The following is a 285,587-nucleotide window of genomic DNA, read 5'->3' on the forward strand; positions in this document are numbered from 1 at the left end:
TAAAATGCCTAAGATAAGCCTCCCAGGACGGCTTGGAATCGTAGCAATCACTAGCCGATGCCTACGCAGTGGATGAACGCCCTCTGCGTCACCGCAGACGCTCACATGCCACGCGCTTTTCCCCCTTCTTTAGAGCTTGCCTCACTCATGCCTGCATCGTAAAAAGCGTGTTCGTACCAGGCCAAGGGTCTGTTGATTCTGTCCTGTGCCCACTGCCCGCAGCAGTCGGTGCTTCTGGCAACAGCACGCCAACGAGAATTCGCTAGCGCGCCAGTGCCAGCCTGCGCGCGTTCTGCGAACTACAGTCAAACCCAGTTATAGCGAACTGCAAATATGCGCCACGATTAGTTTGGTATATCCAATGGTTCGATATAGCCGGGCCCGCCTATAACGAGTTTATTGTTACGAGTTCGCAATACGTGGGAATCCCCTTGCCATCCTCGCATGCAGAAACGAACAAAATAAAGTATGTAATTACCATACACAAAACAATCGATTTATTGCAAATAATAAAGCCACTTTCCGCCTTAACGCCTTACCTGCCTACTTCCAAAAAAAAAGCGGTGATATTTGTTTTCCCTTTCGTTTTAGCAGCGTCAACTAGCACAGCATTCTTTACACGAGAGATTATTTGCACCAGTTCGAGTCCGTGTCCTTCAATATCGAAGAAATATTGGCAGAGGACATGGACTGCCGAAAGCACTTCATTAAGCGTCGGATGGCTTTCACTCGTGACATCCTCTGCCTCCTCGGTGCTTTTATTACGACGGTGCTGCTGACGGTGCCCGCGTCCGAGGGGCTTACAGGGACGGCAACGTCGTCGTCGACACCCAGGAAATCTTCGAAGGACACTCCTTTCGGCACAGCATCGAGAACATTGGCGAGCTGCCATCTTGGTTCGGACTCACTGACTGGGCGGGTTCCGTCGTGAGTCCCACACGTCGCAAACAGTTACGAAAGTGTCGGGCGTCATGTCACTCCATACGAGGCGCGATGTCTCAGTTGCGGCCTTTGCTCAGTGGTCGCGGCCAATCAACATCTCAATCGCCGCTCTGAGACCATGCATGCATTTTGGCGGCCATTCTAGGCAGGCCGAGTTCGATATATCCGATGTGAAGTTCGTTATAACTATACGAAGTATGTTTCGCGTGTATTTCCGTAAATTATTTATTTTTGTTCGATATATAGCTTAATTCGCTCTATCCGGGTTCGTTATAGTCGGGTTTGACTATAGTTCGTGGAGCAGTGAAGGTTACGGCTGTTGCGACCGGGCGGGGGCACCCGATCCGTGCTCCGTGGCCTCCGACATACGAGTGGTAGCGTGTATGATGCGAGCGGCCAGCCGCTGTTGCAGCCGTGAAGAGGTCCAGAAGCCGTAGGCTAACGTAACTGTTTACTTCATAGCGAGAGGTGAGCCGAAGCCAAAGAAAAATGCCCCGACGGGCGAGGTTACAATACAGGACTCGAGCAGAGCGACAACATCGATTCGCTGCTCTAACAGGAATGGTTTACAACGCTTGCGGGGGTCTATTTATACCCAAAAGCGGTAACGGTCAAAACGCAACCAGCTGCAACACGCCACGAACGTCACACTGCAGACACACACAACGCTCTTTCCAGAGTTCGTAAGCCGTTCATAGCCTCGGCGCACGTTGAGTCCGGGAGATGGGAGAGAGGAGGACTCCGCTGAGTTCGCGGGACCTCTGTGTCCTTGAAGAGCGTTGAGACGAGCCTCGCCGGCAGCCGCCCAAGTTTTGAAATGCGCCGAAAGCGAAGCGTCTGGCTCGGCTTGTCGAAACTTGTCACCGACATGGTGGCGCCTGACGGCAGAAAGGCGCACGCAGTGACTTCGCCGCACAGCCGTGGAGTGATGCGGGAAAGTACGGCGGCGCTGGCCGATTCGTACAGTCAAAACCGGCTATAACGAACCCGGATAGAGCGAATTATGCTATATATCGAACAAAAATAATTCAGTTACGAAAATACATAGGAAACATATTCCTTATAACGAAGTTCACATCCGATATATCGAACTCTGCGCGCCTAGAATGGCCGCCGAAATGCATGGTCTCGGAGCGGCGATTGAGATGTGGATTGGCCGCGACCACGGAGCAAGAGTTGCGACATAGCCATTGCGCCTCGCACTGAGCGACATGAGGCCCGACACTTTCCGTAACTGTTTCCGGCGCGGGACTCACGACGGAAACCGCGCAGTCAGCGAGTCCGGACCAAGACAGCAGCATCGATGAACTGTGGGAAGAGCTCCCCCACATTCCCGATGATGTCGCTAGTGAAAGCCGTCCGACGCTTATAATGAAGCGCTTTCGGCAGTCAATGTGCTCCGCCAATGCTTCTTAGATTTTGGAGGCCGCGGACTCGAACTGGTGCAAATAATGTTTCGTGTAGAGAATGCTATGCTAGTTGAAGCCGCCAAAACGTAAGTCAAAACAAAAATCACTGCTTTTTTCTTTGCAAAGTAGGCAGTTCAGGCGGAAAGTAGCTTTAATTCTTGCAATAAATGGATTATTTTGGGTATGGTAACGGCTACTTTACGGTGTTCGTTTCTGCATGCGGCGATGGTGGAGTTCTGGAGGGGGAGGGGGGCTCCCGCGGATTGCGAACTTGTAACGATAAGTTCGTGATAGGCGGGTTCGGCTATATCGAACTATTGGATATATCGAACTAATCGCGGTGCATATTGCAATTCGCTATAAACGGGTTTGACTGTAACAGCTTCTCCGCCGGGGGTCCGAGATCCCGATGGATAAGGGTCTTCAACCGTTGTCCGGAGGGATGCTGTCGAAGTGATGTGCTCGGCAGACGCTCGACTCCAGGCCTGGGCTGTACGACACCATGCTGGAGCTTCACCGGGCGGGTCACTGGACGAGTAGTGGCTCCCCAAGAACGTCTCTGGCTTGGTCAGGCAAGCAACAGAACAACACAGGAAGACACAACCGCATCGCCGGCAAGTGCGAAGACAAATCCACACTGAAGCTTTACCAGGCTTTTAGTTGCGAAAAAGTACGCGAATAACTAACTACTCTAGTTATATTTTTGCCCAGCAGTACTTTAGACAAGTGCACAAACTTGAAAGGTGACATTTCGCGTGATTGGAAATGTCCCACAAAAAATTCCCGCGCCTTCCCGCGAGGGGAACACGAGTAAATGCAGAGCATTGGGGCCTCAGTACTGGTTAAAGGCAGTGTTGCTTCCATCGCTTCTTCCGTGATACTGGAGTAGCAGACACGAGTAAACGTGGGAGCGAGCGTCAACCAAGGAAGGAAGGAGCAACGCAGTGACTGAAGCACGAGCGACCGCTAGCCGCTTTATATTTGCAGCGCGCGCAGTAGAGGGAGAGCAGTACGGGGGGGGGGGGGAGCGCGCATGCGCAAGCAGCGCGCGCTCCTCCCCGCCCCACCGCGCTGCTATCACGCACCTGTTACGCCGAGACCGCGACGGAGCGAACGGGCTGACTACGACGCATGCGCGCGCCAGCTGCTGTTGAGAGACAGGAGGGAAGGAGGAGAGGCGCACCTGCTGCGGACGCGGAGCTGTGGACGCCGTCCGACGCAGGAAGAGGCGAGGCTAAGAAATGCTCTGCATTTAAAAGAAACGTAATCGTAAAGGGCGAAACCTGCGTCAGAAAAAAAACAATGAACTTGAGAAAGTCAGGCGTCTACAGGCCACTTCTCGCGCGGAGAGCTGCGATTTGAGCTCTCGTCATTGCCCCGAGCTTTTCCCCAAGTTGTATCGCACTTTATAAGTGCGCCCGTTCTCTGAAAGAGACTGCTGCGACCGCGTGAAAGGACACTGGCCGTTGTTTTCGACAAAGGTCGAGCGCGTGGAGGAGCGGACGAGATTTTCCAAAGTTCAAACGAGAGGCGCGCACTCCTTCTTGGAGGCGGCGTTCCCTTGGCGCGATGCGAGCTCACGGCTTTGCCCCTCGGCGTGTCCGCACTGAAACCCGCGCCACAAGTACGCGCGTTGCTCGCCTTTTCACGAACGCGTTCGGCAAGCAAACGCCGGAACGCGTTCAGCCACAGGAGACACCGGAACCTCAACTAGCTCAGCCGATGTTGGCCTATCATCGGGAGCTTCAGCTGGGAGTGAAAAGGCCACGAGGAGCTCTTCAGACACCTCGTAACTTCCAACAGACCCTATCTCGTCATCCCTCGCGTTTTCAGCAACAGCCTCGGCACGCGAAGGCCGAAGTATGTATGTATGTATGTATTTATTGTACTTAGGAAAAGGAAAAGCCACCAACAGGCGTAATTTGTCTCGCCTAGGGGGCGGACACCGGAACGCCTGTTGGTGTAGGGGGGGAGGGGGAGGATAGGGAGAAAAGAATACATAGGAATAGGAGGATAGGGGAGAAGGTTGACATTACAATGCATGTAACTCGCGCAAGGGTAAATATAAAACACAAAAGAGAAAAAACAGGAAAAGGGGGAATAAGGGTGAATATAAAACACATAAGAGAAAAAAAAAGGGTTACACACTGGGAAAATTAACATTACAGAGAAACACTACAGATATAGACAACACATGAATCTACAAGGACACAGCACACTTGTAAAAGGGGTCACACACGCACACACACAAGTACAGAAGCTGCTTCAGCAGCAGCACTCCTCCACAATCTGGGCAGCTAGGCAGAGTTGTAGTGGAGTGCGCTGTGCAGCCCCGAGGCCCGCAGGTATGTACCCAGGGCCTCGAGCACTTTGTCTCGCTCCCTAGCACTGCCCGGGGGCCAAAGCAGATCATCAAGTGGCCGCGCTCCGTGAAGCACGACCAGCAGCTCTGCCCGCCCTGCCGCAAACTTGGGGCACTCGTATAGCACGTGCGGCAGGGACTGCACGGGCGCTCGGCAGTGGGTGCAGGAGGGGCTGGTCGCCCGCCCCAGACGGTGCTTCCGCTCCGCCGTCCACACGTCCCCCACCCGGAGGCGCAGGATGGCCGAGCGCAGTCGTCGAGGCAGGCGTGAGGCCCGCACAGGCGGTAGGCCCCCTCCGACACGCAGCCGCGGGTCCGGATGCTTGGTCCGGATGTGTCGCTGGATGAGCAGGCGGGCGTCATCCGCTGCCGCCTGAGCCACCATGTCCGACGGAGGCAGCGCGTGTGCACCGGCGGCCAGCTCGTCCGCCCGCTCGTTGCCATCCAGACCAATGTGGGCGGGGACCCACTGCAGGCACAGTTGAGTGCCCCGGTCCGCCAGCTGTGCCGCCTTCTCCCGGATGCCACGCACCAACAGGGAGTGCGAGTCTCCGTCCTGAAGACGCACCAGGGCCACTCGGGAGTCGCACAGCAGGGTGCAGCGCTCGGGCAAGGGCTCCATTTCCAGCAGCAGGTCCAGGCCCAGTCCGACCCCCACCAGCTCAGCCGTGGCCGAGGAAGAGGCATAGGATAGCCGCGCCTGTCGGGTGGCCTCTCCCAGCACGGCGGCCGCTGCGGCTGACCCCTGCTGCTCCCGCACCGAGCCATCTGTGTATACTAGGGCGTGGCCGTCTAGGTCGCCCCAGACGACACCCCGGGCCAGCTGCAGTTCCCCGCAGTGGGGTGTCCGCCGCTTGCTGTGCAGCCCCGGAAGGTCCAGCCGCACGTCAGCTGCCAGGGCAGGAGCGGGGCCACGAGGTCCCGCGTCCACGGGGCCCACCACCTCCTCGTAGAGCATCAGCATGCGCCCCATGCGCGAGTGGTGGTGGCTCTTCAGCCGCCGCAGCAGCGGACCGCCCCCCTCGGCGCGTCTCAGCCGGTCAATCTGGCCAAGTGCCCGCAAGTCAGCTGTCATCTCTAGGGTCCACGCCCCCGCCTCGGCCAGCGTCTTCTCGCACGGCGAGCTCTGGGGCAGGCCGAGGCAAGCGCGGACCCCCTTGCGGTGGTCTCCCTCCAGCTGCCGCCAGGTGGGTTTCCGCAGGGTCACCAGTGGGAGCGCGTACATAAGGAGACCCACCGCCGAGGCACTGTACAGCCGGAGGGCCGTCCGCTGCGAGCAGCCGCTGTCCCGGGCCACCATCTTGCGCACTGCCGTGGTGGCCAGCTGCGCCCTGGCTCGGAGCTCCTTGGCCGCCTGCCGGAAGTTCAGTCGGTGGTCCAGGGTGAGCCCCAGGTACCGCACCCTGGTCCTCCACTGGAGCTCCTCGCCATCGATGGTCAGGCGCCGGGTCCATCCACGGGCGGCGGCATCCGGATGCACCAGCATGGCGTCGGTCTTTGTCGCCGACAGCTGTAGGCCGACGCCTGCCAGCTTGGCACGAACTGCCTCCATGGCCGCCTGCAGTTGCTGTACGATGGCTCGGCCCTGACCCTTCGGCCCCAGCACCCACAGGGCGATATCGTCGGCGTACACCGAAATGTACACTCGGTGGCCCCCTCCTCTGGGCAGGCAGCCTGGCAGGGCTGCCATCACCAGGTTGAAGAGGAAGGGGCTGATGACGGAGCCCTGTGGGGTGCCCACGTTCACCGGCCGGGGAGCCGACAGGGCGTCCCCCACCTGCACCTGCGCTGTGCGACCCGTCAGGAACGCCTCGACGAAGCCCCGCAGCTTGCCCGCAATGCCAGCCTCCTCCATGGCCAGGGAGATGGCATGACGCTGCAGGTTGTCGAAGGCGCCCTTCACGTCCAGCAGCACCAGGGCCGCCACCTGCTTGGTGGCCCTGGCGTGTTCAAGGGCCGCCACGACGTCGGCGATGGAGTCGGTGGCTGCTCGGTGCCTCCGGAAGCCCGTCAGCTGCTCGGGGATGGCCTCTTCCTCCGCAGCGATGGCCTCCATCCTCCGCAGTGCCACCCGTTCGAGCAGCTTGCAGCCGCAGGATGTGAGGGCCAAAGGCCGGTACGCCGTGACTGCCACAAGGCCCTTGCCTGGCTTTGGTATGGGCCGCAAGATGGCCAGCAGCCACTCAGGTGGCAGTTGGCCCGTGTCCCATATGACGTTGTAGGCGGTCAGGAGTCGGCCGAACCCCACCTCATCCATCATCTGGTAGGTGAGGCCGTCTGCTCCTGGCGCCGACTTACGCTTGCAGCTGCGGAGGGCACTGCGGAGCTCAGTCTCTGTGATGGGGGCGTTGTTGAGGGGGTGGTGCACCTCCCCCGTCCCAGCAACAGCAGCAGCGGGCCCTGATTCCGCCTGGTGTGGCGGCAGGAATTGTGCAGCGAAGAGGTCAGCCAACTCCGCAAAGCTGGCCTGCTTGCGGATGGCCATGGCAGCCAGGGGGTTGCGGTTTCTCTGGGGTTTCAGGATGGAGTTGAAGATGCCCCAGAGGCGGCGGCAGCGTGGGTCGGCCTCCGAGCTGACGCAAAGCTCGGCCCAGCGCTGCCGGCTCAGGCGATTGGCGTGACGGCGGCACGCCGCATCCACTCGCCGGTACGCCGTCCAGTCCGCCCGCTCCCCCGAGCGCTGAGCCTTCCTCTCCGCGCGGTTGCGCACCGCCCGCAGCTGCAGCAGCTTCAGGTCCGGCGTGGTGGCCCCCTCGGCTACTGTGCAGCTCTGTGTGGATTGCCTGGCGCAGCAAACCAGGCCCCGGAACAGCTCGGCTCCTTCCCCCAGTGTTGCCGTTCTCCTTTCTCACTGCCAGAACTACACTACAACCAGGCTGCTCTGTCTCAAAAGACGGCTCAGCCGCCCCAGACACCTGAATCTCTACGAGCTCGGCTGGCCGTTGCTCGAGGTCAGCTACCTGAGCTGGTGGCAGGACGGAATCGGCTTGCCCAGTGGCGAGATCGTCATGACTCCCAACTGAACCCTGCAAACCGTTTGCTGCCTCGACTGCAGGCTTTCCCACCACGTCGCTCGTTTCTGCACTACCGTCCGAAGGAACAACCTCCGTTTCAGCGGACTCGTGTTGCCTTTCGGTAGCCTCATGGTTTCCGCACTCCCGCGGAATGCTGTTAGCCCGCGAACTGCGCGAGTTCGGGTCGACAGCCGTTTTCAAGGCCTCCCGTGATCTAGCGCACTTCGAAGTTCGAACATGGCGACGAAACATCTCCGCTCACCGTAGGGGGTAGGGGCCTTACACACAGTGTACTTACGCTGCCCTCTGTCGTGAGCCTCCGGAAATGCGCTATCTTCGCTTTCTGTCTGAGTTTCGCCATTCCTCACAGAGGTGGCGACCCTATCGTTACTCGAGCTATGCTCGAGCTCTACGCAGCGAGCCCAGCTGGTTCTTTCCTCGGCAGTTTCTCAAAATTGTACCCCTTTTCCCTTAACAGCTGATCCGACCTGTTCGAGAATAGGTACCTGTACTCCGGAAGAAATTGTGGGGATACTGCTGCCTGCGTCACAAGTTCACCAAACGGACCTCCGATGCTGACCTTAGCAATTGGCAGGCGTACGTTTCGTGCTCCTATGGCTGGCTTCACCCAAACACACTGCCCTGTTAGCTGATCCGGTTCAACGTACGAAAGGTGGACCATGTCTACCGTCGCCGCGGAGTCGCGAAGAACTCGGCACGGTTTACCGTTGACGACTAGCTCACGTACGTACGGCTCTAGAAACTGCCTGCTGTCCTCACTCTGATCTAGTACGTGAAAGACGAGTTTTCCTTTCTTACAACTGACAGCGAAATGTCCCGTCTCGCTGCAGTTGTAACACGCAGCCTGTCTGCGCGCTTCAAAAGCTTTCTTTCTGCGCTGCTCCTCAGCGTCTGCTGCTCTCTTTTCGTTATCGTGGCCAGTTTCTCTATCCACGACAACGACTTCCCTTGCTCCACCGTCTTCCTGGGGAGCTCTGCCTTTCGGCCCTGACTTATCAGGCCTCGGCCTGAACTCTTTTTGGCCGTCTTTCGGCCCCTGCGCGCCTCGACGTGCGACGAACTCGTCGGCTAGTTGAGCTGCCTGATCCACAGTATTTACCCCTGGCCTATCTTGCACCCAGAGTCTCAGGTTTTCTGGTAGACGTCGGTAAAACTGCTCAAGACCGAAGCACTCAACTACCTTGTCGTGCTCTCCGAAAGCCTTTGCCTCTTTGAGCCACTCTTCCATATTAGCCCTCAGCTTGTAGGGGAACTCCGAGTACGACTCGCCCCTAGCTTTCTCGGCTTCACGGAACTTCTGGCGAAACCAGTAGCGGTCCCAGAGATTGGTTTTAGGGGGGGGGGGCGATTTTTTTTGGGGGGGGGGCGATTTTTTTTTTGGGGGGGGGGCGAATAAGAACCGCTCCTCTCTTTGCGCCAGTTCTGCGGAGGAGGTGATAACCATGCCGGCGTGGGCGTGTATGTTGTGTAACCCGCTTGCGCACAAATCACTTAGCGACACAGTGGTTTTTGACTCCCCGTAGGCGGTGCTACGGCTGACGCGAGCCCGCATTTCTGACGGTCGCAACACGTTTGCGACCTCACACAAGTGGGATTTAACCTCGCGCAAGTGGAATGCTTCGAAAAAAAAAACAAAAAATAAGAAGCTGAGGACCTTTTTTTTGGGGGGGGGGCGATCGCCCCCATCGCCCCCCCCCCTTGCCCCCCCTTGGGACTGCCACTGGGCGAAACGCCTCTGCTGACAGCCTGTACTTACGCAGGAGGCTAGACTTGACTTTCTCATAGTCCTCCGCCTCCTCCTTTGGCAAGCGGGCCATCACGTCGGATGCCTCACCTGGCAAAAGCGTAAGCAGCTTTTGCGGCCATGAGTCTCGGCTAAACTGGGCCCTCTCACACGTACGCTCGAAGTTGACCAAAAAAAGACCGATGTCTTCTCCTACCTTGTAGGGTCGCATTAGGTCACACATTCGCAACGTAGGTCGCTCAGTCGCCGCAGACTGCACGCTTGGCGCGCTGCTGTCACTCTCACGCCTAGATCGAGATGCCTCGATGTCAAGACGTTTCATTTCCAGCTCATGCTGTCGCTCCCGTTCTCGTTCCTGTTTCTTCTCCTCGCGCTCCTGTTCTCGCTTTCTTTCCTCGCGTTCCTCTTCTCGCTTTCTTTCCTCGCGTTCCTCTCCTCGCTTTCTTTCCTCGCGTTCCTCACGCTGGCGCACAGCTTCTGCCTCTGCAGCCTGACGTTTAGCGGTCTCCCTGCCATTAATCGTCTTAATGCACTCAGACAGCTCGTCATCGTCAGCGCCAACAGCGAGTATAGCCTGTATCAGCTCTGGCTTTCTCAGCGCGTCCGTAACATCCAAGCGCAACTCTTTTGCAAGCTCCAACAACTGCGGTTTTTTCAACGCTTTCAAATTCATGGCCGGTCTAGAGTACTGCTTTCCCACTGCTCCAAAAATGTTTTGCGCGAATAACCCACGCGACAAAAACACACGCCCTACCAGCTATCCTCAGAAGCCTGGTAAAACTCAGTGAAGAAAAGTCCCGCACTCACCTTTGACCGCCGTGAATTCTGCGAAGTCCGAAGCCGCCTTAACGTCCGTGGTGTTGGATCTCGCACCGCTGGCTCCAGGTGTTACGAAGTTGCCATCCGACCGCTGCCCACCAGTTGTTGCAACCGGGAAGGACGACTGCAGCCGGGAAGAGGTCCAGAGCCCATAGGCCAACGTAAACTGTTTACTTCATAGCGAGAGGTGAGCCGAAGCCAAAGAAAAATGCCCCGACGGGCGAGGTTACAATACAGGACTCGAGCAGAGCGACAACATCGATTCGCTGCTCTAACAGGAATGGTTTACAACGCTTGCGGGGGTCTATTTATACCCAAAAGCGGTAACGGTCAAAACGCAACAAGCTGCAACACGCCACGAACGTCACACTGCAGACACACACAACGCTCTTTCCAGAGTTCGTAAGCCGTTCATAGCCTCGGCGCACGTTGAGTCCGGGAGAGGGGAGAGAGGAGGACTCCGCTGAGTTCGCGGGGCCTCTGTGTCCTTGAAGAGCGTTGAGACGAGCCTCGCCGGCAGCCGCCCAAGTTTTGAAATGCGCCGAAAGCGAAGCGTCTGGCTCGGCTTGTCGAAACTTGTCACCGACATGGTGGCGCCTGACGGCAGAAAGGCACACGCAGTGGCTTCGCCGCACATCCGTGGAGTGATGCGGGAAAGTACGGCGGCGCTGGCCGATTCGTAACACGGCCCAAAAATGGTGAACTCAGTATAGAAAACATAGGCTGAAACCGAAAAAGTCAACTTGTACGCTTGGAGATTCGAACTTGTGACTTACAAAATAAGGTATACCTAGCGCTCCAGACCACTCGGCCACAAGCCAGAGCTGTCAGCGTTGGAAATACAAGGTATGTAATGTATAACCAGTTTACACTTTTATTTAGTTTTAGCATTTCAAGCAGCTTAGGTGACTAGTTGTATAGCGTTCGTGCAGTAAGCGTCTCCCAAATTTCCACAATATCTCACGTCTATAGCAATTGCATTTCTTAGACAGAAAAGCGTTCGCAGATGTGTGGTCATGCTGCTGACCGCTGTGCTTGTTCTCCCAGCGCAAAAAAGTGCTTCGTGCTCCCTAGTTTTACGCTGTACGGTAAAAGTGTCAGTTGATTTTATTTCCTTAGTACCTATATTGACTTCGCTTACTCTTTTCCCGCCTTCAAGTGACCTTAGATTTTCCTGCTGGCTCAGCGAATCGTCGCATGTGCGCTTGTGCAGCGCTTGTGTAGACACGGCCGGGATAGAGCGGCGGCACGCGCCGCCGCTCTAGCCCGGTAGTGGTGTGGAGCAACCTTGACTTGGAGCTAGATACAGTGTACAAACTAACAAAGTAAAGAAAGGCACATTCTCCCATTCACAAACGTGTCGTGGCTTTGTTTCAACTGAGCGAACGAATTGCGACGACCCGTCGGGGGCCGGCGGAAACGCATGGTAACGCTAGGCCGACTGACTCTGCCTAAAGGTCGGCGAGCCGTGCAGTAGCTCAGTCAAGACAAGTCATCTACTCCTGACGTCACACGAAAACGCCACTGAAAACGGGCGAGGATGCAGAGAGGAGGACATCATTTTCGAATTGATTTTTCTACTAAATAAATTCGCGTAAACGCGCTCAGAATAGTCGAAACATGGCCTATGGACTCCGGACTACAATTTGCGCTAGTAATCCCGCAATGTTTACAAATCACTTCAGTGTCCCCTTAAGGGTAGCACAGAGGAAGTTAACTTCAAGGCTGTCGAGGCGACGAAAGGAAGATCTATAGAATGCTGGTGGACGAGAAGCAGAGGGTGGAATATTGCCTAGGACAGTTACCACCTGTAACAGAAAAAAAAAGTATTTTGTGCCTAATAAGCTTTTTGTGCCTGCCCTAAGCAGCGCTAGTATTAAACCAAGAGTATAAAACATAGGTATATTATTCTTTTTTGGTAAGATGACATGTCATCACCCCGCTACAAGGGGGAAACCAATAGCAATAATAATAATCATCATCATCAATCAAATTGCATATTTCTGTAACACTCTACCTTCTGTAGTTTATCGCGTTCTCAACGCCATAATAAACTATCTGGTAATACAAAACGAAAATAAAACTGCTACTGCTGGAGATACCCGGTCGTATACTTTCACATAGCTGTGTTGGAACATTTGTTTGTAAAAATCAAATTTATGTGTTATGTATTTCCATGTTCCCTGTTTATCTTGAATTAGCACAGACGCATGTGTGATTAGTTTTCATATGTGCATGCAATTAATTATAATCTCACCCAAGCATGAATACGCTTGTTCTGTCCATATTAAGTGCTCCCTGTTTTTTGTTGTTGTTGTTGTTATGTTTGAAACTAATTGTATGTACAGCTAGAGTTTTTGCACGGTTTTGATCTACGCCTGTGCTGTTGCCTCATGTGCAAGGCTCGCGAGTCGCAGGCCCCGTCAGGAGACGCACGTGTTTCCTTTTGCCACGTATCGTGGACAAAACTTCATTCCTGTATTTACGTCTGAAATAAATTGAAATTGAAATTTTCCTTGAAGGGGACTCAGTAGAACTGCCGATAAACGCTTTCATTCTTTCCTTCACGTCTGGAAGCACTGCGAAAGGAGGAGGAGGAGGAATAAACGTCCCTATATGAAGCAGTTCGCCTTGGGGAAGAGTCCTTATTAGAGGAAGGGAAGGGCAGGGGAGGGGGGGTAGGTTGGGGTTCTTATCGCAGTCCCACACAATATGGTAAAGCGTGCCCGGAGCCTCACAGAAGCGGCATTCCTAGGAGTAGAGGGTGGGGGCCATAATGTGGGCTCTAGTTGGGTGGGAAAAGGTGTTGGTTTGGATGCCTCGAAGGTGGTGTTCTTGTTCTTTTGTGAGGTTTTTGCGTGGAGGAGGGTACATTGTTCGCTGCAGGCGGTAGTGCTGCGTGATTTCTGTGTATGACAAGATGGGACAGACACGCCGCTGCTAGCCGAGCTCCTGACTAGCCCGGTGGGTCAAATCTCTGGCATGATGGTGGGCATGCAGCTTCGTTGCCGGGCACGTCGGCATGGGCGGGAGGTTTTGTGGAGGTTTCTGAAGTAGAATTTGTGTGGCGAAGGGTGAGACGAAGCCGCTCGAGAATGTTCTGCTTGCTTGTTGGCAGTCCGTAATGATGATCTCTGCAGGGGTTTGAGCAATTGCTAGGGCTATGGCCACTTCTTCTGCCTGTAGTGCATGGGTGGTACGAATTGAGGCTTTTGTGAGGAGGGCTTGAGCTGTAGTCACAACAGCGGTCATAGCTCTCCTCCCGGGATAGGAGGTTGCGTCCGTGTATACTGTGGTGGAGTTTTGGCCGTACCGTTTCACTCGCACAGGCTCATACTGGAAACCCCTCCTGACATACCAACCAGATTTGGCAATAGTGTGCAACGAGACACAACACCAGATCTCACACTTACCCATCGCATATCCAATGCACACTGGCACAACATGGACCACACTCTTGGAAGTGACCATTGCATCATCCAGCTCACCATCCCCCTTCAACGCACTTATGTCCCTCAACACAAACAACAATACATAACAGACTGGCACGCCTTCAGGACCACTCGCAACGAACAACTGACTGAATCCTCTACAGTACAGTCCCTAGATACATGCATGGGTAGCCGACCTCCTTCGAGACAAAAAAGCCCACGACCAACCGCTTGACCCTGAAATCCCGGCTGAAATGGTAGACTCCCGTCTCAAAAATATGTGGACTGCACTAAGCAGCCTTCGGCGAAAATGGCGGACAAATAAACATAATAAGCGCCTCAGGAAGAAAATTGCAGAGCTAAGCCACAAAACGGAAAAGTACGCAGCAGAACTAGCCGCAGCTCGATGGGGAGAAATCTGTGACAAGCTGAGAGGTACCCTTACCATGAAGCGCACCTGGTCCCTCCTCCGTCACCTCATCGATCCCCATAAATCCAAAACTGCTCAGACCAACCGCATGGCCCAGCTTGTCCACTCCTACCCAGGCACCCCACAACAACTCCTTTCTTCGCTTCACGAAAAATACATCCCTACTGGCGACCGTAACCCCCTACCAGACTACCAAGGAACACCCAACACACTCCTCGACGCGGATATAACTGAAGCAGAGGTCCGAGCCACTCTTCTCACTCTCAAAACCAGTTCGGCTCCTGGGAGAGACGGAGTAACTAACGAAATATTACGCAACCTTGATGACAACTCCATTACAACACTCACACACTTCTACAACAAACACTGGAAAGAAGGCACACTACCAGCGTCATGGACACATGCGAACATTTCACTCATCCTCAAGCACGGAAAATCGTTAAGCTTAGATCACCTCCGGCCGATTTCTCTCACCTCCTGCATCGGAAAAGTGCTTGAACATATCATACATGCCAGACTCACCAAACACATAAACCAAACCAACGCCCTGCCTCCCACCATGTTCGGTTTCCGTGCCGGACTCTCGACAAATGATGTACATCTCCAACTCTACCACGACATCATTTCTTCTCCCCAACAGTCTGACACAGCAGCGATTTTAGCACTAGACCTCACGAAAGCCTTTGACCGGGTCTCACATCAATCAATCCTCAATGACCTTTCCTCTATTTCCCCTGGCTTACGAACGTACAATTACGTTAAAGCTTTCCTTTCCTCGCGGACTGCAACCCTACGATTAGGCACCTTAGAATCAGGCGAGCTTCACCTACCCCCCAGTAGGCACTCCGCAAGGAGCTGTGCTATCCCCTCTCCTTTTCAATATAGCCCTCCTTCATATTCCAAAGGCTCTAGATTGTATTCCCAACCTACACTTTAGCCTCTAGCAGACGACATCACAGTTTGGACAAGCGGAGGTAGTGACGCACAAGTAGAGGAGACTCTCCAAGCAGCAGCGTCAGCCGTGGTTGAGGGAGCCACTATAGCCGGCCTACAATGCTCCCCATCTAAATCAGAACTACTTTTCCTCAATCCGAAGCGCGCAAACCGCACAACTCCCAACATCCAAATCTACATAGATTCAAAGCCTGTGCCAGTTGTCCCACAAATCAAAATCATCGGCCTAGTCATAAACCGTAATCGTTCAAACACAGAGTACATCTAGCGCCTTTCTTCACATGTTTCCCAAACCATCGGACTCCTTCGCCGCATCGGAAGCAGATAGACTCCGCCTCGTGCAAGCATTCGTTGTTAGCCGGATCACCTATGCTCTCCCGTACCTCCTCCCCTCTAATTCAGAACTGACCAAAATCAATTGCCTTATCCGCACAATATACAAAGCTGCTCTGCAACTCCCACCCGGCACCTCCACTGCCAGACTAGAAGGAACAGGGGTGTACAACACGGCCCAAGAGCTGATAGAGGCGCACCGGATGAGCCAACTAAGCCGCCTAGCCAAAACTAACCCTGTCAAAACACCTCCTTCAACGCCTACAGCTAAATGCGCCTATTATTAGAGATCCTGAACTCCCCATACCCATTGAAACCCACTCCTGCCTCAAAGTACGTCCCCTACCCCGCAGTATGCTTCCTAATATTCACCAGCGCCGCAGAGAGCAACGAGCTAGATCCTTAGCAGAACGCTACCCCATACGGCCCACTGTGGTGTACGTAGATGCCGCCGAGTACCGGCACAAGACCTCTTTCGCACTGGCGATGATTAATGCCCCTCCCCCCAATCAACTCCCTTACAATTCGTACCCGAACCTGCGACGGCGGAAGAGGCGGCAATCGCACTAGCCCTGTCGCACCGGCCAACCCCTGAATTTATATTACCCGATTCGAAAACGGCCATTCGAAATTTTGCTGCGGGTGCCATCTCACCCCAGGCCCTAAAACTTCTTATGCAAAATCCACCCACCACCCAAGTAGAACTGATCAGGACTCCTGCCCACACTGGGCTTGGAGGCAATGAGGCGGCTCATGCAACGACCCGAGCGCTCACCTCCCGGGCATACCCCAGCTAAGGTGGCTAGAATGGGGAGGTGTGAGTACCGGCGGCGGAAACGTGACTCCAAAGCGCGCAGATGCCACGGGCGGCGCTGTTGACCAAGGCGCGGTAGGGCGCGGTAAGGCGCGCAGCTGGAATGAGCGCGCCGCCGGCATCGCGTCGGCTGCATTTCTACCATCAAGGGGGAAACGAACCCGTTGCGGTATGGCGAGCTTTCTGGAAGGGTAAAGGAGAATATTTATCACTAAAACAATTTTATGAGCCCATTTCATTACACCCATGAAATTTAGTTTTACGGGAACAGTTCGCATTGCATGCAGTTTCAAAAGCACGTTTGCACATTACGTGAAGTGGCTCCGGCTTCTATTAAAAAAAACTTGGAGTTGTATAATGTGCACTGACACCGCCCGGTACAGAGGCGCCTTGCATTTCGCTTCCCTCGAAATACGGCCGCCGTCTTCGAGATCGGCACTACCGCATGGGCCTGCAAACTGTCAATAACTGAAGGCGTCTCGGAGTACACCGCGCTTTCTGCTACCCTTAACAAACCGCTATACCGCATGCAGTTATCCCGCTCACATCAGAAATGATAGCAGACATTGAAGCAACGCATCTGGTCTCGTTATGAAATTGTTTATTTACAATGAAAAACAAACGGTTTATTTACATGTGAAGATACAAATTTAACTATATTTACAGGTGCCCATTACCACCTGTATATAAGAAACACACAAAAAGCATTTACCGCTGAAAAGAAAACAAGAACTATTCACCGGGGAAGAACTATTTGCAGGTGAAGAATAAACAAAAAAAATCATTAACAGGTGAAAAAAAAAAACAAAAAGAAATGTTCATAGTAAGGATACTAAAAGAAGATATGAAGTAGGAAAAACTATTTTAGGTGAAGAAAAACAAACTACTGACAGGTGATGAAGAAACAAAAAGTATTTACAGGTAAAGAGAGAACAAAAGTATATTTATTGGGGGAAAAGAAAAAGTATTAACAGCGGAGCTGTTGTACAAGCCGTAAGTTCGCCGTAGCAGAAAATAGATACCAAGAAAATGCCGAGCCCTCGTGAGCGCGTGCCTCGCGGCGAGCACCGAGCGCCTTCGGCACGGGAAGTGGCTTTAGTTAAAAAAAAAAAAAAAACAGCTCTGTCCTCAAGTTCTACCACCCATGTAAAAAGAAACAAACAAAAAAACTTCAGCGCTAATGCGGAAGTTCCCGCCACCGCTGCCTCGAGAATTGATGAGAAGAGCACGGTACGTGGAAGTCTACAATGCTGAGGATAACTTTGCATCTGCCACTCGCCGCGAAGACGACGGCATCTTCGATGCTTATGACGACGATTACTAGCTCCCAAACAATGCAACTAAACAATGATACTAAAAACTTAACTATGCGTCCGGCAATGCCCAACTACAAGAGCTTTGTCATTCAAGTATTGCGCGTGAATGCAAGCTTCCCTGAATTGTTTAAAAAAAAAATTGTAAAATTCAGCCTGCATCGTGCAACGTTTCACTGCATTCAGTTTCTTCTCATTACCTTGCTAGTTCACACCTTATGTAGAAACTGTATCCTCCTAAGGCAATAAAACCGTATAGCGTGAAGCTCAGGGCAGCAGAATGGTCTCGGCAGCCAATCTGCGGCACATCACCCATTGACTAGCGAATTTCTGCCGCGGCTTTAGCATGCAAACGTGCTACGCTGAATGCGCAAGTTAGTTTGTTTTCTCCGTTTGCTCCGTCATCTTCTTTGCTGTCGGCAGCATCGCACCCCGAACAAATGCCCGAACGGGAGAACGACGCGAGACAGTCCACAACGCACGACGAAGCTGGCCACGGCGAGGGCAGGGAGAGCGCGGGCAGGACGGCGCGGCCGGCTGCGGCTACCGCGCCTCGACGGGCAGCGCCACATTTTCCCTGGTGTCATCTGCGCGCAAGGGAGTCACGCGCGGCCGAAGGAAGGCGCCGCGGTACTCACACCTCCCCATTCTAGCCACCTTACCCCAGCCCCATAGGTGACCGGTAAAAAGCGCGAGGGCTCATGGGTACATTGTCTACTCCCACGGAGCCCGGCCACTTCCGGTTCGAGAGCTCTCCTGGCCTCCCGTAGGCCGGCGGCTTTCACGCACGCGTGTGCTTGTTGTTTATCTGTTTCCACCGAAAAAAAAAACGCTCATGCATGGCGCATTAAATGCATAACAACTAATTAAATGTATTAGGGGCTTTTCTGAAAGGTAATCACCCTGTGACCAATGAACAACACGCACACACGCGCGTGAACGCCGCCGGCATACGGAGACCATGCGAAAACTCGAACCGGAAGTGGCTGGAGCAGACGACGTACCCATGAGCCTTTGCGCTTTTTACCGGTCACCCACTTGCTTCCCACGGAGCCATGTCAGCTCGCGACAGCCTCTTGGGCTACCACGACATCACCACGTATTACCGCCTCTCTCGCCTCCGTGGTGCGCTTAAGTCGGTCCAGCAGTTTGGTATTGGAGCGATCCGCTTGTAGAAGCGTGCTTAAGATTCTCACCTGCTGATCGCGCGCCCCAGCAAACCATAAAACATCTTGTGGATGTCCATTCAATGTAACTTCCCTGATATTCAATGTGCAGAGGATATTCGTGAACGCCCATGTTATGTCCAAGGGATATTCAGGCGATGTCCCTATTGCCTCGGAATAGACATCCACAAATACTTTCGTCTGGATATCCACAGGATGTCCTTAAAATTCATGGAAACGTTCTGTGGACATTTCACAGATATCCGGACGACATCATGTAATGTCCATTTGATGCCATGTTGAGACATTCTCAGGACCTTATACTATTATTATATAACTATTTATATATTATTATTAGTGACATGAAACCATCTCCAAATTTTATTGCAAAGAAAAATAGTATTTATTTCACAATCATTTCAATATCCACCAGATGAACCTTGCTGGAAGTCCAAGACCTGAAAAACATTAAAAAAATAAAAACAGCACCAGTTAAACACTTGTTAAATAGCTATTATTGACACAGCTGATTACATCATTCTGCCTATTGAAAGAGTGACAGGTTAAAAGAAAATTGCAATCAACCGGGCGGGTTAAATACTTTACATACAAATACACCATCAACAGGCGTGCATATATGAATCGTTTCTTAACTGTACAGCTAAAATGAGACGAGAAAAAACACAGCAAAAATTTCAGCTTTCGAATAAAAACAGTGCCAAATAAACAATGATTCAACTTGAAGCCGTGAAAACTTAAGCAAACAATAAATTTTAAATGTAATAAACCCACAAAAGATTTTAACTTACAGTTATGATGAAGTTAAACAGAACACCAGAGAAAATAGGAGCTGGCAGAATACCTAAGAAACAGGCAGGAAAAGCATAGGCAAATTTGGTCTCTAAAACCTATACTGCATGCTAAAATATTACGCAAAAGAAGGCACGTGCTTGGATTTATGCTCACGTGTTCTGTAAATTTGTTTCTGAGAAGTTGGGCCACCAGTTGAAATCTCGTGTTTGATCCAGAAAGCTTGTTTCTTCAGCAGAAAGAGCGGCAGCAAACTTCGCAGCAGCGGCAGTAGAATATATGCATTTGAATAAAGGGAAAAGGAACGAAATGGTAGGTACCCTTCTTAGAATGGCAGAATCTGGAGAAAACGCTAGTTGTCCTGCAAGAAAATGTCGTATATCTTGGTTAGCTTCAGCTTATTGCTGACATTATGAGAGTTTCTCACCTGCTACTTGAGATGTTGATCAAGGGGCTGGGATGACGTTTTTGTGATGTATTCATTGGCAGTCTCAGGAGGAAAGCTGGAAGAAAATACCAAGCAGTAATTCAGAGTTGCGAGTAGCATCAAAATCGCACACAAGAAATACCTTGAACAGAGATTGATGGTAATTATTGAAGTAGAAGTATACGGCCGGGTCCTTGAAGTGAAGCCTATCGGTGATCTGAGAACCGTGTGGTGCAGCCGAATACATGAACCGAACGTCGATTTCCCGTGTCTTGTAACGCGAAGTCCTTCGAGCAGTTCAGTACGAGACAGTTGTGGCACAGAACAGGTTTGTGGTCACAACAGGCGAGCAAAGAGCGAGTGAGCGACTGAAAAGCGCGGGAACCACAGGAACTCAGCTCCCCGTCGGAGAGGGCGAGGATGGTTTTCTCCTCCTCCGCCGCCGCCGCTTTTGTCAGCAAGTACGGAGAATGCGGCGTGCTCGGGATGGGGGGGGGGTGAATGCACGGCACTTGCTTCGCGCCATCTCCGCGACCCCCACATACAACCCCCCCTCTTCACTTGCTCCATCGCAAGTGGAAAAAACGCGGCCGAGCCGCAGCCCAAAACGAAGAATCTGACGCCCCGCGCAACGTTGGCCCCGCGCGCGCCGGCTCCCTCCTTCGCCCTGAGCACGGCTTTTGAAGCTCCTTTCATGGCGGCCGAGCTCGTGCGGGCCATTCAAAATGCAAAAAGGAAAATTGCGCCCGTAGCCGAGAGGCAGCGCTCGCGCCTTCTTCTTCCACTTGTCTTCCGGCACCCTCCCTGCTCAATTTGGCCTCCAACTTGTCCCTCCCATCCTAAAAAAGAACAAATCTCCCAAACTTTTCTCCTCTTTTCGTCCTATTTCACTCACGAGCGCGGCCTCCAAAATTATCGAATCCATGGCGCGCGCGCGAATCTGCAACTTGAACCCTGAGCAGCAGACGGGTTTTCCTCGCCAGCGTAGTGCCATGGATTCAATTGCCGACCTTGTCTCTGCACTAGAAAACGCGAAGGCTACCAAAAACCGTGGCCTTTGTCATCCTTTTGAACATTCGCAAAGCCTTCGACTGCTTACCCCACGAGGCTATTCACGATGCAGTAAAACGCTGCAAAATTACTCGGCCGTCACCCTCATCTCCCCCGACGTTACAAGACTGCACGAGGCCCGCCACTCCATCGCGCAAGAACTAAACAAGCAATACCCATACGCGTGGGTTGCATCATGCAATGCACCCGCTCGCATCCCAAGCATCAAATTTGGATGACAAGAGTCCTGCCTACTCAGCAGGCTCCGTAACTGGCTCCGTACTGCAGGCTCCGTAACAGTGCTCGCCTACAATTGTATGAGAAAATCAACAGTCCCGCCTGTCACATAAATCAAGCAGCCTAAAATATAGAATCCAATTCCCGATTCAAACAGAAAGGCAAACCAGATTTCGCTCAAATTCCAAATCAAATAACTACCCGCTCTTCATTTAAAATATGTTTGAAACAGGTCAGAAAATATTTTGAAGCTGGAAAGACGGGGATGAGGGGAGATTTGAACTAAGACACACTTTGTGTGGCTGGGGCCCCTATATGTACACCGCGCTATGAATGCGAATTCTCAGTGTAAGGAAAAATGTAAATTTGTGGACATCCTAGCAATATCGCATAATGATGTTATAATAACACACCTGCAGTGATATCGCATGGATGTCCACAAGCAGATGATCTTGGGTGAAACATTGTATGGACATCACATGAATGTCCTGAAATGACATTGGATATTGTGACCATTTGTGGATATCCTATGGACTTTCGTGGTTTGCTGGCCACCCGCAGTGGCGTAACTATATAAGTGGGGGCAGGGGGGTACACCGTACAAGTGCCCTGTGAGCCACGGGGGAGGGGGCGCAGAGCCGAGTCTGCCCAACTTGTGCCCGAGGGGGGGAAAATGTCAGCGGGGCTATCCCTCAATAGCAGGGCGGCGCAGCTGCAGAAGTCACTGTTGCAGGAAGTTCTTGTTCGGGTTTATTGTTACGGCATTGCAACACAAGGATAGCGCTGCGGAAGACGAGGACGAAGAGAAGGGACACACACGAGGCGCCGTTGCCCCCCGCACCCCCTGGAGGAGCGCCCCGGGAGTGACCCCCTCTCTTCGCCCTCGCCTTACGCAGAGCTGTCCTTGTGTTACAATGGCGTTGTTCAAGCAATTAAACTGTTCTCCTTGTCGGGAAGCGCCGTACACATGTATGAATACCTAGGTACGCCTGCATGAAGGAGTTCTGGAGCCAACACGGGAAGATATCCAGTGTGCTTGCGTGCGTGCTGCATGCATGTGTTTTCATGTGTACTGGTTTGTTTTCCAGCAGCGGCCACAGGGGGAGGGGGGGGAAGGGGGGGGGGGGGGGCGTGGTTAAAATTTGCGCCCTTGCATTTCGGTTACCTCTTTGCAGGTATTCTCACAAGGCGAGCTGATCAACGTGCAAAGAATTATAGAGATCCTGCATGGTGTCTAAAAGTCGCGGTGCCTGTTGTCAAATAAGAGCCAGAGATGGAGTGCAAGGGTCAAAGCGGTAAAGCGAGTCAGTAGGTACCTTGAAGAGATATTTGAAGTTCTCCAAGTTATGGCAAATAACGACAAAGAAACGAGTTAAACGAGAAGTGGTCGCCCACTAGCTATTACACCATTGGATGAATATATGATTTTCTTTTATTTTGCTCGGCTTTTGAAACAATATACTGGTTCGAATAGATCGTGTTTAAAGGCTTCAAGACTCAAAAATGAACTTTTACGAGGCTGCTTTAGAAATGAACGCTTTTAGAAAACAGTTTCATGACGAAAGGGAAACGCTGGATAGTAAGTCACTCGATGAAGTTCTTGGTCTATGTGAGTCATGGGATGTTAATGTTGAAAGGCGTTCGACACGAAAAAAACAGATCGCTGGTGAAAATCGAAAGGAGAAGCGCGAACAGCTAAGCAGAAAATACAAAAGGTCATGGAATCCACACTCGACCGTCTTCATTCTGAAATCGACGAGAGGTTTACTTGCCTGCCGAATACCGATGACAAGTTTGGCTTTATCCTGGACATAAACAAGCTGTGCTACGGTGATCACGAGGACGAACTAAAACAAATTGTTACACCTTTGGTGAGCTTTATCGTTCCGACGGTAACGCGCATGATCTCTATGAAGAGACTTTAGATATCCCACTGTTTTTTTTTCACGGCGTGTTGATCGGAGATTGTCAAGACCTGAAGAACTTCTGAAATTTATCATACAGTATGGGGATGACATTGACAACGTATTTCCCAACCTTAGCGTCGCGATTCAGGTAAAGTTAGCCATAGCCGTTTTCATCGCTGGCTGTGAAAAGTCCTTCAACAAGCTAAAATTAATACTTTTTTATTGGCAGGCCACAAGGGCCCACGACAGACTTTCTTATCTTGCTCTGCTGAGCGTGGAAAGAGATGAAACTGTAAAAACAAACTTTGATGACATTATAGAACAGTTTTCTGTTCGGAAAGCAAGAAAAGTGCTGCTCTAGTGTTTACTGAGTGTCCTAGTGTATAGTATTTTTCATATTTGTGTTATTAATAACCAATGATCTAAATAAAGCTTTTCACACTCAAAGAATGCGTTTCTTGACAACTTGTGCACGATGAATTATCAGCAATCTAAATAAAGCTTTTCACACTCAAAGAATGCGTTTCTTGACAACTTGTGCACGATGAATTATCAGCACTGGTGTACAAGGGCGTCCGAAGAACTTTTTGCAAGGGGTGGCAGCCATTAGCGGGGGGGGGGGGGGGGGGGGGTTGTATGGTTGGAAAACACCAAAAGGGCGCTATTTGTGGTTACAAGATGTACAAACAGCAAATTAGAACCAGGCTTGGAGGATATACATTGGATTTTATTACCGAACAAAGAAATAAGGTTAATAAAGAAAATGCGAAAAGTTACTGTCACTTTGTAAAGAAGAGTGGCCAGTCTCGCTGCATGAGGGTTCTTGACTCACGCCAACTGATCACCAGTACACAGTACAATACATTCACATACATAAAACTGCACTCCGTCAATCTTCCTTGAATAGCAGCTGCAGACGCATCGGATTTTTATGGGCAAATTGCGAGATGACATGTGTATTGAAGTCTACTGAAATGGCTGACGCAATAAAGATACTACTCGCCTCCCTGGCTTTCAATGCAGTACAGGCGTACAGGCGTTTTGAGGGGCTGATTTATAGGTTTTGTTTCGGGGCTTGGGTGGTGCCGACATTTCGCAATTTCGAAGGAAAGGATGTACAAGGTGATGGGACGGCACGGGAGGATGTTACACTCTCCCTACTAGGTGTAGCGGTGAAGATTTTTTGCTAGATATAGCTGCAAATTTGTCCGAAAACTGAAGTTCTTGCGGCAAGACTGCATAAATATAGAGTTTAGAGAAAAAAAACCCTCAAACCTTTCCGAATTGTTCGCTATCTTCAATAGCCAGCACAGGCAGTCTGTTTCACTGCCGTCACATGACCGGCAATGTTAGTCAGTGTCTAGTCCTGAAGGACATTCCATGCGGATACGCAGGACCTGAGTGTGCTAATCATTTGGGTAGCGTGGATTGTTGCGCTAGTTGGTTCACGTACATAATTTAAAAAACTTTCCGCTTAAGTACGGGACAAAGGAGAGAACGTCGGTGTCGTTCTCTCCTCTCTTCCGCCCTTCAGGGCCAAGTTATTTTAATTATGGGCCAGCCAAGTTGTGCAGCTTTTTTGTAGTGCATAAAATATCCGAATTTCCAAGGGGTTGCAGTTGCCCCCCCCCCTTCCCCCCTTCCGGACGCCCATGCTGGTGTAACAAGAGGTAATGATATGCTACCAGGAGACAACAGTGATTAGCGGAACGAGTTTTTGAATGCATCATTAGCATTGATCACAAAATGTGGGCATAGTATGGAGATTTCAAGTATGAAATAAACATTCTGAGCAATACGTTTAACGGTAAGGCCGCGAAAAACAATAAGAACTGTGTACATGCGTACCTTATCATTTTCTTCTGCGCGTTTGTACATAATAATGAGCGTCGCCTCATTCGTGTCTTGCGAGACCACAACAGCTGACCAGCAAGCTCCATTTCTTCTTTCACTTTTTTTTTCTACGCAGTGTCTAGAGTTACCTCCGAGGGAACCCGAAATTGAAAACAAAAGTTATTTTCTACGGATTTTTTAGCCAGTGTCTGCAGTTACGTCTGACGGAAACCAAAATTGCAAATTATAGTCACATTCGACGTAACTTAACCGAATGATTTGAGTTACGTCTGGCCTAGCCTGTAAATGATATTGGGGCTACGTCCGACGCATTTCACCGTAAAAACTTCGAGTGTATATAAATACAAATTAAAACGAGCACATGGGCCGTACGGAACAGTAGGCGACCAGGAATATCACAAAGGAGCAGAGGACGCTACACCTGGCACTCGGCGCCCGATAAAAAGAGTAGGGCGGCAGTACCGTACACGTTCCTCTCAAACAGGAATGACAGCTCTTTCTTTGTTCCTTCCAAATTTTGAAACGAGTTCCCGTTCAAAGTTCATTGCGAAAGGAGCGCGTTCCAGCTACAGTTCCAACGTTAGCTTGTCGCTACATTAACGTTACATTTGATTTTTCTTAATTAAAATGTAGTGTCGGATAATCCTGAGTAAAGTGAACAATTTAAAACTCACATCGCACTACGTATATTATACCAATATAAACACCGCCGGAAGCAGATTATCGGGTGATAAAAAGAACAAAAGAAACGCTCCCACACGAATTTTTTCAGGGAGCACCCGACATACTATGTCTTGCTGCAACTTTTTATACGGCAGGCCGGAATGCCGGCATGGGGGAAGGAAACTACAGGAGGGACCGCCACGGGACAACCTTGAAGCCAACGCAGCTCCCTGTTCTGGGGACTAGTCATTAAAAATATAACAGAGAACTCCCGAAAAAAAAAAAAAAAAGCACTACGGACAAGTGACAGGCAAGCTGTAGTATGCCTCACGCAGTCGACAATCCCAACTGCATATTATGCGCAGCGTACGTGCGTGCGCCTTACTTCAAGCTATGTGCTACGCGCGCTGCGTGGCTTATAAATCCGAGACGCGCAGATGAACATCCCGACGAAGTGGTCGTACGTACCCGTCCAATACTTTCGCAACGCGGTTTGGCCATAAAGTGTTGCGTACCGCGTGCAATGTCAATAATGACAGAGGTGGACATCCGGGCCTTTCATATTGATTTCATAAAACACACCATACTTGTATCGATTGTTCAATATGCACTGGACTCAATAGCGACCTTTAACTGTTTCGGCCCAGGTCATCTTCTAGGTAACTAACCTTCGATTGCCAAGACCGCAGGCAGTCCTGAGATCACCACAGTCTGGCCCAACCGCAATCCGGCATTCGTGATTCAAAGGGGCATCAAAGCACGTGTCTCATAGGCGTCTGCACCCGCCGTTCGCACCAGGTGCAGCCTGCCGACAGGTGCGGCCCGCTGCGGGGTTATTCTTCTGCCTTTGACTTTCAAGGAAGCGCGTTCCGCGGAAGGGCGCGAAAATTTGGCATCATATAGGAGGAGAAACACATCAGCGGTCTGTGGCTTTTTGTACTAGCTTCAGCGCCCTAAAGCCTTGCCGTCAAGAGCAACCAAACCCTATAGCTATGGCACGTTTACAGAAGGAACGCCATTGTTCCCTCGCTGTTGCTTCGCAAGCCTAACGAGTTACTCTCCCGCCGACCCTTAGTGAAACGGCAGCGTTCTTCCGTTCTTCCCAAGAGGAACTAGTTCCAGGAACGCCGTTCCGTACAACAGTGAGGGGCGGCAGCGCTCCCGACTTTTCTTCATCCCCCGCCGCAGCGTGTTAGCACCAGCCGGGGCCGACAGCCTCATAAAGCAGCTTCCTCAAAAAATGCGCATCAGGCTCGCCGACAAGTAGAGAAACAATACCACATAACTCCGCACCACATAACTCCGCACTTTAAAATGAAGTTTGTTTTATTCTTTACCATTTACCGCGTACCCACCTATGTATTTTTCGTAGAGCATATACGCAAACATACAGTTTCGTACTAATATATCCGTATTTCAGTATGGAACTCTATGAACGCAAGGAATAAAGCTTGGGATGTTGTTAATTCCCGGACAAGAAATGCGTGCGAACCATTTCCTTCAAGGCAACATTTCAGGCTCAGATTTATACTTCAATGCCCATCATTTTACTGACATCTGCATACAAAGTGACTGTATGCTCCACAATTAAATATGGCGTAACCACCACCCCGTCTGCCCATAATAGTTGCAGCTTTCATAAAATACATTTTTCTTTAGTCAGCCATCTATAATAATTAAATTTCTTTAGATTTATTTTTTTAAGAATAAGAGAGTACCAAGGCATTTTCTTCTCTAACCCTCATCAATTATTAATTGTATTTGTTAAAAGACTCTTGACCCATGTAAACTTTGTTCTCGGCACGAGCGCTGACGCTATACACTAGAATTCCGCCGCCCTCGACAAGAGGTTCTTTTTGTTAATTCCCGACTCCTCCTTTACTTTCGTATGTTCCATATGAAAAGAAGTGCACGTGCATTCCCTCCATACAACCTACGGAAGACATTGAACAATGGAGTCAACAACTGGCCGACCTACAACAGACTTACACCAAGAACATCATACTCACACAGGATCTACCAGCAGCCGATACCCACCTTGACCACCTGTGGGAAGCCCGCCGTGGCTTACTGAATCGATGGCGTCGCAACAAGCACAACCGCTCACTCAAACGGCGCATCGCAAAACTTACACAAGAGGCGCTCACGTACGCCCAACATCTCCAAAACCAAAACTGGCGGACGTTTTGCGACCAACTGAGCGGATCCCTCACAACAAAGAAAGCATGGAATATATTTCGGCACCTGTTGGGCAATACGCCGTCCAAAACCGCCACTACTCAAAACATCACCCGCCTCATTCACAATCACTCTCAACCCCCGGACCAGCTGCTTTCCTCTCTTCAAAAGAAGCTTTTTGGCTCCTTGCTAACTCCATCGTCTGCTTCCCACCCTAATTACCAAGGGGCTCCCAACCCCAACCTTGACGAGCCATACACACGCGAGGAACTCTTACAAGCACTCGCAAGGTTAACACGCAATTCGGCACCGGGGCACGACCAAATTACATACAAGCTGCTTCGGAACCTGAACGACGAGCACTTGAAAGAAGGAACACTACCCTCGCAGTGGCGACACGCTGATATTACCTTACTGCCAAAACCAAACAAGTCCTTGGGGTTCGACAACCTACGACCCATTTCCTTAACCTCATGTGTGGGTAAACTGTACGAACATTTGGTCGCTCGACGCCTTACAGAACTCCTAGAAGATACTGGCCGCTTTCCCCACACCATGTTCGGCTTCCGGGCACATCTGTCTGCTCAAGACGTACACCTACAATTAAAAGAAACAATCATTGACCACCTCAGCAAAACGAACCCAAGCTGCATCGTAGCCCTCGACATACAAGGGGCTTTCGACAACGTAACCCACACCGCGATCCTACAACAACTCCAAACCACTGGATGTGGAAAGGCAACTTACAACTTTGTCCGCGCCTTCCTCACAAACCGGACGGCTACCTTACACCTCGGACCATACAAGACAGATAAATTCCACATCCCCGCCCGGGGAACGCCCCAAGGATCAGTAATATCCCCTTTGCTATTCAACATCTCCCTATTCGGCCTTCCGGAACAACTTGCACAGATACCTGACCTACATCACGCTCTATATGCTGATGATCTCACGCTCTGGACCAACACAGGCTCCGCAGGTTACCAGCAAGACAATTTACAGCAAGCAGTCGACGTCATCTCGCATTACCTCCGTTCGTGCGGTCTCTCATGTGCCCCATCTAAATCTGCCCTCCTCGTTCTCCGAAACAGGACCCGAGGACGACCACCGAACCCGACACCCGACCCCACAATATACATAGGCAGCCAACTGATCCCCACTGTCAAGACCCTGCGCATTCTGGGGGTTCACTACCACCACGACGGCTCCGGAGCAGCATATCTCCCCAGACTACAAACTACTGTGTCACAACTAACGCACCTGATTCGACGAACCTGTTCGAGAAGACACGGTCTCAGAGAAGCCGACACCTGCCGCATTCTCCAAGCAATGCTAATCAGTCGGATCACATACGGAGCTCCATACCTTCTCCTCAAACCGCGAGAACAGGCCAAAATTGACATTCTAATTCGGAAATCCTACAAGACGGCGCTTGGCTTGCCCGTGTACACATCAACCGAACGGCTACTGCAACTCGGTCTCCATAATACTCTCACCGAATTGATGGAGGCCCACATAAACAACCAGTTGCAACGACTGCAGCTCACCCCAACGGGCCGACACCTGCTGCATAAGCTCGGTCGACATGTAGAGCAGACTCCCGATTCCCCCCAACGAATACCCACTGCTCAACGCGCGAACATACGGGTGCTTCCCATCCCACGCCATATGCACCCCACGTACAACATTGGACGACGACAGCATCGGACCCGCCTCCTTCTTCGAAAGTACGGCAGTGATTCAACTGCCCTTTACACCGACGCCACTCCGTACTCCCGACAACGAGCACACGTAGTTGCCGTAGTGCGCTCCGACGCCACCACCCTCGTTGCTTCCAGCCTGCAGACAGCATCAACGAGCACGGCAGAAGAAGCCGCTATAGCCCTCGCCATCGCTCACGCTACGACTCCAACTGTCACGGTGCTCACGGACTCTCAAGCTGCCTGCCGCCGCTACGCTCAAGGCAGAGTTTCCACCCTGGCACTCCACATCCTGTCCCAACGCCGCACTCTACCGTTAACCCGCATCGTGTGGACACCGAGCCACACATCCCTCCCTGGGAATGAAGTGGCTCACGCCACGGCCCGCGATCTTCTTACCCGGGCCCTCCCAGACGAGGCCTGCCGCCCCAACCTAGACCATGGTCCCCCTGCTCTGACCCCTCTCCAACAAACCTACACCGACATCTTGTACCACTACAGGGCCTCCCGACGCACTTATCCCCCTCCTCACCCTTCGCTCTCCGTTCCCGACGCCCGCATCTGGCGAAGACTTCAAACTAACACATACCACAACCACGTCGCCCTCCACCGCATCTCCCCCACCTGCTATGCACCCAACTGCTCACGCTGCGACACTCCCAACACGACCCTGCACCTTGTCTGGATGTGCCCACTGAACCCCCAACCACCCGATCCCCCTTCTGTAGAGCGATGGGAGAGCGCGTTGCGCAGTTGCCAGCTCGAGGACCAGGAAGCCCTGATCTCTCGGGCGAAGGCGGCGGCGACCCTGCGCGGCCTACCGGAATAGGATGGCCACCCACCGCTCCTAACTCTTTCTCTCCCCCTCCCCTCTCCATTTTTCTGAATAAACGTTTTCCTCCTCCTCCTCCTTTAATTTATAAGAGAGCTCCAATGACTCAATGACCCCACATCGCCTCATTTATACGGGTGCAAGTAACACGCTCCAAACCGCTCGACTCGAAGGGGAATTTTTACTCATTATTGCATGAAAAACTAGTCCTAAAATCTCACCTTATCTACGATGACAGGACGAACCAACGTAAGCGTTTCAACTATTATTTACGAATTGCACACCGGTTAGATCATATAGCTGCAACATTCCTGTTGTTTGCCAATTCGACGTCACGTATCGTACATGCGTATACGTAGATTACATTGAAACTGACGGTATTTAGTACCGACAGCTGTAAACGTTTTTACAGCTGTCGGTACCTTACCTTATGCTTACCTTACGTCGAACGTCGGTTTAATTTCCATTTCGTACTTGAGTTTATAATGTGGCATACGTCGGACATCACTTCAATTCCATTTACAGGCTGTTACGCCGGTGGTAACTCAAAACAATGGCATCAAGTTCTGTCGCACATAATTTTAATTTTCAATTTTAGGCTCCCGAGGACGTAACTCAACACATTGGCTGAAAGGTTCGTCGGTTGTGAATTTAGTTATCAATTTTTGTGTCCATCGGACGGAACTTTAAATAATATCCTAAAGTTCCGTAGGACATAACTTTAGTTTTCAATTGTAATTTCCGCCGGACGTAACTCTAGACACTGCGGTTTTTCTAACCTTGTGGACATCTAGTGTATACGGTACGATGCCTGGATAATCGCTCATTCGCTTGCCAAAAATATGCAAATGGGCATTCTCGCGTATAGAAAATAATACTACTATTACTACAGTCTACTGCTACTACTACTACTAATAATAATAATCGCTATCACCATCATGTGGGGCGCGAAAAGATATTTGCCATGGGCGCCGTCCTATCTTACGCCACTGGCGACCCGGGAGGGAGTTTTTTACGTGGTGACACGATAAGCAGCTCAGATTTTTGCGGCGCACACGCTAGGCCACATTGTCGTGCGTATTCACAGACAATGTCGGCTGCCTGTTGTAGGTTGGTCTCTATTTCCCCCAGTGACCCATGAGTGGCCCATATGGTGATGTCATCCGCATATAATCCATGGTGTATGCCTGGTATGGCATCCAGGAGCGGAGGGAGGCCCACGAGGGCTATATTAAACAGCAAGGCCTGGGGAAAGGACCGCACCCTGGAGTGTGCCCTTGCTGCCGAGAAAAACTGTATTGGACTTTAAATCTCCCACCTTCAGAATGGCTTTTCTGCCGTCGAGGAAGTTTTATTGGGAAGCCAGGGCTGACTCCACTGTTGGGAATTTCACCGCTGACTCCACTGTTGCGAACCATGGTAGCGTGGTCGATGTGGGCCGAGGTGGGTGAAGTGCCGGGGCAGTCATGATGGGCAAGTTGACGAAGAAGAAAACTTTATATACAAGTATTTACATCTTGGTATGAGAGCGGGCAGTGCGCTCCTGCGCGCGCGGGATTAAATAGGGCACGTTGGGTCCATTCCCCTTCACCCCTTTTCTCCGGTTGACGTCAGGATGCACCAATCACGGAGCATGGCACTGATGGCAGCGCCCCCACACACAAACACACACACACACACGCCCGAGAGACCCGCTCCTCTCCTGGGCAGGAGAGCGCTAAGTTGCTCCCGCCGTGGCAATCCGCCGTGGGTCAGAGCCCCCTTTGTCCTGGCGATGTTGCACTACCACGAAGACGCCTTGCATCCCTCGGTGGCAATATTCCTCGAGTGGCCTATTGAAGACAACACGCCACAAAAGGGCGTGACAATAAAGCGCGGGCACGCCGCCGAGGCTTGCAGTGTAGGGCGCCAAGCAATGCCATTGTTAGCACTTGCCATTGTTAGCGGTTGGCGCCTGAGAAGCCACGAGGCCACTGAAAGGCGCATAATTCAAGTAGCTGCATAGTTCGGTCCTGTGAATACGCCGGTTTGTGGAAAGTCGATGACTGAGGGTCCAAGGCAGGTTTTCGAGGAATCAATGTCGCAACAGTTTCGAATGTATTTGTAAGCCATTCAGTTGTTTAAGTATGGCCGTATGACTGACATTGTCAAACGCACCTTTTAAATCCAAGGCTAAGATGGCTTTCGGGCTATCCCTCGAGCATTTCAGCATAGCCTCTTCCTTCAGTTGAAGAAGGATGTCCTGCGTGGCGAGGTAATTGCGAAATCCACACATGGTATATGTGGGAACATGTTATTTTGTTCGAGGTACTGCTGTAGCCTTTTGTGGATGACGTGCTCTAGAAGCTTTCCCAAACACGAGGTTAGTGATATAGGGCGCAGGTTCTCGGTGCTCTGTGGTCTTCTGGGCTTCGAAATAAGGCGCGCACCTCTGCCGTCTTCCATTCTTCCGTTCGTTGGCCCGACCTCCATACCGGGTGTTCAGGTGGGCGGTGAGTTCAATTATGGAATCATAGCATCCAAGTTCGCTAGAAGCTTGATGGTTATGCCGTCCACCCCTAGGGCTGTGTTGCGTCTGATGGTCTGCAGTGCCGCTCTTACTTCATAGATGTAGATGTCTTCATCCATTTGGAGATCTGTCTGTCCCGAGTACGGCGGTAGTGGCGTTTTCGGATGGACGGGGAGGTACTTGTCCAGGAGGGACTTCATGAGGGCACTGGACTCTCCTGGGTGCGACTGAATTATTTTTTGCATGGTTTGGTGTGACTACATGTCTTGCTTTTTGAAGGGTCCATAAGATATCTGAGCAGTCTCCAGGTCTTTGATGTACTGAGCTTGTGTTTGCCGACTGCGTTCTATTAAGCGCTAACCACATGGAGCGATTTTTCCAGCGACGCGACTAGGATCCGCAGTCGCTGATCCGAAGTCGCTCGCCGAGGCAACCACATGACACCGACGGCTCGAGCGACTGAGGACGGCGATTTCAATGTTGCAGCACTGCGCATAGTAACGCGCTTGGTACGCTGGTTGTTTACGAACATTTTTTTGTCATTTGTCATAAAAACCATGACTAAAAAGTATTACACCCTTCTACCTTGCTTTTTGCACTTCATTGCATCTCTAAAACTGGTGTGGGTTAGCGATAGCGCGCGCTTTTCCTTCTGCTCCTCGTCTCTCGGCGCCGTGAAGAATTCGCTTTCTTGACGACGTTTTTTCCACACGGGTCTCACCCAGTGTGTGCGGGAGCCTTCTTGCTTCTGCTTCAGCATGTACACAAGCTTTGCCATGCAAAGCTTTCTTTGCCGCTGCATCGCAAACGCCGTCTGTGCGAATCTCCCTCCCGTTCTCTTCCAAAACCGGAGGTTGCGTGCTTACGTAGGGGCTCTCCCATTGGCTAGTCGCTGAAGCCACTTCCGGAAGGCGAGCGACTGTTTCTGGCGACCCAGAACCGAGCGATTCGATGAGCGACTTGGTCCGCGGCGAAAAGTAGTTCGTCGGTAGTCGCGTCGCTCCCCAAGTCGCTTGCAAAATCGCTCCATGTGGTTGGCGCTTAAGGATATTTAAAAAAAAGTCGAAAAAGTGTTGCAGCTAGGGTCCTTTGAAAGGGACTCGGGTGACAACGCCCGCCGAAGGATTATGGCGAGGAAGCATCGACAAAGGGTTGTAAGCGACCAAGCCTAACACGCGGCTAATGAGTGGGAAAGCCATGTTAGCGCCATAGAGTTTCATACTAATATACACTAGAGGGAAATCTGGCGCCACTGTCTAGGGGAGCCGCGCTTCACCGGCGCGGCGTCACCGAAAACGGCAACGAGAAAATTCGGAATTCATCGACCACGCTGGGATGTCTTGGAAGCGTCCCTCGCATTCTCTTTGGAGATCATGGAGGAGAGGTCAGCGAAGTTATCACAGAATTGTTTGTCCATGTTCTCCAGCTACGCCAAAGGTAAAAATGATAAAACTTCTGAATTCTCATCTGTCTCTCCCAAAGCTCCAATTTGGATTTAAAAGCCTGAATGTAGTCATGCAATTTTGTGATCAGTTTGTTTTTTCCCTGAAGGTTAACGTTGAGGCAACACAAACGATCAGTGATATCACTGAGGCAACTGAGGAACGCAAGCGATAGCCACGTTTCGTCTGACAGCTCAACAGTTCTTGCTCTTTATGAAGGCGTCAATTTACTCCCAGAGATCAAAAAATCGTTTCAGCCCTCTTCCACGACTGAGCCATCGCACCTCTGTATGGTACAAAATTTCACCATACTCACTGCCAACAGCTTCGAAAAGATATACAAATTGGCGGTTGAAGGCTCTTGCATCCCACCATTGATGGCGCACCGTCTGTAGCCAAACAAACCAACTTTTCCCACGGTAGTCCAGCATGTTCGACCACTCTTTCAAGAACAGAAAGGATATCCGCCCCTGTGGTCGTGCCTTTCATTGTGATTAAGTCCAGGAGTTCCTCCGTGCTCTTGAACGGATGAAGTTGGATGAAGGATGAAGGCTCTTGAACGGATGAAGTTCACTGCCTTGAGCACGATTTCAATGAAGCTCTTCCTTTGCAGAGACTTGCAGCACAGCGCTTCTTGGTGCAAATTGCAGTGAACCGCGGTAAATTGATTAGTGATTCCGAGTGCAGCGAGTTTCGTCCGCAATTGACCAACAAGCCCGCTCTTGCATCCCACCATTGATGGCACACCGTCTGTAGCCAAACAAACCAACTTTTCCCACGGTAGTCCAGCATGTTCGACCACTCTTTCGAGAACACAAAGGATATCCGCCCCTGTGGTCGTGCCTTTCATTGTGATTAAGTCCAGGAGTTCCTCCGTGACGTTCACGTTTTTGTCTACACAATACAAAAATAGCACATTGTGCGTTGTCTGTAATGCAAGTGCTTTCGTCAACTGCAATAGAGAATGCTTCAAACTCGTGGCATCGGTAGATTAATCCTTTTTCAATGTCTTTACTGATCTCGTTAATTCTCTGGGCGACTGTGTTTGGAGATAGGCTTATTTTCTCGAATGTCTTTTTCCTGCTGGGACATGTAGCATCAGCGACTCCGAGCAGGCACTGCTTAACGAACAAGCCTTCAGTAAAGGGCTTGGATGGTTTGGCGATAAGCTCAGAAATGACGATCTTGCCCTTACCGTTTCTTCGCTTGCTTTGGCCGCCTTTTTGAACAGGTTTTGGTGCTTTCCCAACGCCCAACGCCGCGTTCAGTTGTATCATGGTGTGCTCACGAACGTTGCCAGTAAGAGCAGCATACTTCTCGTGATGGCAAGACATGGAGTGGCGTCGAACATTGTACTCCTTCGCCATAGCCACAGTCTGGTGGCAGACTAAGCACAACACATTGTCTCTTGATTCCGTGAATAAGGAAGTTCCCATCGCCCTTGAAAGCAGTTCCTCTCGTCTTCCTCTTTGCATTTTTCAGACTGCTTGGACAACGACATTGTGGCCCGTTAGACTTCCACAGCATGCAGAAACCTTCCTTGTTTGCAGATCGTCCAAAAAAAAAAAAAAAAAAAAAGGTCAATAAGACACCTGTCGACTTACGGAGGTGAGAGGCGCGTAGGAGCACAATTATGTAGTGCGCGTTATCATGATTGGCTTGGGGCGCCGCTACCTTCCGCAGTGTTGTCAACAGCTTGCGAGCCGGAAGATAGGCGCTTAGTTTGGAGTCTCAAAATGGGGCATTTGATGTCTGGAAGCACATGGTTTCGAAGTGCAATGTGCAGTCTTTTCCTCATCAGCGCGATCTCGCTCTCTCCCAGGCAATAAATAACGCGGCGACACGCCCCTAAACGCACGTGGGCGCATTTTGGAGCCCGACCCCAGATCCGACGTGTGGACGCCGCATCTGCAGCGCAGTAAAAGTGTTTAACACAAAAAGTAACGGGAAAGCAAATATCCACAAACACCACACAACGCCCGGAAACCTTTGCGCTTTCGCGGAAACATCGTGCACTCCGGTCAAGGCGCCGTCTGCTCATTAGCGACGTGGAGCCCCATTCACAGGGTCATAAAACGCCGCGGGGTGTTCCTCCGCAGCCTCTGCTTGCCCTGCCCTAGCCACCCTAGCCACAGAACAGGGAGGATTTTAGAGAAGCAAAGGTCTAGCTTTGCCTGTAGTGCCAGAAAAAGCGTAGTGGCGGCGTCGTGAACTACCCAGTACGCCCGCTTGATGGCGCTGTAAACACGGCTTTGTAAACATGGCGGATGCTTTTTGCACAGGCCGCTTGAGCTCCTTAATAACATGGCTGCCCTCGCACGGCGGCCGCCGGCTCGCTGCTCCACGGCCGGACTCGACTCTCCTCCTCCCGCGCGCGAAAGGGGCGTCGAGTCCGGCCGTGGCTGCTCCTGCTGGCTGGCACGCTGGTCGCGTGTTTACTTGCGCCGCGCTAGTGAAGTGATGTTACGCCAGGTGACCAGATGGCCTCGACTGGCACAGACCACAGTGAGCAGCAAGTGAGAACAAATCGTTTATTGACATCCGCAAGTTTACAGAGGCCAGGACATCATTTCATTTCGATCGCTGCAATTGTACGTCGCTTTCGTGACAACATTTTTTTTTTTTTTGCCATAACAACTCGTTCACTTGCGCTAAGATTTCGAACGAAGGGCACAAATGAAGTATTGACGGCGACAACGGTTTCCTTTGCACCGTCTTTCTAGCGGAGTGCATAACACTCACCTTCTGTTGGAAGAATCGAATATTCTGGCCTCGACAGCTGCCTTCCGATGCGGAATTTCCCACATTTGTCATTCCACAAGCACTCAATTCCCGTGTTTTGCCAGTCCTCTCAACAACTGATGGACGCAAAAGCACATAACAGCAATAACAGTCACGAAACCGGTGCTCCGCGCACATTGAAACGGTCCAGGGTTGCCACTGAGTTTTGGGTCAATATCGCCAGACGGCCAGCAAAAAGTCGCCGAATGTCGCCATTTTTGCTTTAGAAATCGCCAACAGTGTCGCCACACTAATATCTACGGCAACGCCTAAAAATAAAAGCTCCCAATTTTGTATAACCCCATAAAAATCAGCAACGTTCATGTTTTTCAATGCCAGTCTTATGGTACGCTTCATAATGCCTGGTTCTTCGACTAGCCGTTAGCCGGCGCCGCAGGAAAAGCCCACTCTGAAGTAAGCAGCGGCTGTAGTATTGGTGGAAAAAAAGCAGAGAAGTCGATAAAGTGTCATCCCAAGCAGGGGTAGCGGCAGGGCAGAATTAAAAAGAAATCTGAGTTGAGGGTTAACTAAATTTAAGTTACTAAGATAGGCTAGATGGCGCATGCCGTTACGTCGATTCAAAGGGGAGGCCTTTGATCATCATCATCATCATCACTTTGGCGGGAAAAGCCCACTTTGGCGGCGGTTTGCGCGCAGGCGGCCGCGGCCGCGGTGCAGCAATCCTTCCTGTTCTGTGAGACTGTGGCACAACCAGCACAACCACAGCTTGGGGAGCGCGCTGCTCTTCGAGGCTCGAGCGGAAGCTCTCCGTACTCTTGTGCGCTCCGTACTCGCCACTATCGGGGCGCGCGGTGGCCCCGCGCCGTTTCAGACCGGCTACGTCGCCGCTGAAGGCCTGGGTCGCACTAGAGAGGCTTTCTTGTCGCACACGCCACCCGTTTTCGGGAGCAACGCGGCAGTAGACCATGTACGCTGTCGTAGCCTACGCGGGGGCAGCGGAGGCTCGGTAAGCACCACTCGCCAACACCAGCGGGCTGGGCGCACGAAATATCCGGACAATCTGGCCGCCGAGCCACCGAACGATCAGCGAGAGTTTTCTCGCCCCGCCGCGGACCCCTCGCCGCGCACGCAGTCGTTCCTAACGGAGATGCTCCCCGAGATGCAACCTCGTTGTTGCAGCAAGCCAGTAGCTTGATCGAGTCCCTTTCAGGCGCTCTAAAGGTTTCCCGAGAGCTAGCGCTTTGTTCGGAGACGAAATGTTGTACGTCTTGCAACAGCGTTCTGTTCGCCTCAGGGAGTGCCGAGCTGCGTTCAGCCTTGCCAGCGGTGTTGCGCGTGCCGGCGGCGCCGCAAGGTTGACAGTTCGATGGTACGGGCGGAGGAGTCGATGTCGTTTTATCCGCCTGCCAAGCCAGAGTGTCCCCGCGATTTTGGGCCGCGACTTTTTTCGGAAGTCCAGAATTACGATCGACATTACGATCCCGCTTTCTGACCCCTGATGACAACCCCCACGCCGCCGCCTCGACATGCCCACGCCTCGGGTGAAATAAGACACTGAACAGAGACGACTGAAACTTTCGAACACCGCATGACCGCATCACGCGCAGAGGTATTGCGGCCGTGTCAAAGCAACACCGACTAGGCAGAGCAATGCCACCTAGACTGGAAATAATTTCCTCTAGGTGGCGTTGGGCAGAGCCGTCGGGACGGACGGAGAAAGAGAAGTGGGGGAGCGAGAGTCCCAAGCCGAAATTCGCCATAAAATCGCCATGTCGCCATTTGTGATTTTCGGTCGCCACGGGCCTCTCAAAGTCGCCAATTTGGCGAAAAGTCGCCACCAGTGGCAACCCTGAAACGGTCGGCCGTTGCAGCGGTTTCAATTTGAATTGGCGGCTTTGTGGTTGCGAATTCAGAAACGAGGTGGTGCACCAGTCGGCTGTTCGTAAAAAAGTTGCGTACATTTTTGCTCAACGGATGTTTGATGCGGAACTTGTTAATAGTATTTTTAAATAACACATTGTAAGCGAACTGTGTGGGCTCTTTGAGTCACGGAATGAATGTTTTGTATTCTATACCAAAAGTAACATTTTGCCTGCGCCGTCTGGTGGGCTTGATGGTCGAAAACAGCGCTTTAGGTTGGTCACGTGGGGCGTCGATTTTTACGCCGCCTATAGGGAAGACAGGGAACGTCCAAGCTTGAGAGGCCTGCCCTAGTATGGGCCTCGTGCGCTTGTATGGTGGCGCCACTGATGCGCTGTGTTCAGCGCCATCTTGCGGACAACGGAGGCATAATTTCTGAAGTCCGTGAGCAAACGACGTCCGGAGGATAGTATTCCGCGCAGTACGATTATTAGAAGAGAAAGAAGGAATGACCGCTATTCTGTTGCCATGCGATACGAACAGCCAAACGGTACTTTATTAAATAGAATATGGTATATGGTTCGCAAAGGCGACAGGAAAGCGATGCATCACACAAAAAAACAGTTTTAAACAAGCGCGGTTTTGTCTCCGCGCAGCGCGCGGTCACGCTGTCATTTCGTAACGGCTTCCACTGAACACCAGCAGCGCCGCCCAAATAAAAGATAAAAATAAAAAGACGGAAGCCCGCGATGTTACCAAGAGAACGAGAGGTGCGAGAGGAGTGCAGGAGTGTGCGTCTGTGTGTGCATCGCCTCCCGGAAGCGATAATGTATGTGTGAGGGAGGGTGTGATCGCTGGCTCCACCAGTGGAAAATTTTTTGTGGGGCCGCCGGCCCCCGAACAGCATGAAATAACGGCATAACGTCCAAACGACGCCAGCAACGCCTTCGTTGCTGTGGTCGCTTTGGTGGCTTTGGTGGATTTGATTTATTTAGCCGTAGATCAGAACGGCTGGGTTAGAACTGCTGGCATAACCAAGCAGTTGGCGGAAAGCTTATTGTGAGGAGAAGACCGACTACGCGACTTCATGGTGCTTGCAGAAGCGAATTTCTCCCGCGTGTACACTCCCCTGTGCCTTGTACATGTCAGGAAGTGATTTGATGTGTTGTGTGTGTGAAATCGCGGCGAAAGGTTTGTGTGTATAAATTGCGACACCAAGGATAAGCGGCTTCAAGAGCCCGAAGATTCAGGTTTGTAGAGGCAGGTATTTGAAAATGCCAACTGCTTGAGTAAACTCTACCTCAAACTGCTGAAACTACGATGAGTTCGTTGGATGGGCTCATAAAAATATTACAATGCTTTTTGAAGTGCTTTCATAGGTTTATATATGCATACTTAATATGCGAATAATTTTGGACGTAGATGCGCGAGACGAGGCTTTCATGAAAGCCTCTGAACGTTTATTTACCTTGTTTATCGCTCGACATAGACACGGGCACAGATATGGTAGATCGCACAACAGGAGCTTTAATTGTGCACGAATGATTCCTCTCGCCTTCGGAGTGACCTTGATAAAATAAGACCATTTTGAATAATGGAGATGTTTCAAAGCTGACAGTTGTACGTGATGTTTGTGTGACTACGCTACAAGTTATCTTTGTCAGCAAAAATATTTTGCGCAACAAGCCCCACTTCAACTCGTTGTTCAAACGCAAACTACAAGTTGTACATGTTTGAGATATTTGAGAGTCCTTTAAATAAAAGTGTAGATGCGAGTCTCCGAATTGTGGCTGGTGTGTGTCCATCTGTTTACGGTTGTGTCGCAGTGTAGCGTGAATATTTACGTTTCTGTTTTCATTTTAAAGCTTCATATTTTGCTGGTATGACTACGTACAATTCAAGCATGCATATCCGTGGGTTGCTCCATGTATTTTCTGATGCGTGCACACCAAAGGCTAATTGAGGCGCTACAAAAATATGCACTGGATACACGGCATTTTTTTTTGCAGCGGTCTTACGGCAAGTAGCGTGCACATACGCAAATGCATTTATGGATCTGTTCTTTTTATTTCTTTTCGGGTACTATGTGCTTCGGGAACGTCGGCGTCGCAGGCAGCTGATCCGTGTACTGTCGTCTGCTTGTATTGGAGAAGGGGCGCTTTCTAAATTATTTCGGCTTGTATTCCCGCACAACTCGTCAGCATAATATTTCTATTATTATAACAATTGTGAATTAAAAAAAAACGTGGTAATTGTTGTATACTTATTTTACGGTTGTTGTTTAAACTAAGCCGCGTGGCGAACTGCTGTATATGTTTATTTTTTTCTTAAGAAAAAATTCCGCCGCCGCTCCCAGGTGGCGCCACATGTTTATTTGAAACTGCAGTGCACGAGGCCCATAGAGTGCTCGATTCACAAGTCGCAGTTGCTTGCGGCCATTGTGCACCAGACTTATCTGCACCCGAATTGAGGGGCCTCCGGAAAAGAGGGGTGTCGACTCTGGTAACGAGAAGCTGGGAAAGACGACATCCACGCGTTTTCGAGCTGTCTCTGGCCATCTGCGTCCTCGGCTACACAAGCATGGTGCTCACCCACGCATTTGCCTAAAAAACAAAAATAAATGAACCAAGACACTCATGAGAGGGCCGCGGGCCGCAATATTTTAAAGAGTCCGCGGGACGCATGCGGCCCGCGGGCCGCGTGTTTGAGACCCCTGTTCTAGAAGTATCAAATGCCTCGTTTCGGTTAGTGAAGTGCGTGCGCTAAATTTAGCGCCATCAACGAAAGGCCGCTATTGGTGCTTCTTACAGTGCATAGAAATCTAAAGCATCGAGCGAGATCATAGAATGTTGAAAGCCACCAAACTCGTTAACAGGACTGATATGAAACAACGAAATGTTGGATAATACAAGCGTACACCTTCAAAGCGTCAAGAACAGTTTGGCCACAATGGTGTTCGCTAACTGTAAATTCTGGCAACATAACAACCTAGAGGACATTAAAATAATTGGCAATGTTTGTAGGCTGAAACGCTAATAAATATTATGTGCAACAGTAATTAAGTCATACACAGAGCCATTGACGTCTCCGCGTTTTTGATTGCAACAAAATTTGGCAACCCTGGCTTATTTTATAGTTAATAAAACCTAGCAACAATGAAACAAAAACAACTAAAACAACTCGACCGATTTTGTTTGTATTATAAATAACACTGTAGCAAGTATTAAAATTTTATCAACATAACCAGTGCCCCAAATTGGAGCAAAAGAAAAAGCGTTGATACCCAAAGTCTACAAACAATGCTTTGCTATAAAAATCTGGCAACCCATTAGCCTTTGTGTATTTTTGCGCTTGTTTTTATTTTAAAAGGAGTTCTTTACGAAGATCTCTAGTGTCGTGTCTTTCACAGTTTACTCAGCGCTTTTTTATGCGAATTTTAACACGTAGTAAATACGACCGAAAAGAATTAGTGCGCTACGGCGTTTCTAGTTCGGTGTAGCATGGCAAATTATCATTCAAAAATGAGAAATTCTGCCATCAGTCTAATCATCACGTGACAAGCGCAAGGCAAACGAAGGCGCAGGTGAACGGATGCACGGTACTAGCTAGCAGATCGGTCCTAGCAGTTCCTAGTAGAGTGAACTAGAATAAGTATTCTAGTTCACTCTAGTTCCTAGGCAGCGCCTGCCTGCACAGTTGGTCGCGGCTAACGCCTGTAAATGCCTAGCTCTTCCCTAGATTCTCCGCCAGCGGTATCCACGGTACCCATCCAAATGAAGTCGGCTGGCTGCTGTACGCGTCCGCATGTGAAGTGTTTGCTAGGCGAAAGGGCAAATGTGTATTCATATGGAAACTGGGTAAAAAGCGATTCCATCAGCGAGTGCCGAATACTTTCCCCTAAGAGCCGTTGTTTAAACGTAGCCTAAAATATAGTTTTTCAGTCTACTTTTCGTGCCGTCCCGTCTGTTGCGCTGCCGCTTCCAAACGAAGGATAGTCTGACGGCGATGTTTGCCTTCCGTGCGTCAAGTTTTGCGAGTAGCGAAATCTGCGACATTGCGTGCGCACGCAATGTCTTTTCAGTGGTAACTGCACCCCAGTTCGTCGAAGGGTTGTCGATGTTTTTTTCTTTCTTCCCCGTCGCACTGAATCCTTGGTAGCATCGCTCATTCGCCGGTAGACCCCGGCAGACACGCTCACACCTTCATTAACTGAGCGATAGCGCTTTGCATTCAGCCATGGAAGAATGAAATATATCAGGTAAATTTTGATCTTTGGCTACACTGCAATTTTTACCTTCATAATAATATGAAGAAATTTGGGTCATCAGACCTTTTTTTCTTCAGAGATGCAAAGCTAATGGCTACAGACCGCTTGCTTAGCAGTTCAGTAGTGAGGTTGCCACAATGCCCTAAAGCATAAAGCAGACCTCATCAAATAATACCAGCAATGCTTGGTCCCAACATTAGCCTGACATGGTTAGATATATTTAACATCACTTTCGCCCATGCCAATTTCCTGCTGCAGGAAAAAGTATGACGCTAAAATGTATAATTTTAAATGTAATAGGGGTGCAGAAGTGTCCCTCAATGAACCCTCAAATCTGCAAACTTCAACACCTCGCTGAGAAACGGCAATGACTCTCCATTTGATATGGATTACTCCCACCAGATTCCCCACAACGAAAGTGCCCAGAAAGCTGCCTGCGCGATACTTGCCCCTGTGGAGTTTGCGCCAGGTTTTTCAGGGTGAGGTAGGTGGTGATGAGGATGAATATGACCCCCGCAAGGTTAATTAATGTGCGAAAATCACAGTATGAAATTAGGCCCCGGCAATGTGGCAGGACTGGCGATATGGCCACTGCAAACCTGCAGTCATTGTTGCAATACTGTTGCCACAAAATACTACACCTACATCAACAAGCAGCAACAGTGAGCTCCAGGGCATATGTCAGCGCCTCCAGTTCCCTCGTCTTCCCCTGCACCGTGCACATCCCGCCAGGAAAGCCCCCTTTCCCCTACGTTTCTCCGCCTCTTATCAGGCTAGACATCAACTGCCTTCTGTGGTCCCGCCTTTCACTTTAAGGCATTAAGGAGTTGTACACCAATGTCCATTTGAAGTCTCCGACAGGAGACATCCCATCAGGAGTATTAGAAGCCAAAATAACACTTCAGGCTCACTTCTACACTATATCGAGGTGATTGGCATCAGGGGCATGTTTCAGTTTTTACCAACCCCTACTGCCCTAACCTCCAACTCAACTCCAGATGCACATGCCCTGGTGTAATTGGGTAAATTTTCTTCCGTTCAGCCACTAATTTCAGGTCTCAAGTTACCTTTTCCAATACTGCAATAACACTGCAATACGCACTACCATGGCTGTATTTTACACCAACATCTTCGTGTGGAGGTTTAATCAGTGTGCTTTTCCATTGTATTCAAAGTGTCAAATGCTGCAGCCTCATTAACCAGTGGGCTGACATCTGCGAAGATAGCTTTATCCAGAAAGAATGCTCATAAAATACAGAATAACGTGTTGTGCCTGTCCCGTGTGCTTCAGTTGTGGTCCTGTGAACAAGTCAGTGTAATGCACGTTTTTACCGATACTGTGTGTTGCATTCACTTTTTACTATTTAAAAGAAATGCCGCATACAGCATTAACATGGAAAATACTAGATGGCTCGACCGGGTCCATTGTTGTGAAATAGCGACCCCCTTCCAGCCTTGCTAAATTTTTTGAACAATTCTAGACTGGCAACAACTCTGCAGAGCTGAACAGTTCGGGTCTAGGCCCATTCGTCACAAGGCCGCTCGTCATAGGCCAACTCACCACAGGTAAACTGGTCAGGAATGCAAACTTGTCATAGGGAATTTCGTACGAGGAATTCTCATGTTACCGGAATATTCGTCACACGGAAAACTCGCATTAAGAGGTTGTTTTACGACGTCCAAAGTGATGTTTCCGCCTGCTATGCGTAGCCTTTATAAAAAAGACTAGTGTGCATCAGTTTTTTGGCGGAGGAAGTTAGGTTAATATTCCATAACACCTTATTAAATATATTGTAAGGATTGAAATTTGTGCTACAAGACGCGCAGAAAAAGTAAACAAAACGGTACAAATGATGCAGTGAATAGGTTGAACATGAAATGAAAAGTGCTGTTTATTGTACTCGGTTTGTTCTGTTGTACTATTTGTACGTTGCAGTGTTGTCCCGCTCTCTCTTTGTGTATGCGTTTTTAAGGCTGGTTTCTATCGTTCTTCACTACATCAGTTTAGATGCGTATGTTCCGGGCACCATTCCGAAGATTGTTGACTGGGGCTCTGCTGTCGTGATGACGTGTATGTTCCGGGCACCATTCCGAAGATTGTTGACTGGGGCTCTGCTGTCGTGATGAGCTAGGATTCTTGCGATGTGATCGTTGCCATCTTGGTATTGGCAGTATTGGCGTGCAGGGGGGATGCTGCCTCACGTCTAACTGGCCATCATAAGTTCCTGCAGCCCTTGCTCATCCTTCAGGCCCTTCAATCCGAACAGCGCGTCAGCTGCTTTTAAAGTTTCAAACACATGCCCTGGTCACATCATCATGCAGACCTCTCCACCACCCTCCCCAACTACAGCTGTAACTAAAGTACCATTGTCGATACCACCTCAGTACCCAACCTCAATGTCCCTGAACAATCAGCGCTTCAAAGTGCAGGTTGCTCCTGACCTCTCCATACCCTCCTTTCCCCAAAAGAAAACAAACAGCCCTTCAGGGCATTACACACACGTGCAGGTTGCACAGACCACGCCACAGCCTCCTAAAGACGAGTTTACCATTGTCGAAACCAGCCCCAGACTGGCTTTCAACGCCAATTTCCGGTCAGCGTAAATTGGCTTTGTTCACAATTGCAGTGCAACGAAATCCATGCGACGAAAAGGCACCATCCTCGAGAGTTCCTACCTCGAGATGGCATCAAATCAAAAGGCCGGTGTGACGAGCTGGCCTATGACGAGTTCTACGGTGATGAGTGGGCTCAGTCCCAACAGTTCATAGTGGCAATGTTTACAGCCATATCTATAAGGAAGCAAGCATTCTACAAGGCCAGTAGAGTTTAAGGTAGAAGCCAGCATAAGCTGGTCAGCCTCTGAACTGTACCATTAAAGTAATTTTTAGAAAAGACCACTTTCACTAGTGTGGGGCTTTCCCACGACAGTAAAGGCTTGTCTGCTTCAACAAATCGGTTGGATTGAGAACAACACTGTTGTAGGTAATGCGAGTCAACAATACACACACAGCTCTGGTTGCACAAGTTTATTTATTTATTTTGGTATCCTCCAGGTGGTGGGCATTACATAGGAGGAACAGATGAACACAACTCAAATATAACAAGGAGTCCTGCAAGAAGTGAATTGAATAACTTTTTTAACCACTACTGTCGCAGCCGCCTCCCTCACCCACTCCCACATACGTCCCTCAATGTCTGCAATTCCCAATGAGACAGACCCAACCTTTATCACGTCTTTATCACATGCCCCTACAGCCACCCAATGTGCCATACACACAAAACAACCTAGAATCTTGTATAGGCATGTCCTGACCACCTGAACACCATCCACGGAGCAGTGAAAAATTAGGCTAACCAGCTCCCAGTTCAGGGACGCCTGGTCTGGCTAGGGCACCGGTGCTTACCCACGGCCTTCTGGAATAAGAGGAGGCCACACTCGTTCTCTGGCCTGTCCACAAAATTCCCGTGGCCAGCCCACATGTCGCTCACCTGCTCAAGGGGATTAACCAGTGACGATGGGAGGTACCATTAAAAGCTCACGCCGACTCACCCAAATCCCAACAGAAAAGAAAAAGCCATCAGAAATGGTACGACTCTGCGCCAGCTCCTACTTCGACAGCCCGATAGCATTATGAATTAACCTGGACCCTCCTTTCAATGGTCTGTCTTATTCGCAAAGCAATCCACTTCATTTTGGTGTCTAGTTTTCCCAGTTTCATGGAACCTCCCCACCCCCCCCGAGGCTAATTTCTGCCCCTTCACCGCCACCACAATACAATACTAAGTCCAATAGAAACCACAGCTTCCTCAGCGCCGCTGCCGCTAATCCCGCCTACATGGCTGGCCCCACAATTGGCACTGCGCAGCTCAACCACCTGCGCCCACGTTGCAAACAATTATAATACTGCTTCCGTCTCAAGTGGCGTCCACTTCTACAACAGGGTCCTGCACACCAACCACCTGGCCTCTCAACTGCCTCTCGCGGTTAGATCGGCTCCTCCAAGGTTACTCACTACCCTGCAGGACGTTCTTGTGCAAGACTCGGTGCCAACCAGTGCCCTGAACCCCAATGCCCCTGACTGCTGGTGCTCCTAGAGATAACGCTCTACTCCTACCCCTGGTGATCGTGCTTCATGGACTTGGCCAATGACCGACAAGCACCTCCTCCATCATCCTGACTGACGGCTGACAGGGTGAGTAGACTGCACCCACTGCTCGTGCTTAGACCACTTGCCAAATACAACGAACAGGATGCAGACCTACGAAAAAGAGGCAAAAACCAAACATGGAATCATGAAAAACAAAAAAAAAGGAAACATATAAGCTAGCCCTTCGCCTATAACACCCACAGGTGTCTTTGAAATTATTTTCTTTGTTTCTCGGCTTTATCAAATATTTCTGCAACTCCGGGGTATAAGTGAATGCACCCAACGATTGAATATTGTCCCAGCAAAACATATAAGATGTTAACAGAACAAAGTGCTCGGTATGTACACACAAACGGCAGAGGAAAATCATTAGTAGGTAGATTGCAATCACCATACATAACTTTAAGCCTTGTTAACTTTCTACACAGCTCCCCTCCCAAAGGCACATATATATTGTAAGGTTCACTGATCTTCATTCAGGGTGATGATTTCAATGCAGTTTGAAAGAAACAGAGTCTAGGAGAAACCGTACTGCCTGCTTGAAGTTCCATTCGTGGATTTATTGATACAGCAAGAGGGGAGTTCAGATACTTTTTTGTTCTTGTGAAAATCAGGCTTACTTTGTGTACACTATCCATTTTAAAGAGAATGTAGTGAGCTGGTAAAATTTGAAATGGCCCGTTGCAGATGGCAGCTGCATATTCTACAGCTGACCAAATTTGGAATGCACACACGAGTGTGGCATTGTTGTCGGCTTGAAGCGTTTAGGCAATCCAAGTTTTGGTAAGAGCCTTGTAAGTGCTCCAGGTTAAGTCAGAAGCAAAAGAAAAAGAGAGAGAGAGAGAGAGAGAGAGAGAGAGAGAGAGAGAGAGAGAGAGAGAGAGAGAGAGAGAGAGAGAGAGAGAAGAAAACCTGAAGATTTAATTGTAGAAACTCAATTACACTCCTGCCAGTATTATACCGATGCGTATCAGGCGTGTAGAAAATACTGGTTTTGTTAGCTTTAACTTGTGCAAAATGGAGCGATACTGCTGTGAAATTTTCTACCTCAATTAAACTCTTTAAACAGCAAATTCCATAAACAAAAATCCACAACCTATTACAATTATGAATTGAGGTTGCTTTGTTTGTACACTTAATTTTGACAACAGTCATTCTAGATTTGTGGCTATTTCTGCTTGGTCCAAGAATGCCTTGATGCAAATTCAGGCTAATGTTTGAACAACTCCCGTTCTGTGGTGCTCACTCGTTGTCAGCAACTTCCATAGCAAACTCCACAATTGGTCCCCCACACAGCTAGTAGCTTGACAGAGGTTGTGGAATGAGAGTTCCTCTCTCACAACAGCCCTTAATCTGATAGGAGGAACTGAGGAAAGTGAAAAAAGCATTGGTCTTAGTACTATCACAACCGGAAACATTTGGAGGATAAAAAGGGGGTAAGTTTCATGCCGCCTTCTTTCTCGTCATTAACTCTGACCTGTGTTTCCACACATTTTGGCCATTGCGAAATATTCCCCATATTCCGTCCAAACTGCCACCCAGTGTGCCAGGACGGTTTCTGGATGCATTTTCCAAAAGTTCAGAACCTATTCAAAGGTTACTGTAGGCATTACACAAGAGCAGGCTCCTCTAGCGCGAGAAGCATTTCCTTGCATAGCGGTCAGACTTGACGAAGCAAGTGCTCTTAAGGGCAGCTCGCAAAAGAATTTTAAAAAAGATGCTAGCTGTCACAGGGGCAGCCTTGCACTCCTGTCGCTTGCCTTGTTGCTTGGCGCTCACGGCCACCCTTTCCCAGGGTGTCTTCCACACTGCCTCTCCATTTTGTTTCCTCCCAGCTTCTGGCTTTCTTCCCATTTCCTTAGGCTTCTTTCTTTGACTCTAGTGCCCTGTTTAGTCACAAGGCTCAGAGTGGGAAGCTAAATCTAACTTTGCTCATTCAACATTTAGCATTTAGATCAGAACATTTAGGCAGCTTAGCTTTATTCAATCAAATTTAAACGCAACGTGAAGGGCATCACAGCCATGAAAAAAATGCGGTGTTCGCCAGATTTAAAACTTTTTTATCAATTGATATGAACAAAGCTTGCACTGCAGGTATTTCAACATGCTAATTTCAAATATGTTACTGGTTTTCTTCTGAGGCACGCACTTTCTAGAATAATATTGAACACAACTTACTCGAGCAGTTTTTAGTCACCTGGGGGGGAGCTGATGAACAGTAGCTATGTGAAGAGGGCTGACCTACAAAAATGATCTAGAATGGTAACGGAATGCAACCAAGCATGAATGAATGTTCTACACCAATTTGAACCAAACTTACAGTATGTCAAACATTTTCGCAACAAAACCCAGTATCCCAATAAAAACATGCAATAGATTTGTTGTGCAGTTATTCTCCATTTACAACAATTCGACATATCTTAGACCCTTATTTGCACACTTCAAGCGTTTACTTTTTAACAAAAGGCCAATAACGGGAATAGCCTGCGTAGTGCCACACACTACAGCCCTGCCAAAAATTCAGGTTTGGGAAAACAAAAGAAAACGCTTCACGACATGTTCCCGACAATAATAGAAAAGTTTTATCTACCAACTTCATAAAGAATGATCACAAAGCGTGATAACTTTACCAGAAAATGCAAAGCAAAAATCTGTGCTAAAATAACTCATTTCAGCCGTTTGTAACTTTATTGGTTTTTGAAGGCAGAGTCCCATTCAATTGCACGACGCCAGTGCGAAGTTCATGGCTGCAGTGACCATCATTGCTGTAAATGCCTTTTTTAATTCAAGTCCTGCTCTCTTGTTGCATGCAGACTGCACCACAGTTTATTGATTAGCAGTAAACATCAGCTTTTGTGTGCTTTACACCACACTTGTTAGGCCGCAGTGATACGTTAAAACGCATTACATCCCAAGTTCAGCAACCTAGCACTGGCAGACCGAAGGCACGAACACGAGCATCCGCTAGTACACGTACCACGTAGCATTGCCAATTTTCTTTACATTAAATGTTTCTGGAAGCTCACCAGCTTGTTTTTGGATTGCAATCTGTTGGTGCGGTGCAGCATGCCTTAATTGTGCAGCCAGGGAACGATCTCGCTTCGCAAAGTGTATTGTTAAACAGGTTGGTAGGTCTTATGAAATAGTTATAATGAGAAAAGCAAGCACAAATTCCAAGATCTTGCTTCCAGTTTCAAATCTCCAGCAGCTTTGTTTTCTCACTCGTTCACACAGCTGCTGCTGCTGATATAACAGCAGCCGTATCTTAGCGCAGCCCTACACACTCGACAACACTCGTGGAAGCCGCCGTGTCCTCTAAGCTTACTCGTGCACAGCCAAGTCTTTGCCTGATACCGGCATGGCAGGCACGGAATAAAATATTTTGATGCTTGCAAATATTTCCTCAAGTTGCCACAAAGTACCTTGCTATTTTGGCCTTGCACGAGCCTTCATGCCCATTTCTTACATAACCGACTTTTTCTGTCACTGGGCTCTGGTATGATGGTGCCGAGTACATGACACCTGTAGCTCTGCAAATCAGGTGGTGCCTTGCGGGTCACGCATTGATTGATTGATTGATTATAGGGTTTAACGCGATGTGCTACACAGGCGAAGAGGCGTGCTGGGCGCCGGACTAATTTTGACCACCTGGGGATCTTTGACGTGCACCGAAATCTCGTACACACGGGTGTTCTTGCTTTTTGCCTCCATCAGAAAAGCATCCGCCACGGCAAGGAATCAAACCCGCATCCTTGTGCTCAGCAGCACAACGCCATAGCCACTGAGCCACTGCGGCAGGTGCAAGTCATGCATGCTCGACAGCCAATAGGGCCATGCGTTTTCGATTTTTTCTATGCTTGCTTTTTACAGAACTAGTGGACAGCAGACAAATTTGCAGCAGTAACTTTTAAGCCGAAAAGGCGCTCTTTCAAATGAAACTAAACAGCAGCGACCACGTCCATGGGACAAGTGCTCGAAGAGGCGGAAAAGTGCTCTTCGAGTGTGACAATCTTTCCGATTGCCTGCTGTATTCTCCTAAATGTAAAATATGGCGGTCCGAGATACTGTACTTTTCAAAAATGCCCATTTTAAAAAGAAGACTTCCCCAGAGGCATCTTGGTGCCAGAGAGACCCCTCTCCTCTTCCCATTCTTAAAACTACCTAAAAGCTTTTTCCAAAACCTCTGCCAGAATTACACTTCCATTTCACACAAACAATTTTTTATCTTTCCTGAAGACAAGCTTCTGTAGTTGACCAACAATAGCTGAACCAAGCTGTGCAGAATTACGGAAATACGCTGCTACTTGACCACTTAAAATGCTCATAGGTTCCCCTGCTTGAAATTCTGCCCGACTTAATTTGTACAGATAAAGAAGATTGAAATAGGAACACACTGCTCTGCATGAATTGCAATTCACCTGCATCACAATATATTAAATCTGGGAAAATGGTGACAAAGTGCCTAAAGAGGCAGTGTACAGTTTGATGTTCCATCAAGTAAGCATTCAGAAAGATACACCAAACTGGAAGGATGCTGCGCTACTGCTAGTACTAAAGGCACAAGAAAAGACAGAGGTTTTGTGCATGGTATTGACTTCCTTCACTGTTTTTCCAGCAGACAGAGGGAAAATGGATGCCTATGATGAGCAAATATTTAAAATATATGTTGCTATTCTATTCAACTGAACTGTGCTCTTACTGTTTTGAAGCGCTCAAGCTTTTAAAAGATGTGAAAAAGTACAGATGTTATTGCGAACCAAAGGCGGCATTGTGGCAAAGCATCTGCACTACTTCGCCACCCTTTACGCACTCTGCATATGCACGATGCCATAGCTGCCGGAAAAGTTTGCAGATCTTGCACTGAAGCACTATCCATGGTTAGGGTAGGGAGGTGGTTCAGGAAGCAGCAGCATTTTACCGCTAAGGTGATGAGCTGACTGAAGAGTAGGGTCGAGATGCCATTCTTCCTTAGTGTGACGAGCAGCTCAGAGTGGTGGGGCCACAACCCCATTTCTGAGGTACACCATATCCTTATAGGCAACAACAGTGCCGTTACATCTCGCTCCTAAGCTGTCTTCACATGAGACAAGATGCTGTTTCCCAGCACAGACATTAGTCCAGTAATGCCTCCAGCACCAGAAAGTAAAAAGTGTTTCCTGGAAAAGAATTGGCCTCATGTATGAAACCAGAAATGCAGCTTCACAATACAGTCCACACCGTGATGCATGGGTCGTCACCAGCCGTCAAGGGAACCCTCCTCCTACTGTGTTCTAGTGGCTTGCTATCGAAGATGAGAACAAAGTGGTTTTACTGTCCAGCCCTGAACTCGTGTCTTTATCACTAGTGCACTTGCCTTTCCAAGGTCGGATGCTACAATGCCGCTCTGAAGACGAGATAGCATGCACCAAACAGCACTAAGATGGGACAAAGTGTACAGTCACAAAGACATTTCTTAATCTTCACTCTGTCTCATTTTAGTACCGTTTAATTTACGTAATGTACAAACTGGCCAAGCTACAAACTCCTTCAGCATGCACTGTTCTGGCACAATTGAGAAGGGAGCATTAGGCAACGTAGCAGCTATCTGCAACAAGTTAACCAGCCCTGTAGATGTGCTAGCCATTCCACGATGCAGTTTTCTGGCTGCTTCCCCCAGTAATGTGGTCCTTATGCACAAGCAAAAAGAAAAAACAAATGTGAACCATTGGTACCTTCGTTTCTGAACACACGATCTGATTGTGTGGTCATCGCCTCCTGTATTTTACAATGCCAAACGCATTGCGCGCATCTCAATGGGATTGAGTGGCACGCTTGCAGTGCCCACATCCCTGAACGTGGGGCCCCGAGCTGAACCGGGATCACCCAACCATAACTGAATTCGATAACGGCTTGTGCCTGGTTGCCAAGGCAACCAATGTTTGAGATTGCGAGAGTAATGGCGCTCGCGCCAGCGTTAGAAAACTCAGAGCCGCGGTGAAGCACATTTTGCCAACGTTGCCGCTTTCCATCACGCGTCGCCCAAGATGAACCGGTCGCGTGACTAAAGCGCTGGGAAGGCTACCGATTGGGGGAGAGTGGCCGCAGTAGGAGAGGGCTTGGTTGGCCGGTCTGGGCTGATGCATTTGGCAGTGTAAAAATACAGGCGGCGATGGTGTGGTACTCTTCATTTTAATTACAGGTTGTATTATGCGATCAATGTGGAGTTTTTGTTTGTTTTGTTCTCTTAGTGGAAGATGGGGATGCATGTTATATGCATGAAAACGCAGTGCTGTGTCACCCTTCCAGACTACGGCCACTTACTGCTCCTCAGAAATTACTTGTGAACGCAGCCCCTTGTTGCCAGTTTATCTCCTGCCGTCACGGCCGGTTAGATGAGGCCAGAGTAGTGTCGACGTCTGCCCGCAGCTCAACATTACGGTGTGCTGTAAGCTTAGTGCAGCCTAATAAGCCCAGGGAATGGCCAACGTTTGGCAGACAGCCAAATGCTGTGGACCTTAAAAACTCGTCAGGGCCGGCCCCCGAGACTGTGCCTGTACACCTGTTTGTACCCAACCCTGGCCCACCAGCTCCCTCTGCAGCTCCAGACTACGAGCAAGGGCAAAGAGCAAAGCCAGGAATTCTTCCCTCTATGCCAGTGGGTCCGTGTAGGCACTTCGGGGGCTGCCGCGAGTCCCTTGGCAACACTCCCTCTTTGCCCTCCTCCTTTTTTGCCCAACCCTGCTGCCAACACAAAAAAAGAGGTTTGCCACATGGAACGTACGTCTTTTCCACACAGCGCGCATTTCAAAGTTGCTCAGCCTTTTGCGTAACGTTTAAATCATGCAAGAAAGTCACACTCACAAAAGGCAAGTATTATAGCAACATGTGCATGGGAGACTTCAGCTGTAAGGGTAAATTAATTGTTTGACAATATGAAAAGCATACTTCACCACTTTTGCAAGCGCTGGGGTCCCCATGAGGTAATGGTTGAGTATCACAGCTGTGCCATAACAAACCCTCAGCAACAACTGCTGCACTGAGCAATGTCTATGAATGAATTTTTTAGAGCAAGTAAACTTCTGCACTATATTGAATTTATCTGCATTGTGTTTGGCAGCATTGCATTTGCTTGCTATACACTAGAACTTTCCGGCCCCCTCAAGCCGCCATTTTTCTGCGAGTGGCACCGGCTTGCAGGCATTTCCTGCTGTACAGCGGGAAGAGCAACCACCGCCGCTGAAACAGGCTGCAGCTCGTGTTGCACTGTGTACCATGCAGGTTCTTCAAGCGCCTAATCTGCTTTGAAAGTGGGCAAGTATCTGTTTATCTGGTGTGTCGGCAACACACAACTTAACAGTGTGCCATGATAGGGCATTTAAGGCAGCCGAGAACTTCATTGCGAGAACTTCATCTTATTAAAAAAGCACTGAACCACCAGTATGCAAAAGATGAAGAGGACGACTCTCAGTTCTCCATATCTTAATTGAATGTTCGGGATTTGGAGATGCTAGATGTCGTCACTTTCCCCGAGATTTATAGATATGCCGCACCCCTACACCCCTTGCTATTTTTAGCAGATGAACCTATGTTTACCACGAATCGCCTTTTAACTTACATTCAAGATATCGTATTTTTAAAACTTATTACCTATTATTACCTACCACGCGTAATTCCAACATAGTATACGCCAGAATCTTTACATTCTAGATAACCCCATACAAATGATTTAATTTTTAGCCTCCTCACATTCTTTCAAATTGTATTCTGCTGAGTGAAAGATCACACTCTGACATGGCGCTCTTTGGCCTCAATGCCCGTGTGCCATAAACACATACACATACATACATGCTCGAGCATGCTCCGTGAAGAAAATGCCCCCATAATGTTTTCGCTCAAAAGCGGCAGACTTTTGTGGGCAATCTATGGAACCTGTTTTTGGCACTGTGGTCATTCGGTACTACGTTGTACCAGGTGCGAGGGCGGCTTTTTCAACGTGGCGTGGTAGACACATCAGGAAATGACAAGTGCGGGCATTGGAGAAGTGCGCCTTGGCCACGGTGCAAGAATAAGATAGGAGGGGAAACGAAGCTTCCCAGCGCGGCCAGATAATGTCACAAGTGCTCGTCAGACGTTAAGCTAGCGGCATCAGCCGCAGGCGGAGAAACTGCGCGGCCACCACGCAGTTTCGGAATGAATTGAGCCACGGAATGAATTGAGGCCGCTATCAGTTCGTCCATCACGTGCCGCTACCCTCTCCTTCGCCATCGCATCTCCAAAGCTTGGCAGTCCGCCTTGGTTTTCATAGTGACATTATCTGGTCGCTCGCCCGCGCTTGCCGCAATGGACTGTTTCGCCTCCTATATATTCTTGCTCCGAGGCCTTGGTGTTTGGGGGCACTGTGGGTGATTGAGAGCTAGTGTGTCTCGATGTGTGCCTGTTGAGAGCCACCTCACTTCCTCCACGCTGTCCTCTGCTAGTAGCTCTGCACGTGTAGATGCACCGCCAAGCCGGACCATCCGGTCACAGTGTTGATTTGATTGTAGGGTTTAACACGCTGACGCAACGCAGGCGATAATTTGTGCTTCTGTTGGTTGTGTGGCGTCAACAGCAGTGCAGTGACACCCAAGTGAGTTACATCGCGAATTTCAGGCAGGGCATGACAACCCGCACATATTAAAAAGAATTGATCGCAAAATGTCTCGAAAGGCAATTATGAGTAGAACAATCGACTGCGAAAAGCCCGGCATGGCATATATAGCACCAGACGACGCTATTAAACCAAAAGCTTCCTTTTCTTAGTTGGACCGATGGTGTTCTGTCAAAAAACTAATGCATTTCCCCACAGACCAGTTGGTTGACCAAAGAGCTCTGCTAAGATCTCTGGACACATGGAGCGGGCGTAAAGCCTGGCTACCATTGTGTCAAAATGGTTACTTGAAAATTGCTAAAAAGGAACGGATCTACAAGACAAAACACGCATCGATCATGAAGAAGGAGTACATTTACATCGTTCATAGATGCATTTACTTAGTGAGCGAAAAATCGTTGCATAGAATCGTTCTTTGTTTGTGATTCAGGTCTTTGAAAAGGTTTGATGACCTATTGGGCACACCTTCAGCAAAGGTTGGTTGCACTTTTAGCTTTCGCACTTCTCTCAAATTTCTTTTAATTTTCTTGCAAGAAAAGCGCATGTATGGAAGGCACGCTGTGTATAGGGAAACATCGCATACAGTCAGCCACCTTGAACACCCTCTCCTAGTGCACTTTTAAAGTGTGTTGCTGGCACTCCAGATAAAGATACTTACCCATTTTCAAAGCAGATTATTAAAGGCCAACTGCACTCAAATTTTTCGTTGTCCAAATTTTATCCAAATAAGGAGTCTACGCTCTTAAAATAACCATGGCAAAATCCTAAGCTTCATAAGCACACAGCACACTAGGTACCGCCATTCAAAGTACCTCTGATCAGACGACGTTTGCACCTGGCGGAGAGTCGCTGAAACAAGTTCCAAGTGGCCTGTGATGGAGGTTGGGGAACCTGTCTCGTGAAGCTCGCGCTTCTCCGGTGACTTGCACGACGCCCCGCCGGGCACAGGGACACGGTCGCCCGGGGTTTCCCTGCTACACCACCCCGCTGTACCGCCATCACCATCACGTTTAAAACCAACCACATAGGTAGCAATATCCTCCTTTTTTTCACATGCTTGCAAACGTTACGGGGTTAGCAAAACATTTTTTACTTTAAAATAACACTTGTTAAAAAAAAAAAAATACCGCGACACGCACGCTTGGCTTACATTTGTCATTCCTATTGCATCTATCATAGAATAAAAGGATCTTAGTAGTTACTTTTGCAGAGCGCTAGATTTAGTTTACTTGTAAGTAAAATGTTTTCAACAGAACATGTGTCCGGTTAAAGTAGAAAACAGCGGTATATAGGTAACTGTTGTGTTTTAGTGCATCATTTAGCTGTGGAAGCGGGCTTATAGTTTCACATCCCTTTAATAATTTGATTCTCGATGTGCAGAAGGCAAAAAATACTGGGCGGATATTCACGAAGCTGTTTGCACGTAATGTATAATAAAAATAGTGATTGATCTCCGGCCCCGTGCGGTTTATTCCCTTCAAAGAGAGCGATGTGATAACCGAGGCGCCGGCTAGCCAAAGCTGTTTTTCAATATCGTACGAGCTACTAGCTTTGTAAATCAGGGCCCGCTTTTTTACTCGTAACGCCAAGGATTGCTACAATGGCAGTTATTTATTTATTTATTCAGTTACCCTCAAGGCCCGAGGGCATTACAGAGGGGAGTGGGACATACATACACGTACAGCATACAAATCAAAATAGAACAACAGAAAATTGCAACTCAAATCACGTCTTCATTATTTTCCTTTTGTTACAGAGCATAAGCCAATCACAAAAAGCTGCTGTTTCAAGCAGCTTGACGAGGTGGCTGGCCCAGTACTGGCAGCAATGATCAGCTCAGATTAACAGAAAAGTAAAGTGATACATACTCACACACAGTATACATTTTCATTCGTGTGACCTAATACAGCATACAGATAACGCAACGAGGAACACAACTGAACTCGCACACATGAAAATATAATGATAACCGCTATCTTACTATTTGTGATAACAAAAGAAAAGAAAACAGAAGAAAAGGATCCCCTCTCTGCAACTTCGTTTTTTCCAGTTGCGAACATCAGTTGAACAAAACAAACCAAATACAAGAGTGCATCAAAGAAACAAATCGTGAAGACGTTTTGTGTACAAGCCATGTTTCGGTAAAGCGCGTACAATCCCATTTTCTTCTTTAACTCAGATAGGCCAGCCAAATATGGATCATTATTCTTCACTCGCAGGCAAAATGAACGCGCTAAATGGTAATCATAAAAATTATTTGCTTTGATTTAGGGTTGCCACCTTTTTAAACAGCAGGCCGGTTGCCGGTCCATACTTAAAACCGGCCGTCATTGGCTGGTTTTTTGGCCCTCGTGCCGTGATTATGTCCGTTTTGGCGTTTTATAAGCGTCAATTCAACAACGAAGACGATAAATATGTGTCGAGAAGCTGCGCAAAGACACGCGAGCAGAGAAAATACAGAATTGCTTGGGTTTGGGCGAGTTGGTTTTCCATATCGACTTGAAATTTCAGCTTGAACAAAAAAACGACAGGACTTCCTTCCTAAGTCCTGTCGTTTTTTTGTTCAAGCTGAAATTTCAAGTCGAGAGAGAAAATACGCAGGCGAGCGCGCTGCCTGAGCTGGAGGTGGACCTAAGGGTTGAATGTGTTCAACGCAATACGGCTCTTCAGCCAACGGAAGCGCAGAAGAGCGCACACACTCTCGCTTCGGCCACGGAATGTTTCGGCGGCCCGGCGAAATGCCGACACGATGCCGCGGCCGGGTTGGACTGGGCGAGCGCGAACAGAACGCGCGCTGGCCATGGCGATGCCGGAAACTTGACGTTCGGCAAGTACTTGTGACGTTATCAGGCTGCCCCAAGAAGCTCAGTTTCCCCTCCTATTTTATTCTTGCTCCGTGCCCAGATGTGCCCACACGGCAGCACACCAATCACTGAAAAATAATGGCGCCCTAAGAGGGCCGGAAGATGCTGGTGTATTCTGCAATAAAGTGGCCAGTCACTTTCCTGATGCTGTACTGCTTGTATTAAATTACGGCAAATTGCTGAAACAATAAAAAAAACTGGACAACGTTTAATTACTTCCACCAAACCTTGATGAGAAACATACAGGCAGACGATGGCTTTTGGCATTTTAAAGACATTTGTAGAGAAAAACAATTTAAATTAGGCTAACACATGCACAGTCCAAGAGGACTGTGATTTGGGAGAATTGGTGAACAGTTGAAAATCAGCGCGGAAAAAACACAGCACAAAAAAGGAACCAGAAGTAGACAGGACAGCACTGCACTCACAACTGATTTATTTTGAAGAAAACATTCATATACAAAGATCAGTCTCCCACGTGGCGGTAAATTATTACAAGGAATAAACAGAAACAGAAAACGTAATCACTCATCGGTCGGCACATGTGTAAACATTTTGGTTTACTTGGTAATGCAAGGGTGTCACTCAGATAAGCGTATTCCCGGTCATGCAGCACTTACTGAGGGCATACTTATACATCGGTCAGCGGATCGTCTGATTGTAAAGGCCTCAATAATTTCCCTTGTTGTTTTATCTCCGTGTCTCGATAACACAGTGGTTTCTTCAAAGAGCGGCACACATCCGTGTGAGCTGCTATGTTTTGCCAGGTGACTGTGCGGATTCCCTTTTATTGAGTGCTGGTGCTCCGACAACCTGGTGTTCAGGCACCTGGCAAAACATTGCAGCTCACATGGATGTGTGCCGCTCTTTGAAGAAACCACTGTGTTATCGAGACACGGAGATAAAACAACAAGGGAAATTATCGAGGCCTTTACAATCAGACGATCCGCCGACCGATGTATAAGTATGCCCTCAGTAAGTGCTGCATGACCGGGAATACGCTTATCTGAGTGACACCCTTGCATTACCAAGTAAACCAAAATGTTTACACATGTGCCGACCGATGAGTGATTACGTTTTCTGTTTCTGTTTATTCCTTGTAATAATTTACCGCCACATGGGAGACTGATCTTTGTATATGAATGTTTTCTTCAAAATAAATCAGTTGTGAGTGCAGCGCTGTCCTGTCTATTTCTGGTTCCTTTTTTGTGCTGTGTTTTTTCCGCGCTGATTTTCAATGATGCACAGTCCAACTTGTCTTGTGGCACTAGTGCACGAACCGGTTGACGCATCTTCCCCTGACAAAGAGCTTCACCTGGTACGGTAGCCTCTCCTGGTCCACAATCTCTGCATCATAGTCAAGGTTCAGCATATCCAGCTTGCAGCCCTTGCTGACAGAACGGACGCCTTTGAGGCCGACACACACAGAGAACGAAGGAATGTCCTTCATGCACTCTGGCAGGGCTCGGATGCCATGGACAGGCACCATCTCGGTGTAGCCGTAGTCTATAAATCGCAAGCTATACTCGTCCTCCTCCTTCTTCTCCTCCGCCTTCTCTTCTTCATCGGGGGTGGCGACCACGACGGCCCGATGCCAGCGGCCGTCGCCCGGGTGGCGGGCGCACACAGCAGCCCCGAGGAACAGCCGCGACTGCTTCAGGGCTGAGGGCTCCTCTGAGTTGAGCTCCTCCATGAGCATCTCCAGCGCTGGCAGCAGCCTGTGCTGTTGGAGGTAGAACAGCTGGCCCAAGTCGGTCACGTGCGACACCTTCACCCGGAAGCGCCCGCTGGGCAGTGGCCGCTCATCAAAGGCGGCCCCCTGTGCAGTTTTTGGAAGAAAGGATGGGCCCACGAGACAGTCACTAACTACAGCACTGCACACAAAGGTCTCCCTAGTAACACCAGTCAGGGTCTCTCCATATCGCTAGTAACAAACTGTCGTGAGGGGAGCACATAAACGGCACAACCAAATGCTTGCGTCACTGCCCTGTCGCTTTCGAAGCAGCTCCGCAACTATGATTGTTCGTGCTTTGAACATCTGGGAGCACTGCAATCAGGACACACAAGCAGGCATGTCACGTGGTGTTTTTTTGCATTTCGCGGACATCATCAAAAAGATGAAAAACACTAATATCTAATAGATAAAAAGACAAACTCTTAATTTGGACGTTTCGCAAACAGCTCTGCAACTTTCCCATTGGAATTTTTTCCTAGCTCCGTTGCTTCAGAAGTTGGCTAATTAATCTTGACTATAATATCTATTAGGCAATTAGGCAAAATACTAAAAATAGTGTGACACACTGCATACAAAAGTGAGCAACATGCATTTGGTCATGTCGTCGTACAGTGCATTGGCATATTTTTGAACTCCGGCCAAAGATAGCTGAAACACCCTGTATGTACCGTAAAATACCAATCAAGCGCCCCCACCCATGCAAGCGCCCCCCAAGCATTTTCCCGGAATTTAGAATTTCTGTACACGACCAAGCAAGCGCCCCCTCCCACTTCCCGCCATTCCGGATTATACGTCGACCCGGTATATAGGTCGACCCCCTACTTTGAGGAGGGAAAAGTTGACAAAAAAAATAATTCGGCACAGAAGTGCACTTACAATGTCTATATTTATTTTCGACGCCCGTCCGTCACTGCCACTCACTATGCCTGCCGAAGTCACTCGTCCGAGCTCTCAGAGTCGTCCGAGGATGACTGCTTCGCACTGTCATCTTCCATGCCATCAGGCGTGTTGCTGATGGAGCACTTCCTGAACGCTCGTGTAACCATGTCGTCGGGCAGCGACTGCCCAGGAAAGGACACCCAGCTTGACACGGTCGCAACCGGCCCGTATAGGTCTTTTTGTTGTCGCCGGCTATCCTTTCATGGTACAGTTCGCGGAGCCGGTCCGCGCATGGCCTCCGGAGCGATCGTGAGCGAAGTTCCCGGACGAAGTCCGCCACTTTGTTCTCCAACTCGGGGTGCACCGCTTGACGTCCACGGAACGATCGGTTTCGGGGGTTGCACGCGCACAGCTTAACTTTCTGGCTCCGCCAGTACCGCACATTTTTCTCCAGAACGCCTAACTGGCGTTGCGCCGCCATATTCCCATTCTGCTCGGTGACTCAATCGCTGTCAGCTTAAACGCCGCGGTGAACTGGCGTCGACTGCCGCCACTCATCTCGAAACAGAGACGTACAGAAATGTACGCACGCACGCACAATAGACGAGTAAAAGACAAAAAACTAGAGAACAGCGAAATCAAATAAAGGCCTGATAGGGCGAGAGAGCAGTCCGACACGAATGGCGATGGCGACGGACTACGCTTGCACATTGTTGCCAGACAACGATTTACATTCTGCCAATGACCGCTATATAAGACGAGGGGTGACTTTCGTGCAGATTGTTTTGGAAAAAAACTCGACCTATATTCCGGTTTATACGGTAAGTTAAAAATTTTGATTTTCCCGCGAAATCGTGTTTTTGTGGTCTGCAATGACATCACTGGAACCGACTGCTCCACAGCCGATTCCGAAGCCTTGTTTACTGTTAGTGCACCTAGATGGCGCGCCACCACACCGCGGCAAGCCAGATGCCTTTGGTTTGTGACCAAATTTAAACCTGCCTTATTTGTTCAGAGAGAAAATAATCGTCTTGCGAAACATAGTGTTCGCTCGACAAATATGGTCACGTAAGACACCGTTGCTTGTGTCAATCAACCAGTGTCGTCTGTGACAACCCCAAACCCCACAGCTAAACCAAGCATAGTTCACTTCACGCAATACCAACAGCGGTTCGTAACTTCCACTGTTTGTCCCACCATTCTGACTGCTTTAAAAAAAATATGCCCTAAATGTAAGCGCAAATAGCTTGTTCGGCATGCTTCTAAGCTCTGCCCAATTTGCGTTTGCTTTTGCCGGCCTCCGCCAACCGCAGGGCTGGCTGGAATGACATCATAGGTTCTGTTACAAGAAATGAGCTAGTGGGTCGCATGGCCATTCCCTTCTTTCATAATTATATAGTTTATTTGAGCGGAGTTTACGTGAAAAGTAGTGTCAGTATGATTTAAACGAGGCAATCTTTGGAATGAACCAAACTTCTGTTTTGTCTTCATGGCCCCTTTAAGGAGGGAACGCGGAAGAATCAGCGACGACAACTTTAAAAACAACTGTAATTTAAAAACGTCTAACACTGTATCACAGAAGCTGCAGTAAGCTTCCCAGCCTTCGCGCAAGCCCCCAGCCTTCTCTCTGGCATGCAAGCCACAACAGTACGTTGTAGTTTGAGCAAACTTCTGTATTGTCTAGCGGCAATAAAGTTTTGAAGGAAAGTAGCGCACAAGTAATCGATTACATTTCTATAATTACTAAGTTACTTTTCGTGGTCTGTAATTGACCACTGTAATGAATCAGGGTTCATAGCGACCATGAAGAAAAAAATTCAAGGGTTTTTAAGGACTTTCAAGGCCCCAACTACGGATTTTCAAGGACTTAAGATAACATTTTTTGAGATCATAGAAAAACACAACACCATCTTTCACAGCATGGAAGCACATATTTTACTGCACGGAAGAAAATGCAAGCACAATTTTCATTTAATGCTGGTTTCATTGCACTGTTTTCGGCTGATTTCAACATCCCTTTTGCTGATTCACCTCTCAATCTAGAGTATTGCACACACACACACGCACAAAAGGGGACTAGGTTCAAACAGTGGAGCTTAGGTTCCCGAAGCTTCCCTTCAGGCTTTAAGTTCCAGAAGCTTCCCCTTCAGGCTCTCATCTATCTCTGCAAGCTCCAGGGACTTTTCGTTTGCAGTTTTTCTTAAACTGTTGGACTTCACAATCAAAGTGATGTCGCTTGTGGCTTCCGCCCGCAGAGCGTAGTTGTCGGCACAGGCTGTTAAATCAGCGATTGTTGCTTCCAGCCTCTTCTTCTTTGTCTTGATGCTCTGTATCTCTTCTTCAATGCAGCTTCTCTTAGATGCCTTTGTCTGCTCCATCACTTGTTTTTTTGTTTTTTTGTTTCCTCCAAGTAGGCCCGATAGCGGTTGTGTGCGGCTGCGACAGACTTCCGCAACTCCTTCGTTATTCCAATGTTCAGGACGCCACCAGCCTTGCTTACAGCATCACAAATGATTCGCTGTGACACATACGAGATATCCTTAAGGTTTTCGACAGAGACCTGACGGTTGACGCTGAAGCCTCTTTCAACAGTTGCCTGCCCGTGGCTCAAGACGAGAAGAAGCCAGATAACCTTCCACAAGTGCATGTAGAACGAGTCACCCTTCAACAGCTCAAGGTAGAACTCGTCTAGGCCAAGAGAGTGTTTGTCAAACTGTCGCAGGTTGTGCTTCTTCTCTTGCAGAAGTTCTGTGTATTCCCCAAGGACAGAATCGCGCTCATGCTCACCCAATCGACCAACTGCAATAAGTGCGTCCAGGACCTTCCTGAAGCCTGCAAGGCAGTCATCTGGCTTTGAGGCCATTTGATGGGGATCAAGCGACGACAGGTTCCTAACTAGATGGTATGTCAGTGGGCTCTTCTCCAGAATCTTCTTGGTTGTGCTTACAAGGAACTGTTTGCATTCCATCCTAAAGGCAAATATATCTTTGGCGCTCACCTTCGCGGCTTTGAGTACTTGTTCTGCAGCGTGCCCAATATCAACTTTCTCTGATGATACATGGTTATTTGGGTCTGCGACGTCCATCTTCAGCATGCCGACAACTCCTGTGGAAGCGGACAGCACCGAGCACTTCACAAATCTCGCAAGAAGCTTCCTCACGAGGCACTCGAGATCCCTTTTCAAAAAGAACACCAGTGGTTTGTCCAGCTGATATTCCGTGAGGAATGGTTTTAGAATCATCGCGATGCCCAGAGCAAACTTCAGTTTGGCCAACAGCAGTGGGTCCTGGCAAAAGTCACTGAGCTGGATGAACGATGCACACTTCGGCAAGTTCACCTCTTTCTTTTTTGCACATGCGACATACTTTTGCACGTCGCCCCACAGGGTAATGGCACGTTCGATGACGGGAACATTTTCTACCCAGCGATGAGCAGCGAAGTTGAGAGGAAATGTCACTTGGCCTGTCACGGTAGAGAAGTCTTCCCTTCGCGCTGGCGCATAATGAAAAATGGCACTGAGGCTTGAAAGGAGATTCTCTAGGCCCCACTTGCTGGCAACAATGCCCGCCCTGTACGCGTTATGTATGGTATGAAGTCCGCAAGTGCCCAGGTCCAAACACTGAACTTGATGGTTCTGCTGCAGGTACTCCTGCAAGCCTCTAAAACACTTCAGGTTTACGTTGGGGCCATCCATTGACAGCTGGACAGCTCTCGCCAGCGGCAAATCTTCCAGGGCACCCAGAAGCTTCTCTTGAAGGTCTTCGGCAGTTGAATGTCCCATGAACACCGACGTGTAAAACCTCGTGGTTACCCGCTCGGGCATCGTGCTCCAGTACCGCACATGAATGTCCATTTGTTTCCTCTGCAGGTAGTCGTTCAAAGACTCGTCGAACAGAACGGTGTAACCATCAGACTGCTCCAATTCACGTTGTAGGCGCGAGAGAAAAAACGGTCTGAGACCATGGCACACCACGTACGCAGATTTCCTTTCACTGCAGGAAAATGCCTTAGCGATTTCACTATCCGGGAACATTTTCTTGAAAAGGTCCCCTGTATGTGCTGACGATTTGTAGGAGTAGTGCGCCGTGACCATTTTCAGGGTCCACAGTATCTCCGCGTCGATCACACTCTCGTGAGCTTTGCACAAGCTGCTCACATCCGACGACGTTGAACTTGAAGAACTTGAAGGAGTTGGCTCGATGCGTTGCTTATCAACAGCTGTGAAGTGGCTCCGCACAGTACTATGCGCTGCGGTTGCTGTCATGTTCTCCACGTGCTTTGCGCTTTTCATGTGACTTTTGAGGGCAGACTCCTCAAGCATTCGACGACACGTCGAATGTTTTTGCACATACCTTGCACTTAGCTCGATGCGAGTTCGATGTGTCCGGAGAAATCCACTCTTTATAAGCAACACTGCTTAACCACGCGTGCTGGAAGTTGCATTTTCCCGGCATATTGCAGCTGCAGAAGACGACTTGGACTATCCACACACCATGTTCCCACAACACCGGTAGGGTAGGCTTAGCTTTGATCGTTGCTGCCGCTGCAACCACGCTAGCCACAGGAGTGGATTGGATTGGATGCCTTGTTGGCTCCAGTACATAGTTGCCAGGCGTTCAAGAGGCATCCGCTAAAAACTGGCTGAACAGAAGCCAATTGACGAAATTCAAGGAAATTTAAGGACCTAAAAAAATTCAAGGGTTTTCAAGGCCTTGAAAATGCTATTTTCAAATTCCAGGGTTTTCAAGGGTTTCAAGGACTGCTACGAACCCAGTGAATTACATTTTAACTCTTTCAGTACAGCACCATAGGCCATCGGACGCCAGTGTACGATGATTTCAAACGTCCCGCGCGAACTAAAAACGGCACCTGGTGGACAACTAATGCCATCTGGTGTATTTATTGACAACTCATTTTTCGATTTTATTATGTTTTGTTGATATTTCGCGTGCAGAGACCGCGCCAAGAGTGAAATTTGAATCCGCGGTAGTGGCGAGTTGTGTGAAAACGGCATCCGCTGTATTTGGGCTGTATTTATAAACAAAACGGTCTTCCTATCTGACGACTGCGGCTTTACACATTGATGTGTAGGGTCTGGACAATGTACGATATGGGTATTTTGCCAAATTCGCCGCGTCATATTGCGTTATCACCTTCATGATAGCCTGGCACTCGTGTCAGATTACTGCTACGGAGCAATATGCGACACTTCTTAAAGGAGCCATGAAGAGAAAACACAAGTTTGGTTCATTCGAAAGATTGCCTCGTTAGAACCATAACGACACCACTTATAACGCAAACTTCGCTCAAATAAGCTACATAATTAGGAAAAAAGGAAATGACCATGCGACCCACCAGCTCATTTTCCGCAACAGAACCTGTGATGTCACTTGGGAATGCTCTGCGATTGGCGGAGGCCGGCAAAAGCAAACGCATGTTAGGCAGGGCTTACAGTTTGCATAGCGAGCTAAATGCCCGTGAAACATACTGCACATTCTTTTTATGACAAAGAACGGTGGAGTAAACGGTTGAAGGTCCGAACGAACTCGCAAGCGTGTGCGCCAATGCGTACGCAACTAGCGCCGGCCGAGCTCGACATCTCGCCGTCGCGCAGACGAATTTTCGGGTTCGAGGCTCTTCGGGGCCAACGAACCGTTCCAGCACGCACAGCCACGACCTTGCTTCGTATCGTAATCCCTTCACAGGAGGTTGGCCGTCATATCGCCAACCAGCAAAGGTAAAAATAGAAATGAGGGGAGTAAGGAACAGCAAGAAGCGACGAGATAGTGCCAGTCGTCGCGTAAGTTTCGAATGGTGTTGGCTTGCTGCTGTCGTTACGAGCTCGTTTCCAGTTTACAACCACTGAAAACTTCAGTTTGTTCGAGTACTTTACAATGAAATTTCGTTGCTGCGTTTTGAAATGCCCATGTAGTACGGGCAAATCGTCGAGGGAGTGCGACATCCCCGCCGGTGAGGAGATCTCCTTTCATGTGCTGCCCAACGACGAACCTATAGGCGAAGCAAGTGGCTACGTTTTGTGAACTTTGCAAACGGAGGAGAAAGAGAGCTAAAGGAAGTACGAGTGTGCTCGCTTCATTTCCGAGGAAGTGATTACGGCAGGGACCCTTACGTTAGCTCACTCCTGGGACATGCTGGCGCTCGTCACCGACTTCGTCAAATCGCTCTGACCTTGGGGAAAAAAATGCCGTAAACACCGCGCATTGACGCTCGTATCTTTCTGGTCGAAGCAGAGAGCTCGCGCGAACGGCTTTCCATACACAACACCGGCCAACTGGCATAAGTGATACTGCTACTGAAATTGAACTATTATTAACCGTAATCAAAATACGGCACATACATACCAGTCTATATTCGTCCGTCGCGACGGGGCTGACGAGGCAGCGGTGCCGACGGCTGGGCGTTCGTCTGTTGTGGCTATCGCGGAATGGTCGCTTTCCCGTCCACCGCGTATCCCACAACTCTTGCCGCTCGTGCACTTAGAAGCATTGAGCGTTTTTGTGGTGTGAGGTTGTTAAATGTAAGCCCGAGCTCCTCGGCGAGAGTTTTGTTCTCCGGATCAGGCGATTCCATGACTAGGGCTGCGGGTGCACTAGGGTTTACTAGTATTTTTAAAATGGCCGCCATCTCGATCGACTCCCGCGTGTGGGTGCTATATGGAGTCGACATACTAAGTATCTGTTTCATGGACCGGCTCTATGACGCCATTGTACACGTCACGGAATGTTCAATTTTAGCGGGAGATTTAAAATTTTGGCTTAAATTGCCTTATTTCTCAGTGAATAAAGCATCATTTGCTTCCGGGAAAGCGCTTGGGGTACTATGAAACACCTAATCTTTCGAATAAAACAAACTTTTGTTTTCTCTTCATGGCTCCTTTAAAGTAGTAGCAGAATCTAAAGAAAATTATGTGCGTTAAAACAAACCGATTTGTCAGCTTTTTTTTTCTTTTTTTTTTTTTTGAGCGAGCTGCCGCGATCGTCGCGACGTGCTTCAATATCGCCAGGTCGGGTGGTCTATAACTTCTTGACGATAATTATCGTTCTTTCTTCTTGCGTGCGGTCGACAAAAGAACAATTCGCAAGTAGCATACAGCACAGAACGTTGCTCTCCTTAAGCCCGAGGTAACTGCAAAAGGTTGCTTCAGTGGGAGCATGTAAGCGAAAAGCGCAGCCGGTACCAGCTGACACAACCGGCTCGGCTCCGCCTTTAAAACGAGCGGAAATTTTGCGTCACATTTTCGCAAACTAAACTGTTTTTTACGTCACATTTTCCGCATTACTATTTACGAACGGCAGGGTACGAGTAGAAAGTGACGCAACAGCATCAAAAAACAAGTTAAGCGCAATTAGTGCCGGGAAGCAGGGGTCAAAAGTGCGGGGATCAACCTACGACCCGCGGGCCGCATGCAGCCTGCGGGGCAGTATTTGGCGGCCCCCTTCCCCTGAATCTATCTGAAGGCTGACACGCCTCAAATGGAGTTATATATAGTGGCTCTAGGGTTAGACGGGAACCAAGAACAGAGAATTGCAGAAAAAATATAGCGCATGCGGACGGGGACAAGAAAAAAATTGGCCGCGTATCTGCTCCTTTCGTTGCAAATGACGTCAAAAGACGATAGTCTTTATCGGCTTTTGCGAAGTAAATGCCTCTCTTCGCTTTACCGCTCACCTCTTATGTTGTTCCTCTTACGTCGCGCTCCTCCCAAGGTAAAGACGCCAAATTTTTTTTTTTTCTGTTTTTCTACAGCTAAAGTGAAAAGGATTTGGTGTCAGAACACAAAAAAGTGTGCTTGGATGCATGACCGACTTACACTCGAGTGGCTTCGAGGAGTGGCATAGCCGTCAGTTCCGCTAGGTTGATGGGCCCACAAAAATACAAAACTTGGTGTACAGCGTTGATATATATATATATATTGAATCACAGCCAAGAAATGTAGGAACAATTCGTATATCTTCGAATTTCTAAAATAATTTTTAGGCTCATTACAATTGCCTATATCCAATGCGTGTATACTTTTTTGTTCATTTTTTCTGATTATTTGACTAATAAACTGTAAGTAATAGTACCCTTCACAAAACTGCTGGTATGCGTTTCTAAGAGCAATCTATCAGCTACAATTACATGCACAGTAATGCTAAATGTGTCCACTAGCTCAAGAGAAAAAAATAGTTTTGTGGAAGCACTCAAAATCAGCCGTTTTTCCGCCGTAATGACAGAGTTAAAGCAAGTAATTGTCATTGTTATCAGTTATTCTTTTCTGCAACGTGTGCAAGTCCAATACATACACACGAAACTCAACAGTACATTTTATACACGAAAAAAAAAAACTCAAGCGGATGGGGACTGCGTTACAGTGGCAATCGCAAGTGCTACGAGACTCCTCACCCTCTTAATTGCCAGGGGCCGCAGGACGCTGTTCACGGACGCCCCAGACGAGTCAAAGGCGACCACGTTTGGCGGCTGGCCACTTGCCCTCTTGCCGGTCACTCGAGCCGTCACTTCCTGCCCCATCAGAGGCCGCAGGAGGCTGTCCGTGAGGCGCCCGACCACGCCGTCCAGGCAAGCCTTCACAGCCAGGGAGGGCAGGCAGCTGGCCAGGTCTGGCGACAGCAAGCGAAGCTCCTGCTTCCGAACCACTTCTACGGTTCCACAGTCCACGAGTAGGACCTTGCACAGGTCTCCAGCCACGGCAGTGATGGTCCCACGGTACCAACCCTGGTCCTCGCCTGGTGCGCACACAGCATCGCCGACCAAAACCTCCTCGGGGGCACCGGAGGTGGCACAGTGGGCCTCGAGTTCTGCCTTCAGAGATGCCAGCTTGTCGCTGCCAGGAATTGTGCGGAGGTAGACGCAGTTCCCCTCGCGAGCAACCATCGTGGCCTTGAAGGCACCTTTAGGCAGCTGCCCTTCCTTGATTTGGACTGGCTCCTGCAACAACGCAGAGCCACACACCACTGCGTTGTCTAGATACATGTTTGGAACCAATGACTTGCGTACTGCAGATTTTCCCAAGGAACATGGCTTAAATATTCCCCGACTGACTGGCAATGTCAATAATCTTGCAGAAGGAAAGGCTATGCCGGCCTTTCCTTCTGCAAGATTATTTAAAAGACTAGTAATCATTACTAGTCTGTTCAAAGGCCAAGTGGCAGCTTGATGCTAATGCACTACAAGCATTGCTGCCTCCTTTCTGTACAGCGGCGTGGCTATGCACCCATGGTGCCTCTGCTTGTAAGCTAATGCCTAATGCAGGTCACGTACACTGAACCATATACAGAGTGTTACGGCGACAATTGGGACACTTTAAAATTTTTTCCTGAGCGAACCGCTGCTAGGTTCTCGCTCAACCTCCACACGAAGGTTGCATTTTGTGGTCTATTTTGTTTGACACTCGGAACGACGCTACTTGCCTGTTTATTCTGAAAATAAATAAAAACGATTTTCGCCTACGGAAAAATGGCGGCCAATTTTGCTGTGCGAGCCCGTGCAAGCTGTTCTTAGAGCGACGGCGCCACCTGGCGTATACAGAGCGAACCAATGATGACTATATCTTGACCTAGATCTAGCAGTAAAAGCTCACATGCTTGTGTGAAGGATCAGAGAAGCATTGAACTTTCACAAAACTTAAAAGCATGACGCAAGGGTGCAATGGGAAGAAGGCCGCATCTTTATTGTAGCAGTGTTTATATACCGAGCGAGACAAGAAAGGGTGCGTACCCTCGCCACACTATCGTATCAAAGGGGGCGGGTTTGACACGAGGCGCATGCTGTGCAAGATATGATACAACATTGTCGCTCCCACACAAATGCGCAAATGGCAGTGAAAGGAAACAAGCAATAAGATTTTCAAGCAACATTACCTGCCCGGATGGACGCCTCAAATTTATTGTACGGTTTAATGCGCTGAAGCAACGCAGGCGACGAGGCGCGCCGAAGTGGAGGGCTCCTAATTAATTTTGACTATCTGGGAATCTTAACTCTTTCGTTACCACGGAAAATTGACCGATTTTTTGAGGTCTTCTCTAGAAACATTTTTTCTGCACTGAACGTATTGGTTAGGCATATATTGCAGTGACATAAAATGCAGATTATTCAATTTCCTTTCTAACGACACAAGTTTTAATGATTGTTTCATTAATAATGATTGCGAAAAAATGAACAAATTCAAAATTTTTGTCCACCCATCGAAGGAAATAGACAAAAGGAGGTTGTATGTATCAAACCACAAGTACTAAGAAAAAATTTAGAATATACATTTTTAGGTAAACATTCCATAAACCCGTCCTAGTAAAAAAATTTATTTGCTCGCCACAATTTGCCAGATATCAAATAAAATGCTAGCACGTGTGGTGCCTGTGCCTTGCGTTGAAGCCCAACCTCTATTTTAAATTTCGCAATTTTGGATGCTTTTCTGGAAGAAATCTGGTGGTTTGACATTATTAAAGACACCATTTAGTCCCCACATGATTTAAAAACACCTCGCAATGATTGTGGCCATAAGAAGGTTCAAGGCAAGCAAGCGATGCGAAAAAATTCACTTGGAGTTGAAAACGAAACTCGGTGGCAGATGCTTGTCGACGTTGTGATAGTCAACTTTCATTTGCAGTTAATTATTATCTACTGACTCACTATGGTAGCCCTGCTTGCAGGAATAAGGTGCTATGCGCTAGAATCATGCCCAGCAAGCATCTACCAAGTAGCTGTCACGCTATGAAGAGAGTTCAGCACTATGAGCCTCCCAATTGCAGCGCCAGCTAACATTTTCAAAAAGAAACAATATCAAGCCTGTTGGAGACTTTCATGAAAATAGGTAGTTCTACTAAGCAGCAAAACTAGACCCCCAGAAATACCCTCACATGGGAATGAAACTGGGCGGTGAACAGCTGGTGGTGTTCAAGGCCAACTAGAAGCACTCTCCTCGTCTGAACTGATATCTGACGACCTGGTGTTATCTTTCGACTTTCAGCTGAATCTGTTATCGCAGAAGTAAGAAGTGGGTGAAGTGGAATCACGAGCGGCGCCCATTTTTCGAGGAACAGTAGCGGGCGACGGAGTGCGCCATGGCAAATCAGCAGGAAGTTGTATAACTGTGTAGTAGCGCCAAATATGAATTTCCCAATGCAAAAACGAAACTGAAACTGCTGTAAACTGGTTGAAAATGCCAGATCCACTTGTTAGACATGCGAGAGACCTTTAGAAATAAGCTATGGCTGAATAAAGCTACCCTTTCTCCAAACCAAAGATCACTAATGAATAGCTGGTGTCATTTTTAGGTAATTATCACCTCTCAACGCTGTCGGACTACAAAGCTGACAACATAATTTGGTATTTTACTGGCTAGGAGCCCTCTGATAAAAAAATATTGAGGGTAATGCTGCATAACCACAAGTGGCATGCTTTTTTGTCAAGTGCAGTAGCCATGCCCTTTTTGCGAATACGCGCGCACCTAAGCTGGCAAAAAAATGCCGCCAAAATCTCAATGTCGCCCAAGCGGGAAAATTTAAACTGATTCTAAAAGCGCAGTGCCTAGACTAAACACTGGGGCACATTAGGTGTACTACAACTACACCGTGTCGAAATCTGCAATATAAAGCATCGATCACCCGTGATCGATTTGAATAGGCGCGGTAACGAAAGAGTTGACATGCACCGAAATCTCGTCCACATGGGCGTTTTTGCTTTTCGTCCCCATCATTTAGAATTTATTAGCTGCTTTGGTTTGCAGAGTTCTGTGTGTCGTTCAAGCGCTCACAATAAGCAACCATGAGAGGCAGTCCAAAATCAGAAGACGACTGCTTCATCCATCTAACGATGCCCACATGGCCGTGCTCGGTAGTGCCATACCAGACATACAACGCTTCAAAAATGGCCGTTCTTTTTTATTTTTGTTTTCAACTTGCAAAAATATTTTGCCACCCTTACTGTTTATGGCACTTTGTGACAGTTCTTGGTGGAGAAACTGGAACATAAAATGTACAAGGTGAAAATTTGATTTAAATTATCTAACCATTTGATCCATTTCTGTAAGTTTCAAACCCTGCCTTTGAGCTTTATTCAGCACTAAAAGTGCACAGAAAAAAACTAAAGAAGTGTTCTAGATATCATCTTTTTCTATGCTACAACAAGATGATATTTAGTACAAAAAATTAATTTCTGCTTAAATTCATCTGAAAAATACTTGTACTAACAATATAATTTGTTCCCAGTATGCTTTCATTATTCAGTTTCAATTCATGGTGAAAAAAGTTTGACGTTCGCTCAATTATAATTATACATCTGGTAACCAAACCCCTTCCAATGTCCAGTACTTACTAATTTAGGCACGCACGAGGACACAGGTTCGTTTCCTGGCCACGGTGGCCGCTTTTCTGATGGAGGTGAAAAGCAAAAACGCCCGTGTGTACGAGACTTCAGCGCACATTAAAGATCCCCAGGTGGTCGAAATTAATCTGGAGCCCTCCACTATGGCACGCCTCATCACCTGTGTTGCATCGTCACGTTAAACGACCCTTCAATCGATCAACTAATTTAGGCACCAGCATAACGACACAAGAAACACTTACATACAGTTTTTGCCAAAAACCTACATGGGGTACATTTTCAAAAACATACCGGAGTCACGTAAAATTTCTTTCTAATTAGTTATGCCAGTTGTCTAGCTTCACCATTAATCCTAAGTACACACATCACAAAGCAATAACAGCCAGAAAGGCGACTGCTATCCCTGTTGCTACTCGAGATTCGAACACGCACGGCACTTTCGAGCAGCACTCACCCGGCTGCAGGATGAGCTTCGCTCCTTCTGATCGTCCTGCACTGGGCCAGAGAGGCAGGTGCCATCCAGGCGCTCGAGGCGGACAACTGGCGGTGAACGGGCAGCCGCTGTCCCCAGCTGAATGACCCTGACGGACTGCTCCCCCTTCAGCAGGGACAGCAGGTGGGCAGTCACCCCACCCTGGGGAACCACGCCAAACGCAAGGCGGGGAATCAAGCCAACGTGCATGGGCAGCGGACGCAGGGATTCCTCCCCCATCTCCTCGCTGTTGCCGTAGTCAAGAAAGAAGACTGTGAGCTTCCCATCGGGACACTCCTTCGTCACCTGCACAGGTAGGGAGGGAAAACAGCGGGCAGGTGCTCTCACTCCAACATTCATACCTACCTGCTCCCTTTTCCAACCCACACTCTTGGAGGATGCAATGCAACATCCTCAGTGATGTGATTGGGTTGAGTCATTTTGGAGCAGCTTTTCGAGCAGCCAAAAGTAGGTTTTGGAGCAGCCAGAACAAGCATTAAGATTTGAGAAATATTGCTAGAAGGGGAGCAAAACAACCGAGAGGAGCCCCAAAAGCAGCATCCTGCACACAGAAATGTTTAAACAAGTAAAATGCCTTTGGTGCGCACGAGTTTCTGCCGCACAGATGTCTTTTAGCAGTGACAAGCACCGAAAGAGTTTGTGCGAGTGTGTACATGCATTCACTGCATGAACCAACAGATCATGAAAGAACTTGAGTTTTATTTAAAAATGACTATCAGGGTAGCATTCCAATCAGTAGGCTACAGAACGTTTCGTAAAACCATAATGAACGACACACAGTGACAAACAACAGAATGTACCGAGTGCATCTTATGTAAAAGCTTCTAGCACCCAGCCTAGATGTCTATTTCTTTCCGGGTTCCCAAGACGAAATTGCATGCTACATGTTCTCTCCGACTTCTACACTCGCTTTCAATTTGCAGGGGACTAGGATTGCAACAACAACTCTCTGGCTTTTTTAAGCGGTAAGACTTTGTCTTCATGAAGCACCTAGCTTGTGAAAGAGGGTCACCTATGATGATTGAGTAGGTGGACCAACGGCTAACTTATTTGAAACGAAGACAAAAAAAAAAAAAAAAAAAAAAAAAGGTGAAAGGTGAAAACGTCGACCACATTCTTTATGAAGAAAGTTTTATCATAAAATGCTTTCCTGAAGCGCTCCTGTAGCGTTCCTCCTAAACGACATGTTGATTCAGGCAAGATCACTTTCTTCGAAGCTCAAAACTGCTCAATAAACCGGCTTACAGCCGGTCCCAAATTGAGCCATCTTCAACTTTCGTCCCTTCCCCTTTCCCGCTACCTACCCTTGCAATGCCCTCTCCATCTCGACCACTCTGAGTTAGTCACGTGAGCTCCTGCCAAGCTTTCATCATCATCATCACCACAATCTACGCCCACTGCAGGGCAAATGCCTCTCCCATTAATCTCCAATTATCCCGGTCCTGTGCTAACTCGCCAAGCTTTATTGCAAAGCAGATAGTAAGGCGTGAACCCAAGGTCAGTCAGTGTCAGTCTACACGCACTCTGCAAACTTGCTCATGCAGCAATCAATGTTACAGCGCAAGAATGGTGAATGCAGTATAGAAAACATTGCCAAAAAACAAATAAATCAACTTCAAAAAAAGAAAAAAAGAAATGCCATCAGGGATTCAAACTTGCGAATTGTTATATTTTTATCGTTTCAAGCAGCTTAGATGCTGAATAATAATAACTTCCTGAATAATGCTTGTGCAGTAAGACCGTCCCCCTAACTCCCCCAAATATTTTATCTCTAGCGACTGCATTCCGTAGGTAGAAAAGCGATCACAAATGTGTGGTTGTGTGCTGGCCACTGTGCTAGTTCACCCAGCACAAGTGCACCATGGTTTCACGATGTAAATAAAAGTTTTGGCTGATTTTAATTCCTCAGTACCTATATTAACTTCCCTGACTCTTCTCCCGCCTTTAATTGGGCTTCGATTTTTCTACTAGCATACCAGTCAGCGAAGCGTTGCACGTGCGCCTGTGTGGAGCGACTTTGACTTGTCGCTCGATGCAGCACTAACGTGTCGTGGCTTAGTTTCAACTGAACGAACAAATTGCGACGACCCGCCGGCAGCCGGTCGACGGAACGCTGCAACGACTGATTTTGTCGGAGGGTTGGTGAGCCGTGCAGTAGCACAGTCAAGCCAAGCCATCTCATTTGAGTGTCATATGAAACGTGATTGGAAATCGGCAGGGAGGATTCAGAGAGGAGGACAGCACCTTAGAATTAGTTTTTCTACTAAATAAAGTCGTGTAAACACAGCGAGAGTGGTCGAAACATGGCCTGCAGACTCCAGACTACAATTTGCGCTAGTAATCCCGCAATGTTTGAAATCACTCGAGTCCCTTTAAAAGTGCACGCATATGAACGAAACGTACACAATGCTACACCTGGAACGCAGCTGGTAAAATAAAACCCCCACATTACAGTGTGTAAATACTTTTGTGCACCCTTTGTCCTAAAAAGACTGCCCTGCTTCTTTAGAGCTAATCAAAAGGGACCTTGATTGCCTTCCCTTTTTATCAGCACATCTCTACATCATGAACTACAAGATGCTTCTTTTTGCAGCATAATAGGACTGCTGGTTTATCAAATGCACCTCAGTTTTGGCTAACAGTCAAATTCTTTTAACATGTGGGCAGCTTTGTTCCTCACCAACACCGGTGATGTGACTGGCCCGAGTTTTTTAAAAGCAGTTTTGGAGCAGGAAAGTCTGACTTCACATTCCCTTTGAGCAGAGACAAATCAGCACACAAAATGGTGGTTCGTAATGCTTGAGCAACTAACTTTACCTCCCCTCAACAGGCAACTTTGCCCACTGATGTCCTTTAATATGCCAATAAGCAGCAATAAAATGGTGTGCTCCAGCTCCTTTCAAAGCAATCAAAGACCACTTTATAAACTTATAACTTTATATAAACTTCAAAGCAATTTAAAATCACTTTGTAAACTTATAAACATAACGTATACATTCACTTTTTTTTAGTTTCAAAATGACCAAATTACCCTTTCTAGGGCCGTCTCGGGCTAACTTGCTCCTCTGCAGAGTACACTTTCTGGCTCCACACATTAAGAAATGCGCCATTTTTGCAGGATTTGCAAGCAAGCAAATCTGATCATGGTCTTATCAGATTTGTTTGCTGCTCGTTTTTGTCATCACTAGTGGATTTGATAGTCCCTCCATGGATTGACTGCTTAACAAAATTAACTAACTGTAGGGCAAAACTATTGCAAACAAGAAGCAATCCATGATTCATGTGATGATCCCCCAGCAATAATGACAAGTTTGAACAACCGAGACGTTATTCTTGGAGCTTCACATTGCAACTACAGTATTTGCTATGAATAAAAGAAGAATGCACTAATGATCCAGCATTACACTGCTACAATTACTGCCAGCAAAATTTTCGCATGGCTGCTGGTAATAGGAGGCTTCATTCCCCACCCCTTTTCCCCACTTTTATTTCCCTTCAAAATGTCAACTTTATGCTCACCTTCGCACGTGCTGGGATCCCATATATGTGTATATGCAAATCCACACACTTTGGAGGTTTAACACGCCAAAGCTACACATACTGGTGCAGACTACAGGTTCATTTAAGGGGGGACGTGGCTTTCAAAATCAACTTTTTTATTTCTTTGTGGATTTTGATGAAAATTGGCACAGCAACTGGAAATGCTTCTGTGATAACACCATAAAAATTTCAAGGTAATATTTTGATAACGTTTTTATTTATTACATTTTCTTTCTGTTCCGCTTGTACCGAGCTTGAGCGACTTATAAAACATGATAGAAAACTTGTTCGGAGTGCTTTGCATTCCCAACTGAATGGACGAGGTCGTGACAGTTTTAGAATTTTTTTTTACAACACAATGTCTGAGTTTTCATTTTTTTTAGAGGTTAATGTGCAACAGGCATGTCGACTGTGAACGACTATTTGAATAAAAAAATCACAAAAAGCAAATCTGGAAAACCAGGAGTGTCACGACCTGAACTGTTCATCAAGGAATGTAATGCAAGAAACGGAATCAAAATAGACCAAGCTGTCACGAAGAAATCCCTGGAACAAGCGACACAGGTGGCAAAAAAAAACTGTTTTGAGAAAACGGCTTCCGAAATTGCTACATAGGTTTCACTTATCAAAAGTCGTCACGGTTGTAGCCTTTCATGTCCTTTTGAACATGGGGCTTCTGGAAGGCCTTGCCTTGAAATTGGAGTGCCTTTTACAGCCTCTCTTTCCACAAAACATCATTTTCAGCTCCTCTGTGAAGAGTACATAGCCCAGTTAGCAGACCAAACGGAGGGGGAGATGGCTTTCAATGGGCTTTCAGTGCAAAGTAGGTTAGCTGGTTGGCTGTATCGCACTGGACAACTTCCCTTTGCAGTGTTGTCCCCATGGCAACAAGTGAAGCATTTTTTTTTCTTAAATTTGAAAATTTCTAGCTTCTTTTATGTTTTATTACTTTGCCTGGCGCAGCAACTTAGTACTCATACATGCAGGTGTTCATTGCCAAAATTTTGCATACCACAAGGATGCAAATGAGCTACTTTGAAGCTTGGTATAATATTGTGCATAACTCCAACTTTGATGGAAGGGGTCTTTTTTCACTACTTTTGACATTCAAGGCATCCAATATTCTCGCAGCACAGTCAGTATGCCCTAAGCCATAGATTATATGCATTGGTATCAATAATTTCCCTAAAAAAATCACTGTTAGATGCTGCGACAGTAAGGTAAATTTTTAACGCAGAGAACATACTTTTATCCCTATATTCCTAACTCAAACCTGTTAGCATGATTATTAGAAGTGCACGGGAAACGTTGCGCAAGAAAGGCGATATGGCTCGCGCGCATTGCACGCTTACCGCGACATATTGTACTTTGATTATCCCTGATATGGCTTGTCAGGTCGCTTTTAAGATTAAATCTAACGTCGCAGGCATTTATTACAACTACTGGCGTTCAATAATAACCGGTTGCGCAGACATGTGATGCTCCTATGGCAGACATGTGATGCTCCAATGCGCGTCGCATCGGCTATGCCGTGCGCGCCACAGCGCTTGACGCGTCGACCGTTTCTTTCCCAAGGCTAGCGAGCCCACAATCAAAACACAGCAATAACTAGCGTGTACCGATTAAAAGTTCACTTCACAAACCGCTACCGCAAAGGCGCACACCGCGTCACACTCCGAGGTCTGGCGACGGTAGAGTCACGCGCACCACGAAGCGTTCGATGACCTCCGCCTTTCGAGCCACACAACTTCCCGTAATCTGGCTTGTGATCTCAGGCCTTCCCACCGCGATAACGTCCGTGTTGAATACCACAGACTGAACAGAAACTTCGCCGAGCGAAGCAGCGAAAATGAACTCAAACCGGCCACGCTACGCAGCTCAGGCCAACGTTACTAGAATAGCTTCAGTTGTCAAACTCTCCGCCCGCCGCTCCATCCAGCTTCGCAGCAGACACTCCGCTGCAGCCCGCCTCAGCCTAAACCCCTTGCGGACAGATTGCTTGCGGGTGTTTTACGCGTAGTCTGACGTGTGCGGGCGTTCTCAATTGAAGAAATTGTTATATCAGACGAAACCGATATCCACACACAGCGGCTTGGTATGTTTCATCGCGTATTTTACTTTAAAAACGGGTCTCCATCGGCGGCCATCGCGGTTTTCTGAATTCTGCATAAACATACGCGCGTGAACGCATAAAAAAATGTAATGATGCGTGCATGAAGTTTGAAAAAGTGCAGAAGCACCGGGCAAAGTGTTTAAGCTCTGCTTAATTTATCCTTCATGCTCTGTAGGCTAATATCGCGTGCCCGAGCGAAAGAAGCAGATGTGTCCCCTGCGTCGTTCTCCTGTTTCCGCCACTACTGGTAATTTGGGGCTACTGCACCTCTGAGATGTCGCGGCACAATTTCTGCGTCCTGTTTTTAATGCGGAGCTTATTCGGTTCCACAATACTTGTTATGTGCGAAAAAAGACAACTCCCGAGGCAACAGGTGTGAAGCGCATCGCGTCCTGTTCTGTGATGCGTTGGAAAACAAACATCCTGGTGTGTTAGATATTAGCACGCGGTCACCACCAAAGTCGCGCTCCCTTCAAAGCATGATTTCGACCGCAAGCATATACAAGTCTCATCATTGAATATGCATCACTTTCAAAATTTAAACATGGCTTACACTTTAAAACCATACGTTTAATTACTTGGATATGCACTTTGAGCAGACTAGTTAGCAAATGTTGTACTATTTTCAAGGTCAGTAGTCAAAAGAAAACTGCTCGTTGTGTGTATGTGTGACTTCGAAATTGCCGCCGTCAATGCTCGGGGGAAATTAAAGTTACTCTTACCTTTCCTCTGCACTCTGTATCAATCCGATGTCGTGTGCTAAAAAACGTTAGGACAGTTTAACGGGCTAACGAGAACACATTTATGATTGATACACAAAAAGAACAGCCAAACTATTGCGGGTCCACAAATAAAAGAAACAAAGTAAACCAGTGTATCATCCACATATATAGCTGACACTACGAGCCCAACCCGGGCCCAGGGCCGGTCATTTTTTTATTTCTTAGACGGTGACAAAAATTTGTTCATGTTTCGTTGAGTGCATTTGACAGCGGGCAATCAGACGGAGCATCTAGTGGACGTTTACAGCACTCATGGACTGAAATGCAAAAATTTAAGATAAATTAGAGCACACACGTTAGATTCCAACGTCTTCAGTTCACGGCACGTCAGCGTAATAATAGCTGGTATTCTTACATCAGAACCACCATCACCTTTGTTGACAATAATCTTGGCAACGCCCGACGAGTGTCTCTGGAAAAAGCTTGTTTGCTGAAATAATTTACTCCGCATTTCAATACACTAGTACTGTAAATGCACTGAAATGTTTTACCTGCAATGGTTGTTTAGCGGTGCTGTTTCTATAGCTCGCGAGTTCGATTCCTGGCCACGGCGGCCGCAATTTGCTGGGGGCCACAGGTAAAACACACGTGTACATATACATAAGTGCACAGCTCAAAGTCGTCTGAATTCATCCGTTCCCCAACCGCCACGGTGGCGCATTGGCTAAGGCATTGTACTGCCGAGCACGAGGACGCAGGTTCAATTCCTGGCCTCGGCGGTCGCTTTTCTGATGGAGGCGAAACGCAAAAAATGCCCGGGTGTACGAGATTTCGGCGCACGTTAAAGATCCTCAGGTGGTCAAAATTAATCCGGAGCCCTCCACTACAGCGCGCCTCATCGCCTGCGTTGCGTCGGCGCATTACACCCTACAATCAAACAATTATCCATATCTTTGGCATGTCATATGCCCAAATTTCAAATATTGATGCATTGCATGAAGTTCAATTAAAATATTAAAATAAAAGTACACTTACTATCAGTCTTGGTTGTACGTTTTGTTTTAAGACGTATTCTGCTAACATTTGGAAGCGCGTGAAAGTAAACTCTGAACGTTCTTTTTAATGTTTTTTTCCTACACTTCACGTAGGAAATACTTTGGGCCCATGCCCATGGCTTCAAGAACCAGCCTAGCCCAGGCCTTCGGCGTCGAGCTCGAACCTGGCACGGGCCCGCGGCATTGTGCCCGGGCCCGTTTAGGGCCAGCCTATTAACGCTACGGGCCGCACGGACCTGCCCGCGAACTGTTCCGGGCCCGGGCGTTCGGGTCAACCGGGCCTGTGCAGAGCTCTAAATTCTGGTTGACGAAATTGGACGCCAACCGACAGCCAAGTAACACGCCAAAGTTGTTCACCGCACTTCGCCCCTGCTTCGCCCCATAGAGTTTCTTACAATATAACTAGAGGGGAAACTGGCGCTGCAATCGTACGCCTCAATGGGCGTGATGGGTAGTTGTGGATTCGGATTGGCGCTCGATGGCTCGTGGAACTTGCTATGGATTGCAGGCAGTTTTGTTTTCGTTTTGGATTTACATGAACGCATTTGCCTACGCGTGGTGTTGAGAGGAGTGATCAAAAATACGTTTATCCTTGAACTGCATGCCTTGCGTGCACTGACGCCGCCCTGAGTGGAATGTTTAATAACCAGAGTTGCGAATTGGGTGGGTTATCAATTCACTGCCGCACAGCGAGCACGAAAACACAAATGACGGCGCTCTGTGCGGCGAAGTTGTCTGCTAATTAGGAGTTGCGGCACTGCTCATTCGGCAGAGCAATGTATTGTCAAAGCTGACGACGGTTGCGAATCGCCTGGAACAGCCACACCTTTCGTACGAACGCCGGCTCCTACGGTGTAGAACATGGTAGAACAGCAGCACCGGCGGCTGATAGGAACGCAGCTTGATGGATGTCACTAATTCAAGCAAGAATAACTTCTCCAAAGGTAATCGGTTTCTTTTTTTTTTTATGAGCACAAAACTTCTCTTACTATTACAAACCACCAGCGCCGAAACTTTTACAAGTAGTTATTAAAGAAGTCCGCGTCCTGCTGTAGTTGGTGGAAAATGGCAAACCTGCTCCACAAACCTCCTCGACCCCGCGTCTGCTCTTTATTTAAACGCGCCGTTTTTTTTCGTAGAAAACCGGTTTTTCGTCACTAACTTTCTTGTTCGCCGTGTATTTTGTAAACGGAGAACCAGGCAATAAGAGCTTTCTTGTCAAAAAACACATTTTGCGCAGCCACAAGCCCGTTTTGATCCTACGCAGTCCGGTTCCAAAACTACCCATCATTCCCATTGAAGCGTAAGCGCCGCTGCCATGTTCGCGTTGACACTAGCGCCAGTTTCCCCTCTAGTTATTTGTATGAAACTCTATGCTTCGCCCCACCCGTCGACGCGGCCGGCTGGGGAGAAACGGGGAGAAGTGAAGCTCGATGCGACTGCAGCGCCACGAGGCGCGCGGGCAAGCGGCGGTTCCGCGCAGCGCCGCCAAGTTTTACAACTGAAGCTATTCTAGCAACGTTGGCTCAGGCGGTCACCATCTTGCATTGCGCCGCGACACCCAATCGAGGATCGTCTTAGCGCGCCCCGACCGGAGGACAAATAGCGCTTCAGCATCTATTACTAGCTTCGTTTGTGCGTTGTTTCCGTTACTGCGTTTGTGAATGAACGAAGATAAAAGAGACGAGCGGAACCGGAAAGACGAACGCTCGGCCTATCTAACGATATCAAAATGGTCGCGCCCGGTGGCACCGTTGCGGAGCTACAGCGCTCAGAAAATTGCCATTTTTTCGCCTTTCTGTGCTGATAGTTTGTCACCGCACCTGGCAAAACTTTTTTTATGCCACTTTGCGGCGCTTTTCAGCCGAAAAACTTTGCAGACGCACAGAATAGGAAACATAGAAGCCGAATATGTGGCTTTCAAAAAAACGATGTTTTGGTAATTTTTCTGAAGTTGAAAGCCGCGTCCCCTCTTAAACCCCTGGGGGTAACAGTCGCCAAAACCTCAACAAATGGATGCTTTCGGCCCGTTAGGAAAATGGCCATGGAGGCCCAGATCGAGCCCGCGTCCTTAAGTTCAGCAGCACCAGGCCTCAGCCACTAATCCACCACGGCAGGTATATATCTGCAAACCTCAGCCCCCTGCATCAACAAAGTCGCTTGCATGCTGTTCCCATACCATTATGAGAACTACACAGGACCGGAACCAACGCAAACACAGGTGGTGTTAAATTATTTTCTAGGTATCTTACGTGCAAGGTTACCTACCTTTGCCCTTGCAAACCCGCACACTATTCATGTTCAAAGGTCGAACGCGTCCAAGGGGATAACTGTAATAGATAACCTGTCGGCAGAAGCTGTGACAATGGTGCTCAAAGGCCAACTGCACTTAAAATTTCAACCTCTTGAAAACGTTATTTTCGTATAGTCTGCCTAAAAATATTGCAAGATACAAAATATGACAGCTGAAATATGCGTATCCGCGTAGCGAACAACTATTAAAAATCGGAGATATTGAAACTGAAACTGAGAAAAGCTCAGCCATTACGGCCAGGTTAAAGTGACACTCCAGCCCGCCTGGCCAGCGAGTGTGCGGCTGCACGTGGTCGGCCAGCCGGAGCGAACCTGTGTGCACGCTTCGCTCTCACCGCAGCCCTAAGAGAAGCGCACCCAGCGGAGTTTGACCTGTTCTCCTGGCTGGCCGTAGGAAAAAGCGCAGGGCCGGCTGCAACGTCACTTCCGCTTCAAGGCTGTTTGCGCGATCTGCTGGCATGTGCAGCGCCGCCTGGGACGGAGGTATTTTAAACGCTTCTAATTAACCTCACATCACGGGGCTACCAGTCATGTCCCAGTTGGTTTGGTGGTACATACTGTATGTTCACAGTAAATTTGGTTTTTGGTTGGGGGTGTAAAAAATTGTCACCGTGTGAAAGAGACACGTACTATATGCCTCGAGCTTCGCAATCACTGCGCCGCCTGTTCCCGCTTCTTCGTGGCGCTTTCGGGATGACCACTGCACAGCCGATAGCGGCTCATACAGTGTTTTGGTTCTCTTTCGCTTCTTTTTGCCTTTCCGCACCCTAAAACAACTGGTTATCGACACTTCTATAAGCAAATACTACGTTAAGGGCACTCCAAAAAACAGCTGCATCCTGAAGAGTGCTCGAATGCCAACAACAGCTACCAGGGGACGCGGTACTGTGCGCTTTGCCGCTCTTACGGGCGTCAGCAACGGCAGCAGCATATCACCACTGTCACCACCGAGTACATCAGGCGCAAGTGAATTTTATTGTCGCCTCGTTTAGACCTGATACTGGCACTGGTTTCGTTTTGCAGCACGGACAACAAATGCGGCTTCCTTTCGAATATATACGCTGAAAATTATGATTCGGGGATGTGATTACCTATTAACTGACAATAACGTGCCTTTTATAGGAATAGAGGCCACGCGAACATGTTAAGTATATTTCAAGTCTGTGGGTTGTTAATATGTGCTCACTCCCACCTGATAGCAAGGACCAAGGAGAGTTAATGAAAACCACGAAAAAATAAATGCCCTGCCAAAACCAGGAGCAATGTAATAGCTCTTATGGGAATGCAGAAAAACAGTGCAGCTTCGGAAATGCTAGAGACGTTCGCCTTAGCTTAAACAAGGTAGGACTCACTAGATCAACTAGCTGCAAAATGCACGATGTTTTCTAAAACATGAAAAGGGGGGGGGGGCGGCTTAACTATCGTTGTGTACAAATGCGGAGAGAAATCAAGGAATTGCCGCTTTAGTAATCCTGCACACAAGCTGCATGTTCACTTTTATTTTGTTTTTCGACTCTAACGGACAGCTGAACACTCGGCAGGCACATTTTTTGAAGTGTAGAGTAAATAAGCTCACGAGCGATAAAAGGTGTCGGAAAAGTGTGGTATGTGACGAAGCCCTCTGATTTCGCTTTTGTGCTAGATTCTGCAGGCTCCCTGTGTCATATGACGATGTTTCGAAGAAGCGTTCAGTCGCGGACGCGGATATAAGCGGAGGATACATGTAGCAGATGATGAATGTTTGCAAGCGCTCACCTCATGCCAAGATGACCCAGTAGTAAATTCTTTGTCGTGTGCTGACTCCCGCATATAGTTCTGCATTATCCATCGCAATTATTGCATAGAATGTTCGTGAAATTTACGCCACACTGGCTTGTCCAGGGTAGTGATCAATATCTGAGATATCAAGTGTAGTTGGCATGCTGTCAGGTATGAGTGCTCCGCTAGATTATTTAAGCACATGAAACAGATTTACATTGTAGTGTATAACCGTAGCATGAGCATCTGAACTACCACTGCTTACGGAGGTACTGTTAGTAAATTTCAGGGCATAGGAATTACAATCAGGTCCATGCATGTGCCAGTTTCACAACGCCAGCCTGTAACACACACCTGGCGCTTATCCGGACCGAATGTACCACACTAGGATCGCGTCAGATGCATCTACACTCTCGTAAATACACCACACTTGCGAACAGAGTGACTGCTCCACATAAACGTGCATTTACAATGCATACAAATGGAAAATATCAGTCGCAAACGTGCTGCAAAAGCCACGGTGACAGTGGTGACCGGGCTGGACACTCCCGCGACTGCTTTCGAAACGGGCCGCTAGGGGGATTTCACTGGCCCCCCACAGGCAGCGCTCGAGGCGTATACAGAAAACTGAACTGCAGACTTCAAACCACCAGATGGTGCAACATGCCCAAAAGCACTGTGGGAAATTTTGAAGCAAGCCTCTGAATCTACCATGAGCGGGCTAAAGACACCCAATAGATACAGTCGGGGAAAAAGTAAAGGAAAACATACTAAGCAATATTTCATTATACTTAAATTACTAATTGTTAGAATACAAAATGATGGTAGCCAATGTTCATGCAGAACTACTGCCTTTCTTTCTTCCACAAAAAATTTAATTTAGGAGAACTGTTGTTCCAAGCTCGCAACACATCAAAAACACGGCTGGGAAAAAAAAAAAAAAAACTGCACAGCACACGCAGGAGGGGGGCAGTCATCTTTGCACTGCCAGCAGGGAACACTAAGCCAAGGTGCAGGCACTTGGTGGACAAAGAAGTCATGACAGTATGCTCTGTGAATGCAGCGTACCACAATACTACACACAACAAATAAAAAACGAACGGCCCACACACCTGACCACGGTACCAGGTGGAGTCCTTGCTGTACAGGGCAGACACATAGTCGCCCTTAGTGTACCTGAAGTAGGTCACTTTGCACTGGTTGATGACCCAGTCATTGAGCGCTTCGCCCAATTTCTGCAGATCTGGAAGCAGACTCTCCTGGTGCAGGTACAGCACGTCTGACGTGGCGGACACAGGCACCATGGGGCAGTCGGGGCCAGGCAGCGTCCTCTCAGGCACATAACCTACCGTCGGCCCTGCCCTAGCCTGTGGAAGAAATGACGGCAAAGCACTTAGCCCGCACAAAGACACGGGCTGCATCACGACAAGCCAGCTCCAGAGCTGACCTGTCATGTGCTATATATTGTTACATTTTTGTGTTTAGGCAGCTACATTTTTGTGCTGCATTTCTTAACCCACTCCCCTCTTTATGTTACTACACTGAGGGCATTCAAAAATAAATAATAATAAAAAAAGGCCACCATTCATGGGCCTAGGTGTTCCTTCAATGCTGCATCAGCGTCGCATTTTTTTGAATTTCTTAAGTCAACCAACCTGTGCGTTACAATCGGGTTGCGTTAAAATTGTGCAAATACGGTAGACCAAATTTGAGTCAATGACCTACGGTGTAGAGTGCTACCAGATGCCAATCAAGAACAGCTTTATGACTATCAATTAGGTACTTCCTGTCCTTTTACACTTTTTCCGGCATTTAAACATAATCGGGACAAATTAACCCATCTCTACTCACTGGGTTAATTTTTAGATGTCAATTTACAACTCCGCATACTGCGACCAGGAAGATGTCGGTAAATTGGCACGAGAACGGGTTCTTAAACTAAAGTGCTTTTTAAAACACGGAAAACCTAACATACCAAGGAATAAAATGATTACAAAGTAAGTTTGAAATAAACAGGAGCATATTTTACTCAAGTCTCAATTACCATGAGTCTGCTCTACCCCTGCACGATGTCATCTTAGTGCCTGTTGCGCACTTTCGTTGTTAATCAGTGCTTTCAGGTAGGTTGCGAGAAAACTTTTTTTATAAAGGTCCAGTCAAATAAAAAGCAAGAACCCCAAATGCTAAAGAAAATTCACAAAGCCACAGCGGCATCTTGACAGCTTCAAAGAATTGCTTTCTATCACCTTCATGTACTACTGCACCATATAATCCATTTCACCCTCACACGAACAGAATGTACATGCAAACTGCACACACATACTGTTCCTGCCTGCGCCCCTGCATAACTTTGCAGGCTGTGCGCCGGCTAATTTCTGGCATTCATAAACTAAAGAAATAACAAAAGAATTACGAAGCTCCTTTTCTTGCTGGCCCCCTCACCTAAAACAGGGTTAACCTTTGCCGTGATTTTAGAGTTGCAGTTTGGACCGATTTACACCCTACTTCCCAATGCCAGGGAACAAGGACCAAGATCAAGCATAACCGAGTATTCATAGTCAGCACTCACTGCGCATTACATATTAAATTTGGCATCACGTTTAATGAATTCGTTAATGTGACATTGCAATATATCAACCTTAAATTAAAATGTAACTAACAACAAAGGAGCAGTACAAACGTGCTTTGGACCAAAAATCTCTTACCATATATCCTTGCTTAAAGGAACCATGAGGATCCACTAAAAAGACTGCGTAGTCTTGATGACTATGATGCCAATTTTATCACAAACAAAAAAAAATTGAGGTTATAATGAAAACATCTGAAGCAGTGGCGCCTCCCCAGCCACCTCCCGGCGATTTCTGCATGCCGTCATAGAATATGCGATTTGTGGTTGCCAACATAGGCTACCACCAAGAAATATGACTGGGTGATTAATGCATCATTTGAATGCTTTTGATGTGAAATTAACACATTTATAACGAAGTTTTCATCGTTGGCCCATATTATGTCACTCCTGCCCACAACAAGTCACTGTAGTGCGAAATTCTGAATTTTTTTTAACATTCCTCCCGTTCTTTTGTTTTCGGTTAAAAAAAAATGTTTCGTGGCTGGAATGGTGCTGCGTGAGTTAACAAAGGCTAGTTGTTTTAGACATGTTTTAAATTGTATTTTTCCTTCATGGCCACTTCAGTGACATGAGCGTGGTGTCGCACAAGGGTTAGCATTAACGACCTGTCCCAAAACTCATCCACTGGCTTTGTGCAGAACTTGAGCAGTCAGACACTTCTGTCACTTTGCATGCAACTATGACCATGGCCTTCCATAGAAAGCCCTGCCCAAAAATCGAGCAGAAGCTCAAAAAACTAGGGCCTGACTAAAATTGGGTCCACCAATGGGGTTCACTTTGCACTAAAATGGCGCTGGCAAGCATGGAATGAAGGGAAAAAGCAAGAGAGGCCCACAATGGGTAGCACTACAAAGGAAACACTTCTACAGCAGAGTCGCAACGATCACTAAGCCGAGCAGCTGGCCTGCCGAGTCGCCAGCTCCAGTGCGTGTACACTTGCTCCAAAGCCACCGCTGCCCTCAAATCATGACTAACAGAATCAGCAGCTCCTCCCCTTACTCAACACACACCAGCCCTTAGAAATTCACCCCCAGCAGGAATTTGTGTGCTCTAACCTCAGCCACGCAAGCTGCCTTGGCGACAGGCATACTCCTTGGTGCTGGTCAGAGGGGCTGGCCCACACGACAAGGCAGTGGTTTTATGCGCCAATGCCGACTGCTCAAGAATTTTCGTCTTCGTCTGAGTGCCTTAAAGGCACAACAGTCCCAAAAGTCCCCTACAATGAACCACTTTCTGGACTTCATTCCTGTATGCAGCACGAGGTGTGAATCAAATCAAATGCACTAACACCCAATGTCATCGTTTAAAATTGAAGCACGGAATTTTGGGACTGCAGAGATAAAAGAGACACAACCGGCAGCCTGATGTCTTGTTTGCGTGCCAATTATCACCACCCTATCAAAGCAAAGCTCAGGCTATGTGCAAAGCTGGGTATCTTTATACAGTCGAATCCCACTACAACGAAATTTATGGGACGTGCAAAAAATTTCATTGAAGCGAAAATTCGTTGAGGCGAAATCTGCCACAACACAGCACGGAAGGGCAAGAAAAATAGCCCCGGATATTTCCGCATCATTGGCAGCATAATACAATGTTTAGAAAAAAGGAGTGACGTGCAGTAACATCGCGTTTATTCAGATAGCAAACATACCAATTGTTATCTTTTTTTTTTTTTTTTACCAGCACGCAAAGAGCGCGATACTGAGAAGGGGAGAGGTGAAGAAATGAAAAAATGCAGGCGCAAAGGGTATCGCTGTACAACAAGGCGTTTCCACCGAGCTGATTACTTGCAGATAGCTGCTAGGCGGTTGGAAGCCCCCTCTCGCTTGTGGCAGGAATGGCGCCATTATCTTATCCTCTGACTAGCCACCGCAGCAACTGACCTTGGCAGGCGAGCCGCGCACGCTTGCATTTAAAGCGACGGCATGCTCGGGACTAAGATAGGATGACGCTTGATCAAGACTAAACATGAAAACATTATTTTTGCTTTTGACTTTGAAGAATTGTAGAAGGAAAACTGCAAGAACAGCTGCTCACAACACATACATGACAGCACTGCGCCAGCAGCAGAGCACATTCGCGCGATTTCAACTGGATACGGATTGATTAAATGTAGTTCCGGCTTGGTGAACCTGGCTTGCGTCTCAGGTAAAGACGGCCTGCCACATCGTTATCACCATCAAACAATGGCGTCCACCTACGAGTTTGTTTTTGTTTTGGGTGGCAGTGTGGGCGCACCGCTTATGTTTTCGGTGAAACTAAGCGTCCTGCGTGTATAAAAAGTTAGATAGCTGGCGCTATGCTTATTTTACTGTAAAATAATTGTTCAAACCGAGCCCAAATCATCGAAAATTTCGTTGAAGCGAAAGCAAGCCAGACAAATGGTTCATTGTGGCGAGGACCTTGTTGTATTGTCTTCTATAGCTAGCTGACGGGGAATTGGAAATATTTCGTTGAGGCGGAAATTTAGTTGAAGCGGACTTCGTTGTAGCGGGATTAGACTGTAAATTATGAGAACCTGAACACGGCGTAAGGGACGACTTGGTCCAGCAGGTGAGCCCATGTCCTCTGCAGGTACACCCTGCACTGGAGCAGATGTGCTGCAAACGAAAAACGGAAAAAGTGAAGCAGAAACAGGAGGGGGGGCTGATAAAAACAAGTCACCTTGCTTCACAGAAGCAGTTGTTATGGCTGTCAAAAACGAAAAAGGTTGTCTTCAAGTCTGCACACGTAACTGTATACAAGCAGCTAGCAACCACATCAGTCATCAATCAGGACTATTGCTGATCACACTCGTACCGTCACTACGTATACGTAGCTCCATCATAAAGCTGCTTCACTGTTCTCACTATACAACGAGCCAAAATTACGTTCTTTTCTATTTTGCTGTTTATGCAATGGCCACAGGTTCTCCCCCCTATGGCAATCACGTGACTGTTGAATTAAGACCACCAGAGCAAACTTCTTACTGTTGCTGTTTACCGAGTCACTGGACATGGCAATGTTGCAAATGCTGCTCATGCACGCCTTGACGTGCCATCTGACGCTTTACTCGTACACTATTTCAAGTGTTCCCTGCTCTTGTTCCATGAAATCGAGGAACAGAAGCAGGACATCACTCTTCCGGCAACAAGCTCAGCCGCACTTGGGACAGCCACCGACACGCTTGGCAAGCAAGTCTGCACTCGAACAAACCCACCTCTGGTCACAGCTCTGCCCATGCGCACGCCCATCCTTGGCTTGACACTGCTCCGAACAGTATGCTCGGCCACAGAGATTGCACCTCAGGTCAGCTGCAAGAACACACACACACACACAAGAAACATTAGGTGTGCGCAGCCTGCCTCGGCCCTAGAATGGAGGTGAGGTCTCTCAAACAGCTCCTCTTATGCACAAAACTGCCAGAGAAAAAGCTGCCTTGTTTGGAGTACAGCTGGCCTGAACCAGGGTATCTTGCCAATGTCTTTCAAATGTCTTTCAAATTCCCATGACTCATCTAGGGCTTCCCCTGACCCTTCAGTTCAAGCTCTGACCACTGAAGACGCGTCAACCAACACAACGCAAAATAGGTAAAAGGCATTTCAAAGAGAAGACAAACAAATCTACTGACACTGGACAAATCATGCTTGACAGAGTATTTTTTCGCTGCTATGCGTGCCTACGAGCCCACTAATCATAGAATGGCACATTAGACGGTCGATAGCTGCGTAAATAATTATTTACAGCCTCATTTATTTGTGTCAGTTTCAGTTTCAACTTAACGAACACCGAGGCGGCCACCATGACAGGAGGGCGCTCGTGACGTCACCGTTCTCGTTGTGCCACTACCGGTGTGGACACACGCTTGCTCGCGTGCCCAGACCGGCTGTGGTCTCCACCATGTCCACGCGCTGGGCAGCATGACGTCAGCCCCAAAACCACGACGTGTACATGTGGCAGAACAGCGTGCGCCAACCGCAGCCAGTGCGTTTGCCCCTGTCACGGGAGCCCCCACGTCGGCAGTTTGGGGCTAGGAGCAGTAGATGGCGTCATGCTGATGGCGACTGCGAAAGGGTATCTGTTCTGAGCTTTTCCACGCGCGCAAAGAATAAAATGGATTTAAAATACGTTGTACTGAGCGGCTGCTGTTGAAACTTGCTGGTAGATATCTCCATATACAAAGGATGCCTTTTGCATAGTTATCCCAGCTTTGAATTGAAATTTCGTGTCAGTACTCCTTTAAAGCTGACAGTACATGTCCTCAGCAAAATAGTCAACAGCCAATGCTATGTTTGTACTATGCCACGTGGGCACTGCTTTTGGTGCAGATTATCAGGCTACAACAAGCACGCATGCAGCAGTTTACTAGAACAAAAAAAAATGCTGGCTGCAATACTTGACGAACTAGTGAGCAGTAAAAATTAAATGCACAAGAGCAAGAGGCACAAATAGGCTTGCATTTTACAAATTCCACCCACGCAAAATGCTCGCATATCAAAAGATTTTTTTTAACAGAAATATCTCGTAGGTCAGATGCATTTCTTTTTAGCAATTTGATTTAATGAAAAAATGAAAACAGCACTAACACTTTCCTTAAAAACAGACCGACATACACAATAAGTCATTCTAAGTTAGAATGTTGCTGTCTTCTCACACAGGCATCTCCTATTGCTAGTTTTATATTTCAGGCCCCTTAATTAAAGGTGCCATGGAGACAAAAACAAGTTTGGTTCATTCGAAAGACTGCCTCGTTAGAATCACATTGACACCACTTGTTTGTAAACTTCACTCGAATAAGCTATATAATTAGGAAAAAATGTAATGACCATGCAACTCACTAGCTCATTTTCCGCACTAAATGTATGACAAAACATGTACAGCTGTGCGATTGGCTGAGGCCGACAAAAGCAAACACAAGTTAGGCAGGGCTCGTAAGCTTGCAGAACGAGGTATTTTTGCTTAAATGTAATGCATATTCATTTTATAGCACTACGAATGGTGGGGAAAACAATGGAGGTTACGAAAGTACACGTAAACCCAGCAGTACCCGTGCATACTGCTGTGGGTAGTGCGCGCACTATACTTCTCATAGCTGCACAAGCAGCCTCGCACTTTGGGGTTGCCTCACACGACACAGGCCGGTTGGCATACACCAGCATATCGAGCATACCCTTTGTTTCACGAAACGATTACTACCTACCTTAACAAAAACAAGCCAGGCGCACATACGGACAAAAACAAGGCAACGGCCGACAGCGGCCCTGCGCAGTATGGTGGCACATGAAGGAAGCCTGACGGTAAAAAAATTTGTTTCAACATGCGCTGCAGAGTAAACAATGCACTAACATTTGCTTGAAGACCTGTACTTGTTACGCCACTACAAACGTCGCGAAACACAATTTGGAGGGAGAATCAAAATTTTAACTTATATTAAGGGGGGACACTGGTGTTACAACTTCTATTTTTCAAGTAAACTCTCTGTTTTTTCCCACTGATTTCAAATATGCCATTTTTTTCAGCTGGTCAAGTAGTTTATTTATTTATTTATTCAAGGTACTTTACAGGCCCAGCAGGGCATTGGGTAAGGGGGGACTGGCAGAACAAATACTCACAAACGAGCAACAAAAGTTATACAAAAACTAGACATATATTACATAAACAAGTCAGTGCGAAACAAAAAAAAAAACCATTACAACAAGAGTGGCAAGGGAATTTATACAACAAATAACAATATCAAGTGACCCGCCGCGGTGGCTCAGTGGCTAAGGCGTTGCGCTGCTCAGCACAAAGTCGCGGGTTCGATTCCCGGCCACGGCGGCCGCTTTTCTGATGGAGGCGAAAAGCAAAAACGTGTGACGAGATTTTAGCGCACGTTAATGATCCCCAGGTGGTCAAAATTAATCCGGAGCCCTCCACTACGGCGCGCCTCATCGCCTGCGTTGCGTCGGCGCGTTAAAACCTACAATCAATCAAACAATACAATACCAAGTGTAACACCTTGTGGTAGCCGTAACCGCAAAAAAATAAATAAAAAACATGGTGCTCACAGAAAGGAATGCAAGCGTTCCTGTTTGGTGGTTTTACACGAAAAAATGCTTGTGCAGGTGATGGCGGAATGCTTCTGGGTTAGTCAGCGAAGCGATATTATCAGGGAGATCGTTCCACAAGCGAATAGCACGTGGGAGAGCAAATGAATTGAATGAGTTAGTGGCGCCATAGATTCTGGTGAAGCTCCGTTGATTGAATAATCTGCGTAAAGTGGAAAGAGGGCTTACAGTGGGTAATGGGGAGGGTCTGGTACGATAAATGTATTTGTGAAACATGCATAGAAGCGCGATTTGCCGTCGGATATGCAATGGTTCTAGAGAAAGCTCCTGTTCTATTTTTGTTATCCTTGAACTGAAGTCATACGATTTGGATATGAACCGCGCCGCCTGATTTTGTACGGCTTCTAGTTTTTCAATTAAATAATTTTGATAGGGGGACCAAACTGAGGACGTGAACTCTAGCTGTGGTAATACAAATGTTTTATAGGCTAGTTGACGAATGTTAGACAGAGACGCATGCAAATTTCAACGCAAGTATCCTGGGTGGGTGGGCCATGAAAGATTTTCCGCTAGGAGCACGCCTAGGTATTTATATGTTAGTGTCTTAGAAACTAAATAGTTGTTCAGGAAATACGAAAAATTAGAGTTAGTGCGCCTTCGGCTAAAAGATATTACAGTAGAATCTCGATGATACGAACCTCGCGGGACCGCGAAAAATATTCGTATCATCCGAAATTCGTATGAACCAACATAAACCAAAAAATTGAGCGCTGAAAAAAGTTTTCGTTTATTTCTTTTCTTTCTTTCGCGTAAACAAATCCATGATTTTTTCTGCTTTTTTTAAACCCCCACCTCACAAAGCAGTCCTTTCTGGAGCGCGTAACGCTTCGCCTAGCTTCGCGCTTGTCTCCTCACTCCCGGTGTCCAAGCTCGCTACACGCCGCAACAGTCAAGCATGAACCGCATGGTGCGTTTTTGAACGCGATTCGCACGCCTTGGCTTTGCGCGCGCTGTATTTTCAAGGCCGCATTGACGATTTCGCGCCCGCGGTATCTCCTACCTCGGTCAGAAAAAGACGCTGACGACTTGCGAAACGCTCGAGAGAGCCCGCTGGCTCCGCCCGAGATGTTTAGGCTTAGCACTCCGGCAGATATTTTATGGGCGCTTTCACTAGCGGCGCCAATGGTGTTTTATAGTACCGTTTTCGCCAACATTATCAGCTCCTTTACTGCACAAGAAACTTCGTGTCTGCCTTGAGCAGCATTTTAAAGAGCGGCTAGAAGCAGTCGCTCAAGCGGCCGTGCCACTTCGCAGCCGAAGCTGCCGCCATGTTGCCGCCGCCGGCCGCGGCGCGCGCAGCGTGCGAGAGGTTTCGCGGCGCGCATGGGGCGCGCGGGGCGCGTTTTCGCGAGCAGAAAACAACAGCCCGGCCGTTTCTGGAGAAATAAGAGTGGCAAATGGGGGGAGAGAGCCGTCACTTGCTTGTTCGGCAGTCGGGCGCCTCGCCGGCTCGTTCGTATCATCCGCCGGGCCGCGCAGGTCCGTTCGTAACAGCCGAAATTTTTCCCATTGCAAACAATGCAATTTTGCCGGGACTTCTCAGAAATTCGTATCATCCCGAAATTCGTATCACCCAGAATCGTATCATCGAGATTCTACTGTATTTGGCATTTAGTTAAGTTTGAAGACATCTGCCATGTGTTGCACCAGTCGCAGATAAGGTTTAGGTCCTTTTGAAGCGCGACATGGTCAGTGGGGTAATTTATTTTCCGATGAATTATGCAGTCGTCAGCAAAAAGGCGCATACAAGATGTGACGCGTGAAGGCAGGTCATTAATAAATACAGTTAAACCTCGTTATAACGAAGCGGGATATAACGAACTAATGGATATAATGAAGCAATCATAGTTCCCCTTGAAATTCCCATAGATACCCATGTATTAAAAACCTCGTTTTAACGAAGCTAAAATTTCCTCGCAATGGGTATAACGAACCTTTTTTTTTCACAACGAATGTCTACGGACTATTTCGCTACCTGCCAGGTCAATTTCTTATAGCGCGCGACCGGTTACTTCGCATCACGGATGCGGTGATTCAAAACTCGCGCTCGCAGGGCCGGCAACTACAGCGCGCTGAAAGCGCCTGGCAACACGCGCGAGGGTGCGCCTCTCCCGGCACTCCCGGCACGGAGGAAATCCCTTTCTCGTGGCCTCGCCCGCACCCCACTCTTCTCCTCTTCTGCTGCGCGGCTTTGTGGCTTTGTTGCTGCTTTTCTGCGTGCGCGTCGACCGTCGAGTTGCCGCTCAGCTATTCTTTTTGTTTGGTCGTTCGAGCTCCCGCCGCCAGAAAAGAGATGGACGACGCAAAAAGAAAGCGCAAGACGATATCGATAGAACAGAAGGCGGCTATGCTGAAAGCCGTAGCTAGTCCGGCGTAAAGAAAAAAAAAGTAGCCGAAGATTTCGGCATAGCGTTGAGCACGCTATCGACGATTTTAAGTAGCAAAGCAGCTGTCGCCGGTGCTGTCGCACGTGGCGTAAAAGGCGACAGGAAGAAGCTGCGCGCCCCCGCCTTCGAAGCCGTTGAGAAGGCGGTCTTCAAGTGGTTTTTGGACGCAAGAGCAAGCGGCATTCCAGTGAGTGGGGCACTGTTGCAGCGGAAAGGGAGGGACTTTGCGTGCATCATGGGGCACGACGACTTTGTGGCGAGTGGGGGCTGGCTGCAGCGCTTTAAGGAGCGCCACGACATCGTCGGCAGGGCCGTCTGCGGGGAAGCGATGTCCGTCGACCGCGAAGCTGCACTGCTGTGGGTGGAAACGAACGTTGGGCAGTTGCTGGAGAAGTACAGTCCCAAGGACTCGTTCAACGTGGACGAGACCGCCCTGTTTTATCAGATGCTGCCGCAAAAAACCTTGGCCCTCAAAGGGGAACGCTGCCAGGGCGGCAAACAGAGCAAGGTCCGCGTGACCGTGTTGCTCTGTGCGAACATGGATGGGACTGAAATAGTGCCGGCCCTCGTCGTCGGCAAAAGTGCATCACCGCGATGCTTTAAAGGTAAGCGGAAGCTACAAGTGAGTTATGTGTCCAACCGCAAGGCTTGGATGACACGAGACGTTTTCGCGCAATGGCTGCGGGAGTGGGACGAAAGGCTGGGCAGACAGAAGCGAAAGATCTGCCTTGTCCTTGACAACTGCTCGGCGCACCACACTGCCGTTGTGCTAAAAAACATCGAGCTGTGCTTCTTGCCGCCAAACTGCACTGCGGTTGTGCAACCCCTTGACCAAGGGGTTATCATGAGCTTCAAATCCGGCTACCGCAAGCGTGTCATTGACCGCATTCTGTTCAATATGAGCACGAAGCGCGAGACCCAGATAGACCTGTACATGGCGATCGAGATGCTGCAGGCTGCTTGGATGTCTGTACCGGCAAGCACGATCGCCAACTGCTTCCGGCATGCCTCTTTTGGCGTCAGCAGCGGCGAGAACAGCGAGGATCTCGGTGCTGCCGCCATTGAGGGGGCTGCGGGGGACGAAGCCCTAGCGTCATGGGACGCTCTCCTTGACGCCGGCGTTGTGCCCGACTGCGACACATTCTGCACCTACGTCAGTGCCAATGCTGACGCGGTAACGACCGAGGAACTTACGGAGGCCGAAATTGTGCGCTCAGTGACGGGGGCGCCTAACGACGACAGCGACGAATGTGTCGACGACGGCCCGGAGTGCAGTGGTGGCGAACCCGACGTACCAACGTCCGCACAAGCCCTGGATGCGGCAGACCTGCTGCGCCGCTTCTTTGACGCCCACGATGACGGCGAGGACGGACTCGAGATCGCGGCTGCAGCTGAGAAGGCCATCATTCGCTTAAAGAAGACGCGGCAGAAGTCCATCACGGACTTTTTCACTGCTAAATGAGCCGCCAGCTCGCGTGCTGTCAATCGAGCGTCGATGGGCCGTTTGGCGTAAATAAAGTAGCGATTCCTTGCTCTTCATTTTTTCGCTTGATTTTCTCCGCGCGACGGCCGTTTTTTTTTCGCGTGGCGTGCTGTTGTGAGTTTCAGGGGTGAGTACATCCTCTCTTGTTTGAAAATTGTCGGTACAAATGGACATTGGCTATAACGAACTATTGGTTATAACGAAGTCATTACGACCCCCCGTTCAACTTCGTTATAACGAGGTTTTACTGTATTAAAAAAAGTAAGGGACCGAGAACGCTGCCTTGAGGCACACCCGAAGTATCAGGAGATAGCGGCAAGGTATAATCATTCACTACCGTTAACTGTTCCCGCATGAAAAGGAAGTTACGAAGCCAAGATAATGTTAAAGAATCTAGTCAAAGGGCGTACAATTTAGAGATTTAATGGCAATGGGCTGCACGGACGAAAGCTTTAGAAAAACCAAGAAAAATACAGTCAGTTTGCAAGTTACTGTCCATGTTATTGTGCAAGTCAGTGGTAAATTCAAAAACCTGCGTATCACAAGAAAAACCTTTTCTAAGGCCATGCTGGTTATCAGAGAAAAAGTTATTGGTTCCAAGGTGAGAGTAAATGTTAGAAGTGATAATATGTTCAAGCAATTTGCAACATATGCACGTTAATGAAATAGGGCGGTAGTTGTCGGGTGAATTTTTATTCCCAAGGTAATTACCGATAATTAGACCAAGATAATTAGAGATAATTAGCCATTTTTGGTCAAACAATAGACAAAACAGTGTTGGTCATAAAACTGTAATCTTTTTATTTTCTAATACTATGAACCCTGGTGAATGCAATAATTGAAGCAGTTTTTTTTTATGCATCGCTTGGAACAAATTTCACAGCTCTATACATAAACTTCAGTGTTTGAAATGGGCACTCAAAATGGTTCCTTACCACTGATGCCACCAAAGCTTAATGAGCTGTAAAATTAGTTCCAAGCGATGCATCAAAAAACTGCTTCGCTTATTGCCTTTACCGGGGTTCATTGTATTAGAAAATATAAAGATGACAGTTACGACCAACACTGTTAACTGTGTCTATTGTTTGACCAAAATGGCTAATTATCTTGGGAGCTAACTGACCAGCTCAAGAACCAATGGCATATATGAAATCAGTGAGGAAAAAGCAGCAAGACTGACAAGTTTCACAGAGTTTACTTGAAAATTAGAAGAAGTTGTTATAAGACCAGTGTCCTCCTTAATTTCTCAGTAAATACAGCATCGTCTGCAGCCAGACAAGAGCTGGGGGCACTACAAAACACGAAATCTTTCGAATAAAACAATTGTGTATTTTGTCGGCATGGCCCCTCTAAACAAGACTTACGATATACCAGAAAATGTCCAGGCTTCTGCGTCACTGCAAGTAATCAGACTTTGGAATACTGGAAGCATTACTCAGGGAAGAAGTTTAACGCATTTCCTAGCATCAAATTTAACACCCAGGCAGGCATTCACGGAAACACAATGAAGGCATTCAATTTGCAAGCTGTATAATACAAGTGACATCTTTTTTAAAGCCCAAGATAGATACACACACACAATGTGTGATTTTAAAAGCATAACATCTTTTAAAAAAAATCAAGGCAAAAAAAGTGCACCAGTTTTGTTTTCCCTGCCCATAGGTGTGCTAGCATGGCAGCCACCAGAAAATGCAGCAACAATCGGGCTATCAGAATTAACGAAGATTCACAACAAACCTTTTAAGTGGTAACTCTTGTGCATTGGTTTCAATAAAGGAAATGTAGCCTGCCTGAACTAGGGTACAACGCTGCAAGTTTCTCAGAAAACAAACTACATACTTCGAGCAAGAACGTGCAATAATTTCAGCCAGTTTGGAGTGCAGTGTGGGTTCTTTTTTTCCCAACCCATGTCACGACGCAGGCATGATGCCTGTGGCCAAACTTTTTTTGCTGCCACTCGGAGATTCCCACGGCCAACGGCAACATTACATGTTGCCCCAGATCGCAACGAAAGCATAGACTCTCACCACAAGCACCACAGAGGGTGCACTTGCGATCGGTGCTGGGAAAGTCACGGACAGTGACGGCTTGATGGTCTTCCTTTCGGTCACCACCAGCCGTTGCCACAGTTGGCCTGCAGTTGCTGCTGCCGCTTGTGGAAGACGCACTGCTGATGACCCGCCGGTCACCTGGCATGAGCCCGACACTGACGTGGATGGCCTTGAGCTGGCACCAGGGACCGAGCAGGGGGAGAAGTTAACAAAAATTCATTGCATGCCCTTCCAACGGTAACAAGCAGAGCTGGATGCAGACAAAGAAGTGCATGAAACAACCATGTTGTAGAAATCCGCTGTGATAATGGAGTGTGATGATAGATACCTACATTAGATTGAGATGTACAGAGCATTTACCAGAAAGCCGGCTTTGCCACGAGATTCAGTTTTTCCGGCATAGCTTTTGTCGATGCGACTCAATTTTGACACTTTGCTTCGGTTTATGACATTACGAAGCACTAGAAATTTTCATTGGCAGATACAAAAGACCACATGCCTGGCAAAAGACATTTTGCTGACACGCAACTGCGGCAGCAAAATCTCTTGTGCTTCATAAACTTGCTTATCCAGCTCCTGCTGCAATTAAAACTGAAGCAGGGAACACTCAAAGCAGATTTCAGTTTTGAGCCTGCTTGTAACGCGCACGCCAATTTTAAGGCTACTTTTGCCAATAAAAGACGCCCGTTAGAGTCAAACAAATACAGTATTCTTGCTCCATGCCCCTGCATGACGCATGACCTACAGCAGCTACAATAGTTTTGCTGTAAAAACATGCTGCACAGAATTTGAAATTTTAATTGAGAGGTATTTTCTTAGTAGGAAGACTACAAGAACATTTTTTTTTCTGCAATTCCGCCAGACCAATGTGATGGTTACTAATCAGTTCAGCAGAACCACACAAAAGCCAATTTTTTGCTGTTGTTTCACAAATATCAATTGTTACAATAGTCCATGAATGTTGTATTGGTAGGTCCGAAAAAACCTCTGCATCACAGTCAACATAAGCTATAGCTGGTGCACCGTTTATAATGGCAGGCAAACTGTGACGCTGAGATTGACTGAAACAGATTTTCTGAGGCAGCAGCACCGCCATGCATACCAGAAGCAACGCAATTAGGTAAGCGCCATAGAAGCAGTAGGCTGCCCTCGAAGTGCCACTGTAGTTGCCATTCTTTATTACTAGTCTCTTGCTTTATGGTTGGTGGGTGCACATAGTCGTAATATTCACTACAAAACGGTAAATAATTCAATTTAAACAAATTTGTTTAACACAGCAGTATAAACAGTACACTGCAAGCTCAGCCAATCACAGTTTCCACACAGTTTCCACACTATCTTCTCACATTGAAAAGATTTGTTCATCCGCACGTAGGAAATTAGGCATGCTAAGGCATAGACTCAGTAGTTCTCCCCCCAGTACTAAACTGCCAGCATACAATACAATAATCAGGTCTGGTTTGGAATATGCATGTGAGGTGTGGGATCCGCATACTAAAAAAGATATTAACTAGAGAAAATCCAAAGGTTAGCCGTCCGTTTTATTTTTAACCGATTTCACCAGTCTGATTCCCCAATTGAATTAATGCATGATAACAAAATTCAAACTTTAGAATGTCGCAGGAAAACAGCAAGACTTAAATTTCTTTTCTATCTATCCAGCAAAAAACGGTGTACTTGACCTATCAAACATTCTCCATTATCTTCGCGTCCAACTAGACGATATCATTCACAAAACTTCACTCCTACCTTTGCTCGAACTAACAATTTCAAATACTCTTTCTTTCCTCGCACAATAACAGAATGGAACGAACTACCACATCACATTTTTGAATCTGGAAACGTGTTAAGGTGTATTGAAAATTTTTTTGAAGTGACTTAGATCTTGTACCGTAATATGTTGTATATGTATTAGATGCGACTGCATCTCATTCACCCGCCTTGTCCCTGCATCCGGCGGCGGCGGCGTTGTCGGCGTCCGCCCCTCCCCCATTCTCCTCGCCGCACCAGCTGCGCTCTCCGCCGCTCCCCCCCTCTCCTCTCCGATAGTGAACACTCTATCGCGAGGGGCATTGGATTGGATTCGATTGGATTGGCTTGGATTAAAGTGGATTGTGTTGGATTGTGTTGCGTCATAGCCGCGGCAGACGCACTGGCGCCGGCGCGTCCCCTCACCGTTATGCGCGCTATAAAACGCGGTGCCTGTGCCGCTCCGCTCCATTGTTCAAGCGCCGTTCCTCCGCTGTCCAACGCTGCAACGTGAACCCCCTATGCGTCGCATCTACACAGGGGTTCCCGCGAGGAGAGGTGGGAGTTTTTTACCTGTTTGTGCCACCTGTACTGTTTCCTTTTTTGGTCATGTTCTCGTATTGTACCGCCCCCACTCCTGCCTGGGCTATTCTTAGCCTGCAGTATTTTCTAAATAAATAAATAACTCCCTAGGAAGGCTTGGCGGCAGCATATATTCAGTGCCTCATTCGTTCACATTAACTTAAGACGAATGAAACTTACCTCTTCAGGTGAGTAGGACACATGCTCTAAGACAGAAAGAGAGAGAGGGGAGGGAGGAGGGGTGAGAGCAAATGTTAGTTTTACTGCTTTCAATCTACAAGAAACCAACCAAAGCAGGTGAATGCTTGGACTGCCGTAAGACGACCCATGGCCCGACCTAAATAGGCAGCAGGGACAAAGAAAGCCGAAATGAAGCTGGAGTGACCTATAAAAACAAGTGGTTAATACACCCCCCCATAAGACCCACATATTTAAAATGAGGCAAGATAAAGGTGCCAAACTGCCTAACGGATTCTGTGAGTGTTACCCTTCCATACAGTGGCATAATGAATAGAACACTCCCTTCAGGTTAATTTGAATACAAGTAGGGATAGGTTTTTCTTCTTAATTTAATTAGTTTTTCATTGCTTTCGGACTTCTTTTGGCTGGGGCATTTGTTTCAAAACCTTTGGGCTGCTTGACTTTGCACTAAAAACAAGAAAATGCCAACCAAAGCCGTCAGATTTTTCACGAGATTTTTCTGTCCTAGATCTACAGTGATTGGGTAGAGTAAGTTATGTACTTAAGTAACAAACTGAATAAAAATAGTACATGCACTTGTGTATTTCTAGTGTCATTTAGAAGCAAATAAAGAAAATTAAAGCAGTTCCCCTCAACTTGAAAGTTGTGAAGTGCAGAGCAGTTGATTTGCCAAAGGGGTTGTGGCATCCTCTTTTGACTAGTTTCAGTATCAGCCCGGCATTGATACCAAAAAAAGTCAAGAGAGGGCACCGCAGCCCGTGAAAACACACCTAAAGAGACACTGGACTGAGTTTTCATTAATGTGTGGAAATTGATGATTGTGGGGTTTAACGCGCCGACGCAACGCAGGCGATGAGGCGCGCCGTAGTGGAGGGCTCCGGATTAATTTTGACCACCTGGGGATCTTTATCGTGCGCCGAAATCTCGTACACACGGGCGTTTTTGCTTTTCGCCTCCATCAGAAAAGCGGCCGCCGCGGCCGGGAATCGAACCCGCGACCTCGTGCTCAGCAGCGCAACGCCTTAGCCACTGAGCCACCGCGGCGGGTTAATGTGTGGAAATTAATCTGTTAACTATGATTTTTTTATATTATTGTGTACTTACTTGCTGCCTAGCAACGGCAGCCTCCGTGGCAACGGCACAGCGCTAAGATCCCCCCCAACACTTCGCATATGAGTACGTGTGCCTGTGTAGCACAATGGATTGACATCGGCTTCTTAACGAACGCGAGAGACCCAGGTTCAATTCCTGACCAGGGTAAGCGGTGATCTTTTCGAAGCCTCTGTTTGGGCACGTGACGCCGTGTAACTGCGGTGACTACATACCATGACCCCGGATGAGCTGACAAGCCGGGCCCCTCAAGCGTTCCGCACCTAATAATAAAAAACTTTGCAACTGACTGCACCAATACACGCTTCTGCCCCATTATAAATAAATAGGAAACTGACATGCTACAGCTGCCATTTCCTAGAGGATTTTCATTGCAACGCCAAAGCAAACCTAAAAAAAAAGATAAAAATCCCTACACAAGCATTACATGAAAACAAATATAAAAAATAAGTATTTCGAGAATTTGAAGCCTGGTCTTCTTCTGTGGGAAGTATTCTCCCACAATGCCAAGATTTTGAAGGGTAACACTAGAAACACCTCCAGAGTCCATTTGAACACCTAGCTCTAAAGCTCTTGTTTGATATCTGACAAAGCCCTGTGCACTGCTTGTCCAGAGAACGAAACCAAAATGCAGCTCACCACTACCACTGATTGCAATCAATTCCCCTCACCTGACTGAGCAGCTTGGGCCAGGCATTGCTGTGCGTCCTCAGCACCAAAGCAGAGCCCACCCCGCTCCACCTGCATAATGGCAGTGTCAAGGTCACCCCACTGACCCCTGCAATCAAGTGACATCCCGTCTTATGAACATGCTGGGATCAAAGTTTCCCACCACCAGGGAGGGATGCCCTGAAACTTCCTGCAAACAATGTGCCACAAACGGCTCTTTCCAGCCCACAGTATAAATTCATTCCAACAAACATCAGCATAAAGAGCAAGCTTTTGAATGTCCAACTGTCCCAATGAAATTAGTTTTAGTAAACCACACTTTCACTGAAAGTGCGAAATATGTACACAGTTGTAAAAAAAAAAATGCTAGAGATCAACCCTGCCAGTTGCAGGGCTTGCTAATGCTGCAGATTCATGGAAGGAAGACGCAATAAAGAAGGAAAAAAGGTGGGAGCTTTGATTGTGGGCTGTATCGCGTCAACGCTACACAGGCAATGAGGCGAGCCATAGTGGAGGGCTCCAGATTAATTTTGAGCACCTGGGGATGTTAAACACGTGCCTAAATCCCAAACCCACGGGCGTAAGGTGGGAGCAGTTAGTTGGAGCTTTGTTCCAAACTAGGGGTCATAATTGCAACGAAACCTTATCTTTCAAAAGACCAAGAAAGACTTTTTTTATGTGGCAGACATGGCTGCACAGATTCCTGGCTGGCCTGAACATTCAAGTGGTAAGAGGAGCCAGCCAAAACACACGGGAAGCGAGGGCTGAATGAGACAGGGAAAGAGGGGGGGGGGAGTGAAGCGACGAGAAATCCTAGTACCATCAGGGTAGACAGAGGAAGGGTAAATGGCCGAAGTGCAGAGCTAGCCTCGAATGTAAAGGACATGATGGAGGGAAAAGGAAGGAAGTTCCTCGGGAAATGCGACGGGCAGAGGGGCATGCTGCCTGCGGAAAAGGCAAGGAGGCTGTACGTTTGCGGTTGCAGAACTTTGCAAGAACTGCAGGGGTTGTGGCAAGGGGGCCAGGTACACATACCAGCATGAGACAGGTGGGACCCAAGTATGTGAAAGACAAAGGAAGCAGTGTGTCCAAGCATGGCAAAAAGAGAAACTAAGGCCTAATGGTGAATCCAAGAGGATGTAGTTGCGTGGAAGGGAGCAATATATATCAGGGTAGCGTGCCTGAGCGCCAGGGTAACAGCATCCAGCCAGCACTTGAACATTTGCGTGGTTCAACAGGCTGACAACTGCAACTCTCCACATGTTCCAATTAGTAAATGAGTGACTTAAGTTTACAATTTATCTTCTGATTTTTGAATTGTTGTGCTGTTAGAGTTAGAAGCCACCCCGAGATAGGGCAAGCCCTTGGCTTGGCTTTTTTTTTTTTTTTTTTAACATCAATCTCCTGCAGGAGGTGGCAATGCAACGTGAACAGTCTGCATGGGCCTATGGCACCTCTGATCGCGCGAAGGCACAACACATGATGCACACAACATATGCATTTCGCTTGCACTGATAGAGGGTGCCACCAGTAAACGCACACAATGAGGCTGAAGCAATGCAAGCTGCCCCCACTGAAAAATACTGGTTTTCTTTCTAATGCAAAGTAAGGAAAATGTCATTGAAATTCTAGATGTCAGACTACACAGTCTGCCCAATATGACCTTTGTAATTCTTCGGGCGTGAGCAACTTACAAAAAAAAAAAAAGCCTTGTTGGCACAACTAGCTAACATGCACTTGACACCAAAATGCTGAACCAAGCTGTTCACTTTTTTTTTTTAGTGTGGGTGCAGGACTAGCTACAACCGACAAACAATCACTTCCTGTCAAACTTTTCACTAAAGCCTTGTGGAAATCCCATGCACAGTCAGAACACCGAACTGCAACTAATTTTCTGCTATCATCACCACCTAAAAAGTGCTCACACTCAAGCTATATAGCATTGAATACCATGTTACTGTGACCAAACCCAGAAAACAAACAAAATGTGCACAACGCACCCATTGCACATGAAGCATAAATTGTGAACTAACTAGCCACAGCCCAAGTGCCTCATGGCAAAAGCCACACTTAGGTTCACAAATATGGCTGCAGAGTCTGTTATTCCCGGGAGTCTGTGTTGCCCAAGAGAAGGTTAGCATTGTTAACAGAGAGCAGGAAAGCACCAATGGACTTATTCCAGTACCACTCTACCTAGCACTTGCCCTAATGAACCGAAATCTCTGCGCAGGCATGCCCCTTACAGACCTTGCAGTCAGGAAACCTGTGCATAATACATCCTCATCACCAATTCTAACCGCCACCCACCCATCACCCGTTGCATTCACCTGGAGGCCATGGAAGCAGGTGCACACTTCCGAGACTAATCTGCAGCTGACAAAGCGTCTTTTTTACTCCAACCGGCAACCTTGTTCTCTCACAGTGTTTTGAGGAGGGTCAAGAGGGACACACGTCGTCAACATACATCTCTCTGCGGCTACCAGATGAAAACACTGTGGAGGGGCCGGACTGTTAACCAGTGTAGAACGGCTGGCTACAGTCACTGCAAACGCTCAGCGGCCCCCCAGAGCGGCGGAGTGGATACACAGAGCTGCGGTGGCGAGAAGACGTCCGAGGGCAAGGCACAGCTCCGCTAGCCTCCAACAGAGAGGGAGATGAAACACGCAGCAAAAGTGAGCTCGGGAATGGCACCTGGCTGCGACGGCATCCCAATGAGCTTGGTTAAGGTGTTGGACCCTCAGTTGTGCGAATGAGTGGACACCTTCCTGATTGAGACCCTGAAGGAATCTGTGATCTCAGAGCAACGGTCTAGGAGCCTGCTGTATAAAGGTGCCAGGGACAAAGCGAACTGCAGGCCCATTGCTGTGGCCCCAGTGCTGTACAGGATGATGCAGGTGGTGCAGGAGCGACTGCAGGGGTGGGCAAAGAAGAAAGGGCTACTGGGAGAGCTGCAGATGGGTTTCCAGACGGACCAGCACATGGACAACTGCCTATGTGTGCTAGCCCAGTGTGTGAAGATGACGCAGCTTACGTCCCGTTCCTCAACTAAACGCGTACGACAGTGTCGATCGGGCACTCCTGTGGAATATCGTGGGGGTGTACAGCTTAGAGGAGAAGGGTGTGGACTTTCTCCGAGCCACCTCATGTCATAGCACTAGTGGTCTGGGAGGGCCACGTAGCATCAGCAGTCGAAGTTACGCAGGGACTAAGACAGGGCTGCCCCTCCACTGTCACCCTGCCTCGAGGAATCCGGCTAGGGCTTCAAGTTGGGCCAGACGGTGGAGGTCCACATTCCGGCGCTGGTCTACGCAGACGATTTGCTGTCCTTGCTGGCTTCCCGCAAGAACTGCTTGACATCTGTGCACACTGGGTACAACTGAGCACCGCCTTGCGTTTAACACGGCCACGTGTGTCGTGATGGCATGGATATACTGGGGCGTAGCAATCAACCCCTACGTGGCTGGCACCTGCACGTTGACACAATCCACAGCGAAGTACCTAGGCATAAGGCTGATTACGGGGGACCAGCTACTACCTTGCCGAGCATGAGACCGAGATCGCAATTAGGGCATGTCAGTACGGCAGTCCCTGTGGTCTTTCAACAGGTAGAAGGTGGCAAGGCGCTATGGAAGTTGGTGGTCGTGCCTGGCATTATGTACAGGAATGCAGTGTTCTGCCTGCCCTCGGGCACTCGCAAGTTCCTGGAACGTTGCCAGCAATGGGTGGGGATGGGGGGAGGGGGTGGGGGACAGGGCTACTGGCACTGGGCCTTCATGGGCAGTGTACGATGGAGTGTACTGGGCACTCATGGGCAGTGTACAATGGCAGTACACATTGCAATGGGACCTCGGCTGGTCTACCTTCACACCGAGGGAAGCAGTAGTGAAGGCAAGCTACGAGAACATGTTACTTCGCTTGCCTGTCACAAATGCGGCTCACCAGATGATCCTGCACACTATGCTAGCCAGCCAACAAGGTGGCCAAAGAGGACCAAAGCGCTTCGTGATTGCTCTGGACTGGCAGAGGCGACTCTCATGACAGTGAACTGTAGTGGGAGTCGATCCGGGGGGACCAGGTGCAGCGATCCAAGGCAGCAGAGTGGCTGGGATTGGCGACAGCAAAGCAGCACCTGGCAAATGTCAAAAGAGACATTTGCTGGGAGACGCTGTTCAACAACTCCAGAGGCAGCAGTCTGCTTGCAGAGGCAAGGGGTGGAGTGTTGCACACTCAGGTGTGGCGGTCACGCTTCACAGCTGGCTTGTTGATGACTTGTGCCCTCTGTAGGGAGCAGAAGACTATTGCACATCGACTGCCTGGACATCCACCCTTCAGCACAGTTGTAAATGCAGCGTTGGGCTTTGCTGAAGAGTTGACCGAGATGAGGTTGTGGAAGCAACGAAAAGGCGCCTGGAACACTGGTGGACATGCGGTGCTCTGTGCCATATGTAGTGTGGACATACGGTGCGCTGCACCGTGTTAAAATTTTTTTCTTTTTTTACGGCTCCCCAGTGTGAAATACGCGGCGACCCATTGCAAAGGGTAAAGCCACAATTGCCACCAGCCTCCAAACGTTTCTACCCTTTCTATTGCAAAGGATTTTTATTTGTGCATATACAAACTTGCTTTAATCTGTCAAAAAAAGCAGCGACGTAAAAGACAAAGAAAGCAGCAGCAGTTATAACTAAGAAGCAAACTGTGAAAACGTTACTTTATTTACACTGCACAAAGAGGATGGAAAACCGGCACGGCGGGAGTGCTGGGTATGAGAGGAGAGCGTGCATAGATCACGACTGGAAACGGTTCACTGTGACATCGCCTCCTGTATTTTTTCGGTTCCAAATGCATCGCCCGCTTCACAATGGGAGCGAGTTGGACACCGGTTTCCGCCATATGCCGTAAGGTGGGCCTCAAGCTTAACCAAGTTCATCCAACTGTTGCTGAATTCAATACTGACTTGTGCCTGGCCGCCACGACAATCGATGTTTGAGATTGCCGAAGTAGCGGCGCTCTGGCAACTGGTAGAAAACTAAGCGCCGCGACAAACACGTTTTGCCCATATTGCCGCTTCCGCCACGCGTCGCCCCAAGAGTAACCGGTCACGTGACTAAAACACTGGGAAGGCTGAGAAGTAGATCTAGGGACTGATGCGTCAGGCATTAAAAAAAAACAGGAAGCGACGAGTGTGCCTTGTCGCTGCGCGCAAATGCGCTCTTCTCGTATTCACCACGACAGAAATCCCCGACTGCGAGGTGCGCCGTGTGCCGAGGCGTAGACACACAACCTTAGCGCGGCGCACCTCACTGTGCGGTAAAATTGATGCCACAACACAAGCAAAGCGCAGGCGCCTAACTGTTTAAACACGATCGCTAAACGTTGCCGCCTCAATAACGGCACACACGATTTCCAGGCTCTTCGTGCCTTTCGTTATACACGTGGTACATGTTGCAGTTCGGATTAGCGTAACTTGTTACGAACGCTTTCTCTGAAAACACACACCATAACATTACCATCAATTCTCAGCTAGTTTTTTTTTTTTTTTATTATTCTGAGCTTGCTGCAATAAGCGCGAAATTGGTTCTGAACAATAACCATCCCGTTGTTCGACTAGTTGGTTGCCGCCCACTTAACAGTAAACTGCGACCCTTTACCAGTTAGGCCTGACGGTACCTAAACTACCCAAACAAAAACCATGTTAACTTAGCGTGCAGCAGTCAACACATCGTACTTGTGCTATGCGCACTAAAAACAGCACTCACACGTAAGCGCTAAGCGTCTTACCTTCTTCAGAGAGTCAACAGTGAAGCGGCTTGAAAGTGCCATTCTTCGCTAAACAGGCTAAATGGCTCAAAAAACTACGCAGTTTGCGCGCCAGGACGGGTCAGTACTCAGTGTTGCCAACCGAGGTTAGACCAGTTAGACGGCTATCACAAGGTCAGGAATATTCTGCGTTACCCAAAACAATTCCCTTGTATCAGTAAATGTTAAACAACACTATATTTTGCATAAATACGACTTCAATAACGGTAATCACTCAAACAAGTTTATCTAAGCTGAGCGGGCCTTGCGTGCACCCATCTGTGCATTTTCAACCCCAAGTTTCCGGGAAATCGTCGGGAATCCGGAAATTATTCAAACGGTTGTATGCGATTGGCTGGTGGCAAGAGAAAAGCCAATCAGGAATGAACTGATGTGTTGCAGTTCCCCAGAAGTACCTAGATCATTTCCCCACTTTTGAGTCTAGATGAAAGAATGGACCTCCTCGATTCAAAGTCGTCCCATCGCCCGCGGGCAATCCTGCGCTCAATTTTGCCATGCATTGCCGTGAGGCTTCGGTCCGAAGGCAGTCCTCGTTCTGCCCGCGGACCGTTCAGTAGAGGTAAATCAAGGAGGCCCAATGATTCTTCTTTCCTTGATGCGCGAAAAGTGAAAACGTCTGTATGTCGAGATTTCGGCGCACGTTAAAGGTCCCCAGGTGGTCAAAATTAATCCGGAGACATCCACTACTGCGCGCCTCGTAGCCCACGTGTAGCTTCGGCGCGTTCAACCCCCAAAATTGGGATTCTTCCTTCAGGCCACTGTGAGAGCAACGCAAAGTGGCTACTCAGCAGGCTGGCTTGAGGGGGATGCGTGGCAGTACGTTCACTTGTTTCCACCGCGGCTCCGAGAAGCCAACTAGAGATCGCGCCCCTGATATTGCATACACACAGAGGGACTGCCCGGGGTAAACTGTGCCTTGCTGAAAAGCGGCCCACCAGGCGCGGCAGCACTGCGAAGTGTCTCAAAGTTTCGTTTTATTCGCGGCGTGCCCACGCGAGAAATTAGGGGGAAAACTACCGGACTGTAGTGGGGACGCCCGTCGGGTGCTACCACTGACCGCATCGGAGATTCAGGCGGTGTACAGGTGCGCCTGGCCACAAATGGCGCATAATGACTTTTGTAATCTTTATTCGGACACTTACCCAGTTGCTCGACCGCCGTGCTGCCAGTTATGGCTTCATACGGCATCTCCGCTAGCATAAAGGGAACGATGTGCGATAAAAAAATGGAACAACGCAAAAACAGGCGACTTCGGCTACGAAAAGTCGTCCTGGCTCATGCGAGTGCATGCATGTCCTGGGACACAGGCTGCGGGATTTGACGTCGCTGAGTGGAAGTGAGCGAGTGAAACGTCTATTTATTCTTTGGAGGTAAATGGTGGGTGGCTTCTTAGTGCCAGCCGCGAGCTGTCGTTCAGACCGAGAGCTGGTCAATTCTCAATCCCACTGCCCTTATGATGGTGGAAAAAAGGGGTGGTGGATGGTAGGACAATTTCCACAGAAAGCGGTATGTAGGGCACGGAATCTGAGGAGAGGGGCTGTATTCGGGGTATTTACTGGTATATATCCCAATAAACACCCCGTATCGACAACTATACAGTACAATTATACCGTATTTATAGATACTGTAGAGGTTTCAACTCTGTGCCAAGGGCGGTAGTGGTTGGGAATTTCAGTGTAGCAAGGGAGAACGGATTAGTAGTGGGGGAACGCGGTTGTACGTGGGAGTGTCAAAAGTTATCACGGGCAGCGGTGTGAGCCGCTTCAACCTCTGGAAGGGAGGCGTGCCCCGGAGTTTTTACTATTGGGATGGAGGGGGGACTAGAATTGCTTGAAGAAGCTTGATGGCGGGGCCTGTGAGGTAGTTTGGCATGCTTGCTGACAGTCGGTTATACCGTGATGTAGCCACCTGGGACTGTGGTGGCTGCGAGTGCAATTCTATGCAGTTACTTCAGTCGTAGCTGCATGAGCGGGGGCGGCGAAAGGAGAGGTTACGCGGTGATCCTTGGGAGTCGGGTACAATGAGTGCGTGGTCTGGTCAGTTGGGATATGCTGCGGCGTCCATGTAACGGTATCCGCGTTGTTGGAGTAGCTCTCCTGGAGGAGGCGCACTGCTTTCCTTGCGACCGCATCATAAGGGAAGTGCATGTGGTGGGAGATGGAGGAGACCGAGATGTACGAGCGAATATGTGAAGGGATGCGCTGTGGGGCGTCGATGGACGTAGGGACAAGGCGACCGTTCGAGGGGTGCGGGAGGGGCGGGTGATTTGACTCACTTTCTGTGCATCGATATAGTCCGGCAAGCCTGTTGTGAAGGCCGTTAAGTAAGTAATTTGTAGTAAAGGCAGGGAGGCTTAGGATGAGGATTTCCGGGTGGGTGTGCCTTTTGTGCTTTACCTGGACTTAGTGGGCGCGATATGTTACGGGACTCGGCAGAAGGGCGTGGACGAGGTGTTGTGGGGTCCGTGGCGTTGAGTGCAGTGGCGGCGTGTAATGCGGCAGCTGGGGGACTTTGAGATGCAGTTGCGGAAGAAGTGCGGCCACTGAGCCGTCGGCTTGGAGCAGGACGCCAAGTATCCGGAGCGCATTTTTGCGTAGAAGCGGAGCAACACCAATTGGTGAAGGCCGTGGGACTGGGGACCAGGCCGCACTGGTCGACCGTTGGTGAGTGCTCGGAGGACAAGAAGGGTGATTTGTAGGGGTCGCAGGTGAGGCCTCTTTTTAGGTATTCTAGCGTGGAGTCTATTTGAGCCCGTCTTGTTGTGTTGGTCCATATACTGACTAGTTAAAATATCGGCGTAAATGGCGTGCCGAATATTCGGTACAGCGGTTAGCTGTGCGAGGAGCAGGACCATGTTAAAAAGCAAAAAGGGGACTGGGCCTTGGCAGGTGGGGAGAAATTACTGTATAGAGCCAAGGAGGATGCTTGAATGTACACTTGTACGCCGCGATGCAATGGTCAGCTGCTAGGAGGCCTTGAAATATGGCCTCATGCTTTAAGTTATTCAAAGCCCCTTGGACGTCTAAGGCGAGAATGGTGCAGGGGTTAGTTTTGCTGAGGTTGTCAGTGTCTGTTCTTTTAGTTGTAAAAGGACGTCCTGAATGGACTTGGAAACCGAAAGGTGTGTGGTATAGAGGTTGTCTTCGAGATATGCGCCGTTATGGGGGAGGATGCCTGCTTTCCCGATGTTTGGAAAAGGCGAAGGCATCATCGAGATTTTGAAGGTATTTGAGATGCGGTCTTTTCTTGAGGTCGTGTTCCCGGTTAGGCGGGCGTGGGCATGTTTTGGTGCTTGGGTCGTAAACGGGGCACCTGAAGCGGGGTTGGGGATACTAAGCCGCTGCTGGAAAGTTAGGTTGATTTTGCGGGTAGCCCACCACTGGAGAGGCCGGCGCTGCGATCGTTTTGACGTCACTTGTAGGATCACCGTTCCTATCTTTCTGCTTAGTTGGCTTGCAACGCGTGACACTTCGCTTAGGAAGCGCGTTCTAGAAGTATTTTCGTGTTAATTTCCTTCGTTTGAAGTACATTTTCAGTGCGTCAAGCGCAGTTGGACCTAATGGTGACTGTATAACCGTATCAACTGTGGTAGATTATCCGGAAACACCATGGGCCTGGTGGTGTATAACGCATGCGACCGAAGCGTAAGCAGCGGCTTGTTTCCCCGATCAACAATGTGGACTACGACGATCGCCGGGTGAAGTTTCTAGATTTCCCTTGTTTGCAAGAAATGTATAAAGCAGGAAATCGTGAAGCGTTAACTGCTCGCAGAAGCACACGCACCTGCCGTGCCTGCCCGCACAGCCGACGGTGCGGCTCGAACCGACGCAGGTCGCGGCAGCAACAACTTTTTAAAATCACACAACTCGTAGAAAAGAAGTTCCAGATTGGTGAAAGTGGATGTTAGCATGATGAAAAATTCTGATAGGTATGTGGTTTTCAAAGCGATGCTCAAATATCTGCCGCGATTTACGCCGACCGGCCGCGGAGGTCGGTCCCGGCAGCGACGGCCCGTTCACGCACGGTGCGGCGAGCGGCCGAAGGATGGCTGCTTGCGCGCAAGAATCGGCCGAGGCCGTGCAGGTATCTTGATCGTCGATCGCTTCAACGGAAATCATCGCGCTTACAGAGTTCCCAGCGCGGTGAAACGATCTGTTCGGGTCTGTCACTCGCAATTCTAACGGCGATGAAATATCTGCTGCGACGCCAAGCCTAAAGTTACCAACATCCGATTACGTGCATGCATCCGAAGCCGGTTGCGAAGTTGGCGAAGGCCCTCCCGTCGCGCACGCGCGTGTTGCGTTTGGGTTCCTCTAACTTCTTGGGGGCCCCCAGCGCTCGGTTCTCTTATTCTAAATATTCCCATTACCCGAAATCATTAACGACGTGATTCGCCTCGTACGCAGCCTCGCCTTCTGTGAGCAGTCGTGAGTTTCGAAATTGATGCTTGAGAAATGCCGGCTTACTGTAAACATACAAAACTTTGTCGGTGAGTCGAACCCGCCGTGGCGTCTCTCTGGGAGTCTGGGACACCGCGAACTCATGGCGTATTTTGGTGGGCGTAGCTTTCAACCCCACGTTCCTATATTGGCGCCCAATACGGCGACGGAACAGGCCCTTTGTTTGCCTTCGTCACTGTGCGATTTCCTGTGAGGTGAGGTGAGCTGCTTGGCTTCTGAGCACGACGCTTTTTGTCGTAACGCGCTCTGTCCAGCCGCCGCTGCCCGCGATAAGGTGGCACCTTACCCGCGAACCGAGGCAAATATCGCTCGCCCCGCGCCAGCTTCGCCTTTGTTCTGTACGTCTCAACGGAGCGGCTATGCCACGCCTGCTAACTCGACGTGCGATTTGAACTTGGAAGTTGGAGCAGCGCCATCCGCCTGCTACGCCGGATTCGAAAACATTTGCTAGGGCGACGCTAGTAACGCTAGCCTGCAGCCCCTCTGTAGCCAAGCTTGCGTCGCAGAGAGCCCCCCGCGCTTCGTCGAAATGGAGCGCTTTGCTCCGACGAAGATAACTCGCATTCGTCCTACCATAGCCTCCTTTATACTTTCTTACTTTATAAAGTATAAAGGAGGCTATGATCCTACCACGCGCAAGCGCCTATCGCGCATAGCGCGCCACGGGACGCCTACTGGCGGTGAGATGTTTGAGTGGCGCCCCCTGGCTCTGACGTCAGCTTAGGGACCCGCGCCGCTGTCGTCTGCTACACCCGCGCCGCTATACTACACCCGCCCCTCCCTGTTCTGTGCTCGCCCCGCCGTCTCCGCTTGTGACGGGCAGCAGTGCGTGTGCTAGAACCGCCCGCTTAGATGATTTAGTACATTAAAAAGCGCATTCCCAGTAATTCAGCTGTTTTGCCAGCTTCTGACACCTCTGAATAATTTCGAGCTGTATCCCGCACAAGTCTGCAACACACGAGGAGCGAGATACCAACTTCCTTCAGAGCATTGGTGAGATGATCGTGTGTAACTCGTCCTTTCTGGCTTATTTGCGAGGTTCAGTGCTCAGAGCTCCTCGATAAATATTCAAAATGCGTAGGCTTCCCTACAGTATTTTCGAAGTGCTCTCATGAAGACTCAACAGTCTAATGCTACGCACCAATCAGCTAGCCCCTACACGGCATCGCACAGCAGGAAATAAAACGGCTGTCGTCTGTTTCTTTCATTGTTCAGTTGTATCAGACGAATGTTTTTTTTCTCTGCCCAATGCATTAATCTTCCTGCAGCTTCACAAACGCCTTATTAAGAGGTGTGGGGATGTTTGGGAGACCCACAAAGTACGTGCGGACCTTCACAAATTGGCTTCCGTTATGGCTGCGTGCTAGAAGGTTCATATCCGCAGCGTGCGTTGTTTATTCAGATGCAGTGAGGAGGTTTGTGCTACGCCCCAGCGAAACGATGCTGACAGCGTTGTCCACAATGCTCGAAGGCGGCTTTTGTGACCCGAATTTCTATCGTAACCATCGTTATCGTAACGAACTGCACCTCAACACGAACAGTTATGAAATTATTACGGAATTGAAGGCTTGATATACTCTGTAACGAACGCTATAAATCGTATACGTGCCCGTTTTCAGTATAACAACAATCGAAACCGATGAATATGTCCAAGCAGCTCTTTACGGTTTTCAAACCACTTCAGGCGTAAAGAACAAATTCTGGCCTAATCAGGATGGCGTTTTATGAATTGAAGAAAAACATTTACTCTCTTGTCCTAGACTTAGGAGCCCGCCGATTTTACTGTGAAATAAAGTTTTCTGCTCCTCCTCCTCCTCCTCTTTTTTATATTTTTTTTATTTACACTCCATTGCTGCTGCTGTGCAGGAGAGGAGGCTCCATCCAGGGGCTGGCTGCGTCTGTGTGGAAAAAGCAAACAATTCCTACGCTGCGGCAGTAGGCTGTTTTTGCGCGGAAAAGTAGTCGCCGCCTAAGGATTTGTTTAGTTAACGAGCGCGCACACGCACACACACACGCACGCACTAAAAGGAGAGTAAACGAACAAGCAGCTACGCAGCAACTCGTGCTAACCATATGACCAGAAGAAAGCAAGCGCACAAAATTTTGGGTCACCTGACTCCCAACTTGAATCTCCCGAGTCAGTACCCTATACAGGTTAGTGATTGTTCGTCAAAGTCACTCGCTAGCGGAGTGTTATGTCTTCTGCATGGTTCATGTATTTTTATTAGGCAGAGATTAGGATGAAAATCATTTAAATATAAATGCACTATTAAATTTTGAGAATATTAGTTTATTGCTTACTTTGTGGGTTCCTGTAAGCCCAATATTCACAAAGTGGAGCCAGTCACCAATGATGTGGCCCGCTATCGACTGTGGCCTGCGTCACACCAGCAGCAGCTGGAAAGCATAGGGTGCGACTAGTTATGGGCTGCATAGCAGTTCATAAATTGAACTACTAAAACAAATCAAAATACGCTCTCAGAAATTTTATACACTCACCAAATACTACTCGGGAACGGATACTAAGCCTCTCGGACCTGTTTCTTCTTTTCTTCCTGTCCAACTGTATATAGATGACCGCCACCTCAATCGAAACAACCCATCTGAAAATTCGCTTGGTTGTAGAAGCGACGTTTGCTCCTCCAGTCCGGCAGATCTTTCACCTAAAAAAGAACACAAAGTGCTACAAAGGTATTACAGATGGGTCACACAAAAGAACACACCCATTAAACACAAATGTGTATAATGGTCCAAGTTTACTTACGTAATAAAGGGAACCAAAGTGGGAACTCATAAACGAACAACTTCGATCCTAGTCTTTCTAAGCAATGAAAAGAGTTGTGTGGCATGTTTAATACATGCTTGGAACAGGCTAGGGGAAGAAAGGAGGAAGAATTTGAGCATTTTACAACAACCCGGGCATTTTTCTTTTTTTCTTTTTTTTTCTTTTTTTGCACGAATGCAGGAAGGTTCAGTTTTTCAGTCAAAGCCATGCGTATCATTGCAGCCACTAAATTTGTTAGCGTTCACTTTAACCATGGTTTTTGTTTTCTCGCGCTCGGCGTTGTTACCTCGTCATATGAAACGCACCCTGTTATTCATCACTGCTGAGCATTTACAGGATTTTTCAAAAGTTGGGAAGAGCGCGTGGAACCGCGGATGTAAAATCCTTTGATTCAAGCTGTTCGAAACCGCACCACCGATGGACTAGCCTTTTTGCTCGAATCATGTCGGTTTTATTTCGGCGAACGACGGCTGTGCATGATCAATGCGGCCCCAATGAAAGCGTGCTGGTTCCAAACTTCTGATAAAGTACGCGCAGTAGGCAAAATTCTGTATCCAGAGTGACCTCTTTTGGGCGTAACGGCTCCCTTTAGAGGGAGTGGGTGATCGCTAGCATGGCCAAGTACCTCCCACACCTCCTACCCCCAATTACCCCTTTCGGATCTTTATCGGCTTAGTTGAAAGTGGCACCTGCCCTGGTCATTCCAGCTCCTGTTGTGCTGTGCGTTATCGATTTAATTCGCTTTTCCATCTTGATTCGCTAAACCCGCTAGCCATTTACACAATTGAGCAATATTTACTTACCAATTTCTATGGTCTCGGGATTGGCACTCATCGTCGATGAACTCCGCGTCTTTCCCGGTTTGAGGGCATATTGAAAACCATAGCCTGCAATGAAAGTGACTTCGACTCTTTACCAGCTGCTATTTACCAGCCTTTTGGGGTGCATTTCTCACTACTCAAGAACGCGCTAAGCTGCTTAATGCATTTCAAAAATGTAAGTCGCAAACGAACGCATGTACTCGAACAGCGCACTTTTTCCCACCCTCCCACCCTCTGTGACACCTTCAGCCCTCAAAATGCCCCTTTCTAACAAAGTTGGCTATATAGTCACGCAGGTTGTCTGGTTGCTTACTCACCAGCGAAGAAAGCCACGACAAAAGGCTCAGGTTTGCAGCTTTTAACAATATATCCCAGAAGTTCGACGAACTTTTTGCGATAGGTACGCCGTAATACCGTCTACGTTAACCAGAGGCAAAATAGGCTACCAAGGGGTGCATTCTGACCTGTTCGTTTGCATTTGTGTCGACTATATTCCGAAGGAGCTGCACCCCCCCCCTTTTTTTTTTTTCACGTTAAAGAACCCCGGCGTTCTCAACATAATTATCGCATCGCCAGGCAATTAGGGACAAACGTAATGCTTTTTTTTTTTTTTTTTTCAAAATTTCGCACAGCGAACTAACGTGAGACACACATTATTTTGTTTCGCGTGCCCAAGCCGCTACCTCACTTGCCCGGCTGAAGTAGAGATCATTCGAGGTTGGGCGAGGTTAGTTATCCGAATTCACTTTGCACAAGGCGTGCAAAAATCGTTTCTATGCAACGAACAAAAATCGTTTCCATGCAACGTACCCGTAACATTGATTCTTCCATCAATACTGCCTACTATAGTTCACCAAACAGATAAGGCCCGTTCACACTTGCGACGATGAGACGCGATTTCGGAAGCTTTTGCCGCCCGACGATCAGTTTTGTCGTTTGGTCTCAGCCAATTTGTCGCCACGACAGAAATCGCGTTGCTTCGTCGCAAGTGTGCCCGGGCCTAAAGCAAGAAAATACTCACGAGTTGCTCCTGCACACCTTCCTTGTATGTCGCTCACATTGCCCAAACGCAGCCTCTGGCGCTTCGTTTTGAATATCCTGCGATAAACGGGTCTCGGTTGGACAGACCACGGAGAAAGATATAACACCATCGAACAGGCTACGACTGAACAAGCATGCGCTTGCGCATATACTTACGTCTACAACTGCAGTGTGCCAGGTAAACGATCCGGTGCAACGACTGGAGCTGGGTGCGCACGGGGTCCTCTCGGCAGTGGCGAGAAAAGACCCCTTGAGCCCTTGCCCTTTTTTTCTTTCCCTCTCATATGGAGCGAGAAGGCAGTGGATCTCCAAGCAACTTTCCGCAGCCGCTGTCTGCGGCTGAAACCTGTCTGAATAAACAAAAAGCCGTGGGGGAATGCTACACAAAGAAACGTCGCACAATGCGACGGGACACTTCTCCACCCGCCCTTGGGGACAGCGCCGCGAAGTTCGCCTTTTACATCGCAAAGTGAAGACAGCCGTACCTGCTCGTCTCAACGAACAGAATGAGGAGGACTCGCGAACAAGATTGACTTTGAACGAGACTGATCGTGATGGCCGGATCAAGGAACGCTTCATAACCAAACATGAAATACGAGTGGTGTAGGGACAAAATTTGTAAAAAACACCAGTGGCATTTTTTTTGTAAACTAGAACTTAAACGTTTTGATTCACTAATCAGAAATATCATGATTCGATGAAAAAAGAATTGTGGGCAACTTAACCAGTCCGGCTGGTGCGTACGGAATAACTACTGCTGTGTGCATGGTCACATAACTACAAAAAAGGGTTTTTTTCGTACATGTATGATTTAAACAAGCGAGTTACCCCTGCAGCCTTGAGCACTATTAGCGAACACGATTACGTAATTTCTCGCCTGATCGCCGATAAAACATGCCTTCGCCAGGAATGCCTTCGCACATGGAGTCCATCTCCCCCCCCCCCCCCCCCCCCCCTCCTCCCCTGTTAAACGGCTCCGAAAATTACATAGTCTCACGACTAGAAATAATAGGATATCATTTCACAGTAAATCACGGGATATTACGCAAATTACGGGATATTACGACTAGAAACTGCTCTTTCTAATGTTTTCTAAAATGTTTTCTGAGTGAATCTAGAGCAATCTCTCCCCTGCCCAAAGAACCACAACTCAATAGGAATTATAAGCCGCAACGAGTAAAATCAATCGGCTTTATAATAGGTGTTGATTTAAGTGTATTAAAGAAAAACATAACAATGGACACAAATCGTAAGATAAACTTTTGAAATGCGGCATTAATAAAAAAATTCAGTAAGTGCAGTAAATAGTCATTCACGACATGTGATTTACCAAAATCAAAATACAACAATACGTTCAAAGCAAATAAGGCATACAAGAACCAGACAGAAGTACGTGGCTGGTACCAACAAATATATTTTACATACAAAACTGCGCGCGCGCTGCTTGCGTACTCAAACGCTTAGTCGCCGTTTTCTACCGTCGTTGTCTTCTTCCATCGTGGCACGTTAGGAGCACACCACGAGTAACCATATCTGTTCTTCAAAATTTTTTCGCATCGAAATGCCTTTTAACCGAGAAGTCCGTGCATCGGAAAGCCCGTGCGCCGAAACGTGCTTCACCGAAATGTCCCAGACCCCGTCATAGCAGTAACAGGGAGACACTGTGATCGGATGATTCGTTTCAAATTAGCTCGATGGCATAGGCGCCAACAAAGTGGGCGCTGAAAGGCTTGATCCCCCCCCCCCCCTCTTCCCTTCCCCTCCTCATTTTTCGAGGGCTTCGTGTCCTTACGCCGCACACGATGATGGGAAAAATATGGGTACGCAGCTTTTCAACAACAAACGCAACTCAAGGTGTTAAACGAAGTTATCGTAATTCGAGGCTAAATATTGCCCTTCGGCTGATTATAAGGGCTCGAATACTTCCTAATCGTCTTGCCCTTGCCTGTGTGAAGAATTCGGGCTTTGAGTTAGCACAATGTCTGCAAGGCACAAAATGGGAAAAAAGGAGTCATTTCAATTACATTTGAACCAGGATGTAACTAACTTCCATGGTGACGAATTCCTGGATTTAACAAAGTTTTTCAAATCCCCATTACCAGCCCCATTGAAAACGATGCATTTTCGACCTGACCTCTGTATAACGAAGGCATGGCAACAGTTACACCTTCATGTAACGAATTCGCTACGCTGATGAGCCATCGTTTTTTGCACTTTTTCTGAAAAATTGGCTGAAGATATGCACTAATTTAGTGAACATTGCCCGCGCTGCAAACTACCGTGTGTTTCCAATGTGAGTGTGGTGTCGGTTAGGTGCTAGGCCGAACTGTCGGTGTGTATAGTCGCGCGTCTCCACTGATTTCTGAGGTGTAGGTTCGTTGGTGATGAGTTCTGCTACTAAAAAACGAAAAGATTTGTCTTTTCAAGACAAGCTCGCAATTTCAGGTGCCGTCTCCGCAGGCAAGTAGGATCAACGTTGTCCTTCGGTACAGCATCCCAGCTAGCACCTTCTCAAAAAGTTTGCGTGCACAATTAAATAGCATCAAGTTCACGAAAAGGCGCCCTTTCAGCACACGTTTGCTCCTTGAAACTGGTTAAAGCAACGAAGAGTGTCAAAAGGCAAAATTGATAGGTACGTTACGCTTGCGAATACAGGGGTATAGTGACCTTGATTCTTTGGACTGACGTGTACTGAAAAACTTTGTGGGAAAGCAGAAGCCGCAAATAGAGCATTTTTTCACTCTGAAATAAATTCTTGAAGGGAGAGTTCACTATCCCTGATGTCATATATTTTGATTTAGTTTCTGCTTCATTTACGGGTGCCTTAAATCGAAACTTGTATATAATGAAAACCTGCATGTAACGAAAATTTTGAATTTTTATCAACTTCTTTACATACAGGTTTAACTGCACACGTAACTCTGTATTTCGACGTGGTGCGTGCTTTTACACGGCGAATAAACCTAGGCTTGCATTAAAATTGACGAATTGATTACGTCTGCCGCAAAGGGAAGTTTTCAAAGTTTCAATTTGGTCGCCTAAATATTTTTATGAAGTTGCATCAAAGGTAATACAGTTGTCAAACATTATAGCTTTTGCAGTGAATTAACAACAGCGCAGCAGCAGCCATCATCAGGCAGCAATCGTGCCCGCACGCGCAGCGCTATGGGGAGGAATTGGAGCGACAGCGGAGTGCAGTTTATATACGTAGATGTTAAAAGTTGAAATCCACTCAAGAAATACAGTTATGCGGCTACAAAGGAAGGCTGTACAGCTTGGTTAGATACTTCGCAAGGGAATAAAAATACTTCGCAAGGGTCCCGGTGCTTAATTTCACCTCGGGTCCACCGCCCATCGACATCATGAAGTCGATTTCCCGACTAAACTTATAACCAGGAGGCTAGCCGCTTGTAGCGCGAGCGTGAGCGTAGGGTATCATCGATTGTGAGCACTTACGCGCTCGTATAGGCTCAAGGCAGGAGCATGGATGTATGTATGTTTAGCAACCGCCACCAAAATGTTACAGAGAGGAAGACGTGAAACGAAGATGTATTTACAAGGCGTATTTACACCCGCCGTGGTGGCTCAGTGGCTAAGGCGTTGTGCTGCTGGGCACGAGGACGCTGGTTCGATTCCCGGCCGCTGCGGCCGCTTTTCTGATGGAGGCGAAAAGCAAAAACGCCCGTGCGTGCGAGATTTCGGCGCACGTTAAAGATCCCCAGGTGGTCAAAATTAATCCGGAGCCCTCCACTACGGCGTGCCTCATCGCCTGCGTTGCATCGGCGCGTTAAACCCTACAACCCATCAACCAACAAGGCGTATTTACAGAACAGAAGGCTCCGAGCAGACCAAGAACGCCAGAGCTTGGGCTACTTCATTTTCAATACATGTACACCTCAGAGCCGATCTGAGCGCGCACAGCGTCTTGTTTTGGCTACAGTTTAGCACATGTGCGAGCAGGCTAGGCACTGGCGTTCGTGTCTTCTTCCTCTGTGGCTGATGCACCATAACAATGCTGTTGTACTTTATATGGCTAATACGAAACAAAATAACGCGAAACTACGGTGTCGCAGTCTCGCGTTGCATGCGCAGGGCAACTCTTGCTTTCACTGTAGGTATGAGTTCGTTACAGATCTGCCAAATCATCCAATGGGTGTTAATTCGATCGCCGCATTGATAAGAAGTAGCTCTCACATTTTTGTTTTCTGCTTCAATAGCGCAGAATTTGCAATGCAAACGTGACAGGTATGTAAAAATTACACATAACACTGTCAATTCCTATTCATTTTTTTCTATTCCTATTCATTCCTAGTCATTCCTAGTCATTCATTCATTCATTCCTATTCATTCCTAGTCAATTCCTAAAATAAATTTAACTTCATGATGCTTACTGAAAATAGTTAAATGCGTGCTTTCGTGTATATTTGAAGTAACCTGCATTTGACTTGCAAATCGTTGTTTCCCGGCAACAAGTGTATTTCTCAATGACGCAAAACACCTTCTGCTGCTCTGCGCTGTCGCTCTTTCTTGCGCTGGGTGCAGATGACAGAAAAGAAAAATACCAGGCAGCCTCACGCCGGAATACAAGACACAAGAACAGGCTTTTGACGCACTTCCCCTGCAGGTCTTGAGAGGGGGAGCAAGCCCCCACCCGCCTCGCGCACCCGCATGAAACACGCCTTGCAAAATGAGGGGAGCGGCGGTGGGCAACAATAGGACTGATCATGCATGGGACCGGTTGTTGACGGAGCTATTCCTTGAACTGAGGGAACAAAAGGCAACTGAGGGGAAAGTCGCCTTGCCTGAGAAATGTTTCGCGCGGACTCGCAGCGGCCAAAACCACAACTGATGACACGATTGGCGCTGAAATTTATCCTCCTCAACACGTTGGCCTGCCCATGTCCTGGGCTAGGCTGGGCTCATAACACAAAATAAACACGCACGCATACACACTTACAACATTTGTCTCAGCACATCTCCGGCGTCAAAATGCAGTCAAGCGCTGAAATAATGTGGCTGCGATTTTTAAAAGCATTGACGTAGCCAGGATTTTATATGGGGGGGGGGGGGGGGAGGGAGGTGTTTGTTAGCCTCCCTTCCCGCCCCCACCCGTAAAGCTGACCCCCTAAACTGCCTTTCTGTCTCTTCGTCAAAATTCCTGCTAAGAACAGACAGTTGGTTTCATTCGCCTAGAGCGTCCTTTTTCTTTATTTCAAGCCTAATTCGAGATAGTTAGGTGATTGTGCATACTCTTTCAACCAATTTAACAATGTAACAAGCGGGGACCTTATTTCAGGTCATAACATATGTTACGCCAGGGCTCGCGAGTTGAAGAAGTGGAAGGGGTTCGGACACAAGAAGCGCGGCACATTTACACATTCGGGACAATTTCGAACAGCTGCCTCTCCCTGCACATTGACTAGAGCTTTGATCTTTCTAATGTCAGGGGCCCAAACAGACAGCTGTCCTCCTTAATTGTCTCTCCAGCCATCGACCAAGACTTCTGATACTTTATCGAACCTAGTTTCCATGGCGCAACGCACGCTTTAGGAGCTGTGACGGGAGGTAACGGAGGTTGCGTGAAGGCTGCGGAAAATATTAAAACGAAAAGCTGAGAGAGGCACGCGTCGATCGCGGAAAAGAAGATAAAAAGGTGGCCTCTTAGGTGTGCCGATCCTTGGTACAAAAATATATACGTGACTGATTGAACGAGCATGTGGCTTCCACCGGATTATCGGCTTAAGACTGGTTATTTTACTATTAGGAACTGTTGGCCCGAGCCGCCAGAGCTGCTCAAACGAGCTGGAAGTTGGCCTCGGAAGACACGCCAAAGATAGCAGAATCGGTGGCGACACGCCGAAGGCACGAGATGCAAAGTTCTATATATGTGAAATAAGGAAATAACCCGAAATATCCTCCCCCTCCCCCTATTAATTTGTCAAAATGGTGAAGAGGGAGCCAGAAGAACCGACCGGTACGTGCTGGAGCCTGGAAGCGTTATCTGGCGCGTGCGATTCACGTTTGCGCGAATCACCCGTCCTAGATGACCCCCCCCCCCCTCCACACCTCCCTCACGAGAAATTTCGGGGGGCGAACTTGTTTTGACCCCCTGTACCCCTGAAGACTTTGGTAAAAGCCAGTGGTATTGTGCAATTAGTTTGAACATTTCGCTAATGCTTCAACTTCAAGCATAACATCACCCTGCCGTTGTAACATAAATGTTATGCTTATGTTCAGATTTATTATGTTACCTGACAGTATTACCTCGAGCATTTTAATAACGTTAAAATTTTAAAGTTACTTCAACGTTATGCCTTGAACATTGTAATAATGTTGCAATAAATATGTTACATATAACGTTGCTTTGTGGTTACTTCTTAACATTATAATAATGTTTACATTTTTACATCCCATTAATGTTCTGCAGTGAACATGGTCTGAACGTTATTATAATGTTTCAATTTGTACATTACTTTAATGTTGAGTCCTGAGCATATTAATAACGTTACCATTTCTAACATTGGTGATAAGTTGTTTCCTGAACATGTCCTGAATGTTTGTATATTTACATTACTTTAATGTTGAGTCATGAGCATTGTAATAACATTAGTATTTCTAACATTGGTTTTAAGTTGTTTTCTAAACGTTAAATAAATGTTGGGAACAAAACGTTAACATACATGTTTGTTTTCAACGTAAAAATAACGTTTCTAAGATAACATAAACATTGAATGTTTTTTTAAACGTTACATAAACATTTCCACGAAACATTTAACGTTATTTAAACTTTCGCAACTTGTGTGACTCTCGGGTATTTACTCACGATCGCAGCCACGCAGTCGCTCCCCAGGTTTCCCCGGGGAAAGTCATGAGCCCGGAGAGCTCTCCGAGAAGGACCGGCGCGGCCGCGCCGGACCGGTTTACCGACCACTCTCTCCCCTCGCCGGCGGCCGCGACGGCCTACCGGACCTTGATGCCCACGCTCCCGACCGGCAAAATGAGCGAGAACGCCGTATTCCTGCACGCGGACCCTTCGGCCAGACCGTACGGCATCGACGACATCGTCGCAGCGATATCTGCAGTGGCGGACCTGAAGACCATCACCAACCTGGGGCCCTTTCAGTTCAACCACGTGTGGATGGTGACCTTCGATTTCAGGACGGAGAAAGAAATGCAGCAGCTGGCATCGCAAACTGAGATCAAGGCCAAAGGGAGGAGGTGCCTGGTCATCAACCCCAACCAGCAGGAAAAGGAGGTCAAGATCCATTGGATGCCGCCCAAAGCCCCGAACGCCGCTCGTGCGGCGTGGAGGCGCTAGAGGGGCCGGAACTTGCGGCCAATAGGAACACAACTAGGTGAACGTCCCGGCCACTTCACGGCATCACCATTTGCACGCTTAGCAACCAGATGGCGTTGCTTGCATACGAGCGGCTTGCATACGTAGTGGCCGCCAGATTCGGCACAATAGAAACTGGGAGGATCAGGGTGAATAGAGGACTGCGTCAAGGTTGCCCCCTGTCACCGCTTCTGTACCTACTGTACGTGTCGGGCGTTGAGAGAGCCCTCCTGCAATCTGGCCTGGGCTTTGGTCTGAGATACACGACAAGCGGTATCGATGATAACCGCCGGATCCCAGGCCTGGCATACGCAGACGACCTGCTGTTGATGGCAGAGACTCCTCATGACCTGCAGAGCCTACTGGACATATGTGCAGCTGAGATGAAGGGGCTGGGCCTTCGATTCAATGCCCAGAAAACCACAGTAGTTCAGTTGGCCGGGAAGATGGCAGAAGGCACGGTTGGGGGAGGAGGTCCTGCAAACTGCATCATCAGTCAAGTACCTCGGAGTTAGCTTGTGCAGCGGAGTGGACTTGTTCGGCCTTCACGAAGATAGAGTAGGGAAAACTGCCCTTAGAGCCCAATGCATATTGCGACGCAGGTGCCTATGGGGGTGTAACCGCTTTGTAATGATCAGGGACTTGTGGAAACTGGTTCATGTGCCTGCTCTGACATTTGCAAACGCGGTGGTGTGCCTGTCGGCGAGAGGCCGTGACGTACTTGAGAGGCGACAGCGAGAAGTCGGCCGAATAGCCGTCGGATGCCACGGTAGTGTGGCTAACGAAGCTGTCCAAGGTGACCTAGGCTGGTCCAGTTTTGCTGCTCGGGAGGCCTCAAGCAAGCTGGCTTTCTACAACCGCCTGCTCAATATGCACCGGGACAGATGGGCGAGGAGAGTCTTTGAATACTTGTCGGCAACCTGTCTTCGCACGCAGTGGACTCGGCGGATATACCACCTCCAGCAAAAGTTCGGCCTCACACAAGACCCCATTCGGGTGCATTCAGTCGGAGCATACGCCCAGGCAGTACGACAAAGAGTCCGAGAAGTGGAAGACGCAGCATGGCAGCTAGCACTGACCGATAAGGAGACTCTGTCCTTCTACGGCCAGCACAAGAACTCCATCAAAGCGGTCCGCCTGTACGATAACAGCGTCGGGAGCGCCCTGCTCTTCGAGACTAGAGCAGGGGCACTACGCACTCTGACGCGGCAACAGGTGTTCGATGAGACAGTGACGTGTGTGTTGTGCCGCGCTTGTGGGAACTCCGACGAAACAATTGAACATCTGGTGCTTCAGTGCGACGCGCTTGGAGAGCCTGTGTCTCAGACAGCACTGGCAGTAGCGCTATGCTTTGAGGACTCGGAGGGTGAAGTGCAGACTGTGGCAGTATCCCGGACTAAGCGACGCCTTGAACAGTGGAGGGCAGCATGCAGCACTGCAAAGCACAGTGAGAGATCGGGGAAGAAGTGTCTGTGACAATGTGGGGGTGGCGTTGAGGGCGCAGAGCCAGCCACTCTTTCTGGACTCTTCCTGGACCTCTGTGTAGTTGTGAATTTTGTTTGCTTGTTTTTCTTTTTTTGCCAGGCCGTCACTGTAACGGCCACCCTTTTCAAAGGGAAAGGCACCACTGCATCATCATCATCAGCGTAAGCGCGGGTGCACCAACACAAACGTACGCGTGTTCACAAGAATCACAACACGTTGTCGCGCGCCGTTTCCAACGGATGCTTAATCGGTGTCCGCGCATGTCGCGCACATCACAGCAGTTCGGAAGAAGTACATAAGGACCGAAGAAGTCCCGTCCGAGGTACACCAAAATGAGCTAGGCACTATACGCCTCGAGCGCGGCCTGTAGGGGCGCCACTGAAATCCCCCTAGCGGCCCGTTTCGAAAGCAGCCGCGGGAGTCCGCGCCCCGCTCCCCAGTGCCGCCGCTGCTTTTGCGGCACGTTCACGACTGAGATTTACCGTTTGCGGGCGTTTGAAATCCATGTTTATGTGGAGCAGTCACTCTGTTCGCAAATGGGGTGTGTTTACGAGAGTGTAAATGTTTCTCACGCGATCTTAGTGTGGTATATTCGGTCTGTATAAGCGCCAGGTGTGTGCCACAGGCCAGCGTCGCGGAACCGGCTTTTGGTGGAGCCGATTGTAGTTACACTGACCTGAATTTACTAGCCGTGTCTGCGTAACCACCGGTTCCTCAGATGGTCATGCTACGGCTATACACTGCGATTTAAATCGGTTTTGTGCGCTTACATAATCAGCGGATCCGAGCACTCATACCTGGCAGCACGCCAGTTACGTTTGCCAATATTATACTTCAGATATTGATCACCACCATTTACAAGCCAGTCTGTGTTAATTTCGGGAATATTCAACAAAAGTACGATGGACAATGCATAATTATACTCGGGGATCAGCACACGACATAGTCGTCTTGTCGTGAGGTGAGTGCCCGCAAACATTCATCTGCTACATATATCCTCTGCGAGCAGAGCGGAGACGGGCTTAGAATATAATCCGCGACTGCGACTAAATGCTTCTTCGAATTATCGTCATGTGGCACAGGGAGCCTGCAGAATAAAGCAGAAACTGAAATCAGAGGGCCTTATCACATACCACACTCTTCCAATGACACCTTTCATCGCTTAATTGTTGAACAGCCTACCCTGTTTACTTCCAAAAATGCGTCCGTCGTACGATCAGCTCTTCGTTGATGTAGGAAAACAAAAGGAAAGTGAACGCGAGATTTGTGTGTGGGATTACTAAACCGTTCATTGCTTGATTCCGCTCCGCATTTGTACACAGCGTCCCCCCCCCCACCGATGTCTCGCGAAAAAGCCGTGCATTTCGCGTATAGTTATATGAACCCTTAAGTTTCGGCGAACGTCTTTAGCAGGTCAGAAGCTGCACTATTTTTTTTAAATTCCTGTTAGAGCTATTATATTTCTTAATTCCGCACTTGCACAGCATTTTTTTCCCGTGGTTTCATTAACTTGCCTTGGTTCTTGCTATATGGCTTGTTTGGGCACATATTTCGACGCACATGCTTGAAAAATTTTACTTAACATTTTCGCATAGTTTATATTCTTATAACAGACATTAGTTATTGTCCGGGATTGGGTAATCACATCCCCGAAACACATTTTTCTGCGACGTATATATTCGAAACGAAGCCGCGTTCGTTGTCCACACTCCAAAATGAAGCCAACCTCTCATTGTGCCAGTATCAGGTCTAAACGAGGCGACAGTAGAATTCATTTGTGCCTGATGTTTTGGAGGTGACATGGGTGATATGCTGCTGCCGTCGCCGACGCCCGGAAGAGCGGCGACGAAGCGCGCAAAACCGCGTCCCCGGGTAGCTCTTGCAGGCGATCGCGTACTCTACGAAGACGCAGCTGCTTTTTAACTCTTTCGGGACCGCCGGAAAAAGTGATGAAAAAGGGAGGTCTCGGTACAAATTTTTTATTACATAAAGCAAAGGCACCATCCTGCCTTAGCATATACCAAAATGCAGCTAATTATACGTTCTTTGACATAGAATACCAAGTTTTACTTCAACATTGACGACAGAACCATGAAAAAAATCTGAAAGTAAGAACTTCGTAAAAAAACTAAAGAAAAAGATAGAAAAAAGCGCAAATATAAAAACATTAAAAAAGAATAAAATTATTTCAGGATATACAAAATCCAACACAATGCTTTGTTTCTTTATCGCGAAAGTTTGATGCGGCTAGGTGTAACTGGTTTTTTGTTTTGTGTGTGATCTCTTTGGCACTAAGGCCTTGGCTACGTCGTCGCCCAGGTACACGCCTGGCTCTCGTCTCGGCGAAAACTTGATCTGTTTCTGCGCTGGTGGCAGGAGATCACCACCATAGGTAGTTAACACCCTAGCGAACAAATATAAACCAGCCAGAACATATTTCGAGCGCACAAACCTGCTCCAGAGCCAATTGAAACTGAAACCAGCACCCACCTTCGAGCGCGATTTGATGTTCCAGGCTGATCGACACCCGAAACCTCGCTCGAGCTGAAGTCCGATCTCTAAAGCCGCATTCCGACTCTTCACTGCCACTCTCATCGTTAAAATCAACAGTAGAAGGCGAAGATATGCGAGACGAGACGAGGTGGATTTCTTATCGCGCTCGCGCGAGTATGACGCCATGTTTGTTTACATTCGAAACCACTGCCCGTCAGAATAAAATATCTGATGCGTTGCCACCTGGCGATAAAAAAAGAAACTTCACAGAACAGAAAACTTCAGTTTTCAAACTATCTCCTAGATGTCGCTAGGTGTTCCATCGAGCGAAAATTTGTATTCTGCAGGCTCGCGAAACCATCGATCATATGTGATCGATGGCCTATGGAGCGGTCCCGAAAGAGTTAAGTGACCTAAACGTACTCTTTGACTATAGACGTCACCATAACAAGTTTTTTTTAGGGCGCGGAAAGGCGAAAAGAAGCGAAACAGAACCAAAATGCTGCACGAGTCCCTATCAGCCACGCAGCGCAAATCCCGTCAACGCCGCGGAGGAGCGGCGGCAGGCGGCGCAGCGATCGCGAAGCTCGAGGCGTATAGTGTACTAGAATTTTATATAGGCACGCACAACAAGCGAACCCAGGGTTGCTTGCTGTGTATGTGTTCTCTGGTATGTGTGCGTATATCCAAAAAATAATTGCCAATTGTTAAATGAAACCGATAATAAAGTCATATCAGAGTCCTTCAATGTTTTACTGCATGGTCACGAAACTTCGGCGCTCGTTTCATATAGGGACCGCGCACGCCACTACAGGCGCCACCGCCGCACGAAGGCCATCGAGCCGCCGCGCGTGCGGCGTATTGGCCAGCTCTTGGCGTGCAAACGCTCGCTGCTTTTAGTGTCGGCGCGCTGATTAAGTGTGTTTTTTTCGTAGTAGCTAGCGAAAAATAGTCCAGTCATTGTGTATATCACTTGCCTTCAATGGGGTTTTACTTTTCGAAGAAATTACCGTAGACTTCGGCCGCGAACGGCAACGGCTTCTGCGTGCTCTGGCACAAGCGCTGCGCCGTCGTGTTGACGGATTTTTAAATCTCTATTGCTTCTTTTCTTATAGAAAAAGTTGTAAATACCACACATACGGTATCTGCGTAGCCACGGACTGCTGCGGGCCTATCGATAATAAAAAAAAAACTGAAAGAAACGAAGTACGCGTCGTTCAGACTACGCTTAATGAATCCATTGATATCTCTGGAATGCACAGAACGCTGAAAGAGATAGCCCAATAGTATTGTCGTTTCGATGAGTGGGTACACACTTGAGAACATCTAAAAACGCTGCAGCAACGCGAAGGATCAAAACGCGAAGAGATATATATGTTGCGCCATGTGTCTTTCTGCTTCCACCCTTTGCAATCCTCGCAAACACGGGAAGCGAAAAAAGAGCAATAAAACTGATTTTATCACACGCAACAAAAAATTTCAATGTTACGAAGGGAGACAAAAGAGCGTGGTCCAGGGTACAAAAATTTATTTTTTTCGCGCTGCGATGTGCAGCATACGGAGGAAACAGAATATTGCTACGAAGCCAAGAACGACGCAAAGCTTTTCTGAACGCAGCGAGCTCCTGCTCTACAAAGGCTAGCATGAAACACAAACGTCGAAGAAGCAGTCCGCAGTGTGACGTGCACAGATGAACGTCGATAAAGTGAGTTGCGCGGTGTTTGCTATGCATGCATTACTATCGGAAAGTTATTAATTTCAAATCCATGAGTAAAGATCGTTTCCTCGATGTCCGGTGTCGATCAGGAACCCAATCGCCCGGGCTCCGGTTGATTTGGCAAGAGGCTGGCTGGGCGATGGTGTTGAAGTTCTTGGAGACGGCGGCCGAATTGATTGATTGATTTGTACGGTTTAACGCGCCGACACAACGCAGACGATGAGGCGCGCCGTAGTGGAGGGCTCCGGATTAATTTTGACCACCTGGGGATCTTATCGTGCGCCGAAATCTCGTACACACGGGCGTTTTTGCTTTTCGCCTCCATCAGAAAAGCAGCCGCCGCGGCCGGGAATCGAACCCGCGACCTCGTGCTCAGCAGCGCAACGCCTTAGCCACTGAGCCACCACGCTGACGGTGGTTCCTGGAATCCGGCGGCGCCGTCTGTTTTCTCAATGGGGGATTAGCCCTGTGGTATGCGGTGGGCCAGACGATCCGTCTCCCGTGCGCGCCGTGACGAATTGGAGTCGACTGCTCTGCAGTGTTGGCAGTGCTACGTCGTCAGACAGGGCGGCGGGTTCCCACGCGCAGCCCGGGCGCCTGGCCGCTAATCTCATAAGTGGACCTTACACCATGGAAATAAGATTAAGAACATTGTCGAAGAAACAAAAAATCAAGTTAGCGACAAGGTGGCACACTTTCCATATCGAACAACATTGCCCGACGGGACGTACGACAAAAAGAGCAAACGGGCGCTCCGGTTGAAACGCCAGATAAGAAACCGGAATCGGCCACGCGCGATTACAAAACAAACAAAACGAACCCTAAGGGATAATTCGCGGAAATATGAAAAGTAAAAGCACAAAGACGTCCCAAATCCTTTTTACACGCGAGCCTGAGCGCAAGGTAATACAAGTTTGCAAACAGGTATGAAGCACCGCTACAACCTGACTGATATGACAAAAATCCGATTTTAAGTTAGCCTTGTACAATTCTAGGTCCACGTTGCTCTCAAAAGGGTACATTGCTTTTTCCATTGTCACACACAGTGCATTTCCACACACTGTCACACTCTTATAATCGAAGCTGAAATCTCTTGTTGCTTGCCTTGGTAATGGCGCGCCTCCATTTCTCACGCAGCTCCCCGTCGCTCGGTCAACAGAACAAGAAAACATTTTCTGTGGTATCGTTGTACAAGGAACGACATCTCGGGTCGCAACACATGTTCGGCATCGTCATTGCACTACTTAAGTCGCATCACAACAGCGCGAGATGCACGTTACATTTTTTTCCCGCACAAAACAAACACAACTCGCCGCGGCTCCGCCGTTGCAGCCAGCGCAACGCCGCCGGAGGAGTGACCTCAGTGAGAGGGTGGCGCCACCGCGCGGTGGCCAAAGGCAGCATATGAAGCTCTCTTATTGAGTTACGGAGCAGTTTCGTGACCAGTAAAACATTGAAGGACTCTGGTCATATCTACTGCAAAACAACAGTAGATTGTTGTTTTGCAGTAGACAGTACAACAAAACTTATTTTTTAACATCACAACAAGCTTTGCTCGTGGCAGACCTAATTCGGTCTGCAAACAATGTGTTTCTGAAGTGCGAAAACCGCGACGTTCGCAGGCCCCATGTAGACGACATTTCCAGGCATTGCGAACTTCGCAAGAGCGAATGTTCGTTCCACCGAATTCGCAGGCGAAAAACGCACCATGTAGACCGGGCTTTAGGCATGTTCTGTGCAAGTTGAGCAAAATATTGCTGTGTTCGGAAATTTGCCGTGAGATCTCAGGAAGGAGTTATAATGAGGTCCTACCATTTTGACTCCAAACTTTAGACCCGCCGCGGTAGCTCTGTGGCTAAGGCGTTGCGCTGCTGAGCACGAGGTCGCGGGTTCGATTCCCGGCCGCGGCGGCCGCTTTTCTGATGGAGGCGAAAAGCAAAAACGCCCGTGTGTACGAGATTTCGGCGCACGTTAAAGATCCCCAGGTGGTCAAAATTAATCCGGAGCCCTCCACTACGGCGCGCCTCATCGCCTGCGTTGCGTCGGCGCGTTAAACCCTACAATCAATCAATCGACTCCAAACTTTAATGAAAGGACATACTTTTTAGCTGACTCGTGCGCTGCCATTGTTCAGCCGAGTACACACGGCGGGTTTTAAGCTAAACGATAAAACAGCATGTGCAGTGTATGAGCAGGGCGAATCTGGAATCTATAGGGCGTACAGGAATTTTGTAGTTTTCGTTAGAGAGTCGGGAAATGGAAATTATGTTGGGAAGCTCTTTGGTCCACCAGAGAACGGAGCATTGGGCATTGTACAGCGCCATCATCACATTCGCGGGTGGCGCGATGCTTTTGTTTCCTGGAGTCCACCAAGGGAACATGCGTAATGGCATGGCCCCGCATTCATAAATGCTGCAGACTGCCGTTTTTCAGAGTGAAGCAGACAGTAATGGCACATTTACAGTATTGCCTTCGTTGACAGCGGCCGTGATGTTCACCTTTCAGGCTACGAAATCCTAGATTTGCTAAAAAGTTTGTTTTTTACCCCCCCCCCCCCCCCCTCTGGCTACGCCACCCTTAACATATAACGCATTCAAAGGTCACAAGGTTTCTCTTCTACCTCCAAGTTGGCATAGATGTCTTGGAAAAAAAAAAAAACGTGAATGTTCGTGCGTTCCGAACCCATTGTGTAGTGCGCTGCCTTGTAGTCTCTGATCCCGTGTAGTTAGAAAACAAACTTACGCTAATAAAATGTTGACGGCACGACATTGCAGTCGCGATTAATTGTTTATGTGGCTACAGTAGCCACAACAAAATTTCACGGAACCACTGGCGTGTTGCTTTGTCTATTTGACTTTTTTCATATTACCTTGCGCGACTGCAATAAGAGTGAAGCCCATTTTCGGTGAAATTCCGGACTGTTTTCAAAAATGAATAGTGCAGGACGTTTCATGTTTCATAGCGAGTGTTAACAAGCTAGAAGTTTAGGCTGAATATTTTCACACGTACATGTGTTAAGGCCTGCTGGTGCTAGGTGCTGTATTTAGGAAGCAGCCTGCATTTAGCATTATGGAGAGCTATTTTTCTTTTACTTATTACAGGCGCTACGACGTAAAGGTGTTTCCCGTGGACCAGTGGCGGATGCAGCAGAGACAAGCCTTCCAAGCTGGGCTGTTCTACAGTAGTGCTGTTCAACAACATATTGTGATCTTGGCAGGTCGGCGAATTACCGGGGAGGAGGGTCTTGTTTTCATTTACCTGAATGCTTCTGTTTTGTAGGCATCTCTAGCAGTTAAACGCAGCATAATCAGTTCGCGCTTCGTGAGCAGCGCTTTTTTTTTTCTCGACATTGCGTTTGTGTTTGCTTTCGTGTTTGTGTTCGTATTCTTGCCACTGTTAAGCCAGGTTTCTCGTTGTAAATTTGATGTGCATAATAAAAAAAACTACACAGAGAGACCCGGTGTGTTGTGTTGCTCAATTGTTTTTGGCAAGTCGAGTAATTGCTTCGCAAAGTGCAGTTTGTTTATTGTGCCTCGCGGTCCGATTTCTGTTTTGTACAAGCCATTGTACAGGAAATTATTTAACGAGTGCGCAATAAATAAATATTTAATGCGCACTTGTTAAATAATTTCCTGTATAATGGCATGTATAAAGCGGAAATCGGGCCGCGAGGCAACTCATAAAATAGGCATTGGTCATAAGGACTGGCCACAAAGCTAAAAATGTGCATGAAAATGGCGGGGGGATCCACCCATAGGCATTATCATGGCAACATACTTTCCCAAGCGTTGTCCAATATTGGCCTTCCAGAGCTTTCCAATTGTTGGCTTGTCACCTTTCCCAAGCGCCAGCCAATAATGGCGGCCGAGGTATTGCCAAGCTCGGAGTCTCGGACACATTGGCCACTGATTGCCAAGCCCATGCTTGCCAAGCCTATGTTAAGCCAAGCCAAGCACATGCTTGGCTTGGCTTGGCAAAAATTGCCAAGCCCATGCTTGGGCTTGGCAATTTCTGCTGCTTGGGTGGGTTCTTTACATGGTTCCACGGGAGAAAATATCGATGTTAATAATAAGAAAAGCGCCCAGGGTTAATCGGGCGGCGGGTAATGGCATTGCAAGCAGCGGCGAAGCGTGATATGGACAAACGCTTCTCGGTGAGGTTATGCATACCATTCGCTCGAGGTGAAAGTTCAAGCGTGTCAAGAATAAGACAAATGTGACAATAGCAAACGTTGATCCCCAAGCGTAATAAATATGTATATGTTTTACAGACGACAAAAACGCATTAGTTGCTGATGACATCAACTGCAAATTAAAAATGCTCGCTACAGCTAACCGTCTTGAAGTTATCTTTTACACTCGGTACATAATTGCCTTGTGCACCAAAGCTATGACAATGCTGCAACTGCTGAGTCCTGTGTGGCCTTTAGAAAGGAACTGACTCCCATCCTTGCCATGGTTTTCAAAGAGATAAGAAAACAAAAACGCCTACCACCCTCCATGTGCACGAGCCACTTAGCCTTAATCCCTAAAAAAGTATCCACCGATGTCGCTGATTATCGGCCGATCAGCCTCCTCGCGACAGATTATATCCTCGCCCGAATTCTAGCCGTGCGACTAGCGCACTGAGCGCAGTGGTAGGTCCGCACCAGACGTGCGGTTTCAAAGGGCGGTCCATCAACTCAAACCTACATCACATGAGGGTAGCCTGTGAGGTGGCAGAATCAGGCTTTCTACCTCTGGATGTTATTCAGATCGACCTAAGGAAGGCATTTGATCAGGTGGACCACAGGTTTTTATTGATCTCCTCCAACACTGTGACATCGGGGAAACAATGATTGGGTGGATAAAAATATGCTACGAGGACATTTTTACCAGCGTTGTAATAAATGGGGTTGTGGGCACGCCCATAGGCATTATTAGGTCTGTACGCCAAGGCTGCCCATGTCACCCCTCTTATTCACACTTTACCTTGAGCCACTGTGCCTTATGACCCTTGCATAAGGTCATAAATGGCCTCACGCTGGGAAGCGAGGAGCTCCGTGTTGTCGCCTACGCCGACGATTGTGGCCTTCGTTTGCACATAAAGTCCACAAGTGGGCAAGGTAATCAGGCTAGCGAATCAGTTTTGCCGCTTTTCAGGAGGGGAGCCTGGGGAGTCGAGGGGAGCCTGGGGAGTCGAGGGGAGCCTGGTTGGGTGAATGGGCCTTCAAACCAAGTTGCCTTTTTGGAATGGCCTGGGAAGAGGAGATGTACGTCCAGTTACATGGGCGTGAATCTCAACCATAGCGTCGGAGTCACAAATCGATGGAAGAGTAAGCTGTCAGCGGCGGAAAGAAATCTGCAACCATGGAGAAACACACATCACTCTGTTAACGAGGGCCCATGTATGCAACGCAATAGCATACCCCGTGGTGCTGTATGGAGCCCACATAACGACCATTGACGCAGGCTCCCTAAACAAGCTGCACCGGTCCTGGGCGGTGTTCCTCTGGCGATCCACGTAACCCACGCGCCGCTCAAACCTATTTTGGAGTCTGGAAAGGGGTGGGTTGGGTCTCGTCAACGTGGAGCTCAAACTGACAGTCCAGCGACTGCTGTACTTTCTGGAGCGAAGGGACTTGTTCCTCGGTGCAGCCACGCAGAGCCTGGATGCCAGACATTTGGCACCGTGGACCTCCACCAAAGAAGTATACCTACTCAAAGTATACCTACTCAAAAAAGAAGTATACCTACTCAAAGCAAAGCCCAGGAAACTATACTGGGACCTCGTGGCGAAGGTCCTGCCGCCCCCTCTCTACTTACAACCCCCCGCACCGGAAGACGTATTGAAACGGGTAAGAAGAGACCCTGTGCCCACAGGTTCAAAGGACTGTTTCTTCCGCCTCCACATGGGAGCGCTGCCGGTGAAAGCACGTTTGGAGGATAGAGGTTTTTTCCTCCATGGCGGCGCGTGTTGCCTTCTCTGCGGAACAAGGGAAACGGCAGAACACGTCCTCATTGAGTGTAACACCGCAGCCATGTTCTGGGACGAGCTGCAGACTGCGTTCACTGAGCGATGGGAGCTGTCGTGGTCAGACATCCGGCGCCTGAGCGCACCGCGCTTCGAGACTGCGTGCTTATCATTGGGGTCCACTCTCTGTGGAGGACTAGAGTGGACGCAGTGGAGTGCGCTAGGAGCCCCAAGCCTGCCTGGCGGCACTTACGGCAAAGGTTGAATGGACCATGAGCGCGATGGGGGAACCAGATGCCGACACAGACCTTCGCGACTCACTGCAAAAGGGATGCCAAGCCCTGCAGAAATTCGAAGTGAAAGAAATGCATCGCTGGCAACGGCTGACTCGCGCTAACACTGCGGAGGAGGGAAGTGATTGTTGGGGGAGGGGGGGAAGAGGCCGGTAACTGTCTGGCGTTTCGCCGACACCTCAACCGGCCGAGCGGAAGCGAGGAGGGTGGGAGAGTCGAAAGAGTAGGTATAGGGGGAGGAAAGAAGTAGGGAGAAGGTGAGTGAGCGAATGCCGAGAATCAAACACATGTAAATATCGCGGCGCAGCAAGGCAGGCGGGAATACAAAAGAAAGCAGCAACAAAAAAGACAGACGACATCAACAGCAAATGCGAGAGACGCGACGGCAACAGTGCTAAGAGCGACTACCACTAAACAGCAGCAAAAATAACAAACAACAACAAAAACAAGTGCGAGAGACGCGACGGCAACAGTGCTAAGAGCGACTACCACTAAACAGCAGCAAAAATAACAAACAACAACAAAAACAGGTGCGAGAGACGCGACGGCAACAGTGCTAAGAGCGACTACCACTAAACAGCAGCAAAAATAACAAACAACAACAAAAACAAGTGCGAGAGACGCGACGGCAACAGTGTTAAGAACGACTAACACTGCGGGTAGGGCAGAAGGCGACAGACAGCACATATAACAGCAATCAACATTAGGGAGGGAAAAAAAAGAGAAAAGAAACACATAGCAAGGCACAGGGGTACATGGTATGGGGCAGCTGGATATGAGTGGGGGCGGATAAACGTAGAGATAACTGATAAGCGGGTTACAGAGGGCATAATATAAGGCATGGGGGGGGGGGGGTAAATACTAGGTACAATGGAATGGGGATACATGATTAATGTAAGTTGAGGGCAGAGATACAGCATGCAGGACAGGTTGACATTTGTACAGGTAACATAGGATACTTGGTTAATAGTGCGCGCGCCGCATACAGTCTGTTTGCAGAGTTCGGGATGGGTCGCGCTGATAGTGTGTGCGAGGTATTTGCGGCACAGGATAGTGTTGTGGCGGGATGGGGGCACTGGGTTTATGGCGTATGGGCGCAGTCTAGCACATCCGCACCATGTCGCGCGCACACACACACATACACGCGCGGCGAGCACAGGGCCAGGAGAGTTCGTTTTCTCAAAGCTGTTCTCCACTTACCAGGCGTGCTTCACATCAACCGAGAGTATACGCCCGTCTGTGAATTAGGCACTCTTCCAGTTTTTTCTGTTCAGTCATTTCGATTTTACGGTGTTCTGCAACGTCATAGTTTCATGCTTGTAATTAATTTTGCACCCGCAGTCTTGAGTTGTGTATTTTGTGACTAAGCGAAGACTCACTTGAAGGTGGCCGAAGGTTATGTCGAGGCATAATGTACGCGCACACTTGTCAATGTCTCGTTCCTGACTGTGTATCACGTATACAGGGTGTTTCAGCGAACACTTTCATAAATTCTTAAAAATCTGCTTTTCGAGAAAAAAAGAAACCCTCTTCAGAAGGAGACTGCTAGCTGCGGCGGACGCCAGGTAGTATGAAGGGCGTGAACATTAGTTAGGTGGGTAATCAAACTCTACTAATTAACTTCTTAATTAGCGGAGTTTGTTGGCTATTGTAAATGGCAATTTTGTAGCTCCGGAGAAGACGATTTCACATCACATTTTAAAACAACGAAAAAGTCGGTGTTTAAAGCCCTGTAACGCGAGAAAACCTGCCGTTGTTTTTCGCTCAAAAACGAAACTCGGCGCTCGAGGAGCGCTGGACGTCTTGAGCGAACGCAACATCCGCTGATGACGTGTTTCAATGAATGTGGCGGCCAATTCGAAATGTAAGTGCAGTTTTCCCTAGCTAGGAAGCCTCAGCATGCGGCCACAGCCGCGAAAGCCTTCCTCGCCCAGCAAACAAATTTTTCCTTTGTCTGATGCGCTTTCTAACACGCAGCGATTATAAAGGAACAGCAGATAAACCTAACGAAAAAAAAAAATAAACGGATGGTGACGTTTGACATTTTGCACGTCTGGTAGCCACTTCAGATGTGGTTAAGACAATAAAAAAAAAAGCAAAACTGTCGCCAACGCCCACTAGGGCTCCTGAAACGGGCGACCGCGCAGTGGGCGATGACTAGCCTTTTTCTTGCGCCTACCAATGAAAGAAAAGATAACGCTAGCCGTGGTATAAGGTGAGCGTTGATCATTGAAAAAATACAGCAGGTGATGGCGTTGATATCAGCTGATTCCCTAGCGTGGGGAACATAGGCGTCAACTACGTGGGGGCAACGGGGCGCGTGCCCCCACCGAGCTTCCCCGGTGGGGGCGCCGCCCCCACCGGGGAAGTTCGTGTGGAACTCTCTCCGTCCGACCAGCCGGGGCCATCCTATTGATAGTTGGTGAAACCTGTAATGACCTCGCAGCTAGTGTAACTATACCGACCAGTACGCACACGCTCTTTGCACGCTCTAAAGCGGTAACAACCCGTGACAACTGACATTTCGCCGGCGTTACAAGAGAAACATCGACGTCTCTCAGGCCCCTTCGACGCAGTCGCACAGGAAAACGCGTCTTTCAATATTCCCATACAAATTATCGGCCTTTCTGCTGGCAAGACCGCAAAGGTGCAGCTCTCCGCCCGTTGTGCGCTTAATTAAATTTGCGACATCTTGGTTTTCCCAGAAAAACTATGAAAGCGTGAACGTCTTCCACACAACCCTGGCTGGGTGCATAAGCGGTCCCAGAGACTGTTTTTTTTTTTCTCTTTTTTTTTTTTGGGGGGGGGGGTGAATTTTGATACCGAAAAGACAGTAAAAAAGCACTAAAGAAGAAATAAGAGGGCACTCGTCGTTATTATTCGATGCTCCGCAGCATGCAGGTGTAGCGGTCCCCTTTTCCGAAATCAGTTAGGGGCGAAGAGGCTTTATTGCACCTCTGAGGATCTTTGACTTGTTCCCAAGCCTGCGCTCCGCGCATAAACGTCACGTCAAAGGTCGCACCCCCACTACAAATCAGTCGATGGCCTAAAAACGTTCGTCGTGAAGCAAGCGGAACGTCCCGAAATGCCGCATGCTGACAGGACCCTCCGATACCCAAACGGCAAACGAACACGCACCCGTGATGCCTCGGAAGCTGCCGGTGCACTGATCTCGGAATGCGTCCTGAGCCGTGCGCGCACGCACACACACGGTTCGTAGAAACGGTGAGGTAGCTGGAAAGGAGGCGGCCGGTGGGGAAGCGTGCGGCCTTCAATCCAGTGGGACACAGGGAAGCCGCAGTAACCCAACGCTCCAGCCTCCACGCAGTGTAGGCATCGGCAAAGGCGGAAAATGGGGCCGGCCGGCTGTTCTGCAGACGCCCCAGTCGTCGGCAACTAGTAAAGGAAGCGACTTCGAAACAAGTGCGCGTGGTTCGGCGGCCACGGTTGCAGCCTCGATAAAGAACCGCTCCCCCCCTTGCGCCACTTCTGCGGAGGAGGCGATAACCATTCCGGCGTGTGCGCGTATGCGGTGTAACCCGCTTGCCCACAAATCACTTGGCGACACAGTGGTTTTTGGCGCTCCTTAGGCGGTGCAATGGCTGGCTCGTGCCCGCATTTCTGACGGTCGCAACACGTTTGCGACCTCGCATAAGTGGGAAGCCTAAAAAAACAAGAAATAAGAAGCTGAGGAGCTCTTTGGAGAGGGGGGGGGGGGGGCAACAGTTCCGAGAATTTATGTCCAGTTGTCGCTCCGTTTCCGGTCATCCCCGAATTACTCGCTTCAAAACAAACCAGAGCGTGTTGCAGTCTCAAAGAAGGCCTTCGACGCCGCGGCCGCCGCCTTGACATTTCGCGTGTTCGGGACAAGCCCACCCAGCGATTTATGACCCCGCCGCTGCGCTGCCGCTACCATTCCCGCGCTGCAGCCTGAACACTCAACGCGCCCGGTGCGAAACCTCATGGCCCCCGCCCCCCTCGCATGCTTCCGAGAATTCCCAGTTGCCGCCGAAGCGCTAAGCGGTGTCCGCCGCCCCTGGAGAAACACAACAAAATGCACTCGAAGAAAGTGCTTCCTTCTGTGGCGCGTCGCGCCCCTTGGCCCCTCTAGGCCGGCTAGTTGACACTCAGTCCGAGCCTTTACGAAAATGAAAGAAAAAAAAAAAAAACAGTGCAAGCAACCCGGCTAATCAGCAACCCGGTGTGTGTTAGTTGGCCTTCGTATACTGTTGTGACACTCATTTGAAGGCGTGGTTTCTGTGCCATAAAACTGAAGTGTTTGGTGTTTTGGGAGCAAGGAAACTAAAAATTTGAAGTTGGAGACGAGGGCCGGTCGACCGAACAACGTAGCGGGCCGGACAGAAGCAGTCGCTACACGTGATTGGCAAGAGTATAGAACCATCCGTCTAACCGTTTTGTTTGGCGGGAAGCATGCCGTGTGAAAGTGGCTGTGCTGGGCTGCGCGATCGAGTGGACTGGACACCCATGCAAAGAAACAAGGCAAAGGTATGTGTGGCATCAGTTCTATATATTCAGCTGTTCGTTCAGACCGTAGTTTAGAATTACTCGCTACCAGCAGTCGGTGGAGATGCGTGTTTAAATTCATTCATTTTACCTTTTCTAAGCGTTCTCCGTTCCGGTGGCAATGCAGCCCTGTGGTTAGTAAGCAGGGATCCCGACATTTCGGTGTGGGAGGTTTCGGTGCACGGGATCTCCCAGTCATTGTTTCGACATTTTAACTTTAATATTGTAATTTCGTCAGTTGATATGATTTTACGTTCGAGAGTTGTATTTGCGTCTCCGTTCGCGGAAACGAACGCTAAAACGAGGAGGAGCATCGGCGCGTAAAACACAATTTTGGTAGATGTTAAAAATTAAAGTTTTTACTTTACTTCCGCCGAAACTTTTTTTTTGTTTTAACATTCATGTGAACAACCCTAATACTTTAGTGTTACCGAAGCGCTTGATTTCACTTCACTCAACGCTACAAGACGCTGTCGCTTGTAGTTCCACGGCCGCTGGATGCGCTTTGATCCAGCGGCCGTGGTAGTTCATTCCTATCTCTCCTTTCCCCCCTCTCCGCCAGCAACTCGGAGAGAGAGGGGAAAAGCGCCGCGCAACGCCACAAACCCAGTGATCGCGCAATGGCTTGGGCGTCAGGATCCCCACAATGTATACGTGTATCAAAACTCTGATTCGTGATTTTATTTGTTGTGCTTTCACTTATACATGTCTCCATATACTTTGTGTGTGTGTGGGGGGGGGGGGGGGGGGGAAGGGTTGTATGCATTAGGTGTGGTTTTTGTAGATATTTCATTTTTCATGCTTTTGTAGATATCCCATTTTTTGTTTATTGAACTATAGCCCCTAATGTCTTTTTTTACAAAAAAATAAATGATGACACCATGTATCAGTTTTCTCAATTTTTTTGTCCTACCGTTTCAGCGAACATGTAAAACTTTCTGAGCTCACGCGGGGCACCGATGCCTTCCACCCCCGTCACACTCTCACGACAGATTGGAAAATTGTACGCGTATGCAGTGTGTGCTAGTTCAGCAGTAGCCGCGATCAGCAAAGCCCGCGGGAAAAAGGGATGTAGACAGCTAGAAGGTTAAAAATAAAACAACTAAAATAAAAAAAAATTATATATATATATATATATATATATATATATATATATATATATATATATATATATATATATATATATATATATATATATATATATATATATATATATATATATATATATATATATATATACATGTGTATTTGCCCCCACCGGGAAATTGAAAACTCTACGCCTATGGTGGGGAATCACCAGAGCCTTTTTGAACTGGGCGACACAGTCACTGCAGCACGTCATCAGCGGATGTTGCGTTTTCACTAGACTTCTGGCGCACCATGTGCGCTGCGTTTCGGTTTCATGCGAGAAAAATCGTTCATTTTTGGGGGCTGCAGGGCTCTACAGAGTGTCTTTTTCGTTGCTTTAAAAACTCATCAGTTATCGTCGTCTCCGTGGCTACAAACTCGCTATTGGCAATAACCGCAAAACTTCGCTAATTAAAAAGTTCATTAGACAATTTTAGTTAATTAACTATGTAATTCGCATGTTTCTCGTAACTGCTGAAGTCCGCCGAACCGGGCAGCCTGTTTTTTTAAGAGAATTTTTAATTTTCTTGAAAAGTTTACCTTCAGGAATTTTTGAAAGTGTTCAGTGAAACACCCTGTATATGTACATCTGTGTAAATAAATATTGTTACAAAAAAGGTGGCGTAGTCTAGTGGTAGCGTATTGGATTCCCCGGGTATTGTTGCGGGGGGTCGGTGCTAGAGCCGTTTTTTAAAGACGATGTATGTCTGTCTGTCTGTCTGTCTGTGACTCGATTCAGACACCCGGCAAAAGTGAAATGGGTACTTCGCAATAGTCTTATATACTCATAGCCAAATGTAAACGTCTAAGCCCGGTTTAAATGTTCATACTTGTCAACTTTGTTGAATAAGAACAAGACATTACGCAAATATAAGACAGGAAATTAGTACACAAGGGATATTTACAGTGTTCCTTTATTAAAAAAATTCATGGATGCTTGGTTTTTCGATAGCAAATGATAGTCTACATGTACTTCAGAAAACCACCGCCTGCTGTTGCCCGCGCCACCTCCGGGCGGCATATGAGAAATCACGCGGCAACAATAACGACAGGTTCCACTAACTCACGTGGAGCACGGCAGCGCGGTTTTTCCATAAGCACCATTTTCCATAAGCAGCCGGGAAAGGAGGAAAATACTCTCAAACCAGTTCTCTCGGCGGCCGACCAGTGTTGCCTGTGCGCGCTGGGCTGTTAACATCGCTCGGCGCGGTATGCTCCGCTGCGTATACAGGGGGTATTTCGCCCCGCGTGCTTAGTTTTTGCGGAACTTTCAACTGTTTTAGCCAATGCTGCGATGCCGTTCAAGGCGCAAACGTCACTTGGTCAGCACTGCGCGGTGGTGGGTTATTGAACAACCAGAGAAAGCGAGAAACAGTCGCTGACAGCACGCATGTGCACGACACTGCCTGGAGAAAATGCAGTGCGGTTGCGGCGTGTTTTTGCTGCATCGCTTCCCAACACACACCGAGTTGAGATATTGGTGGATGCCGCTGATAAATCGCAACGACTTTGTACCGACGACCAACTCCAGGGTTTGTTGGGTGCACTTGGACGGCAAGCAGACGGAGCAAAATCCATTTATCACACGCAAAGCTGCGACAGGGAACGGAACCCCCTGAAATGTTAGAAGCAACTTTATCCTTTACCATACAGCATTGATTGATTGGTTGATTGATTAATTGATTCATTATGTTGTTTAACGCCCCGACGCTTCTGGGTGATGAGGCGCGCCGTAGTGGAGGGCTCCGGGTTAATTTTGACCACCTGGGGATCTTTCACGAGCGCCGATACAATGCAACATTACAATAACTTCTGGTTCCTTGTAGTCAATTTAAAATACCATATATTGTTTGGCCATTACAGCCGATTGGCATTAAACAATACCCTTTTCATCAGATTCATCTAATCTAACCTTTAAAATCACGGCGTTTTGTTTACTTTTTTTTTTGAGGCCAACGCATTACACTGCCAAACGACATGAAAGGATAACTTCCTCCATCGCACACTGCTGGTCGATAGCAGGATAAGCAGGCAGCCAAATGTGGAAACGCAGTTCGAGATACGCGTGAACGCTGCATTTGGAAAATAGCTCAACCTGTTCACAACGCGGTCAAAGGAAAAGCTTCTAATCCTTTTGCGTTGCCACAGAATCTAAAGTATTACAATAACAAAACAGTTACTGCTGGTCGCGTAAAGCATTCGCGGTGCAAGCAGCGGTTTCACAAAGGTGGGCTCCGAGCGACAGGCCACATGCGCTGCGCAGAGTTAGGTCAATCATGATCACGATCATGATCAACCGATATTAACTCGCCCGAACGTCAACCCTTTTGCTCAACCTTCGAATAGTAATTTGACTGGTTGTGCGGTCGTGTTATTTTTCCGCCCAGGTATAATTTCGTTTCGTCAGTAACCGTCATAAGTCTAGTTAAGAAAGATTATATTGCATTGCAATGTCAACAGCGTAGCAATCGCCTCGTCGAAAGTCCATCGCGAGCACGGATCACCGTGACCCACATATGCTGTGCGCGCTCCGAATTCGACGTCCGCGCTTCCGTAAACATGACTAATCGGTGAACATAACAAGCACGGTGGCATTGAAAACACGTATTTACTCCCCGATATCGATTTCTATGTCAGTCGGTGCCATACCGGTACGTTTGCATCGCGGAACTGCGGAGCACCACCGGCACCACCACCACACTGCTACTGCTGCTCGCAACAACCGGGGTCGGAATTCCCGCTCTGGCAGCAAATTAGGACCTAAAATCCGCCCGCATATGATGAAAACAAAACAGAACACACACACACAAGCACTGCAACCGCTAACTTAACGCCAAACCACTACGGTTCACTTGGTAATGCACGGGTACCGAGCAGACGCACGGAAAGAATGGAGCACTTAACAGCCCAGCGCGGAAGTTTCGGCGGTCGCTTCATAGACGGCGCTAGCATCCGGTCAGAAAAAGCAAATGGCGGCGCCCATCTCTAGCAAGGAAAATGGTGTATAAACCTTGAAGTCGGCCGCCTCGATTCACGCGCGTCTCCGCCGTACTGCAGCGCTGGCATCAAGGAACCCGGTCTGTAGCAGTGGAACGCGGTAAATTTAAATCACCTTGAGCAAACCTTTAGTGTGTTTACCTTGGGATGAGCGCGACGGAACAGGAACAGCATGAGAGGTGAGCAGGAAAGCAAAGGGGGGAATGTTTACAAAGTCTATCGTCTTTTGGCGACATTTGCAACTAAAGGAGCAGATACGCGGCCAATTTTTTTTTCTGCGACTCCCTCGCAGCAGTTCGACCTTGGGGAGTATCGTAACGGACTAACCGGGTGGCGAACCAACCGTTCGTCCTCTCACATTTGGTCCCCAACATGGACGTAGCCAGTTGTGGGGTTTGGGGGGTTCGAACCCCCCTCCGCCATTTTTTTCCAGGCAGCACGTGAGCCAGACTTCGTGCTTCTTTCGGCAAATCTCCTCCCTTCCAATAACTCATAACCACCTCCGAAAAAAATTTCTGGCTACGGCCCTGGTTCCCAAAGGGAGTAATGATTGTGCCTTTCGAAAGCGATCGCTACCTTTGCTGTTCACACTTCCACGCGACATCGAGCGACGGCGACGACAATTTTTTGCTTTTCTTGTTATTGTCTCGCGCTGGGAGCGAAACTTCACGAGAGTTTCGCCGCTTGTAGAGACAGAACATCCGGGTGCTTTGGCAGGATATGACGTCTGGAAGTCTCGCCTTCTGCTTCCGCTTCAAAAGCGACGGCGCGACGGCGGCGAAAAAAATTGGTCGAGACCGATCGCTCCCGTCGCGCGACGAAAGCAATGCCAGACGACGAAAACGACAGAAATTTTCGTCGCTTTCAAAGCGGCTCCTGGGGCGCCTCCACGGAGCACACCCCGGGTGCTTTTTCGGTACCTTGAGCCGGTACGGCACCCTGCGGCTGCTGCTACTTCCACCTCCGGTGGCCCACTCCTGCCGCAGCTGATCGAGCTGCGCCTGATAGCTTCAGCCCTCGAGCCCGAGCTTCAATGCTCGAGCATCCGTCGTGAACCTGCCCCGCGGACGGGCGGCCTTCGGCCTGCTCCTGGTGCCCCGGCGAGACATCTAGACGGCCCTTTTGTCGTCCGGCGACCCTGTCGCCGTGTCGAACTCAGGAACGGCGTGTACTCGTAGTGTTGGCGCGGGATTCCAACGTGCGAACATTTGCAGATTTATGGACTCTGGATTCGTTATAGTCTTGTGCTGTGCCTGGATTTGTCGAGCCAATCCTTTAAACCCCACTCGGTCTTCAGGGGGGGAGGGGGGGGGGGGGAATGTGGGGATCCTTTTGATCCCCTTTTCTTTTGTTTCCACGATGGCGGCCCTCAGCCGAGCGCGGCACGCGCTTTCTCCCGCGAGCTCGTCTCCCGGGCCGGCGCGCTGTCGGGCGAGGACTGCCCCATTAACACTGTGACGCCACCGCCTTCGCACTTCCTCCTCACCCAGGAACCTTCCTCCTTGCCCTGCGCATTTAAAGTTTCATTTGTTCGAAAGATTTGGTTGGTGTTTTATAGTGCCCAAAGCACTTGTCTGGCAGCAAACGATGCTTTATTCACTGAGAAATTAATGAATTTAAGTTAAAATGTCGATTCTCTCTCCAAATCCTGTGTTTTGTGACGTCTGAGATGACGTAACAAGGACAGGTCATCAGGCACACGTCAGTGTGCTGTTTACTGTGCAGCGGACGGCGGAGCACTTCTTTTTTACCGTTAGTCTTCCTAATGACACCATCATACTGCACAGGGCCGCTGTCTGCCGTTGCTTTGTTTCTGACTGTATTCGCACCTCGCTTGTTTTTGCTACGGTAGGTATGAATCGTTTCGTGAAACATGGGGTATGCTCGATAAACAGGGTCACGTAAGACAATATGTCGCTCACGGCAATCGGCCTGTGTCGTGTGAGACAACGCCAAAGCTCCGGACTGCTGTGCAGCTATAAGAAGCAAAGTGTGCGCAAAACCAACAACAGTACGCACAAGTACTGCTATGTTTACGTGTATTTTGTTACTTCCGTTGTTTACCGCACCATTCGTAGTGCCATGAAATGAATATGCATTACATTTAAGCGAAAATAGCTCGCTTTTCTAGCTTATGAGCCCTGCCTAACTTACGTTTGCTGCCTCAGCCAATCGCACAGCTGTGCATACTACGTCATAGGTTCTAGTGCGGGAAATGCCCCAGTGAGTCGCATGGCACTCCCTTAATTTGTTTCTAATTATATAGTTTACGCTAAAAAAAGTGGTTTCAGTATGATTCTAACGAGGCACTCTTTCGAATGAACCAAACCTGTGTTTTGTATGCATGGCCCTGTCAGCGCGGCACGCGCACCTTGCTGGGGGAAGCGTTGGGGGGGGGGGGGATCAAGAGATAGGATCACGAGGGAGACGTAGGCCCGCCCCTTGTCGCCGCTCGTTCGGGACGGGGCCTTTGACCCCGATCGGACGCGCGGGTAGGCCTCGGTGGCAGTCCACGTGTAGTCCTCGGCCACCGCCGCCTGTTTGGACCAGGCCCTGAGGCGCACGTTGGTATATAGCATATAATAGTCTTGAGGGGCACTCTGGCTTCTGGGAGCTTCTTGGCTCTGTCGCGGCGGTCAATATGCACAGTACAACTCCTCCAATAAATCTCATGGTTCGTCCTGGTCCTTTGAAGCCTGTCGTCGCTTTGTCGGTGTGTCGAACATATAGTGGCATCCCTCTGGGACGCTGCGAACTCTCGGGGTATTTCTGGGGGTTGTTGCTGCCTACTGCAGCTAGCTAGCCAGGGTTTCAGCACCGTAGCTACAGCCTTGGAAGCCCGTATTGTGGCATGTCAGGGCGTAGCCCCTGAGTATGTGCCAAGTGCGTATACAGTAAAATCTTGATGATACGAATCTCGCGGGACCACGAAAAATATTCGTATCATCCGAAATTCGTATGAACCAACACAGACCAAAAAACTGAGCACCAAAAAAAGTTTCGTTTCTTTCACGTGAAGAAATTCGTGATGTTTTTCTGCTTTTTTTTAACCTCTGTGTCGCCGAGCGGTCCTTTCTGGACTTTCTTCTCCTCACTCGCGGTGCCCAAGCTCACCACACGCTACACTGAACCGCATGGCGCGTTTATGCACGCGATTCGTGCGCGTGGCGCTGCGCGCGCGATATCTTCATGCCCGCGTCGGTGATTCCGCGCCCGCGGCCGCCAGTCTCTCGGTCAGAAAATGACGCGCGCGGCAGTGGGAGGAGCCTAACGACTTGCGCCAATTAGCGCCACTGAATAAAGATTATTTAGCGGCTCTAGCGATGATGATGATGATGATTCCTATTGGTTTCCCCTTTGAAGCGGGGTGATGACATGTCATCTTACCAAAAAGGACTAATATAACCATGTTTTACACTCTTGGTTTAATACTAGCGCTGCTTAGGGCAGGCACTAAAGCTTATTAGGCCCGAAATACTTTCTTTTCCCTGTTACAGGTGGTAACTGTCCTAGGCAATATTCCCCTCTCTGCTTTTCGTCCACCAGCATTCTAATCTTCTTTTCGTCCCCTCGACAGCCTTGAAGTTAACTTCCTCTCTGATACCCTTAAATCCTAGGGCTTCTGAAAGCCCAATATTCCCTTCATGAAGATTTGGATGGATACCCTCACATTCTAACACTATGTGCCGCATAGTTTCTGTTTCTTTTCCGCAGACCACACATACCCCACCATTTTGTGAATACTTCCTCACAAAACTTTTAGTTCGCAGGCAACCTGCTCTAGCCTCAAAAAGCAAAGCACTGCCCTGGGAATTATCGTAGAAATTTTCCTTTCTGATGTTCATCTGCTCAGCCCTGTACATCTCTAACGACGTTTTAGCTTCCATTTTTTCCCTCCATTTATTCGTTTCAATCTGCCTTGCCTCTTTTTTGGTTACCTTGGCTGTTTTGGATTCCCCACTGTTCTTTCCGTATTTCATCGTTAGCCTTCTAGTCTTTCTTAACCAGTGCGTGTCCACGCTTTTCAAGTATAGGTACCTAAAAACCTTAGTTGCCCACCTTCGTTGATCCATTGCCCTCAACCTCATCTCAAAGCATATTTTACTCTGAGCTTCTCTAACTTCAAACGACGCCCAGCCCATATCTCCCTGAACTGCTTCGTTAGTTGTTTTTCCATGCACGCCTAAGGCCAAACGTCCTACCGTTCTCTGGTTTACTTCAAGGCCTGATAGAACGTCTGAATTTAAGCAGAGTACAGCATTCGCAAACGTGAGACCCGGAACCATTACTCCTTTCCACATTCCTCTTACTACTTCGTATTTGTTATACCCCCACAGAGCTATATGCTTCATTATAGCTGCGTTTCGCTTTCCCTTAACCTTAAGTTGCTCCTCGTGAGTACTGAAGTAGTTATCCCCTTCGTTTATCCACACTCCCAAATATTTATATTCCTTCACTTTAGGTAATTCGCTTTGCTGGATAGACACTACGTCGGTGGTAGCGTCATTGAAAACCATTATTCCTGATTTTTCTGCACTGAAATTTAACCCGAGGTCAGTGGCTTCTTGGCCGCAAATATTTATTAGCCGCTGCATATCGGTTTGGTTATCAGCTAAAAGAACAATGTCGTCTGCGTATAACATTCCCGGAATATGCTGTTGTACCACTTCGCCTTGCAGCATATGGGTTAGGCTAAAGCCTACTTGACTTTCTTTCAGTTTCTTTTCTAACCCTGCCATGTAAAGCATGAACAGTATTGGGCTCAAAGGGCATCCCTGTTTCAGTCCCCGATGGATGTTGACCTGCTGGGCGCATTTCTGTCCTTCCCAAGTAAGGTGCACTCTATTGTCTTTATAGATTGCTATAAGGAACTGTACTAACTCGTCATCTAATCCCTGGAGTTTCAGCATTCTCCACAGCCGTTCTCTGTTTACGTTGTCATATGCCCCTTTAATGTCCAAGAACGTAATCCATAGTGGTCTATTCTGTGCTTTCGCAATTTCAATGCATTGCGTTATCACGAACAGATTGTCATCCAGTCGCCTGTCTTGTCTAAATCCCTTCTGCCGTTCCCCAAGTATTTCATTTTCTTTCATCCATGCTTGAATTTCTGATTTTATCGCCTGCATTACGAATCTATACCCCACTGACGTTACTGTGAGTGGTCTGTATGAATCAATACTGGCTTTGTCTCCTCTGCCTTTATATATTAAATTCATCCTACCTTCTAACCAGTCCTCTGGTATTTGTTTGGTTTCTATCACCTTATCTATTGCCCTCATAAACGATTCCTTACTTTTAGGTCCAAGTAGGTTTATCAGTTGCATTGGTATTCCGTCCGAGCCCACTGCTGTCTGGGGGGAAACCTTTTGCTCTGCTTTTTCCAATCAAGGTTGCTCAAACTTATTTTTATTTCCGCAGTCTTTTGTGGCGCTGATGTTATCGGTGCAGATTTCCCTACCACTATTGTCCTAAACTTCTCACTAATCACTCGATGAATATGCGCCAACGCGTGCCCGCCAATGGCAGGCGCGCGCCTCATGGCGGCAGTTTCGAAGCGGTCAAGACAGCCGGCTCGCTCCGCCAGAGATGTTTAGGCTTAGCACCCCGGCAGATATTTTATGGGTGCTTTCTGCGCGGATGATGTTTTGTAGCACCGTTTTGACCCATATTATTAGGTAATTTATTGCGGAGGAAACTTCGTGTGTGCTTTGAGCGGCATTTTAAAGAGCGGTTTGAAGCGGTCGCTCGATCGCCCCGCACTACTTCGCGACCGAAGCCGCCGCCATGCTGCCGCTGCCGGCAGCGCCACACGCAGGGTGCGGGTGGTTAAGATCCATTGCCCTCAACCTCATCTCAAAGCATATTTTACTCTGAGCTTCTCTAACTTCAAACGACGCCCAGCCCATATCTCCCTGAACTGCTTCGTTAGTTGTTTTTCCATGCACGCCTAAGGCCAAACGTCCTACCGTTCTCTGGTTTACTTCAAGGCCTGATAGAACGTCTGAATTTAAGCAGAGTACAGCATTCGCAAACGTGAGACCCGGAACCATTACTCCTTTCCACATTCCTCTTACTACTTCATATTTGTTATACCCCCACAGAGCTATATGCTTCATTATAGCTGCGTTTCGCTTTCCCTTAACCTTAAGTTGCTCCTCGTGAGTACTGAAGTAGTTATCCCCTTCGTTTATCCACACTCCCAAATATTTATATTCCTTCACTTTAGGTAATTCGCTTTGCTGGATAGACACTACGTCGGTGGTAGCGTCATTGAAAACCATTATTCCTGATTTTTCTGCACTGAAATTTAACCCGAGGTCAGTGGCTTCTTGGCCGCAAATATTTATTAGCCGCTGCATATCGGTTTGGTTATCAGCTAAAAGAACAATGTCGTCTGCGTATAACATTCCCGGAATATGCTGTTGTACCACTTCGCCTTGCAGCATATGGGTTAGGCTAAAGCCTACTTGACTTTCTTTCAGTTTCTTTTCTAACCCTGCCATGTAAAGCATGAACAGTATTGGGCTCAAAGGGCATCCCTGTTTCAGTCCCCGATGGATGTTGACCTGCTGGGCGCATTTCTGTCCTTCCCAAGTAAGGTGCACTCTATTGTCTTTATAGATTGCTATAAGGAACTGTACTAACTCGTCATCTAATCCCTGGAGTTTCAGCATTCTCCACAGCCGTTCTCTGTTTACGTTGTCATATGCCCCTTTAATGTCCAAGAACGTAATCCATAGTGGTCTATTCTGTGCTTTCGCAATTTCAATGCATTGCGTTATCACGAACAGATTGTCATCCAGTCGCCTGTCTTGTCTAAATCCCTTCTGCCGTTCCCCAAGTATTTCATTTTCTTTCATCCATGCTTGAATTTCTGATTTTATCGCCTGCATTACGAATCTATACCCCACTGACGTTACTGTGAGTGGTCTGTATGAATCAATACTGGCTTTGTCTCCTCTGCCTTTATATATTAAATTCATCCTACCTTCTAACCAGTCCTCTGGTATTTGTTTGGTTTCTATCACCTTATCTATTGCCCTCATAAACGATTCCTTACTTTTAGGTCCAAGTAGGTTTATCAGTTGCATTGGTATTCCGTCCGAGCCCACTGCTGTCTGGGGGGAAACCTTTTGCTCTGCTTTTTCCAATCAAGGTTGCTCAAACTTATTTTTATTTCCGCAGTCTTTTGTGGCGCTGATGTTATCGGTGCAGATTTCCCTACCACTATTGTCCTAAACTTCTCACTAATCACTCGATGAATATGCGCCAACGCGTGCCCGCCAATGGCAGGCGCGCGCCTCATGGCGGCAGTTTCGAAGCGGTCAAGACAGCCGGCTCGCTCCGCCGGAGATGTTTAGGCTTAGCACCCCGGCAGATATTTTATGGGTGCTTTCTGCGCGGATGATGTTTTGTAGCACCGTTTTGACCCATATTATTAGGTAATTTATTGCGGAGGAAACTTCGTGTGTGCTTTGAGCGGCATTTTAAAGAGCGGTTTGAAGCGGTCGCTCGATCGCCCCGCACTACTTCGCGACCGAAGCCGCCGCCATGCTGCCGCTGCCGGCAGCGCCACACGCAGGGTGCGGGTGGTTAAGCGGCGGCGTCAGCACGCCTGTGGAGTCCACGGTGCGTTTTCACCAGCAGAAAACAAAACTGCGGCCGTTCCAGTAGAACGAGCGACAAAGAGGAGAGAGAGCCCGTACGTCGCCGTCGCTTGCTCGCTCGGCAGTAGGGCGCCTCGCCGCTCGTTCGTATCATCCGCCGGGCCGCGCAGGTCCGTCCGTAAGAGCCGAAAATTTTCCCATTGCAAACAATGCAATTTTGCCGGGACTTATAAGAAATTTGTATCATCCCGAAATTCGTATCACCCAGAAATGTATCATCGAGATTCCACTGTACAGTGCTTTGGGTGCCCTCATTGCAGAAGGAGCGCCAGTTTCGTGTTTGCAATGTCCGGGCGTACTGGGCTTCTTCCCGAGTGATCTCGGTAATTCTGCATTTTAAAAAGCAGTTATGTTTCCGTTTTGAACAAGGGTGTGTCGAGCAGCCCAGAGGTGCATTAGATTTGAGCCAACAGTTCGATTGATGGGAGTGAGTGGAACGGTTGTCGTGTGTGCTTTTTGCACAAGTTCTGCAAGGTCGGCTACCCCATTTTGGGGTCAGTGTCGGCTGGGGGGAGTGAGGTTCTGTATTCACTGAAAGATGGCCAATCAATTATCCTAGCATGCCTGATGCTGTAGCGAAGGGGAAGTTGAGGCAAAGAGAGGGCAATTAAGTAATGTTCTATAGACGCAGCCACTCGAGGTGTGAGGCGTTAGGAATGAACGCTAGTCAGAGGTGGTGTCTCGCGTGGCACTATATAGTGCCAAGTCGGGTGGGGAGGTTGAGGTCATTGCACAGCGTGAGTATACGAAGAAGGGCCTTTCTCTTTTTGGATGTTTGATGATAGCCCCTTGAGTGGTGAGGTTCGTTAAAGTCACCTAGCAGGACCAGCAGGTAAGTGATGCCTTTCTTGTTTCATGGGGGTGAGGGCCTATTCCTTGTATGGAGGACTGGGCAGACAGGGATGTAGATAAATTATAAGGCTTTGTTTGCCGCTGAAAAAATGGTGGGCCGAAGCATTCATGAGGTGGCGGGTTACCTAGAGAAGTTGTTTCGGTATCATTGGGTTGCACATGTTCATGAAACAAATCAGGGTTGACGGGGGCGCAGTTTGAAGGTCTGCACGAAACGCTTGCCAGCCGACGGTGTCTGCGTGATTACATGCGAAAGCGGTTGTGTCGCATTAGATGCGGCAACCTCTTTCCGCCTTTCCGCATTCCCACTGCTGCTCTGCTCCTCTCTGCCGACGCCCCATTACTCCACCAAGAAGGAAAGCTCAAAGAATTAATAGAGAGCTTTAGCATATAGCAGCTAGCGCACTCTAATGCTACCGCGGTGGGTTGCGGGACCCGGCATGAATAGGTGTGCATTCGTTCTGCGGGGACGGTCGCCTATACCTGTCGAGCCCATACATTTGCTCCGCTGAGGGGCGACCTCCTCACCCTCCCCGTGTGCGCATGCGTAATCGGGTTCCGGTAACTTGCCGAGGTAGCGTTCGCGTACACTAGCAGCGGTATGCTAAAACTCTCTAATAGTAATCTCAAAGTGTAACGTTATAGGCCCGATGCCAGGCCAATACATACCCACATTCGCATCATCAAGCAAAGGGGACATTCAGCAGAAACGTACTTTGCTACCAACCTAACTGCTGCTTATGTAACTAGCATGCTCCAATTACTCATTTAAACCTCGGTACATGTTGCTAACACATGTGAAAACGCGACCTCCAACAGATCTTCGCCTGATCCTCTGGCCTCACCTCGTCCTGCACATTGCCCACACGAGAAGCCCATGGGCAGTGTGCGCAGATGGGTGCAGAGTACCCGTTTATGTGCATTCCCGGCCCACCAGAACCCCATTTTAGGCAGCCCAGACATGGGTCGCTCCAAATAGTCGTCTTCCTCTCTCCAGTGGCGGGGCAAATGTGCTAGTTATGTGCAGAAGCATTTTTAAGCCTCGATCTGTGCAAAGAACAAAGGGCACCTAGATGAAGCCTGCATGCAACCTTTGCTTCCGCACATAAGCATCTTCGTGCTGCTCCGAAGTTGGAGGAGGTGTGATAGCGGCTGATACTGTGCTCATCCTGCCTTACAATTTGCGCAGGAACGACTGTCTCTTTCGTGCACCATTTATTCAGAAATTTAAGAAAAATTTGGAGTAAAGGTGATGGCTATAATGGTTTATGTAGATGACGATGTCTCGACGATATCACGCAAGGTGTAAAACAAAGTCATAAAATAATAAACTTGCAAAACAAGCAGTACAGTTGGCATGTATGTATAAGTATTTCACTGTCTTCGACAAGCAGAAAGCAAACATGCAGTCTTTACCATTGACGCAACAGCATAGCATCCAGGCTCCCAAAGAAGGTAGCAGTTCATATGCAAAGACTTAGGATGTCTCGGGCCAAGTGTTCCTTCAGGTCATGGTGTTCACCTCGCAGGCCCTCTTTTACACGTGCATGTATCTTCCCTGCTTAAAAGATTTGCATCGAGATTTGTGTGAAGCCCATCAATGAAGGCTGCACGCTGTCAGAAAATGGACTGGCTGGTGTTTCAAGCCATTGCCATGCGTTGATGGCAGCCAAGAAAGAGAGTTGCCAGGCAACGTCAACCTGTCTGCGTGCAAAGTCTCTCAACTAAGGTGATAGAGGGAAAGGACATCATACAAGAAAACGTGCTAGTAGGCAACACTGAGGAACACTGGTGAGAGGTGTTGCAAGTGGCTCCGGAGCGTTCACAACATGTCATCGGCTGCCCTGCACACACAAGCAGCGCTCCCCTTTGCTCAAGTGCCATTACTCTCATTTGATCTAAAACAGCTTTAAATTTTACACGTAAGCATACACGTCCCAACGTTGAACATTTGTGTCCTGCGTGTATGAGGCAGGGCAACAAAAGTTTGCACGGTGCCAAGAATGAGGTCAGCAACACAGCTGTGATGGTAGAATAATGGATGCTACTGTACTATCCTGAAGTGGGCCAGAAAATAAGAGATAAGTAGGCCAACAATAAAACGAATAATTAGCAAAATGAAAAAAAATCACAGAAAGTGTGTTCACGGAAAATACAGGTTTACTGTGGGGAACTTAACCCTTATTTTTAAAAATTTGCTCGTTCTGATAGCATCTATACTCCCTTAGCTAGCAACTGGTAATGTGGACTGCGGATTAAAAAAAATTTCCCAACAAACTGCCATAGCACGATACTAGCCTCGAGTTTAATTTCAATGTTCCCCACTAACGATGGTCTTGGAACATTTTCAATGGCCAAATGGTCACTACTGATAGCTGTGGAAAGACTGTGGCTTCCCACATTTAACAAGGGCCGACGAATGCAACACCGAACACAACGGTAAACGTCCTGCGCATTTACACAAACTGGAGTGCCAAGGCCACGTGCAGATAAAGAAGCTCATCCTACAACGTAGGTGCTGAGTGTTGTGCAATAATGGCGCCATTACAGAGCTCCCTCTCAAGGGTGCACCCCCAGAACGCACATGTTGAAATGTGTGCATAAGGAAGGAAATGGAAGGAATACTGCTGGGTCGATGTACAGAAGGGGAAAAAAATTTTTTTTTACGGTTTAAGGTACACTTTGGCTATCAAGCACGCTGTAGTGGAGAACTCCAGATTGATCTTGACCACCTGGGGACCTTTAATGCACGCCGAAACCACCAAAATCTCAACACTCGGGTGTTTTTGCACTGCAGGCCCCTGGAATAAAGTTTATCCTCTCACCTTCTCCGCCTCTATCTCAAAAGCAGCCATCAGGGATGGGATCAAACCTGGATCCTTGGGCTCAGCAGCACAACGCTTTAGCCACTGAGGCATCACAGTGGGTAATGTGAAAAAGGAACAAGACTACTGATGGAAGCACATGCCAGCAATGTACAGTCCCCTTCACGCCACCCTGTAGTGTGCAAACAGGTGTTGGATGGAGACATCTCCTGGTGGTTCCGGGGCTCCAGACAGGACCGTACCGCACATGTGCTGCCACTAGAATGAAGCCTTCACTTGTACCGTATACTGCACTGTTTGCACCGCTCCCTCTTTGTTTATACCCTTACTCGGGGTTGGATCCAGCCAGTTGTCCCGCTGTTGAACAAATTACATTACTCTGGTCACTGGCATGCCTTATTATCGCACAGTAACCTGTTAATCTGAGGCAGATATGCCAGAATAGTAAAAGGGCACACTGCACTCATACTCTATACAACTACAATAAGGTACAGTCCCCCTGCCACAATGACTGCATTTGCTTGAAAGAAACAAGACAGCACTGGCAGTTCCAGGACGTAGTACAGCTGATGAAGTATGAGCCGCCCAATGTTTTCTCATCCAACAGGACCATCCAGACTTTTAAATCACCCGCACGACACTACATGTTAACTCTTTTTACTTCGTTTGTTTTTGCTTTCTCTTCTACCTGCTTTCTTTAGGGCCTCTCCTCTCCATCCCCTCAGAGTACCATGTAGGCAACATGCCAGAAGATCTCTCTGCTTTCCTCTAACAGAGAGCCTTCTCTCTCACTCTCAACATCTTGAATAAAGCAAAGCTGTCTCTTGTTTTGGAGAATCCTTTGTGTCCCGCAATCTGTTGTGCAAGTGCTCAGTACGTTATTCCAATGTGTTTCCTTTCAGTACCACGCACGTCGCTTACTCTGATTATGCACAGTAGCCTATGTTTTTGAGTATCTTTATAGATTACACACTGTGCAGCATAGAAAGGCACATTTTAATGGGTTTTTGATGTGTCCCAGCTACGTGTAGTGCCGGGACGTTCATAGCTGCAAGCCTTTCTGATGAGCTACCGCTGTACATTTTGAAGCGTCACTAAAACAAAAGTGCTGAAGTGTCACTCACCAATACAGCACAGATTCGGCTCAGTAATGGCCCACACCGCCAACTCAACACAAGTGACCTCATACCAATGTATTCTAGAATTACAAGAACTTTATTACCAAAACTTACCGCCCCTTTACTGCGCTCTCCTCAACGCGTCCTCAGTAGTACTACAACGTCTTTATTGGGATAAGTTTCCTAGAAAAGGCGTCTTACATGGAGGAAAGAAAAGGTTTTCTTTCCTCCATGCGTCTTACTACTGTCATCCGCGAATGCACTTGCTGTTGGCCCACTTCAGCGTGCTTGGGAAGTGATCGAACTTACTGCGCTTATTCGAAGTTTTGATGAAACGTCTGTGTACCGCGCGTATCTTGTATGATGCTGTATAATCGTAGATTGCTCTGCCGTGGCCTCTTGTATGCATTGCGTTCTCCACGCTCACGTATACACTACGGGAGGCATACTACGGGAGGTTAGTTGACTGGGCGCCGCCATTTGTATGGCCGTGCATAGCCCATAAGCATAGCCATCCGTAGCCGCTCGGTAGAAAAGAAAAGTCAGTATATTATCTCTATGAAAAGAACTAAACAAAACAAATCTTTTAATTCATATGCTTACAAAGTGTGCTTATGTTTTTATAAAATATATTTTTACCAGAAATTTTTTTGTGCACACAGTAGCTTTTATGTTAAGGTGGCAATTACACACCACATGAGGTGCCATTAGCGCCATTAGTGCCATTGTGATCACCATCAACGTTGTTTAGTTTTTCTGTAGTTTTTCGCTATTTTCCTCGCGTCTTGCTGTCAGGTGGTTGTGCGTTGCGCTCCCTGTAACACTAACCAGTGTTTATTAGAACTGGTTCGTTATAAAATCGTTCCTAAAGGAACAGTTCACTGCTCTATTACGCCATGGATGCAGTTCACGAACCAGACAGGCGGCCTTGGATCGGTGGTCGTATAAAAGTAGCAGAGTTCAAGAACAACTGGATGAAGGAATTCGAACAGATGAACAGGGGCCACGACGGCGACGACGGGAGCCTCAAAGAAGCAATCATGGGACGCATGAACCTTTCGGAAGATGCGTTGAGTCAATTGGAGAGTGACTGCGGGTAAGCAACTGAAACGTTTTAAATTTTATTATGCGGGTGGCACGACGTGCATACGTCGCGTACTTGACTGGAAGTTCGAATACTACTGGGATGCTGCATTTCTTGTGAAGGCGAAATTAGCGCATGTGTGTATGAAATCGGAGACCATGTTGGCTCCCACTACAGCAGCTGTCATAACTCAGGGCTTAAATTAAATCTTGATTTGAAATTCGCAGGCCGGCTGCCATGCCTGCCATATTATGCCTTCCAGCCATGTGACAGTATGGCGGCAAGCTCAAACTCTGTTTTTTCTGTGTAAAAAGCGTGGCGAACGGGCGCACTGCCAGCGATGCAGCTTCTGTTGTGTCTTCTAATTGGACGGCGGCAAGCTTTACGAAATTAGTTTGTGACCTAAACGAAAGTTTCTATTTCGCAGTGTCTAGAGTGCCGTCCGACGGCTCTTTAGCTGGGCCTTGCAGTGCCGTCCGACGGCGCTGCAAGTGTATGATCCCGTGCCGTCCGGCCGGTCTGGCGCTTGAGCGGTTCCTGTACAGAGCTTTCAGCACACGGCCAGCACGGCGCCTTTGAGCTTCAGTCGTCTGAAGATACCTATACGAATTAAAAGAAGTTTCTTATGACGCATCAGCCAGCTCAACATGGAGGAAAGAAACTCAGGAGAGGCCCCTAGCATCCCAATGCATTGCGAAAAGTGTGGAGGAAGTGGCGTCATTTTCCCATAGAGTTTCATACTAATATTCGCCGCGAGCTCGACATGTAGGTGGCGACAGCGTCGCGCTGCTAGTGTGGATGCTCCGCTGAGCGGCCCGTAAGAATGCACACTGTGGGCGCGCTTCGTGCCTTTTTCCCGCCGTATGTGCGCACGAAAGGTGCAAACAAGAGTGGTATGCTGTAGTTCGGTTCCTCAACGTTCAATGTGTAGCATGGAAGCGGCAGTCAGTTTTCAATACTACGCCAAAAAAAGCGACGACTCATCGGGAATCTCAGAATGGCCGTAATTGTGACAATGAACTTGTACGCTGTGGCTCGTAGCAAGCTCGATCTTTCCAGACTATGGCTTTGAGCCTTCAATAAAAGCATAAATAGAAACAAATCAGGAAGCCTCGATTTCTGAAATTCAGTTTACAACGGCAATCTCAATCGCTTTCACTGGTAGCATGACGCATTCTTGCATTTGTGGGATGCCCTGAAATGGTAACACTACTTAACTGCCCCGAAATTCCTTCTAAGCAGTTCACATTAAAGAGCATTCTCTCTCTCTCTCTCTCTCCTTCTAAGAGCTTACGATATTTTTTGTGTGTTCAAAAGGCAACATAAGATTACTGAATTTTGATCGGTGCAGAGATATAAATGTAACTGCCCTAACGGGTCTTTCAAATGAAATTTTAGCGACTCTGAAGAAAGGTTTGATGAATAACGGTTTCGGATCACTTATTTACGGCTTTCGACACAAGTGAACTTGCGAATTGAATTGTCAACGCACGCAGTACAATCAACATCCCATGTTTAGCTAGGTTTTCGTAAAGTGACAAGCAGGTTTACAGTGTGCAAACCAAGCTTCTGGGACCTCACAGTGAGCACAAATTTTCTGTTACGGCTGCCCTGTTGACCATTTGCGTTACTTTTAAAATCTAACAGGTGCCTGCAACAGCGAGATGTGTGTTTGCATTCTTGCGTATAAGGTCGCTTACGAACCCTAAAGATGGCAATAAATGAAGTTGCGCTGTTGCAGATGTAGTAAAACATTTCCTTTTTATTTCTCATTGCGAATCAGCGCAACGGGTTCGCGGTAACTACTTTGTTTTGTAAACTGAATATCGCCTTTGTCTTGGCATTTACTTCTTGAGGACTGGTTAAAAAATAAAATTCTGTGCATTTCGTTTTTTTTTTCTTCGGGAAGGGGGGGGGGGTTCTGCCAACGTTGCAAGAGCAGCGAGAAGAGAACGCATGTAACGCGAAAAGCCAAACTATGGTTATCACTATTACTTACAATCGAAACTACACTAGGCGTCGTGTTCTGTTGCGGTGAAAAAGCAGTACTTTAACACGTATTTTCAAAACTGATTAACCCCCCTTTGGTCCGAGACTGTCCAGGAATTGTGGCTCGCCTTTTTCAAAATTGTATTGAAAGCAAGCATTGTGGGAAACAATTAAAAAAAAACCAGCGAGTCATGGCACACACCCCTCACACATGTGGGCAACAACGTGCATTATATTACACGTTTTTTCCTCTTTCTTTAAACTTAGGTCTACCTTAAGATGTTAAGACGTGACCATATTAGGCATTTGGTTATGCTGAGTGAGACACGTTTCTGGACAAGGTGATTCATGTCGGATTTGAATATACATGAAAATGACACACGGAATGCCACATGACAGGCGCAAACTCACAACTGCTTAATTTTACCGAAAAATCCCCCCTAAATACTCTTGCGCATCCATAGAAACGTATTTTGAATAATACGTAAAATTAGCAACTCTATACAGTTGAATAAATGTTTATTCCTCATCCTTAGTATAAACAACGACTGTCCAAAAATAGTATTTATTTTAGAAAAGGTACGGGAAGGACACGATCACACAGGCGCTTGCGGGTGTAAAATACGTGTCCGGTTATGTATGGGCGATAGCGCCGGGTCGTGTGCAGTGTAAATGTTTGTTTGTTTCTTCTTTCTATAAGGACACAGCGCAATTTTACAAGGGTGTGGAATTTGCACGCGTATGCACAGGTCTTGTCGCTTCTTACCCGTTTCGCGTACTAAACTTTTATCCTTTAAATAATCACCACGCCACCTTCAAAAAGCACCCTTCGACGTTCCCGAAACGGCAGACGACTGCACTCAACAATAAGAAAAGTGCAATGTGTGGAAGCAATGTTTATAACACGTTTCATACTCAAGCGGTGACCACGGCGAAGATGTTTCGTGGAATTAAACCAGCGCATTAACCCGCAACGGCCGCTGATTATTGCGTTTCTAGAGGAAATGCGCAAGCAGAGGTAACTATGTCCTTGCTTACTGCCAAACGAGCACACATATTGGTTGTTTTGTCGTGTGCAGCACGCGTCTTGCGCAGCACGCAACGTGAAAAAGCAGACGACGCGAGAGCGCCATCCACACTAGGAGCGGTTCGTCCCGCCGCCGCCAGGGGCCGACTGTGTTCGCGCTCGGGGCGAATACACTAGAGGGAAATGTGGCGCCACCGTCTAGGGGAGCCGCGCTTCGGCGAGCGTGCCGTCATGTACCGGGCAGGCACGTTCCACTTGTCCTTGGCATGGCTCACGAACAGGCTGAAAAGTTGGCTTTGGCTGCAAAAATGCAGCAATATTACTGCAGAAAATTAATCGGATTTGTTCTGTTATTAAAAAATAAAAGCTCCACAAAGATTAATTTGCCAGGGATTATTTAGAAGCTTCATGGAAGATGAACAGAAAAACAATGTTACCCCTTTTGGCTTCAAGACGAAAAAGAAGCCATGTGGCTAACCAAGCCAAGGAGGCGAGGAACGTCGCTAGCTGCAATGGCGCCGCCCACGGCGGCACGCGAATGCAGCGCCAGATTTCCCTCTAGTATATATTAGTATGAAACTCTATGCATTTTCCTTGAGCCCATGGACAATGTTGCTTACTTGTTTACAACTGCGGTGGCCAAATTTGGGCAAATAGAACAGACAATTTTTTAAGGCGCTTGGTATGTGGCTGCCTCGCAACGCTTGCAAACTAGCGCAGTCGCTACGAAAAACGTTTTTAGATTAGGCCAGTTTGAAAACTACGCCGTCACAGGCGGCCTTAACTCGTACGCGTTCGCCATCCCGCGAGCCTGTTGCTATGACGACGAACTTTTTCTTCCTCCATGACGACGACAAACGCTACTTTGCCAGGCTTAAGAGCTAAAAAATCGTCCTTCTATCTCAAAAACGAAGGCCCTTTTTCGATTGAAACTTTGGGTGAGGGTTAGAATGGGCAAAGTGAAGGCGAAATCAACAGCTTAGAACATGACATCGCACCGAGGAATCGGCGACGAAGCTGTTTTCGCTGCGAAGCGGGAGGGCAGGGCGACGCCATGTTAGTCAAATCAAACCGGAGATAGCAAAGGATGATGGGATAGAGTGCTGGGCTCCGTGGGCTCAAGTCATGGCGGGACTCGGCTTCACAAATGTGACGTCAGGGCCTCTCCTAACCTTTTCTTTCCTCCATGCAGCTCAAGATCGGAAGCTTGCGGGTGGTTATGTTAATGTATCCTTGTGAGCGAGCGAGCCGAAACCAATGTGCATTGTGCATTCACGTGCTTGCGACGAGAGATGATGCGACTGCATTCAGCGAAACTGTTACCCGACCTGAACGACTTCCTTGGTGGTTCAATCATTCTCAGTCAAAGAAAATGAACGCGACAGCAACAGGAACTCTAAAACACATGCTACTGACCTGGAATAGTGCCGAAATTATTATGGCTTGTTGCGGGAGGAGTCGAAAATAACGTACTCAAGCAGACTCTTTTCAACATATCATTGCAGGAAGAAATCCACACGTTTGCTTTCACGCCACAACACTGGTATCCACGGCCCGCAAAGTTCGCTTCTTTTCACAGACGCACCAGTTCTGGCACTTTCGAACTCCACGGTGTTTACTACTCTTCGATAGAGGTACGAAAAGGCTGCAAGTCAGTCTACTGTCCCGCTATCCACCTAGCTATATACGAAGATTACTTGCTTTTGCAAGTCAAACACGTTTCTCTACACTGATGAGTCCCACGCTGTTCATCGATTGGTACATGTGTACACTGAAGCCACTGAACAAAGAACCGAAGTGCATGGGACGCTGCTTGCCGAGCAATGGCTCGCCGCCTGGTACCGAAATCCCTCATCGCGTGGCGATTTCGGTTCAAGAGCGATCTGCTCCGCCGTCGCAAAGCGATGAAGAGCGACGGCCGGCTCATCGCTTTGCGACGTCGCGCGATGTGCCAAGTCGCCGCCACTGGGAATGTGCCTTAACTCGAGTGAGCGCACATTTAACCTTAGTTCTGGCTAGCTTTCTCCCAGGGAAACACGTCTTATATAACCATCCGCGAGCTTCAGATCTTCAGCTGACTGATGAGTCATAAACTTCTTTTCTTTCGTATAGCTATCTTAAGACGACTGAAGCTTGAAGGCACCATGCTGGCTGTGTGCTGAAAGCTCTGTACAGGAACCACTCAAGCGCCGTCGGATGGCACTGGAAGGCCCAGCTAAAGAGCCGTCGGACGGCACTCTAGACACTGCGTTTCTATTTTGACCCTGTTGCGGAGCACCGCTTATACGACGATAATTGGAGCACTAAACTTTTTGCCGGAGCAAACCGCTGCTCAGTTTGCGCTCAAACTAGACACGAAGGTCGCATTTTGTGGTCTATTTTGCAACCTGATCTTGGAATGACGGCGCCACCTGGGGTTCTCTTTTACTCATCTTCCTCCCTTTCCCACCCTCTGTGCTACTCATTCTCACTCCTAATTCCCCAGGCTTCAACTTAGGGGGACTCGCCTGCCAACATTCCTATGGGATTTATTGCTTCATGACCCACGGGCTTAAAAACCGTCATGCACCAATACAAAAAGCTTTACAAATACATATCAATGTTGACAACAGCCTAGGTTGCTTATTTTAGAGAGATGTCACTGCTGTACTGAAATGTAAAACTCCTGCTTGATAGACAGCAAGTGCCATTTAGTAAAAACTGGATAAACGAAAATGCCTTTCTTGTTTATTTTTTACCTCAGTAAAGAAGTGGTATAATTCTAAAAGAAGCGAACTAGTCCGTTAGGAACATTTCTATGAATTTGCAGAACCTTTTGTGTCTATGCACTATGCTTTTTGAGCTTGTGGGTTATGAATGAGTCCCATAGAAATGAGATCAGGTGAGTCCCCCTTAATCAGAGGCGCCTGTCATATTGAAGGAAGGAGGTGAAGCCCTCACATTTCTCATAGTTCTTTGGTAGTGCCTTCCCAGTCTGACGTGCTTTTGTTTCATTTGCAGCAACATTGACCATGCAATTCAGAGCATATGGCCAAGTCAATGTCATCTCGTTCCTTGAAGTCTCTGTTAACTTCTGTGTAGGTGGTGAGGAACGTGGCCACAACAGCTGCTGTTATAAATAGTGCATAGCTGCAACTTGTTTCGTAAAGGTTGAGGGAGAGCCAAAATTATCGTTTTGATAATGTGTGAATAGCCTGTAGAACATCCATGGGTCATTGCATGAATAAATAAGGAGGGCCACTTTAGGACTACTCAATAATATTATTTTCACTAGTAATTTTGCAGTTTTCTGCGCATACTTGAGGTGCTTTACATTCGGGACATAGCGAATATTGCCTACATGTTTTTGTTCAACCAGGTGCTTTGTGTGCTTTGTTTTTGCACAAACTACCATAAACTATAAATATTGGTCATGTGATGGCAGATTTTATGTTATACATAGATTGCACGTGACATCACCACCGCCCTTTCTTGTGCACTGCTCGAAGCTTCCCTAGCACTGCTCGAGATAAGAGCACCAGATAAGTTCACTGCCTTTCGCCATTCACGCGGTTCACCAACATGGCAGCTACCGTGAAGTCAGTGCAAGTTATGTATAGACATGCAGTGCAACACCCAAACTTTGTTTTGTAGTGTCCCCTTCTGCCTGAAGGCAGTACAGTTGCTACCACCTTCTGCGTGTCCGTCTTTTCAGGCCGCAGCAGCTGTGCTGTGGAGAGGAAACTATTGATGCGGGCAGCATGCCCGAAGGTGTTGACTTGATGACACTGAGGTAAGCTCTCGCAGTGGTGACCTGTCAAGGTACTTTGTGTGTGGCAATTTTTTTCATTGCTTGCCACAAGAGCTACCGTGGTGGCCTAGCTCACTCTCGGGCATTGGCTGCAGTGCTCCCTCTCGCCATGGCAGCGCAGCAAGGTTTGCTGGTAAGAGCACGCAGTAGGCAATGGTGCCAAAGCACGAGGGCATTGACGCTCAATGCCGTCTTGCCGAAACTGGAGTGGAAGGCCTGGCGTGGGATTCCGAGTTGTCCGTCTCGGAAACGTCCATTTCAGTTGTGACGTAGCTGACGACACTATGCGGAACTTGTCACGCAAATTGTGAAAATGGTGCCACTGTGCTGGCCAGGCCCTTGTAGCTCACTTCTCTCCGATAGCACACCCCATATTGGGATCCTTGCTCTCCCGTGCACTACTTCTCTTAAAGGAGCCATGAAGAGAAAACACAAGTTTGGTTCATTCAAAAGATTGTCTCGTTAGAATCATACTGACACCAATTTTAACGTAAACTTCGCTCAAATAAGCTACATAATTAGGAAAAACGGGAATGGTCATGCGACCCACCAGCTCATTTCCCGCAACAGAACCTATGATGTCACATGAGCTAAGCTCTGCGATTGGCGGAGGCTGGCAGAAGCAGACGCAAATTAGGTAGAGCTTACAAACTAGACGAACGAGCGATTTGCGCTTAAATTTGGGGCACATTCTTTACAAAGCAATAAGAATGATGGGACAAACAGTGGAAGTTACGAAAGCACATGTAAACATAGAAGTACTGATGCGTTCTGCTGTTCGTACTGCGCACAGCATGCTTGGTTTAGCTGCACAGCACTACGGGGCTTGGGGTTGTCTCAGACGACACTGGCCGATTGACGCAAGCAACGGTGTCTTACGTGACCCCATTTGTCGAGCGAGCACTGTTTCAGGGAACGAATATTTTCTCCCAGAACAAAAACAAGCCAGGTTTAAATGCGGGCAAAAACAAACCAAACGCTTGCCACGGTATGGTGGCGCCATCTAGGTTACGGAACGTAAAAAAACGCGGGAACAAACCAACACTGCTGTACAGAGTGGAGACAACCTTTGAACGGTCCCGTGCCGCCGCAATTGGGCCAACGGGCTCAACGCGTTATTCTTTTCGTTTCCCACGAGACCTAACAACGCGAAACAGACAATATGATTCAAACTTCTTCAGTAAACCGCGTTGCGGCGATAATTTTAGCGCGGTTTTGACACAATTACTTGCTTCGGCGGCGAGCGAGCGACCCAAAATGGCGGCTATACGTGTCTCTATCCTGTTCGGCGGATGCGTGAATGAAGGTACTCTAGGCTGCAGAGCGGTCGGTTTCTGTGATGTCATTTGGGACCACGAAAACGCACGATTGAGCGGGAAAATCAAAATTTTAACCTAAATTGTTTAATTTCTCAGTGAATAAAGCACCGTTTGTATCCGGACAAGCGCTGGGGGCACTATAAAACACGAAATCTTTCGAATAAAACCAACTTGCATTTTCTCTTCATGGCTCCTTTAAAGGAACCTTGCAAATAAGACAAAACTTTGCTTAAATCGAAAGATTGCCATTGAAAAAAAAAAAGTCAAGTTCAACAGAGCCTGCATTTAAATTAAGGTGGGTATAATTAGGCGAGCCAAAGACAGGGGACAACCCCTCGAGGTATGACCGGCCGTCTCTGATTGATGTCACCGGGTGACAATTCAAAAAGCAGAGTGCTCTCGATTTCTGTTGAATACAAATCTGGGCGTGGATTTCATCATCTGAAGCATTCACGGGACATGTCACACTGTTATACTGGTGAAACATTCTTACTAGGTTTAGTAGTTCAAAGGTGATAGCCAAATTTCCACTTCTCGTTCGACTGCATCCAGTCAGGGTCAGCACACTGGCTGGCCGTTTTTTTTTTCTTTTTTCCTGCTTTGTGAAACACATCATGAAAACATTTGGACTATCCTAAGCCTATTTTACAAAGCATGCGCACTTTGAAACATGCTGTTTCGAATGAAAATTCTATTTGTTTTAGAGTGCAAATCATTTCGTGGGGAACAGTGAGTTATAGTACAACCATCTGTCTAACAAGGCAGAGTTGTATATAGTCTTCGTGGCTCTTCCTACTGCAACTCGTCTGTGCTCATGGTGGTCATGCAGAGTGTGACACTTTGCATGATAAAAATCAATACATATACTCATTTGGACTCGGAATGTGTCTACTCTTGAAGGCAAAATACAACCTTGTTCAATTTGAAAGAACTAGCCTTTGGTAACTCATTCAGGTCAATTCCAGCAACAGATGTTTTTTAATCGAAACCTCCCCCTCCCCCACCCACAAGAGATGTTGAAAAACTTAAGAATTTCGTGCTACAAGACATCAAGAGTAATATGACATGGGTAGCAGTAATCCGATAGAGGCCAGCAATAAAGGTTATTACTGGGTTGACTGCATGGCGCACCACTTAAGGGGTGTGAATGGATGGAACTAGAGCCCCACTGCACTCGCCCAGTCATGTTCCTTGGCCGTGGTTTTTGTTCACAGCCAGCAATGGCTCAAACAAGTTTCTCTGATGCCACAGAGACTGAACCAAACTCGTATTTTGGCTTCATAACCCCACGAAGACCGTGCCATGCAAGTTCATCTTAAAGGTTTGCCACTTCCCGAGCTGCTTGACGTCACTAAATGCTGGTGGTGACTGAGGGTGGGCACAGGTACATATTCCTGCCTGTTTTAAGGGCCATTAGTGCACTGGCTTCCAACACCGCGTACCCCCCACACGATCCTTTGGTTCTTCCTTTCTGCATTCACACACCCAGTTGTTTTAATCCTGCAGCACAAGTTGCCCGTTAGCTTGCCCACTTTATGGCCCTGCTGCCGTCACCCAGAGTTCTTCATTGCGCAATCATTGCAAAACTTGACACCCGCGTGCACCCCCTCCCCTCTTCTCCAAGGTGGCCGCAAATTGGTGCAATGCCTGCAGGTGAAAGCAATAATGTGCAACAGCTGGATAAAAACTCCCGCAAATAAGGCTGTTTTGATAGTTTCAGTTCTAACCAGGTCACTTCATGCGCTAAATATTCGCGGTGCATCATCAGCTTCTTTTTGACAGGTAGCAGGCTAATGCCTGATTGCTGATGTAAGGGGCCCAGTGGGCGTCCCTTTCTGATATCCAGCCAGGTTACTCCGTTAGGCAGACTTTCACCACTCTGGATTAGAGAACTGTGTTGTCACGATTTGTCTGCCGGCCACTGGGTCCAGTGCATTGTTTGTTGCTTGTCTGGGCCTTAAAGGAACTCTGAAGGGATTTGTAAACATTGTGGGATTACCTGCACAAATTGAAGTCTGGAATAAACCACTCTGGGGGTGTTTATGCAACTTCATTTAGCAGAAAAATTTATTTGAAAGTGCTGTCCTTTCCTCTGCATTCTCCTTGCTAATTTCCTATGACGTTTCGTATGACACTTACTCGAGCAGGCTTGGCTTGACTGCGCTACTGTATGGCTTTCTGACTCTCTGACAGAGTCAGTCGGCCGGCCGCCAGTGGATCGTCGCAATTCGTTCGCTCAGTCAAAACTAAACCGCGACAAGATTTGTGCCCGGGAAAATGTGGCTTTAGTCTGCTAGTTTGCAGACTGCATCAAGCTTAGTGATGTATGTGAAGTTAATGTAGCTCACTTCACTTTGCTGGAGCTGTAAGCTATGTATGCCAGGGGGAAATCTAAGGCCAATTAAAGGCGGGAGAAAGTCAGCAAAGTTAAAATAGTAATAAGGAAATGAAATAATGTGCAACTTTTATTTGTGACCGCTCATTTGTGATGGCTTTTTCTGCCTAAGGAATGTAGCCGCTAGTGATAATGTATTTGTTTAGATTTGGGGTATGCTTATGGCACAAAGATTATCCAAGAAATGCTGAAACTAAAAAAAAATAGGCAGCTTTTGCAATATATACTTCATGTTTCCTCCGCAGTTCGTGGGCTAAAAGCCGAGTGGTCTAAAGCACTGGATGTAGTGTGTCGCAGTGAGCAGGTTCAAATCCCGGATGTGACTTTTTTTTTTTTAAGGTTTTTTTTTTCCGGTAATGTTTTCTATACTATATTCACCATTTTGCTCTGCAGTCTTCATTGCTCCACAAGCAAGTTGGCAGACTGTGTGCAGACTGACAATGATGCATTGGTGACTTCTTGTTGGCGTGGTGTTTACATAAGCACCGACAGCTTACAGATGTAGTGCCTAATCAGCCGACTGTCGACCTGGTGCGAACACACCTCTAACGACGCAGGGACGAGCCAGGGAAGCTCGAAAGGCGGGGTCAAGCACCTCACAGTTAAGCGTCTCGGATGACAGGGAGTGCGTTCCACCACTGCATGCCTGGGGTAGTGAACGTTACAATTCTAAGCGGTGCTGGCAAGCTTGTCTTACCCATTGTACAGCTGACAACATGGCAGAAGCGTGGTGTGCTGATTCCAAAAAGATAAAGAAAATTCCCAACCAACGATAATGCCTGAGGACAAGAATGTTGTTGCATGGAACCGAAACTGGTTTGAGCTCCATTGCTACTCTAATACGCGTCTCTGCTGTTAGTTGTTGCGGCCGCCACAAATGTTATAAATTTTGGGGACATTTTTCTTTGGAACACCTTCTTTTGTACTTGGGGTTCTAATATTTTGTGCCCAGTAGTCGGCGCTGTTGATGTTGCACCACGGAGGACGTGCACAAGAGGCTTCCTGTCTGCACCATCAAAGGCCCAGTGCCTGCTCCTCCTCTGTAACAGCGAACATTTGTCGGTGCTCAATGCTATCCCAGTCCCCTGTGTGCAGTCGCCAAACAGCTGAAGGTCTGATCTTGAGCCAGCATTTAAACACAATGTCAGCATAGATCAAGTTGGGTAGTGACAGCAGAACGATGCCCACTCCTTTATGTAGAGCAAAACCAGCGCCTCGTGTCTGCAGACCTGCTTGTCGATCGCTATGCTAAACTGTACTAGATGGCAAATCTTGCTGCCACTGTAAGCATTCTGCACCAGACATTGCTCTTTGGTATTTTTGAACTGCCCGAGCTCGTGGTACTTTGCCGCCAAGAGCGGCATTGTTCATTACGCACGGCCCTCTTTTAAAGCAAAGCTTTCAGCCACTCACTGATGTCGTCTGCAGTCCACCCAAAATGTACTGCAGCAAATCCAAATTTCTCTGACGATGATGGTGATCGTGTGCGAAGTGGAGAGGAATTAAAACGCTTCTCATGGTCGTAATCGAACCTGGGTCCCTCGCATTATGAAGCCTACATCTATCCAGTTGTACCACTCCAGCACAGTTGACGCAGTTTGGATTTGGAGAGGGGTGCATGGACGTGCAAAACTAGACAAAAAAGTGGGCCCCTCCGTCTACGATGCCATGCCGATGGTTGAATGCTAGGGAAAGCCGTGGAATGCCTGTATATCAGTAAAGCACCAGAGAGCACAATCGCAGTGCAGTAAACCGTCCGGGTAGGAGTGTTCGCTTAAAGAGCGCACTGTCTTACACCTGTGCTACACGAGCGTTTGGAAGGACATTTCAGTCGAATGGCCTTCGAAATTTCAAATGCCATTCGAACTGGAAGGAGTTCCGCCGATCTACTACACGACCATTCTCAAAGGCAGTTGAAAGTTTCCGCGTTCGCCCGCCATGTTTTGGTGTCGCCCCTGCTGCCATGTTTCATTCTTGGCAGAAGTTTAAGTTTAGAGTTAAAGTGGGCAAAAAAGCAATTATTAGTGATCAAAGTGATAACGATCTACAAGCGCGCACAGAACATGCACGAGGCAGCCAGTATCTTTTTTGTCTTTTTTCGTGCCGCCGGTGTTGAGAGTACCAAGTTACCTTGTAACCGTAGAGCGAGTGACAGAGAACGAAAACAAGTGAAAAATTAAGAAGATCGTGTACTTTAAACACCAATTTTTACCTGTAAATAATTGTTTTTGTTATTACGGCATGCAGAAACTGCGCCTGAGGGTACGACCGTTCGTGTTTCAAAGGCCTTTGAGACTCTCAAAGGTCAGTAGTCGTGCTCCTTTGACTCAAATGCCATTTCAACCAAATGCCTTTAAAAAACGTGTAGCAGCTCAAAGGTGTCATTTGACCCGCCGCGGTGGCTCAGTGGCTAAGGCGTTGCGCTGCTGAGCACGAGGTCGCGGGTTCGATTCCCGGCTGCGGCGGCCGCTTTTCTGATGGAGGCGAAAAGCGAAAACGCCCGTCTGTTCGAGATTTCGGCGGACGTTAAAGATCCCCAGGTGGTCAAAATTAATCCGTAGCCCTCCACTACGGCGCGCCTCATCGCCTGCGTTGCGTCGCGCGCGTTACGCGTTAAACCCTACAATGAATGAATGAAGGTGTCATTTGAGTCAAATGACATTCGACTCGAAGGCCTTCGAAATGCTCGTGTAGCACGGGTATTAGGTCATACTTTCGACCAATAGAAGATCGTCAAGGTAGACCACACCGCATAGACGAAACATGCAGTGCATTGCAATGTAAGCACTATTCAAATAGGTTTGGTGTGCTTCTGGCTTGGTTTGTTGGGTGTTAAACTTGATTTTGGAAAGCTTCACGTACCCCTCATCTTGTTGTTTCAATAGAAGGGTAAGTTGATTTTAGTCACGTTTTTTTGCTCGGGTTCGTGACAACCCGTGAGGGGACACTGGGACTCCTTGCAGGACGGAAGGCTGTCTCGCTGTTTATTCACCACACGCTGGCTTCCTCTACGACACACCGCAAAGGTTGCACACTTCACTTGCAAACGCTTTCGGCCACATGCCCGGTTTTCTGTCTCAAAACGCCGGACCACCTCACTCGTCGGCGTCCGGCTCTGAACTCCCCGCTCCGGCGCTCCCAGCCCGTTGCGTCTTCCCCACCCCCTTAGAACAAAACAAACACAACAAGCCCATGAGCGGTGGCAACCCCGAGCGAGACTGTTTCTAAGAATTTCGGTGGTGCCTCGACCTTCACCCGCGGGCCAAGGCCGGCCGGAAGCCTCTGAGTTATTGCATTCCCCGTCTCCGGGGCCACTCCTACGCCGCCCCCCTGTCGCCATGGCGTCCTGGCAGGCGAAACCTCGACACCTTCCCCTTTCATCCTTTTTTTTCTCCTTTTTTTTCTTTTTTGGAATCACTCCCCTTTCCTTTCCTTGAGTTTGAGGTAAGACGCGTACACAGTTACAACACTTGAAAAGAGAAAAATGCACATTGAAAACAAATGACCCTAGTAATCATAGCATCCAAAAACTGCCAAAGCACTGGCCGACGAAAAACAAGGGTTACATACATGCACGACACAACAAATAACGCGAAGAACAAAAATACTATACAGAGCAAGTGAACGACGCTGCTCCGTTGGAGCGGCCCATTGCCCCGCGCATTCAGGTCGCTATGCGGGATAAAGCGTCGGCAAGTATGTTTTGGGCCCCCTTCACATGCTGCACGGTAATATTGTATTTTTGCAGGGACAAAGCCCATCTGGTTAGCCGTGCGCTGCTCGAGGCAGCCGTTGCAACATACTGAAGTGGGTTGTGGTCCGTTCTCACAATTACCTGAGCTCCAAAGACCCATGTGCTGATTTGGTCAAGCGCCCAAATCACAGCGAAAGCCTCTTTCTCAATGGTGGACCACCTAATCTGAGATTCAGTAAGCTTTTTACTGAGAAATGCCAGAGGGTGTTCAGTTCCGTCCATCTCCTGAGCCAGACAGGCCCCCACCGCTTCCTGCGATGCATCGGTCGACAAAATGAAAGACCGTGAAAAATCTGGAGCATAGAGAACTGCAGCTGTCTTGAGCGCCCGCTTCATCTCTAGAAATGCTCTCTCCTGGTCTTCCCCCCATTGCAGTGGCCTTTCCCCATGGCTCCCTTTCGTTAGGCTAGTCAGAGGTAACATAGTCTTGGCGTAGTCCTGCACGTAGTTTCGGTAGTAGTTGAGCACACCCAACACACTTTTCAGTTCGGACTTTGTTTGTGGCCGTTTCATTCCTTCGATCGCGCTTATTCTCTCAGGGTCGGGAAAGTGCCGCCCTGAGCCCACGACATGCCCCAAGTACTTTATACTAGGTTCGGCAAAACGGCACTTTGTGGGGTTCACCGTCAGCCCAACAGAGCGCAGTGTTTCGAGCACCAACGTTAAGTGTCGCTTATGCTCGGCCACATTCCGAGAGAACACGGCAATATCGTCAATATACGCGCATGCGTACTCGCGGTGCTCGTACAAAACCTCGTTCATGGTCCTTTGGAAGGTCGCGGCTGAGTTCCTCAATCCATAAGGCATGACTCTCCATGCGTATTGTCCACTGTCGGTTACAAAAGCGGTCAATCTCTGGCTCTCTTCATCCAACGGTATTTGCCAGTAGCCTCGAGTAAGGTCCAGAACAGTTATACACTCAGCCTTGGCCACGGTTGCGAGCAAATCATGGATTTTATTCATTGGGAATGCGTCTACCTCTGTTACGGAGTTGAGAAACCTGTAATCAACACAGAGCCTGATGCTTCCATCGCTCTTAACTACACACACCACTGGATGGGCACACGGTGATTCTACAGGGTAAATCAGGCCCTGACACAACAACTCCCGTATCTGCCTCTCTACCTCAGCTCTCATTTTGATAGGAACCCCGTACTGGTAACGAGGTGCTGGCCGACTTCCCGGAACCATTCTGATCTTATGCCTTCCAACTTTGCTCAATCCCGGCCTCTCCGAAAAAACCTCTCTGAACTGCTGGACACATTCGTGAACCCCAGAAACATCCTTTCTTTCCCTGCTGGTGGCAGCGCCCATGTCAGGCATCTCCTCTACGTCCCCAAACTCTTTGTCGTCGAAAACGACACCAACAAGGTTCACGCCTACGACGTACGGTTTCAGGCTGTTGGCGTGGAGCCACCTTTTTGATCCATCTTCCATCTCAACCACGTAGCTATCTTTTCGTTTCCTCTCTAGTATTTTGAGTGGCCCTTTCCATGGGTATTGGCCCTTAGCTCGGTCCTCATTCCGCATTAGCACAAGGTCACCACAGCGGAAGCTTTTTGGCCTCGCTCTCAAGTTGTACAGAGTGGCATACGCCCGTTGGTTTGCCTCGGATGCTCCTTTTGCTATCTCCTCCACTGCAGCCAGGCGTTTGCGCAGTTCGAGCAGATAATTCTCCGCTGGCCGGTTAAGCGCAATGGGAAGCGACCACTCTCCCGTCCAACTCTTCTCCAGTATGGCCAGCGGCCCCGTGGGTTGGCGTCCGTACAACAGTTCGAAAGGTGCCACTCCCGTTGTCTCGTTAGGCACCTCGCGATAAGCCCAAAGAAGACACGGCACCATCTTATCCCAGCCCCGCTTGTGTTCGTCTATTACGTGTCTCAACATTTGTTTAAAGGTGCCATTCCATCTTTCAACGAGTCCGTTGCTCTCTGGATGACCCGGAGTAGAGAACCTGGGCGACGCGCCCAGCCGAGAGACAAGTTCCTGAGTTAACTTGGCCGTAAAGTTCGTGCCCTGGTCAGACGAAATTGTCTCTGGAACACCCACCCTAGAAAATATTTCTACGAGGGCATCACACACAGCTTTTGCTGTTAGAGACCTAAGGCACACCACCTCTGGCCACCTAGTGCACACATCCATCAAGCAAAGAGCGTATTTGTGCCCCCTTGACGATGGGGGTTCTATTGGGCCAACGCAATCCATGACGACGACTTGGAAAGGCTCCGCCGGCCTTGTCAGGGGTTTTATCGGCACGTGGTCCAATTTCCTTGGGATCGCATTTCTTTGACACCTGTCGCACTCTCGACAGTATTTTCGGATGTCCGCATCCATCCCCGGCCAATAAAATGAGTTCTTAATGCGCTGTCGTGTCTTCTTTGTTCCCAAGTGGCCGCCAACCTCTCTGTCATGTGCCACCTGCAGAACGGTGCCCCTTCTTTCCCTCGGCAGTACCAACTGGGTGACCATTTTCCCATTAATTTTGTCACTGTGGAACAACAGGCCATCTCTACTCTTCATTCCATGACTCCCCATTTTCGCATGCTGCCAGGAGACCGCCAGACCGCCAACTGCTCTGTTCGAAAGCTTATGCGAGTATCACCTCGATTTGTTTCTTCCTCGCCATCACTCTCTTCCTCAACCACCGCTGCTACACTCATCGCTGGCTTCTCCGCTGCTACACTCATCACTGACTTCTCAGTAACGAGCCGCCGTTCTTCCTCAGCTTCCTTCTCCCTCTGCTTAACCAGCAGGTCGTGGTCACTGACTGTTAGCAAGCACTCCACCTCACCGGTCAATTTATCGGTCACCGCACAAAGTAAGGAAACATGTGACCCTTGCCTGTCTAGCCTGAATGGCACATACGCGAGCTCTGCCTCGATGCTGTGCCCAAAAGCTCCCTTTAGGATCACTTTCCCCCGGGGCTCGATGCGTTGCATCGGAAGCAAGGATCTCCTGACCACCGTTATGTCCGCGCCTGAGTCTAGGCGGGCCCAAATGTGCGACCTTTCTGATGTTAGCCACACATCTCCAGTTGGGGCTGGAGCCGCCTGCCGCACCTCAGACTTGAGGTTATCAACGCGCGTCGCGAGGTCCACCGGGGTGACCGGGCTCTCTACTACTCTAAAGGCCATTTTTGGATCTGTGTCAGGGCACTCTCTTATCAGGTGACCGCGTCGGCCGCAGCGAAAGCATTGGCGTGGGTCTCGGGCCTTATCGTCCGCATGGACACCATCGGGACCCATGCAGTCTCGGGCGAGGTGACCCACTCGTCCGCAAACAAAACACTCACGCGAAGTGGTGTCCACCTCGCGGGGCGGAAGTTTACTGTCAGGGGCACCATACTTTCTATCACCTGCTTCAACACCGCTTTGTGGTGTCCCGCCAGGTCCCTGTCCTGTTCCTCGCCATCCCTTCGGAGCATTAGAATTCGGCGGCAGAAACGGTGTACGTGGCTCCCGTCGACTTCCTTCTACCGCCTCCGCGACCTGTGCAAGATCCTCGAGACGCAACCATTCTTTGCTCTCTTGAAGTGCAACCTGCCGCTGAGCGTCTTGGGGGAGTGCAGCTTTCAATTTGTCGGCCACAACCAGCTCCTTCAGATCGTCTAACTTCTGGATACCTCTACTATTAATATAATAGGAAAAGTAGTTGTGGAGCCGCCGTCCAAACTGACGCCAAGACTCGTTACAGCCCTTTTTTGCTGTCTCAAACATCTTTCTATACTCGGCGGGGCACAAACGCAGTTCCCTTAGCACCAATGACTTTAACTGGTTATAAGGCAACATCTCCTTCATGCCGCTTGCCATTATCAACGCCCTGACTCTATCAGTCAAGTACGGCATCAGTGTTACCGACCTGACCTCGTCGGGAACCTTGAGCGAGCTGAACAGCATTTCAACTGCGTCGAACCATCCCGGTACCAACCCTTCATCCTTGGGCATGTGGGGCAAGACATTGCTTAACAATTTGGAGACGCCCGCGACACTAGACTGGGTCTCCCTGTCGGAGTCCAGCGCCACGCCCTGAGATCGTAATTTGAGCATCTCCAGCTCCACCTTGGCCCGTTCCAGTTTCGTTTGCTCGATTTCGAGCAACATTTTTGCATCTGACTTTCCTGCCGTCACACCTTCGCTGATCGTCCCCGCATCTGCTCCTAACGGAGTGGCGCTCGCAGGGGGTGTACTCATGTCGGGAATTTTAGATTCGCGCAAGCACTGTGTTTTCGACCTCGTAAGCATACAGGGCAATGGGCAAAGCAAAGTCGTCGTTCACTCACCCATTTGTTGCCGACCGCTACCGTAGCAAAGGACACAGTGAGGAATTCCTACTGTACACTTGTAGCGCACATATTGGTCCTCCAAATGTTCAACCATTCGCAACACAATGCGGTACCTTGTTTAGTAAACACGCACCCCTCCCAACACCAACTCCAACCTTGTTTAGTTCACACGCACCCCTCCCCACACCAACTCCAAGTCAGCCTACACTGGCAATGTCTCCAACGTCCTCCCCCGTTCCCGTCCACCCTCGTCAGCGCTCCGTCTTCGTTTCTTCCCGGTGGACGCCAATACACATCTTCCGCTCTCACTTTTCAAAGCTTCATGCGGCATCGGCGATCCCCTTCTCCAACATTTCCTCCTCTTCTTAGATTTCTTTCGAAATTCGGCTACTCCTCTTCTTCCAGATTCGTCTTTTGCATCAACATTTTCTTCCTCCCCTTGCGGGAAAACTTTCTCAGCCCGCTCAAAACACCGCGAGCTCTGATTCTTCACCACTTGCCTTTTCGTTCACGATTGGGGTCCAGCTCCACCGTCTGCTGCGACGTCGTTCGTGGTCGTCGTCCCGCAGTCGCTGCGTGTCCCAGATGTCCCTCCGTCGAACTCCTGTCGAGGCTGCGCCAGTCACGTTTTTTTGCTCGGGTTCGTGACAACCCGTGAGGGGACACTGGGACTCCTTGCAGGACGGAAGGCTGTCTCGCTGTTTATTCACCACACGCTGGCTTCCTCTACGACACACCGCAAAGGTTGCACACTTCACTTGCAAACGCTTTCGGCCACATGCCCGGTTTTCTGTCTCAAAACGCCGGACCACCTCACTCGTCGGCGTCCGGCTCTGAACTCCCCGCTCCGGCGCTCCCAGCCCGTTGCGTCTTCCCCACCCCCTTAGAACAAAACAAACACAACAAGCCCATGAGCGGTGGCAACCCCGAGCGAGACTGTTTCTAAGAATTTCGGTGGTGCCTCGACCTTCACCCGCGGGCCAAGGCCGGCCGGAAGCCTCTGAGTTATTGCATTCCCCGTCTCCGGGGCCACTCCTACGCCGCCCCCCTGTCGCCATGGCGTCCTGGCAGGCGAAACCTCGACAATTTTTTTCATATGAATGCTTGAAATAAAAAATAAAGGTAGTGCAAAAAACCTGAATAAAAAAAGGAATGGAATGCTTGTGTTTCCTGCTTTTTTTGTCGGTTGTCCCGTTACCCAAGTTAAAATTTCTTCTCGTGTTGCCACCTAGACGAGAGGTAATGACAAAATTCGTTTGGGCTCCAATTGCTGTGGGATGTCGTTATTGCCATGAATTCAACACTCTGGTGGTGGAGGGAAAGAAGAGGGCCATGAAGACAACACACAACTTTGTTTTTTATTGATAAGATTGTGTTTTATAGTACCCTCGGTGCTTGTCCGGCAGTAAACGCTTTATTCACTGAGAATTTTGGCAATCTAAGCTGAAATTTCAATTTTCCCAGTGCGTCGTGTGTTTCGTGACATCAGCAGTGGTGTCGATAGAGGCGGCTACCTAAACATGAGTTAGTATGTTGACTCCATGGGGCGTCCATATGCTCAATCCAACAGGAACTAGAAGGCTGCCCGAAAGGCCATGTCGAAATGTGCTTGGTTACCGTCAGCTTTTTTAGGTTGGGCTGTGATGCTCAGTTTAATTTTGATCGGACCTTTGCATGCTGAATTTCGTTACAGTTGTTTAGAGTAGTCATTTCGGGAAACATTAGGTGTGCATGTGCGGTCACAAAAGTGGCAGCGTCGCGTATGCCCTCCTTCATACTGGGTTCAGTAGGCATCGTGGTTATTGACTGATGAATCCTCGAGCCTAAAGGGCCCCTGGGACCACTGGGCAAGCCTATCCCAAGCTTGTGTGATCAGTGCAACATGCAAGCAGGGCCCATCATTCCACGGTGTCTAGCAACCAGGAAGTGTTTGGGAAAGCTTCTGCGCAGGGAAAGCCACAACAGCTGGCTAACAAAATGACCCGTTTGGTGTCATTGCAGCAAATTAACTGGTAGTGCTTGAAGCCAGAAATAGTCTTTATACATTAGCTGTTTCAATCTCGGGAATTGATGAACGAGGTTATTTCCACCCTGCTGACAAGCAAATTAATATGCAGGATGCAAAAACAAGACTTGGACAAAAGGAAGGATTCTGCTTATCGCCTGAAGACAAATCGCATGTTGCGGAAGACTTGCTTCAATTCAGAAACGGTGAGTGGATTTGTGATGCTCTTGTCTTTGCACGAGTTAGGGTATGGATGTTGTGTCATGGTTGTCAGCCATGCTTCCAGAGCGCAGTAATCTCTTCTGTCACACTGAGTCCTGTCCACATGATCCTTCCCATTTACACCGACCTCTTCTGATTATGATACTTATCTTAAGCACTATCTGGTGTGCCTCCCCTACTGATGCGTTTATTGGAAGTGGTCTTGTTCGGCAAAAATTCTCCCTATACAATTTTGGGAATGCTTGTATTGCATAACCCTATGTTCAGCGCTGGGCTATTCTGAACCTTCCCTCTTCAGAGTAATCCTGCTTTGCAAGTCTTCACGGCATCTGCATTTCATAGACCCCACAGGATTTTTCTGTGCAGTGGACGATATTATACATAAGGATTGTACTCCGCTGGCATGCTGAGATAGTCAAATGTCACTGACACGCATTGTGCCAAATTCAGTGAGCGTGTGTGCTTTGGGAGAATGTAATGCTGTCATTTATGGCTCCACTGCAAACAGCGTCTGATAGGGATTGAATGATTGCAACGAGTGTTTCTTCAGTCTACAATACGACAGTGATGGGGTGCAATTGTGTTGATGAAAACCTGAAAAGACAAACCAAACAAGGAAGAGTACAGTGCAAACCTGCCACCCAAGTCAGCAGGTCCTATTAAAGGCCAACTGCACTCAAATTTCACCTCGACCAAATTTATTTTTAACGTGTAGTAAGGACCACCAAATCAGCTGGGACACGAGTGGTAGCCCTGTGAAACGCCCCGTTAAACAGTCAGAAGCATTTAAAAAAGCTCCGCGGCAGACCACGCTGCACCTGCCGGCGGATCGCGTAAACAGCCATGACGCGCCTGTGACGCTCCAGCTGACGGGGGCTTCTTCCTATGGCCAGCCACACAGTGGGAGAACTGGTCGAGCTCTGCCGTGAACGCTTCACCCATTTGCTGCCCCATCCGTGTGTAGAAATTGCGCGCAGGCTTGCTCCCAAGCTGCTGATGGTCCGGCTGCTCGCGGGACGGCTGCACCGTCACTTCAGTGGCTGTGCGCTTCTCGATTTCAGTTTCAAAATCTCCGATGTTTACTGACCACTTGCGGCATCCTTGCGGGCATTTCAGCTGTTGTATTCGGATCTTGCTTTCTTTTTCAGCAGACTGTACGGAAATAGGGTTTTCAAGAGGTCGAAATTTTGAGTGCAGTTGGCCTTTAACTCTTTCCGTGCCATAGGAAAGGTGCCCTTTTTTGTGGGTTCTAGTAGTTTTTTTTATGCAACAGCTGTTGGGGTTGAATGTACAAGGCACACAAAAGTGGGGCCTAATTGATGTGCTTTTTAATGATATAGCTTTAGATGTGAAGGAAGGAGTCAGAACGAAAAATTAAAATTGCCAACAGCAAATCTTTGGAAACTGCAAACATAAAAAAAATATGCTCATATCTTGAAAGAAAAAAAAATACTTTGGAATATTCATACAAAGTTTTCTTGCATGCATAATATCCTTAGTAAAAATTGAAGTTGTAGAAAAAAATTACTGAGAGTCCTTTCAAACCCCAAGAAATAAGTTTGGTTGGTTGCTTCCAGTAAAGTTGTTTTAAATGCACGAACGGTTGTTCTCAAAAACTTGAGGCACGCGAAATTGAAGCTAAAAATAGATGAACTTCTTTATAATTGAGTTTTTGAAATGAAGTAAGGGGTGTAAATGCGAAATATGATTTGTGACACGAAACTTTTGGAAAACTTTAAAAAAGCTAGACGTCTTTACGTATCAAAATAAAAAAAAAAAGCTTTATCTCGATTGGTTTTCCAGCTACAAAAAATGACTTCCAGTTGCACTTGCCATTGGGCAAAGTACTCTACACCTGTCGCTCTCCTTGGGCAAAGTGCCAACCTTCCTCGATGAAGAGGCAAAAAAGGCTGCTGCAAATGGTGTGTACAGTCTATAGATGAGGTAAATAACTTCCGGGACACTCGTAAAGCACTCGAACTGGCTACTTTTCAGAAAATGGCAAACTGTGAGAAAAATTTCATTACCCTTCTCAGAACTAAATTTCGACAGTGCCAAATGTTCAACAGATGCACTGCTGCTGATAACATTGTGTAAATTTGAAGACGCAGTGTAATCGTGCAATTTGCAACATTTTGTAGGGCGTGTCAAACTTTGTGCTCGCAGCCAGCTTTATCTGCCACCGTACTGTTCTCTCAGAAATTTTTTTGGTGGGTTTTAATGCCACCCAGTTGACAAAATACGAAGTATATACAGAAAATGAAAGAGTACTTCTCTACCAACATGGCAGGTGGTTCCATGGGTTTTAAAATGCCCAGCACACTTTTGAATTCATTTGAATCAACGCTGTATATAAACTAGAAGCAAAGATGGAAACCTACTGATAACCGGCCACCGACATTCGAGGCCGGTACCTTCCGTTATCTCTCCCGGAACTAAATTCTTGTAATGCCACCTCATCTGCCGACTCACTGGTGCTGATATCAACATAGTGGAAGTCCATGATTTGCGGCATTTTGTTGCGTCCATTGTAATTGGCACTCGCGGCCTTCTTGATCAGGAACTACTGTGCAGTTCAGCTCTTTGCGACAGGATTAAAAATTGCTGCTTAGCTGAGAAAATACGAACTGTGCAGAAAGTGGTTGTGTACTTTTTGTGCAACACGACAGGTCCACGAGGCGTTTTAAAACGCACAGCACAGTTTCTAAATCACCGTACTAGTGCGTCATTAGCCAGCTGACAATGTTCTATGTGCCCGGGATGGAATGAGTAAAACGGCGCTACTGAATTCTTGGTGCAGCTCACATAAAAGGGCATTATACAAAGCATTGCGCGGGCTTTAGTCGGTTGACTAATGGGCAGGGAAAAAAGCGGGCTATGCCAACATTTCATTTGCAGGAAAACGCGGTGAATACGTCTTTATTTTTTTCTCTCTCTTTCTTCATTGCTTTCTCAAGGTTTGTGTGGTCATGTGAGAGATGTGAAATAACTCATCTGTGTGAACTAAGCTACCAGCTGCTGTTGCAGTGAGCCAGCTGCTCCTTTTTTGCCGCTCCCTGAACGGAATGTAACTGCGGTGGATGTAACGGTGCTGGTCTGTGCTCCTTCTGTGGCCCCCAGACCCCCGTGCATGCTTCATCTCGTGCTGAAGACGTGCCGCCAGAAGAGCGAGTGCCTCCGGGGGAGGTGGTCCTGATTGTGCAAGTTTACAAGCCCATGGCAATGCCGGAGACGCTGACGAAATACCGCACCCTTGGATACCGGTCCTACAAGGCAAGTGCCCCCACACTGTAGCGGCCTTCTGGGCGGCGGCAGAACAAAACTGATTGCATCTTGTGGGGGTGCGCGCCAGGCTTTTGGAAGGCAGGGACTACTGGTTGGGTGGAAGGTTTACTCAACAGGAGACAAGCCATTCCCGTGCAGCTTCTTCCTCTTACATTTTGCAATTTCTTCTAGTGCGAGAGCGCTAGATGTGTCACTTGTGAAAAACCCGTCCCACGTGTGAAGCGAGCCTGAGCAGAGGATGCCGAGCCAGCATGATGGAGGGCATGTCTTCCTTGCTGGCAAGAACGTCCCTGGCACTGCACTGCACTGCCTCTTCGGCAGTTGCTCTCCTTGCTAATGCATGTGGTTGAACCGGTTTGGTACAGTTCAGTTGGCTTCAGGGTTTTAGCGCGAGACTGCTAGGTGTGCCACTTAAAGGGGCACTGACACAAAATTTTGAAGGCGAGATAACTTCGGAGATAGATTGGTGGGAACACATATACATCATCTGCAAAATATCAGCGGTGAATACAGCCTAGAACATATTTAAAATCAATTTTGAAGTGTGCGAAACGCAACCGAGCGGCCAGCAGATCCACCCGCGCAAGTGTAAATAAACAACATCCAAACACGTCACGAGTTTGTGTTTGCCGCTTCCGCACTGCCGGCTCGCCGCACCAATCGGAGGGCCGGAGGGCGGAGCTTCTGCTCTCGAGAACGAACAACCCGATCGTTGGCGGCGGAGGCGCCGTGATTTCGTCAGCTCATCGGGCAGCTGGCCGCGACCAAAGTTCTACAGCGATTCCAGGCACTCTGTTTGTATTACTGTTTATTACCATTGAACGCGGAAACGCGCCGGAGGCACGAAAAGCCCACTGAGCAAGCCGCACGGTCGCTGTGCAGGCGGCGGCCACGGCCGCGAAGTGGCCCACGCCGGCGCAGGTAGCTCGAGTGATAGCTTGTTACCGCTGCACGAAATTGTCCCCAAGTCCCGACCATGGTGGCTTACATGAGAAAGGAGTTAATGATGCCATGGCGGGTTGCATTAAAAATTGTCATCTGCACCGCTTACGAGAGCGGCACTCGAATATCCGCCGCAGTGCTAAGCCGAACACATCTGTAGGCGGACCTGTAGGCAGACCGGCCGGCTGCTCCCAACGCGCGTCTTGCCACCCACCGTCTCGAGCGTCGCGCGCCGTTCGTTAGCCGCGGTAGCATTTGCACTCGCAGCGCCTGCGTCACATCCACGGTCGCTTTTTAATTAGGCGCCTCACGAGATCAGTACGGGGGGGCATTTGCAGAAACTGCCGTCGATGCGGATTCGACAGTGCGTGCTACGGCGGCTGTGCTCTGTAACTGTGATATCCCTCCGACGGTCACGTGATCAGCTTTGTTCACACAAAATCCACAAAATTCATCGTTTCGCGGCACTCGCTGAAACCGAAACTGCGACTGGCCGCATTGAAAATGCCTCTAATTAAACAACCGTCGCACGCTGAAGCAAATGAGGTTTCTACAGGTTATAAGTAGGTCACTAGCTACTTATCGCAACAAAAAAAACAAGATGCAAAATTTTTGTGTCAGTGCCCCTTTAAGAAGCACTTGCGCTAAAATACGAGAATACCTGCATGGCAGCACAGTCGCAGCCCCGGGTAGCACCTGTGCAGATGTGCAAACTGTGCTTAACCCAAAATAATCAAGCGGTGCCTTTCTTGCTTCAAGGCTCTCACTCGCGTTCCCCATGTTAAATGACACATTTTTTTCTTTCAATTTGAAAACAAACCTGCATGTTGCAAAGCAGTATCATTAATACTGGTGTTCTAAATTATGTTTGTCTGGGACCATGAAAATGAAAAATTAAACAAACTTAAGACCAATCAAATTTTTTATTGGAATGAGAAATTTGCCTTATGTTAACAAAAATAGTGCCGTGGCAAGCTATGTTTGTTAGAAACATAAATAAATGGGGGTGGGGCCATTTCCTGGGATGCACTACAGCAGCTTGCATGTACTGGCTGACAATGACAAAAGCAACTGTAGTACAGAAATTTGTGGTATTCTTTCGTCATTTAGAGACAATAAACAGTTCCAAGCAAAACATGACAGGTTACACAACGCCCAAGAGGTCCCAGCTTCACTTCGTTTTTTCGACTCCTTTTAGTCCTGTCTACACATTTGATGTTTTTGGTAATGTACTTCACATGCTTCTTGATTGTGGTCCAAAATCAATACCTTTTGCAGTGCAGGGTTCGTACAAGTCCTCGAAAACCTTGAAAACCCTTGAAATTGACAAGTGAGTTTTCAATGGCCTTGAAAGCCTTGAATTTTTTCGTTCTCCTTGAAAACCCTTGATTTCTTTGGGCAACAAGAGACCCGATTACATGACCAGGTTTTAGATGCGACTGCATCTCATTCACTCGCCTTGTCGCTCCATACGGCGTTGTTGTTGTCTGTCCACACCCCTCCCCCATTCTCCTCGCCGCGCGAACTGCGCTCTCCGTCGCTCATCCCCTCTCCTCTCCGATAGCGAACACTCTCTCGCGAGGGGCATTGGATTCGATTCGATTGGATTTGGATTGGATTGTGTTGCGTCATAGCCACGCCACGTTGCGTCATAGCCGCGGCAGGGGGTTCACGGCACGTTTCACACGATGGGAGAATCAACCTAACGGAAACAACAACGGAACCCCCTATGCGTCGCATCTACACAGGGGTTCCCGCGAGGGGAGGTGGGAGAAATTTTCGTAGCTTATGCCCCCCCCCCCCCCCCTCCCCCCCCCTCTCCAAGAAAGAAAACATGCTTTTTACCATTTAAAGCCAGCTTGGGGGTGCAGTAGTGCTGCTTTATACAGCTTTTGCAACTTAGAGTGAGCTTGGGAGCACAGGCGTGCTGCTTTACACATCGGTTTGTGAGGAACGAAATGTCTGCATCAGCCGAGGCAGAAATTAGCATAGGTCCCCTTCCAATTTTTCATTCTGCTTTCTGCAGTGCCTCATCCTGTTATTCATTTTACATGTTATTAATTTCACGAAAACGAGTGGTGCTGGCACTCCAGGGTTAAATAAAAATGAGCACAAATAAGCAAACACAGTGCATCTAGCTCCTAAGCTTTTCTGGAATACTTTATTTTGACGGGTGTGATGGGGGCAGAGCCAGTAGAGTCGTCAATCCCTCCTTCGCCCCCTTAATGATCACAGAAATTTGGGGGATGAGAATGGCAGGGGGTGTTAAGCTATGTTCCTCGCTATTCGAGACTGTGTATTCAGAGCGTTTGCAGGGGTCGAAAAAATTCAAGATGGCATGGCTTTTGTAAAGCTCCTTCGGTATTTTACTGTGGGTGGGGGTAAACTTGTTCACTTAAAGGGTGGAGCTGTTCCAAAGAGATTTTTCGGGAGGTCGTTTTTTTGAAATATAAAGAAGCAGACGTTTAGCATGTGAAAACAGTAGTGAAACGTTAGTACACGTGCTCCCCAGCACCCTTGAAAATGCCTTGGCAGGGCCTTGAAAGTCCTTGAATGACCCTGAATCCTGTACGAACCGTGGCAGTGCTTTACAAGCTCAAAAAAAAAAGTTTTCACATCGCAGCTCTGCCACTACAAAGGGCAGTCGTGGTTGCTACGAGATGAATCCGGTCAACCTAGGGTGAGGTGCATGCTCTGCTTAAAAATGATTACTGACATAATTTTCTGAGCTAAAGTAACAAAACATCTTCCTGTGTTTGTGGTGATATCTTTCTGGAAGGTTGAACTGTAACTGATTGGTGTAACGTAGTTATTTCAATCTCAGCACGCATGAAAGAGTCAAGAACAGAGCCCGTTTCGGCATCAGCGTAACGTAATGAGAGCGTAGCGTCCAGACTATTGACATCAGGCTGCGCTCAGGACGCTGTGAGCCATTCAGGGTATGCTGCATGGGCAGAGCCTGACCACTTGTGTTAGTAGCAATGGCCACCAAGTGTATAGGGTAGCTGGGTCTCCCTGCCTGGAGAGGTTTAGGCTTACCGTCGCGATGGATATTTGGTGGCCCCTCTCACTTGTGTTGCAGGTGAAATCTCATAATGCACTTTTTACCCACATTTTCAGCTATTTTTTCCGCATGCGTAACTTCTTTTTCCCCGAGGGGTTCCATTCTGTCGAGCAGTGGTGAGCTGGAGCTGTCTGCGTTTCATCCCAGTTGTCGCTACCACGAGGTTATTGCTGATGGCCCCATTGTGCGGGGTATATTCCGATTTGCTTTTGGAGCCCTGCTTGCAGAAATGAGGTGTGACGCGGTGGAATTGTAAGCGGCAAGCTTTCTACCGAAAGCTGTTACGTAAAACCAATGATGATGACGGTTAATGGCCTCCCCTTTGAATCGGGGTGACGACATGTGTCGTCTTGCCTATGTTAGTCATTTAATTAAATTTAGTTAACCTACAACCCATATTCCTCTTTAGTTCTGCCCTGCTGTCTCTAGCTGTGACGACCCTTTATAGACTTCTTCCCTTTTTTTCCACCAATACTATAGCTGCTGTTTGCTAATATCTACTGCTGAGCAGTTAATTTCAGCGCCACCTAGCAGTTTTGCAAAGAAACAATACCAAAACTGTTGCAAACTCTGTAATAATAGCCAATTTTACTTCGAAGCAACAATAGACCTCCAGAAACCTCCACATACTGAAACAAAGCTGCCCGGCAAACAGCTGGTTGCATGCAAGAATGATTTGAAGTGCTGTCCTTCTCTGAAATGGTATGTGACCACTAGGTGCTGTCTTTCAACCTGCCGCTAGAGCTCTTAAGTCAGGTGTGGATGGAGGAAAATCATGAGTGGCAATTCTTTTCTTCATGAGCAGTAGTGTGCAACTAGGTGTCGTGGCAAATCAGCTCTAAGTTGGGTAGTGGTGCCAAATATGAAATTATCAATGCAGAACTGAAATCAAAACTGTTGTAAACCGTTTGCAAATGGTTGTAATGGTATTTGGGATTAAGATGGGGCTTTGAGCAACACATGCCACGGTTGTAAAACTGTTTGGAATCACGGGCCAACTTAACTAGCATGCACCTTTCAACATCTTCAACCAGTTTGATGGGATATTACTCTCGCAGCGCGTATCCGACGAATGAAAATTGTCTTCTGATTCACCGTTGGTGCCCTGATAACTAAAACCAAACACTGATGCTCAATAATGACAAGTGGTGCTTTTTTATTAATTCATTGATTTTTTTTTTTGGTAGCTCAAGCATGCGATGCACCCTCCAAATTTCCCCACTTGGGTGATACCAGTTTGGGTCAAAAATCGCGCTTTTGTTGTGTAAACGAAAACGAAAGTGATTTTCAAAGAGCATTCTTTGAGCTAATTACCAAATACCAAATGGTTTACTCAATCTTAAAGGCCTCGAATTCAAGGAAAATGGTATATAAATTGTCATTCGAATTGAACAATCGTAAATGCTTGCGGTAACGAAATAGTGAGCAGCTTATTGTAACAGTGTGATACTATACAAGTATCTTTTTTCTTGCTATCTTAAAATGTTTAGTTGAGGGAGGGTCAGCTTTCCAAAGATTAGGATAGTTCTAAGCTGCACAACATAGTAGCAATGACCAAGGAAGTCGCATTTACGGTTGCAAATGCATTGCATGCATATACCACGAGTACCGTCATTTGTTTAATTTGTTTTGCTGTTCTTTTTCACCATTAGTAGACATGCTACATTCCAAAGGGGCGCAGTTTGCATCATTTTCTTTATTCACAGTACCTTACCGCTCAAAAAAATGGTCCTCAGTATACCTATGTCCCCACCCCCTTTCCAAAACGTTTTTTCAGGCAGCACACGTAAGCGAGAGCTAGTGTTCTTTTCCACAAAACTCCTCCCTTCCTATCTCGCTTCCGCCGTTAGATTAGTAATCGTATCAGTCTGTCTCGGGCTAGAAAGCAGTGGAGACGGCTTTGGGAGGTCGAGCTGTTCTGCTAGAAGGTCCTACAGCTGGTGTACAGCGCACAGCAACAGTGGCTTTGAATGCCCCACATTTTTTTTATCCTGTCGGTGCCATGCCCGAGGTCCTCCTGAAGACCCGCATGTTTGCGTCTATGCAGCCAAAGGGGACGGTTTCCCACTTGAGTCTGTCCTTGGACCTCTGGCCGAAGAACACTGAAACACCGCAGAGGCGCGAGCACGGGCGCTGAATGGCAGCTTGGCTCACCTGCAGTTGCATGCTGTTCATCGGGCGTTGGACTGGCACTGTCCTAGCTGCACCTTCCGCCTTTCTTGTTCTCTGCATACACTAGAAAGAAAAGGAAAGACTGTGGAAAAAAGAGTTCCTCGGGTTGGGTGTCCCTCCTTCTCTTCCATCCCCTTCACTGTTTTCCCACCAGTTGAAGTCCTTCTTGAGCTGCCCCTACTGGTATCATTCTTACTCACCGGACAAAAAGGCGACTGCATTTCGTAGCAGCAGGGCCTACAGGTCCACAAGGGGAGTAATGGCAGGAAACTGGCGTGGTTTGTCGGCAGGGTTTTGAGTCCTGGCGGGCTGTTGTGTTCCCGGAGAACTGTCACTCTCACGTGCAGTTGTAATCCAAATACGTCAATCTCTGTGACGCCTTTAGTTGAAGAAATCTGGGAAAGATGGGTGGTTTTCAGTGTGCAGATAATGCAGATAATGTTGTGAAAACACATTGTACAAATTCTAAGCCAGCCAGTCTTGGGGGATTACTTCCTAGAGCAAGCTGAAACTAGTGCACTAGCCTGCTGCAATGATGTTCAATGGGCCTGTCTTTTAGACACCCCATTACCTCAGAAGTTGGTAAAAGGGGGCTGATGGCACAGCACACGAATAAGGTGGCTGGCGTAGCTTCCTTATGTTCTGATTCTTGTGCCTTGTGTCGTGGGCATGTTAAAGGGGTCGTGAAGAGAAAATGCATTTGTCCCTGCTTAATTTTGTCTGCTTGAACGACCTTTTAAGAACATAAATCCCAAATATTTTCACGATTTATTGCTTCTGGAATTTAAGAGGTGCCTTCGAAATTCTCGTTTTGAGGCGCATCGCAAGCGACCATGCGCGCATCGTTGGTCGGCAGCGCAACTAGAGTGACGTCACGTCAAGTACATTAGAGAGTTCAACGCTTTCAACATTCTTTGTGTATATTGTTCTGCAAAGCTCCAAACACGATATTTTAAAAATAATGACTCCTTTATTCGTTGCCAAAAAACAGTTTTCTATCCACGTGAGCGGTGTCGTGACCGCTTCAGTTGTCTGGCAACCATTTCAGCAGAGCAGGCATTGGGGTTCGGACAGACGGAGCCGTCAGGGGACGCGGCAGCCACTAGTGATGGACGTGATCGAGAAGCGGTGATAACCATCATCGACCGGACTAAGTGTAGACTGGAGGTGTGGAGGAGCCGGACAATGGCGTGGGTGGGAAACAATAGGGGTGGGGGGCCAGGTGCAGAAGTGTAATAACCTGCTATGACACTCACGGGTGTTCTCGGGGAGTGTCAACCCGTTTCAAAAAGGTATAGCTACAGATCCAATCCAATCCATTCCAAAACTCAGACCTACTGGCTGTTTGTACAGTTTGTAGTGTTGAATTTCACGTTCTTTCGCCTAATTCTCTTCGAAATCTTACCTTTTTTGTCTGAAATGGCACAAAACCGCTCAGGCAAAAAAAAAAAAAAAAAAAAAAAAAAGTGCCTCGTATGCGATTTGAACTTGCGGCCTCCGGGCCAGCCCAACATTGCGGGCAGCCTAGTCGGATACTTTATCCACTACACTACCGACGTGAGAAGCGCGCGCGGCGAAGAACTGCTGTATAAAAGCCTCTTCGCATTTGTAACCCCAGAAGTCTGTCGTGTTTTCATAAGTTCTAATCAACCCAGAGCTTTAACCGCCAACTTACTGTTGAATGCTTCTGCAGTAAGCCAAAGGGAAGCGTATGCAATCAACGAAACAGCGTTAGCAGCATTGTTTATTGCAGGGAACAGGAAAGCAATCATCGAACTGCGTGATGGCGGGACTCGGCGCTGCATCGCTGCTTCTCGCTAGTTATTGTTGCGCTTGATGAGTAAATGATGGATGGGTTTCAAGTTCCGACTACTCGAAGTTCCTTCGATAAACGTGTTTATCTAATAAATTCTCACTTTAAGCGTTCGGTCATTTATCTCGTCAGGTCAGGCGTTTTACGTTTGCGCAACTCACGTATACGGGCTACGTGAGACAGATGTCAGCAGACTTGTGCAAGAATATCGGCTAGCAAAACGACTGTTTAGACTCGTGCAAAACAGCGTAAACAGTTTACGAATGCAGTTTAGGTTAAATGTGGTTACTTCTGCCTGCGCCACTCGCCCGTGTTGTTGACTGAAAGTTCGACCATGTTGATCAGTCGTATCAGAGATCAGACATCTCCCTGCTCAGTTGCAGGGCGAGTTTCATCATGGCGCCGGTGTTGTAGCTTTATCTGACCCTTTGCGAGCCTGCCCTATGCCGACATATTGTGCAGACGAGGGAGAACTATGATTGCTGCTTACTGATTTACTGAAACTTCACTTCACGAGTTGAGGAGGAAAGCCTCGGTGAAACCTAAACTGCATTTGTTTTCCTATTTGCCGATATCGGGCAATGAAATGGGTATGCATTGTTTGTTTATCAAGGTTCCACGGTTATAAGCGCACACACAACACAATTTTTTTGAAAATCTCTTCACGACCCCTTTAATCTCCTTCACTTGGGACTTCTTGGGTTGAATACCATTGTGGCAATTATTGCAACGTTGCTAGAATCTGTGCGGAAAATTCTGAGCCACAATTAAGAGGACAACCGGGTCGAAAAATCGCCATTTTTTCTAATTATGTCGTTTTTTTGTTTTCACTTGCATTATCATCTTTGACTATCCCTCTTTCATGGAAAAAAAAAAAGAAAACGAAATACGAACGAAAACTTAGTACGAACGAGAGCTTAGTACGAACGAGAGCTTAGAAATCACACAATCAAGCCGAATTTCGGCCATCTTTGAGGGTTTTTGCTGCACGGCAGCGTGGCTGGCCGCCATTTCAGTCACTTGAGAGAGGTAGACAAAGCCTTCGTCTCTCAAATCGCTCGCCAGCCTCGTACTCCGCGTAAAAAATTTAAAAAAGAATATTTCTTCCCACTTGTTTTGAGAGCTCCTTCCGGGTATTTAAATCACGTGACGTGAAATCGGGACTGCCTATAATCATGAACGGTAAGGAGAAGCATGACTTTCATCGCCGCAAGTCCTGGACTTCATGCCCGTACAAGGGAAAGCGCAAGCGGCGCAGCATTGCGACGATTACGGCTAACGCCGGCATGGCGAGGCCTAACGGTGACGCGCCTTCAAGCGTTGCGAGCGCGGCTCAACCAGGCGAGGCTGGTTTTACAGTGACGCTATCAGCTTTGTAAGTGCATCGGAGAAGTTGTTGCAGCGTTCCAATGCGGGGAGACAGTCGACAACAGGAGTGGTGCAAGTGCAGTTATCTGCGAAGTCAACGGTCTGAGTGACCTTATGAGCGGCGCTGTGTGTGCGATGTGCGGGAAGTGCGAACTCGTCGTAGTTGGGGTCGCAAACAAGCGGAAGGGCCTTGCAACGGTACTGGAACTCAATTGCAAAAACGTGGAGTGCCCTGCAGGGGTGGTTTCTTCTGGGTACTCGTCACAGCGCGCTGCTGCCATCGGCCACGGAGGCCGCAACCCGGAACTCTGCACGGGAAGCCCCCATGATATTTTCGCCATCAATGGGAAAGCGGTACTCGCTGCACGTGCGGTTGGCATCGTAAACGATCAGCTGTGCAGGTTTTGTGCCATTCTTGGTCTACCGAAACCACTGCACCAAAAGACGTACCACAACATTGCCAAGAAAGTTCATGCCGCGGCCACAAGAGTCGTCTCTGACAACCTTTCTGAAGCAAGGCAAGTAACTGCATTGCAAACTGGTCAGACTGACGTCAGTGTGATGTTTGATAGTACTTGGCAGAAACGAGGACACAAGAGCCACAACGGTGTTGGCACTGCCATTTCTCTAGACACTGGTCTCTGCCTGGATGAGGTGCTGTCAAACTACTGTCAAAATTGCAGCCACCCCCAAAAGCTCGATTAGCAAGAGGAGGAAGTGTGGCAAGCCTTCCATGCCCCACGTGTGAAAAATGTCGACTGCTCATCCCATGCCATAGAGACAGAAGCAGCACTGTGCATCTGGCACAGGACGGTATCGTACAACCTGCAGTTAACTGTAGTGGAGATGGCCCTTACTCTCGCTATGTTGTGGTTCAACAACACTAGCTTTGAGCAAGTTCTCCATCCAAGAACTGGGAATCTTCCCTTTAGAAAAAGTGGTCAGACTAAGCATTGCAAGTGACCAGCGGAGGATCAGGCACATGTGTGCCAAGCTGACTGCTGAGGCTAGGTCCCATCGCCGCATCCTGGTGAAATGGTCCCGTACCCGCTATATAGTCCTATACCCGCTATGCGGGTATAGGACTATACCCGCAAGAACCGTGAGGGTGCTACTTATGCAGGAGCGTTCTAGTTTTAGTACCTCAATGTGGACATTTCAGACTATATCCCCACCAAGTTTCATGTTGTTTGAGCAAGAATTTATGAATATGCCAAAGAAATAAACTTTCAATTGCATTTTAGATGCGATGCTGAGAGCATCTCTTGTCGGCGGCCCTGTCCTTCCTGCGTGCGTCCGTTGTTGTCCGCAGCTTTTCCACTCTCCCCCTCTCCTCTCCGATAGCGAACACTCTCTCGCGAGGAGCATTGGATTGGATTCGATTGGCTTGGCTTGACTTGGATTGGATTAAAGTGGATTGTGTTGGATTGCGTTGCGTCATAGCTGCGGCAGACGCACTGGCGCCGGCGCGTGCCCAGGTGAGAGCGAACACACACACTCAACATCTGCGGGTGTACGGCCCAGCGCGCTCTCACTTCGCCAGTGGGCGGCGCTGCGCGCGGTACTGCGCATGGGCAGTACTCTCTCTCTCCGCGGTCTCCTCTCCTTCGGGCGCGCTGCGCATATAACCGGTGTGCCGCTCTCCGGCGGCCTTTCGGTCGACGGGTACTTTCTGCTTGCGCTTGAACCCCCCTCAGCGTCGCATCACCAGGTTCCCGCGAGGGGAGGTGGGCGTAATTTTTTCTCTGTTTGTCATTTTTGTCCGTTTTCTGAGTTTGTGCACACTTATTTTCCCACTTAGAGTGGTCGTATCACGATGAAATTTTGCACAGATGTTCATTATAAAACGTAGGGCCGAAATCTTGTTAATTATGCAATTTGTGTCCTTAGATATTTGTGACGATCATAAAACAAAAATATACAGAACAGGAAAAGGCACACTACCAGTCATTTTTTTTTCATGGTGAGGAAGATGAGTATATAAGGCTTTTTCAGGTAGATTTCGGCATTATGCGGTTCATAAGGAAGCACCAGATAATTTTAAAACTTTCAGTAAAAATTTTTACTATAATAAACAATAGTGTACAACAAAAAAGCCGTTTTTCTGCACGTCATGCTACGTAAAATTTCATCCAGAGCAGATATTTGAAATCTGATTGCATATATGACAAGAGGAGCTCAATCTTTACAAGCTGCAAAAATTTCAGCCTCCTAACTTCATTATAAAAAAAAAAAAAGTTGTTTCGAGGAGTATGTCCTGTGTTTAGGGGTGGTCGGAAAATTTTGCAGCTTGTTTTTTTTTTTTTTTTTGCTCCAATAAGTAGCTACTTATCACCTGTAGAAACCTCATTTGCTTCAGCGTGCGACGGTTAATTAGAGGCATTTTCAATGCGGCCAGTTGCAGTTTCGGTTTCAGCGGGGGCCACGAAACGATGGATTTTGTGTGAACAAAGCTGACCACGTGACCATCGGAGGGATAGCGGGGATATCACAGAGCAGAGCTGCCGTAGCACTGTCGAATTCGCATTTCCGGCAGTTTCTGCAAATGCCCCCATGTTCTGATCTCGTGAGCCGCTTAATTAAAAAGGACCGTGGACGTGGACCGCGACGAAAGAACGACGCGCGACGCTCGAGACAATGGGTGGCAAGACGCGCGAGCAGCCGGCCGGTCTGCCTACAGGTGTGCCTACAGATGTGTTCGGCTTAGCACTGCGGCGGATAATCCATTGCCGCTCTCGTAAGCGGTACAGATGACAATTTTTAATGCAACCCGCCATCACATCACTAACTCCTTTCTCATATAAACTGCCATGGTTGGGACTTGGCAGCGGTTACAAGCTATCACTCGAGCTACCTGCGCCGGCCTGCGCCACTTCGCAGCCGTGGCCACTACTTGCGCAGCGACCGTGCAGCTCGCTCAGTAGGCTTTTCGTGTCTCCGACGCGTTTTCGCGTCCAATGTAAATAAAAAGTAATAAAAATAGAGTGCCTGGAATCGCTTTAGAACTTAGGTCACGGCTAGCTGCCCGATGAGGCGAGGAAATCACGGCGCTTCCGCCGCCAACGATCGAGTCGTTCGTTCTCGAAAGCAGAAGCTCCGCCCTCCGATTGGAGCGGCGAGCCAGCGAAAAACGCCGGTAGAGCAGAAGTGGCAAACACAAACTCGTGACGTGTTTGGATGTTGTTTATTTACACAAGATCCTCGGGATGTCGATTGCGCGAGGTGCTCTGCTGGCGGCTCGGTTGTGTTTCGCACACTTTAAAATGATTTTAAATATGTTCTAGGCTGTATTCGCCGCTGGTATTTTGCAGGTGATGCATGTGTGTTCACGCCAATCTATCCCCAAAGTTATCTTGCTTTCAAAATTTTGTGTCAGTACCCCTTTAACTCTTTCAATACCACGCCTATTCAAATCGATCACTGGTGATCGATGATTTATATTGCATATTTCGACATGTTGTAGTCATTTCTTGTACACCTAATGCGGCCAGTGGTTAGTCTAGGCACGGCGCTTTTAGAATCAGTTTAAATTTTCCCGCTCCGGTGACATTTAGGTTTTTGACAGCTTTTTTTGTGAGCTGAGGTGCATGTGTTTTTGAGGAAGGGGGCGTGGCTGCTGCACTTGACAAAAACGATGCAGATCGTAGTTAGGCTGCATTACCATAATATTTTTTTGTCAAAAGGCTCCTGGCAAGTCAAATACCAAATAATGTTGTCAGCGTTGCAATCCGGCAGCTTGGGAGGTGACAATTACTTTAAATGACACCAGCTATTCACTAGTGACTTTGGTTTGGAGAAAGGGCAGCTTTATTCTGCCAAAGCTTTTTTCTGATGGTCCCCCACATGTCTAGCAAGTGTGCCTGGCATTTTCAGCTAGTTTTCAGCAGTTTCGTTTTTGCGTTGCTAAATTCATATTCGGCGCTACTACGCAGTTTCCCAACTACAAGCTCATTTGCCATGGCGCCTCTGTTGCCGGCTACTGCTCCGGGAAACAAGCATGCCGCTCGTGCTTCCACTTTATCTACACCTTACTTCTGCGATAACAGCTTCCGCTGAAAGTCAAAAGATAACACCAAGTCGTCGGGTATTAGTTCAGATGAGGAGAACGCTCCCACTTGGCCTTGAACACCGCCAGCTGTTCACCGGCCAGTTTCAGTTTCATACGAGGATATTTTCGGAAGTCTAGTGTCGCTGCTTAGTAGAACTGCGTATTCTGACAGTCTCCAACAGCCTTGTATTTGTTTCTTTTCGAAATTGTTAGGTGGGGCTGCAAGGTAGTAGGCCTGGCTCGTAGTGCTTAACTCTCTTCATAGCATGACGGCGGCTTGGTGAAAGCTTGCTGGGCACGATTCTAGCGCATCGCACCCTATTCCTGCAAGCAGGGCTATCATAGCGAGTCAGAACATGATAATAAACCTCAAATGAAAGTTCTGACTTATAAGTGATCATCAGGACACCAACAAGCATCCACAAAAGAGTTTGGTTATCAACTCCAAGAGGATTTTTTCGCATCACTTGCTTACCTTCAATATTGTGCTGGTCATAATCATTGACAAGGTGTTTTTACATCACATGGAGGCTAATTGGGGCCTTTTATAATTTCAAACCACCAGATTTCTTCTAGAGAACCATTCAAAATAGCAAAATTTGAAATAGTGGTTGGGCTTCACCACAAGGCACGGGCACCACGCTGGCTAACATTTTCTTTTATATCTGATTAATTGTACCGCGCAACTCAATTTTTTTTCTAGGACGGGTTCCTGAAATGTTTACCTACAAATGTATATTCTAAATTTTTCTACTATTCGTGTTTTATTATACAAACTTTTTTTTATTTTCTTCGACGCCTGGACAAAAAATTCGAATATGATAATTTTTGCGCAATCATTATTTATGAAAGCATTATTAAAACTGGTGTAGTTGGAAAGCACGTGGAATCATTTGCATTTTATGTCACTGCAATGTGTGCCTAACTAATATGTATAGCACAGAAAAAATGTTTTGTTAGACCCCTCAAAATTGGTCAATTTCCCGCGGTATTGAAAGAGTTAAGCAGTTTGCCCATGATTGCACTGATGGCTGGGCTTTATGGTGGGAGCCTTCTTAAATTACAAGAAATTTGGAAGCTGCTTCTGAAGCTGTGCTTTAGATTACTGTCGAACAGTTTTCTTATTTAATGTAAAGCTTTTTTCTAGCAAACATATTAGTCAAATGGTTACAGTTTTTCCTGGGAGGCGAGAAATGAGAACAACCCTTTGTGCTGAGATTTTGGTTAAGGATCTCCAAGATAATATAAATAGGTTTTTAGCATTGCACCACGACCTTGCTCTAGCCAAGGTTTAGCTTCAAGTCATGAGGCCCCAAGTGCAGAAATAAAATTGGCAGCGAAATTCCCAGAACTGCAGAGCATTCGGTTTGAATTGCGGGGCCCTAACACCTGTCGCTTTCAGTACCTAAGTCCTGAATTCAAATCTTTGACCACAGTAGAGCCGTAGCCCGGCAGCCAGCTTCCATTTTAAAGGGGCCCTGAAAGGCGTTTTGAGCACACTAAATGAACTAGCGCAATCGTTAGATTGGGTCGTCAACGTCATCTGTGCCAAGTATTACTCTTCTACGCGTAGCGGAAAGCTCACACTTTTGTTGCAAAGTTTGTCGCTTTTTTCTTACCCTTTCCTTTGTGTTTTTGGCCGCCAGCATCTTCACATGTCTACGTCATCAATTCCCAGATGTTCGTCATGAGCTAGACATCCTGCTATTGGGCGGCTTTTTCACGCACTTCCGGCAAAGAGATGAGTCGTCTGCTCAGCGCCGGCTCGCCGGCTGATCTGCCAGCGGAGTGCCGCAGTGCTTGGACATTTTACGACAAACGAAACAAGTGTAAACAAACGCTTAACCGTTTGTATTGAATGCAACACGGCCATAATACGACATGGATATTCTCTTGCCTGAGTACGTACCATAAAGAATGCGTCTAAGCCCCGTGGCACTTCTTTCGTGCAATCGCAGAGAACGCCCTGAGCCGAATGCCCGGGTTTGATGCATACATTTTATTCAACCTCAAAACAATCCAGAGATGCGTTTCGAATGAACACAACGTCACAACATGCGTTGCAAGTCTGAACCGCAATTGACAGACGATGGGTTGCCTCCTCTTGCCCGTTGTAAATTCGGCACTCACCTCGCGCACGGTTTGCGGGGACGAACAGCAAGTCACTTAACCCTGGCGCACAAGCTGAGATGGCTTTTAGCCACGCACACTGCACATAACACATGCGAGGAGGAGGGGGAGGAATAAACGTCCCTATAAAGCAGTTCGCCTTGGGGAAGAGTCCTTATTCCAGGACCCCTTGAGACCGTCCGGCTTCTTGAGCCCTCTTCACCAGCCAAAGCTGGTCATCAGGGTCCGAGCTGGACAGTGCTCTCTCCCAGTGCTCAGGGGAGGGGAAGGGCAGGGGGTTAGGTTGGGGTTCTTCTCGCAGCCCCACACAATGTGGTAAAGCGTGCCCGGAGCCTCACAGAAGCGGCATTCCGAGGAGTAGAGGGTGGGGGCCAGAACTAGAGCCCACATTCTGGCCCCCACCTACCACATGCGAGGTTGAGTTGTACGTCGCCCGAGAAAGATAATCCAGACCATGGGGAGCACTATCAACCCGCAGAAGCACAACGTCGCATTTCATCGCGAAACAAAGGCGTCCACAACACACAAACCATCGCCTCCTGTAATGCCAAGCGCATCTCGCACTTGGATCACGCAACCGTAACTGACTTTTAGAGCGGTTTGTGCCTTGTTGCCAAGGCAACCGATGTTTGAGATTGTCAAAGAAATGGCGTTCGCTCCAGCGCTAGAAAGCTCAGCGGCGGAGCATGTTTTGCCAACGTTGCCGCTCTCCACCACGCGTCGCCCCAAGCTGAACTGGTCACATGATTGAAGCGTTTTGTGCACGGGTTATGTATCGGTTTGAAATGTCTTTTTCACATGCCGCCGGCAGGAATTACCACCGCCGCAAAATAAGACCCGGCACCAACGGGGCCATATCTGATACGGCTCTTTTTGAATAAAGAGTGCGCGGTGCATCTCAAAGGGAACGAGCGCACGATCCTCCCCGTGCGGCTGCGAGTTCGCCGCCGATAAAAAGTCACGTACCGCCGATAGCAACTGCACCAACGCACACCACGAAAGGGCAAGGCCAGGCCGCCGCACACATGTGGCCGGATTTTTCGTTCCAGCCTTGAGCGGAGTGCGGGATTCATGGTGTCAACAAAGCTTGCCCGTAGCAGACGAGCAGCGCAATAGCGGAAGTTTGTCACCGCCGAGGAGTGCAGCATCATGGGAGGGAAGGCTCGCGCGCCGTCAACAGCGGAGAACAATTTGAAAGGAGGAGGAAATGCGGCGGGACGATAGTGCGTGGTTTTTGATTTACGATTTCTCAGCTAATACTCATCGCTTTAACAAAATTCTTGCGGGAGGAGATTGCTAATTAATTGCTTTATTTGGTTACATGTACATCCATGCATCGGCGGGAGGTATTTCAAGACCCCTTTAAAAGTGCTCATTTCCCACATCCCCACACTTTCTTGTACCAGGAAAAAAAAAAAAAAAAAAAAAAAAAAAAAAAAAAAAAACTGTGGTTCATTCCTCTGTCATAGGAATTGGAAAAACATGAAAGTGAGATGTGCAGCGAAATCTGCAGCTGAGCATGATTTGCGGGTCGGGGCTTGTCTTGTGGTTATGCTTGGCGAGCGACATCCTGCTGGCGGGTCGCTTCGGCAAAGGTGTACTGGCATCATTTCCGTGACGGATCTGACGTCAGTGAAATCTTGGTATATCCTGGCATTTTAACACTTTCGTGTTAAAATATAAAACTCGAAAACGAACAACCTGAAGTATAATGTACTCTTTAGTACTAAAAGGGGCCCTGAAAGGCATTTTGAGCACACTAAATGAACTAGCGCAATCGTTAGATAGGGTCGTCAACATCATCTGTGCCAAGTATTACTCTTTTACGCGCAGCGGAAAGCTCACACTTTTGTTGCAAAGTTTGTCGCTTTTTTCTCACCCTTTCCTTCGTGTTTTCGGACGCCGCCATCTTCACATGTCTACATCATCGATTCCCATATGTTCGTCATGAGCTAGACATCCTGCTATTGGGCGGCTTTTTCACGCACTTCCGGCAAAGAGATGAGTCGTCTGCTCAGCATCGGCTCGCCCGCTGATCTGCCAGCGGAGTGCCGGAGTGTTGGACATTTTACGACAAACGAAACAAGTGTAAACAAACGCTTAACCGTTTGTATTGAATGCAACACGGCCATAGCACGACATGGATTTTATGTTACATGAGTACGTACCATAAAGAAAGCCCCGTGACACTTATTTGGTGCAATCGCAGAGAACGCCCTGAGCCGAATGCCAGGGTTTGACGCGTACATTTTATTCAACTTCAAAACAATCCAGAGATGCGTTTAGAACGAACGCAACGTCACAACATGCGTTGCAAGTCTGAACCGCGATTGACAGAAGATGGGTTGCCTCCTCCTGCCCGTCGTAAATTCGGGACTCACCTCACACCCGGTTTGCGTGGACGAACAGCAAGTCACAACTCTGGCGCGCAAGCGAGAATGCTTTTAGCCAGGCACACTACACATACCCCATGCGAGGTTGAGTCGTACGTCGTTCGAGAAAGATAATCCAGACCATGGGAAGCACTATCCACCCGCAGAAGTACAATGTCGCATTTCATCGCGAAATGAACGCGTCCACAACACACAGGAGGCGATGCACACACACACACAGCTTCGGTCACTGCATTGGCTTAGCTGCAAGCTTCGTTCGGACAATCAGCGATGCTACGACGATACAGAGCTGCGTGAGGACGACGTGCTAACCACTTCACGTATTTAAAAACACAGGGGCAAAGAACTAGGTTAATCGGAAGCAAAAAATATGTCCTCCATTATAGTGCCTGAAATATACTGGCTAGTGTGCCGAGGGCGGGCTCCAGGCGGGCGCCGGGAGCGATGTACGCGGCCGGCTGCAGCTTGGGGCGCTGCCGTGCGGGAGTGTGCGCGTTCGTCCGGCCCGAGCAGATCGCGCGGTTACCTCCGAGCTGCGGCGCAGACGGCAGCGGCAGAACTTTCCATTCCCGCTTGCGACGAAAGCGAGCGAATGCGACGGAAATTCTGTCGCGCGACGAAAATTTGTCCCGACCATTCGACAAAAACGATCGTCGCGCGACAAAGCGACGGAATTCCTGCCGCTTTCACTCGCTTTCGTCGCAAGTGCGAACGGGCCTTTATGCGCAATCACATAAAACAAGCTCTTGCTTATCGCCTGAGCATACGGTTTATATCTGACTACGTTACACTGTGCTTGCCAGTGTATTTAAACGATGTCACTAGGTTTGAAACGTACGCGCTCGGCGTGCAGCTTTGTAAACGCAAGCGGCCTCACATACGCACGCTATTTTGCTGCTAATAGAGTTTTAGTACAGCGTTTGTGGCCTTTGCATACGCTAAACGCTAAATTTTTGCATCCCGCTACGTAAACACTGCGAGGGGAGTTTTAGTAGAGCGGTAGAGCGTCTAATCAGTTTTGCGTAGCGACACACTAATGCATACGGCGCCATCTGTCAAATGTTTTCCGAAATGTCTCGCCGGCTCATCTGCTATCGGAGTGCCGGAGTGTTTGGACATTTTACGACTATCCAAACAAGTGCAAACATACGCTTTCCCGTCAGTGTTGAATGCAACACATGGGTGCAGCATAGAGAAAGAAATACTGGTGCAGCTTGTCAGAACACGGGTTCTCGCTGATCGAGTGCGGCGTTGGTTTGCTCTGCGCCTTCCCGTTCATCGCCGCTGATAAAGCGATCCAATCCGGCGCATTTTGTGCACGGGTTCTGTGTCGGTTTAAAATGTCCTTCTTCACATGTCGCCGGTAGTAGGAATTACGACCGCCGCAAAATAACACCCGGCACCAGCGGGGTCACATCTGAGACCGCGCTTTTTGGATAAACAGTGCGCGGTGCACCAAAGGGAACGAGCGCACGATTCTCCCCGCGCGGCTGCGAATTCGCCGCCGATACCAACGGCAGCTACGTACACCGCGAAAGGGCAAGGCCAGGCCGCACACATGCGGCCAGGTCCTTCGTTCACTTTTCCAGCCTTTAGAGGAGTGTCCATGGGGTCAACAAAGATGAAAAAGCCGAAAGAGCTGGCCCGTAGCAGACGGCAGTCTGTGGGAGCGCAATAGCGGAAGTTCGTCACCGCTGAGGAGCGGAGCATCATGGGAGGGGAGGCCAACAGCGAAGAAACAGTTGAAAGGAGGAGGAAATACGGCGCGACGATAATGCGCGGTTTTTGATTTACGATTTCTCAGCTAATACTCATCGCTTTAACAAAATTCTTGCAGGAGGAGATTGCTAATACATTGCTTTATTTGGTTACATGTACATCCATGCATCGGCGGAAGGCATTTCAGGACCCCTTAAAGGTTGCTTCCCAGCAAGAAGACCCTGTGTGCAGGGGTGCATCCTTTACAGGCCGCTTGCTTTGTTTTACTAGCGTCACTTCCGTGGCGGATGTGACGTAAGTGAAATCTTCGTGAATCCCGGAATGAAACAGTTTCATGTTAAAAGAACATTGGGCACATTTATTAAGTCATTTTTTCACCTCCCAAAGTGACTGAAAAAATTTTCTTGCCACGGCCCTGCTTGTCGTGCCAATTTGTGTAGGTAAGCTCACAGAAATTCAGCATGCAGGTTGTTTTCAGCGTCGCTGGCCACCAGGCTGAATGGGCACACTCCCTGGTGATTTTGCGCCTAGTGTAATGAGATATTGTGCAAGCGGAAACAGTGGACACTCTTGCAAGCGGCTCATGGCAGCAGCCCTTGGAAGGATGCCGGGCCCACTCATTAGTGTTTGTGTTGAATTACTTCTTCAGAAAGTCTTGGGTGCAGTGGAAGAGGAAGGCTAGTATTTTGTTCTCGGAAATGTTTTGGACCTCTTTAGGGGATAAATCTTAAGCTTGGTGCTAATAATCTATTTCGTTTCTAGGTCCAGCAAGAAGTGGCGGTGCTTGGCAGCCAGACGTTGCGCCGCTTGCGCCTGAAGATTCTTTGCATTTCGGATGCCTCAGTGGCTGGAGACTTCAGCGATGATCCAAAGAAGGCCCGTGAACCAAGGGCTTCGGTTCGTAATAATTCTTGTTCAGGACTTTGTACGGTGCCTCATTTCGGATTGGAATGAACGCGTACTGTCTGGCAGAAGTGGCTGTAGTGTTGCTGTTTCGTGTGTTGCAGGATTTGTACAAGTCTGGCTTCTTTTACATCGGGGACACATTTTACAATGACATGTCTGATCCATCCTGCAGAGACTACAGCGAGTAAGTGTCCTGCTTTACTTTTCTTGCACAGTGTTTCTGTCCTACGTGTCCCTCTTGCTCCCCTCTTTTGGGTCTTAAACAGTAGTGTAGACTAAAAAGGTCTATTCCTTGCCACCTTATAATTTCAGGGATCACTTTAAATCTGTTTTTTTGTGTGTGTGTGTGTGTGTGTGTGTGTGTGTGTGTGTGTGTGTGTGTGGTGTGGTGTAATGTTCATTCGAACAAGATATGAATTGTCGTTGTGAGTTACGCTTTGCAGGTGACTTCTGCAGCACAGTGCAGTGGGGGCCTTGGTTTAGCAGCTCGACATGTTTATGTGAAGCCACTACGGGCAAACACTGCAATGCTACACAGCAACAAGGGTACAGGTGCTCGGCACACTGGTGCAAAGAAAGCTGGGGGGCTGAGACGCAACAAGAACTTGAGTCATGTCAGTGGCACGGTGAAAGCAGTCGCTGTTGCCAGATACTCTCCTCCTTTCTGGCTAGAGATTTTAGAAAACAGTTTGAAAATTGTCGGGAAGAAGCCTGCTTCTATTTGTTCTGACACTCAGTGCACCTGACATCTGGTTGTTATGGCTCGTGGTTGACTCGTCTTCTTTGAAGACTGGTTGGATGGGCTTGTTGTCGGTGGTTTGTGTCTTATGTGTGGTCGCATTGGTAACACTGTTACTGGAGCATGTCTAGGATGAATTCTTCGCCTGAGCCTACCTTCGTTGAGTGTAGTTGTGGTTCACTGAAACAAATGCTGAAAATGGGCCTTATTTCTAGGGATGCTTGCAGCGTATGGGTTAACGGGAGACGCCTTCTGGTTCCATTAGAGTAAGCACTACCAGTCGTACTACTGGCCCTACTGTAATCTGAAATCTTGAGAACGGGTTCGAGTACTCACTCACGGGAGGCAAACTGTGGCTTTAGCAGCAAAGTTGAGGCTGTCGTTTACAGAGACACAAAGGTTTTGTTCACTTGCTCCAGCCTTCATCCCCGACCAGAGTCCCGCAGAGCCAACTGGGATATGTCATCGTGGCCGTGAGAGTAGGGAGTCCTGGTGCAACCGATGCTGACGGAATCTCTCAGCCGACTCCCCGCAAACATAGTCTGTGTGTCTGAACACTGCTCGGTGGAAAGGGGTTCCTCAGAGAAAAAGGCTACCGGTGGAAGACCAATGAGGGTTCATCGCCCAGCTTCCTCATTCACAAGTCACATGGTATCGTGGGTACGGCACGCCACACACAGCCAGCCAGGAAGCTAGCAATAGCGCACATGTAACCACGCCACCTCCACAAGTGGCGAAGCCCAACCACGTGTGCGAACAAGGCATTGGGGCTAAGGGGGCCCCCACACACTTGCCAGGAGGCAACCCACATTTGACATGCTATATTTGTATAGCCGCAGTAATCATTTAGTGCTGTCACAAACCACAAGAAGCCTTTCCCTCGTACCTTTTTACTCGGTTTCATTATGTGGAAATTGTGAGCACTCGTTTCCTTTTGTGAAAATGTGGTGTACTCCATGTGTGATTTTATGCAACTTCCTGAATGTCGTTTTGTTCCTAGTTGTCTCAAGGCCTGTAGAGCTCTAATGAAGTTCCACCGCTAAAAACAGCCACAAAATCTTGCCAGTGAAGCTGTTGGGGATAAAGTAGGGATATGTAATGTTATTGTCTAGAGGAAAGAAGTGACAGGAGTGTGTGCTAGTAAATACATTCCAGAGACATTTGGTTCTCCACAGCCGTGGCAGCTCTACAAGCCAATGCACTGCAGAGCTTAGCTTTGGTGGCTGACATGCCCACTGCTTAACTTCTGCTGAACTGCTATTGTTGGCATCGCCAAGTATGGCAGTCTAGAAAAAAAGGTCGTTGAACATGTACCAAATAGCGTTATGCTGTAATGCCTCACAAAAGTACCTGCCCTTCACATTGAAAAAATGAGGGGGCATACGGCAAAGTAGTCAAAACCTCAGGGGGCATTCAAGGCAGGTAGTGCTCTTGATCGAACGCAGATTTGGCAGTGGGTTATCTAAGGAAGAATTTGGACTGGAGATTACGAAGATGAAGTTGTTTGTGGAAGTGGGAAGGCAACAGAAAAGGGTGGAATGCCAGTTGAAGCCTGGAAGGATCAATGGCTAGACATCATGAACAATGGCCACAAACAGGCGGAAGTGGCACCTCCATGCGAAAGGGGGCACTTGTGTGCTCATGCAAAAAATGAGAAAGGTGCATCTCAGGCCAGAAGAATAGCAGTGGTCAAGTACATATTCATTGTAATTGGGTCTGGCTGCAGGTGGCACATCTACAGGTTTTCTCATTGGTCTCATTGACCACAGTGAGCGCATTTACATGAATTTAATAGAAAAATCAATTCAGAAGGGCTGTTCTCCTTTCTGCATCCTCCTTGCTGGATTCCTGTGATATTTTCTGTGACGCAAACTCTTTCGGATTGGCTTAACTGCTCGGCTTGCGAACGACAGTGCCAACGAAATCAATCGGCCGGCCGCCGGCGAGTCGTCGCAATTCGAACGCACAGTGAAAAGTGAGTCCGGGCAGGTTCTGTGCCTGGAGGTATGTCGCTTTATTTTATTAGTTTGTAGACTGTATTGAGCTTAGTAAAGCCAATGAAGTCAAAATGACTTCACAATAACGTATATGGTATACATGTAATTGGCTATCACAATTCACTGTCTTCGCTTCGCTTCGCTGGGACTGGTGCACCTGTAGAACATCTGAGGCCAATTCAAGGCAGGAGAAGAGTCGGCGAAGCTTATTTAGGTAATAAGGAATTAAATTTTTTTTTTAACTAAAGCTTTTATCGTACGGCCTAAAACCAAGGTGCAAGCAGCACTTTTTGCGCAGGTTAAACCATAGACCCCCCCCCCTGTCAGAGTGCCTTTTATGACCCGGTGGCTGGAGAGGAGGCAGGTGAGCTTCCAGAGGTGTGGGAGAAACGCTTCTCAGCTGAGCATCTGCGGTGGTACAAAGGGCGTTCAGCACTGCGTCCGCCTTGGCGTGTCCTTCGCCAGGGCATGAAACAATGCTTGCTTGCGAGAGGCAGTGCTAGAAGGTTTATCCAGCCCATTTCTGTAGTGATTCACAACATGGGAATAGTGGGTCGTGGCAAATCCTGAAGTATCGCTGATGCGCAATCACGGTAGCGTTGGGAGCAATGATCGTGTTGCACAGAACCAAAACCGAAACTGGTTTGAACAACTCTGAGTAAACGATTAGATCTTCCAGCACGTGTGCTTGTTGCCAATAGTTCTAATGTTTTTCATAAAGAAAGAAAATAACGTTGGCACAAACGCAAGTGTGTATGTATGAACTGTAAAATCTTGAACATCGTCTAGTTGCATCACCAAGGTGAGCTGCTTCATTTCGCGTCGCTGCTGCAGTTGTTGGCGACTGCTTGCAACCACAGACGTTTGACACATTCACTTCAGTGTCCCTTTAACAGTTCTGTTTTGGGAAAGAAACTATCTTGAAACTATCTTGCGAAGTTGTGAGAATGCGTTTAGTTGACTGCTGGTTGTGTCCTTTATTTCGTCGGCTTGAGTGCCTGTGAATATCTTGTCCAGAGTGATCCGAGAGTGGGCGGAGGAGCCCAGGCGTCAGGTGGGGCCCTTCAGGACGGCCCGCATGGAGGAGAGCAAATTTGAAGACCTGGAGATTCGCCTCGGCTACCCCTACGTCTATGTCCACCAGGGCTACTGCGAACACCTGATTGTCTTCTCGGACATGAGGTAATGCTCCACTCACTCAAGCAATGGTATTCTTTGCTTACTGGGCCTTAGCCATCTATTCCTCATCAGTGGACTCTCTGCGTATCTTTTTTTTGTTGTTGTTACAGTTCTGCCTCGATATTCCGAAGTGTAGAAATCACTTTTTGCTTTAAACGAGAGTTTATAGGTTTCACACACAAGCAATACCAATTTACTTGCCAGCTGTAAGCACTCATTGGCAGCTACGGTTAAAGCAATCTGTGACATTTTTCTGTGCCTGATTCACATTAAAGATTGCTCTTTCATGCATTAACCCCCCCCCCCCTTTTTTTTTCAACAGGGGCGCGTTTGCTATCTGGGTGAACTTCACCTAGTTGTAATTTTTAAAGAGGCAGACAACCGATTTTCGTCGTGTCTATGTTCTCTATCTCAAATGAAAGGGCATCCCTTTAAATACCTTAACTCGAAACGGTTTTGGTGATAGCGGCCTAGAACTTCTTATTAACATGCGCTGACAGCAGCACACGGGCACCTTTTCAAGCACGGACGACGTGCGGCCACCACGCACCAAATTTATTCCACACATAAGTTGCACCGGTGGATAAAATACACCAACGAAAGTTTCAGAAAAAAAAAAAAAAACGCGACTTATACAACGGAAAATATGGTATGTCACACTAGGCCATCAATAAATAAAGCTGGCTGCTTCCAGTGACTGAAAAAAAAAAAAAACACGCAGGAATATGAAAGCTTGCAATTCGCAATATTTTTAGCTGGGGACAAGTTTTAAATGCTTTTCGTCTCTCATACAGACAAACATAGTTGCCGCACTACAGTACGTCATTGTCACCTGCATTATTTTGGGAGGACACGCACGGCTCGTAGATCTAAAAATTCCCATTTAAGAGACAAAGCTATATGGTCTAAATGAATGAATTATTAGTTATACCCCTGTCACACGGGCACTTTCAATCGCGATTGAAGTGAATCGCGATCGAGTTTTCGAGTGCGCTCGACGCACCGCCGCTACTACACAACCTGTTTCAATCGCGATCGAGAAGTTGCACCAGTTGCGCTCGTGTACGCCAGATGGTGTTAACAATGTACTTGTGGCCTGCGTCTGGTAATTTCGCGTGGTCGTAGGTATACGTAACTATGTAAATGTTACCGAACGCTTATTTCGGTCAAGTTATTTGACACAATTTGTGGCGTTAGTTGAAGTTGTCACCTTCTGTGCCATTGCTGAGCGGGAACGAGAGTATCGCCGCTTTCGTTCGATCGCGATTGGAAGCCACGATCGCGCTTGAGAAACCAGGATTGAGTTCGAGCGGGATGGAGCTCGATCGCGATTGAAACTGCCGTGTAGCAGCGGCCTGATCCGGATCGAGCTCGATCCGGATCGATTCAATCGCGATTGAAAGTGCCCGTGTGACAGGGGTATTAGCGAACGGGAGGAAGAAGGCTTCGATGGTTTTGCCTTAACACCGTCTGTAAGTACATGCCATGTGTTTGTATCACTAAACCATTTTTGAGAAGTTCTTTCTAGACTTTGGACGGTAGATGCACGTGTCTAGCACTGCTTACCGGGGGATGCGTTCAGAGGCGGTGGCCACCGCAGTCATGTACTTTCTCCGCACTTTCTATTGAACTGGTCCTCTATGAGTTTACCTGATTAACCAGTGCGTTTTGTACACCAGTGCGACTTATATGCGGTTTTTTTTTTCACCCCCCCCTCCCGGGAAAACTGCCGTTTTGAGGGTAGGGGTGACTTATAGACCGAAAAATATGGTACTCTATTTAGTACGAAGGCGTGATCTGTTGGGATAGATAAAAGGTGGAGTGCTGGCTTCATGTTGCAGAGGTCAGCAGTTCGATTCTTCCGGGGCGCGCCCTTTTATTATTTTTTTTTTAAGCTGCCACTGGCGTTTCTGAAAACTGAATACAAATGTTTCGGCAGAACAACAACGTACAACACAAGCAGGAAGCACCTTCACAGGGTCCGTTTACTGAACGCTGCTGGTGGTTCTGGGCATGGAGGTTCAGTAGCCACACTGAGAGCAACCCATCGGCGACGCAGCGGCGGGCATTGTGTCTTTAAAATTTTCTAAAGAATGCCTAAAAATGTAGTGAATTCAAGCTTATACAAATACTTGTGTTAAAAGGTTTTCAATAAGTGAATTAACTTTCAGTAGTTTCAGTAGCTGCAAGGTTTGCTGGTCACATGACCACGACACGTAAAGTAGTGTCACGTTTCGTAGTACCACCACCTTTTAGATTTTGGAAAGTTAAGTGCCAAATTAAAATTATTTCCACCAATTTTTTTACAAATTGCTTGTGGTTACCCTACTATATAAAACGCTGACTTTTATATGAGCTAGAGAATGTATACCGTACTTACTCGCATAATGATCGCCCTCGCGTAATGATCACACCCCTGAGGTTCGTCGTCAAAATACGACTTTTTTTTTTTTATTTCCCGCGGAATGATCGCACCCTGAACTTTCCGCAGCCATATGTGGTATGTGTGCCATGGCACACATACCACACACATACCGACCATCGTCTAGCTGACGATGGTCGGGCTTACCTATGTATCCTCCTCTTTCAAATGGGACGTAGCTACGTTATTGCCGCAGACTTGCCGATATTATCGATATCGGCAAGCATGAGTTCATTATTGGTGCGGAACAAACTCTCACTAAATGCACATAATGTACTCACAAGACAAAGAGAAAAACGCGCTCAGATTGCTGCGTCGGCAGCCGTGTCTGTTTTGATGCCCGCACTGTTACAGCACCAGCCACTTATTGGTCGACCTGTTCTCACCTCGCAGCAAACTCGTTCCGGCGCGTTCGTAATTCATGAAAACACTGCATTTTGCGTCACTTTGCAATGCGGCTGGCGGTGGTCCGTGGAGTTTTGATTGTTTTTATTTATTATGGTTATCATTTTCATGAGACCTATCGTAAAAATTCTGACCTGCAACTTACTTGCGTTTTCTGCGCTGAAAGTTTTTTCGTGAAAAATTCGCCCTGCATAATGAACGCACCCCTAAATTGACATCATATTTTTGGAAAAAAAAAGTGCGATCATTACGCGAGTAAATACGGTACTCTGCAAAAATCGGTTCTCTGTCCCTTGAACCTTAGATTACCAAGTCTGCATTACTAAGTCAATGATGTGGGTAATGCACTAGGATATTTTTTCTCTCGGTTCTTTTTGTTTACATTTATATTTATTTTTAATTTCTGTGAAGTGTAGGCAGTTTTAGTTATGCAATGCTGTATAGTTCTTTTAGTTTCTCATGCCAGTCACGCTTAACTCTTTCGGGACCGCCGGAAAAAGTGATGAAAAAGGGAGGTCTCGGTACAAATTTTTTATTACATAAAGCAAAGGCACCATCCTGCCTTAGCATATACCAAAATGCAGGTAATTATATGTTCTTTGACATAGAATATCAAGTTTTACTTCAACGCTGACGACAGAACCATGAAAAAATCTGAAAGCAAGAACTTCGTGAAAAATATAAAGAAAAAGATAGAAAAAAGTGCAAATATAAAAACATTAAAAAAGAATAAAATTATTTCAGGATATACAAAATCCAACACAATGCTTTGTTTATTTATCGCGAAAGTTTGATGCGGCTAGGTGTAACTGGTTTTTTGTTTTGTGTGTGATCTCTTTGGCACTGAGGCCTTGGCTACGTCGTCACCCAGGTACACGCCTGGCTCTCGTCTCGGTGAAAACTTGATCTGTTTCTGTGCTGGTGGCAGGATATCACCACCATAGGTAGTTAACACCCTAGCGAACAAATATAAACCAGCAAGAACATATTTCGAGCGCACAAACCTACTCCAGAGCCAATTGAAACTGAAACCAACACCCACCTTTGAGCACAATTTGATGTTCCAGGCTGATCGACACCAGAAACCTCACTCGAGCTGAAATCCGATCTCTAAAGCCGCATTCCGACTCTTCATTGCCACTCTCATCGTTAAAATCAACAGTAGAAGGCGAAGATATGCGAGACGAGACGAGGCGTATTTGTTATCGCGCTCGCGCGAGTATGACGCCATGTTTGTTTACATTTGAAACCACTGCCCGTCAGAATAAAACATCTGACGCGTTGCCGCCTGGCGATAAAAAAAGAAACTTCACAAAAGAGAAAACTCCAGTTTTCAAACTATCTCCTAGATGTCGCTAGGTGTTCCATCGAGCGCAAATTTGTATTCTGCAGGCTCGCGAAACCATCGATCATATGTGATCGAAGGCCTATGGAGCGGTCCCGAAAGAGTTAATTGATGGGGCATGATGATTTTTTTTTTTCATATGCCTTGTTAGGTGTAGAATCACGGTAAACTGTTATTATTATGTGCAAAAGGGAACATTTTGCTCATCTCTAGCCTTCTCTGGATTGTTTTAATGTCAGCAGCGGTGTTGGAATAACACCAACGCGTATTTTCGTTTGCTGAATATAGGCAGGTGTAGCTATTCCAAGCACCACGGATACCTAGTTTTAGATGTAGAGCATCTGATTCACTCGCCTTGTCCCTCCGGCGTTGTCGTCGTCGTCGGCGTTGTCCACCCCTCCCCCATTCTCCTTGCCGCGCCAGCTGCGCTCTCCGCCGCTCACCCCCTCTCCTCTCCGATAGCGAACACTCTCTCGCGAGGGGCATTGGATTGAATTCGATTGGATTGGCTTGGCTTGGATTGGATTAAAGTGGATTGTGTTGCGTCATAGCCGCGGCAGACGCGCTGGGGCCGGCGCATGTGCAGTACTCTCTCTTCCGCGGTTTCCTCTCCTTCGGGCGCGCTGCGCATATAACTGGTGTGCCGTTCTCCGGTGAAGCAACATCCACGCTTGGCTCAAACACCTAGAGTCCACGCCGCTTTACAAGTATGCCAACGTCGTCATCGACTGGGACCGGCTTACGCAGTCCCTTCAACGTTATGCGCGCTATAAAACGCGGTCCCTTCGCCGCTCCGCCTATGCATCGCATCTACACAGGGGTTCCCGCGAGGGGAGGTGGGAGTTTTTTCTTTTAGTTGTTCGGGCAGCCGTGATGTTTTAGTTGCAGGAACATGTATTTTTTTAACTTCTCACAAGTGCTATTGGTTCAGTATTAAATGTTGAATAAGAGCCACCTGAATTGAAATAAAAAAAATTGCGTGGAAATGGTGTTGGACCCTAGAATTCTGTGCCTAATACTCTTGCACTGCGCCAAAACATGTCTTTTGATGCTCCAAAGCTTACCTTTTATTGCTCCAAAGCTGCTCCAAAACAGCATTATTCCTGGTGTCTGATCTGCTCCCAAAGGTTCAGGCCCACTTCCACCCCTGATAAAATGTGCTTAAACCTTTGCAGGATGATCCACCCCAGTGACAACCAGCGTCTGAAGGAATATCCGGTGGTGTTGCAGACTTACTCTGTCGGCAACAGGGCCCGCTGCATGCTCTGCCTAAAGGCCACTAGCGAGTAAGTCGTTGACAGGGGAGCAAGTTTTTGTCTTTAAAAGGGCTGTGCAGTAAAACAATGTATGCAATGTATGTGCATCTTAGATAATTCCTTGAGACACTGTTCTTAGAACTACACTATATACTCGTGCTATGGCCGCACATATTTTTCCAATGTTTCGAGTGAAAACTTGGGGTGGAGATTACACAGAGCAAAAAAAACACGACTTTCTTTTCCCATAAACATTTTCAGTAGTACTTGCTTTAATTATACTGTGCGACCTGCTTGTACCGAGAACAGGAAAAGACAAAAAAAAAGACATTCATGCAGCCACAAGAATGTTATTTCTTGCCCTCACCCTCCCCATCCAACCCTGATCCTGTGCCCAATAAGATGCCATGAGGGAAGCGCTCTGCTGGCACGCATTTCTTTCTCTGCCGCTTTTTTCCTCTATCATTCAAAACTGCTGTAAAGCCCCAACCACATCGAGCGATTTTGCAAGCGACTTGGGGAGCGACGCGACTAGCGACGAACTACTTTTCGCCGCGGACCAAGTCGCTCATCGAATCGCTCGGTTCTGGGTCGCCAGAAACAGTCGCTCGCCTCCCGGAAGTGTCCTCAGCGACTAGCCAATAGGAGAGCCCCTACGTAAGCACGCAACCTCCGGTTTTGGAAGAGAACGGGGGGAAGATTTTGCAAATCCACGCAGACGGCGTTTGCGGCATCTATAAACGTTGGTTTGCGGTGCAGCGGCAAAGAAAGCTTTGCGTGGCAAAGCTTGTGTGCACGCTGAAGCAGAAGCAAGAAGGCTCCCGCACACACTGGGTGAGACCCGTGTGGGAAAAAAAATCACGCCATATCCACGGAATGAATGATGATAAGTGGGGCGAAGCTCAAGAGGGGGAGATCATCGGTAACCGTAACTCTCCCGTGAAAGTTCGCCCATTACATCATTAAGAAAGACGTAAGACTGTGTGCGTACATTGTACAAATCAACTTTTATTTTCGGAGTCAATGCTCCCAGGCCCAGACCTGGTGAAAGACCCCGCGCGATCGAGGACTACCCCGCACCTCCACCACAATTTGTCACGTAGGATGGGACACAACGGTAAAGAAAGAACTTTTATTTAGGCAGGGGTGAGACAGCTGCGCATATTGCGCAGTTTTGATACAAATTCCTTTTCCTGCGCCAGGCTGCTCCAAAAACTTCAAAATTGGAAAAATTGCGCCAAAGTGCTCCAAAACAGTATGAGAGCCAAGGATTTTAACGCTCCCGTCAATTTCAGTGGGGGAAAATGCTTACTGAGTGCATAATTTTCCAGTGCCTTGAATGTGATGCTGTTTGTAAAGGTTTAATTGATTGATCATTCAATAAAAAACCCGCATAAAATTGTCCTCATGATAGTTTTTTCGAAAGTCACAATGTCGGGTTGCACATGTTATATTATGCGAATTTTTAAAGTTTTCCCATATAAAGTTTTCACAAACTACGTGTGCAAGTTGATTTTAAAACGGTAATTTTGGGAGCGCCGCATCTCCAGAACGACATTACTGGGCGCCGCCATCTCGGTGCGGCGAAGATTGGAAAACATGACCGCTGGGCGAAGCAGTGTCTCGTGGTTCAGGCAGAGTGCTTTTCACCAATTTCTACCGCGGTTTTGGTTACGGGGGTGGAGGGGTTTACGTATGACCTGTTGCGGGAAGTTACGCGACTAGAAATACGAGGGTTCATCAAAAACAACGGGGTACCCGCGATATCGCCGTGTTTCAGCCTTGAGTGTGAGGTGCGGTGCGTGCTTGAAGTGACACTTGGGACTCATTGCTGCATTATAAAACGCCGAGTTATTGCTGCTATTGACAGTGAGCTTGCGAGCGGCGGGAGTGGGACGATGGACACTGCAGAAGTGGCGGCGCAGGCTGCATCACCGCCATATGTTCATGCAGTGTCCGATAGCGGGACTGGCTATTATCGCACGCTAGTAATAAGGGGTCATCTATCTGAATTGAAATTTAATGCAAAAAGGAATACTCTAATACTCTAATACCAATACTCTACCAATATACCAATACTCTAATTACGATCGTAGTGAACGCCCACCTTGGGGCTTGAAATGGGAGGGCTGGTGGGGTGCGACGACTGTCACCTCGCTTTGCGCAACTTTTGCCGTGGCTCTCAGTTGTGCGTAACGCCGTGTCTGGGATTACAAACATAACAACTTCGGCATTCACAGGATAATAAAAATTCCTTAAAATTGCTTAGTTTTTCAATTCGATATTTTCAACGAAACTCCGCGTTATCTATGCATAGAGCCCAAGAATGTAAAAATGGTTTGAAAAAGGTAGTGTAGTTCATTCCCTGTGATACTCAGGTAGAAAAAACTTTATTGAAAGGCTGTTTCAGTGTTATGTATGTTCAAAACCGATTAAAAAGCGCACTCCCCCCCCCCCCTTCCCGAGTGGCCAAAAATTTGATTTTTTAGGCTTCTAAGGTGACATAATAAATGTCGTTCTTCTGCTCCGAATCAAGGTTCTTCTGCTCCAAAATCAAAATTTCGCTGCTCCAAAAGCTGCTCCCAAATCTGGTTCAGCTGTCTCACCCCTGTTTAGGGCGAACTTGTGCCCGAACAAGACGAGAGGAAACGAGCAAAGGTCCTTGCGTCTCGTTCGATCTCCGAGAACGACTGCCTGCGTTCGTGGCGTGATCTCTTGCGTGATCTCCCCCTCGCAGTGCACGTGCGCTCGCGCCTCCGTTGGCGAACACAGACAAGCTCGCGCTCCCGGTGCCGAGTTTGCGCTACCGGTTGCAGCCGGTTCTTGCGCGTGCAACGCGGCCCACTTTGCGACATCTCCGAAAGCATGCGGCGGTCACGTACCACGAGACACAAGGGATGGACAGACCCATGACTTAAGGAGCTTCGCCCCTAAAACGACGTCAAGAAAGCCAATTCTTCACGGCGTTCATGTTGGAGCCGAGAGACGAGGCGCAGAAGGAAAAGCGTGCGCTATCGCTAACCCAAACCAGTTTTAGAGATGCAATGAAGTGCAAAAAGCAAGGTAGGAAGGCGTAATACTTTTTAGTCATGCTTTTTATGACAAATGAACAAAAGAAATGTTTGCAAACAACCAGCGTACCAAGCGCGTTACTATGCGCAGTGCGGCAACATTGAAATCGCCATCCTCAGTCGCTCGAGCCGTCGCTGTCATGTGGTTGCCTCGGCGAGCGACTTCGGTTCGGCGACTGCTGATCCTAGTCGCGTCGCTGGAAAAATCGCTCCATGTGGTTAGCGCTTAAGAAAGCGGGAGCCACAAAGTGCCAAACAAGTAGAGGAGGGCAATGCGGGTGAGCTGGGGAGTAAGGTGGCTCCTTACAGTGTGGCAAAGCTACAAAAACGTCAGGGGAGCTGACAACAGAGGACATCCTGCAGAGTGTTCAGGAAGGGGAAGGCAGCGGGGACAGTACGAACGTCGAAGTCGCACGCTTCGAGGGCGCCGCGGCAGCACTCAAAGGTTGCAACGAGTTTGCGATGACTGCAGATGGGCTGGACACTCCGCGTGTTCCTGGGGAAAGGCACGGTGGCCGAATCGGTCTACAGGAATGTGAATGAGTTGAGTCATTTGTGCTGTATGCATAAAAGCAAAAAAAAAAAAAAGAGTCTCGTACTGCTTCAAATAATTGTGCACTATGTCATAATTACTTGGCAATTTTTGTGAAAAATAAGCACTATGATGCACCGTTTTTTTGGAATAGAAGTTTATCTTACATTTTGGTATTTTCCCTACAACGACCTTACAGAATAACGAGCAAGTTGCAGCGGCCCCATGAAGTACACCAAGATTTCACTGTACAGTCGAATCCCGCTACAATGAAATTGACGGGACGTGTGAAAAATTTCGTTGAAGCAAAAATTCCTTGAGGCGAAATGTGCTCCAACACACCATGGAAGGTCAAGAACAATAGCCCTGTATATTTTTGCATGATTGGCAGCATTATATGATGTTTAGAAAATGGGGTGATGCGCAACGTCATGTTTATTCGGATAACCTGCATACCAATGGCTATCTTTTTTTTACCTGCACGCAAAGAGCGCATTACGGAGGAGGAGGAGGGGGTGGGGGGAAGGGTGAAGAAGTGCAGGTGCAAAATGTATTGCTGTTCAACAAGGCGTGTCCACCGAGCTGATTAATTGGAGATAGGATCTTGGAAGCCCCCCTCCCACTTGTGGCAGGAGGGGAGCCGTTATCTTACCCTCTGGCTGGGCACTGCAGCAACTGACCTTGGCAGGCAAGCTGCGCGCGCTTGCATTTAACGCGACCACACACTCGCGACTAAGACTGGATGACGCAGGTTCAAGAATAAACATGAAAACATTACTTTTGCTTTTGGCTTTGAAGAATGGTAGAAGAAAACTGCAAGCATAGCTATTCACAACGCATATGTGACGGCGTCGTGCCAGCAGTAGAGCACATTCATGCGATTTCAAATGGATACGGATTGGCTGTAGCCCCGGCTTGGTGAACCGGGCCTGTGGCTCATGTAAAGACGGCCAGCCACATCGTTATCACCAGCAAACAATGGCGTCCACCTACAAGTTTGTTTTTGTTTTGGGTGGTGGCGTGAGTGCGTGAGGCACGTTTTGGGCGAAACTAAGCGTCCTGAATGTATAAAAAGTTAGATAGCTGGCGTTATGCTTATTTTATTGTAAACCCAGCCCCAATGAACTAAAATTTCGTTGAAGTAAAAGGAAGCCAGGGAAATGGTTTGTTGTGGCGAGGATTGTGTCGAATTGACTTCTGTGGCTAACTGATGGGGATTTGGAAATATTTCGTTGAAGCAAAGTTCGTTGTAGCAGGTTCGACTGTACTTGCTTTCATGGCTTCTGACTGGGAGTCTGCAAAAACAAGCTTGCGTGATTCTTTCAAACTCCAAATGCCACCGTGGTGCAAGGAGCTATATTATTTATTACTACAGATCTAAAATTATTACGTTTTTTTTTTTTCGGTTCACTAGACTTAATTTCTGCGTATTAGCTACAGTGTGTCAAAACTTGATTGTATCCTGTGTGCACAAGACACATTGAGTATCCACAGGACTCTGCGACTTCTGTGTGAAAGCAAAATCACTGAAGCAGGGAGGGAGGCTCACTTTGAAACTTGTACAGGCTCCTTTCTGCAAGTTCCACTCTAAGTGTGTGTGTGTTAAAAAAAATCAGGTTTGTGGCTTTTGTGTGAACAGAGTGGCTACACGCCCTTTCGAACTGTGACTTGCTGAGCTGCGTGTTGCTGTGTCAGTGGAAGTGTCACATTTGTAAATTTGTGGCCATTTTTTCCTGTTCTCACAGAAATGCAGGGGTAACAGGAAACTAAAAATAGCATTATTTGTATCAGTTGCGAGCTGTTTATGACAAGCTCTTGTAAACATTTCAAAAATATATAGTACTTACCAATCCAATTCAGCGTGTCTTGCAGCAGTGGCATAGCCAGGCATGGAACGGTGAAGTTGTGAAAGCCAAAGTGGGTGGGTGTCTGAGATGGCGACGAGCTGTTAGAGAAGAATGTTCTCTGCACATTTCAAGACTAGAGTTCAGTTCTTTCAACCGCACACTGACTGTGTCCATCTACGGCCAGCCTTACATGAGCATAGTTTAGTTTCCCTGCTTTAGTTTGCAGTGCACTTATACTTGTGTTGAGCAGGAAACAGTAGAAAGCTATAAAATGGTTGGTACGGTATTAAATTGCTCACCCACTTTTACCTGCATTCGCAGCTCAACGTATTCAATGTTTCTGCTGCCCTAACTTTTATTTCTGCTGTATAGCTACAGGACACAAAACTGCTATGTGCCTTGAATTGTTCATTTGGCTTTCACACTACTTTCAGGGGTGGAACAGCTGCGCCATTTGCGCCATTGAGCGCCAAACAAGTTTAGCTGCGCCATCCTGCGCCGAACCGCCCCTGTTGCGCCAAACTCGCCTTAATTAATAAGGGGGACGTGGGTCTTAAAGGGTTAAAAATCGTGAAAAAATGCATTTTAGGAAAAACGCATTTTCGAAGTCTCCATACCCTCAAGCACCTACTCTGAAAGTTTTACCGCTCTGAATTTGGTCGGGAAAGGTCTTAAAGTCGACTTTGTAAATGCAGCAGGAGCCGCAAAACACCGAGAATCGGGCTAAAAAAGCTTGAACTAGAGTTCCTGTATATAGCTAGCTCCCTGCGGGAGCTATATACAGGAACTCTAGCTTGAACTGCGCGTGCGCGCCACACTCGAAGCAGACTGCCGGCGGCGGCCATCTTAGACTAGCCTTGTAGCTTCTTTCTTTGTGCGTATTTCGCGCTATCTCCAAATGGCGTCCCATGAGGAGAACGAGCGTTACTGCCGATTTCGCGAAGATCGTTTACGAGCCGCTGATTGGCAGGTGCACGCGCGCTCGAGGCAAGCCCTGCGTTCCGCGTCCCTGACGCCATTTTTTTTTTTTTTTCGTTTTGTTTTTGCAGGCGCGCGTTTGCCATCGTAGTATTTTCAATCCGGGTGCGTTTTCTCTGCCGTTAGTGACTGCGATTCTGTCACAACGTCTCTTTGTCCCGTGCCGCAATGCTTGGAGACCTTTACCTCAACGATTTACCGCGCTGCAAGCGCACGAAAAAACGACGAAACACGCCGTAAACCGCAATGCCGGGATCGCCTGTTATGTACGAATATGGTCCGAAAAGCGCCGCGTGGAAACGTCCAGATTTAGCTGTTGTGTTGTGTTTTGGCCTTATTTGCGAAAAAAAAGTTGGCAGCACAAAATGTTTGTGCTTTGCCTTAGTTTGCATAGACGTTGAATGAAGTGCAAAGGAGCAACTACCGTTTGTGAAGTTCAGCAAGAAGTGTAGTTTTCCAGCGCTGTTTGCAAAGGTTTTCATTACTTGCGTAGAGCTTTTCCAGTTATGTTTGTGGTGGTACGGTCGAATTCTTTTTTTCTGCGTGAGGAACAGAGTGACACGGTGCTTTTTATATTGTGGCTATGCTGTAGCAAGAGTTAGAAACTAGAGATGTATTTTCCTCTATCTTATTTTGCGAAATCATGCTCCGCCTTACGGAGTTTTTCACTTTTGTTTTGAGGTATCTGCTCATTTTCGCCTGTGAACTTGAAATGGAAATTAATTTGAAACTTGAAATGAACTCCCTGCTAAACGGAGGGATGCTGGTTTCTTTTTGCCTTCCCCCCCCCCCCCGTTTTTCTCTATCCAGAAAAGAATAAATAAACTTATATTCAATTCAATTCAATTCAACTTTGGGGTTGGCTTTGCTTAGTGGAGGATGGTATAATATTAATAGGGCCTTCTGACACGCTCCCCTTAGGTACGCTGTCTGCGGCGAAAGTTTGTAGACTCTTGCATCCCTGTGACGGATGAAGAAAAAGCTATGTTCAGCTTTGCACGCACTGAAACTGCTGTTCGATAAAAAAAATGCAAGCAAACACCTTCTTTTACGGAATGCCGCCGTGGGGTCGCATAAACACTGCTGTTTGGTGGACACGAAGCAATGCCTGTTATCTGATCCTGTTCGACTCTCCGCTTGAGCTTTGGCCTTCGAGCGGTAATAATGCAGCACACACGCTGGATCCGAGGGTAGATGACTCCACATTTTGTAAACCTCTAGATATAGTAAAATTAATTCGTTCCTGGTTTAGATTAGGTTCTAGTGCATGGTAGAATGCCTGAGAATAGTTGAGAGATGAGGTACTTGGCAGGGGACTTGCACATCGGCCTGTACAGAGATTAGGGAGGAACCATAATGCTATTAAATGGTGTTACATCTCCTGCAAATGGCAATTCTGGCTGCTCCAAAGCTGCTCCAAAAACGCCTTTCTGGCTGCTCCAAGCCTGCTACAAAAGGCAATTGTGCCTGCTCCCAGGACTGCTCCCAAACCCATGCACCCTGTTCCACCCCTGTACTTTTCTGCATGGCACAAAATAGACTTCGGTCCTGTAGACCTAAGTCCTAGTCTTAGATGCTGCAAGCTTCTTCCTTTTACTGTCGATCCTGGATATATCAAGCCCTGATATATCGAATTATTGCATATATCGAGCAGTCCAAGCATTCCCTTGGAGATCCTGTGCAAGAGTATAGCACCTTTGTACATGTGTATCGAACACGTACACGTGTATCGTGCCGCTTGGGTGGCATTCAACACCTGCTTGACCTGCTCGACGCACTAGCATGGGGATAGCCTCATGACAACGAAAACGCAAGGCGTGATTGGATGCAAAAGGGAAAGAGGAGGGGAAACTAATGGAGGGTGTTGTGATCTAAAGGCCTAAAGCCCCTTCCATCACGGCCACGGCCGGCGGCGGACGGGAGCAGTATGGAGGGGCTTTATTGTGACCCAAGCGGTGACTCTGCTGGCATGGAGACCGGTGCAGCATAGTGTGTGTTTGTTGCGTGTTTTTTTTTTTATCTCTCTCTCTCTCTCTCTCTCTCTCCGCGGCAGTGTGTTTTCGGAGCCATAAGGGTTGACGACGACGTGCAGGCGGTGGTGGTTTGCAACGATGGGGGGATCGCCGTTATGGAAGAAGCAAACCTTCCCAACCGCCTACAGCAGCCAAGCTTGCGTCAGCATTCAACGTAATTAGTGGCTATGGCAGTGCAGCGTACGGCGTCAGGCTTTATCATTTTAATGGCATTAGTAAGCTTGAAGATAGTTTGGTGAACTTCATGATGCAGAAGGTAAGCAAACATGCAGTGGACGGCACCAGGCTTTCTCATTTTAATGGCGTTAGTAAGCTTGAAGATAGTTTTGTGAACTTCATGATAGAGAAGATAAGCAAACAACGCTGACGGACTTTTTCCGTGCTAAATAAAGTGCGGCGGTCGTCGCGCTGTGTTCCGTATTTTCCATGCTTTGAGGAACAAATCGGGAAGCTACCGCTTGTCGCGATCTCTGAAAGCTCTCAGTGATGTGCGTAGTTCTCAGATAAGTTTCTGATGGGCATATTTTATATCTATAATTATCTATATCTTGAATTGTTACACAATCTCCAGGAGTTCGATGTATTCGGGATTGACTGTACCACGTGTGGCTCAAGGTTTTATGGCCGCATGGCTGCGGTTGCTCAAATTTCAGAATACCAAGCTTGAAATGGTCGTGATAGGGCTACTTCATAGCATGTAACGTATGGCAACCCACCAGCACGGAGGCAGAAATACTGCAACATGCTGTTTTAATTTGGCCGGAAACTAGTGTGCTGCACCTTTTTCATTGATGTTGTGGTTTTGCTTTTCCCAGGTGGGTAACATACGAGAACAAGAGAGTCACCGACGACCCCTTCTTCTTCTGCGACAGGTGCTTTAAGTCATACAACTACACTGTCGATGGCAAAAAGATTGGCCACTTCTACGCCCAACCATTCCTGGACTGGAATGTGGCACTGTAAACATTGCTCAAGCCGTGCTGTTACATCATCTCCTCCCTTTCTACATTGGTACTTGTTTTTGTTTATCGCATTGAGGAGTGTTTGGGTGACAATGTCTAAAATGTACTGAAAGGATCTGTATTTCTAGTCATACCCTTTGGTTTTGTACAGGTGTAAATGATTGAATAAACCAGGCTGTCGAACCGAGAAACACCGGTTCAGGTTCGAGTGAATTCGTTTCTTTCCTGTTCAGTCATGGTTCGACTAAATCACGTACCGAACCGGTTCAGAAGCTTTGAACCAATTCGCGAACCGGTTCGATGAGTTTGTGTAGTTATCAGCGAAATTAAAAAAATTTCAGTAGTTTAAAACATCAAAAGAACAAAATACAAACCAATTATAAATACTGCTTTTCCTCAATAGCAGTGGGGCCTAAAGACAACTTGCAACAATTTGGCCAGATATTAGGAAAAACAGATTATGTAGTGACAGTCACCAGCCACTTTTTTTTTTGTGCAACCTTTGTTTGTCCAGGGAACCAGTTTGCATTCTCGTGGCAGATGGGACAGGTTTTTCAGGACGATATTTTTTATTTGGATGGATTGTTTATATTGGCTACTTGTGCACAGGGAATGTGATATCGGTAATTAGCAGAAAAAAGCTTTGCCTTTCTGAAAAAATTGCGAAGCCAGCTTGGTCCCGAATGGGTTAGACGGATTGCCCGAAGTTCGAAACCTTTAATGCTGAAAAATGTGAACTACTGTACTACCACTGCTGCGTTCTTTTTTCTGTCGAGACTTCGCATGCTTTTAAAAAATGAGTTAATGTATTTATTTTTCGTTTTCAGAGAAAATTTTTTGCAATGAAAAGTTGTAAGCATGGCACATTTTCAAAAATTCCCAAAACGTCAGGTCCTGTTTTTGCTTTTAATTAAGCTAGGGAGTTGTATTTTTTAAATATATAAGTTTTTTAAATACATAAGTACATGCCTGTTTGGTGTCCCGAGTTGTCTGCGAGACTCCAGAATTTTGATGGTTTTGTGCGATCGTATACCGAAACAAAAATTCCCCGAAAACGCGCTCATATTTTGCCAAATCTTCCTCTAAAGCGTGAGACACATGCATGTGATTTCCATGCGACTGATTGGGCCGGCAGTTGCACAGGGCCAATTTTCGCACCGTGAGCGACTTGTACGGGCTTCACGACGACCGTTGCAATCACCGTGCGGCCGCAGCCAATGAGAGCCTGAAGGTGTCATAATGATGTCACTGTGAAAGCTTTTTTCAAAGCCCCCAAGAGACCCTGGTGGCAGCAGTTGCAGTTCTGATAATTTCACGGGGCGTGCTATGGAGCGAGAACAGTAGATGGAGCCAACCAATCTGAAAGCATTGGGCGGAGCGACGCATATGACTCTTTTCACGCACTCGTCGCAGCATGTCTCCAATTCATGCGTGTAGCTAGTCGTGGCAGCCATACATGGCCATACTTCCGACCAATCGGGCACATGTCGCACTTAAATGCCAACTGCACTCAGATTTCACCTCTGCCAAATTCACCTTGAATTTACAGTATGTACCACGAAACCAACCAAACCATGAAACGGGTTAATTATAAGCGTTTAAAATAGGTCCATCGTAGTCGATGCTGCACCTGCCAGTGGATCGCGCAAACAGCCATAAAGCAGAAATGACATTGCGGCTGGCCCTGTGCTTTTTCCTATGGCCAGCCAGGAGAACCAGTAGAGCTCTGCTGGGTGCTCTTCTGCTAGGACTGAAGCAAGAGCCAAGCCAAATACTTCTTTCTCCTTGGGCGAAGCATTGTGCGCAGGTTTCCTCGACCGGCCGGCCGTGTTCCGCCACTCGCTCACCAGCTGGGCCAGCTGGAATGTCACTTTTGCAGGCTGTAATGGCCGCGCTCTCAATTTTGCTTTGAAAATCTCCTCTTTTTGATGGTCATTTGCGCTGCAGGTATGTGTATTTCAGCTGTCGTATTTTGTATTTGGCAGTCTTTTTAGGCAGACTATACGGAAATGGCCAAAATGGATAAAATTTTGAGTTCAGTTGGCCTTTAAGTCTGGCAACATTGCGCTGGAGCTGCGTGACAATCCGATCCCACACCATTTGACGTCTTTATAAGTGATTTCCGGCACATGCAGGGGCGGTGTCGGAATGTGCCTAGAACCACAATGAAACCGCACACGCTCGTGCGCGCGAACTCAGTAACCGCGCCGAGCAAAGTGTCGTAGAGCATTTGTGGTGCAGCACGTGAGGTCGGATGACTACCTACATACAAAGAAATTACTCAGGCCTATCGACTTGCCAGACGCACGCTCCCGCCGCCCTGCAAAGAATTGAATAGGAAGCAGACAGTTGTCTATAGGCAACTCCAAATGAAGACGGTCCCAAGCCCCTACCTACAGAACAAGATGTACCCCGAGACATACCCGGATGCCACCTGTCACAAAGCCCCAGCAAGACTTGAGCACCTTGTCTGGTATTGTCTCGCATACCTGGATGAATCAAACACAAGAAGGATGCCGCCTGCCTTCGAGGAGGCGGTGCGGACTGCAGATCAAAGTCTACAACTCCAGGCTGTCCAGCGAGTCATCGTGGTGCTTGCCAGGCAAGGGGACCCCGGTGACCCGGTGACGGGAAGCGGGGGAACCTAGCCGGGTGGCTACATCTGCGGTGACGACTCCGGCCAAGTCATGAAGACCTAGCAATAGGACTTTATTTGCAGGCCACACTGAAGTTTTCCCAATCCAATATCCGGGGCGCTGAGCACGAGGTCGCGGGTTCGATTCCCGGCCGCGGCGGCCGCTTTTCTGATGGAGGCGAAAAGCAAAAACGCCCGTGTGTACGATATTTCGGCGCACGTTAAAGATCCCCAGGTGGTCAAAATTAATCCGGAGCCCTCCACTACGGCGCGCCTCATCGCCTGCGTTGCATCGGCGGGTTAAACCCTACAATCAATCGAATCAATCGACCAATATCCGGGAAGAACTTAAAGGGGCCAGGCAGACAAAACACAAGTTTGGTTCATTCGAAAGATTGCCTCGTTAGAACCATACTGGCACCACTTTTAACGCACACTTCGCTTAAATAAGCTATATAATTAGTAAAAAGGGAATGGCCATGCGACCCACTACAGTCGATCCCGGATATATCGAACCCATATATATAGAATTATTGCATATATTGAACAGTCCAAAACCCCCTTGGAAATCCTATGTGAAAGCAAGTATTCTATATATCGAATTATCGACATATCGAACTAATTTGCGTTCCCCTTGGAGTTCGATATATCCGGGATCGACTGTAGCTCATTTCCCACAACAGAACCTATGATGTCGTGCCCAGCTGTGCAATTGGCTGATGCCAGCAAACGCAAATTTGGCAGGGCTTATTAGCTTGCCAAATGAGCTATTTGCATTTTAATGCAATGCAAATTCATTTTACAGTAATGTAATAAAAATTCATTTTACAGCAGTACGAATGGTGGAGTAAACAATGAAAGTTACGAAAATACACATGCACAGAGAATTACTGATGCGCGCTCCTGTTGGTACTGGGCACACTATGCTTGTCTTAGCTGCACACCAGATTTCCGCTTTGCAGTTTTCTTGCACAGCACTGGCCTATTGGCGTAAGCGACGTTGTCTTACGTGACCCTGTTTATAGAGCATACCCCATGTTTTACGGAACTGTTACTTTCTACCGTAACAAAAACAAGCCAGATGCAAATATGGCCAAAAACAGCAGCAGCGGGGAACTATCTGTGGCTGACTATGGTAGCACCATCTCGAAGGACTGGCGGTAAGCAAGGCTGCAGAGCCTAATGACACACTGAAAGTTCGTTTAAATACCCGCCCTCATTACTTAATGGCAGATACCACGAAAACACGATTTGGCGGGAGAATCAAAATTTTAACCTAAATTGATAAGTTCTCAATTTATACGGCATCGTTTGCTGCCGGACAAGCGCAAGGAGCACTGTAAAACAGTCTTTATAATAAAAAATTTTGTCTGCATGGCCCCTTTAAAGGAGTACTGACACGAAATTTCTCACTTTCAGTTTTTATCCTGTAAAGAATACCTATTGGCCCAGTAATTACGAAAATCGAACCGAAAGCCGTCAGCCGCCAACACAGAATTAATTATAGCACGTTTATTGCAACCAATTTCAAATTTGGTCGCCGCGCGGGAAAATGGCTCTTCGAAGGCCAGCCTGCAAGCGGGCCAGCCTACGTCACGGTCTCACCCGTGACGTCAGGGACGTTTTTCTTTCCTCCATGCGTTCGCCGCATCGTCTGCTACAATTGCACATGGTCCGCACTCGCCCGCGCAGTCGACATGTCGTCTGAATCGTCAGACTCGGATGAGTCGCTGCCACCCGACAGACAGAACAACTTTATTTGGGCAGGCGATTAGGCCGGCGATGTCTTCGCCGTCGTCCGTTTTTTAATATCACTGCGGCTCGAACCGGCGCAGACCGTGATAGCAACAGCTTGTCGCCACTCTTCTAATCAATCTGATCGCGAAAAAGAAGTTCCACATGCGAGAAAGTAGATGTTAGTGTGTTGAAAAATTGTGCTAGGGGTTGTTATCGGCGCTGAATTTAAAAGTGGCGTTCAGATATTTGCTGCGATGGTAAGCGTATACGCTGACCGGCAGCGGAGGTTCGGCGCTCCTACCCAGCACTGCCGGCACCGCGGACCGCGGTGCGGCGAGCGGCCGAAAGATGGCGCCACCTGCGCGCTAGAATCAAAACAGGCCGCGGCAGATGTGTTGGTCACCGATCGCTGAAACGGAAATTATTGCCAAAATAAAGCTCCATTTGCGAAAAAGGGGATGATAGTGAGGTGAAAAGTTGTGTAAGGGATGGTCATTCGCAGTTGTACAGATACCAGCGATCAAATAGTCGCCACGATACTAAGCCTAAAGTTCCCAACACTCAAGGTGACCCGTGCAACCCCGAGCCCGCTTGCTTGGGCGACAGTTCTTGCGGCCGCCGCCGCGCACGAACTCAGTCCACGTTTAGCGCTGCATGTTGTCGCGTGGAAAATAATGCATCTTGGCGTCGTCGTCGATTTGCTCGGACAGGCTTCCACGAGCAGTACTTAGCATACCACGAGCTTGCCATAGCACAACTTGGGCGAGCTCAGCGACGCGCACCGCCGCGTCGCCGCGGTGCCCGTCGACATCGTGCACCGCGCGGTGCCGGCACCGCGCAGTTTTCGGCACCAGTGCAAGGGAACACCATGCGCCGGCCACGAACTGAAGAGCAAAGACGTTGAACACGCAACGATTACAAGCATTGCTCACACAGCTACGCCCACGTCTCTTGCCCAAACGAATACCACCGACAACAGCAGCGCAGGATATCGTTTCCGGTTCCGAAAACGACTATATGACGTCACCCTGAACCGGCCAGACACGCAGGCCGATGTTTGTTTCGTCACGCCGAAAGCGATTTCGCTAGTGCTGCCGATTTGTGGAAGCTCGCGGCCTGGACAATCAAAATCGATTTTAGATGTGATTCCGGCCTCGGATCGCTGCAAAAATTTCTGTGAGGCATCTGTACAAACTGCTGAAGCCAATTATATCATTTTTTAGGCGTCAAAATTTGGTGTCAGTACTCCTTTAAAGGGGCCCTAAATAGGCTTCCGAAGGTGGCGATTTCAAGAGCGCAATTGCTATATCACGGGTTTACGACAACATATGTCAAATATTATTTTTCTCCATATAGCAGGGGCCGGACGAACACGCAAGAAATATATTTGTGTATCTGTTTAACCTCGTCACCATTCCAACTTACTCTGACATAAATTTGCAACTTTGACGCAGCACCGCTGGCGCTGAAGAGTACGGCGCCGCTATTGGAAGGTTCCTTTAAATGCTGCAGCCAGCAGCATTCCCGGCTGTAGGGGAAACGTGCGGGCACGTTTTGGCGGTTCCAGCGAGCGGCACTCTGGCACTGCTTGTCTTTGTGAGAATGAATCTCGACCGTCGCCATCCATCACACGCACTTAGCCGAGTTCGTAGATACATGTTGCGTCGTTTACAAGATGTGAACAACGCTGAAAAATACGGAGCGTCTCTGCAGGCGAAAACACCGCTATATGGCATCTGCCTGCACTGTGGACAAGAAGCCCACTATGCAGTGTAAGCGCGACACCGCAGAAGCTAAAACTTGTCACCGCCAGCCAGAGCGGTGCTATTGCTGATAAGCAGTTAATAGATGCATGAAAGAGGGTGATAGTGCGGTGAAAAATAGCGCTGGCGATCGTTGCCGGCGCGACTTTGTAAAGCTATGACCGAATAACTGGCTATGCTAAGCCGGCGCTACCCGGCCTGGGAAGTAGAGAGAGAGAGAGGACTTTATGGCATCTGAGTCCAGCTTGCACCCGACGGCGGCGTCTGTGGCCGGGCCGTTCATGAATGAGGTGAATGCTGTGGCGGGTCTCGCTGAAACACTGGAGGACCCACACGGATCGCCAGAGCCACGAGAGCCGTCTGGATGTCCTTGTTGGGGCTGAGCAGCACGACCTCCCAGCCTGATTCGTCACAAATAAAATTGTTGGCCTGCATAGTGAGGCACTGCTATAACGTGTGTGGCATGTTGGCCCAGTCTCCTCAGGAAGGACTGAGCGGGCTGTATGCGTACAGTGCTCAGGAAGGGAGGGTGTTCATCTGGATTTGCCGTTATACGGTCGCTTGGTGTCCAGTGAGTGAGGCGTGCGGGTGTGGATAAATGCGTCTATGTCCTTGTAGTGAGTTAGGATATCTTAGACTAAGGAGGGGTGCTGAGGTAGGAGTGGTGGCAGGATGATCTGATGCTCGGTTGGTGAGCTCGCAGACCGGCTCATGAGCCACCTCATTTCCCTCCAGGCCCGAGTGGGCGGGGGTGCAAATGAGATAATGGGAGGTAAGTGCGGAGTCTCGGGGATGGTGCGTATAATGCGAGCAGCTTGAGAGCTGCTCTTGCCGTTGGTAATGTTTCGCAGGGCGGTCTGAGAGTCGGTGGCGACAATTCCAGGCGAGGCACTGCGACCGATCTGTGCAACCGCAAGGGCGATGGCTGCCTCTTCTGCATAAGTGATGTCGCCATGGGGCAAGGTGCATGCGATCTCCTGGTTATTCGGAAAGCTGGATATGGAAGCGCAGAGGGCGGGACGTCCTTTATATGGGGAGGCGTCTGTATACCGAACATGCGGATGGGTCTTGAAGAGGCGGGTGAGGTACCTCGTTCGTGACCGGCGCCGACCGTCTTGGGAGCCCACTTACATGTTCTTGGGGAGAGGGGGTGCTTTTATCACGGCTTGCAAAAAGGAAGGCACGGGTCGCGCTAAAGGGTGGTCAAATATGCACCGTACGGCCTCGCCGTTGTAGGTGCGTGCGAGGCAGTGAATGTGAGAAGTGCGCTGAGCCTCAGTGAGTTCATCAGCAGTATTATGGATGCCGAGCTCCAGGAGGCTGTGGGTAGGTGCCGTTCCGGGAGCACTAGCTTGTAGGTACGATGCAGAATTATATTTTTTCCATTTCAAGGCGAGTCAGCTGCAGAGAGAGGGTGGAATAGGTTATTTTGGAGAACATGACGGCTTTTACGAGGCGAAGTAGAGGCTTTCCGGATATTCCATGTCGCTGATAAGCTGCCCGAGTGAGCAGGCGACCGGCCTGGGTGGTATGGACATCGATGAGGCGGATGGTTTCGGAGTGAGACCATTCACTTGCATCACCATTTATACCCGAATAACGTGTACCTGAGGTATGGGCGTTCCCGTGCTGGGGTTAACTGAATGCTCTGATGGGATGTAGGGGTGTGACAGCCTCGGTAGATAACTAACAGCTTGGATTTCTGCGGTGTGCACTGCAGCCCCTTGCTGTTGGCATAGCGTTCCAGTGTTCTCATTCCATGGCTTGAAAGGCGTCCTGAATGTCGCCGTCGCTACCCCCGGCTATCCATAGAGTGATATCGTCCGCGTATAAACTGTATTGGAGATTAGGTATCTGGGCTAGGGCTGGCCGGATGCCCCGCATCGCCACGTTAAATAGGGAGGGTGAGAGCACTGAGCCTTGGGGAGTCCCCAAATTGCCCAGCAGTATGGGATTCGTTTTGAGGTCCCCGTTTGCAAGGTGTGCCGTTTTGGTGGGGCAGAAAATCCTGTATGTAGTGATAGGCTCTTGGGCTGACGTTCATGTCCGTGAGGCCGCCTAGGATGACATCGTGGGCTACATTATCGAAGGCGCTCTTGAGATCTAAAACCAAGGACGGCCCGGGTGTCTTGTGGCGATACTCCGGTGCCCAGTATTATGTCATGGTGCAGCTGTATCAACACGTACTGCGTCGAGCATCCCTGGCGGAAGCCGTACATAGTTTCGGGGAGTAACTGGTGTGTTTCCACATATGCAGCAAGCCGGTGGACAACCATATGCTCGAACAACTTCCCTAAGCATGAGGTTAGCGAGATGGGATGAAGGTTCTCGATTTTCAGGGGCTTTCCTGGTTTTGGTATGAATACGGTAATGACAGTGATCCGGGACCACCCCGTCAGTCCAGCATTTATTGAAGGAGGATGTGAGTGCCGTGACAGGCGTCGTCCAAGTTGTGCCGATTGCGTGCGGAGTGGGGCCATGGCTCTGCGGATGTCAGATTCCGTATACGGCGCATGAAGTGTCAGATGAGCACTGCCATGATATGTGCGTGCAACCGACAGGGTTGTTTCAGTAATGTAGCGGGGTCGGAGCTCTGTGAGGAGTAGCGGGGGTTGTCTGGGTATTGGTGCAGTAGTTTGAGGAGTTCTGTCGTTGAGACGTTCTGGTCTTGGTGTTATCAATGAGATGACGGAGTATGCGCTAAGTGCGTGAGGCACCTATATTATATATTAAGTGTTGGCAGAATGAGTACCATTGCTGTGCCGTTACGTGGGCGGCGTGGTTCTCTCTCTCGCAATGAAGTACTATTCTACGGCGGAACGCACTGCTACCCGGTAGGGCACGGTACCCTCGTTGGAGGCTAGATTTGCCTTCCCATAACCGTAGCAGAAGGGAGTCCGCATGGTGGATCTGAGCTTCTGTGGTATTGTGCGGGTGTGGTGTTGAATGTCCTGCTGCAGCTTGGCCACCATTCTGATAGATTCTCTATGGGCTGATCGAGTTCGGTGCCCTGCAGTCGCGCCTTGCGGAACTCCGGCCAGTCAAAGAGTTGCTGAGCAACACCAGCACGAGCTCTGTACAGAGGCGTCTCGGTTAATGCTCAGGATGTAGTGATTACTGTGCTGGTCCAAGAAACGGAATGGTGATGATTTCGAAAAAAGGTGAGGTCGGGGGTAGTGTCCTTTGTGGTACTCGTACGCCACCTTGTGGGTTGCATCGGATCGGTCGAGAGCGCAAGGCGCTCTTGTGCATCATGCGGGTGCCCTTCGCCGTGTTCCGTCCATAGCCCCATGCTACGTGTGGGACGCTGAAGTCCCCCAGGATGAGGAGCAGGGTATTATGGCCCGCCAAGTAGGCCGCACGTCGGCAAATTTCGGAAAAAAACGGTGGGCCTGCGGGGGGCTGCTGTACAGTGCGGTCCAAGGGAAACGGCAAGCACGTGGCCGCAGCGCTCCGCGAAGCGCCGGCGCCGAGAAGTGGCGAGAATCGGAAGCAGCCGGCACATGTCACAGCCGGACTGGAGGAGCGGCGCTGGCCTAAGGAGGAGGAGCAACCGTCTGTCGTCTGCTACGGCGCGCTCCTGCCGCAGAGCTGACGAGAGCCGGGAAATGCCGCTGTCGAAGGCTGCGTTAAACGGTAAGCGATCCAACGTTATCGCTCGAACTTGAGCGCGCTTCGTTCCGCTCTATATTTATTGATGGATTACATGACTTGACCCCCCGTTTACAGAGGAGCTGTTCTAGAGCTGGCCCTGACGAGTCTCTGCTGGTATCGTGTCACGCTCTCTGGAGCCGGTTTCTACACCGCCCAAAAGTAGGTTCACAGCGTTTAAAAGAATCACAAAAAATAAAAAAAGGGCCCCGGGGCCTTCATATTTTGATACAAGAGGGCTCGTATCTCCCCTGAAAATATCTCTCACCAGTGAAGCACTGGTGCTTACAGGTGAAGCCAACTTTATGGGAATGCGTGGTCTGCGGAAAAGAAACAGAAACTATGCGGCACATAGTGTTAGAATGTGAGGGTATCCATCCAAATCTACATGAAGGGAATATTGGGCTTCCAAGCCCTAGGATTTAAGGGTATCACAGAGGAAGTTAACTTCAAGGCTGTCGAGGGGACGAAAAGAAGATTAGAATGCTGGTGGACGAAAAGCAGAGAGGGGAATATTGCCTAGGACTGTTACCACCTGTAACAGAAAAAAAAAAAAAGTATTTTGGGCCTAATAAGCTTTTTGTGCCTGCCCTAAGCAGCGCTAGTATTAAACCAAGAGTGTAAAACATGGGTATATTAGTCCTTCTTGGTAAGATGACATGTCATCACCCCGCTTCAAAGGGGAAACCATTAGCGATCATCATCATCGTGTAAGCTTTGAAGCTGGCTTATCTTCATTGCCTGTTGCGCAGTGAAGCATGACCATCTACGGAGAGGGTCTAATTACAGAAAACGGTTGTAACTATTGTTTTAGCGGAACTATGCGGAAATAAATTGTCTGACAATTAGCCACAAAGACGACTCTACCTTTACGCACCACAGCTTCGCTGATCACCCTGCACAGAGTCGAGGGGCACTCATTTTTTCCCCCCATAACCGAAATGTGTAAACCATTCGAAGTGCCTGTGAGGCAGAATACTTGAATTCCTTGGCCACTTTCTTATAGCGGAGCTGTAGTAGGATACCTCCCATGTTTTTTTGTGTCCTTAGAAGAATAAAATCCGCTCCCCTCCTTATCACTTCCCACACCATCTCCCTATGGGCCCCTGTTCGCCACCGGGGCTTCGTAGTTAGTTATAAATAGGCGCAAATGGCCCCTAGAAATTGTCTTTCCGACAATTCATCTATGTTTAGAAAGGTGGCCGACTGGAGGTCTCTGTAAGCGGGGTAGGGTTGCCACCTGCCCGGTTTTGGACCGGCCCGACAGGTTTTTTTAAGCAGCGGGCCGGTTGCCGGTCCATACCTAAAACCGGCCGTCATTGCCGGTTTTTTGGCCCTCAGGCCATGATTATGTACGTTTTGGTGTTTTATAAGCGTCAATTCAACAACTAAGACGATAAATATGTGTCGACAGGCTTCTCAAAGACACGCGACCACAGAAAATATGCGGGCGAGCGCGCTGCCTGAGATGGAGGGGGACCTAAGGAAGGAACAAAACAACGAAATGCTGCCGCTGCGGTAAGCAATTGCGGTTACTTTTCAGTGATTCACATACAGAGCAATAACCAGCTCTCAGTCACGATCAGTACAAAATTTATGTTGGTTTCTCTCTAAGAAAACTCTACAATAAATGGCACTGCATGTCAAAAACATGGCGTCTTTTTTTTACACAAATTAAACATTCTATATAACCCCCCCCCCCCCCCCCCCCCTTCCTTGATAGGCCGGTTTTTTTCCGGGTAAAGGTGGCAACCCTAAAGCGGGCTCTGAACTATTCCCTGGCTGAACTCTTCCCTGGCACGGCGGCGGGCACTTGGTCGTCAAACAGTTACCTTCAAACAGCCCCGCTGGTCATCCACCTTCTCAAACAGGAATGCCCCTGAATTTTTTCCCTATTCTTTCCGCAATGGGGCACGCTATCACGAGGAAATTAGCCCAAATAATTGGTATCACATTGCGTTAAAAAAGAGCGTTAACGTTGTTTGCCAACAATGACCTAACACCTCTACCACTTCTACAGAGCGCCTGCAGGAGAACAATGAAAAACTAACGTTGCCCCTACATTCTACGGGACGCAGCACCTGCATTATAATCGTATACAGGGTGTCCCAGCTATCATGCACCAAGATTTAAAAAAAGAGTAAAGGCGTAACTCGAAAGAAACCAGGTGCATAATATTTGCAGTACTGTGAAGAAGCGGACAGTATTTTTTTCTTTAATGAGACTCTATTAACTAATTGTAATTAATTATCTAACTCAAGAAATACTGTCCTAATCACTAAAGTGTCAATGAGGCACTTGTAGGTAACCACGAGGGGCATCTAACTGCGGTATTTTCAGCGATGAACTAATTGCGTACACATTTATTCTGAGTGATAAAAGAAACCCGCGAAATATGAAAAATACCACGTGACGGCGCCTCCGCGCGCACCGTAAAGCAACGCCCTCAAACAGGCTGCCTCTGAGTTAGCCAGAATGAAATAGACAAAAGAAAGAAAGAAGAAATCGCGACCGAGTTTGTTCCTTATCTGCGCACGCGTCCCGCGAATCTTGCTGCTGCTGCTCCTTCCATGCATGCTATTATCAAGGTGATGCTCTGTCTCTTCGGGCGGGTAACACGCGAAGCAGTTGCTTTCAATCAGCTTTGTTTGGGGACGCTGCTTTACAATGCGGGCGTAAGCGTCGTCACGTGGTATTTTTCATATTTCGCGGGTTTTCTTTATCAGTCAGAATAAATGAGTACGCAATTAGTTCGTCGCTGAAAATAGCGCAGTTAGATGCCCCTCGTGGTTACCTACAAGTGCCTCATTGACACTTTAGTGATTAGGACAGTATTTCTCGAGTTAGATAATTAATTACAATTAATTAAGTCTCATTAACGAAAAAATTACTCTCCGCTTCTTCACAGTACTTCTTTGAGTTACGCAATTTCTCTTTTTTTTAAATCTTGGTGCATGTTAGCTGGGACACCCTGCATGTAAACGTATGATTTTCTCTCAGTTTCTTCTTTCGGTGTGCGAAAATTTTAGAAGCGACAAGCCTTTTCATGTAAGGTGCAATATTATGAAAACTGGGATGTGATTGTGAATAAAGCAGCCATGCTATAAATATTTTGGGTTCGGGTGGCTTACTCCGATTTTATTAAACAAAATTAGTGTTCTTCGTCGCTTGGTACGATGTGTGATGCGCTCGGTTACAGTAGCTAGTACCGGGTGACATCACCGTGGCGCTCACTCATTGCGGTCATACGCGCGTGCTGTGACTCATACAACGCACCGACTCTAGTGTCGGGTCTGGAAACTCTGGGAGCTCTGATGATTTAATGACCTGAATTCATCACATTCAGCCTACCTATGGGGAGGCCACAGGGGATTTGTCAGCCGATGAGCTGTATGCTAAACTCCATACAGTAAAGCCCACCTTAAGGAGCTCTGATGAGGATGGTAACCTGAATTCACGTTCGCAGTAATGGGTAGGCCACCGAAGAGCAGGCGGGTATGCGGTCACGCACTCGTGAGCATAATCGTTCGCGTAATCGCGAACCTTCTCGCCGGCGTGCTCGTGAGCGTCGTGCGGACTCCGAAGTTCTTCAGGCGGAAGTGCAGGTCAACAAGCAACGTAGGCCTCAGGTGTCGCTGTGCATTGCGTGCTTACCGTCAACCTACGCGTGCTTTACATTTTCGTTTTAGAAATGGATGAATAATTTACTTATTCTAAATCGGAATACCCCGTCTGTTTGAAACTGTTTGTTATTACAGCACGAGGTGACCGGGGTTTTTTTTTTGTGTGTGTGCGTGCGCGCGCGCGCGCGCGCGCGCGCGTGTGTGTGTGTGTGTGTGTGTGTGTGTGTGTGTGTGTGTGTCATGTAAAAAGCTTTTTGGCAGTACTGCAGACAAAATGGGGAAGGAAGCAGACTGGACGGGGCTGAAGCACCGTCCTGTCTACTTTCTTTCTCATGTTTTTGTCCATTGCCCTGCCCCTTAAAGCATTCATTTTGATAAGGGAACGGTAAAAATCTGTGTTAATTTATGATGAGTCTGAGGTGAAAGCAGTCAGAAATATTACGCGCGGGCTGGGTTTGCGGCAAAATCGGCCCGTTGTAGGAGTCTACGCAGCTAAAAGACTTGCCCCGCACACACCTGCTGGTTCGTATGCTATGGCTGGAACATCAGTTCGTCTTATGTAAGAATGTTTTTGCACCTACATATTCAACACGCAAGCAATAATCACGCCCAATCAGCAAAAAAAAAATTTACCTCAGTGCTTATTTCCCCTGGGATAGCATGCCCCATGACGGAAAGAATACATAAAAAAGTGGCCATGGAGTGCAAGTGTTTTGCCTGCACTTCGAACGGTGTACACATCCCGGTTATGGGAAAAAAATTCAGTGCCCTTTCCCTCTATGAAGAAAGGTGATCAGCGAAGCTGTGGTGCGTAAATGTAGAGTCCGCTTGGCGGCTAATTGTCACACAATTTATTTCCGCTTAGTTCCGCTAAAGCAACAGTTACAGCAGTTTTCTGTAGTTATACCCCCTCCGTATATGGCCATGCTTAACTGCGCAACGGGCAATGCGGAAAAGCCAGCTTCAAAACTTACACGGATCCTCTTATAGTTGGCTTCACCTTTAAACACCGATGTTTTGCTGGGAAGACATATTTTTAGGGGAGATATAAGCTCTCTTATATCAAAATATGAAGTCCCTAGGGCCTTTTTTTTTACTTTTTGTGATTTTTTTAAATGCTGGGTACCTGCTTTTGGGGAGAAGAAACCGGCTTCTGAGAGCGTGACACGATACCAGCAAGGACTCAATAAGGGCCAGCTATAGAACAGCTCTTCTTTTAAAAGGGGTCAAGCCATTGAGTACAATCCATCAAGAAATACAGGGCGGAACGAAGCGCGCTCAAGTTCGAGCGGAAACATGGGCGCGCTTTCCGTTTAACGCAGCCTTCGACCGCGGAATTTCCCGGCTGTCGGCAGCTCTGCGGCAGAAGCGCGCCGTAGCAGACCCACTAGGAAGCAAGAGCACAACAAACCGCACCGACACAGCCACCCTCAACAATTACAAGGGAAATGCGAGCGACTTAATCAAAGACCTCAAAAAGAAGTATCTCAAAACGGAAAGAGAAGAAGGAGAAATCGGAGACTTCTCCGGTCCGCAAAACAAATTGCTGGACAAACTTTTCACCGAAACAAACTGCTCGCAGCCATAGACGAAAGGAACAAGAACAGCGCCCCAGGGCCCGATGAGATCACGGACAGGCTGCTACATAACCTCAGTGACGGAAGCCGGACGGAACTCCTCAATCACATGAACACGACATGGGAGACGGGAACCCTCCCACCAGAATGGAAAGAATCAGAAGTACGCTTTAGACCCAAACCAGGAAAAACCCCGCGCATCGGCAACATGAGACTGATCTTTATCACCTCGTGCGTCGGAAAATGATCTTTATCACCTCGTGCGTCGGAAAAGTGATGGAGCGAATGGTACTCAAACGACTCCAAATACATCTGGATGAACACGGCATCATGCCCCAAGCAATGTACGGATTCCGCAAACACCTCGGAACGCAAGACGTGCTCGTACAACTCAACGAACTGGTAGGCCAACCGGCAACACAGCAAGCCCCGAGAGCGATACTCGCACTAGATCTAAAAAGAGCATTCGACAAAGCCAGGCACAGAAGCATCTTCGACAACCTAAGAAGAACAGGATGTGGAGTGCGCACGTACATTTATGTAAAAGACTTCCTCACTCACGGAACAGCCAAAATCAAGATAGGAGAGAAGATGTCCGAACCTATACCCCTGGGGGACCGAGGAACCCCGCAAGGATCGGTCCTCTCCCTCCTGCTGTTCAACTTGGCACTACTACCACTGCCGAAACTCCTAGGCATGCATTGTACGCAGACGATATAACAATGGGGCTCGAAACAGCAGGACCCCAAGAATGGATGGAAGTGACGCTCTAAAGCGCAGCAGACACAGTCAACGAATACGCGCAGAAATGCGGACTTAGCTGCGCCCCTCGAAAGTCTGAGCTAGTCATCATAGGACCGAGAAACCGGGAAGGATTACCCCTAGCATGCATACCAAAATTCTTGGCCTGATAATGCAAGCAGACGGCAAGGCATCACAAACGGTGAAAAAGCTCAATACCACAACAAACCAGATCCTCAACATGATACGTAGAGTCTCCACAGAAGAAGAGGTATGAAAGAGGACTTCCCATTACGTCTGGTGCAGGCCTTCGTCATATCAAGGATAACATACGCAGCACCGTACCGACATGTCAGAAAGGCAGACACCATATACCTAGACACTTTAACCAGGAAAGCGACCAACCAAGCACTGGGGATACTGCAAAACTCGTCAACAGCGTGGCTGCGGCGTATGACAGTCCACAACACGCTTGACGAGCTAGTAGGAGCCCACCTTTCGAATCAACGAGTTTGCCTCAGCAAAACGGAAGCAGGAAGCGCTATACTTAAGAAGATAGGATGGCAATAAGCGCCACACGTAACGGAGTGACAAGTACCAGAACAATGGGCTTCAAACATCATGACCAAACCAACCCCAAAGAACATGGACCCCAACAGATACAAAGGAAGAAGGGAGGTGAGAGCAAAAGCAATAAACAAACTGGTGAAAGAAATGAGACATGAGGGAATACTATACACTGATGCTGTTCTACCAAAATTCTCCAACAAAGCAACTATAGTAGTGACCACAAGGAATAAAATAGTGAACTGTGAATCATTGTACACCACGGAGCCAGAGGAAGCGGAAGAGGCCGCCATAGCACTGGCGCTAACGCAGTCTGATAGAGCCACAATTCTCACGGACTATAAAAAAAAGCCTACAACATGTACAAAGCAGGATGGACGTACCTCAGAAAAAGCCGCCAAAATCCTGACAAGTGGGAAACCCCGGAAACAAGAATAGAACTCATTTGGGTCCCTGCACATTCCTCGATCGAGGGCAACGAATTCTCCCATCGACAGGCCCGAGAATTAAACCTCCGGGCCACAGGCGAAACGGACGAAGGGATGCACCCAATAACGAAATATGCAGAAATCATCAAACATTACTGAGAGAACAGAAGAAGCCTTCCGCGCCCTCATCCTAAACAATCCAGGGGAAGAACAATCAATATATGAACAGATACAGGCAGCCTCTTTCCCACACCCCCTACTCCTCAACCGCATGTTCCCAACTAGATACGCAAAAGAATGCCCCCTATGCTCAAAACCAGGCACCCTAAAACACCAAGAGAATGCACAAAACTCAAGCCCCCCCCCCCCCCCCCCCATCCAATTCTTGTTGACTCCGTCAGCATAGAGGATGAGTGATGGGAGATCTTGCCGACCAGCCCCGCCCTGGAAGACCAACTTCGGCTGATCCGCAGGGGCCAGGAGGTTCGGGAAGCATATGGGAATTTGTGAACATAAGGAACCACTCCGACTAAGCTAAAATATCTCCATCGCAACTCTTTTGCTAACAATGAAGTTTATTCTCTCTCTCTAGCAGACGACAGTCGATTGCTCTTCCTCCTTAGGCCAGCGCGCATGTGCCGGCTGCTTCCGATTCTCGCCACATCTCGGCGCCGGTGCTTCGCGGAGCCCTGCGGCTACGCGCTCGCTGGTTCCCTTTAAGAGTGGACCGTACTGTACGTATTCAGTATGAAAACGCTACTCTTGGGCTCTTCCGTGGTGAAAAGCAGTTCCACCAGCACGTGATATTCTCCTTCGACTCCCATGGCATGTTGTATGACCGTGATATTGCGACGGACCAGCGGGGTGACCAAATGATGGGGGCGGCTGGCAGGGACGTATCCGCCGGTGCAAAGGCACCATAGCCTGCGAGCTTGGATGTCCCAGATGTCTCCTGTAGTGCGAAAATAGCTGGTACGGCGTCATTCCCCACCGCATGTATGTGCTGTTGAAGGAAGCCGGGCTTCTTTCGGTAGCTTCAACAGTTCCATTGCCAGATAATGATGTTGCCGGAAGGACTGTTCGCTGCGACAGCGCCGCATGCACGAAACGCTAGCGGGCCGTTAGTCGTTGGTGGAAATCTTCAGTTATTGTCGTGTGCGAGCATGTTGTGTTTCTCCCCACCCCCCTTATCTGACCTTCAAAGGCTGGTTTCCTCTATTCTAAAACTGACGAGCCGCGGCAAGCACGGCCGAGATCTTTCTCCCCTCTCTCAGACTCACGTGCCCCGCTACCGCGGGCTCTCATGAACCCGGGAAGGAGTGTTCGTGTGTGTATGCATTGTGTTCAGTCCGTGTGCAAAGCACTCGGAAAGCTTTTTTACCGTTAGCGCTTTGCGATAAATACGCGATTCCTCTGAGTGCATTATTCATTCGATCGGCAGCATCGGATCCTGCTGCGGCTCTGTTCGAGTCATGCGGTAAGCTCGCCCGGAAGGATGCTGTTCCTGTATCGTCGCTGTTCATCTTTCGTCGAGCAATAGACCAGTTAAGTTTGCCTTCGGATCTTTGTCGTCAACACCAAGGCAGCTGCTTCTGCTCGACGCTCGACCACCACGCTACCACTACATGACGGATACGATGGAGCCCAGTTCGTGTACGCCCACACCAATGTAACAGCCTGTAAAGGGTGCACCACCGCAAATAGGGTATTATAACAGTGAAGCCGGCTTTCGCGCCGGCTCGAGTGTGAGCACAAGGGGCATATGCATATGCGCACCCTTACTATACCATTTTAAAGGTAATAGTCTTTCGTGGGCTATCAAAACGCAAAAAAATAGAGCATCTTGCACGAGAGGTGCAAGGGTAAAGAAACTGCAGAGCTGGAGGTCGACCTAGCTTCCCCCCGTGGGATCCGCCGTCAGTGTGGGGAACGACCGAAACAGCCTTGTAAAATCCGGCTAAACTTGGCCTCACCCCTCTATACTTAGCCTAGCCTATCAAGAACATCGCTAAACCTAGCAAAACTTAGCTAAATAGGAAAAAGCTAGGTCGACCCCCCAGCTCCGCTGGAATTTTTTAGTTCGCCGTGACGGCCGCTAGAGAGAGAGAGAGAGAGAGAAAACTTTATTCTGTAAACCGCCCTAGGTCAGGCCTTCGTGCCACAGTCTCTTCATTAGGAGACGGCTGGTCCGTAGGACTCCTAAAGGTCCTCACTAACACGAACGCAGTGGGCCGCCAGGAGTTCTTGCGTCGACTTGACACCCACGCCAGTACCCGGTTCAACCAGTCCTCCCAGGAAGCGATGCGGGAACGCAGGTGTGGTGGTAGTCTGGTGGATGGCACACCCACTGATGAGCAGGAAGGGAAGTTGGGTGTACGGCAAGTGGCACGCGAGAGGATGCCTTGTATGTTGTGGATACGGTGTGGAGTGAGAAGAGAGGAGGTTTGCGCTTTCCGGACCACAGATGCGGCTTTGCGGGATAGGGTGATGTGGGGGGACGGTACGAGGGTTGGTACTGGAAAAATGTAGATTGTACGCCTCCAGCCCTGTCGCCCCTTCGCAAGACTCCTGTATTGACGCCACTCCCTCGAGTGTTTCCCTTTCTCAAACCGCCGGAGTCGGCCCATCGCGTGACCCACAATTTTTTTTTTTTTTTTGCAGCGTTATAGTGGCTAGCCACCATGGTAGCGTCATGCCAGCGGTTGTTTGGTTGCAACCCGTCACTGCGCCGTTTGCAAATGCAAGGTGCTGAAATGCAATGTGTGTAGCAGCTCAGGTATGATTTTATTTAAGGCAACGTTCATTACTTGAGTGGCTTGCTTATCTGGCGGGGGTTGCTTTGACGCTTGGGTTATTCCATTACGAGAGAGGACCGGGTGACACTGGAAGACTACCTTTCGCTACGCAGCGCGAAGTTTTAAGCTTCCCGGCGCTACCGCGATGAGTTCTCCCTCCCTGATGTTTTCCTTTGCTTGCCCTCTTCCGAACGAGGCGCCTGGAAAGGCGTCCGGATGACGTCGCTTCTTTTTTCTCTCTCTCCAGCATTGGTGCCAGGGGTGCTAGCACGGTGCTAGGAAAGGAGGTGACGGCAACCGGCAATTGGCTGCCTCTCATCGGTCGAGGGCCTGGGTTAACCAAGGCCAGCAAAACAAACAAAAAAAAAAAGCGGATTTTTCGCCGCGCTATGCCGACAGTTGCCCTACACGCTTTCTTTTTGCTTTCACGCCGGCGCGGCAGCGAGGCGGCACAAAGAAGAGAGAGAAAAAAGCGCCCTTTTGTCGTCTCGCTCTGTCCTTTTAAAACAAAGCTTTCTACCTCTACCTGCCAACGGTTCTTTCGTGGCGTGAGGGACAAGAAGCTCCCAACGCGGCTGGGGATGGGGAGGGCGCTTTTCACTCACGAAGCACGGTGTCGATGGCGCGGCGATAGGGCGGTATTACGCAGCTTTCCCCGCACGCAAGTGACTGCTCGCACCGGCGGGTGGGTCGGCGGGACGGCTTTGTGGTCTGCTTTAACGACAGTTGTTTTGGGCCTGTTTTGCCGCTGCTTCGCGTCCATTGCGCGATTTCTTCGGACGGCTTGATTAACTTTTTCGACAGCACCTGCTGAGTAACCCGGACCCGACGGAATTAAGTGAGCGTACGGCAAAGATACGTTAAGGATTGGTTTGCAGGGCGGGAAAACAAAATGTAGAGACCACGTGCAGGCATATGGCCGCTAGAGAAACGCTACCTTTTGCGCACTGCTTGCCACGAATGGGACTCTGTTTTCTAAATTGGTGAAGACCAATTCGGTTGTGTTTTAACAGATATTAAAAATGCGAAAGGAGCAACTGGATCTTATAAATAGCGATTATAAAAGTTTCCTCAGCTCTCTCCTAACTAGTTTAAATCAATATAAACGGGAATCACTAAGCTCACATGCCAAATTGTTTCGGTGTCTGCGTTTCTGTCGCGCGGTGGTGTAGCCGCGAGCTAGCACATCAGTATGGCTAGGTTCCGCTGCCTTACCCTTCGAAAGGCGCTCCTCTCCGTTTTCTTTCCGCCGACGCGCGGCCGGGCTACAGCGGCGGCGTCCGCCGCTCTAGCCCGGCCGCGCCCGAGGCTGCTGCGTTCGGGACGCCGCCCCCGCGAATTCCAAGTAACGGCTGGCAGAATCTTCACTCTTTGTAGAGTCACGTGTGTGAATTCAAGTCTCGTCGCATGGGCGATTGTTGTGGATGTCGTAGCTTTGCTTTCCAACCACCTTCAAAGCGTGGATTGGAGCCAATTTTTTTATTACGACGTGTGCTTATTAACATACTAGCTCGAAAGCAGGGCCACGTTTTAATCGTTGTGCATTCCTCTGTCCATATAAATAACGCGCTGCCGACGCCGGTTCCGTCACAACGCGCACGGTAGCGTCACAAAGTGTAGAATGCGTCTCTTTCATCGCTTCCGTTTCTTCGCCTTAGAACGCGAATAACGCCATCAAGCAGACTGGAACTAGCCACAGCCTCTCTATAATCAGCATTCTGCGCGACTGGTGTGCACCTGGGGAGGTAAGTTTTTTAATGCTATGACTATTGCCATAAACTCAGCATAGAAGATTGTGGTGAAGTCCGGTAGGCGAATCGACAGCGACCAGTTGAGTTGTGGACTGAAAATCCCCACACCCGCTCTCTCCTCAAGTTGAGGCGCATCTGTCGATACAACAACGTATGAATTCAAGCTAGCCAGATAGTCGTTCAACAAACCCGCATACGAGATGGATTACCGTGTAGCCGTAGCAATATTGCAGTAGTTTGTATCTGTTGCAGTAGTTTATATCTGCAGTAGTTTACACTTTCTGTAACCGTGAGCTTTGTGCCTTCGGTTTTGGTGAGCGACACTGTGACAGCATGGGAGCTTGAGAGCCGAAGCGGAGCTCCCATGTTTGTAGTAGTCATTTTATCAACAGTCAACGTTATTCAACCACCACACAGCCCAAACTGGAAACCATGCCCCCTCCCTTTCCCATTTTACCACCTGCGTGAAATAAAGGCTGGCACCGGTAGTTAAAAAAACGTGGCATTGTTAACGTCAGCCTGTAGTTTTTCATGCTTAAGTATCCATTACCGAGTACCTAAAAATCATGTAATGCCTTGTTAAGAAACCAATAACGCGCGACTAGTTGCCTCAAATAGTGGTGCATCAGTTCGAGTCCTCCAGCACAGACGCATTTCTGACACGCTGGAAGCAGTTAAGATTTGGAGAGGGGTGCATGGAAGTGCAAAATTAAACAACAAAATCATCCCGCCCTCCGTTTAACCACAACGATGGTTGAACACAAAGCTTTCTTCGTGCGAAATCGAATGGGCGGAAATGGTCAAAGACAAAGACGCAGCGATCGAAAGACCAAACGGCGTACTGGTGAAATTCAAAACTCGAGTAGCGAAGTTTAAATCCAGACGGCAACCAAGGCAACCCACATGAGAAAGCTTTGCGATAAACTATCAATCGTCGTTAGACGGAGCAGTACATGATTTTTCAAGCATAGGTGGCAGCCTGTAAAACGACCGCAGCATTTTATTTATACATACTGCAGCCCAATTGGGCTATCGCAGGTTGCGAAACTGAGTTGTGAAATTCAGTTGTGAAACTGAGGGCGGGTTTTTGGCACACTCCTGTCTCTCGTCCTTCACCCACGCAGAATTGTTTTTTGATAAACCATTAACCAACTAGCCAGCAACCATTGCAATTCTTGCAAATAAATGCTTTTCCACGACAAGCAATAACGTTCTACTATCATGCGGTATTTATTCTGTAAACGATTCCCGATAACTAAGCTTATTTATGTGAAATTAAACGCGTTTCTACCGTAGTTGATGAAGTTACGGAAGCATCATTCATCACAATTTCTGTTTTGAGGTAAATCTTAAAAGGCACCCCCCAACTTTGTCTTTCGCTTGTGCACGGCGCCGTTTCGTCATCAACTGCAAAAGGCCAGCACCGCAGCATTCCTGGACCGGCTGCTTACACCGGCTTTGTAAGAGCATTTAGCTGCAGTATATTCCTCGTAACACCAAACTGCAAGCTGGCATGAAAAATTTGCCCGAAGGAACGGGCTTGCCCTTCCAGCTTGACTTCGAGCTTGGCGCATTGAGCGTCGTCTGCTATTTGCAATTAAGTATTGGCGTAAATCACACACATGGCATGCCTTGTAAAGGCCGCCTCTACTTTCAAGATTTACCGATCTGAAAAAAGTCCTTGTGGTTATCTACGCTTTGCAACCTGCAACGCAGCAAAACGACAGAAAGTCATGCACAACTACGCTGCGCTGACCGCCGCCGGCATTCCACTGACGATCGGTTCGCCACGGGCTGCGCTGTTCGCTGAAGCGACGGTGGTGCCATACAACGGCCGCCCGGTCCCTATAGACGTTTAATATAGGCTGTAGAATCCGAGGCCAAGACAAAGGCCATGATGTATCACCCACGTGGCTAACAGGCACGCAGGACAACACCCCCCTCACCCTGAGTGGCCAGCCGCTCCAGTGGTGCCTCAGGGTCAAATACCTGGGGCTCCTCATTGACTTCCGGCTGACCTGGATACCAGCGGTGAGGGCACTCCAGCAGCGCACGGTGGGAGTCCAGCGGGGCGTGCGGAGGCTGCTGGCACGAAACCAGGGCTGCTCGCACTCCGTGGCCCTGCGAGTGTTTCATGGAATGGCGTCCTCGGCCGTCCTGTATGCTCTGCCACTGGTACGCCTGCAGCCACTGCGGTGGAAGGAGCTGGAGATGGACCAGCGCCGGGCCATATGCCTCTGCCTGGGCCTCCCGAGCACGTCCCCGGCTGCGGCTACCTGCACAGATGCCGGCACCTGGACCATCCAGATGCGGGCTCGCAGACGGGACTGCAATACATCCACCGGCTATATAGCACCCCGGACGGGCAGCCCTTCTGCAGCGCTACCGCAGTCTCCCCTACTCACAGATGGGCATGCTGGCGTCCATATACGAGGGTCACATTGAGCTGCCGCAGCGTCCCCCACTCGAGACACCACCACCTGGCACCGGGCGAGCTCTTCGCATCAGCACCACGCTCCCGGGGATTCGCAGCAAGCGGTTAACATCAACCCAGGCTATCCAGCAGGAGGTTGCTGCCCTGCTGCAGAACGAGACGGCCGGCCTCCTACAGCTCTATATATACACAGACGGCTACGTGCAACCTACCGTCACCTGCGCCGTCGAATAAACATCCTCACACAAGAAGCCCAGACCTACGCGGATCAGTTAGCTCGCTCGAACTGGTGGGATTTTTGTGACTCTCAATCCAGCAATGAACACCAAAGGGCTTGGTCCCTCCTCCGCTCGCTCATTCAACCTTCCTCACCGGTCCACCCTGTTCCCCGCATCCTCCTCTCTACAAAGCAACATCCTAACACACTGGAAGAGGACCTGCGCTTACTCATGTACCCTACTAGCACACACATTCTTGCTTCTGCGCTTCCATGCCGAGGCTTCCCGCCGTCCCCCCTCGACCAGCCTTTTATAGTAACAGAACTGCACTGGGCGCTCAACACCCTTCGTCGCAATACGACGCCAGGGGAAGATTGAATAACTTATAAACTACTCCGCAACCTTCCCAACAACGCAATTTCAGAACTCCTGGCTCTCTTTAACCACATCTGGCTCAGTGGCGAACTGCCGGCGTCTTGGAAATATTCGAAAATTATTTTGATCCCGGAACCAGGCAAACCACACACTCTTCCAAATCTTCGCCTTATCTCGCTTACATCTTGTGTTGGTAAATTGTTTGAGCGAATGGCATTGACGCGCCTCGAATGGCACCTTTCTCACACATCTGCCCTCCCTTTTATCCAAACTGGATTCCGCCACTACATATCCGCTCAGGATACCCTCCTCCGTATTTCCCACGACGTCTACGGCTTTCGTAGCTCGTCTCAGCTCTTTGGCATCCTTGCTCTCGACATTCATAAGGCCTTCGATAATGTTCAGCACACTGCCATTCTCGCTAACTTTGCCAAAACTAACTGCGGATCTCGCATGTTTAGCTACATCCGCTCCTTTCTCTCTAACCGTACCGCTTCTTTCTCTATCCCGGGCTCTACCTCCCCCCATTCTATCTATCAGCTGGTACACCTCAAGGATCCTTCTTGTCACCCACCCTTTTTAACATCGCTTATTTAGCTTCGCTTCCTCCACTATTAGATGCCATCCGCATTCTCTCCTACTCTATATACGCGGATGACATCACGCTCTGGTCAACCAAGGGCAGTCCCGGCCAACTGGAGGACGCTCTTCAGCAAGCGTGTGACGTCATCCAAGGCTATGTCACGTCTGTCGGCCTCTCTATTTCGCCTTAAAATCCGCTCTACTCGTAGTCAGTAACAAGCGTGGGGTGGAACCGGACCGCTTTCTTCCTCAGGTACAAATTTTTGGCAGCCGTATACCGCATGTTGACACCCTTCAGATTCTCTGTCTCACCTTACATTATGCGGGCAGCTCTGTACCGACTCTGCGGACACTTCACAATCAGATCACTCAGCTTTCCCATCTCCTCCGCCGGGTCGCCAACCGAAGAGCTGGACTGCAAGAACATCACCTACTCCGCATCATCGATGCTTTTGTTATATCCCGTATAGTATACACAATTACGCATTTGCAACCCTCGCCATCTCAGCTCTCATCCCTCGAGGCCTCCCTCCGAACACTTTACCGCATCGCTGTGGGAGTACCCTCCTACGCCCCGAGCGCCACCCTTCTGGACCTCGGTATATACAATACTCTTGAAGAACGCATCGCGTGCCATCGCCAGGCCCAACTCGAACGTCTGCAGAGTTCTGCCCAAGGTCGTGCTATTCTCAATACACTTAACTACCCCACTTCGCAACTACCTCCCATACCACCGGAACTCCCTCATTGGGCCATTTTCGCTAATTTACGGGTTGAGTCTTTGCCACGCAACATGAACCCTGATCGACACCCTGAACGTCGTGCACTGCGCGTTCAGGCCCTCTCCAAATGAATTAATTTTCTGCTTTCCCGTGGTTCCATCGTCTACTTTACTGACGCCAGCGACATCCCCTCAAACTCAACGGGCACGGCTTCATTTCTCCAACTCCTTTATTTAGGCACTTCCATGGTTACCTTTCTTTCCCCACCGGATTCGACCTCCATCGAAGAATACGCCATTGCCCCTGCAATAGAGCACGCTACTCTTACTGTTTTTACCACCACGCCAGTATATATCTTTTCCGACTGTCAGTCAGCCCTTCGTAATTTCGCTCACCATGAGACCCACCCACACACCACTGGCTTCGTCACTCTGATACTTACATCGAATCCTCTAACACGCTTCACACTGGTTTGGGTTCCTGGCCACACTCGCATGTGCGGAAACGCCTTAGCAAACGCGCTCACCCGAGTACATTTCCCGGGTCCGCTCATCCGCGGCGTCGAAGGGCCTCAGGTCCCTTCGACGCCGCACAACCCATCCTGGCGCGGGAGGTGGAGACGATGCACCCCAGCGCCCGGACCCCAGAGTTATCAGTAGCCAGGCTCCACAGGTCCTGCCTGGCCGCATCAGCAGCGACGCTCCATACTCCTCGGCAAGCGGCTCACTTGCTGCAACGTGGCAGCCCGCTTGCACCGACAAGGCCGCCGGTCGTCGCCCACATGTGCTGACTGCCCAGAGCCAGAGACCCTGGAGCACCTGCAGTGCTCCTGCCGCCAGCACGATTCCCCGCGAGAAGAGCTTCGGGCCGCACTCCAGCGTCTCGGGCTGCCCAGCCATACCCTGATGAACCTGCGTTTCCCGGAGGGCCCCAACTCCATCCGGCGGGAAGCATTCCGACTTGTCCTGGCCTTCCTCGAGGAGACGAACCTTATATGTCTGTAGCCCAGTGCCTGCCGGCCAGCCTTACGCACTCCTTATCTCTTTCTTTCTATCTCTCTCCCTCTCTCTCTGTCCCCATTTGTTCTCAACTATCCCCTTTCATTCCCCTTCTCCCCTTCCCCCGGACTGGTTTGTATGCTGGTGAACTCTTAAACGAGTTCAAAATATCCCCAGTCCACTTCTTTTCAACTTTCTATATCAATAAAGCGCGCACGCGCACGCGCACACGCACACGCACACGCACGCACGCACACACACACACACACACACACACGCACGCACGCACGCAGGCACGCACGCACGCACGCACGCACGCACACACACACACACACACACACACACACACACTCTCTCTCTCTCTCTCTCTCTCTCTCTCTCTCTCTCTCTCTCTCGACTGGCCCCTGGTATGAGGTGCGACTTCTAGGAGTACATGCCCAATGCTGCGGCAGTCAATTTGGTGGTGTACGACGGATGGCTGGTGACGTGACGGTGGCTACCCTAGGCGGAAGGTTCAAGGAGAGGTATGACGTAGCCTGCCTGGCGTGGTATTGCTTGTATTCACTGGCAAGACGCGCATGCAGGCAACCATGTGAATGCGTCGTCACTGGTTACGTCGGGCTCTGCGGGATGGCGGTAGTTGTCCGTGCTAAACACATGGCTGTGTTGGACTTTACAAACTCTACCTCACCAAACGCAAAGTAATGCCTCGAGTCCAATGTGAGTGCGATTAATAACGTCTCTGTTGACACCACCGTTGAGAATCGGGTTGCAACGGAGCAGACGACGCACGCCGGTGTTTTTTTCTTCTTCGGCGTGCGGGCGCAGTGGCTCAAGCCACGCCATGTCCGTGGCACATCGGCCATGTCTGTGACCGTTTCCAGTGTTGCCTGGCGAAGAAATCGACAGCTAAACTTCTCAATGAATACCACCTATCCTATACATTCCGTCTCCTGTGGTGCTATTAGGTAGTTTTAGCATATCGTTACCGTGTTTGCGTTACCGTTTACCGTGTTACCGGAAGCCGGGGTTTCCGTTTACCACTGAAAACGGTAGGACACGTTTTAGCGCACCGTTTGCAGTTTGCGTATTGCGGCCGCCAAGGCGCAGGTAGCGACATCTGATGAATTAGTCTTAAAGCGAATCACTCATAATTTGTTGCTCATATCTATTTGCATTCGTTTGAAGTAACTCGAATATTTCACTTTTCGGGTGAAGTATTCACACTAACTGTAGTTGTTTTGAGAATACTGTAGCCATCACCTGTAAAGCCTTAAAAAGAAAACGTGTTGGTGGCGCCATCTACTGAGTAGAGTCAGAATCAAGGTAAAATGGAATTGGCAACGTCTCGTGCCACGCGCGTGGCACCAGCCACGCCCCCCTGGCAACGGCTGCTGCCACGCGTGACGTCATAACATTAATAATTGTCATTATTTTGTGTAGTGTAGTCCGAAATGCACATTTTTTTTATTTGCAGTACAAAATAACGCACCATTGAACTGCTAAAACTTTTCTAAACAAACAATTTTTGTTCTTGCGGGAGCAGCCGGCGATGCTGCTGCTGCTGCTAGCTGCTGTATCGCGTACATGGAGTCGTGTATCCGAAAGCGTGACGAAGCTCCGATTTTCTCGGGCCGACAACGTAGATAAACCGGAGTTCATATTGTTAGAAGCACTATCTGAAAATGCGAGAAAGTTGCTGTGATTATGTATTGCGTGGGGACCCAGCCAGCCTTTCCAGACCGCAGCAAAATAGCCGCTCTCGAGTAATGTTGACCTGTGACCGCTTGGTTATGCTTGGTGTACGCCGATGGTACCTGCGTACAGTTTCAGCGTACGTGAGACGACATCGCACAACCGACTGGCTCCGTTCGAAGAAGCTACGTTCCACACAAGAAAAGACACCGTCCGAGCGTAATTCTGTGAACCTTCCGACGCATGTCGGCGCGGCGGCATCTGCTATCAACAGTTTGCACCACGGCAAGTTCAGAATGCTTAAATGGGCGACCTGAAATCGCGGTGTGTGTTCTCGAAATGAAGACAACTTAGCAGCGCCAAAAGATAATCGGAATGTACAGTGCCGATGACGAAGGGTAGTGGCGGCAACTATTTTTTACTAGGCACATGTGCGCATTACAATTACAGGCAATTGCGCCAAGAATAGGAAAGGTAATCTTTGGTGTCCCCACACATGTACCGCGTACGTACCACTACAGTAGATCTCCTCTTCTGAAATATTAGCAAGGAAAACTTCCGAAAATCGGGAAGTTCTTATTTTCTAGTGGGCGAAATTGTAGCTTAAAATTTGTTTTACACCCACGATACGTTTTATGAGCAGAAAAGTATTGTGAGCATGCGCCACAAGCATCATAATTGCGTGAAATTCAGCGCTTAAAAAGATTTCCTAGTAGAAACCAAAGATTTCGTAGTAGAATACATGATTCTACGACAGTTTAGGACCTGCGACCTTCAAAAGGTAGACTAGCTAGGCGCTTCATCTTATAGCTACTGCACTGGTATAACTTTCACGTCTCACTGTACCGTGGTATACGCTATGTTGGCCAGACTTGACTGAGTCCCTCATGCAAAGGAAGTTAATTCAGGACACCCAGACGATAGGGTCAGAGAAGAGGCTGTACAGACGGTAATAGGAAGGATGTACACTTGGCCGGCCATCATGTCTAATACACATACATGCACTCCAGCATATGAAAAACCTTTCGGTTCTGCACAGGCTCAATAAGCAACGTCAAAGAGAATCTTAAGATGTGTCTGGAACGTGAAAGCATCTACGGATTGTTTGTGTAAACAGGTATAAGCAGCGAGCATGCTGCAAATGTAATTGATAGGCAAACGTCAAGGCTGTCATGGGGCGAATTTAACAAAAAGAAATGGTGAAAAAGATCCCAATTTCAAACTACATTGATGTTATATGTGCATGCACTATAAACACAGTCATCAGTATGTTAACTGTACGTAAACACTCAAGTGATATGATCAAACGGAACTAGAGGCCCCACTGCAATCGCCCAGTTATGTTTCTTTGCAGTGGAATATAGGTCGATATCTGTTAGTCGCACAAACAAAATTCTGTGATGGCATGGAGAAATAGCTGGAAAGTGGCTATGGAGCTCCGGCTGCTTTACACATTTTCTGTAATACCAATTATTTGTGTGAAGTTTGCAATAAAATTGATGTCATTTGTTAGTCTTTTTAATGAACGAAACTTTTCGTGGCCACAAAACAGTGGTCGATAAACAAATGCTCACTTTCTTTGGTAGCTTGTAACGATTCACTAGAATTTCAAATGGCCAACCCAAGGAATCCATGGCTCGTACACTGCAGGGTAGTGCTAGTCTCCAAAAACATTTGACAGGAGGACTGGAAACTAGCGCGGCCCACAGGCTCCATAGGTGGAAACCAGTAGCCCACCCACACAGTGCCATAAAACAGCTAATGAATGGAGTGAGTCTCTGCTAAATATTAAGCAGCTTCAAAGAGTAGGTTCGCAATGATAGATCTTATGCCATCGTTCACTGTACGTAGATTAACTATTTAACGGGCACAATAGTCATTTTTGTTATTAAATGCAGAGCATTTTAGTAACTCACGATGTCACCCGCGTTGGCGTCCGTAGTCCGCATCACTACGTAGTCCGCACCCTACACTATATAAAGAAATAACACCTTCCGGCGCCAGGTTTCGATCCCACGACTCTGCGGGCGGAACGCAAGGTACACGGCAGAATGGAAGGTTACGCACGCGCCTTATATCCTTGACTCATTCAACCGTCGGCCACAGGTGCGCCCTCTCCCCCGCGTTCTCCTCGCCTTCTCTCCGCTCGCAACACCCTCTCTCGCCGCGTTCGGTTCGCGTTCATGTGGTGGCGCGATTTCGGCGCTATAACACTCTCTCGCGAAGGGCATTGGATTGGATTGGCTTGACTTGGCTTGGATTTGGATTGGGTTGGATTAAAGTGGATTGTGTTGGATTGTGTTGCGTCATAGCCGCGCCACGTTGCGTCGTAGCCTCTCCACGTTGCGTAATAGCCGCGGCAGGGGGTTCACGGCACGTTTCACGTTTCATCATCGACTTCATCGACAATGTCTACGCTGGAAGACAACAATTACAACAACAACAACCAATACGTAATCCATAAGACTTGCAGGCACGCCCCCCGCGGAAATGCTCTGCATTTGATCGTGCCCCTCGCGAGGGGGATGTTTTGATTTTTCGGACAGTTCTTGAAGGGTTGCCTAAATGTTCTTTAACAAAACAAAAAGTGAAAGCTCTCAGTTAGGGATTTTAAAAACATTGTTTAGCCTCTCCAGCAATTGTCCCAGCCTGAAGGAACTCGGCTGATAGTTGGTGCCGACTGTCGTCCTCGCTTACTAGCTCCCGGACCAAGCACATGAATGCAGTGACTAAGAAAGATGGTGACCAAAGTGAGAAGAGAAGGTGGATCCCGTACAACAGCCCTTGATCATCTAAACACCAGAAAAAAGCGCCGATGACTCACAGGCCACAACTAGGGCGTTAAAATACCTTTTTCATTCATTTCATTTCATTTCAAGTCTGCATTTATTTCACGCTTTTTGGTACACAAGGAGGCGGGAGAAAAAGCCACCCAACGGTAGCTTGACGAGGCCCCTGCCTCCTGTAACATGGACAGCATTGAGCACAGTACATACAAGAGCATGTTGTTGTCAACCACAGACAAAAGAATATGTTGTCAATTTTTCAACATTGTATAAATACATAGTTATGCGCAGATACATTAGATACATACATACGCAAATGTAAAATCAACTTGACATGCATGCCAAAATTCCGATGTAACCCGAATGACTGGAAGTCAGAACTGTAACAAGTGTTTACACCTACATACGAATGCAAGAAAGACCAATACAATTTTTCATACTTATACGTCGGCATCGATCTTCCAGTAAACACACAATTTATTTAATAAAATCAGGCGTATGACACAAGAAAATATTAGAAAGTTCAAAATAATTAATCATGAAGGTATAGCTCAAACAGGTGTTTAACAGATAAAGTATATATGTCCTTCCCCAATCTGTGAAGGCCGTTTAGCAATACCGGTATTCTGCTTCGTAGCATATTGTCTCCGTAAGTGGTTCTGTTGAAAGAGACCGACCATAACTCCGGATGTCTCGTAACACGTACATGAACATGTTTAAATAATTTAGACATAATAACCAGGCTATTTGTACCTTTATTTCTTTCTGTAATTAGCTTCTTGCAGAGACGGTAATCATAGAAGTTTGGAATGCTAATCAGGTGAAGTTTTTCTATCAGAGGACGCACGGGGTGGTCAGAGACGACGTTTGAAATATTTCTTATTATTCTATTCGGCAGTCTAGTAAGTTTATGTATATTTGTAGAAGTAGTAGTACCCCATACAAGAAAACAGTATTTAATGTATGGTAAGAACAGTGATTTATATAGTAAGAGTCTAGTTTTCATTGGAAGCAAGTCTCGGTGACGGTAAAGTGCACCTGTGACACGTGATAGTTTAGTGACTACTTGATCTGTGTGTAAGTCCCAAAGCATATTTTCAGAAAATGTTACTCCTAGCGTCTTAAAACTACTTACTGTTTGAATGGGGGAGCCGTTCAGGAAAAGTGTCTGATTTTGATGCAGCTGTTGGTTTTTTTGCTCGGAATACAACAGCTTTGGTCTTTTCAGTGTTTATAGCTAGTCCGTTGCACGATGCCCATTCACCAAGCTTAAGCAAAATTTCATTTCCTCGTTTAAACAAAACTTCACAGTTAGTATCTGAAATGAATAGACTTGTATCATCTGCGTAAATTATGAATTTAACTGAAGGATCGATTTGAACAATGTCTTTGATATAGATGTTGAAGAAGTAAGGTCCTAATATACTCCCCTGTGGGACTCCGAACACAGTCTCTTTTTTTGAGGAATGGTGATTATTTATTGAAACATATTGGGTACGATTACTTAAATATGACTCGATGATATTGTGCGCTATGCCAGGTATACCATAGGATTCCAATTTTTGCAACAAGACTTTCCTATTAAGGGAATCGAATGCCTTGGAGAAATCTACAAAAATTCCAAGAACTAATTTCTTGTCTTCAATAGCTTCAAGAATGAATTCTTTTTGGTCCAGAAGTGCAAGTTCGGTGGAACAGTTTTCTCGAAATCCATACTGGGATTTTGTTAGTGTGTGCTGTCTATCTGTAAAAGAGGTAGGTCTAGAATGCAGAAGTTTTTCTAATACCTTCGAAAAGATGGGCAAAATAGAAATAGGTCTGTAATTGCCAAGATTGTTCTTGTCGCCTTTTTTATAAATAACGACAACCTTCGCTATCTGCAGAGAAGAGGGGAACGTTCCGCTAGAAAAACAAATATTAAATATATGCATTAATGGAGTAGCAATCATATCCGCAACAAGTTTTATGGGATGTGTTTGCATATCAAATGGATCGGAAGAATTACTATTATTGAGTTGCATAATTGCTGAGAAAACTTCTTGCTCGGTTACAGGAGTAATATATATTGTATCTAGGCATGGAGGATTCATGTACTTAGAACTGTCGCCTGTAATTGTTGTAAAAGTCATATTCACAAGATGTTCATTGAAAGCATTCGCAAGAGCACTTCTTTTAACCTGCTTGCCATTCATCGTTACTTCGGTTACTACCGTGGGTGATTTAGAAACGTTGAAAATTGAATTGAGGTTTCTCCAAGTAGCAGCAGAATCACCGCTGCATTTCTCAAAGAGGTGATTGTAGTAATTATTCCTAGCCTTCGCTATTTCTTTGTTAAGTTTGTTGCGATATTTTTTAAACTTCTTAAGTAGATCAGTGTCACGATCGGTGAGAAATTCATTATACATGCAGCATTTTACTTTAATTTTACCTAAGAGATCAGGCGTCATCCAAGGTTTGCGAATTTTGCAAGGCGTCTTTAACCGCTTACATGGAAAGTTTTCGTCATAAAGTGATTTGAATTTTCCGAGGAAGGATTCAAAGGCTGCCGACGCATCTTCTTTTGAAAGAACGTCTGTCCAGTCGGTTGTGGCCAATTGCTCTCGAAATCTATTCACATTTGTAGAAGAAATGTTTCTTACGAAAGACGCCGATTTATGAAACTTTTTAGATTGTTTGACAGCCATAAAAATGGGAAGGTGATCACTCAAATCACAGGCTATGACTCCAGCTTTAATATTTGTAACATGAGAACCCACCAGAAAAAAATCAAGCAGGGTCGAAGAGTTAGTGCTTACTCTGGTTGGGTGGTCGATGACACTAGTTAAACCGAAGCTTTGGTACAACCAGGTTAGTTCATTTTTATAGGACTATTACATATCAAATCTATATTAAAGTCACCGCCACAGATTGTCTCAAGCTTATTCTGAGCGGAAAACCGGAATAGATTTTCTAAATACGAAAGAAAAGCTGTGTGTGATCCAGAGGGAGGGCGATATACAACAGAAATGACGTACTTGTTCATGTTCAGTGATAACACTTCACAGTCTTTATGTGTGCAAGTAAATGTTTTACGCAGTGTCTAGAGTTACGTCCGACGGAACCCACAATTGAAAACTAGAGTTACGTCCGACGTAACTTTAAGCCAGTTTCTAGAGTTACGTCCGACGTAACCCAAAATTGGAAACTAAAGTTACGTCCGACGGAACTATAAGCCAGTTTCTAGAGTTACGTCCGACGTAACCCAAAATTGAAAACTAAAGTTACGTCCGACGTAACTTTAAGCCAGTTTCTAGAGTTACGTCCGACGGAACTTTAGGCCAATGTTTTGAGTTACGTCCGGCGAACGTAAAGCATTAAAAAAAATTACAGCTAACGGCACCAAATACCATGACGCTCCATAGGTGTAATCTCACTTGTACGATACACGACGTACGATGTACGATGCAGCGCTGTGGGTTCGAATCCCAGCTGGGTTGATGGATTTTTCAATTAAATAATTCAAAAATTTTCTGTACTAGTTCTTGTAGACTTCTTTCCATATACAACACATGCAAGGAAAGGAGAAGGCAGAAATTAACAAAAATATAATGTCTTGCCCTGGGCGCAGTGCCAGTTTGTAGGGTCTGCAGTTGGTGCCGAGAACGAATTTGCATGGGTCAAGAGTCTTTTAACACATGTAATTAATTAGGCTGGGCGTCGGTTAATATTTTACCCCGATTAATCGGCATCGATTAATGCGATTATGCATAGATGTTGTGTTGGTTTGGCAGAAAAAAGACCAAAAATAATTATTGATCAATATGCTCACATGCTTCTTCAGACACATTCCAGATGAGGTAAGTACGTCATCATCACGACTCATGATGCGGGCGACACGCTTGTCAGCTCGTTCGTCACTCACACTTTTTTAGAATCAGGAACATCAGCACCCGCCGTGAGTGCCGATGGCGCCGATTAATCGTGCTTTTCTTAATACAGAAATAGTTTATACAATGGGTTTTTTGTACCGTGTATATTTGTAGTTCTTATTTGAAATTTTGGCCTTTGGCATGAAAATACACGAGTTGAGAGGTACAGTCTAAGAGTTGGCAATGAAATATTAAAGAGTTTTAGCAGTCCGTCTGTTCCGCCGTGTACGTACTTACCGCGTTGACCGGGACCCGTCTGGGCACTTGTGCATTTGTCGCGGTAGGGGGAATAGTTCCGGGGGCCAGCCTTCGCCATGTCCGCGCATTCGTCACGGCAGGGTGCGCCTCCTCGCCCTTCCGCGCGCGCAGGCGCAGTCGGGTCCCGGTCAACATGGTAACTACGTACACGACGGAACAGACGGACCGCTACAGTCCGTCTGTTCCGTCGTGTATGGGTTACCGGGTTGACCGGGACCGGGACACCCAACCCTATTAATTACTCTTGAACCATGTAAATTGGTTCAAGAGTCTTCAAGAGCTGTAAATTTTTTGTGCTTTACGTTATGCCGGACGTAACTCAAAACATTGGCCTAAAGTTCCGTCGGACGTAACTTTAGTTTTCCATTTGGGGTTCCGTCAGACGTAACTCTAGTTTTCAATTTTTGGGTTCCGTCAGACGTAACTCTAGAAACGGGCCTAAAGTTCCGTCGGACGTAACCCTAGTTTTCAATTTTGGGTTACGTCGGACGTAACTCTAGAAACTGGCTTAAAGTTACGCCGGACGTAACCCTAGTTTTCAATTCTGAGTTCCATCGGACGTAACTTTAGAAACTGGCTTAAAGGAGCCATGAAGAGAAAATACAACTTCGTTTAATATGAAAGAACGAGGATTCAGTATCTCACTTAGCTCTTTTAGAGCCACAAAAGATGTTTTTTTAACGAAAAAAAAGCAAGAAGTATTTAAAAACTTTCAAATTTTGCGCCACAGTGACGTGTTATGAGCAAGAATGACGTCATACGGACCAACAATAAAACATAATTTTCAGTGCGTTAACTGCACGTTAGCATTCAAGTGATGCGGTAAAATGGAACTAGAGGCCCCATTACAGACGTCCAGTCATGCGTCGTCGCGACAGGTCTCTTAGGCGGCCGCCAATCGCACAAACAAGGTTCCGTGACGTCATAGAAAAGTTGCGGGAAATTGGCTAGGGGGTCGCGACTGCTTCAAACGTTTTCTTTAATATCTCCGTTATTTGTTCGAAGATTGCGATGATATTGGTATCATTGTTATCGGGACTAAGCAGTCTTTCTAATAAACCCAACTTGTATTTTGTCTTCATGGCTCCTTTAAAGTTCCGTCGGACGTAACTCTAGTTTTCGATTTTGGGTTCCGTCGGACGTAACTCTAGACACTGCGAATGTTTTAACAGTTCACAGCGGTACTCGTTTTTGACTAATATTGCTACGCCACCGCTGCGCCGAGTTGGGCGGTTTAAAAAAAAATTCGTTATATCCTGGCATTGTGAAAACATCATCGCCATCAGCGAACCATGTTTCTGACAGCATAATTATGTCAAACTTAAAATTAATTTGACTGAAAAATATTTCTAAGGACTCGTGTTTATTTCTAGCAGATTGAGCATTTAAGTGGAAAATTGTTAAACCTGATAAGTAATCATTACCAGGTGCGCGCATAGCTCGTTCGGTGTGACGTACATAGGTTGCATATAAACGCCTTATGTTATTCGTGTCGAGCTCGGGGACTTATACTATTGTTTCAAGAGACCTTTGGGACTTGACAACAATCGCTTTGTCGCCCTCCGTTCGCCTCACAAGAACCTTTCCATTGCTGTGCCACACAAACTAGAAGTTGCTTTCACGTGCCCACTGCTTAGTTTCCCACAACAGCTTTCTAGTCTGTTTCGTGAGGTTTTCCTGGATGTATACACGTCGCTGTCAGCCGTTTTCAGCTTTTTTCTAGCTTCAAACCAGTCGTCACGTACTGCCTGCCGAGTAAAGCGAACGATAACACCGGGTGTTTTATCGGGCTTCGAAGGCAGGCGGTGAGCGGCCGTGACGTCATTTATCTCGAGCTGGAGAAGCTGCAGTGTTGTAGCTAGTTCGTTCACCTTAGAAAGAACGTCTTCGTTTTTACTCTTTGGGATGCCATGGATTTCGAGATTAAGTTTCCTGTTGTGCCACTCAAGTTCATTGATGTCTTTTTTTACATCACTGATGGCCTCGCCACCTTGCTCCGCCTGAACTCGATCAACTCGCCGCTTCACTTCTGCTACATTTTGACATGCATTTACAGGGCATTTACAACCTTTTATCAAAAAAATCTTATGATTACACACATTCCCTCCATGGAAGGGGTTTGTTTCTGACAAGGTCGTTGAAATTTGTTATTAGTGACAACATAAACTCATCATTGGTCCCTTTCATTCAGCACACTTACGGGCTTCGTTTTAAAAACCCTGCTGTTTCTATTTCACGTGTAAATGAACTGCTTATGCAATATTCTCTTATTTACCTATGTTCGAAGTAAACTGTGTTATACCGTAAAATGTGATGTGCATGCAGGTGTAACATTCTTCAATGGGACATGCAGAACATGAAGCTCAGTGCTGATAAACTTAAATCAGGGAAAATAAAGCTTCCCATGTTGCTTCTTTATTTTTGTAACTATTCTCTCTACCAAATACCTTGGTGGAAACTCAACTAAGCTCACCTTTTCCCTAGGCCTTTATAATTGTTTTGCTCTGCAATTATACATTCTCAGCTGGAGCATGCCGGCTGAATTCAGGCCCCAACCACGCTTTGCTATTTCTCAATTGCAGCTGTATGAAATGTTGCTCTTTAGGTTTTGGCAATTATTTCCAACAGGCCACTTAACTAGTGTCAAAACCATTTTATACCTTTAATTGCTATTTATAACAAACAGTATTATATCATTTTTCATAACACATTTTGTTGTAACCTCATTCAATGATTTTGTTACCCCGCCAGCCTGGTTCATAAATCTTTGCGTGAAAATGCCCGTCTTGCAGCTAATCTGCAGTACCAGACACCACACATTTTGGCTTTCCAGCGTAGCTTTGGTGTCTGCAAAAAGGAATCTTTTTCTTGGCTCCTCTGCAGCGCTTTGTAGAAAAAGATCACTTGCTGGTTTGGCTTTCCCGCAGGACTCTAGTGAAGTGCAAGAAAGTATCGCTTGCTTATTCCTTTTTTGTTGAGGTTTTAATGCTGTGCATCTTCCAGAAGAACCCTGGAATTTTGTTTAGAAACGGAGCTTCACAGCACAAACAGTGCACAGAAAGTAGAGCTACTCACTTTTTGCATAGACACGGAAGTTTGGCAGATCACTTGTCATTGACAAGCAAGTGTTTGATTTCTGGCTTAAGGTGCAACGCTGGGATTGTTTACTAGTTGGGGGTAAAAAACACAGCACTGATAAATGGTACTGAAGTACTAGGAAAGGTGCCGTGATCAACATGGTTTGCAGCTTTTTGGTCCAGTGTTTTTCATGAATATTTGCCAGGTGGCCTTAACATGGCCTGCTTTTGGGTAACAAGAATGTCAACAGTGAAGCACTTATCAATGCTCACATGCTGCTCATTGATACCAGAGCAAAAGTACGTTCAGCAGTCATTTTATTGTTAAAGCCACCCATGATCCATACACCTTCGAGCTGTACTGCAACTTTCACAAACACCGACAGACATTCACATCCACGCACGTGGCCTTGGCTCCAGTTCTTGCACAAGGTATTAAGAAGTACTCTCCGGAGTGGGCAATGTCACGCTCGACACCAACCATTACCCCGAAGTTGTACTTGATAAACTATTTTTTAAGCCTGTTGGCTTAAAGGATTGTTTAAGTGCCCGTTTTGTGGAAGAAAAAGAAACAGCTAATGGGCACACAACACACAACCCGTGAATGTGTTTTCTAGCAGCTGGCTTCTGACGAGACTTGCATCATTGTGAACGAAATATGGGACAAGTAAATTCACTTGAGCAATTTTCCAAAACAGTTTACACAGTGCAGAGTTAAAAAGCAATAGAATGTGAAACGTCCCCTCATAATTGGAAACTCTTCCTGTTCACTACCCCAAGGGCTTGGACAGTAGACGCTTAAGCACGCTTCACCAGTTGTGAATACAAGCATTAGTGTCAAGTTGAACTCCGCAGAGTGCTGGGGATGGGCCACTTGGAATTTGTGCATAGACTGCAAGCCTCCGAGATAAGCTCTCATCATCATTAGCCATCCTGCTGAGTGAATGAAAGTATTGTGGCTGGTTATGTTCAATTCCAACCAAGCCAAACACAAGAGTAAAGAAGGAACGAGCCTATCAAAATACATACTCAAAGCAGATGCAGTAGGAAGTTCTGTTGCCTAACCAGGTTAGAGGAGGCGAAAGGTACTGAAGCGAAGGAAAGGGAAATAAAAGCCACGCAGTAATTTTAAGCCTTGCCTATCATTTAATTAAGACTTTCTAAGTTGAAAGAGCAACAAATCTGAGCAAAGATGAACAATAACTGAACTGTCACTTGTTAACCTTATGCACACCATACTTTTAAAGGACTATTAGCAGAAGTTCCACACTTGGCTCACACGGCGATCTTATCGGCTGCACTTCTCCCATCCTTGCACAGTTGGAGCTTGAGCCTCCTTGCACAAGAAGCCAGCCAGTCAGGGAATGGTTTCAGTAGTATCTTGAGTAGATATCTTTGGGCGGGCAGTTGGGCTCCACCCATGGAAGTGAAGCTGCGCTCCCTGTACGGATTCTGCAGCGCCACGTGCACAGATGGTTTCTGCGGAATAGCCAGGATACATTTCTCGGCGATAGTACTACTGCCCCGGGGGAAAAATTGCAGAAGCTACATGCGAGGTCGGATTGCGTTCGATGATGCCGTGCGCTACCTGACGACACTCGATTCGTGCACACGCTGACACAACGTCGCTCGCGTTGGCATGCCATCAAAGACAGCTACGTCGTTAGCCACTGCGCGACGCAATGGAAAATACTGATCCCCACGTTTTATAATTGAGCCACCACACTAGAATTAGAACACAAGGCTTGGCATGGAAGAAGCGAGGCATAAGTAGACAACGAATGCAGGCGCGTAAAGCCGATAGCACGCGAACTGCAAGACAACGTGAAGCTTACAAAATATTAAACGACAACACTACAGTTCTAGGAGCATGTAAAAAGCGGGGCGAAGCAGCGTGCAGAAAACAATGCGTTAGGCTTACCAAGACGTGCAACAGCAAGTTCACAAAAAATACCAATCTAAATCATTACAAGCACACCTCCCAACAAGAAAAAAGCGCCCCGAGGCAGCCGCTGTACAGGGAGATAAGGACGTAACGATGCGTCAGGCCTGCCATTCGAACCACGGGCGGAGAACATCGGTATACAAGACGTGAACACCCGGCTGCCGTCGTCGTTAACACAAAAAAAGCGGCATGATCAAATGACGTAAATATGACGTTTGTTTTGTGACGTCACAGGAAGTCACGTGATTACTTTAGCTTGACGTCACTTCTGCGTGGCAGCAGCCGTTGCCAGGGGGGCGCAGCTCGTGCCACGCGCGTGGCAGGAGACTTAACCAATAGGATTTGCCCCCGCGCTAAATATTTAGCAAGAAATGTGTAAAATATGTCGTAGTAATTACTCAATAGCCTACACTATGTTGCCCAGCACAATTTTGGAGGCCTAAAAGCACTTTCCGAGCTCAGAAACTTATCTGAACTATTTGAGGCGGGCAAGGCTGAGCACCAGTAGGGACGGCCATTTTGCTCGCCCATCTGAGAAAAATGGTCATTTGTCGCTTTCCTGAGCATTATTTAACAAGAAACACGTAATAAACAGCATCAAGTAAGATTACTTTTTTCGGCCGTACCAAGCATAAAGCGCCGACCGCACTGCATTTGCTGTGCACACTAAACTTTTTTACACCCTTTTTGGCCGAAAAGGGTGTAAAATCTTGTCCCATGGCTAACACCCTTAAAAGGTGTTCTGGCAATAAAAGGGTGTACAAATAAAAAAGGGGTGTTGAGCTCAACACCCTTAAAAAAGGGTGTTGAGTCTCACACCCTTTTTTTGAGGTGATGGCATGCGCAGTGGCAATGTCAAACGGCGGAGCGCGCAGCATTCAACACAAATAGCCAATACGCACAAGTTACAGTTGGAACACGGGATGCAAGCGGTACAGGGAGTGCATACTTACTTAGCCATACATGTGCTGTTCTTGCTTTTATATCCAGCAGAGGAAAGCCCCCGATGGAGTCAGTGGGCTTGTCGCAAAAAACTAATATTTTAGCGCTAACTTTGGAAGTCTTGATTTTACTATGAGAATATAGAAATCAGCACGCGGATTTGCAAAAACTTTTTAACTACGCGGTAGTTTTTGTGATCCATAACTTATAGAATTTTATTAAATACCATACAAATCTTCCCCGCCACCTCAACACCCTTCAAAAAGGGTGTTCATTATTTCAACACCCTTTTTCCCAGAAGGGTGTAAAGCTACAAATTAGGGTGTTCGAAACTAAGAAAACGGGCGTAAAGAAAAGAGGGTGTAAGAAAAAGGGTGCAAGAAAAGACCGCCAACTAGGAAAAAACTGAGGCACCTGTAAAGGGTGCACCACCGCAGATAGGGTATTATAACAGTGAAGTCGGCTTTCGAGCTTGTTAGAGTGTGAGCACAACGGGCGTATGCGTATCCGCACCTCTTACTGTACCATTTCAAAAGTACTAGTCTTTTTTTATTCTAAAAGGCAAAAAAATTGGCGCAGCTTGCAATAGTATTGCAAGGATGGAGAAACAGCATAGCTGGGGTCAGACCAAGCTTGTTTTTCCCTTGGATCCCTGGCAGTTGGGGGTGGAGGGGGCACACTGGAACAGCCTTGTAAAATCCAGTTAAACTTGGCCTCACCCCTCAGCGGTCATCCTAGCTTATCAAGAACATTGTAAAGCTTAGCAAACGTAACAAACTTAGCAACAGCGGAAGAAACTGGGTCGACCCCCAGCTCCGCTGTTCTTTTTTTGCAACTGCACACCTATTTCACACCGTTTCAAAAACCTATAGAAAGCCGAGCGTGTTGCAGTCGGTAAATATCCTTTTCGCCACGCGACTAGTCTTTTTAATTTTGAAGGTTCAAATTGGTGTTTCACGTGCCAAAGCTAAACTTGGGGCATGTGGTGCACCGAATCAGGAAGCGAGCGATCATTGCATATGAGCAATTATTTTTTTTTTGCGTTTGGAAATTTCTTGCGAGTAGAGGAGTATTTGAGGGGATGTCTTATTCTTCATAGCGTTATTATGCATCCAAACACGGCCTTATTCAAACAGCTGAACAGCTTTTCCACACCCTTTCAACACCCTAAGAAAAACCAAGGGTGTTGAAGTTGATCAACACCCTTTTTTTCAAACAAGAAGGGTGTTGAGCTAGGAAAAGGGTGTTGAGACTCAAGAAAAAGGGTGTAAAGGCCTCCGAACACCCTTTTTCCACTTATGCTACACCCTTTTTGGCTAAAAGGGTGTAAAAAAGTTTAGTGTGATGATCAATACGCGACGTTACACTTCGTCTGCTCAGGAGGCTTGCTGGCGACGGTAAAGACTGTGCCGGTAAGTTACCGTTCACGGTAACTCTGGCGCATGAGCACTCGACTCCCGCAAACACGGTAAACGGTAACGTAAACAGGTAACGCTATGCTAAAACTCTCTATTATATCTGGTTTTGTGGTAGCATTGCTTGTGTACTGCATGAACGCGCCTTGTTTCTTCGGGTTGCTCCGACAATTCCATTGCCAGAGCGTGAGGGGTTTCGTCTGTCGGTGTGAGGCTCTAGCCATCCCGCTGCGTAACAGAGATAACGGGGTTTAGGGTAGGTCGTGCGTATGGCTTTTCACGCTTCTTATTGTGCGCAGGGGTTGAGGTTTGTGTTGTAATTTGCGTGTTCTGCATCCTCTCCACCGCCGTGTTTAGCTTAGTAAGGGTTTCCTGAATGGCCAACATGTTCTGTTGTATGTGTGAGGGCTTGATTTTCGCGGAGTATATTTATGTGCACTTGCATATTAATGCTGGATGAGGGAGTTTCGATCGGCTGCTCAGGTATGCACCTACTTTCTTGTTCTTTACCGCTTTTCTCAGTTCGTAGTTTGTATTTCTAAGCTCCGCGTTTTCGGCTCCGAGTGCTTTGACTCCCGCTAACACCTGCTGGAATGGAACGGCGGTGTCGGTGCGTGTTGTCATGAGTTGAGTGGGCATGATTTCGAGCAGTGGGAGGCAGCCAGCCCTGCGCACGCCACCCAGTTCACCTTAGTGACACCCACGCTTCCTGTCTGCGGATCTTCGGGGTAACTGGTCCACGTTGACTGTCTAGAGCTGGATTTGGAGTGGTTGCTGGAGATGGCTCCGGGGCCAGACTTGGAGGCAAAAGTGGAGCTGGGTCTGGAACGGAGCCGAGACCGGAAACGGTGCCGGGACCGCGAGCGGCGTCCAGAATTGGAGCGGGCCTTGCTCTTGGATCGAGAATGCCGCTTCGATGTGGAATGAGCCCAGCTCTGGGTCCGGGAAGGACGCCTCGGTTGGGAGCGGGCTCGGGAGGCAGACCTGGATCAGCAGGGTTGCTCTCCTGGCCCCCAAGATGTACAATCATGTACAAATGAAACGCGATCACCAAAATATGAACCAGAACACACAAACAGCGCGATTTCTGTCCGTGCAAGTGAAATTGTTCCGTACCTTTATTACCGTAACAAAGATTGAAAATGTGTCTTTCCAAATATACCACCAGTGAGCCATTGTTTTATCTCCATTATCCATATTCTTTGATTTAGCGTGTTCTCGTTTCATTTGTCCATGACTGCGCTTTGACGATCGGCTGCGTCTCAATATTCAAGCAGGTAATCCTTCGCTCCCGTCGTGGGCCGCAGCCTGGAGGCCTGATCCTTTCGTAGTCGCGCCGGGCATGTCTTTTCCACCGTAGGGTGGTCGCCTTGGCAAAGTGCGCAGGTGGGCTTGCAATCGTGATCTTCCCTTGGGCTTGCTTGTCTGCACAGTGGACAGCGGTTCGTTTCGGGATTTGGGCAGACACCTGCTTGGTGTACTACGCACAGGCATAGTGTACAGACCTTTCGCGTCGACCGGTACGGGAGGCAGCGTGTTTCCGCACTGTAGTAGTAGACGTAGTGCGCAAACGTGCCCCCTCGAAGGTGATGACAGCTGTCTGTGTTTGACTGAGAATCCGCGCATACCGTATGCTGTGGTTCGGAGCTCGGAGGTGAGCTTGGAGTTTTTAGGGCCGCGTGCCAGGCTCAATACGTGAATAACGTCCTTGACCGAGTTGTCTGGGGCTGCTACGTAGGCGAATACGGCGTGCTCTTTGCCGGCAAGCTTGATGTGCGTGAGTTTTCGAAGTATGTCGGCCGTCTTGGCGTGCGGTGTGCTGATAACCGATACAATCTGGGTGAGGATGGTGCGCACGAGGAGGCGATTTTCGATGCAGCTCGGGTGGCGGTGCAGGCGAGTGCAATCCCTTGAGCTACGTGATCGGGTTTCCACTGACTGAGATTCAGTCTCTCGCGTGGTCGCACAACCATTTTGGGATCCCGCCACGGAAGTGGGGGTGGTCTACTTCGATTTGAATGCAGTTTTAGAGTTGAGGGAAGTCGAGCTTGCAACGCCATCGCGGCTTTCCGGAACTAGCACGCGCTTCGATTTTTGATAATGCTCGAAAACCAGCAGCCGTCTTGCTATTCGGTGCCTAGCGGGTTGTCTGTTTCTTCACCGTCCATTGGGGAGGTGGTAACTGCCCAATGAATGGGTCTCTGAGGTGATATGCAGCAGTCGGCGGCATCTTCCTTCAACCCAGCGTCCCGGCTAATTGTGGGAATAGCGCCAAATCCTCCCCTGGCGAGCCTGGGCGGGAAAAAGTGCGGTGTGATTGCCATAGCAACGGTGCCGCCGTCTTGGGCTTGGAGGTAATTGTCATGGCAACACGGCGAGGAGGCCCACTGGGGCGTGATTTCGTCCCCTCGCTTCTCCCCGCCGCTCTTGTGCTGCTGGCCCGCGCCATTTGCGCCGCCCGCTAGGCCTCGCCGAGACCGGTGCGCAGCCATGCAGATGTGTGTACGCTGCCCTATGGTGGCTAGAATTCTAGCCACCATAGCTGCCGGGACAGTAAGACGGCACCCAAAATCGCATTTCAACACTTTATTAATGTTGCGAAAATGCGACCGAACACAAATGCCACGTGCGGCGGTAAGCACGACACGACACGACACGACATAGCAAAAGTTTATCAGACACGGTACACGCAGTTGTAAATAAGGCCCCTAAAATTACTGAGGTACCGCCATTCTATGATCTCACCGCCTATCGCCCTCACCCTCACTTCTTCCCTCCTCCGTGTTTTGCTATTTTATTTTTCTCGGGCCAGCGCCGCCCGCCATTGGCCAACAGAGAAGTCACGTGGTAGCTGCTGTTTTAGATGCGGAGCATCTTATAGTCTGGGCATGTCCCGCGTCGGCGTGTGCACTCACACTGCGCATGCGCAACTCTCGTCCTTCCCTCTCTCTCACAGCTGCGCGATACTCCCGCCACTTCTTCTCTCGTACCAGCTGCGTGCACTTCGCTTTCGCTTCTCCCGCGTTCTCGCTTCTGCTTTCGCGGCGCATGCTCGGCGCTTGCGCATCCCTCCTCCTCTCGTCTCCTCTCCTTCAACCTTGAATGTAAATCGGGTAGCGCGCTGCGCGCATTCAGTTCAGCGCTTGCTGCGGTTGACTCCACTTCACTCCGTTCTTCCGATGAAGTGTGATGGAAGCAACAGTCCCGTCAGTTAGTGGGTTGGCGCAAGCAAGCGTCAGCACCACCCCACAAACTAACAGCAACGCTACGTCCACTCAAGACAAAGCTGCGCAGCGAAGGGCACGCGACGCTGAGCGCAAACGCTTGAAGCGAGCGGCGGACCCTGAGCTTCGTCGGCGCGAATGCTCGGCGCTTGCGCATCTCTCCTCCTCTCGTCTCTTCTCCTTCAACCTTGAATGTAAATCGGGTAGCGCGGTGCGCGCGTTCAGTTCAGCGCTTGCTGCGGTTGACTCCACTTCACTCCGTTCTTCCGATGAAGTTCTACGAACACAACGGAAACACAACGGAACCCCGAGATGCTCCGCATCTACTCAGCTTTCCCTTCGGGAAGATGGGGCTATTTTTTTGTTTTTTTAAATGCGGAGCATTTCTTAGTTGCACGATGTCGCGCTTCGGCGTCGGCGCCGTCCACACGCTCACTGCGCATGCGCGTCGAGGCGCAGGTGCGCGTCTCTCCCCCGTACCCTCCTCGCTCTCAACAACAGGTGCGGCGGTGCGGGAAGAGCGCGTGTACCCCGTGCGCTCCGTCGCTCTGAACAACAGCTGCGGCGGTGCGGGGGGAGCGCGTCTGTGCGCGCATGCGTCGTAGCTACCCGTGCGCTGCGTCGCGCTCAACAGTAACGGCGGCAGGGCGTGTACACGTCATAACGGCGTGGTGGGTGCGTGGAAAGTTCGCGCGCTTGTGTACGGAAGTGTGCGCATGCGCGTCTCTCCCCCGTACTCCTCTCCCTCGAACGCGGGCGGTGTGTATATAAGCGGCGGAGCGCGCGTTCGGAATTCAGTCAAGGGCGTCTTTGCTTGGCTTTCGCTTGACTTGACGCTTTGCTTGACTCGAGTAGATGCGATGGAAGCAACGTCTTCACCAGTTACGCAATCGCACGACCGCTCCTCAAAGACCCCTTGACAGTGCACTTTAGCGACCACAAAGCAGTCATCCTCTCCGGCCAATACAACGACGGCACCAAGCAATAAAGACAGACTTTAACTTTACACTCCTTGCCTTCGCTTCTCCTTCATTCAATAAATAAGAATAATAAAGACGAAATAACAATTAAGCATTCCTAAACCATACCCAATTACGCAACATTCACGCGATACCCCCACCACTCTGCGACGCATTTACTCGAGTTCCCCCCGTGGGAAGATGCGGGCGGGTTTTTTGTTTTTCTGCGTCGGCGGCCGCGTGGCCGCGTCGGCTCGCCGGCTGGGGAGCACGGCGCCGATGCGCCGATGCGGCGCCATGGCGCCGATGCGGCGATAAACATGGCGCCGATGCGGCGCCATGTTTATCGTAGGCGCCAGCGAATAGCAAAGTAAGTATTAGCTGCTCGTTCCAAACAAAAGTCGCATCGTTGTCACTTTATGTTGCTTAGCGGTGCCGATGTGTTGTGCCTTAGGCAGCGCGAATAGAGTCAGGGATGGCAAAAGACTTCGTTATTCCGTCTGGGAAACGCGACGCAGAAAGGAGAAAAGTTTGGTTGCATAGATTTGAACGGGCATACTTTAAGCCGACGCTGTCATCGCTCTCTTGCGAGGTAAGTTTCTGAATGCTTGTTCTCGCTTTGTTAAATTCTTCGCAAGCTTGAGCGGTCACTTACGAATAAATGCGTATTCCCTCCGCGACCGTCGTCCACCCTTTGTTCTGAGTGGGCATTGCGCGCAGCGGCGAGTTCATCACGTCGGAAGCTTTGCTTGGATAAGAGGCCGTGTATTTGTCATGTGCGGACTTAACTCTCAGCATAATTATCAGCGGCGTAGCATGTTCAGTCGGTTGTCGTAAGGTTTTCGTGACGCAAGAATTGTTCACCGTAATTCCTTCTTGTTTTGTCCGACGGCAGCTTGCGTCTGACCATGTAGCGTATTCGTTCCGAGTGCGTGTGTTCTTTGAGGCGTGAAGTCATGTTTTGTGTGTAAGCGAACCGAATAGTATTATAATCCCGTTGTTATGACATTGGAGCGATTTGCTTGCTCGGTGCGGCGGAAATTGAGGCTGTAAAGAAAAAAAAAATTGCGGCTAGGTAAACAATTTAAGGTCAGCTAATCTAGTGACCGCGCCGTTGACGTACGTTTTATTCGCAATTTTCTGTTATCGCTTTGTAAAATTCGAGCATGTTTGAATGGGCCCTTTCTTCCGTGTATGCACAGAGGACCGTTAATTGCATCTTAACGTTTGCTTTACACGTGAGGCCATATACATTTGCAGTGTGCGCTTACTTCATCTTCGTAGTGAATGGCGCAGCGTATCCAGTCGTTGTGATGTGAACCAACTCAGCAGACCTATTTTTGTCCAGCAAAGCGCTTGTTAAACAGATTTCGTGTAAGCGAGTTTAGCGTGGACGTGGCACCGAGCAGATGTGCGAACACGAATTTGACCATGCTACGGTAGAACGGTCGCTAACTCTATTTTGCAATGCGGAGTGTTTGTGGCGCATCTCAAACTCGGTGGTGGTATTTTTTTCTTCTCAATGGGATTATTTCACGGATCAATTTGAGGAACGGATATAGAAGAAGCTTGGCGTTAAAAAACTAAACCCCAATGCCACTCCCAGCACTTTTTTCTCACAGGAAGCCACGTCTGCAGCAGAAGCCACCTGCACGACGTAATTACGCACGTTTGTTCCAATAAAATGACATTTGGTGGCGCCAATTCATTTTTGTGATATACATTATTGTTTTCTCTTGATAATCATCGTGATATTGGTTCTCTTTCAAATTTCTTTCGGGCGTATTCCTGGGTTAGTGCAATGTACAAATATGCCAGAATATATCGCAGCACAAAACAATTCTGTCCAGGCGCCTGATAACGGCTGTAAACGACCGCGCCCGGGTAAAAGCGTACTGCATTATTAATTCACTGTTGTAATCCGTTACATAATTTGTACCTAGAGGGACTCGATCTCTGGTTCGTATGAGAAATAAGAGGCCACAAATCTGTAATTTCAGTTTACCCGATCGATTGATCGCAGTCTTCTCTGGCGCCTATTTCCAGAGGCAGAATTACAAGCATACATTTTTTACTCTGTTCGCACATGAACGTACGGCCTCAAGTGCAGTTTAGTGTATCCGGCTGCGAAGTCGGGGAAGCAGGGATTTTTCACGTCGCTGTACGTGCACACACGCACAACAGCATGTGTGTATTTTTTTTTTAATTCAGTCACAGCAGCCTATAACGACATGAAGGGGAAAGAAACATTTCTACAAAAACGGCAAAGCAGTCTAAACTGCGCGGTATTAAGGTAGGGTGTAAGTCGGCAGTAAAAGCGGGCGCAGACTGAACGCCGCTAATGATTCACAACCATCGTAAGAAAGGCGAATGCAAGGACGCCAGCGCAGCGCTCGAACGACGGCATGTGCGAATGAGAGCTTTGACTGACAGGTAGCGCCGCTCTAGTGGAAGCGCCATTTTATTTTTGGTAGTATCTTCAGCAGACGCTCAAAACTAAAGTGGCTGCGAATGCTAGCGGCGGCGGCGGTTGTCGCGACGTTCCCCGCAGAAAGCAATGTAAAGGAAGGTATTCCTGTGTCTACCAGTGCCACAATCAGGAAGGATTCGATGCGAATATTACGTTCTACTCCGCTCCGTCGAAACCGCACGAGGTCGAGCGGCGATAGCGCTGTATTCAGGTGGTCCGACGGCGAGGCAAGCTATCGGACTTCTCGTTGCAGCCAATCTTGACGTTGCGAACTTTTGCGTGGCTAAGCGCGGTGAACAACGAGCTTACGAATATTTATTAAATCCACACCACCATGGCAGCCCATATTGAACACCAGGATATGCAGTGCGCTTTTGGAGGACAACGCGAGGGGTAAAGGGGTGACCACATGCGGCGGCGAGTGATGTAAAAACCCTAACTCATCGGGTACAGCTAGCAGATAGTGTGCGCGACAGCGACAGGCTAAAAAAATTATACACAGGTCCCCGGGGTCGACGACAGCGGCAGGCGACGGGCCGTCGCTGTCGCTCGTTTTTTGCCGGTCAGCAGCGGCCCACAAGCAAGCGGCAGTGACGAGCGATGAGGACATTAACTTTTTTTCGCTTGTCACTTTCGCCCACGCTATCTGTTTGTTGTACACATTGAGTTACGTACATTTTTCACGTCGCTTGTCACCGTAGCTGCATGTGGTTACCCGTCAAAAACATGCACCGTCCGGCATACGTTCCCATTGTTTTCCACATCGGCGTACCACTGTGTAAAGCCTTGTGATGCTTGATCGTCGGTGGAGTGATTGAAGAGGTGAGGCCTTAGTGCGATAAACGAAGTCGTTGTGTTAGTAATCTGCTCGCCCTGTTTAGTGTACCCACTGCTGTGTGAAACCCCCTCCTCTTTTTTTTCCCGGATCGCCCCGTCGTGACTACAAAGTGCGGTGAGTGGCCGAACGATGGCACTACCTGCGCGGAAGAATCAAAACAGGCCACGGCAGCTGCCGCCGATCGCCTCAAAACGCAGTTATTGCGAAAATAAAGCTCCACATGCAGGAATGGGGATGATAGTGTGGTAAAAAGTTGTGTTAGGGTTTGTCATTCGCAATTGTACAGATAGCGGCGATCAAATATCCGCCACGATGCTAAGCCTAAAGTTCCCAACACCCGAGCCGACCCGAGCAGCGCACTGGTTGCGGGTTGTTGGGGAAGCCCCTCAAAACTCGCCGCGCGCAAGTCCGTTGCGTTTGGGGCCGGGTTGCCCTATTCTAAAATTGCCTATTAACGCATTTAGTCGCTCATTTCGCCAGGCCAGGTGCGAAGACAGCGCCCTCAAAAACATTCTCTAGTTGTTTATTGCTCTTCATACCATATTTTTTTTGGGGGGGGGGAGGGGGAGGGGGGGGGGGGGAGGGGAACTTTTTTTGCGTTTGAAGGAGCTCCTTTCTGTCTACTTGCAGAGGTGGGCAACACCAACTCGGAGCTGCGCAAGCCCAGCGGAGCTCCACTTCTACACGTAGCTTGCTGTACCCTGCTTCCACCCTTCATCCGTCAAACGTTCTCGTAGAAAGTCTGAGGGTAATGGTAACAATTCGCAGATCCATACCGCGAAACGACCGGGGGCATTCTCCCCTGGCAAACACGACACAAAATATGTTAAAACAGCACATGCGCAACCCGCGCGCAGGCCGATACACGCGCGGACACGGGCGGATCGTCTGCTTTCGTACTACTGAATGTTTCTGCGCCGCTCCCCTAGGCGGCGCTCAGTGTACGTTGTTCGGAGCGCCTCCTACCCAGCGCGCCCAGCGCAGGTTCCCTATACTGCCCCGAACCGTGCGCAAGCCCTCTGTTCAGTGATTGCACGACCACAGTCACGCGAATGCAAGAAAGGAATTAGCGCAACAGGGCAGTTCGAAATGTTCACGTTCCATCCTTTCGCGTTCACAAACTATCTTAAAGGGACCCTGCAGCACTTACCATTGACTATTTTGGGGTAACGTCTATTGTCCCAGCAGCCTCCGCCCGCAAGATTTACGTAAATCCGTTCACTATCACCGAAACTACGTGCGATAAGAAATCGCGCATAATCGTTCCCTCTCAACTCGTCTTCGGACAACGCGACGAAAGCTGCGCGCTCTCTTTCTGCCTTTCTCCGCAACGTGGAGGGGTCTATCTCCCGTGGTGCCACAAAAAGGCATGGGTGCCTGGTCGCAAGCGTGCGCTCGGGCTGGTAGGGCGTTTTTGAAGCAATAAACGTTTGTTGCCGAGTAGTCTGTTTGAAAGGGAAGTATTGAGCTCATCACTCAAACTCCGCGCACACTCAAAACACAAAAGAAACGGCAAAACTGTGCCTACAGGTTCAGGCATAGAAGAGGTTCGCACACAGCGCCGACGACGGTGGATCGTCGCACGAAATGCGAGAAACATAGAGATAATATTAGCCGCGAAGTGGACCAGTGACAGCCGAACGGACAGCCATGGCCTCAATAGACCCTTTGCAAAATGGCCAAATCGTTGGCGGAAAAGCAGCAAGCCACTCTGGCAACACTGTGCACCCGCTGCGCCGCCATTAGAAAGGAAGCGAAAAGGCTGCGAGCACAGAGTTTCTATGGAGTAGCTACCGTCCACGTAATTGCATACGCGTCGTGGGGCAACAGACTCGTGAAGCCGTGGGCGAAAACGTGCAACCGCAACGGCGTTGCTACGACCTGCTTCCTTTCTAATGGCGTCGTCGCGTTCACCACCAGTGTTACCACCGCTGAATTCTCAGTGTTGTCCGCCTTTTTGCAAAGGGTCTATGACGTCGTTTAGGCCATGTCAGGGGTGCATAATAAGGAGAACTGAAGAGAGCGCGGTTGGTTTTTCCGCGTCTTTCACAGCGATTTGCGCGCTCATGCACGCTTAACGGGCACGTGTAATATTTGGCTCAGGTATTTCTGGCAGTGTAAGCTAAGCGCCGCGCAGGTTTACTTGCACTGCTCAAAGAGTGTTGCAGGGTCCCTTCCGCAGACATAAACAAACACCGCGCTGTGCGTATGCGTGAGCGGCATCCACCCCGCACAAATATCCCCTTGTAGACCAAAATATAAATCAAAACAACCTCACTTAGTGCGTGTTGGTAAAATAAGACTCTAGAAATCCTATAAATGTTACCAAACAGCGATTTGACACAAAAACGTACCAGAGCAAACTGCAAGAAAAGCTCCAGCGAGCGGCCCGTAACGTTGCGACTGCGTCTGCTCTGAAGCAGCCAACAAAAATGGCGGCACCGCCGCCGAGTTCAAGGACGTGCGGCGCCGCGGGTGAGGGCAAAGAAAAAGAGGAGAGCGGCAGAGAAGGAGGGAGCGGTTGGCGCTATCTTAGTAATTTCAGGGGTTTTACTATTGGCTATCATGTTCTTTTTTGTTCTTTTCTTTGTTCTTTTTTTGGTAAGATGACACGTCATCACCCCGATACAAAGGGGATACCACTAGCAACAATCGATCATCATCCTCATCGACGCCATATAACGTCATCACCATCAGCGACCTGCGAGCACGACGAACAGAATGAGCACGGCCGTGAGGATAGGCGGGTGCCTGTCGTCTCCATTTTGTAGTCTCTCCGGGCTTCTGGTCCTGTAATAAACGTGGCAGAGAGCACATGTCGACGTGTTTCTCCCGGAGGTACGCAAAGAGGGAGGGGCGCCGGTGGCGGTTGGTCGAGAGCGGCGAAACGTCTGCGCCGGCCGGATTAGGTTAGCACAGCAAGCGATTTTTAATTATCGCCGTTGTTAGAGGCGCGTTCAGCAGTCTGTCGCGAAATATTTAGCAGCACTTAGATTGCGTAAATCAAAACACAGTAACAAGCGGTAGCGAGTGGTTGATGCCGTTGGCTGGCGCTTCGGAACCGCTGGTTAGCCGTATCTATCACCGTGAAGAGTGAAAGGGAGCGGTTCGTGAAGGAGCAAACTGTGCGGCTGAGGGACAAACTGGTTGTTCCGAGGGAGAAACTGCGCGGCTCGAGGTACGAACAGTGAAAGTTGCTCCCTTTTACTTTTTTTCCCCTTACAGTACACAAGTGTGAAGATACATGCAGAGAGAGAGAGAAAGATACGTATGTGTGTGCGTGTGTATGTGTTTAAAAATCTGATTCAAACAAAATAACGTAATTTGGTTAAAGACAAGTAAATAGTTTGTCCCCAAATAGTGTGTACCTGTCCACGTATTTAGAAAAAAAGCAATACGAGTTAATTCAAATCGGACTCCCGGACGAAGGAATCAGATGTCTGCGTTAAATTCAACTTGCGACAAAGCATCTCAAAACACTTTCAGTGGTCCTCCTACAGAAACTCGTCAATAGACAAATGTCAACAAAAATTAGGTAGACTTTCTACCGTTGCGACGTTGTCATCCCACAGCTGACAACCCGTTGCTGCGTACGGGAAGGCCGACCCGAGCCCAGCTCCGTCGCCTCCGACATACGTGTGGTAGCGTGGTGTGAAGCAAGAGGCCAGCCGCTGTTGCAGCCGTGAAGAAGTTTAGAAGCCGTAGGCTAACGTACGTAACTGTTTACTTCATAGCGAGAGGTGAGCCGAAGCCAAAGAACAATGCCCCGACGGGCTAGGTAACAGTACAGGACTCGAGCAGAGTGACAGCAATGATTCACTGCTCAAACAGGAATGAAAATACAGCGCTTAGGCGGGGCCTATTTATACCCAAAGCGCTAACGGTCAAAACAGCGTTCCTTCTAGATTGTCCATACGCCACGAACGTCACAGACACACACAACTCTTTCCAGAGTTCGTGAGCAGTCGGTAGTAGCGGCGCACGCTGAGTCCGAGAGAGGGGAGAGAGGAGGACTCCGCTGCAAACGCGGGGCTTCCGTGTTCTTGGGGCGCGTTGAGACGTGCCTCGCCGGGCCAGCAACCGTCGAAGTTTGAAACGCGCCGAAAGCGAAGGCTTGTTGGGACGTGAAAACATGAGTCACCGACATGGTGGGGCTTGTTTGAAAGGCGCACGTAGTGGAGGCTTCGTCGCACAGCCGAGGAGTAGTGAAACGAAGCCCAGCGGCGGGCTCAATCGTAACTGCTTCGCCGGGGGTCCGAGATCCCGATGGATAAGGGCCTTCAACCGTTGTCCAGAAGGATGCTTTCGGAGAGAAGTGCTCGCCAGATGATCGACTCTAGGCCTGGGCTGTATGTCACCGTGCTGGAGCTTCACCGGGTCGGTCACTGGACGAATGGTTGCTTGGCAAGAACGTCTCTGGCTTGGTCAGGCAAGCAACCGAACAACACAGGAAGACACAACCGCATCGCCGGCAAGTGCGAAGACAAATCCACACTGAAGCTCTACCAGGCTTTTAGTTGCGATAAAATACGCTAATAACTAACTGTACTAGTTATATTTAGCCCAGCAGTACTTTAGACAAGTGCACAAACTTAAAAGGTGACATTTCGCGTGATTGGAAATGTCCCACACAAAAAGAAATGTAATTGTAAAGGGCGAAACCTGCTTCAGGAAAAACAATGAAATTAAGAATGTCAGGTGTCTACAGGCCACTTCTCGCGCCGAGAACTGCGATTTGTGCTCTCGTCATTGACCTGAGCTTTCCCCTGTTACAATCGGACCTTAGGTGCGCCCGCTCTCTAAAAGCGACTGCGACCGGTCGAGAGGACATCGGCCTTCTTCCGAGACGTCTCGAGCGCGCGGAGAAAACTGCTCTACTTTCCACCGCTCGAGCAAGGCGTGCGCTTTCGTTCTCGGCCGCTCCGAGGTACGCTGAGACCCGGCGCAAAGCGAGCGTGCGGCGCTGCCACTCGGCAGGCGCGCATGCGAGCTCTTGCCGCATTTGTTTGCGACACTGTCGGCAAGCGAACACCGCAGGGTGCTTTCGCTCTCCTTTCCGGCTGTCAAGGCCAATCTAGGTACGGGCGGCCCGGTCTTAACAGACGGCTCAACCCCAGGCGACACCGGAATCGCTACTAGCTCGGCTGGCCGTGGCTCGACATCGAGTATCTGAGTTGGAGGTGGAACGCGAGTGACTCGCTCCGAAACCGCTCACTGTATCGACTGCCGGCTCTGTCACACAGCGTTGCTCGGTTCGGAACTCGCGTCCGAAGAAACACCAATCGTTTCAATGGACTCGTGTTGCCTCCTTTCGCTAACATCACGGTTTAGGCTTTCCCGTGGAACGTCGTTAGCTTGCGAACTGCGCACGTTCGGGTCGGTAGCTGTTTTCAAGACCTCCCGTGAACCTGCGCACTTTGAACACGACCACGAACATCTCCGCTTACTGTAGGATCCTCACATACAGTGTACATACGCTACCCTCTGTCGTGAGCCTCCGGAAATGCCCCATCCTCGCTATCTGTCTGTATACATGTATACATGTTCCCGCTTTTTGTCAATAAACTCAGTTGATAGTCAGCACCGTGTCCGTGTTTCCTTCCTAAGTCCTATCGTTTTTTTGTTCAAGCTGAAATTTCAAGTCGATATGGAAAACCAACTCGCCCAAACCCAAGCAATTCTATCTGTCTGAGTTTCGCCGTTCCTCTTAGAGGTGGCGACACCGGCGACACTATCGCTACTTGAGCCCTTCGCAGCGAGCTCAGCTGATTATTTGCTCGGCAGTTTCTCGAAATTGTACCCCTTTTCGCGTAACAGCTGATCCGACCTGTTAGAAAATAGGTGCCTGTATTCCGGAAGAAGTTGTGGGGATACTGCCGCCTGCGTGACAAGTTCACCAAACGGACCTCCGATGCTGACCTTGACAATCGGCAGGCGCACGTTTCGTGCTACTACGGCCTGCTTCGCCCAAACACACCGTCCCGTCAGCTGATCCGGTTCAACGTAGGAAGGGTGGATCATGTCTACCGTCGCCGCGGAGTCGCGAAGAACTCGGCACGGTTTACCGTTGGCCACGAGCTCACGTACGTAGGGCTCTAGAAACTGCCTCCTGTCCTCACTCTGATCTAGTATGTGAAAGACGAGTTTTCCCTTCTTGTAACTCGCAGCGAAATGTCCCGTCTCGCCGCAGTTGTAACACGCAGCCTGTCTGCGCGCTTCAAAAGCTTTCTTTCTGCGCTGCTCCTCAGCTTCTTCTGCTCTCTTTTCGAAGTTCGCGGCCAGTTTCCCTATCCATGACAACGACTTCCCTTGCTCCACCGTCTTCCTGGGGAGCTCTGCCTTTAGGCCCTGACTTATCAGGCCTCGGCCTGAACTCTTTTTGGCCGTCTTTCGGCCCCTGCGCACCTCGTTGTCGACGAACTCGTCGGCTAGCTGAGCTGCCTGATCCACAGTATTTACCCCTGGCCTATCTTGCACCCAGAGTCTCAGGTTTTCTGGTAGACGGCGGTAAAACTGCCCAAGACCGAAGCACTCAACTACCTTGTCGTGCTCTCCGAAAGCCTTTGCCTCTTTGAGCCACTCTTCCACATTAGCCCTCAGCTTGTAGGCAAACTCCGAGTACGACTCGCCCTTAGCTTTCTTGGCTTCACGGAACTTCTGGTGAAACGCCTCTGCTGACAGCCTGTACTTACGCAGGAGGCTCGACTTGACTTTCTCGTAGTCCTCCGCCTCCTCCTTTGGCAAGCGGACCATCACGTCGGATGCTTTACCTGGCAAAAGCGTAAGCAGCTTTTGCGACCATGGGTCTCGGCTAAACTGGGCCCTCTCACACGTACGCTCGAAGTTGACCAAAAAAGACCGATGTCTTCTCCTACCTAGTAGGGTCGCATTAGGTCACTCTTTCGTAACGTAGCACGCTCAGTCGCCGCAGACTGCGCGCTTAGCGCGCTGCTGTCACTCTCACGCCTATAGATCGAGATGCCGCGATGTCTAGACGCTTCATCTCCAGCTCATGCTCTCGCTCACGTTCCCTCTCGCCTTTTTTCCCCGCGTTCCTGTTCTTGTTTTTTCTCCTCGCGATCCTGTTTCTGCCTCTCGAGCTCCTGTTCTCGTTCCTAACGCTGGCACTCAGCCTCTGCTTCTGCAGCCTGACGCTTACCGGTCTCCCTGCCATTGATCAGCTCAATGCATTCCGACAGCCCGTCATGGTCAGCGTCAACAGCGAGTATAGCCTGTATCAACTCTGGCTTTCTCAGCGCGTCCGAAACATCCAAGCGCAACTCTTTTGAGAGCTCCAACAACTGCGGTTTTTTTCAACGCCTTCAAATTCATGGCCGGTCTAGAGTACTGCTTTCCCACTGCTCCAAAAATGTTTTGCGCGTATAACCCACGCGACAAAACCACACGCCCTACCAGCTATCCTCAGAAGCCTGATAAAACTCAGGGAAGAAAAGTTCCGCACTCACCATTGACCGCCGTGAATTCTGCGAAGTCCGAAGCCGCCTTGACGTAAGTGGTGTTGGATCTCGCACCGCTGGCTCCAGGTGTCACGAAGTTACCATCCGACCGCTGCCAACCAGTTGTTGCGACGTTGTCATCCCACCGCTGACAACCCGTTGCTGAGTACGGGAAGGCCGACCCGAACCGAGCTCCGTCGCCTCCGACATACGTGTGGTAGCGTGGTGTGAAGCGAGCGGTCAGCCGCTGTTGCAGCCGTGAAGAAGTCCAGAAGCCGTAGTCTAACGTAACTGTTTACTTCATAGCGAGAGGTGAGCCGAAGCCAAAGAACAATGCCCCGACGGGCGAGGTAACAGTACAGGACTCGAGCAGAGTGACAGCAATGATTCACTGCTCAAACAGGAATGAAAATACAGCGCTTAGGCGGGGTCTATTTATACCCAAAGTGCTAACGGTCAAAACAGCGTTCCCTCTAGATTGTGAACACGCCACGAACGTCACAGACACACTCAACACTCTTTCCAGAGTTCGTGAGCAGTTGGTAGTAGCGGCGCTCGCTGAGCCCGAGAGAGGGGAGAGAGGAGGACTCCGCGGCGAACGCGGGGCTTTCGTGTCCTTGGGGCGCGTTGAGACGTTCCTCGCCGGGCCAGCAACCATCGAAGTTTGAAACGCGCCGAAAGCGAAGCGTCTGGCCCGGGCTTGTCGAGTCGTGAAAACATGAGTCACCGACGCGGTGGGGTTTGTTTGAAAGGCGCACGTAGTGGAGGCTTCGCCGTAAAGCTGAGGAGTATTGAAACGAAGCCCAGCGGCGGGGTCAATCGTAACACTACAGACAACCCTCAACAGACAAATGTCAAGGTAAATTAAGTAGACTTTCTATATACAACAGTCAATAGACGAGTGTCAACATACATTAAATAGACTTTTTACAGACAACTGTCAATAGAATGTGAGAGTATGTAGGATAGCAATAAAGTTGGTAGAATGTCAACAGAACGTCTACAGAATGTGAAGAAGCATTTTTGTAAGGGCAGTGTCGAATTCACGGACCGTTCCTTGAATTCTTTATCTTCGGCAAAATTACGAACGCTTGCAGGTCTGTGAAGGTAGTCATAGCGAATAAGCAGGCTTGATCACTCACGATTTTTTTTTCTGATGCGCAGTCGAAAGCGCAGAATCTTACTTTAATTATTATCTCTGTTTTCAATGCTTTAAGAAGCTTCTCTTATCTTTTTTCACGTGTGTGAACCTGTATGCTCCACCGGAGGCGCTTTGTCGTAAAGAAGACGACGATGAGCGCGTTATCAGGGTCCACGTGCGCTCGTGTGGGCGCCATTGTTCGTGTGGATCCCAGAGCCACCGCCAGCAGCGGCCACCTTGTGCCCGAGCAACTGCTACGTCTCCAAGGGCCCCTTGAGGAGCGAAGAGCTTCGGGCAGCAAGAATGTCGGGAGGTAACCTGCCACCCGACGCTGCTGGCGACCCTTCTTCTGCTGCGGTAACCACCGAGATGACCGAGATGCGGACACGCATGCAGCACAGGGGCGCACATGTTAGAGGCCCAATAATGCTGGGCTTGGCCAACAGGGACAACACGCTGAACTGGAATTGCAGACCTTCCAGATGGGCTCTGAGGTCTCGGCCCAGATCCAACAGAATTACGACCCCCAGACCTTTCATCATAGACTGGGACGCGATCAACGCGGCCTCTGAAGCTGGCCGATCGAGCCCCGGGCCTTCATCTGCAGCCTCTGAAACATCGGCCGCACCCACCGGTGTCCTCAGGTCAGATTCAGAGAGCCTCGAAACAATGCCCCGCAAGTCAACGTCTCGAATCCGAACATCGTCTTCTAGGTCTCTGGATCAGGTTCGCGGACCCGCACAGCGTCTTCTGGATCGGGCGCGAGCATCCGCACATCGACCTCTCGATCCCTCGGATTACCGCGTAATCCACTCAGATCGTGTGCCGGGACCCGCACAGCGACCTCTGGATCCCTCGCTCCGCCCTCTAAGCGACTTGGATCAGATGCAAGGCCGCGCACGTCATCCAGGCGGTTCGGAGTTGGGGCCTTAGCTGAGATTTGAAACTCAGCGATGCCTCAAGGGGCTCCAACCTCACCCTCAGCCGGGACGCCGATGTTCAGTGCAGCAGACCCTCCCTCAAAGGTGTTGATGAGAAAGCGAAACGTTTGTGCACTTCGTGGTCGCAACGCGAAGCATTTCCTTGCGACTCTCGATCCTGAGCGCTGGGACGACTGCGCTGTTCCGATCTTTCCGCGGCCTCTGTGGGGGTGACCTCAGAGTTGTTGGTAGGCGTTCAGGAAGTTTTAGACTGCTCGCTCGTTTTTCCCGTCTGCGCCTCATGAACATTGTAATGGTCGTTGGCCGTGCCTGTTTGGAGGACATGCAAAAAACAAAACAATTGCGGCTTGGTAGGGGGGCCCAATGCCAGTAAACGCTCACCGGGTGCGCGGTTTTGCGCATTTCCCGCCGCCCTCACGTGCCTCATCGACGGCAGACCACACACCGTCTACCACCAGAAGAGAGCACCTACGTTAGTCGCCTCGATTAGACCGGATAATTGAATGTGGATACCGGTACTGTTGTGAGTTCGTTAATTCTTGCGATACATATCTGCTCCAGTTGTGTGGCTTCACATAGAGCAAAAAACGTCTTGAAAAATTGCGTTGTAGGGATGAGATGACCCATTCGATGAAAACCACCGGTGCTTTTTTCTGTGAATGTGAGCGACACTAGAAGATTAGACGTAGTGCACAGATATATGCTTCGTTACATATCTGGACACTCTATTCAATGTAAGCATAATGACTCCTTAACACAATAAAGCAATGTTAGTTCGCAAAACCACGCAGTACCAAAATATCTGCGAGCGACAGACAAGCAGGGTGCCCACACGTGTTTTAAAAAATCTTCATGCAGCCTCAGAAATATAATTTCGTCTCAACCCAATCCGAGTGAGATTCGCTATAGGCGAAACTTATTGATGGGAACAGCAGTATGATTTCACAGAGAATAGCTGGTAGGCTTGTATTCGCAGCGTCAAAACCGGAGCGAAATCGCAGAAATAAACGGTTTGACCCGCTTCTGGACAAGAGGTCCAACGAGTCAAAAGGTCCATTGGAATCAAAATTTTCCAACGAGTCAAAAAGTCCAACAAGTCAACAGGTACAACGAATCAATAGCCCCGACGGGTCTTATTTTTTATCTCGCGTTTAAAATGTATCCCTTACCCCTTCAGCTCATTCTGTAAAATAGCTTTATGCAATAAAATGTCCTAGTAATATTTTGTAGTATAATTTATGCTGGTCTATATGACGATTAATGGCTGCTTGTGCACGGCTGGCTGCTATTTTCATAATCTGGACAATACAACTACTGCAAGTCCATGCATTTTTTGACACAGTGAATGGTTGTATTACTATTAATGACTGCTGGGGATGGT

The 285,587-nt window shown here is 48.4% G+C and overlaps 2 protein-coding genes, 2 long non-coding RNA genes and 2 pseudogenes across 11 annotated transcripts; 3 read left to right on the top strand and 3 right to left on the bottom strand.

Annotated features, from left to right (window-relative positions):
- Positions 1 to 22,779: 22,779 nt before the first annotated feature.
- LOC144169335 (uncharacterized) lies at positions 22,780 to 23,544 on the top strand (annotated as a pseudogene).
- A 19,008-nt stretch (positions 23,545 to 42,552) lies between these two features.
- Positions 42,553 to 70,044, top strand: LOC144144617 (uncharacterized). 2 transcript variants are annotated; one of them, XR_013317289.1, is made up of 4 exons: positions 42,553 to 43,221; positions 44,712 to 44,796; positions 47,255 to 47,424; positions 69,905 to 70,044. It is a non-coding gene; the product is annotated as an uncharacterized LOC144144617 (long non-coding RNA). The 2 variants fall into 2 exon arrangements; XR_013317288.1 differs by lacking the exon at positions 44,712 to 44,796 and having other exon boundaries at positions 47,173 to 47,424.
- Positions 60,040 to 160,546, bottom strand: LOC144144590 (tudor domain-containing protein 1-like). Of its 5 annotated transcripts, none has more exons than XM_077676110.1 (10): positions 160,390 to 160,546; positions 104,769 to 104,838; positions 102,967 to 102,992; positions 100,432 to 100,630; positions 91,648 to 91,741; positions 90,967 to 91,048; positions 86,932 to 87,186; positions 74,280 to 74,603; positions 69,890 to 70,432; positions 60,040 to 60,688 (listed from the first exon to the last, which is right to left on the bottom strand). In XM_077676110.1, exons 4-10 carry the CDS (start codon positions 100,598 to 100,600, stop codon positions 60,137 to 60,139), a joined length of 2,019 nt encoding a protein of 672 aa, XP_077532236.1. In that variant the 5' UTR covers positions 100,601 to 100,630; positions 102,967 to 102,992; positions 104,769 to 104,838; positions 160,390 to 160,546; the 3' UTR covers positions 60,040 to 60,136. The 5 variants fall into 5 exon arrangements, with proteins under 5 accessions (XP_077532236.1, XP_077532220.1, XP_077532253.1 ...); XM_077676094.1 differs by lacking the exon at positions 160,390 to 160,546 and adding an exon at positions 110,545 to 110,850; XM_077676127.1 differs by lacking the exon at positions 102,967 to 102,992.
- On the bottom strand, positions 63,040 to 65,814 carry LOC144144579 (uncharacterized; annotated as a pseudogene).
- LOC144169345 (uncharacterized) lies at positions 115,928 to 120,242 on the bottom strand. Of its 2 annotated transcripts, none has more exons than XR_013322429.1 (6): positions 119,847 to 120,242; positions 119,671 to 119,747; positions 118,632 to 118,715; positions 117,543 to 117,706; positions 117,345 to 117,440; positions 115,928 to 116,941 (listed from the first exon to the last, which is right to left on the bottom strand). It is a non-coding gene; the product is annotated as an uncharacterized LOC144169345 (long non-coding RNA). The 2 variants fall into 2 exon arrangements; XR_013322428.1 differs by having other exon boundaries at positions 117,543 to 117,726.
- A 270-nt stretch (positions 160,547 to 160,816) lies between the features above and the next one.
- Positions 160,817 to 224,766, top strand: LOC144144627 (snRNA-activating protein complex subunit 3-like). 2 transcript variants are annotated; one of them, XM_077676158.1, is made up of 9 exons: positions 160,817 to 161,176; positions 167,875 to 167,952; positions 181,838 to 181,931; positions 185,068 to 185,220; positions 205,644 to 205,778; positions 205,889 to 205,971; positions 209,541 to 209,705; positions 215,050 to 215,160; positions 223,651 to 223,768. In XM_077676158.1, exons 1-9 carry the CDS (start codon positions 160,977 to 160,979, stop codon positions 223,751 to 223,753), a joined length of 1,122 nt encoding a protein of 373 aa, XP_077532284.1. In that variant the 5' UTR covers positions 160,817 to 160,976; the 3' UTR covers positions 223,754 to 223,768. The 2 variants fall into 2 exon arrangements, with proteins under 2 accessions (XP_077532284.1, XP_077532275.1); XM_077676149.1 differs by lacking the exon at positions 223,651 to 223,768 and adding an exon at positions 224,407 to 224,766 and having other exon boundaries at positions 160,820 to 161,176.
- Positions 224,767 to 285,587: the final 60,821 nt, after the last annotated feature.

The sequence above is a fragment of the Haemaphysalis longicornis genome, unplaced genomic scaffold (assembly GCF_048455015.1).
Source record: "Haemaphysalis longicornis isolate Haplotype H1 unplaced genomic scaffold, Haemaphysalis longicornis Haplotype H1 scaffold_1, whole genome shotgun sequence".
Classification (NCBI taxonomy): domain Eukaryota; kingdom Metazoa; phylum Arthropoda; class Arachnida; order Ixodida; family Ixodidae; genus Haemaphysalis; species Haemaphysalis longicornis.

What these genes read in the sequence shown, in the direction of transcription:
- LOC144144590 (XM_077676094.1), bottom strand. Translation starts at nt 110,586, where the DNA reads ATGGCACTTTCAAGCCGCTTCACTGTTGACTCTCTGAAGAAG. An exon ending in CCACCTGGTACCGTGGTCAG is followed by an intron (nt 74,604 to 86,931) that starts GTGTGTGGGCCG and finishes CTACCTGTGCAG; the next exon opens with GTGACGAAGGAGTGTCCCGA. An exon ending in GGCCCCTGGCAATTAAGAGG is followed by an intron (nt 60,689 to 69,889) that starts GTGAGGAGTCTC and finishes AAAACTGCACAG; the next exon opens with GGGGCCGCCTTTGATGAGCG.
- LOC144144627 (XM_077676149.1), top strand. Translation starts at nt 160,977, where the DNA reads ATGGATGCAGTTCACGAACCAGACAGGCGGCCTTGGATCGGTGGTCGT. An exon ending in TTGGATACCGGTCCTACAAG is followed by an intron (nt 185,221 to 205,643) that starts GCAAGTGCCCCC and finishes TTTCGTTTCTAG; the next exon opens with GTCCAGCAAGAAGTGGCGGT. An exon ending in TGCCTAAAGGCCACTAGCGA is followed by an intron (nt 215,161 to 224,406) that starts GTAAGTCGTTGA and finishes TGCTTTTCCCAG; the next exon opens with GTGGGTAACATACGAGAACA.